The sequence below is a fragment of the Pleurodeles waltl genome, chromosome 5 (assembly GCF_031143425.1).
Source record: "Pleurodeles waltl isolate 20211129_DDA chromosome 5, aPleWal1.hap1.20221129, whole genome shotgun sequence".
NCBI classification, from domain to species: Eukaryota; Metazoa; Chordata; class Amphibia; order Caudata; family Salamandridae; genus Pleurodeles; species Pleurodeles waltl.
In genome coordinates this window covers 1,279,943,368-1,280,231,725 of record NC_090444.1, presented here as the reverse complement: position 1 = coordinate 1,280,231,725, position 288,358 = coordinate 1,279,943,368, and positions in this window count along the sequence as shown.

The following is a 288,358-nucleotide window of genomic DNA, read 5'->3' as shown; positions in this document are numbered from 1 at the left end:
TTGCATATTAGGATTATGGGATACATGTAAATTATGTCAAAAGATAAAATTGAAGAGATCTAAAAATAATCAGAGGAGGGAAGAATGAAACAGGGGACGAATTTATAGGGGAGATTTGAGAAGAAGACAAATTACAGCTGAGACAGAATTGTAAAATGTGGATAAAGAAAAGGTGTGATGACATATTTAGTCATCAGAGGAGGGACTGTTGACACAGATATGCTGATTAGAAATTATTAATGAATGTTTATGTGTTTTGATTAATGAAAAGTTCATAGAGAAATTAATTGTAGAAAAAAGTGCATGTTTGAAAGTGTGACCACGTTGTACTAAAATAAAAGAAAATGTGTGAAATAATGAAAATGTAAGAATAATGTAATGATATGTCATATTAAGATGTATAACCTATGTTTGTATTAATTTGTAGAATTAACTTAGCTGAGGTTAAGGCCTAGTTCTTTGCAGGCCTCACACAAGAAACGGAATTCCTAACGCACTGCAGAGAGGCTGGTACATGACCTGACCTTGATCCACCCGATGTTAAAGTCGCCTAGCTAGAATTGTCTGCAATTACCGACGAACAGGGGATGATGAACACAATTTGATACAATTATGTGTAGAGTAGGCTAAATGTACTTTCCCAGGACTTGAACAATGAGAGCACTGACTGAAGAGGAACATGCAACATTTTCGATACCTGAAGAGACGGATGATGAGGATATCATATAGTGAACCAATCCGTGTACTGTGGAAGAAGAAATATTAGAACTCATAGATTTGAAAAATGAATATTATAGTTTAGAGTCATGTCTGCTGATTGACTGACCAATTAGGAATTGGGGGATGGACTGGAAAACTCTAATAATTAGTCATGACAAGGGGCTAAAACTTCAGATGCAGGAGATGCGCGGGGAGAATTGATGACGTCAGGAGACACGGTTCGAGATTCTGTCATTGGGCTCATACTCTTGAGAGCCTGATGCGTTTCTGATCTATTGATGACCTGAAGACGAAGACTGACTTTGTTGCTGATTCATTCTGTGGATAGGTAGCTATGACAATGTGACTGACTAACTTTGTGCCTTTTCTTCTAGGTACCAACTGCACCTTTTTATAGTTTTTCTCGTAGTGTGATGTTTCCCAAATTCACGTTTTCTAAATTGTTTCGCATGAAGCCCCACATGCCGATGCTAATCTGGGCTGGGTAGGCTTTCTAGGGGTGACGTTTGACAGTGACAAATGACTGACAGACTGCTTGCTGAACTCTGCTATTAATGCTATGTATTCATCTTATTGGCTTATGTTGAAGCATTTTAGCATGTGTTTTCACCATTTCTGATTAGTTTACGATATTGATGCTGATTGATGAACTAATTCTGTAAGGATTGAAAGAAGTTTGATCTAACTTGATGATTTAGCATTGTAACTAATAGGGAAATAAAAATTGTTATACGCTTTACTGAGTTGTGGTTATTCATGGATTGATGGTTATAGTTGTTTATTGACTAATGATTTTAATTGTACTAATTGATTGTGCTGATTATTTCTGCCATTGATCACTACGTAATTAGGATACTCCATGCGATCCAAAAGATTCATTGGCCTATACGCGTCCCCTTGTAAGTTTACCTACTAAGGACCAGGCGCGCTAGCACATGTTTATACTTCTTTTTCCATCCCATAATCTTTTGAAACCATCCCTCTCCAACCTCAAGTACAGTGTTCTCCACACACCCAGAGAATGTGGAATGTATGTGTGTTAAACCCCTCTGGATAGGGAATAACATGTGAAATTCTGCACCTCTACTCCCCATTGCAAATTGTGGTCTGGGCCTAAATGTGGTCCCTAATTCTAAATTTGCAAATGCAAAACCTAAAAGCAACTGGTTGTAAATAATTGGGTTACTGGTTAATGGGAGCTTTACAAGCAAACCCTAAATTAACCTTTGTTCAATCCTCAAGTAGCTTGGCACTGAGCATTTAGGCTTAACTTAGGGGCAATGTGTAAAGTATTTGGGCAACCCCTTCAACAGTAATACAGTGAAAACACACCACAAAGGGACCCGCAACAGAGTTAGAGATGTACAGTAATTTTGAATAAATGAAACAAGACAAAAATCCAATCAGTAGAACCACAGATATGCAATTTCAAAGATTTGAATGAAAATAGATCCAAAATGCACAAAGCAAAAACTATGTATATCTGATTGCCCTGGACCAGTTCAACATCACAAGTTCAGACCAACCACGAAGGAGCACGAGCCAGTTACAAAAGCGCATTTAGGCTCACTGAACAAAGTACTTTCAATCCTGGTTTGCAGAGCGTTACAACGATCTGTGTCGAAGATGAGTCACCCAGCTAAAGTTTCGGCTTTGAGGTGCAGTGTGGCTCTAATGTGAGGTCCTGCACCTGCATCCATCATACCATTGACCAGGGCTTGAAATCTGGCATTGAGAATGCTTTTGGGGTCAGGCATTGGTTCTGAAAAGCTGCAATGCAGAGTCCTTTGATAACTTTGAGGCTGTCGTCAATGAGAGATGCTAGGGCTGGCATCAAGGATGTGTCACGCAGTGGCAGTTCTGAAGAAGCTGCGAAGGTTAGGTGGATCTTTGCCACGGTTCTGACCCATGCAGCAGTGGCAATCCATTGGTTGCGCTTGAGGTTGTACTGTGCAACAGAAGACATGCATTGGTTCCACTTGATTCACAAAACTTAGCAGAGCACCGTAGGACACATCCAAGGGTCCAGGCCTGGGGTGGCACCATTTGGCAGGGCAGACTCACAGGTGCTAGGTTCAAGGGGTGGGTTTTGGTACCTTCTTTCCCTGAGGCTCAAGTCAGGAGGCTTGTCAACTAGCCCTTGGATTTACTCTTGACCCTTGGTTCAACAAATGGAGTCATAGTCTGTCTAACCCAGGGAAGAAGGCAGCAGGTTAGCACTGCAGGACACAGTCCTTCAGAGAAGCAGTCCAGCACAGCAGTTTGTCTTCCAGGCAGGGCTTCCTTAGGCCCAGAAATATACTGAAAAGGTGGTGTCTGAGGTCCAATATTTATACTTTGTGCCCTTCCTCTGAAAGGTGGGAGAAGCTTCTAGAGGTTTCCCTTTGAAGTCCACAGGCATCCTATCTCCTCTATTTCAGGCTCCATAGTAACTACAGGAAGTATGCAGCCCTTTGTGTGGAGGGAGGGCACACCCTATTCAAGTGTAAATAGGCTGTGCTCAGCTCCTCCCTCCCATTCTGTCAGTGAGTGCACATACAGACAACCTAAGCTCTCTAGTGTGTGTATGTCTAGAAGGAATACACAAAGCCCAACTGCCACCAACACCCAGTCATGTGACCCAGAGACTGACTTCAGGCACTACATGACTAAGGCAGGAAAATGGCAACATTTATAAAGTGGCATTTTCCAAATTCTAATTTAAAATCTGAATTACCATAAATTAGGATTTTTTATTCCAATTCCAAAGACATCCAATATAAACCACTTACCTGCTCCAAATTGCAGCTTCTTAAAATGTAATAAGGTAACTCCAATGTTATCCTATGGTAGACCGAACAGTAATGAAAAATGAATTTAAGAGTTTTGCACTAACAAGACATGTAAAACTTAAAATTACATGTCCTAAATTTTAAATACACTGCACCCATGTTCTCTTGCCTGTCCAAGGCCAACCCTATGGGTGGCTTCTATTTTTTATTAAAAAAATAAGGTTTGAAATGGCAGTTTAAAACTGCACACAGAGTCTGCAATGGCAGGCCTGACACTTGTTTAAAGGGCTGGCTACATAATTGGGTGCCACAATAAGTGCTCCAGGACCATTTGTAGAATTTAGGTTACAGGCCCTGGGTACACACAGTACCACTTTACTAGGGACTTACAAGTAAATTAAATATGTCAATTGGGTATAAGTCAATTCTACCATGTTTTAAGGAGACAGAACTCACACTTTAGGACTGGTCAGCAATGGTAAAGTGCAAAGAGTCCTAAGACCAGCAAAAAAAGATCAGCAAAAAGTAGAGGAGGCAAAAACCTTTGGGAAAGGCCACCCTAAGACTGACAGTTCTAACACCATTGAAATCCATACATTAGAAATGCAGTCGGTACTAATACATCTTACTAATGTTAATTCTGTGAATCTGGAATTTTAATGTACACTTCTAAAGTGAGCATTTTGGGCATTTGAAGTGTTTCAAGAAGCACAAAGTGTAATGAATTTGCTTTCATGTAAATATGCCAAAGTTGGGGGAAATTGCATCAAGTTATATTGAATTATGCAAAATGCAACATTTAGAGCTACATTTTAACGTGAAATGCATATTTGGCATCATATATCTTGTTTGCATTTTGAGTCATACATACTGTTCAGTTATGCATTAATATGTTAATATGACCTTTAAGGGGAGCAGCAACAGTGCCAAAGCAAAAAAAAAAAACTTTATTTGGGTATTATTAAAATTCATTCCTACAAAGTAAAGTGTGTTCTAACCTTATTTCAGTAAACCAAAAACAAATCCTGGTGCTAAGGGATAAAGGCCTTGATGTGATTTAGGGCCTTTGTACTGACAAATCCTACTTGTCGCAAAATCTCAGGCTTTGAGAACACACAAGTGTAATGTGCAATGTATTAAACCCATTTTGTGAGTAAGATTTTTTTTTCTGACTGGCACAATGGGTTTTGCGATCCATTCTGAATTACAAGTAGTAGGGGGGCATGACAGGGGCGTAACCTTTCACTTGCAAGTTGCAATTGTATGTTTCAATAGTTTGTGACAGCATATACCGCCTCATGGGTTTGACCAGCTAGGGGTGCCTCTAGGCATGGCTCCTCCGCTAGAGTGGAGGAGCTTCGCCCCCCCCCGACAGCAGCAGCAGTTGCAAACCTTTTACTACAAAATGATAATGAACCATATTTATTATAATTTTGTAGTAAAAGGGGCAGGGCATTGGGGATGACGAGCACTGAGGGGGAGTCCACAGCACGCCCCCTCATTGCGCATGGATGTTTGGCCGGCCGTTTCAGGCCAGCCAAACACACATGCGCACTGTGCTCTTTCCAGCCTGGCACTGTGTTGCCGCACAGGAGAGAAGAGGCCCAGGCTCCGAGTCTGCCAGGTAGTGCCCTGGCTGGGCGCTCCTAGCCAATCCTAATGTTGCTCGGAGCAGCATCAGGATTGGCCACAGGACAAGCTTGGAGCTTGTGCCTGTAGCAGAGCAGGAGCGATGGCGGCAGTTGCGGCGGCATCATGCAGGTAATGCCCTGTCCCCGCGAGCTGCCCCACCCCGCCCTGCCCCTAAAAAGTACCACAAGCCACTCCTGGGAGGCTCACAGGAAGTAGTAACTGAGTCACAAAGAGGACAGTTTCTCTTTGTGAATTTGTCTGACGACCTCAGGGAGCTGGGAAGCATACAGTGACGCAGGGCTGTGTTTTAAATGGGCAAAGATTTTCTCAATGGAGATATCTGGTACTTTCCTATTAGAACTGGCTTTTCAATTAAAGCACTGGTCCAGGTGACCACTGCCTGCTACCTATGTATTCCCAAATGGAAAACATGTTTTTAAAGCAGCATTGGTACCTTCAGAAAAAGAATGAGCTGCTTGAAAAACAATCCTGTTTAGGAATGCAAACCCAGAGATAGTGTTCTACTGTTTCATACAAGTTACATTCGCTGCTTTTTGTACCAATTACATTGTAATTACATTACAAATATCGATTATTCTAATTATTAGCCATTAGGTAGATTTCTCTACTCATTAGCAGATAGCTCACATCGCAAAATAAGAGACACATTGAAAAACGTTGGTGCGCAGTTTGCGACCACATTTTGTAATTTGCATCATAGTTAGTATATTAGGCTCCAACTATGGCACTGCAGTTCAGGAGAGATATTTTGTCAAAGAAACTATATTACTACAAAGGCTGTAGATAACGAATGAGGTGAATCACTTTTTTTTCTGTAAAGGACACGGCCTTTGTTGTAATCACTGCCTGCCCTGAACATGTCACTCTGTTTAGAAAATATGTGTTTTATCCCTTTCCACCAAAACACTCGACAGAAAACCCGTGATTAAAGTGTGAAAGACTTATGCTTAAAAATGCACAGACCACACATTGCAGCTATAATGTCCCTAATGTTCTGTTTATCTTTGCTTCCAGCCAGGTGGCTCTAAATCAAGATAAGGAGCAATTCAACATGAAGGAATATAAAAAGAGGCCATTTATTCAGCCCATTAGCTTCAAATGATTATTGATTTCTGGTGGTGATGTCTAATTCTGCCAGAAAATCGTTTGGGGTAATGATTACTGCTTTTCTGCTTTATATGTGATACTGCTAGCTGGTAATATACGAGTCTCAAGAGGGAGATGCGATTGTATAATCGCGATACTATATTTGATAAGTTATTTTATGATGCATCATATGATTTGCTCTTTCACCTGCAACAGCAAGACCTAAGGGGGGGGCGGTGATTTCCTAAGTGCCTCGTTAGTATGTGCATGATTCTGAGATGCTCTGCAATGTATTTACCTATTGAAGTACCTGACAGATTTGTCCTGTGCTGGCTCTCTCACTAATTCCTTTTGTCTCACTCTCAAATAAACACCATCTGAAAACTGATACCGGCTGACACATTACGAGAGCAATGTGAATAGGCGAAAAAGTCTGCTCTACATCTGGTATAAATATAGGGGAATATTTATGAGCGGCTTGAACTGCCGAAGCGTCACTTTTTTGATCTTCCGGTGACGCTAGTCTCTCAACCATATGTATGAGGCTGCATAAGAATACTTTGCGGGGCTTTGCATGATCTCATGCAAATGGATTAAAGTAAGGCAACCCAAGCCACAGAATTACCTTACTCTGCACCAGGGAGGTATTCCATGGGGATTGCAGTGGGTTTTCCCATGCAACACCCATAAATGTTGACGCTGCCCGGTTTGTAATTGATTGTGTAAACCTGTAGCAGTACCAAAACCTTCCGCCCCCTCAGAGCAGGCATAACGAGGAGAAATATTGTAATTTGTCTTCATTTTTTCCACTTTCATGCAGCACACATTGAAAGAGGAAACCACTACTTGAGATTGTGTTTGTGCAGCAAGGTGTCCCTTCCTGCACAAAACCAATACTGCTTGCAGATCAGGCTCTATGCAGCCAATTGTGCACCAGCGCAGGGGGAAAGGACAGAAATGCACCATAATTCATAAATAAGGTGCATTCATGCCCTTTCACATTGATGTAGAGCAGCACAGCAAGAAAGCTTGCGGTGTTGCCATACGCTAATTCCCCATAAATATGGGCTGTCATTTTTAGATCTGGCTGTAGACATCTTCAGCTCTTTAGCAGAGAATAAACTTTCAGGATAATAACGTTCAGAGATAGGGTAAATAGGTTAGCTCTCCATTGACTGTGGGTGTTGTGACTGTGGTTTTTCGGCTTTGGGAACTGAAACTATCAGCCATGATGTTTTAAGTATCTATAATAGAAAAGCAGTTGTATAATAATGGTTCAGAATATTTTGGGTGCACTCTATTTTTAGCCTTGTGTCACATATTCTGCAAGTAGTGATCAGACCCTGTGAAGTGCTTGATTTGTCTTAAGACTGAAGACTTGTGCCTGATAACCTACCACCCTTTTCTACACACTGCTTCAGTGACACAGCAACACTGGGCATGAGTGCCAGACACAAACTGTAGAGTGTACACACCCTCCCAAAGCCCCCATCACTGTCCCAAGTTTCTGTTACTGGGGACATGACAAAACTACAAACATCCAGAGTAGGAGTAGCAGTGCTTCCCTACTCATTGAAGCTCATACCCCTGAGTGCATGTGATCTTTGCCTCTGACCTCCTGTAGCTTATCTCCTCGCTCTCAGTTTTGGTGCATGTTTGCTCTTCCACCCAACTTTTCTGTTGGCACTCTTTCCTTTTCACTCTAGCTTCATCACAGATGTTCCACCTACTCTTCCTCTGCAGTGTGTTGGACAAATTATGATCCAGTCATGTGCTGGGTGCAGCTATGTGCAGATTATCCAAAACTGTGCTGTCTAAAGAAAGTCTCAAATCTAGTGCCAGAATGCAGACAGAATAGCTTTGAAACATAGGCCTACGTTTTCATTGAAAGGAACATAAATTGATAAGATGTGGCCCAAGGTGCTATAATTTTTCCCTGCATCTTGGCCACATCTAGGTGTGTGGGAAGTTCTCTTCTCATCAGAATTCATTCTAATATCTATTTCTTTATTTATTTTTTTGTTGATGATTTGAAAAAACCTGGATTATAAAAGTGCCAACGAAAGGTGAGATTTTGAGGATTTTCTGAGCTTCACAAATTCATCCTCAAGGGTTGGATGTAGTAATAGATAAGTACATGGGGCAGAGCCCTGTGTACAAATATATTGCCCACCAAATATTTTGTATCTAGTTTGTCCAGTACTTAAGAGGCAATTGTTGGCAGACCTACACATGAGACATTTTGCTATGTAGGTCAGTGATTAATCATGGTACTTCTAATGTACTAGGCAGACACCTTCAATACTGCTCTCTCTTCTGGGAATCACTGGATAATTTTCACAGCCAAATTGATGTGGTCACACAAGCCACCTTAAATCAAACAGGTGAGCTGCACAGTGAATACCTTTCTGGAGGTTTTCTGGGTAAATTGAGGATACATTGGGGAGGCCAGTGTTGCAGTAGTCCAGAGGGAATGCGACCATGGATAGGCAATTATCTACAGCCATGGATAGGTTCAACTAATTATTCTGAGAGCAAGGGATCAGCAGCTAAACTCATTTTAGAAGACCTGGTGAGCAAATTGCAGTTTTGGAGACCATGTTTAATTGGAGGTCAATGATAGATCATTCTCAGAAAGTACTTGTGAGTTACATGTTTCATAGAAGGGGATTGCAAGAGAGCCCAGTTCTTCAGGCCAGGATCAAGGGAACAGGGTATGGGAGAGTTTCTCAGGTTTGCCAGCCACTGTGGAGACAGAAACAGATATTCAGAATCCAATATTGGGCAATATGGCATGTTTTGGATTTTACTAGCTTCATATACAAAGCTTGGGTTGAAACTGTGTGTCATTCACACACATGTGGTATTCTACTTTACAGGTGTGCTAGGGGACAACAAATGGGACATATATATGTCTTATAGCATTGGTGACAATGAGCCATGGGAAATGCCACATTTGATTTTGGCTATTGTAGAGTGAAATGCGCCATTTTGATTTGATGCTAGGATTTTTGTAGGAACTACACAAACCATGATTAAACAGTACCTCTGATGTGGGCACCTGCCTGTTAGATCCATATAGTCAATTATGTTAAATACGGCTGATTCACAGGATCTATACATTGGGGTGATCCAATTGCTTATTTCTGTTCTGATTTATTGAAGACTGATCTCAGAACTTCAGAGGGTACAAAACCTCAATAAAATTCACTTAGGAAGCCGTTGGTCTCCATAAGAGTGGTTAGTTGGCATGTAATTATTAGTTCAAGTGTATTTGCTGTATATGAGAGCTATAAAGTCCATATTGATTTTGTATGCATTTCAGGCATCCCAACGGGAAGATTTGTTGAAGGAAATCAGAAAGGTGTTGAGGTCAGCTACGGAGGCCAGTGTTAGCTCGTAGTGTGGGGGTTCACAATTACGTGGAAAACAGCAGGAGCCAGACTTTACAAAATGTGTATTGGTGAAACAATCCCTTAGGCCCATATTTAGACTTTTTTAGCGCCACATTTGCATCATTTTTTGACGCAAAAGTGGCGCAAACTTACAAAATACAATTGTGTTTTGTAAGTTTGTGCCACTTTTGCGTCAGAAAATGACGCAAATGCGGCGCTAAAAAGGTATAAATATGGGCCTTAGGGTGTAATTTCTTTGATAAAGCTTGATAGGGATTTGTCTTAGAGGGCTGGCATTCGAGATGACTAGCTAATAGACATCATCTCCTTATACCTTAGGGATTGTTCTTTTGTGCAGTTTGATGAATCAGTGCATGATTGAAAGTAGGCCATATTTGCTGAATCAACCTAATTTGTAAATTTGTGGCTACTTTAGTAGTTTCCAACGCTCTGCCTATCAGTGTACTAATTAGTAGACTTCAAGGGGCACTATTTGCAAGAGAAGATCAGATCCAGAGTATCTAAGTCATTGGTTAATGTGGGCGCCAGGTGATCTACATTGTCTACAGGAGACTCCCAAAGAGGTACAGGAATTTCGCGTAATTGAATGAATGCACCAAGCTGCATTTTGTTCATGTTTCTGAATAAAAGAGATGGCCTATGTTATGGTGCTTTGTTGATTGGCTGTTTACTGTCTTGTTGGACTTTTGCTTATGCAGGGTCATCCCCAGTCTTTTTGCCTCCTGCCTCCTATTTTTTTTCTGACCTGTTGCTGTTGGCTTTTCAACTCTGAGCACTTTACCACTGCTAACCAGTGCTAAAGTGCATATGCTCTCTGTGTAAATTGTATGCAATTGGTTCTCCATGATTGGCATATTTGTTTTACTGTTAAGTCCCTAGTAAAGTGCACTAGAGGTGCCCAGGGCCTGTAAATCAAATGTTACTAGTGGGCCTGCAGCACTGGTTTTGCCACCCACACAAGTAACCCTGTAATCATGTCTCAGACCTGCCACTGCAGTGTCTGTAAGTGTATTTTTACACTGTAAATTCGACTTGGCAAGTGTACCCACTTGCCAGGCCTAAACCTTCCCTTTTCTTACATGTAAGGCACCCCTAAGGTAGGCCCTAGGTAGCCCAAAGGGCAGGGTGCAGTGTATGGATAAGGTAGGACATATAGTAATGTGGTTTATATGTCCTGACAGTGAAATACTGCCAATTTCGTTTTTCACTGTTGCAAGGCCTGTCTCTCGCATTGGATAATAAGGGGGCTACCTTTAAATATGATTAAAGTGTAGATTCCCCTAGAGAGTAGATGGACATGTGGAGTTTGGGGTCCCTGAACTCACAATTAAAAAAATACATCTTTTAGCAAAGTTGATTTTAAGATTGTGCGTTTGAAAATGCCACTTTTAGAAAGTGAGCATTTTCTTGCTTAAACCATTCTGTGACTCTGCCGTGTTTGTGGATTCCCTGTCTGGGTCAGTTTGACAGTTGGGTTGTTTTTCACCTCACACTAGACAGTGACACAAAGGGGGCTGGGATGTAACCTGCATTTCCTGATTAGCCATCTCTGCTAGGAGGGAGGGGTGGAGTGGTCACTCTCATCTGAAAGGACTGTGCCTGCCTCTGACAATGCCGACTCCAACCCCCTGGTGTGTGTCTGAGGCCTTGCCTGGGCAAGGCAGGATTTCACAAGTAGGTGTGAGTCCCCTTTGAAGAAAGGTGACTTCAAAGACTAAAATGGGTATAAGAAGGGCACCCAAATCTACAGACTTGAGAAACACTTCTGGAACCAAGAGGAACCTCTGCCTGGAGAAGAGCTGATAGCTGAGGAAGAAGTGCTGCCCTGCCTGTGACTGTGCTTTGTGGAGCTTTCCTGCAGTGCTGCTTCTGCCAGAGTAAGAGGGCAAAGACTGGACTTTGTGTGCCTTCCATCTTGTGAAGAAATCTCCAAGGGCTAGAGTTAGAGCTTGCCTCCTGTTGATTGAAGTCTCAAGGACAGCAAAGACTTCTCTCTGCCAGCACCTGGAGTCTCTGGAGAGATTCCTGCTCTGACAAGTGGTGCCCTATCCAGTTCCTGGGCCCTTGAAAGGAAAGCTGGTGGAAATCCAAGGAAATCGACTTCGGACGACTCCGGACCGACGTTGCTGCTGAATCTGGTAACGCCGCCTGCACCCGACGCCGTGACCCTCGCTGGAAGGCGACGCTCTTCGCAGGCCTGACGCCGCTGCAGCCCCGCTGAAGTCCGCAACTCCGTGGAAGTCGCCACACCACGTCGTGACCGACGCCGCTCGAAGTGCACGGATTCAACATTTGGCACAGACGCCGCGATCCCCGACTTCGCGCATCGGCTTGTTTTCACTCTTCACCAAAGGTACTGTACTTGGGGGTCTACACGACTCCGTGTCCGGCGCCGCTGGTGTCGGCTTGTTGGGAACGACTCCGTCACGACGCCGTGTTAACATCTCATCGAAGCATTTTTGTTTCTAAGCGCTATTTTCGAGTTTAATCTTTAAACATTCATAACTTGACTTGTGTATGTCGGATTGTTGTCGTTTTGGTCTTGTTTTGTTTAGATAAATATTTCCTATTTTTCTAAACTGGTGTTGTCATTTTGTAGTGATTTCATTGAGTTACTGTGTGTGTTGGTACAAATACTTTACACCTAGCACTCTGAGGTTAAGCCTACTTCTCTGCCAAGCTACCAAGGGGGTAAGCAGGGGTTAGCTGAGGGTGATTCTCTTTTACCCTGACTATGGTGAGGGTCCTTGCTTGAACAGGGGGTAACCTGACTGTCAACCAAAGACCCCATTTCTAACATGTCTCTATCAGTGTAGAACTTAATTAGACAATATTCAAGCTTAAGTATTGGGGAGAACAACAGGTCTAGGCTATACCTGATGATTATAGTATGGAGTATTGAGTATGAAATACTGTGTTTATCTTAATCTGTGTTTCAACAAAGCTCAAGGTACAGAGGATAATACAAGTTTTAGTGACGTATCTAGTATTGGAGCTAACAGTAGCAAGTCAGATTGGGAAATACTTCAACGTCTTTGTAGCTTGTTGTTATCGTGTATTTCAAGTATTATAAAGTTGAAGCTTATAGTTAGCTTAAAGATATGTCTATTTATACTAGAGTTGACAAGTTAGTCTTAGATCTGCCTAGACATAATCTAAATAAGAAATTGCAAATCTATATTGACAAACAGCTTTTGTGTAGAGAAGAATTTTCTTACTTAGTGGTGGATGATCTGAATACATCAATAATCTGTTTTTTTTACCTAAAATACACAAGAAAGGTAACATTCCCCCTGGTAGGCAAATCATTTCTGTTGCTGGATCACACACTGGACATGTCTCAAAATATGTCGATATTTATTTATCTCCTTTTGTTTCTAAATTATCCTCATATATCAAAGAAAGTAAGGATTGTTTTAGGCAAATGAGGGACATCTCATGGGAAGCAGAATATTCACTGATGACTATGGATGTCAGGACTGTTTATACAAGCAAAGAACATGCCATAGGAATTGAAGCTACTAAGACTTTTCCTTATACCAAAAGGGCTAGTTATTTGGGACACTCAGTAATGATCATTGATTTATCTGAATTTCTGCCAACATTTTTTTCTTGATCAAAGTGAATTGTTCCAACAAAAGAGGATACAGCCTTAATTGGAATACATTTCCTTATCTGATGGCCTACAGATCATCTGTGTATACAAAGTTCATACAAAGTTTATTGTATATTGTTTCAGCTTTCTGCCACACAATAATGAATAAATCAATCAAGAAATACATAAAATCACATAAAACAGCAATATCCTTTCAACCACATTAGCCTATAAAGTACAAAGAGTAGCGCCCATATAACCCACAGCTATAAGTCAACATCTCCACTGAGTCCATATATAATAATAAGTAGAATAGGCACCATGATGTCCAGAACAGCATTCTGCCTTACAATAATGGAGAAACACTAACTAAATACGTCAAATCACATAAAACAACAATATCCTATCAGTCACATTGACCTATAAAATACAAACAATAGTGTCAATGGGGGGCAACTACCAATCAGCATCCCCACAGAGTATAAATGAATAAACAATAGTGAAGAGCATAAGCGCCATGACATCCACAGCTGTGTACATTTCTGTTAGAACCGAATCAGATTCTTGGGGTGGCTAACAGCCCTCTCATGCATGACCAAGCTGTCCATAGGGGTGAGATTTTTAAATCAAAAATACACTCATTGTCTGTTCTAAGACAGAACAGCAATATTGCTCCAACACATTTTAGGGGAATATGCATACTTAAGAGCCCTTAGGACCACTGGAGCATCACTTTATGTGACGCTCCAGTGGTGCTAACATCTGTTCTATATTTACAAGGAGGTGTAACACCAGTTTTGGTGGCGTTATGCCTTCTTGTAAATATGGGTCCCTCTGACACAGTTTTCTGCATCAGAGAACATGCAATGGGTGTTGCTCTGGGTGTGCCACAGCAACACCCATTGCATTTTAAGGCTGCCTCATATTTATGAGTTTTCTTAAACCTGAGGCAGCGGCAAAATCTAATGCCAACCGAGGGGCATACTTTTATTCCTCCTTGTTTTTTGCTTTTTCCATGAGTGCTGCATTCTGCAGCACACATACAAAGAGCAAAATGCCAGACATGATTGCTTATGTGCGGGAAGATGTCCCTTCGTGCACATAAACAATCATTTCAAAATGACGCTTTGGCACTTCTGTGTGTGCTACATTCTGCAGCACACACAGAAGTGCCAAATCGCCATTTGTGATTGTTTATGTGCAGGAAGGGACACCTTCCCATACATGAATAATCAAACCCCTCAACACATACATCCTTGCACAATGGTTCAAGGATGCCTGCGTTGGCGCTAGACAACTCAATTTAGCACCAGTGCAAAGGACAACACAAGGGTGCGTCGTATTCAGTTAAATAGGAAGCATCCCTGTGTTGTGAAAATGACAGAGCGTGGTGCTGCTAATTTTGCTGCAGTGTAACGCTCCATCATTTTCCGTTAAGTATGGGCTCTAATCTTATCATTTCTAAAGAGGAGCACAAGCCACTTTTTTAGGTGCTAAAACATATTTAGTGCAAAACAGCAGAACGTGTGATAAATTGTCCTTCATCCCAAACTTACAGTCACAATATTCGCCACCTGTTGGAAGCCTTGAACATCTAACTAAGTATTGCATTGTCAGTAAGGTACCTAATCTAAACCTAATATAAAGTGTGTTTTTGTCCGGGATATATCGAATCTAGAGGTAGCATACCAACAGGACCATGTTCATTACTAAAATAATTCTCCAGTAAACTTCCAGGCCTAATCGGGGAAACATTTTTAATCCTACCTGAACTATCTTAAGTAGTGTTTCTTAACGAATGTTATCTTGTCTTACTCACGTTGCTCTGTTCAGACCAAAGGAACTCCAACTGGAATTCAACTAATATGCATTTTACATGAGCCAGACATTTATTTATGCTGTGAGCACCAGCATAGTTGACATTTTCCAAAGATGTTAAGTAGCCTGTTGTCTCGGGGTTCAGCACAACTCTGGTGGACACCCTTTTCTACGGGGAAGATTTCAGTGCACTTGTCTCACAAACGGTACCTGATCATGGCTGTTCCATCCTTAAGAAGCAGCATGATATAGGCTCCTAGATCTACAAGTGAACTCCATAATTCTTCCGGGTCTACAAGATCAAATGCTGCTTTCAGATCAATGAAGGTGAAATACAGTGAAGATTTTCTTTATATTGTGTACTTATACGAAATCATGTACAGACGTATTGATTGATCAGTTGTTCCAACCATTGCTCTAAAGCCAGCTTGAGCTTCTGTCCGCCCAGTCTTGTTATTTATTTAAAAGGAGTTTTCCCAAAATGTTCCAGCCCAGTCCAGAAGGAGAGATTGGGTGGTAATTGGAGGGACTACCTCAATCACCTTTCTGAAATATGTGTCCACGAATGGCTGAATGGCCAAAAGGTGGAATTCGGTTAATTGCAAGTGATGACATAGATTATATATATGTGTATATATATATATGTATATATATATATATATAGATACATATATATGGATATAGATATGGATATATAGATATATATTACCTAGTGGCAGTCGCCACTAGGTAGTTATAGTTAGGACATAGCTTCAATACAAAAAGGGTATTGTACTTCGATCTTTGGCACTGCTTTACGAATCTTCACGAAAAGTTTGAAAAAAAAGTGACAGTCACGTCAGCTGTTATCTGGAAAGTTTCAGGGTGATCCGTCCAGGAAGGGTCGAGAAAATGGGTGAGTGCCAAAACATGTTTTTCCCATTCATTTCTCCATAGGGATTTTGAACAGCAATAACGCCAAAACTACTGGACGGAAATACACCAAATTTAGCTGAAAGGAAGGAGTGCTTTTTTTTGTTTTGGTGTAATTCTGTTCAGTAGTTTTTGAGAAATTTGTAGGGAAAATAAATTAGTATAAATAGGATGCAAAGGACTTGCAAGCCCTCGATATCTTGTGCTGTGATCTGGCTTCAACAATAGAAGCCACTGAAGTGTTGTCAGCCATATTGGGACTTGGCTGAAGCTGAATCCCAGAAAAAAAACTAAACGGTAAAGAGAAGGGGCCAGGATACAAACACCCTGAACCCTTAGCTTTGGTGGGGGGATCCCAAAGGGAACACCCTCACCCGCAGGGTTAAAAAGCATTTTTTTTATTTTATGGACAGAGTTGCATTGTATCTGCGGATCCACCATAAAATAAAAAACATTGAAGTATGGTTTCCCACGCTTTGTTATAATAAAAACGTCCCAGGGGCAGTTGTTTAAAAATGCGGGGGGCCTCCTTGCCCCCTCCCACTTCTAAAAGAACTGGCACCTCCCTAGGGTTTATGAGTCATACAAAAGGGGGGCTGTGTGGTCCCCCAATGCCCTAGGGCTCACCACCTTCTCAGGGCTGATTTTAAATAAGCAGGGGGGTGCATGCCCCCACACTGACCTGGGGACCACCACCTCCCTTGGGCGATTAATGTGATTTATACAAGGGGGCCTGTGGCCCCCCCATGCTCTGGGACCACCAACTCCCGGGACAAATATTTAAAAAAAGAAAGAGAGTACCTTTGGGACCCTCAGGCCCTGGGGACCACCATCTCCCTGGGACTGGGCCTGTATGAACATTGGAGGGGCCATACAGCCCCCTCGAGGAACCACTGATGGACTTGGGAACCACCAAACCCAAGGGCCAGCTCCTGTTATGTCCTGGGGTGCCCACTCCAGGGAAATAGCTGTTTGCGGTGGCGTGGCTTCAGGTCTGCACCCAAGCCACTGCAAACAATTCAGTTTTTTACGATGGGACATAAACATAAAAATTCACGTAACCCCTTCGCTGCCAGGCCTTTTCCCCCTTAGGTGCCAAGCCTTTTTTTGGCTGTTTGGTGCAGTTCGCTCTTAGTCCCACATAACTTTTTGTTCATTTAAGCTACCCACGCCAAATTTGCGTCCTTTTTTTCCAAAATCCTATGGATTATATAGGTACGCATACTTTGTGGGTTCCCCTGAAGGAGACGAGACCAAGAAATTAGCCAAAATACAGCGAACATTTAGTTTTTTACAAAAAAATGGGAAAAAGGGCTGCAGAAGAAGGCTTGTGTTTTTTTCCCCTGGAAATGGCATCTACAAAGGGGTGACGGTGCTAAAATCACCATCTTCACAGCTTTCAGGAACAGGCAGACTTGAATCAGAAAACCACATTTTTCAACACAATTTTGGCATTTTACTGGGACATACCCCATTTTTACTATTTTTTGTGCTTTCAGCCTCCTTCCAGTTAGTGATAGAATGCTAAACATTTCTGAAAAGTAGACAAATTTCTGAATTGAACAAGGGGTAATTTATGTAAATTCTACAAGGGGTTCCTACAGAAATAACAGCTGAAAAGAAAACATATTGAAATTGAGGTGAAAAAACAGCCATTTTTCTGCATGTTTTACTCTGTAACGTTTTCCTGCGATGTCAGATTTTTTAAAGCAAAGTACCGTTACATCTGCTGGACACTTCTGGTTGTGGGGATATATAGGGCTTGTAGGTTTATCAAGAAAACTAGGTACGTAGAGCCAGTAAATGAGCTGCTCCTTGCAGTGGTTTTTCATTCTATACCGGGTATTCAGCAATTAATTTGCTGAAATATAAAGAGTGAAAACTAGGTAACAAGAAAACCTTTGTATTTCCCAAATGAGCACAAGATAAGGTGTTGAGAAGCAGTGGTTATTTGCACATCTCTGAATTCCGGGGTGCCCATACTAGCATGTGAATTACAGGGCATTTCTCAAATAGATGTCTTTTTTACACACTGTCTTACATTTGGAAGGAAAAAATGTAGAGAAAGGCAAAGGGGAATAACACTTGTTTTGCTATTCTGTGTTTCCCCAAGTCTCCCGATAAGAAAGATACCTCACTTGCATGGGTAGGCCTAATGCTTGCAACAGGAAACGCAACATGGACACATCACAATTTTCCATTGAAATCCAATGTGTTTTTTGCAAAGTGCCTAGCTGTAGATTTTGGCCTTTAGCTCAGCTGGCACATAGGGAAACCTACCAAGCCTGTGCATTTTTTAAACCTAGACACCTCGGGGAATCCAAGATGGCGTGACTTCTGGGACTCTCACCAGGTTCTGTTACCCTGAATCCGTTGCAAACCTTAAAATTTGGCCCAAAAGCACTTTTTTCTCAAATTTCGGTGACAAAAAGTTCTGGAATCTGAGAGGAGCCACAAATGTCCTCCCTCCCAGCGTTCCTCCAAGTCTCACGATAAAAATGGTACCTCACTTGAGTGGGTAGGCCTAGCGCCCGCAACAGGAAATGCCCAAAACACAAACTGGAGACATCACATTTTCCTAAAGAAAACAGAGCTGTTTTTTGCAAAGTGCAAAGCTGTGGATTTTGGCCTATAGCTCAGCCGGCACCTAGGGAAACCTACCAAACCTGCGCATTTTTTAAAACTAGACAACTAAGGGAATCCAAGATGGGGTGACGTTTGGGGCTCTCACCAGGTTCTGTTACCCAGTATCCTTTGCAAACCTCAAAATGTGGCTAAAAAACACTTTTGCCACACATTGCGGTGAGAGAAAGTTCAGGAATCTGAGAGAAGCCAAAAAATGTCCTTCCACCCAGCGTTCCTCCAAGTCTCCCAATAAAAGTTATACCTCACTTGTGTGGGTAGGCCTAGTGACCGCAACACAAAATGCCCCAAAACACAATGTGGACACATCACATTTTCCCAAAGAAAACAGAGCTGTTTTTTGCAAAGTGCCCAGCTGTGGATTTTGCCATCTAGCTCAGCCGGCACCTGGGAAACCTACCAAACCTGTGCATTTTTTGAAACTAGACACCTAGGGGAATCCAAGATGGGGTGACTTTGGGGGATTTCACCAGGTTCTGTTACCCAGTATTCTTTGCAAACCTCAGAATGTGGCTAAAAAAACACTTTTTCCTCATATTTGGGTGACAGAAAGTTCTGGAATCTGCGAGGAGCCACAAATCTCCTCCCACCCAGTGTTGCACCAAGTCTCCTGATGAAAATGGTGCCTCACTTTTGTGGGTAGGCCTAGTGCCCGCGACAGGAAATGCCCCAAAACACAACGTGGACACATCACATTTTTTGCAAAGAAAACAGAGCTTTTTTTTGCAAAGTGCCCAGTTGTGGAATTTGGCATTTAGCTCAGCCGGCACCTAGGGAAACCTACCAATCCTGTGCATTTTTTTAAACTAGACACATAGCGGAATCCAAGATGGGATGACTTTTGGGGATTTCACCAGGTTCTGTTACCCAGTATCCTTTGCAAACCTCAAAACTTGGCCTAAAAAACCCATTTTCCTCATATTTCGGTGACAGAAAGTTCTGAAATCTGAGAGGAGCCACAAATATCCATCCAGCCAGCGTTCCCCCAAGTCTCCCGATAAAAATAGGACCTCACTTGTGTGGGTAGGACTAGTGTCCGTGACAGGAAATGCCCCAAAACACAACGTGGACACATCACATTTTCCCAAGGAAAAGAGAGCATTTTTTTGCAAACTGTCTAGCTGTGAATTTCGTCCTCTAGCTCAGCCGACACCTAGGGAAACCTACCAAACCTGCAAATTTTTTTAAACTAGGCACCTAGGGGAATTCAAGATGGGGTCAGTTGTGAGACCTCACCAGGTTCTGTTACCCAGAATCCTCTGCAAACCTCAAAATTTGGCTAAAAAAACTATTTTTCGTCACGTTTCGGTGACAGAAAGTTCTGGAATCTGAGAGGAGCCACAAATTTCCTTCCACTCAGCGTTCTTCCAAGTCTTCCAATAAAAATGGAACCTCACTTGTGTGGGTAGGCCTAGTGCCCACAAAAGGAAATGGCTCAAAACACAACGTGGACACATCAAATTTTTCCAAAGAAAACAGAGCTGTTTTTTGCAACGTGCCTAGCTATGGATTTTGGCCCTTAGCTAAGCTGGCACCTAGGGAAACCTACCAAACCTGCACATTTTTTAAAACCAGACACCTGAGGGAAGCCAAGATGGGGTGACTTGTCGGGATCTCACCAGCCTCTGTTACCCAGAATCCTTTGCAAACCTTAGAATAGGGTTGAAAAAACACTTTTTCCTCATATTTCAGTGACAGAAAGTTCTGGAATCTGAGAAGAGCCACGAATTTCCTTCCACCAAGCGTTCCTCCAAGTTTCCCCAATAAAAAGGGCACCTCACTTGTGTGGGTAGGCCTTGTGACTGCAATAGGAAAAGCCGCAAAGCACAACTTGGACACATCACATTTTCCCAAACAACACAGAGCTGTTTTTTGCAAAGTGGATAGCTGTGGATTTTGGCCTCTAGCTCAGCCGGCACACAGGGAAACCTACCAAACCTGGGCATTTTTGAAAACTAGACACCTAAGGGAATCCATGATGGGGTGACTTTTGGGGCTCTCACCAGGTTCTGTTACTCAGAATCCTTTGCAAACCTCAACTTTGGCTAAAAAAAACCTTTTCCTCAAATTTCGGTAACAGAAAGTTCTGGAATCTGAGAGGAGCCATACATTTCCTCCCACCCAGCGTTCCTCCAAGTCTCACGATAAAAATGGTACCTCACTTGAGTGGGTAGGCCGAGCGCCTGCAACAGGAAATGCCCCAAAACACAACGTGGACACATCTCATTTTCCTAAAGAAAACAGAGCTGTTTTTTGCAAAGTGCCAAGCGGTGGATTTTGGCCTCTAGCTCAGCCGGCACCTTGGGAAACCTACCAAACCTGCACATTTTTTAAAACTAGACACCTAAGGGAATCCAAGATGGGGTGACGTTTGGGGCTCTCACCAGGTTCTGTTACCCAGTATCCTTTGCAAACCTCAAAATTTGGCTAAAAAACACTATTTCCTCACATTTCGGTGACAGAAAGTTCTGAAATCTGAGAGTAGCCACAAATTTCCTTCCACCCAGCGTTGCCTCAAGTCTCCCAATAAAAATGGTGCCTCACTTGTGTGGGTAGGCCTAGTGACCGCAACAGGAAATGCCCAAAACACAACATGGGCACATCACATTCTCCCAAAGAAAACAGAGCTGTTTTTTGCAAAATGCCTAGATGTGGATTTAGGCCTCTAGCTCCGCTGGCACCAAGGGAAACCTAACAAACCTGCACATTTTTGAAAACTAGACACCTAAGGGAATCCAAGATGGTGTGACTTGTGGGTCTCACCAGGTTCTGTTACCCAGAATCCTTTGTAAACCTCAAAAATTTGGCTAAAACCCCCCTTTTTCTCATATTTCGGTGAAGGAAAGTTCTGGAATCTGAGAGGAGCCACAAACTTCCTTCCACCCAGCGTTCCCCCAAGTCTCCTGATAAAAATGGTACCTCCCTTGTGTAGTTAGGCATAGTGCCCACAACAGGAAATGTCCCAAAACACAAAGTGGACACATCACATTTTCCCAAAGAAAACAGAGCTGTTTTTTGCAAAGTGCCTAGCTGTGGATTTTGGACTCTAGCTCAGCCGGCACCTAGGGAAACTTACCAACCTGCACATTTTTTAAAACTAGACACCTAGGGGAATCAAAGATGCGGTGACTTGTGGGAATCTCACCAGGTTCTATTACCCAGTACCCCTTTCAAACCTCAACATTTGGCTAAAAAAACACTTTTTCCTCATATTTCGGTGACAGAAAGTTCTGAAATCAGAGAGGAGCCACAAATATCCATCCAGCCAGTGTTCCCCAAAGTCTCCCGATTAAAGTTGGGCCTCACTTGTGTGGGTCGGCCTAGTGCCCGTGACAGGAAATGGCCCAAAACACAATGTGGACACATCATATTTTCCCAAAGAAAACAGAGCTGGTTTTTGCAAAGTGCCTAGCTGTGAATTTCATTCTCTAGCTCAGCCAACACCTTGGGAAACCTACCAAACCTGTGCATTTTTGAAAACTAGACACCTATGGGAATTCAAGATGGGGTTACTTGTGGGGCCTCACCAGGTTCTGTTACCCAGAATCCTTTGCAAACCTCAAAATTTGGCTAAAAAATAAACACTTTTTCCTTACATGTCGGTGACAGAAAGTTCTGGAATCTGAGAGGAGCCACAAGTTTCCTTCCACCCAGCGTTCTTCCAAGTCTCCCAATGAAAAGGGTACCTCACTTGTGTGGGTAGGCCTAGTGACCGTGCCAGGAAATGCCCCAAAACATAACGTGGACACATCACATTTTCCCAAAGAAAACAGAGCTGTTCTTTGCAAAGTGGCTAGCTATGGATTTTGACCTTTAGCTAAGCTGGCACCTAGGGAAACCTACCAAACCTGCACATTTTTGAAAACCCGACACCTAAGGGAATCCAAGATGGGGTGACTTGTGGGGATCTCACCAGCTTCTGTTACCCAGAATCCTTTGCAAACCTCAGAATAGGGCTGAAAAAACACTTTTTCCTCACATTTCAGTGACAGAAAGTTCTGGAATCTGAGAGGAGGCATGAATATCCATCCAGCCAACGTTCCCCCAAGTTTCCAGATAAAAATAGGACCTCACTTGTGTGGGTAGGACTAGTGCCCACGACAGGAAATGCCCCAAAACACAACGTGGACACATCACATTTTCCCAAAGAAAACAGAACTGTTTTTTGCAAAGTGCCTAGCTGTGGATTTTGGCATCTAGCTCAGCCGGCACCTAGGGAAACCTAATAAACCTGCACATTTTTTAAACCTAGACACCTAGGGGAATCCAAGATGGGGTGACTTGTGGGGATCACACCAGGTTCTGTTACCCAGTATCCTTTGCAAACCTCAAAAGTTGGCTCAAAAAACACTTTATCCTCACATTTCGGTGACAGAAAGTTCTGAAATCTGAGAGGAGCCACAAATTTCCATCCACCCAGCGTTCCTCCAAGGCTTCCAAGAAAAATTGTACTTTACTTGTGTGGGTAGGCCTAGTGACCATGACAGGAAATGCCACAAAACATAACGTTGACACATCACATTTTCCCAAAGAAAACAGAGCTGTTTTTTGCAAAGTGCCTAAGCTTTGGATTTTGGCCTCTAGCTCTACCGGCACCTAGGGAAACCTACCAAACCTGCATATTTTTGAAAACTATACACCTAGGCGAATCCAAGACTGTGAGACTTGTGGAGCTCTCACCAGGTTTTGTTACCCAGAATCCTTTGCAAACCTCAAAATTTGGCTAAAAAAACACCTTTTCCTCACATTTCGGTGACAGAAAGTTCTGAAATCAGAGAGGAGCCACAAATATCCATCCAGCCAGCATTCCCCCAAGTCTCCCGATAAAAATTGGACCTCACTTGTGTGGGTAGGCCTAGTGCCCGCGACAGGAAATGGCCCAAAACACAACGTGGACACATCATATTTTCCCAAAGAAAACAGAGCTGATTTTTGCAAAGTGCCGAGCTGTGAATTTCATCCTCTAGCTCAGCCAACACCTGGGGAAACCTACCAAACCTGCGCATTTTCGAAAACTAGACACCTATGGGAATTCAAGATGGGGTTACTTGTGGGGCCTCACCAGGTTCTGTTACCCAGAATCCTTTGCAAATCTCAAAATTTGGCAAAAAAAAACACTTTTCCCTCAAATTTCGGTTACAGAAAGTTCTGGAATCTGAGAGGAGCCACAAATGTCCTTCCACCCAGCATTCCCCCAAGTCTCCCAATAAAAATGGTACCTCACTTGTGTGTGTAGGCCTAGTGCCCGCGACAGGAAATGCCCCAAAATACTATGTGAACACATCAAAATTATCAGACACAAAACCGTTTTTGTGGGGGGGCACCTTCATTTTTGGTCCTGGGATCAGCAGCCATATAGGGAAACCTACCAAACTCAAACATTTCTGAAAACTAGACAGCCGAGGGAGTCCAGGGTGGTGTGACTTGCGTGGATCCCCAGTGTTTTTTTACCCAGAATCTTTTGCAAACCTCGAACTTTCGCTAAAAAAACACTTTTTCCTCACATTTTGGTGACAGAAAGTAGTGGAATCTGTGAGGAGCCACAAATTTCCTTCCACTCAGCGTTCCCCCATGTGTCCCGATAAAAATGATACCTCACTTGTGGGTGGCCCAGGTGCCTGCAACAGAAAAATGCCAATAACCTGGAGAGATTGAAGGTAAGCACATATTTTTATTTTATACATCTTTTAGGCTGAATCTGTTTTGGGGACCCACACAAGTGAGGTATCATTTTACTTGGGAGACTGAGGGAAACGCTGGGTGGTAGGTAATTTGTGCTGGAGCAATGATCCTACAATGAAAAATTAGGAAAATTTGCTTTTTTAAGGAAATTATGAGGTTTGCAGAGGAGCCTGGATATGAAAATGTTGGGGGATCCAGGCAAGCCGCACTTCCCTGGACTCCTTGGGGTGTCTAGTTTTAAAACATGTCTCTATTTGGTAGGTTTCCCTAGATGAAGGACGCACCCAGGACCAAAAACATAGGTGCACCTCCCCGAAACACAGGTAGTTTTGCAATAGATCATTTTGATGTGTGCATGTACTTATGTGATGTTCCAAACACTAAAGTTGTGAAAAGAAACACACTTAGGTTATGTTAAAAAGACCCCTCACCCACCAACCAAGTTGGTGGCATGCTTCATCATCTGGGTCACACTTGAGACACCTAATGTGTCACAGGTCTGCTACGACACCTGATTACAGCAGAGCAGGTTTTGTTATTTTTACCAGACATACTGGTTGGAATTGGCACGAGGGTGGGTGATGGTTCAGTAGATCAAATTTTATTAACAAGAGATTTCACAAAAATGAAATGCACTGTTAATAACTGAAAGGCCAAAAAACTGAACCATTGACTCACAGCTCATGAGCTGTAAAACCACAACAAGGCACCAACCATTCACACACCTTTCATACATTACATGCAGAAGACCATTCACGCCGCCAGCCATGGGCCCGGCACATTTCAACACTCCCATTGACAGACAGTGCCACTCATGGGCCCATCACTTACATACGCCCTCATGCCTGATACAGAAATCACACCAGTTGATGGGAGTGTGTGGACTGGCCACACCGACAGCCAAGCATCACCTTACGCACACCGTCAGCCAAGAGCCAGCCCATGCACACCACCACCCAACCTCCACCCCACGCACACCACCAGCCAAGCGCCACCCCACTCACACCACCATCACTTTCTTTTTTTGTTTTTAAACAACAAAGAAACCACTAATCATAAATAAGTATAAAACGACAAACAGAAAAGCTCTAACTGAATACATGACAATAATGCCAACTGTGAAACTGAACGTATGAAAATATAAAACAGCAGTTTACGCTCACGGTATTTCCCAATAATTCTTCTGTGTGTGGTAGCTCCTGAAACAGCCACCCACACACAGCTCAGGCTTTGAAGGACAATCATGGCAGTACATCCTAGACGCCTTCCTGATACCTCTTCGAGCACAGACTCTACATCTCTTAGCAGGAAAGTTTTTTTGGGCCGTGGGAGGAATGTACTCAGCAAAATGACGATCTTTCAATCTAGCCACATCCTCCACCACTCCTTCACTAGGAACGCTTGCCTGTTCCAGCACAACAAGGCTCACTATGATAGTCTCCTGAAATTTCACAAATGTCACCCATGACTCTGGAGGACTATCCTTGAACACAACAAAAGCATTAAAAGTTACCAAGTGGACCAGGTGAACCACTAATTTCTTATACCAAACATAAGACTTACGAGCAGCAGTGTGAGGTTCCAACCTCTGATCTACTCTATCAACATCACCCAAGTGCTTATTGTAGTCTAAAATGCATGCAGGTTTGCACACTTCAGCAACTTTACCCCAAACAGGCACAGGTGAAGTACTCTCATTATGGATGGTAGTTAGCATGTACACATCCCTCCTATCTACAGATTTCAGAGCTAGCAGCTCATCATTCCGCAATTAAATAAACTTTTAATATCATAAGTGCAAATACTTCGCCAGTTGACAAACACCTCACCACCAACCATTTTTAAATTTTCCCTGGTGCCTAGTGTTCTCTGCTTTGGGGCAGATGGCCCTAAAAAAAAAAACCAGGCCAATCTGCCCCCAAGGGAGGGCAGAAATGCCATAGAATATATTGCCCGCTTTGGGGGGCGACCTTTGCCCAAGGGGCCAACACCCACAAAAAGCACACACATGATCCTTGGCGCCTAGTGGATTCTGGCCCCTTTGGGGGCAGATGGGCCTAAAAAAAAATATAGTTCAATAGTGCTTTTTGCCCCTTAGGGGCGACCCTTGCCCATGGGGAGCGGATCTTCTCAATGGTGCTTTTTGGCCCTTGGGGGCAACCCTTGTCCAAGGGGGTTCCCCCCAAACACAGAAAAAAAGGGGGTCAAAAAAGTGCATTTCCCATGTTAATTTCTATAGGAGCTTTAAATACGACTACAGCCCGAACTGCTGGGTAGAATTACACCAAATTTGACATAAAGGTGGCTTTTGGTATGTAGGTTATACTTTTTGTTATTAGACCACCACCTCACCAGCGGAAAATTGCTTGATTATAGTAGGGGGGTCTTGTGACACCCCAGATCCGTGGGGACTGCCACCTTCCAAGGCCTAGCGTTCAATTATATGTGAGGGGCCAGGTGGCCCCCACAGCCCCGGGGACCTCCACCTCCCTGGGGCTGAAATAAAAAAAGATAGGGGGTCCATTGCGGACCCTCAGCCCCAGGAGCCACTACCTCCCCAGGGCTGTTCAAATGTTTGAGGGAGTCTGTCCCCATGTGGAGCTAATAATGGCCCTGGGGACCATCCCCCCTCAAGGCCAGCTCCTGCTATCGGCAACGATGCCCACCCCGGGTATATAGCGGTTTGCTCTGACTTGGTGGGAGGTTTGACAGCTCCCACTAAGTCAGAGCAAACACAACTCTGCTCCCAGCAAGCCAGAGGTGTCAAACAGCTTTTGCCCTCTGGGAGTGGAGGTTTCCGCTTTTCCCTGGCCACAGACATATGGGCAGGGAAAAAGAGAAAACAATTGCTCTCACAGAAAGGGAGCTGCCTGTTTAGCAGCTCCCTGTCTTTGATAGTAATGCTGGCTCCGGCAGGAGACAGGGAGCTGGCTGGGACTGCAAGGACCTTGAGGCTCCCCTGCGGTCCCATTGCACAGTGGTGGGCACCCAGGACAGATGGCCAGGCACCGGAGGATGGGGTCCCGGGGTCGAGATCACCCTGAGTGCAGACCTAAAGATAGCACTTGTAAATGCCCTTTGTGAATTCGTAAAGTCGTAAACCATTAGTGCCTTTTGATTTACATAAGACATAAACTGTCACATATTGAAACTTTTGTGACATAAAAGACGTCAAAAAATATTAGACTACATCAGTCCCCCTTCTGATGGACAATTATGCCATCACAAAAAACTCCAACTCTCATTTCAATGAGACAGTACAAAATTTCAGAGGCTTATCCTGCTAAGTTATTTTGTTTTGCTCTAATCATTTAAGGTTAAAGTAATACATACTTCTCCTAGTCTCCATTTCAATGTTTTCGCTCCTCTGTCTATTCTTTGTCCTATTCTCTTTCAGCCTTTTGATCACCCTACACAGTTCATTGCAACTAGGGCACAAAAAGCTATTATCAACAGAGGTATAATGCTGGCTCCCGCAGGAGATAGGGAGCTGGCTGGGATGGCATGGGCCTTGAGGCTCCCCTGTGGTCCCATTGCACACTAGTTTACCTGGGGGGCACTTAGGACAGATGGTCAGACCCTGGGGGATGGGGTCCCCGAGATCGAGATCACCATGAGTGCAGTCCTGAAGATAGTACTCGCAAATGACCTTTGTGAATTCCCAAAGTCGTAAACTTAGACGTTTGGTCTAGGTTTAGACCAAACGTCTAAGTTTACCTTTGTGAATTGGGCCCTATATTTTTCTTTTTAAAATGGAAGCACAGGGAGCCCACTCCAGTGCTACTTGTGTCTTTTTGTATTTTTAATTTCTAGTAGGTGCTCTGTCCCCAGGGGATGAGGGTCTCTGGAAACTGTTTGACTTTGGGTCCCAGAGGATTGGAAACCCCAGGGGTTGTTCTATGTCTTAGGGGGAGGGCTCCCAACTCCCCAAATAACATCCCTGTCCCTTTTAAAAATAGAAAAATTGTTAGGAAGTTACCAGGGATGGAATCCCCGGGGACATTAAGGGGGTCATTCTGACCGCGGCGGACGGCGGTCGCCGCCCGCCAAGCGGTTCCCGCCGAAAGACCGCGGCGGTCATTCTGGCTTTCCCACTGGGCCGGCGGGCGACCGCCGAAAGTCCACCCGCCAGCCCAGCGGGAAACACCCTTCCCACGAGGACGCCGGCTCAGAATGGAGCCGGCGGAGTGGGAAGGTGCGACGGGTGCAGTTGCACCCGTCGCGAATTTCAGTGTCTGCAAAGCAGACACTGAAATTCTTCGTGGGGCCCTCTTACGGGGGCCCCTGCAGTGCCCATGCCATTGGCATGGGCACTGCAGGGGCCCCCAGGGGCCCCGCGGCACCCCCTACCGCCATCCTGTTCCTGGCGGGAGAACCGCCAGGAACCGGATGGCGGTAGGGGGTGTCAGAATCCCCATGGCGGCGGAGCGCGCTCCGCCGCCATGGAGGATTCTCAAGGGCAGCGGGAAGTCGGCGGTACACCGCCGACTTTCCGTTTCTGGCCGCGGCTGAACCGCCGCGGTCAGAATGCCCAGCGGTGCACCGCCAGCCTGTTGGCGGTGCTACCGCCGACCTCCGCCATGGCGGTAATTACCGCCAGGGTCAGAATGACCCCCTAAATGGCTAAGGGAGGCAGGCCGCCTGCCACTTCCATTAATTTATACTTGGGGTGACCCCCCAGACCCTAGCACACAACGGGGGCTTCAAATTATGATGCTGTTAAAATAAAAGACAGTTTTAGCTCCTGGAAATCCCTCTGGATACCTCCCAACAAAGCATAGAAGGTAAAGGTAACCCTACCATGTATACCAAAATGGCATTCAAACATCTTTGATGATGTGAAGCAGTCAATCAGATCTTGTTTTTTGGTCTGCTGGCCCTGCAGTACACAACAGCTCTATATATCAATAAATACAATTTGAACCTTAATTTCTTAAAACCTACTTAGTAGATATGCAGCAAATCACAAGAAGCACACTTTCTGGGTAAAGAGCTAGTTTTCTGTCATATTTGGTTTGATTAAATTCCACAGTTTTTGCTGTATCGTTGTTCAATTTTCCTATGGTGAATTGCATGGGAAAAATAGCTTTTGGCCACATTCCTTTTCCTCTGCCACCACTTGGCGGATCACCCTGAAACTTTCTAGGAAGGAGCTAAGTTGGCGTAACTTTTTTTGTAGAAAGTTTTGATAGACTTTTTTCATTCTTCACAGGAATCAATGCTCATCTAGGCCAATGGGCCTTTGGACACTCCAATAGATTGTGGTATAACCATTCAACTCAATTTCAATACAGAACAATTCAATTGAATCCATGTGTGGGGCGGAACACAAGCTGGCTAAAGTCAAAAAATACAAAAAGGTTAAAAAAAATTGGAAAAAGGAAATCTCAGGCAAAACAGGTATTAGCTAAGGTGGGCAAAGATAAATAAAAGGGAAAGTGTCACCATGTCAGAAGCGTTTTCTGAAAGGGTTAGGGAGAAATTTCTAAGTCTCAACAGGACATCTAAAAGGGACAAGCAGAGAGAAAGATACCTCTCCAAGGGGCTCAGCATATGAAGTTCTTCATCAGCACTGATCTGGAGAATCTGAAGATCTAACCAAAGACTAACTGGACATTGGTATATTAAAGTTCATAAAATAATTTGATTCACCAAAGGTATCAGTCCATGTTACATTGAAGAGGCATCATCCAATAGTAATCAATCACAAAACTCCAGGTTGCAACATCTACTTCCATTCCCAGGTCTGGACATGGGAACCTCATCCATCCATGGAGCTCCACCCAGGATTGCAACATTTGTATAACTCATTAGTCCATGTATTCAGGATGTTTCTGTTCCAAGAACACTGTGCACTTCTCTCTATGTCTAAACAATAGGGCCTATTACCAAAGCTATTCTTCTCATGGGAACAAAGTCTGAAAGGAAGCTCACATTATGGAAAATGAATCTACATTTCCAGCACAGTCACGAAATACAAAATTAGCAGGCCTTAAGCAAACATAAATGAATTAAAGCAATACGTTTAATTAATATGTTTTAATAAACACAATTTTAATATGCAAACTTGGAAGTTCAACGTTAATAATGCTTTAATATTATGCATATTAATAAAGACATGTCAGTGCAATTTCTATGCTACCATAAGTGCTTTTTAATTAACATAAGGCATAAACTGTCACATATTGAGAACTTTTGTGACATAAGGGATACCACTACATTTTATACAACATCAGTTTCATGAAGATTTATTGAACAGAGCTAACAGTAAATCAAAAAATCAATTTCCAATGGAAACCCAGTCCTAACTATAACTACATAGCGAGGGCTACCACTGTATGATATATATAAGGGGTAAATGACCTCCTGCTGCATATTGTAAGAACATTGCAAGTCGTTTTGGAGTTCCATAACCATATAGAGGCCAAGGCCAAAGGCTGAGTTTCTTTATAAGGTAATGGAACTCTGATGTGACTTGCAATATCCCTATCATGTATGCCAGATGGTACTTTGTCCCCTTAGAATACATCATTAATTTCCCATAAACCACTTAATAACTTTTTGTGTAGCTCTTTCATATGAAAGAGCGACCATGTTTGCAAACATGAAGAAAAAAATAAAACCTCTAGGTTAAAATTAAACACATCAAAAATGTGTTAGATATTTGTTGCAAAGATATATTAGAAACAGTTCAATAGAATTAATTTTGTTAAATAAAACACTGCAGTACCTCGGAATGTGTTGAGATATTAAAAAAGATTCTAGCTTTTGTTTAGCTAACTAAGGAGTGCAAAAAATTAAACATCATCATTGATGACCTGGCTCTAAGTGTTAGTTGGTGTCATTTCGTACCATCGATGTCCGCATCCATCACTTAGTATGTTGGTGGAATTTATTGCATAATGCGATTATCCATGTCTTGATGTGTTTATACCCAGCCTAATTCTGGCCCTGGTATAAAAGTGGTAATTCATGCCACATTGTGGATACTATTGACATTGTGGCACTCACTTCAGACATAAGGCTTAACGTGTTACTTCTTAATATACAGTGCGATTCATGGTATAGAGACCACTCTTGTCATAATAATTCTAGCTGTGGCATACTTGTAGTAGGGTGTGGCATAATCTGAGTATGTATGCCATGATCTTGTGCGCACCTGATAATGATGGCATAAGGGTGGCAATTTCTGGCATATTGTGCGCATACTTGGGCTGTTCGAGGCCACTCTTTAGGAATGCTAGCTTTTATGTCCATTGAATGATACTTCCTCCTTCTGGTATACAGTTCTGGAATAAAGGTGGCCAATTTTTTATGTACTTTAAGCATCCAGTTTCATGCACAACAGTTATGCAAGTAGAGGTGAGCATGGTAGTTTAACTCCTTCTGTGCCCAGGACGTAATGGTTACGTCCTGAGGCACAGTGCTCTTGTGCCCAGGACGTAACCATTCCGTTGTGGGCACAGAGCCCAGAGGGAGCGCTAGCGCTCCCTCTGTGGGGTTCCCTCCCACCCCTCCCCAAGGCAGGGTTGGAAAGGGAAGCCCTTCCCCTTCCACCCCGACCCCCCCACACCCCCTGTGACGTCAGCACACGATCGCACGATGACTATCACAGAGGCCTCCTCCCATCGCGCTGGAAGCTCAGCTTCCAGCGTGATCGGAAGAGAAATGCAAAGCATTTCTCTTCCGCTCACGTGGAGGAGGCCAGAGAGGCTTCAAAGGGAAGGAAATGAGTGTTTTAGCAGCCGGATTGCAAAGCAAAACGCCATAGATTTATTTTTTATTTATTTTTTATAGGAAATTGGCATGAGGGAGCTCCGGGGGGGGCATTTTTTTAAGGCCTTTTCTGCCCCCCAATGGGGGGCAGAAAGCCCACCAGATGCCAGGGAAGATTTTTTTTTCAAAAATAAGAGGGTGGCGGTATGGCCATTCCCCCATCCCAAATAAATGGGGCCAAAGTTGTTCTGCCCACCAGTGGGCAGATGGGGCAATTACCCCTGATCCACACCACAGGGGGGCAGATAGTCTACTAGATGCCAGGGAATCTAAAAAAAACAAAAAATATTGGGGTGGTGGCTACCAACCAGTATGGGCCTAATTACGACCCCACCTCAACTGAAGGGGGTAACAGTCTTTCAGCTCTCCCCGCACTCTAAAACATCTTATCCCACAGCAAGCAAGAAGACATTTGATTATTTTGGGTTTTAGTTTAACATTTGGGTCATGAGAACTTGGCTTACTCTCAAAATCGTCCCACTTCGAATGGTGAGGGTTGCACGTTATGGACTTTGGGACGCTGCCATGAAGAAAAATCCACAAGACCTAGACACATCTGAAAACTAAACATCTGGGTGATTCCTGGGTGGTGTGTTTCACATGCACCCTGCACCATTTTTGTACCCACAATCCCCTGCAAACCTCCAACTTTGCTGGAAATCACACATTTTCCCCACGTTTTTGTGATGGAACCTTCCGGAATCTGCAGGAATCCACAAAATTCCTACCACCAAGCATTGTCTCATCTATACCGATAAAAATTCTGCTGCACTTGTCAGCCTAAAAATGTTTTTTTTGCAAACTGTCCTTTTGGACCACCTTTGTTCCCCCTCAATATCGACATGTTTTTGGCTCTTCCCTTTCACAAGCACTTGGCCCACCTAAACAAATGAGGTATCATTTTTACTGGGAGACTGAGGGGAACATTGGGTGGTATGAAATGTGTCCCAGTGCGGTGATCCCACACAGAAATGTGGGAAAAATTAGATTTTTTAGCTAAATTTGAGGTTTGCTGAGCATTCTGGGTAAGAAAACATTGGGGGATCCACGCAAGTCACACCTCACTGGACTCCCTCGGGTGTCTAGTTTTCGGAAATGTCTGGGTTTGGTAAGTTTCCCTAGAAGGCTGCTGAGCCCAGTACCAAAAACGCAGGTGCCCCCCTGCAAAAACAGGTAGTTTTGTATTTGAGAATTTTGATATGTCCAGATAGTGTTTTGGGGCATTTCATTTAGTTGGCACTAGGCCTACCCACACAAGTGAGGTACCATTTTTATCAGGAGACTTGGGGGAACTCGGGTTGGAAGGAAATTTGTGGCTCCTCTCAGATTCCAGAACTTTCTGTCACCGAAATGAGAGGAAAAAGTGTTTTTTTGGCCAAATTTTGAGGTTTGCAAAGGATTCTGGGTAACAGAACCTGTTCAGAGCCCCACAAGTCACCCCATCTGGATTCCCCTAGGTGTCTAGTTTTAATAAATGTGTTGGTTTGCTAGGTTTCCCCAGGTGCCGGCTGAGCTATAGGCCAAAATCCACAGCTGGACACTTTGTAAAAAACACCTCAGTTTTCTGTGAAAAAATGTGATGTGTCCACGTTGTGTTTTGGGCCATTTCCTTTTGTGGGTGCTAGGCCTACCCACACAAGTGAGGTACATTTTTATCGGGAGACTTGGGGAAACGCTGGGTGGAAGGAAATTTGTGGCTCCTCTCAGATTCCAGAACTTTCTGTTACCGAAATGAGAGAAAAAGTGTTTTTGTTTGTCTAATTTTGAGGTTTCCAAAGGATTCTGGGTAACAGAACCTGGTCAGATCCCCACAAGTCACCCCATCTTGGATTCCCCTAGGTGTCTAGTTTTCAAAAATGCGCTGGTTTGCTAGGTTTCCCCAGGTGCCGACTGAGCTAGAGGCCAAAATCCACAGATAGGCACTTTGCAAAAAACACCTCTGTTTTCTGTGAAAAAATGTGATGTGTCCACGTTGTGTTTTGAGCCATTTCCTTTTGTGGGCACTAGGCCTACCCACACAAGTGAGGTACCATTTTTATCGGGAGACTTGGCGGAACACAGAATAGCAAAAGAAGTGTTATTGCCCCTTGTCTTTCTCTACATTTTTTCCTTCCAAATGTAAGGCAGTGTGTAAAAAAGACGTCTATTTGAGAAATGCCCTGCAATTCACATGCTAGTATGGGCACCCCAGAATTCAGAGATGTGCAAATAACCACTGCTCAACACCTTATCTTGTGGCCATTTTGTAAATACAAAGGTTTTCTTGATAGCTATTTTTCACTTTTTATATTTCAGCAAATGAATTGCTGTATATCCGGTATAGAATAAAAACCAATTGCAAGGTGCAGCTCATTTATTGGCTCTGGGTACCTAGAGTTCTTGATGAACATACAAGCCCTATACATCCCCGCAACCAGAAAAGTCCAGCTGACGTAACGGTATATTGCTTTAAAAAATCTGACATCGCAGAAAAAAGTTACAGAGTAAAACGTGGAGAAAAATGGCTGTTTTTTTCACCTCAATTTCAATATTTTTTTATTTCAGCTGTTATTTTCTGTAGGAAACACTTGTAGGATCTACACAAAGGGCCCCTTGATGAATTCAGAATTTTGTCTACTTTTCAGAAATGTTTAGCCGTCTGGGAATCAGCATTGGTTTCTCACCCATTTTGGGCACTAACTGGAAGGAGGCTGAAAGCACAAAAAATAGTAAAAATGGGGTATGTCCCAGTAAAATGTCAAAATTGTATTGGAAAATGGGGTTTTCCAATTCAAGTCTGCCTGTTCCTGAAAGCTTAGAAGATGGTGATCTTGCCACTGCAAACCCTTTGTAGATGCAATTTTCAGGGAAAAAACCACGAGCTGCCTTCTGCAGCCCTTTTTCCCATTTTTTTGAAAAAAACTAAATTTTCACTGTATTTTGGCTACTTTATTGGTCTCCTTCAGGGGATACCCCTAGAGTCCCTAGGATGTTGGAAAAAAAGGACTCAAATTTGGCATGGGTAGCTTATGTGAACAAAAAGTTATGAGGGCCTAAGCGCAAACTGCCCCAAATAGCCAAAAAAAGGCTCAGCACAGGAGGGGGAAAAGGCCTGGCAGTGAAGGGGTTAAGCTAAATACTTAGAGGAAAGCTATTTGTTTCTAGCACTGTTCATGCACAGCTACACCCGGAACCTATCTGAAAACGTCCAGTGAGGGTCACCCATTTATTAATTTATTATTCAATAATTACTTTATTGACCTACCTGATTATAAACTTATGTATTAACTCACACATTCATTCATCAGTGCATTACCCATTACTAAAGCCATTTAAGCATCCACTGATTCAAATACTCATCTTTTCATCCAGGTACTCTATCACTGGCTCATTCATCACTTTTTCCAATGGCACAGTCTTGCAATCAACCGTTTATCTATCCGCAGATGAGTACTCCCATTAATAAAAGAGTGCATTCAGTTGTCCAAATATCTGTATTTTTACCAGAAGTAGCTCCTTCCTCCATGTTGGGAGCAGCGTCAATTCAAAAAAGTATGTATAGTAGCTCTGCTGTGTCATGTCAGTCTGACAAATGTGACCCAATTTTTCCAGAAGAAAGACCCCCAAAAGCCAGGGCATCTGTTAGAAAAAAGTGCTGGTCACGTTCTGTGAATTGTTTGATGTGTCACTGCATAATCCTCACCTTCTTTTCCCTTCCTTTTACGTTGCCTGTTGCATAGTGGGGTTAATGTTTATGTATGTTAAATGTATGTATGTATGTCAGGCTCACCACACTTCCATGTAGCTGTAAAGAAAGAATATTTGACAAATATTTTGTATTAAATTCCTGAAGAAAGAGACAGGTATGCAGTGTTTTGCAGAGATTCCGCAGACTAGGTAGGCAATACATTACGATTGGCATTTGCCTGGAGGGTTGGGGGTGGTGGAGCTGGTTTGGCGGCAATAGAAGACAGTTTTTGAATTTTAAGGACGACTGCCTCTGTTTCCAGCCTCCTGGTGTTTATTGCAGCAGACATATCAGGGAAAAAGAGAAGGTGTGTAGAAGAAAAAGAGTGATTGCAATGAAAAAAACAGGAAAAAAGAGAAAGGAAGGGGCTATGATTAGTTTAATCATTTTAGTGAGGGTTGGTTTCAACATTTTTGTCAACACTGCTTCTGGTTGTCAGTTTATCCTTGAACTTTAGGTATTTCTATTGAATGTGGCCTACATAATGCCGAGTACCAGCTTGGAGAGGTATGAAGAAGGAAAGGAGTAACAGATGTTTAATGTCAGATCTTTAATTAGACAAGATAGATATGGTTGAGCTGACATAGTAGGTCTGACGAGCAAGCCACATGCCATTAAAGATAATTGTCTTTCTCATAGTAAGCTATGCACAAGCTCCAGATGCAGCTCACCACTGCATTTTAAATGGTTTGCAGGTAGCAAATATATCTCACTGAAAAGCCAAGAGATTAAGCCACTGAACTGCAGTCAGATTTTCAGATTACCTACAATGAAAACATATGGGGCAAATCTAGTTATAGTTACATTTTCCGATTGAATTGATCACACTGAAAAATCTGAAAGGAAGTTACTATTCAGTGTATCATTGAACTGAGCTGAGAATTTGTAATTTTTGCTTTAGAGCTACGAGCATTCAAAATTGTAGGCAGTTGTAATTTCAAAAAATGTTGCAGCTAAAACTCTCACAGACTACACTCTAATTTACACTCAGAACCTAAGCCCAAGGCATCCAAATAAACAGCGATTCTCACCATTACACCTTACACAAACATTCAGTTGGGAGACCTGTGCTTTCCTAAGTTGACAGACTACAGGGAAGAAAGCACCAGCATGAGAGAAAGTTTTGATAGTGGCAGAAAAAATGACAGTGTATCTCAATGCAGTGTCTGACCTCACACACCCCGAATTGAAAGCAACTTGCAATAAGTAAGGTATTAATTGGTTTGGACTCTGATCTCCTTTCACAATCAAATTATGAGATGGACATCTAATTTAGTGTTCCTGCTTCCGAGTGGACATCGTATCCTTGCAGTACAATGGGACACCTGAGTGTTTTTAACTTGTGTTTTCTTAGAAGTACAGCAAAGTGAGTGGGGTATGATCAGTCAGACCACAAACGCTATACCATGGAAGCAAGGCTGCAGCCTCTTCAGATCATATACAAATGACAGACAAATCTATTTCTCCACTAGCCATTTCAATTACCAGGGCAATAGCTAGTTAGACACGTACACAATGGGTCAGTCTCACCAGTCATCAGCCATTTGGATGATGATGGCCAGGAGGTTGATATGTGAAGCACCAGTTTGGCAGACAATAGTCATGCCTAGCAGCAGACTAGTGAGTATTAGAGCCCTGAAGAAAGCTTCTTTATAAATCATCTCCTTCAAAAGTCCCTTCATAAGAGCTACTGTTAAGCTAAAATCTCTGAACTGTTTCGAGAGTGGGCCATAGGATACATCAGGATGGCTTTCTACTTTGCTTCACTGGCTTCCAGGTGAAACGATGACTGCATGGCCAAGTTTGATCACCTTACTCTAGGTGAATCAACTTTTCTCCACTTCCACAGTCAAACTTGCTTCTCTAATGGTTACAAGCCAAAATGTGTTGTGCTCTGGGGGGATTATCAATTTTGGCCAATGATAGACATTTCATCAAGATATGTCATGGAAAAGATTTCCAAAAAAGCCAGCATCTGTTTCTTGAGTCTCTGGAAAATCCCATGGGAATTTGACGGGAACAGGGAAAGATCATGAAGACATAGATATGAGAGCATGCAAAACTTGGAATCACCTTTGTTAAGTTTCAGAGTTGCATTTGCCACTCCTCTCCTGTATCTCCAGCTTGATGTCCATCAGGGCTATAGCTGAGGACTGGTAGGGTCAGCAGTGTAGTTACGCTTCTTTATAGGAGGTTCCTCTTTGTATCAATTTAGTGAACCATCAAAAATCCTCCCTTTTTCTTATCTCTCTATTTTGTGTATACATAATGGGGGTAATATGGAGGAAAGTACTGCCAACAGGCTGGCGGTACTTTCCTCCATATTATGACATTGGCGGTTTGGCTGAAGCCAAAACGCCAATGTACCACACCAGCTGCCACAGAGGTAACGGCCGCCGGGCTGTGGACTTCAATCTCCAGCCCGGCGGCTGTCACTTGACCGCCTGCCGGATTAAGACCCTGCCTACTACCATGGTTTTCGTGGCTTCCTTACCGTTACAAAATCCATGGCGGTAGGCACTGTCAGTGACAGGAAATCCCTTCCCTGTTACTGATAGGGTCTTCCCCACCCCTCCCCCCCTCCACAGGTTCCCCTCCCAGCCCCCTTCCTCTCCAGACCCCCATCCACCATCCTTCCAGCAGAAATCCGGCTGTGGTCATAATATGGCTGATGGCTGGTAGCCGCGGCCGCGGTCTTTTGGCACCCGTCACCGTGGTGGTAGGTGTTTTTTACCACTAATGTCATAATGAGGGCCAATATCTACTAGCCTTTTGTACAGTGCTATCCAGACTGCTGATGACTCACTGGCCTGTAAGAGGAAACAACATGATCCCCTCTCTGTTAAAAATTGAATGTGTCTCAACAACAAAGGGCCCAGATATCTGCAATGCTTGCCATTTTCTGACTCTTAGGAGGAGGTGAGAGTCTGGATGTGTCTGCTCAGTTACAATTAAGAATCAGCCCAAGAACTTACATGCTGTTAAAGGCTAAGCATTTATGTGAAATAATCAGATTTTAAAAATCGAGGAGCTATAGTCAATTATAGGATGAGAAAGGGGTTTTCCCCAAACACTTTCTGGCTGTGTATGATTGGAATAAATATCAAGAATAATTCAAATAAAATATGGCTGTTAGCATATTAAGTGTACATGAAAAAAGAGCAATAAAAAAGGTAGAGGAGTTGTGATGTTTCACTAAATTGATTCAAAGAGGAACTTCCTGTGAAGAAATTTACATTTTTCCATACTGCTGGGGACTGATTTGGAAGGCCAGACACTGGCCTACATATCCCTAGACCCCCTCTTGGTATCACAGATAGATAGTTGCCTGGCCTCCTCGCTGTCCACATCATGCCCTGTAACCTTCATTATTCTTGTCAGAACAGAGAAGATGCCTTGAATGTTTGACTCAGCTTGTGCCACTCTCTTCTGGGACCACGCAGGTTGTTCTGGTAAATACTCAGGAGCAAAGTTAAATTCCTTTTACAGACTATTCTTCTGTATTGTCTTGGTCAATCAGGCACTTCGCATCTCTTATGTGGTATGGTTTTACAATGTTTACATACTAGGCACCCTTGCCCCCTGGCTTATCCTTGCACTGCCACTTAATTTGTGTCACTGAATTTCCTTGTTACCATATGGGACTCATGAAAGTGGCTTCTGTCTTAGCTTGTCACAATGAGTCTATCATTAAGTTCTTGAACCCTTGTCAAAAGAGGTGATATAGCATGCCAACCACATAATGCTTTTGCTGAGGAGCTGACCTGGACTCTCTCAGTAAAGGCATTGATGGTGCTCCTGTCAATTCAGCTGGCATGAATGACCAACCAAGCAATATGGGTTTCAGTGACATGTGTTGCTGGGCCAAGCAAAACTGTTCAGGACCTGATTTTATTTATCCTTACTCCACAATCTGGGAATTTCCATTTGGAAGGATTGCGGAAGAACAAACGTCCAGTGGCATTGAGGTAAAGAAGTTCAGTGTCCCAGCACACATTATAATTAGTCATTCAGTTCTGCTGCTGAGCATTCTTATAATTCTGTGTATCAGCTAGGCTATATTCAGATCCTTCCTTATGAAGTAAATGAAAACCTCCTTCTAGTTGAGTTGCTGAGCCTTTAATTATATGTGCCAGAATATCCAGTTTATCTAGTCTATTCTCAGTTGTCTCTCAGATTTCCTGGTCATCCTCAATCAAACATGATCAGCACTATGAACCATTGACTCTTAGGGGATATGGTTATCTCATGTTAGTGTCACTCAGGAGAAGGAGCAAGGGGGGAAGGTTGCTTATATGATGATCCCAGTTCTGGCTTCAGCTTTGAGTCCCCATGGTATTGTTTTCAGATGATTAATTTAACTAACAAGGCATGTAGCATGAAAAGACTTTAAAACCCTTCTGCTTTGGAGCACTCCTCCTCACCCCTTCTTTGTGTCTAAATATACCAGATGAGCTAAGGAGTATCCTCCAGGATGATATTTCTAAACATTTCTATCATTTCCTCTCATGTGAATTCGTCAGTGTGGATCCTTTCTCAATCTTCAATGGTCAAGGTGCTGATAGGACCTACATCACAGTGTCAGTAAAATGATTGAGCAGCCTATGGTTTATTTCTTTGTTGTCCACCACAAGCCTTTGAAGCTCCCTTTTCCTGCAAATATAAAGTAAGTCACCTTCCTTTTGCTTAGTACTTTCCCTCTATAGTCTGTCCAATGCTATAAACAGCTACAATACACAAATCCAGTTGCATGAATTGTTCATGAGCTGGTGGGAGGAGCAGGTAGTCTAGACAAAGGAACTAGAAATCTTCATACATTATGTGGTTGTTTGGCTGCAATATTTTCTTACATGGAAGGGACCGGACAAGAAGATGAGAAATTTTTGCAAAAAAACTAACTGGAATCACTTAAATCTCAGTCTCACTTGAATTTCAGTAAAAAGAGTCTTTGGTATTTAGATCTCAAACTCATTGCTAATAATTACTACCTAGAAATAATGTTACCAGAAAAGTAATTATGATCTACTCAATAGCAGGCATTCACCTAGTTTAAAGTGGAGGATTCCATGTAGTGAGTCTTTAAGGGAAAAACACAATTGCAATACAGAAGGAAGTTACACCCTTATCCCTGATGAACTGCTTACACGATGTAAGAACAGAGACTATTCTCAAACATTATTGCAGCAAGTTATTAATAAAGTGGAGACACAGACCAGACGATTGCTTATATATGGCAACAGAATGAGAGCTGATGTTTCAAACACTTCCAATGATAACAAAAGCATTAGATGTAAGGCAATGACTAAATTAATGAATGGTGGATTTGAAAAGCTCACAGCTGCTTCTCGGAGTGTATCTGTGCCAACGAACATATCTCAAGTACAAAACCCTATCAGCAAAAAACGCACACACCCCTAGAGAAAAAGCTGGTTTTAAGTTTTTTACAGAAAATAGGCTCTGAAGCAATCAAGTGCAGATTGCGAGGGAGCTCCTTCCAAGTCTTAGCAGTCAAGAAGGAGAACGCTTTACCTCCCCTTTTTGCATGCTTAGCTCGTGGAATAGCCAGAAAGGAAGCAGAAGCAAAGCACAATGCTCTTGAGGGAATGTACTGAATGAATTTCTCTGCAAGATAGCCAGGGATGGAAAGAAACACTGCCCTATGAACCATTGTTAGGGCTTTAAAAGGAATCTGTTTCTCAGTGGGCAACCAATGCAGGGCCTTAAGTGTGGTAGCTGTTGAAGCGTGCCTAGGCAGAGCAAGCAATAGCCTTGCTGCCACAGCTTTGAACACCTGCAAGCTCCTCACCTGAGCTTCCACTGCCCTTAAATGAAAGAGGTTTGCATAGTCCAGACTCAAAGTGATCAGGGAGTGAATCAATGCACGTCGTGCCTCCAAAGGCAAGAGAAGAAGACATTTCCTGATACTACGGAGCAGTGCGAAGCATTGGTCTACTACCACAGAGATCTGAGCCCTTGTGGATAGTCTATTATCCAAATTCATCCCTAAGTTTTTAACCACTGGGGAAGGGGGCAATGGAGCTAGCAAAGCAGGGGGCCAAAGATCTTCCCACCAGTTGTACATATGTGACACAAAGGAAATTATTTGTCTTCTCTGCTTTGCATTTAAGTTGGCTGCTCTCCATCCAATCAAAGATAGCAGGCATGCAGTCAGTGAAATAAGGTGCAATAGAGGAAAGCAGATCCTTGAAGACAAAGAGCAACTGAGTGTCATCGACTTAGGAAATTATTTTACACCCGAACAGTTCGACAACAGAGTCCAAGGGGGGCATGAAAACATTAAAAAAAAGTAACTGAGTAAAGAGCCCTGTGAGGATCTTGCTGAACTGTCTTGACCTGTGAGGAAACAGGAGCGAGCCAAACAGATTGGCCTCTGGGAGTCAGAAATTACTTACATCAATTACACACAGAACCCCCTACCCCTAAAAGGCAAAGGCGGTCTAGGCGGACAGAGTGTGGGATGGTATCAAAGACAGAAGATAAGTTGAAAAGGATCACAGCTGCATTTTTCTTTGACTCCAACATCCATTTACTACGAACAGCTATTTTGAGAACTGCTGATTCCGTGCTATAATGGGGGTGAAAGCCCAATTAACTGGTGTGTAGCAGTTTGCCTTCCTCAAAATATTCAGAAAGCTAAGTGTTAACTAGCTTTTCTAGTATTTTAGTAAACGGCTGACGCAGAGAAATAAGCCTGTAGTTGCAAAAAATACTGGGGGGCAGTGCAGGGTTCTTGCGCAAAGGGACCACTTTTCTGATTTTCCAAGCATCAGGCACAACCCCCGAAGAAAGAAAAAGATAACAAAATTGGGTTGATCACAAAATTAAGAATGCCCACATCGCCCTTCAAGCAGGGCTGGTGGACAAGCATCAAGGGGATCCACATTTATATTTCAGGACATCATCCCTTGACTGCTCCAAAGATATGGGCCTGAAGTGAATAAGCTTATGGCTGCGCTGATCTAGATCAGAAAGGCAAGTGGGAAAGGGAGACACTACCACAGCAGACAAAGTTTTCTGAATGTCAGAAATTCTAGATTAAAAAAAAATTGCCAGCCCATTGCAGAGTTCTTGAGAATGAATAATAGTTCTATGACAAGATTGCATGGACGTAAGGACTTCACAGTTTGGAAAATCATGTGGGAGTTCTGTTTGGCTGAGTTGATTTTCTCAGACAAAAACTGGCACTGGGCCCGTTTAAGAGAGACGTGACAAGCTCTGAAGGCCAATTTGTAAATGGCTTTGCTATTTGCAGAGTAATCCTTATGGCAGATGCACTCAAGCTTTTTACAGGCTTTGCGTTCCTCAGCTCATTATAAGGAGAAACACGTGGCAAAGCATCTGCCCTTGCCCTTCTTTCATGCCTGCAGAAGGGCCAACACATCCACTGCCCCAAGAAGCCAGGTGTTAATGGCCTTTATGTTCAGAGTTACATTGTTAGTCAAACGGGGGCATGTGTTAGCCAAAAGGTCTACTCAATCTGCAATCTTCACCCTCTTCCTAGCCCTAAAGGCAGTATGATCCGACAATCTAGTCAGCTGACCAAGGACACCAGAAGTACAATGAAAGAAATTCAGGCTTTTGGAGGGTGAATAGCTAGCAAACAGTTTGAGAAATTCAGATCAATGGTATGATCTGCCCAATGCGTGGGTGACAAAATCAGCAGAGGCAGATTCAGAGTGAACAAGCGTTCAATCAGCAAAAATGCCGACTGAACCTGGGGGTCATCAACATGCAAATTAAGATCCACTAGTACAGTAAATGCATGGTATATTGTAGGATACTAAAATGAAACCGTGCCAGTCACCAACCTGATGAACTCAAGTAGAGTCTAATGTCTAAAGATCATCATAAGGGACCCTCTAGCGTACTGATGATTGAATTAGCCATTGGGAACCGAGGCCCACATATACAAAGGCTTTTTGTGGTTCCAAATTCACAGAATCGTCCCATTTGTGAATGGAAAAAGGCTTTTGTACTTGTACAAAGCCCTAGTTAGGTTTCAGTAACCTATTACTGAATTGTGAATTGGGTTTGTGAGTCAGCATTAGGAAGAGGCATCTTTCAGGAGTCCCATCCTAATACTGAATTGCATTGATATATCTGAATGGTTCGTGACTGAAATGCGGTCATAAAATATTCACATTTTAATGCCTACTTTAAGTAGGTGGTAACCAAGGGACTCCTCCCCTTTGTGAATGCTTGCAAAAACCTTTTTTTAAGAGTGGGCAGTGCTCTAATGGGCTACTGCCTACTCCTAAAAATGAAAATAAAGCATCCCTGTGATTTTAGCAATTCCCAATTGGTGATAAACGGAGACCTACCTGATTAATATTCATGACAAAGACACATTGGCACATTAGGGTTTGCGATTACGGAATAGCAAATAGCTAAAGTGTGCTGTTTGGTAGTTGCAAACAATTACCTTTGTACATGTGTCCCCAAATGATATAACAATGGTGAATATCAATCACATTTTAGTTCTACAAATTTTCATCAGTGGGAGCAAAGACTGTCTATATTACATTCCTACATCTGTCTCCGTGATAAATTATTGTTGATTAAGATACCCAAATAATGATAATAGGTGATAGATTCCAAGCATTTTACATTTAATGGCCATAGGCCCTTAAATTATGACTTATAAAAACCTATCACAAGACATTTTTCAAAATATGTACCTCTTACAGCAGTTTATTTCACTAGGGCTAAATTGCCTTAATAAAACAGAACACTCAGGGGCATATTTACAAGCCCCATGGCACAGGGCAGCGCAGCAAGTGATGTGCTGCACTGCCCTGCACACTGGGAAAGGGCAGACATGCACAGTTATGATGCATTTGTGTCCTTTCCCCCTGCGCTGGCGTACAAATGGCACCTTGATAAAGCACCTAGGGAAATATTGCATTTGTGCTGAATTTGCATAATATTTGTTCGCAAAACTAACTCTATATTTATATTTTGAGGTTAGACACGTCTGACATTTGCATCATTTTTTAGATGCGTGAACCTACCTTGCGTCAATGAGATGCAAGGTAGGCGTTCCCATCTAAAAGAAGGTGGTAACCCCATGGCCCAATATTTATCCCCCCTTGCTAAAATGACACACGGGGGGAGGAGGGGTAAATAATGATGCAAAGCTTGCTTTATTATTATTATTATTTAACGCCTGGGTCAGACCAGGCGTTAGGGGACCTGTGGCCCCATTTCCATGGTTAAACACCATGGAATGGGTCCACAGGTGCCCTCCTCAAGCCCCAGGAACACCCCCACCACACCAGAGGAACACTGGAGATGGGGGACCCCATCCCAGGTAAGTAGGGTAAGTAGGGCAAGTATGGGTAGGTATTTTTTATTTTATTTAAAGTGCCATCGGGGGGCCAACATGGAGCCCCCTGCATGGCACAGGGTGTAATGGCCATGCTCAGGGGACACTGTTCCACTGTGCTGGCCATTGGGGTGGTGGGCATGACTCCTGTCTTTTCTAAGACAGGAATTCTATGGTATGGAGGGTTTTGCGTCAGGAAATGACTTTAGGCTGGTTGGAGGCATTGTTTTTGCAAAACCCCCTTCTCCCATACCGTCAACCCCACCCGGCTAACGTCATTTTTTTCTACACCAGCCCACTCTTTGGACCGGCTTGCACCATTCCATAAATATGGCGCCCGGCTGGTGTTAGAGCGGTCCGTAGTAATAATTTACCTGTGTTCGGACGCTCTTTAGGCCGATGAATCTTTTGACTCAGTGGGAACTCTTTGTACTCTTAATCGATCAGTCTCATCAAAATCAATAATCAATAGCGAACATAGGCAATACCTTGAACAACATAACACTTTACAATTAATCCAGAATACATTTCGGCGAACCCTGACCTTTCAGTCAGGAATAACCACACCAGTTTATTGCAAAGCTGGTGAATTTTATTTCCCTATATTAACATAGCTAGCACAATATAAATGTGTCTCAACACCAAATGATAAACATATATGAACATTAATAGCTGTCCATAACGTCGAAACAAGTGTAATCTATGTAGCATTTGAATCACAAGGCATTCGATAATGGCAATGCAAAGCACTAATACGATAATCTGTAATGAACTAATGGCATACATTTAGTCAGCATAACAAGATCTCAAATTGCATCGTGCGACATATGGAATCCTCATCTAACCTCAAATTAGCATCAGCATGTGGGACTTCATGCAAAAACAATTTAGCAACATTAATTTAGAAAAACTCTTAACTAGGGATCTTACCAAAAATCAGCAGTTGGTTACCTAAAAGAAACACAATGCAATTTTACAATTTCTTTTCATAGTTACCAATTACGATCAGCATACAAGGAAGTCTTCGTCTCACAGGTACCGTTCCTCGATCAGCATGGGTACCATTTCGATCGGCATGGGACGGGGCAAAGGGGCAGGGGTGGACGGGGCAATTGCCTCACGGCGGCAAGGTAAAACTACTACTTCATGCAAAGGGATCAAAGTTAAAGTTAAAGTCTCTAGGGCAAGAATCATTTAAAGTCTCTTTCTCTCGATTAGAGAAAGCATCAAAGTCTCTCAAAATGGCGTCGCAGCAAAGTGGGCCATAATAGCTACGAAGTCTACAAAATGGTGGGATGTCCAATAATGGCCTAATTTCTCCTCGTGCACCTGGTTTTTATAGACAACAGTTCGAATCCAGTAGGGTCTCCATTGGAGGGTTCATAGGTTAGCTTAAAATTGTCCAATCAAAACAACAGTTCTCAAGCTTTTACTTAAGCATACATTATCCTTGGAGATGGGTACGCAAATCGCAACATTGTCTCCCAATTAGCTCACTTTCAGAGCCTCCATTGTCCGCACCTGCAAGTCGACCTTGAATTAAAGAGAAAATATGCCAGGCTGGCACTAACTTTAAGATAAGCATGTGAACAGTTTCTGTGGAAAAGTACAGCTTCAAGCAAAAATACACGTTTATTAGCACAGTGGAAAAATACGAGCATCTAAACCGTGAGACCAGGCAACTAGGCCAAAGCCTCCGCTAAAGTCATGCTAAGCTAAAGCATTTCAAATAAGCAAATCATAGCACACGTTTATGATTATGTCGGATTAGTGCAATTCTAATACACCACGTTATATAAAGCACGCATATAAATGATGGCAAACTACTCTGAGGGCGCATTCTGTCCCCGTACAATCTTTATTAGTTTGGTTAAAGTCACACATGATTATTTCAGCACTACGTTTAAGCGTTAATAAATCAAAACCTTCATTTTCTGCTTTATCAATCCCTCCTCTGATGACTACTTGTCATCACACCAAACCACGCCCACAAATTTTATTCCATTAAAATTCTGTCAGTTCCCTTTTCCTTTTAGTTCCCCTAGTTTGTGCTTTGTATTCTTCTGCCATTCTTTTCATAATTTTCTCTTCTTTTCTTCTTTTAATTCTTTCCATAATCATTATTATTCCCCTTTTTATTCCCCAAATTCCAAACGCACAAATTATTACTATTAATATTCCTTCTATTATTTTCAATAATATTCCATTCCAAATTCCCCCAATCCAATGTCCCACTGAAGCAAGTCCTTTTCCAACCTTCTCCCACACTCCTGGTTCTTTCAATTCCTTCAAATCTGCACTTTCTTTTGTTAGATTAGCAAGCATAGTTTTAATCTTCACACTATTATCAGGTATATAGGTACAACAGTGTCGGGCACCAATCATTTTGCAAACGCCTCCATCCTTTGCTAAAAGAATGTCTAAAGCAAGCCTATTTTGAAGAGTCATGGCTCTTTCCGCTGCAAGTTCAGCATCTATCAGGATTATGGCACCTGAAAACTTTGTCAGCATGTTATCCACTATAGTAGACAACTTTCTTATTTTGATAGAATTCAACACAACTCCTAATGAAGGAATCATGGCTCCAAATATATCACCTACCACAGCAGCTGCGGTCTCTCTCTTCTGGATACGATGGGATCCAGATGTCTTTTGAATCATCAATACGTCATCCAGTTGATAAACCTTTGGGAACACTATACCCAAATAACATCTCCCCCACCATCCCTTTGGAAGACGATAATAGGCATTATGCCCACAAATGTAATATACACCTGGAATGACAGGGTCAAGTCCGTTCATCATGAATGTCCATTTGGCCTTAAAAATAAACGTATGTTTACACTCACTCGCTCCTACAAAAATATTGTCATAATAAGATTCTCCTCGATATATACAAAATTTCCCTACATGCCAAGCATCTAAAGCTATTTTCCCTTGTGTCTTTATAGCAGCAAAATCATAATTATCTACCGAAGTCCTCTTATGCAGCTCTTTTTCTAATTTCGCCTTCATTTGTGCCCTTCTATCATCTGTGCGATCTAAAAAGCTTATTTCTACAGCAGAGACTGAGCAAGTAAGGTTCTCCCTATGAGCATGAGCCGTTTCAAAAGGTTGCATTGGCTCGAAAAATTCCCTCATTATTTTAGCATCCCAATCTTTAGCAATCTGGCTCAGCTGTGCTATTATAGGAACATAAGCAAAGGTAACATCATAATTCGAGTAAAAATACTGTATGTTAGTTTGACCATAAAACCTAGACATTACTATACTACACGTAATCCCATATGTAAGAGGCATGTGGTGATAAGTCAACCCTTCCTTTACTGATGTCGGTATCTGTGTACACACATAACAATCCTTCGCATCCATAGTCTCAACATACTCTGTTAGTAAGCGATAGAAAACGTTATACGAAAGCTCTTTCTTATCATGCAAGAGCCTCTCATCCAATGCTAGTCTTTTCAATGGTGTTAGTTCAGTGACAGTAACAGGAGCAATAGTAGAAGCCTCGATATTCTCACTTTCACCCTTCCCATGCATTCCAAACACAATTGCCATTATTATTATTACACATGTAATTACCAAGCCTATACACACATATTTACAATATTTCTTTCTATTATTTTGCGTAGCGTACCTAGTCATGATCTGTATAGAATCAGAGAGCTAGAAGCACCTATAAATGAAACTATTTAGCAATTCAGTTACAAAGCTGAACGAGCGCAAGGTTCACACCGTCTTCTTCAAAAGGCCAGTCACTTATCGGTTAGCAGCATTTGTCTCAATTCGGCAATAACTCAGTCTTAATCAGTTTAGCAAGTCTCGTCCGGTTTAGCAATGTCTCAGCTGGTTGTTTCTTTCACGTTAGATTGTAGCGAGCAATATCATTTACTACTCTTTCAATCGACAGAGTCTATGAAACTTTTCTTTTCTATTGGTATCTCTTCTTCTTCTTCGTTCTCGATGCTTAGAGATACAAACTCGTCTGTCCAATCATCATTGACTGCATATGCCCATTCAGGACCGGAATACCTTCTGTTCGGTATCCTTTTCCTTTTCAATTTTGCTTCTCTTTTCGACTCTGCCTCGCTGGTACTTTCCTCTTTTGTCAAGTCCTTTTCTTCACTTGAGGATTGTTCGACAACAGTCACTTCCTTTCTTTTCTCTTTCACTTTTGGCCTTCCTCCTTCGTTCAAACTTTCTTTACCCCTTTCTTTTATTGGTGAAATACTTAGTCTCCTCTTTGCGCCGTGTCCATTTGATGGACCTGCAATCTTTTCTGTGGAAGCTTGAACCTTTTCGTTCTTTTCTCCCTTATCCCCTTCTTCCGGGGAATCGATCACGTTCTCTTTTTCCTTTTCTGTATCGTCTGCTTCTGGGAAAGCCCTCCTCTGATCAGGCTCTCCTGCCTTTTCACCTTTTTCGAGCCCTTCGTCACCGTTACTTTCTTCAGGCTCTTTATCACTTTCAGCTGCTTCAGGCTCCTTGTCACCTTCAGCTGCTTCAGGCTTTTTGCTACCCTCAGCTGCTTCAGGTTCTTTGTCACCTTCAGCTGCTTCGTCGCTGTCTGAACTTTCTCCTTGGTTACCCCCAAGCGAGTTGGTGTCTTTGTCGTCAGAGAATATCTCCTTCTCTCCCGTTTCTGCCTGCTCGCCTTCAGTTCGGGTTTGTTCTGTCTCAGCACTCAGCACTGTTTTATCAGGCACTGGTAGTTTCAGCGCTTCAACTTCCTCATCTGTGGGACACAACACCTTCTTTGTGTGACTGGCGTGAATCCAGTTGGGAACCCCCGCACATTTCACAGCGGTAGTTGTCGTCAGGATCACTTGGAAAGGGCCTTTCCAACGGGGTTCCAGACACGATTTTCTCACGTGCTTCTTTACCACGACCCAGTCACCTGCTTTCAGTGCGTGTCCTGGACCTTGGATCGGTGGCAAGGTGGTCGCTTCCACCTGGTGAGAGAAAGAGCGAACCACGTCAGCCAGTCCTTTGCAGTAGTCTAACACCATATCATCTGTAATATTCAAAAGCATGTTTGCGGGAACTGCAGGAAGTCTCATAGCCCTGCCCATGAGAATTTCATGCGGAGACAATCCAGTTTTCCTATCAGGAGTGTTTCTCATTGACATTAGCGCTAAGGGCAATGCGTCAGGCCATTTCAAATTTGTCGATGCACATATTTTTGCCATTCTCGATTTCAGCGTATCATTCATCTGCTCCACCAGTCCTGAGGCTTCAGGGCGATAGCTACAGTGCAGCTTTTGCTCAATGTTCAGCGCTTCGCAAAGTAACTTTATCACCTCGTTATTGAAGTGACTTCCCCTATCTGATTCTAAAGAGATCGGGAATCCGAAACGTGGTATCAACTCCCTCAACAATAGCTTCGCAACTGTAAGGCTGTCATTTCTACGTGTGGGGTATGCCTCAATCCAGTGACTAAAAATGCACACAATCACCAACACATATTTCAGACCCCCATGCAAAGGCATCTCAATGAAATCCATCTGCATTCGACTAAAAGGCCCGCTTGCCCTACCAATGTGACTCGCGTTCACAACTGTTCCCTTCCCTGGGTTCATCTGCTGGCAAGTGACACATCGATGGCAAACTGCTTCTGCAGCTTGACGAAATCTGGGGTTAAACCAATCAGTTTTGAACAATCTTATCATGGCATCTCTCCCTAGGTGAGCCTGCCCATGATAGAACCGCGCAAGCTGTGATAAGAGACTATTTGGCAAAACAAATTTTCCCTCATGTGAAACCCATAACTCGTCTTGTCTCTTTATACATTGTGATTTAATCCAGGAATCTCTTTCATCCTCCCTGACATTATTTTGTAATGCTTTTAGTTCATCTATTGTATCTACAACCTTCAAGGCAAATGCTTCAGCTGGTTCAAGTTCTGGCTCATTTATCGCATTCCAATCATCCCTGAGTAATATACAGTTCAAGGCACAAAATCTTGCGACTTGATCCGCATATGCATTTCCCAGAGACACATAGTCCTGTCCTTTCGTGTGGGCACTACACTTTACCACTGCAACTTCAGCTGGCACTTGAATGGCATGTAACAATTCCCTTATTCTCTCCCCGTTTTTCACTGGGGACCCTGAAGAAGTCAGGAACCCTCTCTGTGACCATAGTTGTCCAAAGTCATGCACAATCCCAAACCCGTATTGACTATCAGTATAAATGGTGACTTTCATCAATGCAGATAGTTGACATGCTCTGGTAAGGGCTACAAGTTCTGCTACTTGTGCAGAATAGACTCCTTGAAGCCATCCCGCTTCCAAGACTCCTGTTACAGTACATACAGCATATCCTGCTTTCAAAATCCCCATCCCGTCTCTTAGACATGAACCATCAACAAAAAGAATTTGGTCATTTTCATCAAGTTTAGTATCCTTGATGTCCGGTCGAGGTTTTGTGCAAAATTCAGTCACCTGAAGGCAGTCATGCTCGACGTCTTCAGCGTTCTCAATTTCGGCATTTTCTCCAGGGAGCAAGGTTGCTGGATTCAGCTGCACATTCGGTGAGCCCAAAATTATCGTTTCATACCTTGTGAGTCTTGCTCCAGTCATGTGTTGCGTTCGGGAGCGGGTCAAAAGTATTTCAACTGAGTGAGGGACCATGGCTGTTACTGGGTGTCCCATCACTATTCCTTCACTCTGAGTGAGGCTGATACCAACTGCTGCTACGGCGCGCAAACACCCTGGGAGTGCTGCTGCGACCGGATCCAAAGTAGCTGAAAAATACGCTACTGGTCTGTTTACGCCACCATGGGCTTGAGTCAAGACAGACAAAGAACATGCATCACGTTCATGACAAAACAATGTGAAAGGCTTTGTGTAATCAGGCATACCTAAAGCTGGAGCCCTGCACATGCACTCTTTCAATTCAACAAAAGCATCCATCTCATCTCCCTTCAGCTCAATTTCATCCAAAGCATCCTTCTGGGTCAATTTCAGTAGAGGCTTTGCTAGAGTCGAGAAGTTGGGAATCCACTGGCGACAGTATCCCACCATTCCCAAAAACTTCCTCACCTCCTTTCTCGTCTTGGGCGGACTCATTTGAAGTACACTCGTTATTCTTTCCTTCATTATCCTCCGTGACCCTTTCTCTATTTGGTGACCCAAGTATTTCACTTTCTTCTGACAGAACTGCAACTTGGAAGGGGACACTTTATGTCCATTCCTTCCCAAATGATTCAACAGAGCAATGGTATCGGCTGTGCAGCCACTTTCTGTCTTTGATGCAACCAGTAAGTCATCAATGTACTGTACTAGGGTTGACTCGAATGGCAATTCTAATGCTTCCAAATCTTTCTTTAAGATCTGATTGAATATTGACGGTGACTCAGAAAACCCTTGAGGAATTCGACACCAACTGTACACTCTGTCTAGGAATTTGAAACAAAAGAGCAATTGGCTGTCCTCATGAAGAGGCACAGAAAAGAATGCTTGTGACAAATCGATGACTGAGAACCATTCAGCATCGCAAGGAATTTGAAACATTATCACAGCTGGATTCGGTACGACAGGGCAGCACTTGACTATGATGTCATTTATTTTCCTCAGATCCTGCCCGAGTCGGACCTTTCCACTCGGCTTTATTAGTCCCATTATTGGTGAATTACATGGACTGCTTAACACTTCTTTCAGTACCCCCTGTTTTACAAATTCGTCAATGAGTTGAGCAACTTTCATGAGGGTATCTTGTGGCATGTGGTATTGTGGGGTCTGGGGAAAGATTGTATTGCGCTTTACAGTCACTTTCACTGGTTCCACTCCTTTCATCAATCCCACCTCTTTCCCTGTCATGTCCCACACTTCCTTTCCGACTGTCTCCCGTAATTCGGCTGGGATATCTTCTTCAGTTATCATCGGGAAAAGACAAATCAGAGGATACTCTTCATCTACAGTTTCCATCTCATCCCCCTCTACACTGTCCTCTTCTTCCCCATCACTGCTCGTCTGTATTGTTATTCCTTCGTTCGAACACATTATCGAGCAACCCAATTTGCACAATAGGTCTCTCCCTAACAGTGCTATCGGGCTTGAGTCACATACCACAAACTGATGTACCCCTTGATAGTTACCGATGCTAACTGGTACCGGATCTGTAATTGGGTTCGTCAGATGTCTGTTTGCTACTCCCACCACTTGAACTGTCCTCCCTGAGAGTGGCAAATTTGGTACTTCACTGCTCTTAACAGTTGAACGTGTGGCTCCCGTGTCAACCAAGAATGAAACACGATGACCCATTACTCTTCCCTCTACGTACGGACCCCTTTGATCAACTTCCAAGGATGCCGCAAGCACACAATCTCCTTCTTCTCCTGAACTTTCACTCTCCCATACGTTGTTTATTCCACTCTCACTGTGTAATGGGAACTGTTGTACGGTGCTATTTGTACTCATTACCTGACCCGATACCTGTGGAGGAACCATCACTTGCTGCTGACTCATTGGTGCCAAGGGTATTTGCATTTGCTGATTAGGTAGCATAGGTAACTGCTGTTGCATTGGCTGCATTTGCGTCATCTGCATACGAGGCATCTGCATCTGCTGCGGCTGCATAGGTTGTAATCCCTGCAATTGATTTACGGTCTGAAAATTTGGGCTTGGACCTCTCATTTTCGGTCCCCTCATTGTCTGAAATGCATTGACATCATTGTTTTGCTGACCAACACCTGCACCTGCACCTGCACCTGCACCTTCCTGCACCACCATCGGGCACTCGCGTTTCCAATGACCTACGATTCCGCACACGTGACACGGCATCACCTTCTTCATTGCCTGCACACCTGTCACAACAGTGTTCAAATCCGGACCATTATTCACAAAACCTCCTCTGCCTCTGCCTCTGGCCTGTGGCTGAAACGCCATGTTTCCCTGCAACTGCAACTGCGGTTGCGGTACCTGCTGTTGGAACCCTTGCATCCCTTGCAAACCTTGCAGACCTTGCAAACCTGTCTGAGCTGCCTTAAGCTGCATCATCATCACCTTTTCTTTCAGCCTTTTCTGTTTCACTTCAATTTCGTCGCTACAGTATTTCGCATAAGTCAAGACTTCGTCAATCGGTTTAGACTGCCAACAAATCAAATGTGACTTTATCATTTGACTTATTTCTGGTCTCAGCCCTTCCACAAATCTGAACACGAAATGGAGCATGTCCTTCGCCTCAATTGTTTCCGTGCCACTGTAATTCTTGAACGCCTTCAACAACCTCTCATAGTAACTATGAATCGATTCTTTTGGCCTCTTGGGCAGTTCGATCAATCTTCTGCCAATCCACATTCTTCGCTGGTACCTTAGTCTTCAAATGCTCAATCACCTTATAGTACAAGCTCATCACCATAGGTGATGGTGCACCTGTCTCCCTGTCCCTCTCTGGTTCACTTGTCGGCCAACCTACAGCTCTTTTGCAATCCTCCCACAAATCTGCCGGAACCACAATCTCAAAGAGAGTGTTCAGGTCTTCCCAAAGACATTTTGCAAGCTTCACAAACCTATCAGTCTGTTGGTACCATTCAATTGGTTTCTCTCTCAGTTTGGGAAAATCGTCCGTAAAAGACTGAATGTCGCTTCTGTGCCATGGTACATGTACTAATTTTCCCCCTGCTGTCTCCCTCATTGGTAACATTGTTACTGTATCACTACTCTGCTTCCATGTTCAACCTGACCCTATTCATATAGTCTTCTCCTTTCCCACTAGCTGAATTTTGTGTGGAATTCAGACTGTTGAACCACTGTGTCAGCTGTTGCGCATTCACCCCCATCAGGGTAGCGTTCACATCGACTGCCATCGATGGTTGAGGCAACTTTTCAGTGTTCGATGTTAGGGGTATTATCAGTGGGGGGCTCGACCTCACCAGTGTCGACTGAGCACATATGGGACTAAACTCCATCAAGGACCCAGACCCACTTGGCTGAGTCGCTATCGGAGTTATCCCCGGAGTGTTTTCTATGCACCTCCTTTCGGTCCCATTTTGCAGCATTGATCCCTGACCGCTCGGACCCAAGTTAGGCTGACTATACAGAGGTACCGGTGGACCTACAGTAATGGGTAGTGATATCGCGTCTGGGTTGTGTCCATTCCCCATGTTCTGAGGCATGTTCATTCCCACACCATGGGTCATCATTGCCGGCATGCCCATCTGACTCCCCGTCATCTGAGCATGTGCGTTTCCTCCCTGCATCTGCTTCTGGGGCAGCATAAACTGAGTTGATTCAGCTTGTCCCATTGTTGGGTTGTAACCATTCTGTACTCCCCTTACGGTTTGTTCTAGAATCATTCCTGCACTGTTATCACTGTTGTAGTACCCTGGCATCTGCGGCTGATAATTTTCTGCTGGTTTCAACACGGGCACATCTGGATATATTCTCCTAACCTGCGGTATCTGCGGGGTGAACAGCAGACTCGGGTCCTTTGGTCCCGATGATGCTCCTGAACTCTGGGTTTCACTGTTCTGTACCGATGCCGGAGGGGCAGAACTGGTACTTGGACCTTGTCCATCCTCCGCATAAGGCGGTGGACGGTCGTTCAGCAATTGCATTATTAACTCCTCATCCTCTAACTCCTCTTCTCTTCTCAACTTTTCCTCGTCCTCTCTATCCTTGGAACACTTCCTGTCTGTCTTACAGGTGGCTTTCTTACCTGTCTCCTCTCCTTCCTTAGTAATTGCGGGGAACAATTTTATCCCCTGCAATACATCTGATCTCCACACCTTCTGTGCATTATCCCACCTAGCATCCGCTAGTGTCTTTTCTACCTTCCTCATTCTGGTCTCGAACTTCTTTTGCTGTTGCTGTCTGGCCATTAGTTCCCAAATTGCTAGAGCCTCAAACTTTGCTGGCCTTGGAGGCACCTTCATGTCGTACATCGTGAATCTCAAATTCTCTAAAATCCTTATATTGAATGTCCCATGTATCGGGAACGCTACGCTCCCATGTTTCTCTGTCAACTTGTGCCATTGCTTTAGCCAAAGACACGGAGCTACCCCCTTCTCTTCCATTACAATGTAAGCTGGTGTACCCTCAGGCGGCGTCTCCTCTCCTACCCTCGCTTTAATGTAAGACTCCCCCTTCATCGCACTCCTAAATGCTTTAAAGAATTTCATTTTTCTCGTCTTTTCTTTAACCAAGTTTATAATCAATAGGTGACTTTAATTCCTCAAAAATTGTAATCAATAGGTGACTTTAATTCCACAAAAATTGTAATCAATAGGTGACTTTAATTCCTAAAAAAATTGTAATAAATAGGTGACTTTAATTCCTCAAAAATTGTAATCAATAGGTGACTTTAATTCCACAAAAATTGTAATCAATAGGTGACTTTAATTCCTAAAAAAATTGTAATCAATAGGTGACTTTAATTCCTCAAAAATTGTAATCAATAGGTGACTTTAATTCCACAAAAATTGTAATCAATAGGTGAATTTAATTCCACAAAAATTGTAATCAATAGGTGACTTTAATTCCCGGAATACTCTTCACCTGCCTTTCCCCTTCCAATCGAGTCCCACGGACTGCGTCCAATCCGTGCGCGACCCTTCTCTTCAACCAACCTATCCCAGCGCGGCTCTTAGTGACGTCACACTCACACACACTGCGGCTGACAAAGCCTCGCGGCTAGTCTTCCTTCACTCACCTCCTCTCGTAACAACTTCTTGCATATATTGCGAGCTACCAAAAAATAAAACAGATCTGTCGGTTTACTACAGGAAGGGTAACACAATCGCTTCAGGACCTTAGGGACCTTTCACTAGCCTCGGGACCTTTCACTAGCCTCCGGCCGCTATTCCGTCTTTCTCAGTCCCCACATTCGCAAGCAAATCTGACCCGCAGACCTACTCTCAACTTGTCAATGATCTGTTCTAGTGCACTTAGAATCTTGTCAAAGCCCGAAGTCGAAGTTTCTTTCACTCCCTAACACACGTACCGACTCGTTGACCACGCCCGATCAACCTACTAAACCGCCCAGACCACAACATGGATCAACATACTCCGGAGTCTCTTGACCTCGCAGGGCCCGTCTCAACAACAACAACCACGTGGACCTTTTTATGCACAAAGCGCCACACGCACATGAAGTTCGACGACTTCCCTACTCTCACACTCGGAGCCGCACCTCCGCTATCTCTATGAAGTTCGACGACTTCTCTACTTCTACACTCGGAGTCGCACCTCCGCTATCCTTAAAAAGAAAAAAATCCTCGCAACCTTTTCACACACCCTGCGGCAATAAGCTGTGCAAGCGCAAAACCCTAGCTTCACTCATACCATCACTAGTACCGCCCGCGCAGATTCCACACCTCCGTTCTCTCCATTCCCAAGCTCCGAGATCCCGGGAAAGTCGCGGTGGACCTAGCCCATCATCATTCTGTCAATCGTTTTATCCAAGAAAAATCTAATTCAATTTCTCGAATGGGGTCTTAAAATGCGTAACCGTTAATTCAACACCATGTACTTTAAGAGTACAAGGTCCCAAAAGACGTAACCGTCCTCTGCTACCATCTACTGTTAGAGCGGTCCGTAGTAATAATTTACCTGTGTTCGGACGCTCTTTAGGCCGATGAATCTTTTGACTCAGTGGGAACTCTTTGTACTCTTAATCGATCAGTCTCATCAAAATCAATAATCAATAGCGAACATAGGCAATACCTTGAACAACATAACACTTTACAATTAATCCAGAATACATTTCGGCGAACCCTGACCTTTCAGTCAGGAATAACCACACCAGTTTATTGCAAAGTTAGTGAATTTTATTTCCCTATATTAACAAAGCTAGCACAATATAAATGTGTCTCAACACCAAATGATAAACATATATGAACATTAATAGCTGTCCATAACGTCAAAACAAGTGTAATCTATGTAGCATTTGAATCACAAGGCATTCGATAATGGCAATGCAAAGCACTAATACGATAATCTGTAATGAACTAATGGCATACATTTAGTCAGCATAACAAGATCTCAAATTGCATCGTGCGACATATGGAATCCTCATCTAACCTCAAATTAGCATCAGCATGTGGGACTTCATGCAAAAACAATTTAGCAACATTAATTTAGAAAAACTCTTAACTAGGGATCTTACCAAAAATCAGCAGTTGGTTACCTAAAAGAAACACAATGCAATTTTACAATTTCTTTTCATATTTACCAATTACGATCAGCATACAAGGAAGTCTTCGTCTCACAGGTACCGTTCCTCGATCAGCATGGGTACCGTTTCGATCGGCATGGGACGGGGCAAAGGGGCAGGGGTGGACGGGGCAATTGCCTCACGGCGGCAAGGTAAAACTACTACTTCATGCAAAGGGATCAAAGTTAAAGTTAAAGTCTCTAGGGCAAGAATCATTTAAAGTCTCTTTCTCTCGATTAGAGAAAGCATCAAAGTCTCTCAAAATGGCGTCGCAGCAAAGTGGGCCATAATAGCTACGAAGTCTACAAAATGGTGGGATGTCCAATAATGGCCTAATTTCTCCTCGTGCACCTGGTTTTTATAGACAACAGTTCGAATCCAGTAGGGTCTCCATTGGAGGGTTCATAGGTTAGCTTCAAATTGTCCAATCAAAACAACAGTTCTCAAGCTTTTACTTAAGCATACATTATCCTTGGAGATGGGTACGCAAATCGCAACATTGTCTCCCAATTAGCTCACTTTCAGAGCCTCCATTGTCTGCACCTGCAAGTCGACCTTGAATTAAAGAGAAAATATGCCAGGCTGGCACTAACTTTAAGATAAGCATGTGAACAGTTTCTGTGGAAAAGTACAGCTTCAAGCAAAAATACACGTTTATTAGCACAGTGGAAAAATACGAGCATCTAAACCGTGAGACCAGGCAACTAGGCCAAAGCCTCCGCTAAAGTCATGCTAAGCTAAAGCATTTCAAATAAGCAAATCATAGCACACGTTTATGATTATGTCGGATTAGTGCAATTCTAATACACCACGTTATATAAAGCACGCATATAAATGATGGCAAACTACTCTGAGGGCGCATTCTGTCCCCGTACAATCTTTATTAGTTTGGTTAAAGTCACACATGATTATTTCAGCACTACGTTTAAGCGTTAATAAATCAAAACCTTCATTTTCTGCTTCATCACTGGTGCTCAGGAATGGCGCAAGCCGGTGCAATTTTTTGGATGCAAAACTGCGTTAGTGATGCCTTGCAGCAAAAAGTATAAATATGGCCCCTACTCTTCATGTCATTGTGGATATTTTGGGGCTGGGTATTAAACATCTGTATATACGTCTAATAACAACTAATGTTCTCCCTAGGCTCAGTCCTAGAATATTATGTTTCCACAAAGCAAACAACATAAGCTGAATCTTCACTTTGGACAAGTGAAATTCGATTCCACTACAGTTAAACACATCCGCGTCTTTGACCAGAACAGCTATGTTAGTCATGCCCATTTTCGCTCCCTCTAATTGTATCCTGGGGGAAAACAAAGTTAATATAAAATTACAGTGCAATTTAAAAGTGGCCTCTGACACTTAGCCCCTAGGATTAATTAAGGTTTGCTTCTTAAATAAGGATGGCTCATAACAAAGAGCTGATCCCCTGCTATCGCTTCGCACATCGAATGAAATTTAATTTCAGTGATCTAAAATGCAGGGGCAGAAAAGAGTCCCCACCAAATTATTAAAACAGTGCATATTATTCAAGTTTATTAAGATGCCTTCTGCAGTGAACCCAGCTTAGTAAAAAGTATTAAAACATGTAGCAATCTACTAAAATGTAATGATGAATAGCTATATAGGCGCGGCTTTCTGATGAGGTAGTTCAAATATTCCATCTGTTCCTAAATATATTCCGTTTTAAATTGTTCTCCTAACTATTTGTGCACATTTTTGTCCTAGAAGAACAAACATAAAGCCGAACTTTCTATGCATTAATTTGCTGCATGCACACTGCTTGCATGTGAAAAGGTAATTCGACAATCCAAGAACAGCAGGCGTAGTTGCATAATGCAGGAGTTCTGACCTACGAAACACAAGGACCTACTCTGCCAATGTCAACGTTTCGTTTTCAGTGGACTACTTCTAAAGCTCACACCTCCTTTAATTCAATGTTTGTCCTAATAGTTGTTGCCAAAAAAGACAACTCAATGTGCTCTGGGTAGAGCACCGAAAGGCAAGGATTCTGCCTTCTCAGGAACTATTCCTGGTGTCACATGACTGTACTTTGAAAGCTGACTTGGCAATATTATTAAAAGTTATAACAGCAGCGGTACTTGTTCTCTAAAAATGTCAAACATGGAAAATCATAATTTTCCTACTTATGTAGTAGTGATAAAGTGCACAGAGTCCTAATGCCAAAAAAATTAAATGAAGAAAACAAGAGGACAGGATGCAAATAATCTGGGGTCATCCTGCAGCCAGGACCAAGTCTAACCATTTTTTAAATTCATAATCAGATCAGTCTGTAAATTTGTGGAGTATTTACCTGTACATGCAGTAATTGCCACTATGCCGAGCCCATAAACCTGCCTAAAATGTGTGCTTGCAGGTGTTGTTATGTAATACTCAGTTGCACCAAAGATTTAAATACAAATGCAAAAAGAAAAAAAAAGCATGGGACATAAAAATGTTTAAAAAAATGAAACAAACCCATACATTTAAACTGCCCAAAAGATTCATTGGATGAAACATTTTATAAAGGGCGTCAGCAAAAAAGTATTTTGTCCCAGGGGCATCTTGGCTGAAACACTATAAGAAAGCAATCATTGGCTGCTGATAACCACGGGAACCCTTTTTTCAAGTACATGGACACTTTGCATAAACTACACATAGAGAATGGACTCAGTGGTAAGGTCAATGCCATTAATCTTGTGTAAATGACCCAATGCAGCAACATGCACAAGTTAATTAAATCAGCAACATAAATAGAAATGTTATGACACACGTTACTAGGTATCTGTAGTTAAATCCATCATCTGTCCCTGTACCCTAGCAGTTTCATTTTCTCAGAACCTCATTTGGATCTCAGCTAACTCTGAACTGCAGCCAGATGCAGTTATATCAACTGAATCAAAAATCACACAGTGTGAGAAGGGGGTGGGGCCTTGGAAAGGACTGAAAAGCACCTAAGAGAGACTTGTGCTTCCACCCTGCTCCAAACCCTCTTTTAAAAAAATATAAGTTTGTTGAGGTGGTTGCCAATATCCTGGAGTGTTATCACACCCATTAATATGTTTACGCAGTTCAAAGCCTCCAAAAATGCGCTGAAAATCACTGTTTATAGTGGCTTTCAGCTCGTTTTCCCTGCCATTGTCTGTTATCGGCTCCTCAGCAGGTGGCTGTATGAAGGGAGTTGATATTCTGTGTGACATGGTGGCATTGTGTGAGTTTGCAGGTCTGCAAATGACTGTGCAGGGCATGCTCAATGTTAGAAATTGGGTCTCTGGTTGGCAGAGGTATGCACTCTGTACAAATAGGGACCAAAATCCGGGCAATGAACAACACAACCTAAATTATCCTGTTCTCACCCTCCAGTAGCTTGGCTCAGAACAGGCAGGCTTAGACGGTATTTGTGCAAAAACTCATGCAGTTACACAGTGAAAACACCACACAAAAGTACACCACACCAGTCTAGAGAAATGTATAATATTTATCTAAATAAAAGAAGACCAAAACTGTAAAAATCCAACATTCACAAGAGAACATATGAATTTAAAGATAAAGGAGCAGATTACCAGTTTGGTGGAGGGGAACACCCATCCGCCAAACTCCCAACAGGATAGTTGCCGCCCTGCTGTCAACCTCCCTTCCAGCCCCATGATGACTTTCCCACTGGGCTTCCGCAGGTCAGCCCGGTGGAAAAGTGGCGGAAGCTGGAGGCAATGCTGCTGCACACAGGGGGCACCAGCACCCTTGAAATGTGCACTGTCTGTACAGCAGACAGTGCATATTTTGAGGGTGGTGGCCAAGGGGGGCCCTGCACTGCGCATGCCACAAGGTTATTATCAGCAGGACGGTGCTGACTTCAGATGATTACAACCTTTACCCACTGTCAGTCTGTCGGGATCGAAGATCCTGGCAGGGATGGTGGGTCTGCCCACCAACTTTGTAATGTGGTGGTCGAATCACAGCAATTGCCACCACAACATTGGCGGTCCTAAGACCTTCAGTGTCATAATAAGGCCCTAGATGTAGTAAAGATCTCAGAAATAGAGCAGCTCCAACTTGGGCGACCATGACGTTCGGTAGACCTGACAGCCTTAGGGTGGTCACCTCTAATGTTTTGCCTGCCTCCCTCCACTTTTTGGATACTGTTTTTTGCTGGTTTTAGGACTCTGTGGGATGTGGGTGGCACAATCAGTACTGCAGGCCTACTAGTAGCATTTAATCTACAGGCCCTGGGTGCATGTAGCAGACTTTACTAGGGACTTATAGGTCAATTAAATAAGCCAGTTGGGTATGAGCCAATGTCATCATGTTTTAAGGGAGAGAGTATGTGCACTTTATCACTAGTTAGCAGTGGTAAAGAGTCAAAAAACCAGCAAAAACTGTGTCAAAAAGTGGAGGGGGGCAGGCAGGCAAAAAGATGAGGGTGACCACCCTAAGGCTGTCTGGTCTAACAGAAGGCCACTGGCCAGTCCATAGTTTTAGGTGTCCAAGGCATAAATGGCTCCTGACCGTGCCCCAACTTCACTCCTGACTGCAAAATCACCTCCATGTGGTAGGGGCATCAGGGTGGGGGACAGGCACCTCAGGGATTAGGGGGGTTGGAGGGTAGGTTTGGGCTTGGGAGGGGGGTCATTGAGCCTAGGCTTGGTAGGGGAAGATCTCTTGGCAGGGGGAGGGGCATGGGCACTAGCGGGGGCAGGGGAGGAATTGGAGATGAAAGGGCTGGACTTGGGCAGAGACACAGAATGTTTGGGGGTCTTAAGAGGCAGGAGATGGGTAGGGAACAGGCAAATCTCAGTGAGGAAATGCTTTTAGACACATGGGGCAGTCATGCCAAAAAGGTCTGGAAGTGGAGGGGGAGGGATTGGTTGTCAGATGTGTAGGTGTGGATGTCTTGGGTGCAGGTGCATGCGTGAAATGCTTGTGGGTGCAGGGTGTCTGTTTGGTGGGTGAGTGTGGGTGTTTAGGTGTTTTGGGGAGAGGAGGTGCTGGGAGATGCTGTGATTGTAATCGTATTTATATTGCGCTTACTACCCCTGACGAGGTGTCAAAGCGCTTTTCGATGAGTAGCACGCTACTCTGGAACCCAACAACAATTAGTGATGGATTAGTATCGTTAAATAATGAGTACAGTTTTAGTATTATTATGAGTTAATTTGAGCCGCGGATATGAGAGTTTGTTAGACTGGAGTAATGGAGGGGTGGAGGAGGAAATAAATCCAGAGGTGTTAATTGGGAGTATATCCTTCATTTACTCAACCCAAAGGCTTGGGATGAGTAAAGGGGGGTGGAGGGGGAAGAGTATGTGGAAGAGTTAGGGAGAGCATAGTAGCAGGGTGAGATGAATGCAGGAGAATTTAGTCGGGTTGTGTGGGAGGTCACAGAGGTAGAGTGAGGTTTGGTGAGTTAGATGTGGAGGGAAGAGCTTAGGCAGAGATATTTAGGAGATGAAAGTGGTAGAAGGGATTTGGGATGAGTCAGAGTGAGAATGGAGGATAGTTTGATAGAGACATGACATAAGAGTGATGAGTAGATAAGTGTGATAAGATGAGAGCAGGAATTCATAGATATCTAGTATAACAACCCAAAAAAAACCAGGAGCCATGCAATGATCCACGAACATGCCAAGCACAGAAACAACATATATACATACACATACATATATATATATATACATATATATATATATATATATATATATATATATATATATATACACACACACACACACATATGCACATAAAATACATAATTAGAATCATGGGTAAAAAAATACTTAGTCAGACAGGCTTAAAGAGTGTGTGTGTATTTTATTGTTATGACATAGTAGCAATACATATTTTCCAAAGAAACTATAAATAATTCGAAATATACATATAATCTGAAAAAAATATTTATCCACCTAGGCATATGCAGTTCATAGTTGTTTGCAAAAGGTGGTTATGAAGGAAAGAGCCAACTCTTGAGTAGTTTTCTGAAGACAAGAAAGTTATCTGTGGCTCTTATAGTTGGGGGTAATGAATTCCATAGTTTGGCTGCTTGGACGGAGAAGGATGTACCACCTATAGTCTTTTTCTTGTATGGTGGTGTTCTAAGGCGGGGTGCCAGTCTTGAGCGGAGGGTTCTTTGTTGGATGTATTTGGTCATTTTCTTTCTGATAAAAAAAAAAGCGGTCCTGTTCCATGTATAGCTTTGTGGGTGATACAAAGCAGCTGGAAAGTGCATCTTCTGGCAACGGGTAACCAGTGTAGTGCTCTCAAGGCAGGGGATATGTGGGCTTGCAGCTTTATATTCAGCAGTAGCCTGGCTGTGGAATTCTGGATACGTTGTAGTTTTTTCATAACAGATAGAGATGATCAATGGTAGAGGCTATTGGCATAATCCAGTTTGGATAGTACAAGTGAGATGGTAGCTTGCACCTTGTGTGGAAATCCGAGGTGGGGGAAGATGCGTCGTAAAGTCTTTAAGGTGATGAAGTTTGTGCGTGCTAATTTGTCTACTTGGGCATTCATAGTTAACTTGGAATCCATGGTGATTCCTAGGTTTTTAACTTCCTTGGATAATTGAGGAGGTGGTCCGAGATCGTCAGGCCAGACGCACAGAGGGTCATACCTTTTCCATTCACCACATATGAGTATTTCTGTTTTGGAGGGATGGGTGACTGCCTGTTGGGGTGGTATCTGCTGCATGTGGGGGTGTCGGTGGTCGTGGTGGGTGCAGATGTGGTGACTGGGGTGGATGTCTGTATCTCTGCTATTGTGAGGACTGTCGGTAAGATGGGAGTGGTGGCTGGATCCGTGGAGATGGTGTGGTGGCTGCAGGTGTGTCTGATGTAGTGTCTGTGTGGGGCGGGTGGCAGGGGGGTCAGTGCAAGGGGTGGATGTTGGTGTGTCTGCAGGTGGGTGTTATTGTGTGCATGCCGGTGGTGGGTCATGTGGTACCTGTGTTTTTTTAGATACCCTGGTCTGTTGAGGTCGATGCATGCCTGTGTGTACGTGCGTGTTGGTGTTGGATGGGTATGGGGAGAGGGTTCTAGGATTGGGAAGAGGTAGTTGGAGGGGGACGGGAGACAAAGGGACACTGGCTGCCATCAGAGTGGAGGCCTGAGCCTGAAAGGATCTCTGTAGGTCAGCCATGGCACCATGAATGACCTCTGTTGGACCTGAGCTTTCAGTCCCTGGATGGCAATCACACTGGTCGACTGACCCACAGAGATGGACATCAGGATGTCAATAGTCTCCTCACTGAAGGCAGCAGGGCTGACTGGGGCAGGGGAAGAAGACGCCAACACTCCTTGGTAGGCGAGCATGGGCAACTAGGTGGGGAGCTACAAGGAGGGTGGTGGTAGTAAGGGATTAGCAGACAAAGATGGAGCTGGGGTGGTCCCAGATGGGTCCGGCACCACCAGGGATTGTCCACTGGAGGAGGATTCTGAGGTGTTCAATCCGGTCTCCCCCGTGGTACTCCCCTCACACTCTGTCCCACTGGGTCCCTCAGTGTCACGGTGCCAGCTTCCTAGGTCCCGTGGGCTGCTACTTCACAACTCACCTGTGCCCCTTCTGCTTCACCAGACGATGCTGATTTACACAATGAGAGAGAGGGAGAGAGGGAGGGAGAGAGAGAGAGAGAGAGACAGGGGGTAGAATGTTTAAAATATACCTCCCATTGACACTGCTACACATGCATCTGTCACAATACATATCATGGCTAGGACAATGCATTTGCCAATACATATTACCTACATCATGTCATGCCAATGCGTTACTATCCACACCTGTCTGCCAATCCTCACACCTACAGCTATACCTAATTAGGACTGCACTACTGGACTCTTCCTCATGATGCCAACCTAAGCCCTTTAGCTGGCACAGCATGCAAGAGCAATAGTATGCCTGAATACACATCTTACCCCTCAATACCCCTTTCACCCATTGAATCTGCAGCTGACTAGACACAACACATCAGGCCTCTACAGGCACAACACCTGATAAGTACATGTCCTCTGTAACATGCCCATTACAGTGACAACAGCTCCAATCACAGACCACACAGCACCTACCTGTCATTTTACATGGTTGGCCACACAGTATATTGATGCCACTATGGAGGAGAACTCAGAATTAGCCCACACTAGTCAGACACCCAAACAGTTCACATCTGATGTGTGCAATGTGAATCTGTGGTATAGGCATGTGAGTAGTCAGACCCTATCACATACAGCACTACCCAGCATACTGCTAAGGCCTGGCATTCTGCTAAGTGCATCTACAATGGCCCATGTACCACATGTAAAGCATCCAAACACATCCACTGAGTGCACTGTCACAACAGATGTACCTCAGGAACAATCATACCAAATCATACCACTTCATGGACAACTTCCAATGCCACCACACAGGTACACCAGTTAGACTACGCACCATGACAACTCCAGCCTCACACACATCATTCCACAAATGTCAAAACCTGTCACTGAGGCCAGACAACACACATATCAGGGGGTATATATTTGCATGAATTAGTCACACATGGACAGACACCACTGCCAGTATACCAAATACACATCCCACCACCACTTAAGCAGCCTGGAGAGACTGAATACAAATTTTCCTTCACATAGACTATTCTAACTTTGGAGGAGTGTTAATCCGTCCCAAAAGTGACGGTAAAGTGACGGATATACCACCAGCCGTATTACGAGTTCCATAGGATATAATGGACTTGTAATACGGCTGGTGGTAAATCCGTCACTTTTCCGTCACTTTTGGGACGGATTAACACCTCCTCCAAAGTTAGAATAACCCCCCATGTGTCATGCAGTACTCAAACCACTCCTAATCTGTCACTACCCAATAGCCAAGGCAAGTTGTAATAGTCACAGGCCATCAGATGTGCCCTGAACCATCCATGACAACATGATGTAGGCAGTTAGTCAGCAATGCAGCATAAGACTTGCTAGGACTTTGTCCTACATGCCATGTACACACCATGTTGACAAATAAGGGATCTCCTAGAGCACTTACCACCTCCAGTACCAACCCATATGTTGGAAGACCACCTCATCCCCACAACTATAGTTCCTAGGAAGGCATTATCTGTGCTATCAGATCTCATCAAATCAACATGTTACAGTATCCCTGGTTGGATACCTACACATTTCCTGCAGTCAGAAGATCACCTATACATTTGCCTAGTCATCTATCAGGCCCATACTCATACAAACACTTACATCCATTGTATGGGAAGGATGGAGTCACACATGTGCCCATGACATTAGTGCATCTCCACATTACAGACATGGAGAGGAATGAAAACGGGAGATTTACATCCACTGACAGTAAAGCACTGAGACACATCTACAATGATATACTCTGCCATGGTCCCTAGTACCCATTTCCAATTGTTGATACACATGTAGCACAAACTTCAATGTCACTTAGCCTGCAGTGAGCCGCCCAATCCCATTTAAGGCCAGCCAAGTGCCAGGATGCAGTCAGTACTCACCCTCTTGTGGCTGCTGTGTTGCCCTCAAATGCCCATTAACCTCAGGGTAGGCCACTGCCAAAATCGGGCCATTAGGGGGGGTGAGGATCTGATGGGCAACCCTTCCTCATTGGGAGGACATCCCTAGCTGGTCCTCATTGATCTTCTGGGCCCTGTGTCTCAGGTCCTCCCACCACTTGCGACAATGGATGGTCCGCCGGGCAAGGGACCACTGTGTCCGCATTTGCTTGGCAATGGCATCCCAGATCCCCTTCTTCTGATGGGTGTTGACCTGTATGGGTGACACAGACGGAGGCAGAAAGTTATGTACACTGGCATCATACCAACAGCAGTGGACTACTACTAACAGACCCACCAAATGCCCACACAAACCCATCTTCACGGTTCACACACCTAAACAACATGCCCTCTGCATGCATGTACTCACTGACCGGAACACGTATGCCATTCACTCTCACACACACCCCCCAATCACACATGACTATGGCATTGGGCTCACTTGTTCCTCTGGTGCCCCATACAGCTGTTCATACAGGGGTTGGATCCATTCCACCAGCTTTTCCAGCGCTTCTTGGGCGAATGCTGGGGCACTATCACCTGCAGGATGTGCGATGATGTCTCTCAGAGACAGTACACAGCAGCTCAGCTCATGGCGGTCTTGCTTGCAAGAGTGTCAGAAGTCAAGTGAGCAAGGCTGCAAAAAATGGCTGTCACGTCTGCCGCATACAGGACCGTTACTGCCGGAGTGATCACCATCAGCGCCTTGAGACCCTCACAGGTGAGAAGAGCGCTCTACAAATATTTTTGATTGATTGATTGATTGATTGGCTTCAGTCCCCATAGGCAGCAATGTTTCCCAATGATAAGTTGCACAGCAGTTGCAACCGCCTACCGCCATGATGACAGATGCCAGCGGACTTAGGTCTTTCCATCTGTCCAGTGCTGCAGGACAGATGGCTACTATTTTCAGCGTAGATCATGCCTTGATGCATCAAAATCAACAACCCAAATACACGTTTTCACCTGAATGTGGAGTAGGCCTATGTTGTGGCATCATGGTTTGGATTATACCTGTGACATGCATGACACAGTGGCCTTATATTGCTGGTTGTCATATGACGTGCATGTCCAGATACTCGTCGGCTTAGAGGTGGTGTACTCATGTGGGTAATTAGCATGACTACATACATGCTCAGTGCAAGACAGCTCAGTGTAACACATATGTTACCTGACATATGTGATGTATGTCAGGGACTATTGCTCATGTGCAGCGATATGCAGCTAGGATGGAGTCCATGCCACTTCTGCATGCCCAATTTAGTATTTGTCAGCAGTGTGTGGCATGTCTACAGTCTACAGGTGTGTGTGATTAATATATGTACTGCTAACATGTGGAGTGCATATCACATTGTACATTCTCCCATCTATCCTAGATACCCTGTCATGAGGATATTGAGACATGCACCAGTGTACCATCCGCTAGTGGACCTTGCAACCCTGGAGGAGAGGCAAATCATTCAGACCTCTCATCTGAATCGTCAGACCATCATGGAACTATATACCCAGTTGGAGCCACATCTATTGCCTGGCATATCTAATCCCTATACCATCCCACTACAAGTCAAGTTCTGTCAGTGCTACACTTTAGGTTACAGTGGGCTTGGCAGCAGGGATGTCACACCCATGCTCAGTCTTGTGTTGAAGGATGTACTGTGTCCTTTCTTGAAACACCTTGAGAGCTAGATCAAGCTTCCCCAAAGAGGGAATTAGGCCTATGTGAAGGCTGACCTCTATGATGTGGGACACATCCCTCATGTGATCGGAGCCCTAGACGGTACCCATATAGCCTTGGTCCCACCCAGTGCCAATCAACAGGTGTATAGGAACAAGAAAAACTAACACTCCATCAATGTACAGGTTGTGTGTGTTGCAGACCAATACATCTCCCAAGTGACAGCCAAGTTTCCTGGATCTGTGCATGACTCCTACAGTCTGAGGAACAACAATGTCCCCCCACATGATGGCACGACTACAGAAAAGGGGCTTGGCTCATTGGTATAAATGCATTTGGATGTGTGTTTCTGTTATGGCACCTGTCATCACATTATTCCCTGTGGCTGTACCAGGTTCTACCTCTGCACACAGATGACTCTGGCTATCCTAACCTCCCCTAGCTGTTGACACCAGTGAGGTACCCTGCCAATGAAGGAAAACTCCATTTCAATGAGGCCCATGGCAGGACGAGGCATGGAATAGAAAGGACATTTGGCCTCCTGAAGGCCAGATTCAGGTGGCTGAGCATCTCTGGAGGTGTCCTCCTCTACACTCACCAGTAAGTATACCAGATCATAGTTGCCTGCTGCATGCTACACAATCTGGCCCTGAGACATCAAATACCCTTACTAGCTGGTGATGAGGAGGTATCTGGACCAGTGGCTGGTGATGCAGATGAGGAAGGTGCAGCTGACTCTAGGGCTGAGATCATCAATCACTACTTCCAGTAACATACAGATATGTTGTGTGTGTATTTACATGTGTACCATTTCAACATAGTTTGCTGTCAATGGTCCTCATGATTTGGATTATCAGTGGTGATGTAATGTGTTCCTATTCCAATGTGTGTGTCATAGAGGTAACTGAATGCATGTAAGACGTTGATATAAAATGTATCATCTCTACTGTTAGATTTGGCATCCTTGGCGTGGTCTCCCCTAACTTTTTGCCTCTAAATCCCAGGTTGTTGATGTGTGATGTTTTTGATACTCCAGGCATATTTATACTCTGTTTGTGCCATATTTAAACTTTGACGCCCGAGGATGTCAAAATTCCTCTGTGTGCGTAATTTTTTGGATGCGGGAAATTGCCTTGCGCTAATGACATGCAAGGTAGGCGTTCCCGCCCAAAAAATGACTTTAAGGCCTGTGCGCCTTATTTATACTCCAGCGTCATTTTGACGCACAGGAGGGGGCAGGCCTTAAAAAACGGCGCATAGCCTGATGTGCGCCGTTTTGTAACGCCTGGGTCAGTGCAGGCGTTAAGGGACCTGTGGGCTCACTTCCATGGTCTCTGACCATGGAAGGAGTCCAGAGGTGCCCTTCCCTGCCCCCAGGGACACCCCCTGCCACCCTCACTTGAGGTAAGTATTATTATTATTTTTTTTTAAGTGGCATGGGGGGGCCTAATGTAGGACCCCCTACATGCCACTGTGCCCAGAAGTCCCCTGGGCATGGCCAGTGGGCAAGGGGGCATGACTCCTGTCTTTGGTAAGACAGGAGTAATTTCAAAGGGGGTTGTGCGTCAAAAAATGGCGCAAGTCCGGTTTGAGGCATGATCTTTGCCTCAAACCTGACCTGCACCATTTTTTGATGCACAACCCCCATTTTCCCCTATGCCGGCGCTGCCTGGTTTGAGTCATTGTTTTTTACTCAGACCAGTCCGCAGCGCCGGCTAACGTCATTCCTTAAATAAGGTGCCCGCATGGGGCGTAGGAATGGCGTTATCCGGCGGAAATTTTTTTTATGCAAACCAGCGCCGGCGCTGGTTTGCGTCAAAAAGTATAAATATGGGCCTTTAAAACTGCTCACCAGTGCTAAAGTTCAAATGCTCCTGTGTAAAATGTATGCGTAAATGGCTTATCCATGATTGGCATATTTGATTTACTAGTAAGTCCCTAGTAAAGTGTACTAGAAGTACCCAGGGCCTGTAAATCAAATGCTACTAGTGGGCCTGCAGCACTGGTTGTGTCACCAACATATATAGTACTGCAAACATGGCTCAGACCTGCCACTGTAGTGTCTGTGTGTGCAGTTTTAAACTGCCAAATCGACTTGGCAATTGTACCCACTTGCCAGGCCTAAACCTTCCCTTTTCATACATGAAAGGCACCCTTAATGTAGGCCCTAGGAAGCTCTATGGACAGGGTGCAGTGTATGTTAAAGGTGGGACATGTACTGATGTGTGTTACATGTCCTAACATATACTGCTAAATTGAGTCTTCACTGTTGCAATGCCTATCTTTCTCATAGGATAACATGGGGGCTGCCTTTAAATATCATTAACGTGCAGATTCCCTTTGAGAGAAGATAGAAATTTGGAGTTTAGGGTCTCTGACCTCACAATTTTTAAAAACATATTTTAGTGAAGTTGTTTTTTTAGATTGTTAGTTCGAAAATGCTACTTTTAGAAAGTAGGCATTTTCTTGCCTTTTTCTTACCATTCTGTGACTCAGCCTGTTTGTGTATTGTCTGTTTGGGTCAGTTTGACAATCTGTGGCTGTTTGTAAATCCTCTCTAGACAGTGATACAAAGGGAGCTGGGGTGTTGCCTGCATATGCTGATGAGGCATCTGTGCTAGAGTGGAGGGAGGAGTGGTCACTTACACCTGAATGTGCTATGCCTGCCCTCTCACAAAGCTGTCTCTAACCCTTTGGTGTGTGTCTGGGGCCTGGCCTGGGCAAGGCAGGATCTTGTGAACAACAGAGACTTTCTTTGAAGTATGCCTACTTCAAAGGCAGAAAGGGGTATAAGTATTGGACCCAAAATCCCTGAAAATTAGATTACTTCAAGGACTCAAGAGGAACCTCTGCCTGGAGAAGAGCTGAAAAACTGAGGATAAGTGCTACCCTGGCCTTTGACTGTGCTGTGTTGGGCTATCCTGAAGTTGCTGCTTCTGCGTGTGCAAGGGCACAGAAACTGGACTTTGTTTTGCATTCCTGCTTGAGAGGTATCTCCAAGGCCTTGGACTAGAGCTTGCCTCCTATCTATTTTAAAGCCTCAGGGACAGCAAACTCTTCACCACCCAGTCCTGAGTCTGTCTACTGTTGGATGTAGCTTGCCAGAGGGTGCCATTCCAGTTCCTGGGCCTCTGGAAGTGAATTTCTAAAGAAAAACCTGTCTTACAATGCCAGACAATGCCGTGAAACTTTGTAAAAGATGCCACTTCCTGAAACCATGACACCACCTGCCCCGAGGCCGTGGACCTCGCAGAAGTGCAATGACCCCAACGACCCTGTAGGCATTGTGTCGCTGCAGCCGCTGACCCCGCCCGACTTCCCTGACTTCAGAGTGTCGTAAGTCTGATGTCTGTGACATCCAACGCCATTGCAGCGCTGGACTTTGTACCTGCCGGAACCAAGGGACCGACTTCACAATCGATGCCACTTCACCTCCACCGCTCTGCAGTAAGGACCAGAGGCCCTTCTGCTTCGTGGCACCGGAACCAATGCCATATCAGATCCAGCGATGCCTCGCTCCCCGACTCCGTGTTTGATAAGACAGTTTGATAAGGTACTACTAGTTTGATAAGGTACTGTACCTGAGGGTCAAACGACTCCGTAAACGGCACCATTGGCGTCGCATTGTAGGAAAACGACTCCGTCAAGATGCTGATTAATACCAACTTGCAGCATTTGTGCCGTTAGGCATTATTTTTGTGCTTTTAAGTGCTAAATTCATATTTCTGACTGTGTATTGTGGATTTTTATCTTATTAGGTCTTGTTTATTTAGATGAAATATTAACTATTTTTCTAAACCTGCGTTGGGTCATTTTGTAGTGGTTCACTGTATTACTGTACGTGTTGGTACAAATACTTCAGACATTGCTTCTGAGTTAAGCCTGACTGCTCTTTCCAAGCTACCAAGGGGGGTGAACGGGGGGTTAACTGCGTGTGATTCTCCTTTATCCTGACTAGAGTGAGGGTCCTTGCTTGGCAAGGGGTAACCTGACTGCCAACCAAAGATCCCATTTCTAACATCTACCATGTGTACTCTCTGCAGGTTACAAGATTCGCATATCCTAAGGACAGGCTTGTATTATGCTTTGTGTACTGTATTCTTCTGATCTCATGTAATTCCAGTGAGTGTCTGAGTACTGTTAATCTTTGTCTCTCCTACCTAGTGCTTGAGCTATTCAAGTTCGTAAGCCTTTGGTTACTTTTCACAGAGTAGAGTTTAGCGCATCACAGATGCCAGCTACAATCTTTTGTGATGTATTGCCTGATACTGGTGATGTAGAATTGATATCTGTAGTGCCCTGTTTAAATGGCTATCTATACTGGACAGGACAACTGTGTACTTCATATGTGCTTTGTGTAGTACCATGCCTGCTATCCTGATGGTTGTCTCTGTCATGGTCTTTTTGCAGGTTGGATGAGTGGATATGCTCTGATGTTTGGCTGTACTAGTGACTTCCTTACATCTACCCAGGAACATATATGTTGTACTGTGTCTCCTGCAGAGGTAGGATGCCTCCCTCTGCAGTCAATTTCAATGCCTGTTAGATTAGGGGGCCATACCCACATAATATTTGGCAGACCATACATTTGTATATGTACAAATAAAGACACAAATGCAGCAGCTGTGATCTATGGTGTTTATTATGCATTAGTGGCAAACAGGTGTTGAGTGGGGTCATGGTAGTTGGAATCCTTGGCGCAGATGGCACAGCTGTAGGTAGCACAGGTCCAGTGTCCGTGGGCCATTGGAAAATGGAGTAATGTCATTAAACAGTCAACAGGGTGTCTCAGTGGCACACAATGGGCTGATTAATCAGGAGAGGGTCACTTCCTGGCAGTGGGTTTGTCTGGGTGGGTGGAGGAAGCATGCAGGGTGGTGTTAATGTCTTTGAGCACCCCTGCAATGGAGGCCATGGTGGCATTGTGGGCCTGCTACTGCTGCATGACCTCCTGGTAGTATTCCTTCTGCATCCTCTGGTTTTCCCCCAACATGGTTATGATCTGGCCTATCTTGTCCTGGGATTGTTGATATGCACCCAGGACTAGGGAGATGTCTTCCTGGTCAGATGACTCCCTTGGCTGCCCAGTCCTCTGGCCCACAGGTTCCCTCCCACAACACCTGTCCCCATGTGCCTGTACACCTGGCACAGTGGGCCCATTCCCAGTGTCAGCAGGACCTTCACTGTCTTGGGTGTGAGGGGGTGACTCAGGTCTCTGTATTGTGGGGCACACAATTGATTGAACAGTCCTTGGGGCACAGGTTTGTGAATGAAGAGTTGGCTAAGATGTTGGTGCCACAGGGTGGTGGGGAGGGTTGATGTGGGCAGGATGAGGCATGGAGTGGTAAACTGACCAAGATGAGCCAGGTAGCTCGTCATTGTCCAGACATCCAGCGGAGTTGTCCTCACTGGTGTCTTCATCCCGAGGAGGGCTGTCTGTCTCTGGTATCCTCTCCATGGTGGGAGGGGTACCTGTGGATGGAGTGAGAGAAGGTTACATGGTGGAGATGTGATTGGTTTTATGTTAGATGCATACAGTGGCTTGACTTGATTCCCAACAATGGCAATGACAAGTTCAGCAGTGATCTCATAGTTTGTGGATAGTGGATTGTGACATGTGTACCATGCTCCATTGTGGTTATTGTGTATCAGGCTTGGTAACTTTAGCTCTGTGGTTGGGTTCTGTTCTTGTGTGATGGTTCACATGCCAGGTGTGGCCTGTTAGCTGGTGGCCATTCTGGCTTGCTAAATGTGAGTGGGAATGGCTGTACATTGCAGCATGGTATCAAGGTGGGGGGAGGGTATGTGTGTATGCAAGGTAGCTCATCCTGTCTGTGCATGTTGTACATGGAGTGTACTTTCTTAGTTTCATGCCCATGCTCAGTCCTTTTCAGGGTTGTTGATCTGGATAAGTGTCTCTTAGGTTTGGAGACAGTGCTGTGTCTGTGTTTGGCATTGTTCAGCCTTGTGTTGTGCCATTGCATTGCTGTCTTTGCCATGTAGTGGTCCTCAGTCGAAGCATCTAGTTGTTGTAGGTAGTGCAATAGTCATACATGCAAGAGAAGTGATGTGAAATGTACATTGCTGGTTTTGATGTAGATGGGCTAGTGCTTTGTGGGAGTCGTAGTGATAGTAATTAGTTGTGCTATCCGTGCACTTGGCAGAAAGTGTGGGGGCATTTGGGCAGGGTGGAGTTGTGGCATAGAGGAGAGGGACAGTAGGTGGTTAGCTAGGAGTTGTATGGGGAGATGGGGTGAATAGTGGAGTGCTTTAGTAGTGAGGAAGCATGCTGGACAGGTCGACTTAGTGCCAGGGGAGTGGTAGTTACTCACCAGAGTCCAGTCCTCCAGGTATTCCAGTCAGACCCTCAGGATGCAAGATGGCTATCTTGTGTTGCGAAGTCATGGAACACACCTTCCCCCTGAGGTCTTTCCACCTCTTCCCGATGTCTTCTCTTGTGTGGATGATTGCCCACTGAGTTGATCCTGTTGACTATTCTCTGCCATAACTCCATTTTCCTGGCTATGGAGGTTTGCTGTAACTGTGCTCCTAAGAGTTATGGCTCTACCCTGAGGATTTCATTGACCATGACTCTCATATCATTGTCAGTGAAGCGTGGGTGCTTTTGACATGACACGGTGGTTGTGTTGTGGGTGGGGGTTGTGTGCATAGGGTGCTTGGTGGGATGGGGGTGTTTGGTTGTGAGTGCTGGTAGGTTGTGGTGTTTGTGTGTAGTAGTGATGTGTGTACAGTTGTCTTCGTGTAGTTGTGTGGTGTGTACAGTGTATATGTGCCTATGGTGTATGAGTGCTAAGTAATAAGATTGTGGTTTCTCAGTGTATGTGGTATTCATTTTTGTCACAAAGGATTGTGGGTTGTGTATGGGTGTGTTATATAGTTCAGTGAGTAGGTGTGCCTGGTGTGTGTATGTTTAGCAGGTGTGCGGTATTCGAACTGTCCAATGTGTGTTGTGTTCTGACAAGAGTGAGTTCTGAGCGCGGCGGTTCGGACCGTCAATGGTTTTCCACCATGGAATTAACGATGTGGTCATTGCAGGTCGTAACCTGGTGGGTGGAAGGTTGTCGGTGTGGCAGTGCTGGTAGTGGTACTACCTCATTTCTGCCCTCCTGAGTCCTGGTGGTTTTGGATTTGTGGCTGTTTTTTGGCAGTCTTCTTGGAGTGTCTCTTAACATGATGGTCGGATTGCTGCCAGCATGGCGGTCTTTTGGTGGCCGCCACCACAGCGGTCTTGCCAATAGACCACCAAAGTTGTAATGAGGCCCTATATTTTCTTAACTTTGAAAGATCATAACAAAAGAAGTACTTAGCGTATATTGATAATCTTGGTTGGAAAAAGTGGTCTTGAGTTATTCTTCTGAATGAGTGTCCACATTTGTTGATACTCTGAGAATAACAAATGCAAAGCAGATCTCCAAGATAAGCCTAACTACTTGCCCACACTACCACAGAAACAGAGCATTAGGTTGTCTTCTTTTTACCTCTGGATACCAAAGTGGGTTTGCTTGGACTCCTTGCACAATGCATGTCTTCTTCACACTCTATATAGAAAGACAACTTTCTACATTTGGTGGATCAGCAGTGGGATACAAGACTTAGCATTTGCTGATACCACTTTGGCAATCAGCGATCACCCAAATAACTCTAAAAAGTGTCTGTAGTTGTATTTTTTAATTTGGACTATTTTTCTAAATTTTAAAATGATTTGCTAGGGCCCTGTTTAGGTCTCTAAAACTGTGATTAGAAACTAAAAGTATTTACTACAGTTAGGCCTTAGAAAAAGTTTCCAAAAGCTTGCAAACGTTTTTTAAAGTTTGAAAAGGTTTTTTCAAGAGTTAACAAGGCCCCAACTTTAGTAAGCAAAATGTCTGATGCACAGAAACAGTCTAAGGAGCTGGACCTAACCCCTTGGCTAAATTTGAAATACCCTAGGTTGAGGGCTCTCTGCAAAGAATACTAGATTCACACCGGTGCTCATGCTACCTGAGAAAATCTTAGGCAGCTTCTGGTAGAATAGGAGACCGTAAACCCAGTGGAATAGGGGGAACCCTCAACAACTGAAAATCAAGAAAACTGATGAGACTGTGGATGATAAGGTAGGGCCCCCTCTGAGGAGCTTTTGGCTATAGCTAGGTTAACCAAAAGACTGGCTTTAGAAACCCAGCTTTTGCAGATAGAAGTTAATAGAATGGAGTTGGGCCTAGGACTCATCTCTGGTGGCAGTATTCAAGTAACTAGGGAGAAAGAGAAGTCTTTCAACCTAAAACTCCCAAAAGGAGTTGTCCCACCTTATAGAGACGGTGATGACATTACCAAGTGGTTTTCTGCCTACGGGAGAGCCAGCATAGACAGGGACGTAGATAGAAAACATTGGGGCTCTCTGTTGTAGAAACTGTTCTCTGGCAACTGCAGGGATAAACTCCTGACCTTCAATGAGGCAGATGCCAAGTCCTATGACCTGATTGAGGGCTTTAGACTGACAACTGATGAATATAGAATTAAATTCAGGGAGACTAAAAAAATAAAAACCAGAGTCATTCCTGGGTAGAATTAGTGGACTATTCAGTAAAAAAGCTGGGTGGCTGGTTAGAAGGTAACAAGGTGAAATATTGTGATGGACTTTATAATCTGATTATGAAAGAGCATCTTTTGAGTAATTGTTACAATGAGAAACTACTTCAGTTCCTGGTAGACCTAATTCCACTTTCTCTTCTCAAGTTGGGGAACAAGTCAGACCACTGGGTCAATATAAGGGTGACCAAAACAACAACTGGTGGGGGACACCAAATGAAAGAGGCTAAAAAGCCCCCTAAGGGAAAGATTGGAACCAAAATAAAAGTGAAGAGTCTTCATCAGTCCCCTGAAAACCTGTTCAGGAGGGTGGGCCCCAAGACCCCTCATAGCCTAAAGGTGGGCGAAAAGGGTGGAACTTTTATTCCAACAAGGCTTGGTGCCATGATTGCAAGAGTAGAGGGCACCAAACAAGAGATCCTGGCTGTCAAAACAAGAAAAGTGCCTCTAGTCCACCTGCAGTAAATGCAGTTGCCAATCTCCAGTAGGATCGCAGTGGTGACCTGACCATGTCAGTGAACCCACAGAGGCAACATTAGTCAATGAGGGAGGGGTAGATCTATCCTGTGCTGCCTGGCCTACTCACATGCAAAAATAGAGGCAGCACCCTTTGATTAATGGGACTAAGGTGGAAGGCTTAAGGGGCACAGGATTGCAGGAAGCACCTGGTCCACTCAGATCAATACCTGTTAGGGAAAACTTATCATGTCACCAATGCTGACAATGTCACAAAAATCTACCATATGGCAATGGTATCTTTTAAATGGGGGGAGTATTTGGACAAAAAGAAGTGGCTGTGTTCCCATCCATCCCTGTAGACTGTCTGCTTGGAAATGAATTGGAACAATCTCCCTGGGTGAAGCAGAACTGATGACCCATGCAGCAATGCTTGGGATCCCAGAATGGGAGGGTGCCAAGACAAGGGCGCAGAGCAAACTCTAGAGTGAGCAAGAGGTGTTGGATCCTGGAACAATAGACCAATCCTCCAATAGAAAAGGCAAGAAGACAGGGGACCAGCTTCTGAACAGACCACATGTTAGAACCCCATCTTCCCAGGAAGAGGACTTGTTAACCCTAGATGGAACTGAGCCTGCAAAGATTGGGCCTTATCACCCAGAGCTCCTGGGACTAGGGAGACCCTCTAGGGAGAATCTGTACCAGGAACAAAAAACCTGTCCCACTCTTGAACGTCTGAGACAGCAGACTGCACAGGAAGAACAGAGTTGTGTCAATGGTATCCACAGGGTTTATCAGATGGAGTGACTCCTGTCTACTGAGGCCAGAGACCTCAAGTCTGGTGCAACCAAAAGGGTGGTAGTGTCCCAGCGATACAGAGAGTTCCTTCTCTATCTAGCCCATGACATTCCCTTAGCTGGGCATCTCTCTCTAGCCCATGACATTCCGCTAGCTGGACATCTGGGCCGAAACAAAACCTGGAGTAGGCTAGTTAATCATTTTTACTGGCCTGGAATGTCCCAGAAGGTGAAAGACTTTTATCAGTCCTGTGTCACCTGCCAAGCCAGTGGCAAGGCAGGAGGCAACCTGAAGCCCCCCTCAATACCTGTGGTTGGGGTGCCCTTTGAAGGTTTGGGAGTTGACATTGGTGGCCCCCTTGACCCTCAAACAGCTTCAGGAAATAGGTACATTTTGGTGGTAGTAGATCATGCCACTAGGTCCCCTGAAGCCATTCCAATTAGAACCATCACTGCCCCTGTAGAGGCCAATGCCCTCCAGGGTATTTTTACCCTCAAACTTCATGGCTGCATACTTAAAACACGTGGCAGGAATGTTTTGTAACTTATTAGCTCACTATCCCATACCATCCACAGACCAATGGACTGGTTGAAAGATTTAACCAGACATTGAAAGGCATGATTGGAGGACCCCCTGAAAAGCTCAGAAGGGGATGGGATGTCTTACTTCCATGTCTGCTTTTCACCTACAGGGACGTTCTACAAAAGGGAGTAGGGTTTTTCCCCTTTTAAGTGTTGTTTGGGCATCCTGTTAGGGGTTCACTGATTCTTGTGAGGGAAGGCTGGGAAAGGCCTCTCAATATGGCTAAGCAAGACATTGTGGACTATGTACTTGGCCTGAGTATTGGGCGAAAGCAAGCAAAAATCTTCAGGTCAGCCAGGAGGTCCAGAGACACTATTATGACCAAAAAGCTGCACTAGTGGAGTTCCAACCAGGGCAGAATGTTTGGGTATTGCAGCATGTGTCTCCTAGGGCTCTCCAAGGCAAGTGGTCTCGGCCATACCTCATACTTGAAGGAAAAGGGGGGGTAACCTATCCGGTTGACCTTGGTAATTGCAAAAATACCAAAAGGATTAAACATGTCAACCCTTGAAGCCATATTATGACAGTGCTGATGTGACTATGCTCAAGGTTACAGATGAGGGACAGGAGGAAGAGAGTGAACCTCTCCCAAATCTCCTCTCCAGCAACCCACAAGATGGTTCTGCAAATGGATCATTCTAGTTAGATACCCTCACAGACCAACAGCACGCTGATTGCAGGAAAGTCCTCAACAAATATGCTGAGCTATTCTTTCTGACCCATGGAAGGACTAACACATGCACCCATGATGTGGACACTAGTGACAGCTTGCCTGTCAAAAATGACATTTATAGGCAGTCAGACCATGTCAGAAAAAGCATCCAAGCTGAAGTGAACAAGATGTTGTCTGTGGGTGTCATTGATCTCTCTGGGAGTCCCTGGGCTTGCCCAGTAGTTTTAGTCCCCAAGCCTCGCTCCAGGGGTGAGAAAAGGGAAATGATGTTCTGTGTGGACTACAGGGGCCTCAAATCTGTAACAAAAACAGATGCATACCCCATTATGAGCTCATAGACAGATTAGGGGCAGCCGAATACATGAGTACTTTTCTGGGTACTGGCAGATTGGTCTGACCCCTGGAACTAAAGAGAGGTCAGCATTCTCCACCCCAAGTAGGCACTCAGTTTATTGTCATGCCTTTTGGATTAAAAAATGCCCCTGCCACCTTCCAGAAGTTGGTGAACCAAGTCCTGGCTAGGCTGGAATCCTTTAGTGCAGCATATCTAGATGATATTGCCGTCTACAGCTCCACCTGTCAGGATCACCTGATCCATCTAGGAAATGTCCTTAAGACCCTTCAAAAGGCAGGCATCACTATCAAGGCCAGTAAGTCCCAGATAGGGCAGAGAAAGATTGTGTGCCTGGAACACCTGGTAGGCAGAGGCCAAGTTCAGCCACTACAGTCCAAGATCCAGACAATTCTGGCTTGGGAAGCTCCAACTACCCCGATTCAATTCAGGGCATTCCTTGGCTTGACTGGATACTATATGAGGTTTGTGAAGGATTATGGCACATAGTGGCCCCCTCACAGAACGTACCTTTTGCGACCCTTGACCCCCGAGTAGGTCGCTTCCCCGCCGCTGCAGCTCCGCCTGCCCAGGCCCCTGCCAGGTAGTTTCTTGTTTTTCCTCCTTTGTCCTTTTTCGTTCCTTTCTTGTTTCTTTCTCTTCCATTTTCTCCTCTCTAGTTTTTTTTCTTCCATTTTCTTCTTTCCTGTTTCTTTTTCTTCCATTTTCTCCCATTCTTGTTTCTTTTTCTTCCATTTTCTTCTTTCTTGTTTCTTTTTCTTCCATTTTTTTCCATTCTCCATTCTCCTCCTGTCCTTAGCGCTTTTGCTCGTTTCCTGCCGCTGCCACCCTTGCGGCCCCGCCCCCCCTGCTCCCATTGGCTCTCCTTCCCTCCTGCCTCCCAGCTGATCCCTTTCCCCCCTTCCTTCTTATGACGGCCGCTGCGCGCCAGAGACAGCGACCCTTGACCCTCAGGTAGTTCGCTTCCCCGCCGCTGCAGCTCCGCCTGCCCAGGCCCCTGCCAGGTAGATTCTTGTTTTTCCTCCTTTGTCCTTTTTCGTTCCTTTCTTGTTTCTTTTTCTTCCATTTTCTCCTCTCTTGTTTTTTTTTCTTCCATTTTCTTCTTTCCTGTTTCTTTTTCTTCCATTTTCTCCCATTCTTGTTTCTTTTTCTTCCATTTTCTTCTTTCTTGTTTCTTTTTCTTCCATTTTCTTCCATTCTCCATTCTCCTCCTGTCCTAAGCGCTTTTGCTCGTTTCCCGCCGCTGCCACCCTTGCGGCCCCGTCCCCCCTGCTCCCATTGGCTCTCCTTCCCACCCGCCTCCCAGCTGACCCCTCCTCCCCCCCTTCCTTCTTATGACGACCGCTGCGCGGCTGCGCAGCTGGTGCGCCAAATGCAAGCCCGTCTGCGCTCGTCCACGCCTGGACCGCGTCCAGCGCCAGAACCCATGGCCTCCACCGCACTCAAAACACCCGACTAATGTACGACGCCGCCTCCCTCTACGCCCTCAACACCGTACGAACAGCCACCTGCCACCAAGCCAGCCCTAAACGAACCCATGGACCCTTCACCTGCCAAGCCTGCAAGTACACATTCCACCGAACCTGCAGATCACCCACCAGCCCTCGCAACAACAACCACCTCAAGTGCATCCTCCTCAACACCGCTCCGTCCACAAGCACGCCATCGAACTATGGGACCTCCTGGACACAACAGCACCAGACGTCACCTTCATCACAGAAACCTGGATGAACGCCTCCCCGGCTCCAGGCATCGCCATAGCCATCCCCGACGGCTACAAGATCGCCTGGAAGGACCGCATCAACCAAACCGGAGGAGGAATCGCCATCATCTACAGGAATGTACCATCAACATCACGACCACCACCGAAGACACCCCCCTCGCCACCGAACACTTACACTTTCAGATCCACACCGACCCCAGAACCACCCTCAGAGAAACACTCGTCTACAGACCCAGGGCCCACGCGCCCAATTCAGTGAAACCATCACAGATTTCATCAGCCCGCACGCACTAGCCTCTCCAGACTACATCCTCCTCGGGGACCTGAACTTCCACCTGGAGAAAAACAATGACAACAACACCGCCACCCTGCTCAACAACCTCGCCAACCTCGAACTCAAGCAACTGGTGAACACCCCCACTCACACCGCTGGCCACACACTCGACCCCATCTTCTCCGCCAGCAACCACATCTCCTTCAGCCACTCCTCCGAGCTACACTGGACCGACCACAGATGCATCCACTTCACCTTCAAACGGGAGACTCACCACCATCGCACACACCAAATCCCTCGCAGACACTGGAGCAAAATCTCCACAGAGCAGCTCCTCTCAACACTGAGCCAAAACCCACCAGCTAACATCACTGACGCCAACAACGCAGCCCACAGCCTCACACAGTGGATCTCCAACTGTGCCGAAAACTTCGCTCCACTTAAAAGCCCCCCAAGCTGGACCAGCATCAGGAAACCCCCATAGTTCACGGAACCCAAGAAATCCTGCCGAACCCTCGAAAAAACCTGGCGCAGGGAACGTACCACAGAAAACCTGACAGCCCTCAAGATCGCCACCCGTAAACACCACCAGCTGATCTGCTCCACCAAAAGGACTTCATTCAAAGAGTGACTAGACAACAACACCCACAACAGCAAGGAACTCTTCAACATCGTCATAGAGCTCTCCAACCCCAGCGCCAGCTCCAACGACATCACACCCTCACAAGAACTCTGCAACTCCCTCGCTACATTCTTCCACCGAAAAATCACAGATCTACACAACAGCTTCGGACCCCAGACTCCGCCCTCTACCACCGAACCAGCAGCCCCCACCACTACACTCAGCTACTGGACCCCTATCAGTTTAGAAGAGACCAGAAGCATCATGAATACCATCCACTCCGGCTCCCCCTCGGACCCTTTCCCCCATCACATCTTCAACAAAGCCTACTCTGTCATCACCCCCCATCTCCGGAACATCATCAACAGCTTGTTCGCATCAGCCACCTTCCCCGAGAGCTGGAAACACGCGGAAGTCAACACCCTCCTGAAAAAACCCACGGCTGATCCCAAAGACCTGAAGAACTTCCGCCCCATCTCTCTTCTCCCCTTCCCGGCCAAGGTCATCGAGATGACCGTCAATAAACAGATGACCGCCTTCCTCGAGGCTAACAACTCGCTCGACCCTCTTCAATATCTACATGAGCCCCCTCGCCGCCTTCGCACGCAAACACAACATCAACATCATCTCCTACGCCGACGACACCCAGCTGATACTCTCCCTCACCAAAGACCCAACCACCGCCAAAACCAACCTACAGGAAGGAATGAAAGACGTCGCGGAATGGATGAAGCTCAGCCGCCTAAAACTGAACTCAGACAAGACGGAGGTCCTCATCCTCGGACAATCCCCATCCGCCTGGGATGACTCCTGGTGGCCCATGGCGCTGGGCACCGCACCAACCCCCTCGGAGCACGCACGCAACCTCGGATTCATCCTGGACCCCCTCCTCACTATGACCAAGCAAGTCAATGCCGTCTCGTCATCATGCTTCAACACCCTACGCATGCTCCAAAAAATCTTCCAATGGATCCCCGCCGCAACCAGAAAGACAGTTACCCATGCCCTCGTCACAAGCCGTCTGGACTACGGAAACACCCTACACGCAGGTACCACCGCAAAGCTTCAGAAACGTCTACAAGGCATACAGAACGCCTCCGCACGCCTCATCCTCGACATCCCTCGCCACAGCCACATATCCGCCCACCTGAAACACCTGCACTGGCTCTCCGTCAACAAGAGGATCACCTATAGGCTCCTCACCCACGCACACAAAGCACTCCACAACATGGGCCCGAATACCTCAACAGCCGCCTCTCGTTCTACACGCCGACCCGTCAGCTCCGCCCAGCCAGCCTCACCCTCGCCATTGTCCCACGGATCTGCAGAACCACCGCCGGAGGAAGATCATTCACCTACCTGGCAGCCAATGCATGGGACTCCCTCCCCGCACACCTAAGAACTACCCAGGACCATCTTGCCTTCAGGAAACTCCTCAAGACATGGCTTTTCGAGCAGCAGTAACTCCCCCCCCCCTTCTCCCGTGCCTTGAGACCCTCTCGGGTGAGTAGCACGCTCTATAAATGCATTGATTGATTGATTGACCTCTAAATAAATGCACAAAAAGATCAACTAGACAGTTCGTTGTCAAAAGGCTTTTGACACTCTGAAGGATGCAATGTGCTCTGCGCCAGTCCTGAAAGCAACAGGTTACTCCAGGCACTTTATTGTGCAAACAGATGCCTCAGAACTTAGGATAGGAGCAGTCCTAGCTCAGACCAATGATGAGGGTCATGACCAGACTCTTGCTTTTATAAGCAGAAGACTACTCCCTAGGGAACAAAAATGGAGTGGCATATAGAGGGGAGCCTTTAATGTGGTCTAGGCCTTGGAGAAACTGAGGCCATATCTGTTTGGCTCTCACTTCATAGTTCAGACAGACCACAGGCATGTCAGGTGGCTTCAACAGATGAAAGATGAAAACCCCAAACTGCTCAGGTTGTCCATATCTCTAAAGGGAATGAACTTTAAAGTAGAACACAGCCCTGGGACAGCCCATGCAAATGCACATTCTTCCATTTAGAGGATGAAGACTCCCCAGGGTGAGGGTAATTTCATCCCCTTTCATTTGGGGGGGGTGTAGTATGAGAAAGGGCCTCTTTTGACATGTTAGCCACCATATTTTGCTTTGAAAAATGTCCCCCTGCAAAACCTAACAACCCTGGCATTGTTGCTGACTGGTCTTAGCCGGCCTGCCTCCTTCAAATGCAGCTTCACCTGCAACAGAGCCCACATGCCTCCTAGGATCAAGACCAACCACCTCCATTGCATACTCCTCAACATCTGCTCCGGACGCAAGCACGCCATCGAAGTCTGGGACCTGCTTGACTCAACCTCCCCGGACGTGGCCTTTCTAACCGAAACTTGGTGGAACAACTCCTCAGCACCCGACATCACCATAGCCATCCCGAACGGATACAAAGTCGCCCGCCGAGACCGCACCAACAGAACCGGAGGAGGCATAGCCATCGTCCACAAAGCCACCCTCGAAGTCAAAACCACCCTGGACGACTCCTTCAGCGTCGCCGAACTCCTTCATTTCCAAGTCTGCACCGACCCCAACACCACGCTCAGAGGTACACTTATCTATAGACCCCCAGGACCCAGGGCACCTTTCTGCAACGCCATCGCCGACCTGGCCAGCACCCATGCACTCGCCTCCACGGACTACATCCTCCTCGGGGACCTGAACTTCTACCTCGAAAACAACAATGACACCAACTCCACCACCCTGACCGAAAACCTCGCCAACCTCGGCCTCACACAGCTCGTCAACACACCCACCCACACAGCCGGTCACACCCTTGACCCCATCTTCTCCACAAGCAACCACGTCACCTTCAACCATACCTCCGAACACTACTGGACCGACAACCACTGCATACACTTCACCTTCAAGAAACAGACAGAACACCAACTCACCGAACAACCACCACGCCGTCGATGGGGCAAAGTCACTGAATCTCAACTAACCAATGCCCTAGCCCAGAATCCACCCGCCAACCCTACCGACCCCGACACCGCGGCACACAACCTCAAGCTATAGATCAACAACTGCACTGACCGCCTTGCTCCACTCAGAAAACCCTCCAACAACCACATCAACAAAAAAGCCACCTGGTTCACCGACGACCTCCAAGCCTCCAAACGCCACTGCCGAAAACTCAAGTAAATATGGCTACTCGAACGCACTCTAGACAACCACACGGCACTCAAGGATGCCACACGCAAACACCACCAACTCATCAGGCTATCAAAAAGATCCTCCTTCAAAACCCGCCTAGAAAACAACGCCCACGACTGCAAAGAACTTTTCTGCATCATAAAAGAACTCTCCAACCCAAACGCCACCGTCAACGACATCACCCCCTCCCAAGATCTATGTGACGCCCTAGCAACCGCCTTCCACCAAAAAATCACGGACATCCATGACAGCTTCAACTCCCCTCACACTCCGACACCCCTACCCCACCCACCACGAACTCCACCCGCTCCAGCCGACTGACCTCCTGGACTAACATCAGTGACGACGATACCCGCAAGACCATGAACTCCATCCACTCCGGATCGCCATCAGACCCCTGCCCACACCACATCTTCAACAAAGCAGACACAGCCATTGCACCACACCTACGGAAAGCCATCAACATCTCCTTCAAAACTTCAAGATTCCCGGAAACCTGGAAACACGCCGAAATCAACGCCCTTCTCAAGGAACCAAAGGTGGACCCCAAGGACCTGAAAAACTTCCGGCCCATCTCTCTGCTCCCTTTCCCGGCGAAGGTCATCGAGAAAATCGTCAACACTCAACTCGATACCTCTAAGACAACAACATCCTCGACCCCTCCCAGTCCGGCTTCAGACGCAACCACAGCACTGAAACCGCCCTCCTCGCCGCCACAGACGACATCAGAAGCCACCTCGACAATGGAGAAACATCAGCCCTCATCCTCCTAGACCTATCAGCCGCCTTTGACACCGTCTGTCACCACACCCTAAAACCCCGCCTACACGCAGCAGGAATTCAGGACCAAGCCCTCGAATGGACCACATCCTTCCTCACCGGCAGAACCCAAAGAGTCTGCCTCCCCCGTACCAATCCAAAGCCTTCAACATCATCTGCGGAGTACCCCAGGGCTCATCCCTCAGCCCGACGCTGTTCAACATCTATATGGCCCCCCTTGCACAAGTGGCCCGCCAGCACAACCTGAACATCATCTCCTACGCCGACGACACCCAACTCATCCTTTCCCTCACCAAGGACCCGCACACCGCCAAAACCAGCCTCCACAAGGGACTAAAAGCCATCGCCGACTGGTTGAGAGACAGCCAGCTAAAACTGAACTCGGACAAAACAGAGGTCCTCATCCTCAGGCGCACCCCCTCCGCCTGGGACAACTCATAGTGGCCTTCCATGCTGGGTCCCCCACCGACACCCACCGACAGCGCACAAAACCTCGGCTTCACCCTCGACTCCTCACTCTCTATGTCAAAGCAGGTCAGTGCCATCTCCTCCTCCTGCTACAACACCCTCTGCATGCTTCGCAGAGTTTACAAATGGATCCCATCAGAAACAAGAAAAACAGTAACCCAAGCCCTCATCAGCAGCAGACTCGACTACGGCAACGCCCTCTACACCGGTATCTCATCCAAACTCCTCCAACACCTCCAACGCATCCAAAACGCCTCCGCCCGACTCATCCTCAACATCCCTCGCCGCTGCAACATCACCCCCCACCTAAGAGACCTTCACTGGCTCCCCGTCAACAAGAGGATCACCTTCAAGCTCCTCACCCACGCACACAAGGCACTCCACAACACCGGACCATCATACCTGAACAACAGACTCAGCTTCTACACCCCCACCCGACATCGCCGCTCCGCCAACCTCGCCTCCATCCCCCGCATCCAACGCAAATCTTCCTGCGGCAGATCATTCTCGTAGCTCGCCGCCAAGACCTGGAACACCCTCCCGCCGGAGCTACGACAGACCCAGGACCTTCTTTCCTTCAGAAAACTCCTCTTCGAGCAGTAGCAGCACCTCCCCACCCCAGCGCCTTGAAACCCTCACGGGTATGTAGTGCACTTTACAAATTGCCTGATTGATTGATTGCCACTACCAGACAGAAGTCTGGACTCATGGGGTGAGAGCCTCTGCTCTCAGGAGCCAGAACACAAACCCTTTCCTGGGTGTAGGTGTTACACCTCCTCCCCCAGGCACATGTTCTGCACCTGCATTCAGTTTCAAAGGCTGTTACCTCCTTCGTAATTTGACCCACACCTCTGCTGCTAGCAGCAGGTGACCAACCCATGGTATTTTCCCAACTTTGAAAGGGGAAACCTGTGGAAAACATACCCAGATTAGGAGGAGTGGCCCCACTCAGCCTGTACCACCCTTCAAATGTGGCAGGCGAGATGACGACTCCATTTCATTTTCCGCCATCTTGGATGGCAGGGAAATAGCCATAGCTAAACTTTGATAAATCATAACAAAAGAAGTATTTACAGTATATTGATAATCTTGACCAGGAACGAAGAAGACTCGAGGCATGCAAACAGAATTACTGCTGCACAAAAAAAAGGTGCAAACCCTGCCTGCTGCTCATAGGACTCCACAATCATCACTGAGGTGTTGCCTGGAAACCTGAAGGACTCTAAAAACCCAGAGCACTTCCAGCCTTCAGCAAATCACCAAGAATCTCCCTGAGAGTGAAGGTATCACTCTCCTGCAACTTGCAAGCAAGTAACCAGGGATGTCCAGGTCACTGACTGGCTGCTGACCAATGAATTGTATGCAGCAACCTGACCACTATCCACATGACAGACTCTAAGGACAAATCCTACCAGTGTGCCAAGTTTGGTGGCACTGCAACCTTCAGAGCTTGAGACGTCCCTTTGTCCGGGGTACTGGACCCCTAACATCGGACACCCAGAAGCAAAGTCCACTCTGGACTCTCCGAGCACTAGAAGCAAGCACCAGTAGAGGGACTTCAGGGCACCCAAGAACAACCCCCCAGAGTGGCCCTGATGACCTGCAAGCCACCCTCCAATTGACCTGCACCTGGCTCCAAGGACCCCTTAGCTATGGTGCTCACGTGCTCCATGGTACACTGTATAGTAAATACATTGCTATCATGGTGACATTGGGAGGCTCAGGGCGATGCATGAAAAGTGTTGCATCAGAGCTGATGTGCCGCTTTCTTGTAAATATGTCCCTACATTTGCTAAACTTTGATAAATCATAACAAAAGAAGTACTTACCGTATAGTGATAATCTTGGGCTTACATTTTTTTTAAACATCTGAAGTATTTTTGTAAATTGGTCTTGAGTTATTCTTCTGAGTGTTTGATCACACATTTATTGATACTGTGAGTACAAATGCTCAGCACATCTCCAAGATAAGCCTAACTGCTTGCCGACACTACAACAAAAACAGAGCATTAGGTGATATGCTTTTTACCTCTTGATACCAAAGTGTGGTTGCTTGGACTCTCTGCACAGTGCACATCTTTTTTGTCCACTATATGGAGAGCCGGCCTCATACTAGATGGTGTATTATAGGTCCAGTGTCTCACACATACTGTGTGTCGCAAACCTGTTCTGGAAAGCATAGTTGTACTCACCCATCCAGTCAAAATTATATTTAGGAAATTATATATTTGAGAACATATTTACAGAGTACACCAAGGCACAAACTCATGCATGCACTAAGACAGCCAAGTACACACTCATGCATACACTAACTCATCCAAGCATACTCTCATACATACGCTAACATGCCCTGGTACATGCCTATGCTGAGACACATTGATGTATATAGCTGCACCCCCATATACACACTGATGCATACAATGACACACCCAGGGACACACATGTATTGACTGACACATGGAGGCACACACTGATGCATACACTGACACACCCAAGGACACTCATGTATACACTCAGACAGGCATGCACACATTGATGTATACACTGACACAACCAGGCATACACTCATGAATACACTGATGCACCTAGGCACACACTCATACATACAATTGTATTCCCAAACACTCAGTAATACATTCACTATAACACCCATGCACACACTGATGCAGAAGCTGAGACACCCGGGCACACACTAATCCAAACAGTTATACACTGAGGCATACACTGAAATATACACTAACACAATCAGGTACACACTGACACATACAGTGACACACTCACTCACAAACTCATGTATACACTGACACATACAAACACACATTCACACATACAATGCCTCACCCAGGCACTCACTCATACATATGCTGTCACACCCAGATAGACATTGATACATACACTGAGACATCTAGACATACACTCATGCATACACTGTTGTACCCAGGTACACCCTGACCCATATCCTGACATACAGACACACACACTACACTCAGTCACATACTGATCGATCCGGTAACACACCCAGGCGCATACTTATGCATACACAGATACACCCAGGATTAGATGGACACATATGCTGACACACCCAGGTTTACACTTATGAGTATACTACCATGCCCAGAGATACACTGGTGCATGTGATAAGATAATGAGGCAGGCGCTGATCCATATGGTGACACACTGAAGTACACACTGATGCATAGTGAAAGACTAAGTCAGTGACATACCCAGACTCATAGTGATGCATACATTGACCAAGCTAGGCACACATTGATACACACACTAACACACTCAGTCACACACTGACAGATACTCTAAAACACAGAGGTACACACTGGTATATGCAATAATACACAGAAGCAGACACTGATGGATACTCTGACACAGCAAGGACAGACTCATGTTTGTACTGGCATGCATACATACATACATTGATACATCCATTCACATACTGACCCATACACTAACATACCCAGACACACACTTATACATAGACTGACACACCCAGGTTTAGACAGATGCATACGCTGAGACTCATACTTATGCGTACAATAACATACTCAGAGACACACTGATGCATGTGATAACATACACAGGCACACACTGATATGTCCAGTGACACACCCAAGTACACACTGATGCAAACAGTGAAACACTGATTCAGGCATTGATGTCTATAATAACAGAGACACACATACTTTGCTTTAAATGTGAAAACTAACAGACGCAGAGTGCCTACCAGATAGTGATGTGACGGTATCAGAATTAAATGCTTATGATATATAATTGAACAGTATATAATGAAAATGTAAATATGTTGATATACTTTTTTGGATTTCAGACATCTATTTGTATACAAACACAGGCATCTAAAATGCCCAAAAAAATAGAAACACAAAATAAACTAAGGAAAGGATACTATTTACTTGCAACAGAGAAACAAAAGGGACGGCATGTGGACAATGTGGTTAAAGAGAAAATGAAAGTTTCAATCAGCCAATAAAAGACAAAAATCATGCAGAGATAACAGTAAAAAATGATTGAAGAAAGTAGATTGCTTAACCAGAAGTTACAACAGTTTAAGGAAATTAGAGTTAGAATGTTCTGTGGCAGGGTAATTCAGAATGTTATTAGAACTATGAAGCAGAACAAAAGGAAAAGAGAAGTAGTGAAACAAAAGTAATGTGTTGAGGGTGTAGTTGATAAGGCATTTGCCTTAAAGATGAAGATTTTTCATTTGATTCTTACAAGAGTGAGAACACTGGATAAAACTGTGTCATGTATGAAGAGATGCAGCAAAGGAAAATACATGCCAATAAAACGAATTATTGTAAAATTGTTAGTAGTGAATGGAAGCATAGTTCCAGTACAGAGCCTCTCTTTAATGAAGAAGGTACTTCTAAGAGAACACATTAGTGTATGCAGTTGATTCAACTGGTCGTTGTTGTGCAGTGAAGGATGATAGTCTTATTGAAAAAGAAGAGATTGTTCCTAGAACTGTAGCTGAAGAGGTACAGGGAGGGCATAGACAGGCCCTTGTATACAAATGGAACTGTAGCAATATTTGTAGTATTCATCAGCAATCAATTGATTTATTAAGAACTTTTGTATATGATGTTCCATGCAGAAGCCTGAAACAAAACAAAAATCCATTTTACAAGGATTAGAATAATGCAAAGTAAAAAAGTATAGTAATTTACAAGGACATTCACTAGCATGTCGATCAAAGAATGTGTGCCAAAGCATATTTTGTCACTTTAGAATGTTGGTAATTCACCACTCAAAAATGCAAACATTCGTTAGAATGATTTACTATCTTAAGACGCCAGCTTTATGTTTAGTAGTAATAAATAGAGTACTTCTGCTTGGTACAGTAGCAGAGGTAGAATTTCTTTGTGAGGATGTGCAGTTTTGTTTCTTTGGTCCAGAGGAGGAGTCTAGGGAAAATGAAGATTCATACCTACAGGTGCTGAGGAACAGAGCACAGGCATTAGTAACAAGAACTTTATCCAAGAGATTATATTGATTAACACAATGCGTTCTGAAAAACCAAACTGTGTTTGTATTTCTTGTTGACCTACTCACTATAAAAGTTAAACTTGCAATGTAGATACATTGGCAAAAACTGAAGAGGAACATAGGAATAAGGAGCAAGAGTTTGCTGCTTATTTATTTGCAGAGTAATGTTTTGACTTGCACATGTAGCAAATTATATGTAAGTACTGGTATGATACGTTAGAGGGCAATAAAATGCCAGCTAGAGCAGTACATAACAAGTTAGAGCTAGTGACTCTTTTAGAACAATTATGATATTTAAATGTTTATGAATCTATACTTATACAATCTGAAGATCCATTTCAAGCAATTATACGAATGGAACCAAAAATAGGTAAATTACATTCAACAGTTACAGAAAGGCCTTAAAGGAAGAGCAGTGTATTTGCCATTAGACTTCAAACAGAATATTGCAACTGTAGGGGTAGACAAATACATTGATGAGCCAGTTATCATTCTAGAAACTGGTGTGCCAACCTGAGAATAAAAAAATCTGGGAAGTTAGTTGATGTTAACAAAGTAAAACAAGCAACATTATACCTGGTACAAAATAATGTTTTTTATTAAAATGTTGATGTTGAACAAGATATAGCAAATGTGGATGATGAAAATTTGCCAGCAAGTTATCATATAGAAAAAGTGGAGTGATCCAAATGAGAAGAAATTGATGAGTACTGCAGCATCCACCCCTTACAGTCTAAAGAAGTCATTGGCGATGCTATTGAGTTCCCTCAAATGGAACAAGTAAAAGGAGCTCTCATGAGTGTATGGGAACAAAGTTTAGAGGCTCACTGTTTTCCTCCAATCATTTCCCACTGGAGCACGTGGTCACTATGATGACCAGCCCATACAAATTCTAGTAGCTGAATACCAGTCAACACGATTATATTCAGAGGATTCAAAATCTTACCAGTGTATTATTTACATATATCTGCTTCTGTTTGAGAGTGGCTTGTCTCGACTTTCATATGCAGTAAACCACACCCCAAAGACAGGAGTTAATCTTCAATATCTCTCTGCAAAATAATTTGTTGACATATGTCATGGAAAGGATGAATACTTAGAATACAGATTGATTTGTTTAATAATGTGCCAAAGTGACAGCAACAAGTATTGGTATTTGCGTCAATGAGAACTAAAATGTATGGTGAAAAACCTGGGTGTGCCTACCTGTTTTTTTACACTCAGTTGCTCTGAATATGCGTAGAATGACCTGCATGAATTTTTGAGAGGTGAACTCAAACCTAAAGGACATCAATGTAAAGACAGCTGGAGAACTTGGCTCACTAGTTCCCTCTAATGTTTGTAGATATTTTAAACACAGGTTCCAAGCTATGCTGTCTGATATCTGCAACAAAAGCAATCCTCCTCTTGGAAAAATTACTGATTTCTTTTGGTGTACAGAGTACCAAGCAAGAGATGCTCCTCATATTCACATGCTGTTATGGATAAAAGACACACCCAAAACTTGGAGCAGACACTGATGAGTTTGTACTGTCTTTCATAGAATAGTATGTGACATGCACCATACAGAGAGACACTGGCGAGACAGGTCTCAGACAACAAGTTTTCCATTTCCAAACACATAGGTGTGGGAAGTACTGCCATCATAAATACAGATCCAAAGGAAATGTTTGCACAAGATGTTGATTTGAATTTCCATGACCTGTCATTTACAAAGGAAGATTGAGCAGTTTTTTGTCTTCAGTCAGACATACAATGATATGGAAATCACCAAAGAACACATTTAACCTAAGAAGAACAGATGCTACAAAATATATTAATGACTATAACCATGTGATTCTGAAAATGTGGACTGCTCACATGGACAAATGATTATTTGCAGTATTGCACTCCATCATACATTACAAAATCAGAAAAGACAGAGATGAAGGAGAGGTGGGAGGAGATTTCCACAGAGAAGACATTTACAAAGATACTGTACTCCTTCAGCTATGAAGACTGTAACAGGTTGAGTTTTGAATGATTAGGCTAGCTAGTACAGAAAATAGAGTGTTAAAGTCTTTCCCAGAAACTCAATACCTAGCTGAATTTGACCCACCAAGCACAGACATTGTGAAATCAAATTTGTTGGATACATACTATCCAAGAGAGAGTCCATAAATAAAAGATAAGTGCCTTTATGAAATTCTTCAACACTATAGATATAGAAGCATTATAAGTTAAACCATAGAAGAAGGGAAATATGCAGTAGTTGGATGTGACAGTTGTTTAGTCAAACACACAAAAGTAAATCTAATTGACCGATAAAAAATGTGGTTGCCAAGTTACTGACAAATGAGAGTTTTTGTATTCAGCTCTTCTTCAACTTTTTAGGACTTGCCGTAGGGAATCAGAATTACTTGTAGACTATGACTGCTACAAATATTCTTTCAATGCTGTCAAAGATAGTAATGAGTGTTCAGTTTTCACTATTTGCAAATGTTAAATGATGAGATGCAACACAAAGAAACGATTGCTGCTGAGGTAGCCAAGGATGGCTTTCAAAGCAGCCAAAGTTCAGGACCACTGAGTCAGGATCCTCTTGGACAACCTATTATTGAAAATGAAGCTGCAATAGCTATGAATACATTGGAAACTGTATTGGAGCAAGATAGAAATCTGTAGGTCCCTCCGGACAATGGTCGGGCCTTTCACCTGCCACCTGTGCTGGTTTACCTGCACTGTGGGATCCCAACACCAACCACCCATCAAGAAAAATATCTCCACTGTCTCCTTCTCAATGTAAGATCATCCTGCAAACAGGCCACAAAAGTCTGGGATGCCTTAACCACTCTCCAACCATACCTGATGTTCATCACAGAAACCTGGCTCATCCACGCATCAGCACCCAACATCACCTATGCAATCCTCCAAGGCTACAAACCTATCCACAAAGACCGACACAACAAACACGGAGGAGGCATCACATCATCCACAAGGAACGCCTTCTTTGCATCACCCCAGAGGACAACTTGATTCCCATCCTAGAACACCTTTACTTCCGAATCCGAACCAACACCAAAGCCACCATCAAAGTAACCTTGATGTACAGACCTACAGGCTCCCTCCCCACCTTCTGCAAAACAATCACCAAGTTAATTCCCCCCCAGCCAATGACTCCAAACACTACCGCCTCCTGCGGGGCCTCAATTTCCATCTCAGTGACCTCAATGACTGCAGCTGTACTATTCTCTTGGACAATGTTAATAACATTGAACTCAAACAACTGGTCACCAGCTCTACTCACAATGCCAGACACACTCTGGACCCCATTTTCACCACGAGCATCAGGATACAATTGTCCCACATGACGGAACTAACATGGACCGACCACCACATCATACACTTCACCATATAAAGCACATGTGAACCCTCCTCCACCTCATGATCCACCTCACTGAAGATGGAGAAAAATCACTGAGGCCCAATAGTCCGCCACCCTCAACACCAACAGACCCTACATCACTGGCAACATCAAGCAAGATGCCCGCAACTTCTTTGAAAAGATCCTCAACTGCGCCAACACCAGAAGGGCCAGCAAGCCTGCAGGTAGGTTCACATCCGAACTCAACCCCCTGAAGAGAGAACGCAAATGATTAGAAAGGCGATGGCGCAGCAGCAAAAACCTATCAGACCGCACCACCTTCAAAGCCGCCATCAGCAAATACAATTACCACTCAAGGAAGCAAAGAAGGATGCCCTGATGAACCGCATCTAGAAGAGCACCAACTGCTGGAGGGAGCTCTCCAGCATCATGAGAGAGTTATCCTGTCCTGCTGCCACCGAGAACACTATCAAAGCCTCCCAGGCCCTCTGCGATACTGGCAGACTACTTTCACAACAAAATAGCAGCCATCTACAGCAACTTTGCCCCTGAAACGACCAGCCTAAATTTCCTTCTAACTCCGACTGATTAAACCCACAGCCACCGGATCACCAACTGGAAGCCACTAACAACTCAGGCAACATTAGCCATCATGAGCGTGACACACTCCTGATCATCCACCGAACTGTGTCCACAATATATCTACAACCTGGGACTGAGTGGGATCAGCAGCACCCTCACCCCCATCCTCAATGTCTCCATCTCGCTTGCCCTAGGATAACCCATTACCTCAAAAGACCACACCGACAATCTAGGCATCATCACTGACAGCAAACTTATATTCAAACAACAGATAAAGACAGTTGCTGCCTTCTGCTTTCTACTCCTCTGCATGCTATGAAAGATTTTCCCCATCGACACCCAAAGGACAGTAATCCAGGCCCTAATCACCAGCATAGACTAGATTACGGGAATATCCTCTACATCAAAACCACCACCCTACTCCTCAAGTGCCTACAAACTATACAAAACTCAGAAGCAAGACTCTTCCTAGATCTTCCTAAATGCATCAGTATCACCCTGCACCTCAGAAGTCAACGCTAGCTGCCAGTACACAAGAGATGCCAATTCAAGGTCCTGACCCTATCCTTTAAAGCCCTCCACATCATTGTACCCAAACACATTAACCACCAGCTGACTTTCCACTAACCCCCCAGAAAACTCAGATCAACGTCCCTGGCTCTTGCCCCTGGAGTCACTGCGGAGGCTGCTGCTGCTTCCCATACCTCGCCGCCAAAGCATTGGATGACCTCCACCTCAACCTCAGAACCACACACTCCCTTCCCAATTTCAGGAAAAACCTGGCTCTCCGATGAGAGGCACCAGTTATGCAGCAACACACCTCAGTACCTAGAACCCCTCGGGATGATAAGCCGAGCTCTACAAATACTGATTGATTGATTGTTTGGAAAAGTTAGTTGCACAATTCAACAACAATTCAACAACAAACAGAATGACATTTATATTGAAGTAAAAGACAAAATAGAACATGGATTCCTACACAAGAAGAAACAATGCAATTGCTCATCATTCAAGCCAATACTTTTATATATCAGTGGCCTAGATGTTACCGGGAAAAGTTTTTCAATAATGTTTTCTCCAGTTGTTACCTACACAGGAACAGAATCAACCTTGTTATGTGTAGTAACAGCACCTGCTGGATTAGCTGCACAAAATATCTGAAGCTTTTAATTATTGATGAGGTAAATATGGTTTCAAATGTAATGCTTGTATTTGTTCACTTGAGAAAGACAGAGGAGGGAAAACATATCTAGAAATTTTGGGAATTACAGTTATTGGCAAAATGAAACACCAGTGCTGCTCTCTTGATAAACTACAAGAAAAAATTAACTCTTTGGAGAAATCTGTATCCAGGGGTGCTGGACTAGAGAGGTGTTTATATGTCTGCAAAAAACTGTAGAGTAATTTTAAAACATAATTGAAGTGTTGAAGAAGGATCAGTAAATGGTGCAATAGGTAAAGTTGGTGATTTAATAAAATTCCCTAACTGTGATGAGTTTGAATACTTAGCTATACAATCTGATCAGGTTGATGTTGTGAATCAAATTGGTTGATTTGTTGTAAGCAGTTCCCAGTCTGTCTTGCATATGCTATTACTATCCATAAATCACAAGGTTTAAGTATAGATGATGCATTTATTAGTATTGGAAGTACTTTGGAAGTACAGTATTTAAAGAAGTAATGTCATGTGTAGCATTGGCATGAGTTCGAACATAGTCCGGTTTGTTTCTGGTTGATTTTGATGAGAAGAAGTTTACTGCAGATGCAAGTTCTGTCAAAGAGCACAACAGATTAAGAAGTAGATATGCTCCTCATTTACGACTGGCTGCTGCTCTTCTCACAGCGTCTCTGGCTTCCATGGTTAGTTAGTGGCGAGGCGTCATTCTAGACTTTCTCTTACTTCCTGATAGAGACTTCTTCATTTGGTGCAGACCTGCGTGGTGGTCTGATTCAAACGCATTTTGGGAAAACTATAAGAACGTTGTGGCGTTCTGCATATCTGTGAATATTTTGTAGAGGGTGTATCTCACTGCTGGTGGTAAATGTTTAAAATGACAAGACCTATTCGCATGCCTCAAAAAGTAGGAGGGGTTTTGGGATTACATTGCATGCAAGAGTCCATGCAGAAATAAATATTATCAGCCTTGTGTGGCATGCATGTTAGTTATGTATCTTTGTATCTTTGCACTTTGTTTGCTAGAAATTTATCAAGCAGTACATTATTTCCATTTAAAGGCCATACTTTGCTCTGCGTTGGAACCGAAGGACGATTATGGCCGTGGATGAAACTGCAAGGCTGGCCTGCAATTTCTTGATTGACATCTTTTCACAGTTAGAGTTTGCAGACTAACCACTGGCGGTAACATGGGTTGAATATGTGACATTCCTTTGCATGGAGAGAAGAATGGGGAGTGTAGATTGAGGTCCCTTCCTTGCCTTTATGAGATCATCTTTGTCTCATTCTTCTAGTATTTTCATTTTCTACTTTTTAATTCTACTTTGTTTAAGCTATTTTTATTTTTTCACTGTATGTTTGGCGAGTGCACACGAGTGGATAAAATTGGGGTAGGTTCAGCATGATAATAATGGTAAGACACAATAGAAGTGTGTTTTGTCTGTTGCTGTGTGACACATAGAGACGATTAAGAGCCAGATGTATCAAAGTTTTTTGCATTCGCAAACGGTGCGAATCGCAAAATTTGCCCGTTTGCAAATGCAAAAACGTGGTCTGCGATGCATGAAAGGCATTCGCAGACCAAAAATAAGAAATCGCAAAAATTGCGATTTTTTGCGTTGCGACCTGGTTTTGTGAGTCGCATTTTGCGATTCAGTATTTCAAGTAGGAAATTGTGAGGCGCAAAATGCGAATTGCAAAACCAAGTCGCAATTCGATGCATCAAAAAATTGCAGATTGCGATTTTTAGCAGAATGGCATTTTGCACATGCAAAATACCACTAAGTGAAACCAGGTGGTAACCAGGTGCAACCTATATAAAGAGGCCCAGAATGCCTCAGACTCTTTTCCACAATGGCTGCACTCTACGTCATGGTGAGGAGGATGAGGATCTTGACAGGTTTGAGGAGAGGGAGGAGGAGACAGGAGCGCATTTTCAGAGTGCACATTACACTTTTTGACCAGACAGACGAGGAAATATTTGAGAGGTATAGGTTGAGCTCTGCCATGATACTCGACCTGATAGCTGAGCTACAACCCATACTGCAGCGCAGAACAGATAGTACTCATAGCATTCCCACCCATGTGCAGGTATTATGCTCCCTCCACCTACTTGCCTTAGGGAGCTATCAAGGGGTCATAGCAGCAGCTGGAGGGGTCTCACAGAGTACCCTCTCTAGATTTTTCAATGCATTTATTAACGCCATGCTGAGCAGAATACACCAGTACATCTGATTCCCCCACACCCTACAGGAAATACAGCAGACAAAAATAGATTTCTACCAGATAGCACAGTTCCCCCATGTCCTAGGTGCCATAGATGGGACACATGTTGCAATCTGTCCACCATCAGCCACAGAGTATGTGTACCGCAACCGTAAATACCACCATTCCATGACTATACAGGTGATATGCAATGCCTCAAGCTTCATAACTGATCTTGTGGCCAGGTACCCAGGGAGCACCCATGATTCATACATCTTTTGCCACAGCGGCATTCACACAAGACTGCTAGATGGGGAGTTTGGTGAAGGATATCTACTAGGTATTGTCCCTCTGTACACTGGTGCATTGATGGCAGTGTGACGTCAGATGGCTCAGTTACTCATTATACCCTCTGTCCCTTCCAGGAGACAGTGCCAATGCAGTGCGAACCTACATGATGACGCCCTACCTAAATCCAAACACACCTGCTGAATGGAGATGCAATGCAGCACATAGGGCAACCCGCAACGTGGTGGAGCGCACCTTTGGCCTAATGAAGAGTTGCTTCCGGTGCCTCTACAAAAGTGGAGGGGCACTACAGTACAGCCCAGAGACAACATGTAGAATACTGGCGACTTGTGCAATCTTGCACAATATAGCTACCACTAAGGGCATACCTGTGGAAATATGTGATTCTGAATCAGATGAGGATGTTGATCCCATACCACCCCTACAGCCAGCAGACAGGACCAGTGCAGCAGAGGGAAGGCAAAGGCGTGCTGACATCACACACAACCATTTCAGATGTAAGTATGAAAACACAAATCCACTGACAAATGTACCTGTAGTGAGTAAGTTTATTACCTTAATGTCAGGTAATATAAGTTCCACGAGTACCAACAAAAGTAATTGTGAAAAAAAAGCAGTTAACAGTAAAGCACTATTCCTTCATAGAGTCCTCATGACAGAAATATATACAGTCCCCTGTGGCCACTATACTCACTTCTTTCGGCCATCCACGCCTCTCAAGTGCACAGTTGCCTCACTGGCACCTAGAGTGTCTGCCTCTGTGGCAGTGCTGTGCCTGGCACTGCGACGTCTGATGTCCATTGCGGGCACAGCTAGGCTGCTGAGGCTCGATGTGTCCTCCGTGTCCCCAAGTCCAAGTTCACTAGATGTGGCTGACCAGTTACCCATTATATTGTCTATCACATTAGTGATCTGTACAAGTCCTTGGGCCACATCCCTGCTGCTGTGTGCTGCCTCAACCTGTGCAGTCACAGCACAACGTGATATTAGGGATGTAGAATTAGCCAGCCTAGTCACAGAGTGACAAAAACCTCCAAACATGCTCATGAAGCGTCGCTCCTGCCTGCGGGGGCTTACCGTGTCGTGGCGCAGCTCCTGACACAGTTCCATCACAGCAGTAGTCAGCTCCCTCGTATCCTGCGATGCCTGGGCCTGTCCCTCATGCAGCTGTTCAATGTTGGCATTGAGGCACTCCAGCTGGCGATGCAGGCCCCCCATGTTTGCATTATGTTGCTTCATCTGCCTTTGTAATGCCGTGATTTTTTTATTTTGCAGGCGCTGCTGCTGTAACATAGCCCATTCCAGGCCACCAAATAACAATGTTCCCTCACCTGCCTCAAAAGCCTGTGCGCCTGCATATGTAGGCATCCTGCGGAGTACTGTGCTCTGCTGCGAACGGGGCTCCTGCATCCGAGTGCATCTGCCAGTTGGGGACGGTGTTTGTGAGTCTTCCTGCTGCTCATCAGAGTCCTGACTCAGTTCTGGCAGTGGCAGTGCCCTAGGCCTGCGTCGGAGTGGTGCAATGTTCTGTGACTCACTCGTATTGGAGTTTGAAACAGGATGGGTGTCTCTCTCTCCTGCACTGGCACATGCTGCTGCTGCTGGGCCTGGGCCACCTGCAACGACAATATGCAGCATGTCAGTTATGTATGTTACAATAAAGGTCACACAAAGGTAATAAAGGTACAGTTACTTCTCATCACTATGTTGTGGGTGTTGTGTTCTTCTGTGTGTTGCTCTGCCTACTACATTGTATGTGCTACTTTCAGCTCTGGGTTGTGGACTACCACTCCCGTAAGGCATTGTTGTGCTGCTTCTAAGATGTGGAATGGACTACTTCTCACAATGTTTTATATTACTTGCTAATTCCTATGGGGCTTTTGTGCATACACATATGGGGTTACATTTCAATATTGCACTTACCTTTACTTATACTTGGTGTGCCGGATGTGTCAATGTCAGTGACCCCACTGACTGCTTCCGAGAGGAGTGTGGACTCCACTAGGTCTTCTATCGGGGTGGAGGGTGTCTCTGTGTGTGGTCCGCCTCCTGTGCTTCTGGCCTCCTGCAGTCGTCTTGCCACCCTCTCCTTGGCACGGGACCGCGGATCGTACCACCTCTTCTTGATTTCTTCAACAGAGCGCTGCGCCACTCCAACAGTGCAGATCTTTGTCTGGATATCTGCCCAGAGTCGGCGTTTTTCACTCCTCCAGGTGTGCGTTCTCGCAATTTGCGATTTGCGGTTACCAAATCGCAATTTGCGAAAATGCAAATTGCGATTTGGTATTTGGGCTTCGCAAACCACAAATAGCGATTTTTAAGAAATCGCTAATTCCGATTTGCAATTACGATACATGGCCTATTGCGACTCGGAAATAGCGATTCTTAAAATGATACATCTGGCCCTAAGCTACTCTTTTGGTGAAATCACTCAGGTTTGGGTGCATGCGGTTATCGGTGGCAAGTGTCAGGGGAATGTAGTGGTTCACTTTCTTCTGTTTGAAATAATGGAGATATAATTACCAAGTTTAGGTTCTATTTGGTCAAGTTATAAGTCACACTTTATATTTTTGTTTATAGATTGTGTTGAAGATAGGACCAAAGTCTCCCTTTGGGGTGTTTTAACAAGGTACTGTTTCATTGTTGTGTGCCCTCAAGAAGGTGGGTGTTTAGTAGGTCGCATGGCACTGAAACACGCATCACCACAACATTTGACATGACATTTTATTCTATCCTTCTCTTTATGGATCCCGGACATTATGAATTTTGATGATCCACTCTAAGAATGATAAACTTTGATGATGGGAATATAAGGATTAATCAAGTAAATTGCAATGAATTCTTTGGAGTCCAGAAATATTGCAACCTGAATAAAAGAAAAAGTTACATCATTGCTATCAACAATGTATAGTATTTTTGTCTAGATTAGGTTTCTGATGTTGGGGGAGTTCTTCTGAGAAGAATTGTTTTGTTGGTATCAAACTAGAGTTTTTATTTGGTGAGTTTGGTGTGAGAGTGGTTTGGATGTATGTATGATGGTTGTAGCTGTTCGGGAGCATGATACTTAGGTCCTTCAGTTCAATAAAAATATGATGGATTATGTTATTGAGTACACTCATGAGCGTAAGCATATAAAATAATAATTTTGATTACAGCACAGTTGGTTGATATGCAATTTGTATGACTAACTCTTGACCTTTTTCTTTTGTTATTTTTATTATGTGGGCTCCACTTCGTATAACCTTTCTGGAGATGGATTGTTTTGCTTGTTCTTGCTCTTTCTCATTTACCACCGAAATCCAATCTTAGTGATTTCTTTACTTAACTTGTCAGATTCTAAAAGTGTGTCTTTTGATGAACTAATAAAAAAGAGTGACAAAAATATGTCCTGGTCAAAAAGTAAATCAAATGCATTGTCTACATTGCTTGTACAGAGAAGTGGTAAAAACAGTATAGCAATGTTTCAATAATGCAGATGGATGATCGAAATTGGACATTGACATCAATTTCTAGAAGAACATACTGTATTTTAGCTATCATCTTCCATAAAGGCCTTAATATTACATCTGGACAATATACTGAATATTTAAAGACTCAAACTGGATGGACGGAATGCAAATAACAGCACTCTGCATTTCAAGCAAGAACTACCTTTTAAATGTCCTAATTCTTACCTATTGTTTCTTTAGCCAAAGGTCTTGTTAGAAATGGGATCTCTAGGTGGCGGTCAGTTTACACCCTGTCCAAATAGGGACCCTCACTCTAGTCAGGGTAAGGCTAAGTTAACCCTTGCTCACCCTCTTGGTAGCTTGGCTCAAGCAGTCAGGCTTATCTGGGAGGAAATGTGTAAAGTATTTGAACAAACACATACAGTAATACAATGAAAACACCACAAAAGGACCCCACATCAGTTTAGAATAAATAGCTAATATTTATCTAAATCAAACAAGACCAAAACGCCAAAAATCCAACTTACACAAGTAAAGATATCAAATTTTAAAGTAAAAAGAGCCTCAGGTCTGTGCAGTGATGCTGGAGATTTGACGCCCAGGGACGATGCATGGAAAATCCGGACACACAGCAACAATGAATCTGCTCTGAACAGCTGTTGCATCAACTGAACCAGCGCTTCATTGTTTTTTCCGACGCGATACAGGCACTGCGTCAATTTTTCTGCCGCTCATACACAGTGTGTGGATTTTCACCTTGGGTTTACCAACTTCTCCTTTCAAGGGCCCAGGGACTGGACATGGCGCCACTTGGCAGGTTGGAGGTTTTAGCAAAAGAGCCCAGGTGCTGGCAGATTAAGCCTTTGATGGCCCTGAGACTTCGTAACAGGGGGAAGCTCAGTCCAAGCCCTTGGAGAAACTTCACAAGCAGGATTTCAGAGAGCTTAATGAAGAAGCACCGGCAGCAGGCCAGCACAGCAAAGCAACAGAGTGACAGGTCCTCTTCAAGCATCAAGCCCTTCTCCGTGGCAGAGGTTCCTCTTGATCCAGACGTAATCTAAGTTTTGGGGTCAGCAGTTTAATCCTTACATTCATTTCTGCCTTTAAAATTGTCAAACTTCAAAGGAAAGTCTCTGTAGTGCACGAGACCCGGCCTCTTCCTAGCCCTACCCCAGCCACACTCTAGGTGGTTGGAAACTGTATTGTGAGGGGACAGACACAGCCCTTTCAAGTGCAGGTGTCAGCTTCCCCCCTCCCTCTATAGCCCAGGAAGGCTCATCAGGATATGCAGGACAAACCTCATCTCCCCTTGTCCTACTGTCTAGAGTGAATATATAAACAGTCCAGCCTTCAGTCGGGCCCAGACATGGATTCAGCAGCCAAACAGAGGTACAGACTTGTTAAGCAAGAAAATGACAACTTTTTAAAAGTGGCATTTTCAAACAGACAATCTCAAAAACAACTTTATCAAAAGATGTATTTTTAAGTTGTGAGTCCAGAGACCCTAAGCTCCATGTCTTTATCTGCTCCCAATGGGGAACTACACTTAGAAGATATTTCTAGGCAATCCCCATGTTAACCTATGGGAGAGCTAGGCCTTGCAATAGGTAAAAATGTATTTTGCAGGATCTCACTATTAGGACATGTAAAACACAACAGTACATGTCTCACCTTTTAAATACACTGCACCCTGGCTATGGGGCTACCTTGGGCATACCTTAGATGTGACTTGTATGTAGTAAAAGGGAAGGTGTGGGCCTGAGTGTGTACACATGCCAGGTTGACCTGGCAATTAAAAACTGCATGCACAGACACTGCAGTGGCAGGTCTGAACATGTGTACAGGACTAATCATGTGTGTGGCACAATCAGTGCTGCAGGCCCACTAGCAGCATCTGATTTACAGGACCTGGGCACTTTACTAGGGACTTACTAGTAAATCCAATATGCCAACCATGTAAAGACCAACTACCAATACCATTTAGACAGAAAGCACTTGCACTTTAGCACTGATTGGCAGTAGTAAAGTGCCCAGAGTATTAAAGCCATCAAAAACGAATTACAGCACACAGTTGAAAAACAAGAGGGCAGAAGCAAAAAGTACAGGGAAACCACACCAAGAGCTGCTAGGTCTAACGTGTATCCCCTCCAGCTGAAAGTGGGGAGAACTACCCAACCCCTGGAGTTCTCATCACTAAGGCAGAAAAACCTGGAAAGACCACCAGCGTTGGCTTAATCTGTTCCAGGGTGGTGTTCCATCGTAAAGTCCATTCCATGTAGGGCAATTGACCACATCAGAAGTTAAGGATTCTCACCCCTCATGTGCATTAGCCATCTGAGGGGCATGCAGTCTGTCTGAACCCAGAAATGAGTTCCAAACAAGTAGGGTCTTAGCTTCTTCAGTGCCAAGACCACATCAGAAGCTTCCTTTTCTATTGTGCTCCACTTCTGCTCCCCGGGAAGTAAGCTCTTACTGATTAAGGATCCAGGTTGATCTAGGCCTTCTTCGTTCAGCTGTGAGAGCTCTCACACCATGCTTTGAAGCATCTGGTTGCATCACAAAGTCCTTTTGAAATGTCAGGAGCCTTTAGCACCAGTGCTGTGCACATGGCCTCCTTCAGGGTATCAAAAAAGTCCTAAGAAGGCCCTCATATCAGCCTGGGTCTTGGAGGTGTCCAAGCCAGAATGGTGTTAATCTTTGCCCATAGAGGTGCCACCTGGCTGCTCCCTACCTGATGTCCCAAGTACACCACAGACCCCTGCCCTATTTGGCACCTACTGGCCTTAATAGTGATGCCTGTGCTTTGCAGGGCCTTCAACACTTCCTGGAGGTGGTGCAAATTTTCCTAACAGCTGGAGCTGAAGACTGCAATGTCATCCAAGTAGACGGCACTGAAGTTCTTCAAACGAGATAGGACTTAATTGACCAGCATCTGGAAGGTAGCAGAGGTGACCTTCAACCCAAAGGGTATGACACAGAACTGGTAGTGCCCATCTGGTGTTGAAAACACCGACCTCTCTTTGGCCCCCTCGGTTAAGGCAATCTGCCAGTACCCAGACATCAGGTTGAATGTGCTGAGGAACTTGGCAGCTCCCAGTCAATGAGCTTGTCAGCTGAGGGGATGGGGTGTGTGTCAGTTCTGGTGATTGGTTTGAGCCCTCGGTAGTCAACACAGAACCTACTGTTCAGGTGTGACACCAGGTGGAGCAGCCTGGGGGACCAGAACCACATGACTGGACCAAGGGCTGCTGGAGTGCTCAATCACCCCTAACTCCAGAATCATAAAGACCTCCTTCTTGATGTTGTTTCTCACTCTGTCATTCACCCTGTAAGACTTGTGCTTGACAGGTAGAATGTCCTCAGTGTAAGTATCATGGATGCACCAATGTGTGACCCTAGAGGTGAGTGAGAACAGTGAGGCAAACTGACACAGGAACTGATGACAGTCCCTCTGCTGTTTTAGGGTCAGAAAAAGGGAAAGGTTAACACCCTCTATTGACTGATCCTGCTCTTTGGAGGACAAGATATAGGGGAGAAATTCACTCTCCTCTTCCACCCCATCATCTGCGACCAAGAGCATGGTCAATTCAGAACTCTCAAAGTGTGGTTTGAGGCAGTTCACAATAATATTCTGAAAGGGTTTCTAGGAGTCTGTATGTCCACCTGGTAGGTGACTTCACTCTTGCATCCCTTCACCTCAAATGGCCCAGACCAAAGGTCTTGTAGAGCACAGGGCTCTCCTGGGGCCATCATACACACTTTCTGATCAGGCTGACACTCTACCAGAGTAGTATTCTAGTCGCACCAGCTTTTCATGTCTTCTTGGCTAGCTTACAGATTCTCCTGGCTGAGTTTCTGAAAGCGGGCTGTCTGGTTCCTGAAGGACAGTATGTAACTGAATTCATCCTGTGGGTGGGGGTGCTTCTTTGGAGCTTACTTCCAGCCCTCCTTCACCAAACTGAGAGGTCTTCTCACAGGGTGCCTGTACAGAAGTTGGAAAGGGCCAGCCCCCTTCTGTGTTACAGAAACAGGCATGGTAATAGGACATCCCACTTAAACCTCATGAGATCAGAGAGACCCATAATCATGTTCTTCAGGGTGTGGTTGAATCTCTCAACCAACCCATTTCTTTGGGGGTTGTAAGGCGTGGTGAACTTGTATGTTACACCACATGCCTTCATGTACAGCAACATGAAATTGGTACCCCAGTCAGATACCACCTCCTTGGGGAAACCCACATGGGTTAACATCCCCATAAGAGCTCTGGCCACTGTTATCACAGTCACTGTCCTAAGGGGGATAGCTTCCAAGTACAGGGAGACATAGTCCACCAAGACCAGGATTAACCTGTTGCCCATGGCTGTCTTGGAATCCAGAGGCCCACAATTTCAATGCCCACCTGCTCAAAAGGGGTGCTCACAACAGGATTAGGTTGAAGAGGAGCCTTGCACTTCATTCCAGATTTGCCACATGCCTGGAAGGTGTGACAGGTCCTGCAGAACGCATCTGAGGCCTTCTTAATTTGGGGCCAATAAAAGTGGGTGACAAACGTGTCAAAGGTCTTGTCCTGCCCCGAATGACCTGCCAGTGACACATCATGAGCTAGACTCATTAGGAGGGCTATGAAACATTGGGGTACCATCAGCACATAGGATCAGCAACTTTAGGCTCACTATACAGGAGATCATTCTCCCAGTAAATCAGGGAACAGCCACAGGTGTCACCAGCTGCTTTGGCAGTGGCCTATGTCCGAAGGCCCTCAAGAGAGGGGACTTCTTTCTGCACTGCACAGAACTCCTCCCTGGTGGGGTCTCCTTCCTGCTGCCAATGGGCCAGTTCAGGCAGGTCCCCCAGTTCAGCCACTTCTTGCCGTGTAGGTTCTGTGATGTCCCCTTCAGGTTATTCCTCCTCCCGGACTGTGGGAATCTCAGGAGCAGGTTTCCCAGGCCCCTTGTCCCTTCCTTTCCTAGCAGGCACCTGGGCTACGGTTTCAGGCTCCAGATCCTTCTGATCACCCTCTCTGATGGCCATGGACTGTGTGGTCATGCACACATACTCTGGGAATCACATTTTTTCCAAATGGGACCTGAGCTCCACCTCATTTCAGGCAGTATGCCCCAGATTGTTCCCTAGCAGACAGTCAACAGGCATGGATGGACTCACAGCTACCTTTAAGGAACCTGACACCCCTCCATTCATAAGGAACTTGAGCTACCAAACATTGGCACTCACTGTTGTCTACTGGGACAACCTGGTGGACCACATTAGGGACTACCTGCTCCTCAGATACCAGATGACAGTGGACTGTTGTCATACTGGCTCCTGTCTCTCTCAGAGCCTCCACCCACTTTCCATTGATGGTCACCCACTGCCTGTAATTCTTTGTATTATCAGGCATGAGGGTTCTCTGGACCACCTCACCCTCACCCCTTGAGACTAGGGTTAACTCAGCTGGCTCCCCACCACTAAATGGGGCCAACTCCTCCTCAAGTGCTACACTGGCCACCCCAAGTGACTGTCCACCGGTGGGGGGCTGTGTCCACTTAGGACTCTTGGGACTCCCTCTGATGTGCCCTTCCAGACAACAAGCAAAGCACTTGTTGGGTCCCTCACCTGCAGGCTTTCTTGAAGGGAAACAACTCTTCTTCTCAATGGGGAGCTGGTAATCTTTACCCTGGGAACTAGCTTGGGGCCCTTTAGAGACTTCTTACTTTTATCCTTGTCCCTCCCTTCTTCTGTTGGGGACCCTGCCCACCCTTGGTGTAGTCGCCGACATACAACTTCTTGTGGACTGTGGCATTCATTCACAGTCTGCCTCTTGGGCAAGCTTCCTGGGTTCAGTAAGTATGCTGTCAATCAAGTGCTGGACCCAGCTCTGGAAAACTGGGACTAGACAAGTGATCCTAGGCAAACAAATTGTACAGCCCCTGGTAATCTGTTACCTCACTACCCTTCACCCAACCATCCAGTGCTCTGGAAAATGAATCCCCACACTCAAGCCAGATCTGGGAATCAAGTTTACTACTCTCCCTGAATGTCTTCCTGTACATTTCTGGGGACAGGCCATACCTAGTGATAAGGGCATCCTTCATGTTAGAGTAGGTGAGCTCACTAGCTGTCCCTAGTGCTAACAAGGTGTCCCTCCCCTCTGCTGTGAAGTAGTTCCACAGCCTCTCCCATCTCCCTCATGGATCCTGTGCATGTGGAGAGCTGCCACACAGCCCTGAAACCACCTGTGGATGTCATCTTCCTCATTGTATTCTTTCCCTGCATTCTTGGGAAGATGCACTCTCCTCTCTGACTGCACTGTAGAAAAGCTGCACCATCTGTGCTGGACCTGCTCTTTAGGTCCAACTCCTTTAAACTTTGCTCATGAGCTAACAACATCTTTCTCTCTTCCATGGCAAGTACCATTTTCTTTGCTTCTACCTCTCTATCCATTTAGCCCAATTTCAGCTTGAGCTTCTTAAGCTCCAAATGGTGCCTTCTCTCAGTTCCTCTGTGGTCAGACCCTTAGAAGAAACACTGCTGCCAGACCTGGAGGCCCTCCGTCTAGGTAGGTCCTGGTTATCCATCAAATTATCATGTATGCTCTGCACCTCCTCATCCACAGTGACATTCTCCTCTGCTTTGTGCTTTTCAGCCTCTTTTGCTGCCAACCAGGCCCTCAGGACCTTTTGCAGTTCCTCCTTCTTGGTGGAGCTTTTGATTGGACACTTGAACTCCTTGCAAAACTGCTTGAGCAGGGCTACTGTGTCACTTCAACTTCTCCAGCTCAAATACCACATTTGTAGAAACTGCTGATGGCTCCCCAGACTAAGGCATGTTTGTGGATAAGGCTCAACAAAGGTGAACATGTTCAAAAAGCAAAGAGAGCTCAAAAGGGATAAAAAAAAAAAAAGCAAAAATCCAAGAGAAAAATAGTTTGTGGTTGTATAATGTTCTGCAATAAAACAACAGTAAACACCAATCACTGTATGTCAAGTACAAATACAAGTTCTATCCTCGACACTGCCCACCAGTGTTAGAAATGGGGTCTCTAATTGGCAGTCAAATTACAATCTGTCCAAGTAGGGGCCCTCACTCTGGTCAGGGAGTCACATACCTAAGTTAACCCCTGCTCGCCCCCTAGGTAGCTTGGCACAAGCAGTCAAGCTTATCTCAGAGGCAATGTGTAACGTATTTATACAAACTCACACAGTAACACAGTGAAAACACCACAAAAGGACTTCACACCAATTTAGAAAAATAGCTATTATTCATTTAACTCAATCAAGACCAAAACAACAAAAATCCAGCATACACAAGTTAAGATATCAAATTTGAAAGTAAAAAGAGTCTTAATCCATAAGAATCAATGGATGCCTTGGTTTAGCACAACGTACCTGGTATGTATCAAAAATAATGCCGCAGGGGCATGCATGCATCAGAAAAAAAACAGGCAATGCTTTGATTCCTTACTCGCACGTTAGGCCGGGTGTTGTTTCTTTTTCCGTCCGGTAAACAATGCGTCAAAGCTTTCCTCACAGGGAAGGGATGCATAGATTTCCTGGTAGGCAGCCTCGGGTCCATGCAGTGATGTTGGAGATTTGACTCCCAGGGGTGATGCGTGGAAAATACAGACACATGGCAATTCTGAATCCACTTTGAACTGGTGATACGTCAATTTCACCTGGGTGGCATAAATTTTTCAGCCGCAGTGCAGCCGCTGCATTGATTTTTCTGCTGCTTGGCTACAGTGCATGGAAATTCACATTGAGTTCACCTGCTTCGCCTTTCAAGGGCCCAAGGACTGGATGTGAAACCACTTGGCAGGGTATGGGGTCTCAGCAAGAGAGCCCTGGTGCTGGCAGATGAAGTCTTTTATGGACCTGAGACTTCGGAACCTTGGGCAAGCTCAGTCCAAGTCCTTGGAGAAACTTCACAAGTAGGATTTCAGAAAGCAAAGTCCAGTCCTTTCCCTCTTAAGACAGAAGCAGCAGGCTAGCACAACAAAGCAACAGGCAGAGTGGCAGATCCTCCTCGAGCATCAAGCTCTTCTCCTTGACAGAAGTTCCTCTTGATTCAGAAGTAATCTAAATTTGTGGGGGGGAAATCCAAAACTTATACTCATTTCTGCTTTTGAAGTCAACAAACTTCCAAGGAAAGTATTTCAGTGCACAAAACCCTGACTCTTCCTTGCCCTGCACCAGCCAAACTTTAAGGGGTTGGAGACTGTATTGTGAGGTGACTGACACAGACTTTTCAAGTACAGGTGTTACCTCCTCCTTCCCACTCTAGCCCAGGAAGACTATTCAGGATATGTAGGACACACATCAGCTCCCTTTGTGCTACTGTCTAGAGTGAATTCACAAGCAGCCCAACTGTCAGTCTGACCCAGATGTGGATTCAGCAGTCAAGTAGAGGCACAGAATGGCTAAGCAAGACGATGCCCACTTTCTAAAAGTGGCATTTTCAAACAGACAATCTATATATCAACCTTACCAAAAGATGTATTTTAAAATTGTGATTTCAGAGACCCCAAACGCCACATCTTTATCTGCTGCAAACACGGAATTACACTTGGAAGGTGTTTCTAGACAGTTCCCCTGTTAACCTACCAGAGAGATAGGCCTTGCAATAGTGAAACATGAATTTAGTAGTGTCTCACTATTAGGATATGTAAAACACACCAGTGCATGTCCTACCTTTTTAATATACTGCACACTGCAAATGGGGCTACCTTGGGCATACCTTAAGGGTGACTTACATGTAGCAAAAAGGAAGGTGTAGGCCTGGCAAGTGTGTACACTCACCAAGTCCACCTGGCAGTTAAAAACTGCACCCGCAGACACTGCAGTGACAGGTCTAAAACATGTTTACAGGGCTACTCATGTGGGTGGCACAATCAGTGCTGCAGGCCCACTAGTTGCATTTGATTTGCAGGCCCTGGGCATATCTAGTGCACTTTACTAGGGAACTACTAGTAAATTAAGTATGCCAATAATGAAAAAGCTAATTACCAATAAAATTTAGGCAACGAGCTCTTGCACTTGAGCTCTGGTTAGCTGTGGTAAAGTGTCCAGAGTATCAAAACCAGCAAAAACAAATTACAACACAGGATCCAAAAACAGGTCAGAAGCAAAAAGTACAAGGAAACCACACCAATAGCTGCCAGGTCTAACAGTTCTAATGAGGATTAGTGGAATAAATATGGGATACATTCTTCTGTCTATGTGAATCATTACTGCTTAAGACATCAATCAGCCTATCAGGGGTGATGTCTTGAAAAAAATGTCAAAAAATGAAGTGTGGTGCTAACGTATTCAAAGGATTTCTTGAAGAAAATAGCCATATGTTTTTATCTCTGCTTTGATAATCACTGTTTAAGACATCATTGTACCTATTGGGGTGATGTCTAGAAAAGGATATGCAAAACTGAAGTGTGGATGAAATATGTTCATAGTATTTCTGTAAACAAATGATTATACAGACTTCTCCCTAAGTGCATCATCACTTTTTAAGACATCATTCGGCAAATCACAAGTAATGTGTACAAAAAGATGTGCAAAATTCGAATATGAATTAAATCTGTTCATAGATTTGCACCAGGTATATTAATAAGAAAATGTTTTTAGCACATAGGCTTTTGGTTAGTGTAGTTATTTTAGCTTAGTTAACAAATTTAGAAATTGTAGCAAGTGCAATTCATATCACTTATTTATAGTGAAATTCTGTGGAGTTGTGTTTTTTTTCTACAATTTATATGATTGTTTTATACAGTACTCAGCTGAGAACAGGAAAGATGGAAAATAAAAAGTTTTACTAAAATGGCTTGTAGTGTTACAGCATCGGCAATTTACATTGTTTAGTTTAAGAACTCTTCTAAACATAATATTAACATATTTATGTTATTTTTCTTTCTCAACAGTATTTGGTGACATATGTCATCAAATATGTCATTATACTAGTAGAGGCAGAGAAATATTTATTTGAGATACTTGTGAAGACAATCTTCTTGATAGTCAGTATTTCATATGCGTTGCCACCGGTTTGTTACTCACCCGCATCATTTTTAAGGGACGTACAAAGGATCAAAACAAGGGCATCAGGAAAAAACAGGAGAAAATATACTACAATGATTCATGAAGAGGAAAGAGAGGAGGCAGCTCAAGGTGAAAGAAGGGGCATGAAAATGAGATCATGGGTCAAAAAGAAGTAGATAACGTCTCGAGTGAGACAGTTAATATAGTTAATCTATCAAACAATACACTAACAAGTGATATGAGATCCCTGTTAAGTAAAGGGTTAGGATTTTGTTCAGTGAGTGGAGGTGACTTGTGCAGGTCAAAGAGTAATATTTTAATTTATTAGACATCTGAAACTTAAGACGTTTTTCACAATAAATCCTGCATCAAATAAAATTCAAGCTTAAAAGCCACTAGTGCTGAATATAGCCCATTTACTATACAGGACATATATGATACAGTAACATTACCTTCTATCACAGATTACAACGATGATCCCATCACTATTTCCAGAGTACTAACTGATCTTAATATTCAATGTGACACTATTAATAGTGGCTTGCAAAACAAATCACGTTGAACACATAGCTTAACAAGTGGTAATATTTGTGTGCAGTGACCTGGAGAAAATACATCAGTACAGAAAATCATGGAGAGGGAGAGGGAAGGACAACCTTGGTCCTGGAGAACATGTGGCCCTGTGGTACTTGCAGGAAGATAACGATCTGATAATCAGGGAGGCAGACAAGGGAGGTAACATCATGGTTATGAACAGGAAAGACTATCAACAGGAGATGTATGTACAACTAAGCGACACAGTGTATTATTCAAGAATACCAGTCAATCCTATTTTTTTACCTCACTAACCATATCAATAGCATATTAAAATCATGGCATGACAATTATTTGCTGGATGAGGATGAATATATGTACTTAAGGGCAGGACATCCTAGATTCCCATGTCTATATACCATCCCACAATACACAAGAATATTCCCTTCTTATGCAGGGTAATCAGAAATTGTAGACAGTTTTCAACAACCTTTTGTTTCTAACCTCTCATCTTTTATCAAGGATATCAAACATATTTTGATCATTTTAGGAGATATCCAGTGGTACCTGGGAATGACTCTCGTGACATTAGACGTCATATCACTGTATACTAGCATCAAGCATGAGCTGGGGTTGTAGACATTCAGACTTTTTCTCAACACCAGGCCTTCCAGCTTATGGGAGCATAATAAAATGTTACTTTCCATGACTGACCTAAAATTAAACAACAACTACTTCTCTTCTGGATGGATTGGTATAGACAGAAACAAGAAGTAGCTATAGGCTTCAGATTTTTTATTTCCTACGCAAACCTTTTTATGGGATGCTTAGAGAAGGAGTTAATCTGGGGGCCTGGGGGTGCACGATGGAACACATCCATTTCGTTTTGGGGGCGATATATTGATGATTGTCTCATGATCTGGACTTGCACTACATCAGAGCTACAAAGTTTCTGTAACTATTTGAACAATAACTCTGCAAGCATTAGATTACACACCAACAGAGTAAGGACAAAATAGTGTTTTTGGATGTTGAATTGCTTATTGAGGACAATGTTATTCATAGAAGACTACATTTGAAAATGAATCCATGTAACTCCATCTTACATGCATCTAGTACGCAAGCAAAACATCAAATAAGAAGTATAACATTTGGAGAAATGATCAGCGCAAGATGCATTTGTAGCAAACAATCTGACTTTCAAAACTGTTTTAAAGATGTAGGTTTATGGTTTACACAAAGGTGTTATAGTGCACATGATATTAGAGTAGCCCATGAGAAGGTAATGAAAATATGAAGGAGTGACACATTTGAATGCAAGCAAAAAATCAAGAATGAAAAGATACTCTGTGTTAATGATTATACACAAATGTCCAATACACTATTGAGATGCATCCGTAGGCATTGGCATATATTACTTGAGGACAAATCGCTGAATGATTTCACATCAGACAGACCAGGTCTGACCTTTCGTAGAGGTAGAACCTTAAGAAATATACTATGTGTGAGTTTCCCCAGTAACAGAGTACTAGATGCCCGATTAACCAAGAGTTCCAATGGTTTTTAGGTCAAGCTTGGCAACATGCAAGACTGTCTGCAATAGATTATGTATTCAATATGGGCTTTTAACCACGCCCACTCTTGCCATTCTTACTTTGTTGTGCTTGTCATAAATGCTTCCTTTTTATTGGTCTATTTTTCAAAATGTCCCTTCCTTTTGTACTTAGTTCCCTCCCAGAGGGATTTCACTAAGAGAACATTTTTGTTGGCGTCACACTATGTCACGCTTCCTCCTGTTACAGTGTTGAATGGCCCCTTCTGCCGTCTGGTTTTGCACTTTTGTTTGTTCGCACTGAAAAGGAAAGCAGAGGGATTGCTCGCAGCAAATATGGTGAGTCTGCAGTAGTCCTGAAGAATCTGTTTAAATATGCCCAGTCTCTGGCATCAGTGTTGTTGGTCTGAGAAGAAGCTGCTTTGCTCCCGCTCTGTCAGCTTATTTCAGATATTCTTGGCTCCACTGTAACAAGAGATACACTTAGAAAAATATGGTGTCTAAAGGGGACTGCGGCTGTTGACGGCTTTCAAACTGCCTGTTCCCATTAGTAATGCCAGGTTATGTCAGTAGAAGGCCAATGATGAGGGTGTGATGTGGCTTTACCACTTGCAGTGGGGTGCTGCTTGTGTTCCCCGCTCTATCCTTGTGATCACAGATGATGTTTACAACCCAGCGCCTGTGATCGACCCACTCTTTGGTATAGGGAGTTTGTGTCCTGTGTAGAGAAAGCTTTTTTTTGCAGTTTTACATAGTACGACCTCTACCCAAAGGAATTGGAGCACTTTACAAGAGCACCAGTTCCATTACACAAAGACACATTTATTTTGGTAGGCACGGGAGGATAAGTGATTTGCCCAGAATCACAGGATGTTGAGACTTGAACATCCAAAGTCGGCAGCTCTGGCTGTTACGCCACATCCTCTTCCGGCCTACAGCACCCACAATGGACTATGTTGTCACAGGAATGTGCAGCATTGTATTTAGAATATGCAGGAATGTCCAGCACTGGAAACTACCAACGATGACTTGAGGTGACCACCGGGGTAGTGCTGCAGTAGACCCTCTTGCTAAGGGTTGGTAGTTGGGTTCATGAATCCATATGTAAGAATAAAGTAAAGTCATTTTGTTGATAGCTTTGGGTTGGCTACTGGAAGAGGCATTAAGGGGGTCATTCTGACTTTGACGGGCGGCGGAGGCCGCCCGCCAAAGTCCCGCCGGCAGAATACCGCTGCGCGGTCAAAAGACCGCCGCGGTAATTCTGAGTTTCCCGCTGGGCTGGCGGGCGACCGCCAGAAGGCCGCCCGCCAGCCCAGCGGGAAACCCCCTTCCATGAGGATGCCGGCTCCGAATGGAGCCGGCGGAGTGGAAGGGGTGCGATGGGTGCAGTTGCACCCGTCGTGATTTTCAGTGTCTGCTTGGCCCCACGACACCCGTTACCGCCAGCCAGGTTCTGGCGGTCAAAACCGCCAGATCCAGGCTGGCAGTAAGGGGGTCGGAATCCAGCGCCGCCATGGAGGATTCCCTTGGGCAGCGGTACACCGCCGGTTTCCCGTTTCTGACCGCGGCTGTACCGCCGCGGTCAGAATGCCCATGGGAGCACCGCCAGCCTGTTGGCGGTGCTCCCGCGGTCGTGACCTCCAGGGGTCAGAATGACCCCCTAAGTCCTACATTTCAGACTAACTGCCCATGTAAATATTAAAGGTTAATTTGGTGTCAAAGGCATGCGACCCGCACTGGTGATTTTTCTTACTTCTTGCAAATGGCCTAATCACTTACCAGTCCAGGACTGGTGCCTCCAGGTATTCGGTTTCCTTGTTCTAGTGAGTTCTTGCAATTGTTTGTTCATAAGCCCTGTTTGTTTTTTGGTGTTGGTATTCTTAATCCTAGCGCCTCTTCTCCCTTGTAATTATTGATTGAATTTGTGTCGTAGAGCGGGTCCACTTCTCCTTCTGCATCAGCCCCTGTGTGTTCTCTCTAGCATTGTTTCCACCCTTTTGTTGTTGGTTTTAGACTTTTTTCAGTGTAGTCCGAGAAATGTGTATTCTTTTCCCATGCGTTTAAGATTGCTTCCATCTTGTGACTTGCTGCCAAACCAGAAAGCGGTTGGGCAGTGGGCCTTGTGCTGCAGTTCTGGTGATTTCCTGTTGTGTTTGTTCAGTAGGATAGGGGTATGTTGTGGGTTGCGTTGTTATCTGCTTCTTTAGTTGTACAGCGCTTTTTTTTTTTACCAAACCTAGTTGGGGTGAGGACATTTATGCTTTATAATGTGTTTACAATCTCGTGCCTTCCTGGGGTAAAAAAATGTGTGTTCGTTTCAGTATTCACCATGTCCTTAGCCAAATATGGGTATATGTTTACAGAATAGTTATTTCCTGCCCCGAGTGTTAGTATTAATTCACCTAGTTGCAGTTCACTTCTGTCCCCAGGATCCACGCTGTGTAGAACCAGGCTGCACCCGATCCCTCATGCGACCGCTTGAGAGGCTTCATAGGAAGCTCCGTGAGCAGGAAGGGGCCGGTCACGCCACTCTTGCAGCACAATGCTAGGTGTCTGTCCATTCTCTGGCTTCCCAGTACTGATGACCCCTCCTCCTTTCCTTTTCAGCCTCAGGCAACATAGAGTCGGTATTAAGAGTGACGTAAATGCACATTCCAGACCTGCAAATATAGCAACATCATACTTAGCTCGATGCACCCTTTTGCTAGAATCCAATATATGGGGAAGGCAGTAGCATGAAAAAGTGTCTAACTTCATGTTTGCCTTGATGGTTTTGGGTACATTGGGGCTTGTGTCTCCTAGGTAACCTACAGTAACAGTACCATCTTTTACTTACTGGGCTAAAAATTGCATCCGTACATTCTAAAATGATATACAAAAAACAACTTATCATAATTATTATTTGTAAAAGCAGCCCCTCATTTTTTAACATTGGATCCTGCTCTTTAAAAGACACTGCTCAGTCCCATGCCTATTCAGCCCCTTTGATGTATTTTTTTTAAATTGGTGTGTTAGCAGTCTGCTATCAAAGCGCTGTTGGCTACACTGTAACACATGGTAGGATTTGTCTCAGCTACTTGCTCATAATTGAATGATGTTCATGTCTATTTCAGTTCAGTGCAATTGAATTGATGATCTTCCTCCCTTTTCTTAAGTTTGACCCATCCCTGGACATAGCTGCATTACCATCATTTCAACTGGATGCAGACCTTCCAGTCTTTAAAAAGATGTCACTCTGTAAGAGAGGGAGAGCTGCCATGCAGGACCAGGCCCCCGTGAAAGGCTACATTCAGTCAGCGCCTAACCAGCTTTATACAGGTGGGGGTAGAGAAAGGGGTTGGGTTTTTTACAGGCACTGCCTTGTTGGACTTTTGCTTATGCAGGGTCATCCCCAGTCTTTTTGCCTCCTGCCTCCTATTTTTTCTGACCTGTTGCTGTTGGCTTTTCAACTCTGAGCACTTTACCACTGCTAACCAGTGCTAAAGTGCATATGCTCTCCGTGTAAATGGTATGTAATTGGTTTATCCATAATTGGCATATTTGATTTACTAGTAAATCCCTATTAAGGTGCACTAGAGGTTCCAGGGCCTGTAAATCAAATGCTACTAGTGGGCCTGCAGCACTGGTTGTGCCACCCACATAAGTAGCTCTGTAATCATGTCCCAGACCTGCCACTGCAGTGTCTGTAAGTGTATTTTTACACTGTAAATTCAACTTGGCAAGTGTACCCACTTGCCAGGCCTAAACCTTCCCTTTCTTACATGTAAGGCACCCCTAAGGTAGGCCCTAGGTAGCCCCAAGGGCAGGGTGCAGTGTATGGATAAGGTAGGACATATAGTAATGTGGTTTATATGTCCTGACAGTGAAATACTGCCAACTTCGTTTTTCACTGTTGCAAGGCCTGTCTCTCTCATAGGATAACATGGGGGCTACCTTTAAATATGATTAAAGTGTAGATTCCCCTAGAGAGTAGATGGACATGTGGAGTTTGGGGTCCCTGAACTCACAATTTAAAAAGACATCTTTTAGTAAAGTTGATTTTAAGATTGTGCGTTTGAAAATGCCACTTTTAGAAAGTGAGCATTTCCTTGCTTAAACCATTCTGTGACTCTGCCTTGTTTGTGGATTCCCTGTCTGGGTCAGTTTGACAGTTGGGTTGTTTTTCACCTCGCACTAGACAGTGACACAAAGGGGGCTGGGGTGTAACCTGCATTTCCTGATTAGCCATCTCTGCTAGGAGGGAGGGGTGGAGTGGTCACTCTCATCTGAAAGGACTGTGCCTGCCTCTGACAATGCCGGCTCCAACCCCCTGATGTGTGTCTAATGCCTTGCCTGGCAAGGCAGGATTTCACAAGTAGGTGTGAGTCCCCTTTGAAGAAAGGTGACTTCAAAGACTAAAATGGGTATAAGAAGGGCACCCAAATCTACAGACTGGAGAAACACTTCTGGAACCAAGAGGAACCTCTGCCTGGAGAAGAGCTGATAGCTGAGGAAGAAGCGCTGCCCTGCCTGTGACTGTGCTTTGTGGAGCTTTCCTGCAGTGCTGCTTCTGCCAGAGTAAGAGGGCAAAGACTGGACTTTGTGTGCCTTCCATCTTGTGAAGAAATCGCCAAGGGCTTGATTTAGAGCTTGCCTCCTGTTGTTTGAAGTCTCAGGGACAGCAAAGACTTCTCACTGCCAGCACCTGGAGTCTCTGGAGAGACTCCTGCTCTGACAAGTGGTGCCCTATCCAGTCCCTGGGCCCTTGAAAGGAAAGCTGGTGGAAATCCAAGGAAATCGACTTCGGACGACTCCGGACCGACGCCGCTGCTGAATCCGGTAACGCCGCCTGCACCTGACGCCGTGACTTTCGCGGGAACGCGACGCTCTTCGCTGGCCTGACGACGCAGCAGCCCCGCTGAAGTCCACGACTCCGTGGAATTCGCCGCACCACGTCTTGACCGATGCCGCTCGAAGTGCGTGGATTCAACATTTTGCACAGACGCCGCGATCCCCGACTTCGCGCATCAGCTTGTTTTCACTCTTCACCAAAGGTACTGTACTTGGGGGTCTACACGACTCCGTGTCCGGCGCCGCTGGTGTTGGCTTGTTGGGAACGACTCCGTCACGACGCCGTGTTAACATCTCATCGAAGCATTTTTGTTTCTAAACGCTATTTTTGAGTTTAATCTTTAAAAATTCATAACCTGACTTGTGTATGTCGGATTTTTGTCGTTTTGGTCTTGTTTTGTTTAGATAAATATTTCCTATTTTTCTAAACCGGTGTTGTGTCATTTAGTAGTGTTTTCATGAAGTTACTGTGTGTGTTGGTACAAATACTTTACACCTAGCGCTCTGAAGTTAAGCCTACTGCTCTGCCAAGCTACCAAGGGGGTAAGCAGGGGTTAGCTGAGGGTGATTCTCTTTTACTCTGACTAGAGTGAGGGTCCTTGCTTGAACAGGGGGTAACCTGACTGTCAACCAAAGACCCCATTTCTAACATTGGTGGCAGCGGTGGGATTTGGACTTGTATTTGTACTTGACATACAGTAATTAAGTGTACATTACTGTTTTGAGTTCAGACCACTACGTGACCACATACTACTTGTCTTGTGATTCTGCTTTTTGTTCTCTGATGTCCTCCTGGAAGTATTGCTAATATTTTTGGACTTTGGTTTTTGGTTGTGAAGCCTTTGCAGAATGGAAGTCAATTTCTGGCACCTATTTATGTATAAAAAGTGGCAGCTTAAAGCATTCTGCATGGAAAGGGGACTGGCTGTGAACAAGAAATCCAGAAGGGAGGATCTTGAGTCAGCCCTGTTTCAGTATGAATTGAAACGTTGTCAGGCAACACCACCAAATGAGTCTGAGGAGGATAACTACTCTGAGGAGGAGGACTACTCTGAGGAGGAGGGCAGTGGCCCTGAGGAGGGAACAGAAAGAGATGATTGGCTCCTAGCTCGAATCCGGAGTCTGGAAGAGCTAGATGCAGAGCATGAGAGGGCTGAGGAGAAGAGAGCCTTAGTCCTGGAAAAAGTAAGGATTACAGCTCAAGAGCTGAGCTGTGAAGAGCTGAAGCTGGAGGCCATGAGGGCTGAGTCCAGTTCAGATGGTGGCAGCAAAAATCTTGTATCCAGTACTGCTGAAGAAGTGCACATGCCCAGAGATGTGGTGCCCTACTTGAAGGAGGGAGTTAACACACGCCAGGAGGTTCAGGGGTATGAGGTAGCTCCAGTGATGCACAGGGTCTCTGAGGTGGATTGGGGAACTGGCATGGGGAGTCATATTCCTACTGGTGGGAGGGACACTCTACTGACTCTAGGTGAGAGTGACAGGGAGAGGGGTTCCCCCAAGGTAGAAGTCCTGGTTATGGAGTGTGAAGACATCCCAGAAGAGTGTGGGTTGAGTGTCAGGGACAGTCAGGTACTGTCTCACCAGCCTCAGGAGGGTGATGTGGGGTGCTTTTCCAAAGCAGAGTCACTGGATGGTTGGGTAAAGGGTACTTTGGTTAATTCATGTGAGGGGCCGAGTGATGTAATTGCTGGAGATCATATGTCTAGTCCTTATTTTCCAGAGCTATGCCAACACCAGGTGGAGTGTGAGTTCTCTGACCCCAGGGAGCTTACAATGGAGGCAGACTTCTGGGTGAGTACCAGAGAGTCTGAAGAGGCATTTGGGGGTGCTCCTGAGAGGGGTGGTCTAGGTAGTTCCCAACCAGGTGAGGTAGGGGAGGATTGTAGTGTCCCAGGTAGGTCGCAGTGTAGTGGGATGGGTGAGGGACCCCATGTCCAGTCTCAGAGGAGAGGGAATGGGGATGGGTTGAGGCCCAAGGTGCCCGAGATCCGGTCCCAGGTCCTGGAGGGTTCCATGAGGGAACACCAGGAGGGGAGCCTAGCCTGTACCATAGGGCCATCTGTTGAGGGAGACCCCACAGTGTCAGGAGAACTTGGGGGGGAGGCTGTACCCAGCGTCCCACCAGTTCAGGTGTCTGGCAGTACCACTCCTAGTGAGGGGGTGCAGAAGTCCAGACAGAGGGTTGAGAGGGGGTTGCGGACCCCAGTGGAGAACCTGGAGGGTCAGCTCTGAGAGCAGAGCCCCCCAGGAATGACCTTGGTGAGACCTTTTCTGGGTTGGGGGGAATCCAGACTCTGTCAGATGGGCAGAGGTCAGGAGACCTGCGCCAGCCAGACTCTTGTGTGGCCCTTGGGGACAGTGGGTCCATTAAGGGGGGTAAGTGTGCCCCCCTGGAAGTCCTGGTGTGCCAGGCAATGGTTCAACCGCAGGGTGGTGACTCTGGGTTGAATGATCAGGTTCAGGGGGTAAACTCTGACCTGATGGACTGGGGGGTAGGAGTGCTCCCAAGAAAGTCCTGGTGCGCCAGGCAGTGGTTCAACCGCAGGGTGGTGACTCTGGGTTGGAAGACCAGGTTCAGAGGGTAAACTCTGACCTGGTGGGGGGTAGGTATGCCTCCCAGAAAGTCCTGGGTTGCCAGGCGGTGGTCCAGTCTGTGGGTACAGACCCTGGACTGGAGGATCAGGTTCAGGGTGTCCCCCCAGACCTGGAGGAAAGGGCTACTGCTAACAGTGCCCATCCCATGTTGTCTTCTGAGGGGGCCACTCCTAGTTGGGTGGTTCAGGACCCCAGAAGAGAGGGCAGGGGGAGGGAAGCCTAACCCCTAGCCCTGGTCCAACCTGAAGGTACAGACCCCAGGTTGGAGGACCAGTTGCAGGTTAACATCCCTGCACTGGTGGAAGAATTGTGCAGGACTGCTTCTACAAGCACCCTGACAATTTTTTACTCTGGGGGTGCCGCTCCTGGAGGGAGGGTACAGAGCCCCAGAGGGGAGGACCAGGGTCAGGTTATCTTCTCTGACCTGGTGGAAGGGAGAGTGGTCAAAGGGTGTCAGGCACCTGGGGCTACTGCCCCCCACTCTCCGCAGTCACAGTGCTTGGAGAGGCCTGAGGTCGGGCTCTCATCCCTGACAGTTGTCTGGGGCCACTGTGGCTTGCTGTCCTGGTGGACAGAGTTGCCCCTGGGGGGGGACTAGAGTCACACCCCCGGGGGTGGAGTGGGCAACACCACTGTGTTGGCCCTGGTGGTACTATCTGCCCATTGCAATACATCTTTGAGCAAAGTAAAGTAAGGTGCTGCACAGATGGTGTCTGTAGATGTGGAGAAGGGTTCCCCATGGGTTAGCTTAGTGGGCCCTGAGAGTATGGACAGAGGGATCCAACTGGAGTCAGGAAGGCGTAGAACTGGAACATGCCCCTGCTGTTGTGGGCCTGGGTCCTTGTTCTTTCGCCCCAATCAGGGAAGTACATCAAGGTATTGATTGTTCTCCCCTGGCTTTAGGCTGGTAGGGGGTCGTGTTGGACTTTTGCTTATGCAGGGTCATCCCCAGTCTTTTTGCCTCCTATTTTTTTCTGACCTGTTGCTGTTGGCTTTTCAACTCTGAGCATTTTACCACTGCTAACCAGTGCTAAAGTGCATATGCTCTCCGTGTAAATTGTATGTAATTGGTTTATCCATGATTGGCATATTTGATTTACTAGTAAGTCCCTAGTAAGGTGCACTAGAGGTGCCAGGGCCTGTAAAGCAAATGCTACTAGTGGGCCTGCAGCACTGGTTGTGCCACCCACATAATCCAAACATAGCAATGTATCAATATACATGTCTCAAAAATATACAGATATATTAGCAAACCATACAAAAGTATATACATTCCGAGAAGTAGTGCAGATATGCACATATAAATGTCCGTGCACCACTAGTCCAAAAATGCATTGGCGAGGCCCACAAAAGATACCTGTCCACACACGGAGAGAACACTGCCGGGGCATCAGATAGAAATACTACAGGCACCTCAGGGGGGGTCTCTACAGTGGGTGGGTTGCCCACTGAACCATCCTGGGGAGTGCAAAGCCACAGTCTCTCAAGTCTAACAAGTGGATGGGTTGCCCATTGTACCATCCTGGGGAGTGCAAAGCCACAGTCTCTCAACTCTCTACAGTGGGTGGGGGCCCGACCGCCGGGAAGGATGCCGCCCTTCTCCGCCGTGCTGCTCACACTAGGCTGTGCAGACTTCCTCTGGCCCTTCCCCACCTTTGGAGGAGTCACAGCTGACTCTGCAATCCCCCTGGAACCCCAGTGAGTTGTTTTGCCACCAGGAGTCTTCACAGGGTCCTGTCGGCCACTTTCCAATTTCAGAGCCTTTACAGGGGGTGGGCTGCCAGTGCCTTGGCTCCGGGTCACACTGCCAGTCCTGGTGGCCGGTGCACTCCACACACCTTGAACAGGCACCACTGATATTGGAGGCTTTTTGGCTGAGGCGCTACAACAGGAATGATGAATTGGAGGGTGGGGGGCAAAACGGTCAACTTTACACAGGGACAGTTTCTGACGAACACTGGGATGGGTAGTTGGAGGGGGTCTGGGAGTGGAGGAAGAGGAGGTGGTTGTAGGAGGTGTCACTTTAGGTGTTTTTGGTGCAGGTGCAGGTGCAGGTACTGGAGGCTGTCATGAGGTGGATGGATGTTGGGTGTGTGGGTGCCCGCGTTTGTGTACTTTGGGAGGGGGCATCACAGACACACTGGGAGAGGACACAGGGGACGTGTAAATGGGAGTGGAGGTGGTGAGTGCAGGTGAGCGGGGTGTGGTGCTGGGTGTTGTGGTGCGAGTCCTGGTGCCTGTAGATGTAGTGCATGCAGGTGTGAGTGTAGACGAGACTGGGAGGGAGGAGGGAGACGACGAGGAGGGGGACACAGTGGAGGCAGTGAATGTTGCTGTGTCTGCACGTGGGTGATGCTTGCGTGTGTGCCTGTGGGTTGTGTGGTGCCTATGTTTGCCTGAGCTACTTTTGTGTGTAGAGGTGTGTGCATGCTGGTCTGATGGTGTGCTTGGGATAGGCTGGAGTACAGGGGATTGGGTCTGGGTGGAGGAGGTTGGAGGGGGCAGGCTAGACACAGGGACAATGGCTGCCATCAGTGCTGAGGCCAGAGATTGCAGGGTTCTCTGAAGGGCAGCCTGACCAGAATGAATGCCCTCCAGGAATGCATTACCGTGTTGCAACTCCCTTTCTACACCCTGGATGGCATTCACAATGGTAGACTGCCCAACAGTGAGGGACCTGAGGAGGTCAATGGCCTCCTCACTGAGGGCAGCAGGGGTGACTGGGGCAGGGCCTGAGGTGCCTGGAGCCAAGGTGATGCCCACCCTCCTGGGTGAGCGGGCACGGGGCGAACGCTGAGGGGCTGCTGGCAGGGCGGTGCTGGTAGGGGAGGTGGCGGCTGTACTTGTAGAAGTGGGGCGCACAGATGGTGCCGCCACCACAAGGGAGCTTCCATCGTCGGACGACTCCGTGTCACTGGTTGGTGATCTGGTGGCCGACGTGAAGCTCCCCTCGCCCTCCATCCCACTGGTGCATTCAGAGTCCGTGGTGTGGCCCTCCAAGGCCATGTGAGATGCAGCTCCCTCGTGCTCCGGTGCCACTGTACCTCCGCCTGATGATGCTGATGCACAAAAGAACATGGAGAGCACAAAAAGGGGGGGGGGAGACAGAAGAAAGACAGATTGAGTGCATGGCATACCGTGACCGTTGGCGGACACTACAGACACAGCAGCCCGCTGCACTACGCCGTGCTCCTGGCCTCTACAGATGCAATTCCTGGGATCTGGCCTCCATGGCTATGGTGGACCTCTGCACACATGGATGCCACAGGGGCATCTATACCTGTACTTGGCACTCTACTGCGGCGGGGTAGGGAGCCACATGGCCTGCATTACGGAGGGGCCTAGTCTACCTATGTCTGCCTGGCCTAGGTACACCCACAGGACTCCTCCCCCACCCAGACCCCTCCACTGAGCGCAAAGTCCGCAGAATGATGTTGTACTCACCCCCTTGTGTCTGCTGTGATGCCCTCAAGCGCCCATCCAACTCAGGGTAGGCCACCACCAGGATCTGGAACATCAGGGGGGTCATGGGGCGACGGGCACCCCTCCCACGTTGGGAGGCCATCCCCAGCTGAGCCTCCGCCGTCTTCTTGCTCCAGCGGCGAATGTCCTCCCATTGTTTACGGCAGTGGGTGCCCCATCTCTGGTGGACCCCCAGGGTCTGGACGTCCTTGGCGATGGCACGCCAAATGTCCTTCTTCTGGTGGGCGCTGACCTACATGACATGCACAAGGGAAGAAGAGAAGTCATTAACAACCACACCGTCAATGTGCGTGGCCCCCCTCCCTACCCTAGCCATGCGGCACATTCATTCACATGCATTAATGTTCTCTGAACTCTGCCACCTTCCCTCTTCCAACCAGCCCTCTCCACCCAGGCCTAGCCCATACAAAGTGCTCCCAGTGTACTTACCTGTTGGTCTGGAGGACCGTAGAGTAGCGTGTACTGGGGGAGGACCCCATCTACCAGTTTCTCCAACTCCTGAGCAGTGATGGCAGGGGCCCTTTCCCCAGACGGAGCAGCCATCGTCGCTTCCAGACTGAGGTCACAGCAGCACTTGCAGTGTAGGTCCTCTCCTGTCGAAGATCAGGTATCTAGTGACTGAACAGATAGAAAATGGTGGTGACGTCCGCGGCGGTGACGTCCGCGGCAGTGCGTATCATCACCGTCGGCGCACTTCGTCATTGGCTCCTGGGACCCATAGGGTCCAATGTTAACCAATGCAGCATTGCGCCGCGGTCTACAACCGCCTACCGCGACGGTGTGCAACGCCAACGCATTTACCCCACAATCCCATTGTCCCTGTTTAGAGGTCAGGCAGCCGCCATTTCAGGGGCCCACATGGCTCCATTTACTTCTGCGTCACACATAGCTAGGCCTACACTCAACACACATACAGGAAGGGTTTTGTGTTTGGTGTCGTGTTCTGTGTAACTGTGGGTACATACCTGGTAAAAAGTTGACTCGATCCTCGCTGTTGTCCTTCCTAGGCGCCGTCAGCTGGGACAATTGAGAAGATGGCGGAATCCTCCGGTGTACCGACCGCTGGTGGACCTGTTGACAATGGAGGAGCGACATTTAATCGTCACCTAGAGGTTTGACCGTGCCACTATCCAGGAACTATGTGCCCAGTTGGAACCAGACCTGATGTCACCAATCCGCCATCCCACTGGAATCCCCCCTGACGTGCAGGTGCTGTCAGTGCTCCATTTGCTTGCAAGTGGGTCTTTTCAGACAACAGTGGCCATGGCATCAGGGATGTCCCAGCCTATGTTTTCCAACGTGCTGTCCAGAGTGTTGTCTGCCCTGCTGAAACACGTAAGGAGATACATCATATTCCCTGAGGTGGAAGATTTGGCTACAGCGAAAGGTGACTTCTATGCCCTTGGACATATCCCCAACGTCATAGGTGCTATTGATGGGACCCATGTGGCTTTGGTCCCCCCCCACAGGAGTGAACAGGTGTACAGGAACCGGAAGAGTTATCATTCCATGAATGAACAGATGGTCTGTTTGGCAGACCAGTACATCTTGAAGGTAAATGCTATGTTCCCTGGCTCAGTGCATGACGCATACATCCTGCAGAATAGCAGCATCCCTGATGTGATGGGTCAACTCCAGAGGCACCGTATGTGGCTCTTAGGGGACTCTGGTTACCCCAACCTTTCCTGGCTATTGACCCCAGTGAGGAATCCCAGGACCAGGGCAGAGGAACGCTACAATGATGCCCATGGGCGGGCTAGGAGGGTGATCGAACGCACCTTCGGCCTCCTGAAGGCCAGGTTCAGGTGCCTCCATATGACAGGTCGTTCCCTATTCTACTCACCGAAGAAGGTGTGCCAGATCATCATCGCCTGCTCGATGCTTCACAATCTTGCTTTGCGACGCCAGGTGCCTTTTCTGCAGGAGGATGGTCCAGATGACGGTGTAGTGACAGCTGTGGAGCCTGTGGACAGTGATGAGGAGGAAGCTGAGGAAGAAGACAGCGACAACAGGGAGTCAGTCATACAGCAAATATTTCCAGTGACACACAGGTGAGAACATTTTCATTTTTAACACTACATTCACTGTCACACGTCTTACTCTATCCAGTGTGTAATTTAATGGGATTATTTGGTAACTGAGTTGTTCCTTTCCATTACCGTTTCACAGGTGTGGTTACCAACGTGTGTCATCTGCATGCATCCTTCAAGGACTTGTGATGTGTGACATTGGTATGTTGCCTTAACAACTAAAAAAGCATTTTGACACTGTCATTGACCATACATTTTTACAAAATCATAGACTGACTCCAGAATGTTTTGTGGTTCAAGGGTGTTTATTTAAGTGCTCAAAAATGGAGGGGGGTTGTAAAATGGTGATGGGTGATGGTGGAGGAATGTCCATGGCAGAGTCCAGTCTATTAGTCTCACAGGTGCACTGCCCATCTGGGCGTAGGAAGTGGAGCTGGGGCAGTTTAAGTATGGACAGGGTAACAAAGTGGGACGGTAGGGGGACAATCAGGGTGGTCTCATTTGCTGACGGGGGTCTTGCCATCTTGCTCTGTCCTGTTCCTGGATCTCAGGGACCGCTTGCGTGGTGGTTGTCCGTCTGCAGGGGGTGGGGTGCTGGTCTGGTGGTCCTGTGGCGGGGCGTCCTGTCCACTAGCGCCGGCGGAGGTGGTGGGCAGTTCATCGTCCTGGCTAGTGTCAGGGGCCCCTTGGAGTGCCACTGTGTCCCTCAAGGTCTGCTGTATGTCCTTCAGCACCCCTACGATGGTGCCCAAGGCAGAGCTGATGGTTCTGAGCTCCTCCCTGAAGCCCAAATACTGTTCCTCCTGCAGGCGCTGGGTCTCCCGAAACTTGACCAGGACCGTCGCCATCGTCTCCTGGGAGTGGTGGTATGCTCCCATGATGGAGGAGAGGGCCTCATGGAGAGTGGGTTCCCTGTGCATGTCTGCCCCCTGTCGCACGGCAGCCCTCCCAGTTCCCCCGTGTTCGTGGGCCTCCGTCCCCTGGACCGTGTGCCCACTACCACTGCCCCCAGGTCCCTGTTGTTGATGGGGTGGTGGGTTATCCTGGGTTCCCTGTAGTGGTGGACACACAGCTGATTGACCTGTCCTGGGTACGGAGGTTTGGGCCCGCTGGGTGGGTGCTGTGCTGGTGTTACCAGAGGGTGGAAGGTCAGTGTTGGGCTGTGCCTGTGCAAGGGGAACCGACTGTCCCGAGGCCCAGGATGGTCCGGGCTGGTCATCAGGCTCCAGTAGGGCAGAGCTGCTATCGTCACTGTGGGCCTCTTCTGTGGGTGGAGTGGAGATGTCTGGACCCTCCGGTGTGGTGACGGTCCTTCGTGATCCTGCAGGGGCATAAGAGCATGATTATTGCATGTGTGTGTGTCATGGTGTGCAATGGGTGGGTGAGTGTGTACCCCAGTGCTAGCATTCCTGTGTGGGGGCTTGTGTGATGATGGCTAGGGGGTTGTTCTGGGTATGTGCAGTGAGCATGCTTTGGTGAGGGGTGACCATGCTTAGTTGTGTCATGCAGGCCTTGTTGGGATGTGTGGTTTGTGTTCTTAGTACATTAGTGTGGAGTTGGAGTGATAGGGGAGGGTGTGAGGGTTGGGGTGTGTGATAGCATGCTGGTAGGGTGGGGGATCTGATAGTTAAGATTTGACTTACCAGTGTCCATTCCTCCACCGACTCCTCCAAGGCCCTCTGGATGCATGATGGTCAAGACTTGCTCCTCCCATGTTGTTAGTTGTGGGGGAGGAGGTGGGGGTCCGCCGCCAGTCCGCTGTACCACGATGTTGTGCCTGGAGACCACTGAACGCACCTTCCCCCGTAGGTCATTCCACCTCTTCCTGATGTCCTCCCGATTTCTTGGGTGTTGTCCCACTGCATTGACCCTGTCGACTATTCTGCGCCATAGCTCCATCTTCCTGGCTATGGAGGTGTGCTGCACCTGTGAGCCAAATAGCTGCGGCTCTACCCGTAGGATTTCCTCCACCATGACCCTGAGCCCCTCCTCGGAAAAGCGGGGGTGTCTTTGGCGTGCCATGGGGTGGTGTGTGTGATGTGTGAGGTGGTGTATGTGGTGATGAGTGTAGTGATGTGTAGTGGTGTGTGGTGTTTTGTGCATGGATGTTGTGTGGGTGATGGTGTTGTGTGCCTCTGTTTGGTGGTATTTTCTATTCTGTGCTCTCTCTCTGGCCTTCTTTCTGTATTTTTGGTCATAGGGGTTTGTGGGTGATGTGGGTGTGTGTTTTATATTGTGTTGGGTGTGTGGGAGTGGTGTGTGTATGTGTATCAGGTGTGTGTATTTGGAATTGTCCAATGTGGCAGTGTTTTGGAGATGTGTGTGTATTTTGAGCGCGGCGGTGTGTACCGCCAATGGAATACCGCGGTTGAAAGACCGCTGCGTGGATTCATGTGTCGTAATAGCATGGGCGTGTTTCTGTTGGCGTGAAGGTGGAGGTTTTGTTTTCGCCAGTTTAACACTGACCTTTGGTGTGGCGGACTTGTGTGGGTGTCTGAGTTTCGGCGGATTCCGAGATGTGTGTCATAATAGCTGTGGCGGAATTCCGTGGCTACGGCGGTGTATTGGCGGTCTTCTGCACGGCGGTAAGCGGCTTTTACCGCCAATGTTGACCCCCATTGTTATTTACAACACCAACAGCTCTAACTTTCACAAATGTGAGACCTATTGCATTGCCAATTCTTCTTTCAAATGTAGGCACTGTGGCATTGTTAAATTGGCCTACCATGCACATAGCAAATTTGGAAAAAAATTGTAACAACACTTTTTGTATCTTTTAAATATCAATTGCAACACCGATGATGATTTCTATGTTATTGGAAGCAAATGTGAATGCAAATATCTTGGGAGTGCCATCAGGGCTCTTAAAGTAAGGATTAGTCAATATTACAGGGCCATGATACAGTAGGATTAGAGATATCCTGTGGCGGTGCATATTAAAGGGTGCCCCACACAGGGACCAAATAACAACTTTAGATATTTTGGTATTGAACATGTAAAAAAAACGCTCTCAATGGAGCAATAGAGAACTGTATTTGAGAAGAAGGAAATCAATATGGATCATGTGATTAAGGACAGTAGAGGAGGGTCTCAAAACTGTCCAACAATTAGAATACTTTTTTGGGAGACTGGATGTATTAGGAAATTGCGATTGACATATATGTCTAAATAATTGAAATGCTTTCTGACATCACATTTACGTCATGATACCATATGCTGTATATGTTTCCCGATCCCATTGTGTGAACTTAATTTTCCACCAACTGCCTTTTTATGTTTCTAAATAAATACACGTTGACCCTTCTTATTTTGGTCACACATTGATGGAAGTATGACATTCATTTAAGATTGCTACACATCAGGAATTATAACACATATGTACTTTCTCTCATACATAATATGCTTGGTTAGTTTGAGATAGTAATTTTGTTTAATGTTACCAATAAAATATGAGACAATTATTGTTTTAACACTTTAGTATGTGACCCAGTTTTCATGTGGATCAGCGTCATTCTCTTTTACTTAATGGCAGATGTAAGAATTTTGGATAATCATATATATCATGGTCATCAAATAAGAGCACAAGGAAAATATTTCTTGGATTTCCATGTATACTCTATTATGGCGGCCACCAATTAACTTAACCCAGCAAATTTAGATTATTTTCTCCACTTACACTGTACCTCACAGGGACATAACATGGTGCCCATAAAACAATTTTGGTCTCCAATGCACACCCAAACATGGTGGCCATTACATTTGTTTTGTATGAGTGTAGTTCATTGTTTCCACTGATAGGGCAAAACTGGCCACCCATACAGAACACTGACGTAGTGGTTCACTTAACAACAGTTATCACTGCAAAGCAATTTGTAAGTACAGAGCCTCCTTTGATGTGAATCAGCATATTTCTTTTTCTTTATTTCAAACATGGCGGCCAACAAAAGCACTCTAATGAGTTTAGTCTGTTGTTGTTTTCACACCAGTCCTTTATAGGGGCACAACATGGCACCCATTCATAACGCTAACAGAATGTACTCACTCTTACCAGGTGTGACTCAAGAAGCTGTGATACACATATGCGGTGAGTTGACCATGGAAATCGCTGGCAGGGATTTCTTCTATGGCCAGGTTGGGGCAATTTTTATTAAGATTTGTGTTTAATTTAGTATATTTCTTTCCTTGGTGGCTATAGCATAACTTTCTTACCAGTATTATGACGTTACTGCTGTTCAAACACAGGATAGAATTTTATTTATACTACTAATCAAGATACATTCGGTGAGTGTCTATTTCGATTTTTTTATGACAACTCTCTTATTAAATATGATCATGTAATGTATTCATTAATAGAACGGTGTATTAGACATTAGGATTCTTTTGGAGTTGGACTATTCCTAACCAACTGAGACACCACTATCTTAGAGCACACACACGTGACAGGCTAGCAGTTAATGAAGGATTAGATACTCACTTGGGTTGCACCTTCACATTTAATTAGTCTTCACTCATGGTGCATGCTGTCCTTTCCATGTATGAATTAAATACTCTGTGTTATCATTTCCAACTAGATCGTTATTTCAATTTTATAAATAACTCTTTCATGCTGTACATTTCTTTTTTATGGGAATATACTCCTCAATATGCAAGATAAGCTGTGGTAAATCGATTGATCACAAGATTGTGTTTGTGGTTGCAAATTTGTATGGGTTTCTACTAACAAATAAGGGATGTGCATGAAGTAGTAGAGATTTTGATATATGTGGTAAAGGTATACTAAAAAACCTTTATATACTCTTTATTACAAAGGAAGTTAGTTATGTTATTTCCAGTCCTGATGAAGTCTGACGAAACATGTTGGCTGAAAATTGGCTGGAACTGTGAGACATTTGCTGAGATCACTCACTCACACATACACCACTCATGCATTCATTAACTCTTCCATACACCACTGGCACACTCACTCACCCATACACCACTCATGCACCCACTCACTTAGCCATGCAGCCACTCATACACCCTTTTACTCACTCTACAACCACTCACGCACAATTCCACTCACCCATACAGCCACTCATGCACCCGTTCACTGTCTGAGAATGACTCTCTATATAATAAAAAGTTATGTGCACTAGGTAGAGAATCCAAGCAAACCCACTTTGGTATCCAGAGGTTAAAAGCACAGCATGTAATGCTCTGTTTTTGTGGTAGTGTGGGCAAGCAGTTAGGCTTATCTTGGAGATGTGCTAATCATTTTTTTATTCACAGTATCAATAAATATTGGGTGAGTAATTTTAAGTTACGTTTTTTGAATTTTAACAAACATAGCCCCCGATTATGACATTGGCGGTATATTCTGAATACCGCTGCGGTGACTGCTGCCAACATACTACTGCAGAGGGGAATACCTGTCTGCCAAATTATGATACATACACACAAAACCCACAGAAACCAGCCACAACCCCAAAACCGCCAGACTCACAGAATGCGATAAACTGTCAGAACTAGCACCCATACCGTTACCCACCAAAACAAAGCCCTCCAAATAATAACCCAAAAATCATCACAGCGGACATTCAACAGTGGTAAACCATTGGCAGTGCACACAGCCAAGGGGGGAATGGCCACCCAAATACAAAACAATACAAGATTGGCCAGAACAAAAAAATCAAACATGACACAAATACACACACCCCACACACCCACCATCAGTACTATAAAACACACCCCCACAATACCCACAAACCTTTGCTAACACAAGAAGACCGCCACACCTTGCTACATCAATCCCAGAGACAACTGCACACACATATCACAACTACCCATACATCCATTACTCACCATACACCACACACCCCACCACATCACACATCACCCTCTGCACAACACACACCACACAATGCCCATGTCCCCACAAAGGCACCCCTGTTTCACTGATGAGGAGTTGCGGTCATGGTGGAGGAAATAGTCAGGGTATAGCCATAGCTGTCTGGAGCACAGGTACAGCAGATCTCCATTGCCAGGAAGATGGAGCTGTGGCAGAGAATCATTGACAGGGTGAACGCCGTGGGACAACATCCACGCACAAAGGATGACATTTAGAGGAGGTGAAACGACCTACGGGGGAAGATGCTTCCAGGGCAGCAGGGCACCAGCTCGCCATCAGGAGGCCTGGCAGTGGACCTCCACCTCCTCTCTCACAGCTGACAGCATGGGAAGAGCAAGACTTGGCAATAGTGCATCCCGAGGGACTCACTGGAGTTGCCGGAGGACTGGACACTGGTGAGTCACCATTAACAACTCATCACCTCCCATACCTGCATGCCATCTTACCCCTCAACCTGACTCCTTTCACCGCACTCCATCCAACACAGTGCTCCACCCCACTTATCACCCCTAAATGTCACCCCTGCATGCCATACCCACAGCAAGCACATCCCTTTCACCTCTACATGCACACCCACCACCAATGCATGCACAGCATGGGGAACTACCAATCCCACAGTACATCACCATACACAACCAAAGATGGGAGGACACCAATAACATTGTGAAAGCTAGAAATGAGGAATATGTCGCAGACAAATACCCTAACATCACTTGCATCCCCACAGGTGCCCCAGCCTATGTCATACATATTGCATAAGTAACAGGAATGTATGACCAGACCCTTGACAGCAGTAGCTGTCACATCACCTATCTTTGCAAGGACATTGCGTGACTAGATTTCCATATAAGCAGCAAAGTCACAGCACAAGTGCCCCAGACACAAGCATTGCTCACATGACATCCCCTGTACATGTCAGCCCATGTCCTAAGTCCTGACACACCCATGTTCCCGGTCTCACCCCACCTATCTTCAGAGGTCCCTGGAATGGTAATATGTGTACCCAGATAATACCTCCTCTGCACACTCCTAGACTCACAATCTAAATCCAGTGTGCTTCACCCTTTAGTATGGTATGCCATAGTCATTGTACTTCTGTCTGCATGGACGTCACGTTAAATAATGCACTGGCTTGTAGTTTCTAAGACCTGTTATCACTTGTACAGTGATTCCCATGTGAAAGGTACTGTTAGTCCTTTGAACTTGAATCTCACATACAGGACTTGTGAGAGACTGATGCTACACACACCTGTGAGCACATCCATGGAGACCAGCCATTTGTACATGCACTGCCCTTGCCGATGCTTGGAACAGCATAGAAGCTGCCATTTTATTTATAACACTGTTATGCCTTGCCGTATAAATCAGCTGTGTAACACAGCCCTTGGGTTAATGTCTTACCTACCAAAACACACGACAAACACAGTTTTCCATTTCAACTGTCTTGTTGCTCCTTTGACCAGTCTCAGTCTGACCACTGTGTATTTACCTTGTGAACTGTCTGGATCCTGATTGACCCTGCATCCTGTTAGTCTGACTGGCTCCTGTCTTTGCGTTACCCTGAAGGTTCCTTGTGGCTACATTTGTATCATAGTTGCTTTCCAAAACCTCATATTCCTCCTGAGGTATTGTGTCAGGTGGGTCTACAATGCATACTCAAAACAATGTATAGTATAATCAGTTTATTTATCGTACCATGGGTGGGAACTTGTCTCCAAATACCCGATTCATGGACTATCCCTTGTCTGGGTCTCATGTATGCATGAGTGATAAATTGTGACAGTGTACTATGGCTGTATGCAGGGATTGGGTATGGTGCCTCCAGCACAACAAACAATGTCAGATAATGTGCATGAAATGTCTACACATGTTAGGACCATGACAGTCCACACGCTGATTCACATTGCTCCCAACATATTGATGGGACATGTGTGGTGAATGGCTGTGAGATTAATCAGCACAGAGGCAATGATGTTCCCAGATGCAGTGGGAATTTTAGAGGCCAACCTGTGTTGTGATGACACTTGCTAGTACAATAATCCTGAGATATGAACTGTATCAGCACACCAAGGTTGCCCTGTTGACAGTCTCATAACTTGTCTGCAGTGACAGGGTTGGACCATCCCCATGTGTGTTCTCAAATCTTCATTGGCTTTACTTCTATAGATTTGCGAAGAATACTTCGTAGATACAGGAAATGGCACCACAGACTCATGACTAGACCTTCATGTAACTGTGACAACATAGATCCCAATAATTAAAGATGCGAAACATTGGTTCACACACATGAACCAGACACCTCTGTGCATTTGACCACTGGAAATATGTGAACACGTGCTGCTTGGTCTGCTGGTCCTCCACTGCCACAGGAGAGACGTGGCTCAGTTATATGACCTCAACTGTGGCGTAACAATACAAATGTGGTTATCTTTGGGTCTCCGTGTCACAAACACAGTACCCACATAGTATGTACCCGTGCCTGACTCATGGTGGCTCAACAAACAAGTGCTAGGAAGTAGTATCCAACATTCCAGGACATGTGATGGCCAAGATTTGGACCATTGACATGAACAACCGTCTGCTATCTATCCAGTGCATGCTTTGTCATTTGTGGTGTTTATGTTACAAAAAAACTATAAAGTGCACACAGGAGTTGTTGCTACATGTATGACTAACACATGTCCTCTCTCATTTCCACACTGACTTGCATCTGAGGGTTGGACACAATGACTCCACATGCATACAGGCATATTTGCTACAATGCATCTTGTGATGGTCACACAGTGGGTCACCAACAATAGTAGTAGCTAAATCACACACATTGACCAACAGGCATTGACTTATTGTACTTATGTGTGTTGCCTTGCTATCTTCTCTTGACGCCAAACATGCCCAAATTGGGTAATACATATTTGTAGGCCACGCATTTGGCCATCTATTGCATCAGTGACGAGTGAAAAGCCTGTACACCAAGTAGCAGATCATGGTCTGCAGTAGTATGATCTGTCACATGTGCCCATACACCATAATGCCCAAAGTGGGTGCAATCAGCCTATCTCTGTATTGTGACAACTGTCATGTACCATTTAAATAGGAAAATGACCCAAACCCAGTTTATGTCAGAAATGTTTAAGCATACGCATCAAAAAATGATGTACATGCGTCTAAAAATTACACTTATGCTTAGAAATATGACGCACAATGCCCTGAAACATCCATTGGCCCTGAGCAGTATTTCCCACACTGTACCCCTGGAAATTGGTTAAGTTGGAAACATTTTTGAACCATATGGATGCAGGGTTAAATCTACTCATGTGCGTCAAAAAACAAATGATGCGCAGACTGTAAGCGTCCTAATATTTTGACGCATAACTATAAAAACGCATCGCATTTGAGGCAGGAAGTGATGTAATAGGATATCCTGTTTTTAGAATTGGTACAGTGGGTGTACTTTCACTCTCACTTTGCAGTCTGTGATATTTCCTGACTGTGTGACTGTGTCTAGAATTGTCTCTTTGTGCATTTTGTGATTTTGTCTCCAGTGTGGCCTTTGAATTGACTTTTTGTGTATAATAACTGTCTGTACTGTCCTATCTGAGTGTTTTTGTGGTCATTTGTGTTGTCAGAGTCTGTTGTGGGTAGTGGTAGTTTGGGTTTAGTTGGGCTGTGTTTGTTGTTTTTTTGCATTTTTCCTGTCCTACTTTCTCTCTATTCTCCTTTTTTCCCATATATCCCCTCTTTACTTTTCTCACATAATGTTGGGTAGGCCTCGCCTGGGCAGGATGGGAGAAGAGGAGCTGGGTAGGTTCATTTGGCTGGTGTGCCATTTCCTACCCCTGATGATTGAGGCGGGTGGTCGTGTGTTCCAAGGTTATCACACAGAGGCACGGAGGCTCCGGTGGGCAAAGGTGTTGCACCATCTGCAGAGGATACATAACACACCACGAAATGACCACCAGCTGAAGCACCGCTGGGCTGACCTTGTATCCAGGGAGCAAGATCTGCTAGACAACCTGGACATTGTGATTGGTGGCCCTGTTGGTGAGTACAAATCAGGGTAAGGTGCACGTTTAAATGCTATGTAGTGACAGTAGCTGATTTTTTCATAATCTGCTGGCAATTTTTTTGAACATGTGGAATGCTAGTGAAACATACAGGGCCATATTTCTACTTTGTTAGCACCGCAATTGCGAGCTGTTTTGAAGCAAGAGTGGCGCAAACTTACAAAATACAATTGTATGTAGTAAGTTTGGTCCGCATTTGTGTCAAACAGCAACACAAATGTGATGCAAAATATGTTTAGAAATGGGCCAAAGTTGCCTGTGAGGTGTAGAAATTTCCAACACATTACCGTCATTTGTTGACACAACAGCTACACTAACTTTATAAACACAACAGTAGCCAGACAATTAGTGCAGCTTTCACGTCAATTGATGATGGCAATGTGGCACAAACATATGTTTCATGTGTGGTCGGTGAGTGTGTCAGGAAACAGATCATGGAAATCCCGAAAAGTTTCATAAACATTGTGTCCGTCCATTTTTTTCAGATACATGTCTGAACTGGATTTGGACACATACGTAACAAGTTATAGCTGCGCTCAGCTAACATCTTAGACTGATATTTGGAGTTTGTAGTGCCACATTTCAATTAGGGTGGCTGGCAAAACGTATGCACATGGGTTCATATCTCTATGGTTGGTGCAACTCACCATAGCTGTGGCACATCAATTGAAGAAAATGATACAAATTGAGGGGTAACAAGTGTCCCTGGCCCTCTGTACATTGTACCTGTGTGTCTAAAATTGGTCTTAGTCACAATGTCTGGGTGACTGGTATTGCAGTCCTCACGGAAAGTGGCTTTGGATGTCTCTCATGTATACACATGATGAGAGGAATACACTCCATGATTTTGTCTGCTCACTTATGAAGGAGCATGTTTGCCACAACATGAAAGTTAGGACCACTGCATGTGTGCAAATATGTGTGTATCACTCACTGGAGTCCCCCGGATCAGTACATGCTTGCAGTGGTATGTAGGATGCAGTATCATCATGTCTGAGAGGCTTTACTTTCTGCATTCACATTACACATAGTATTTGTTTTTTGAATTGTTGTACAGTGCACAGACATTGAGCACAATCCTCCCTTCCATGCCTTACAGGTGGACCGGCACCCTACACTGTTGGAGAGGTGGCTCGATTTGCGGACCCAGACATCTCCAGTAAGTGTTGATATTTATGTTCTGTGTTGTGTTAGCTGATGATGTGTGATTGACTCCTGTGTATTGGACCCATAGCAAGGTGTGATGCACTGGTCAATCTTTTGTTTTGTTCCATGAGTGGAATATCATTTTATCACCATGTTTGAGTTGTCCGATCCTTATCGTATTGTCATAATTTGGGATTCTAGGTCAGTCCTGTAGGCACGGCAATGTGAATAGGGATGAGTAATGTGGATAAAACTTTAATCTGAAAAAGTGGAAGTGGACCATATTAGTGAACTAGTCAGCCAGCCAGTAAAATCCTGATTCTCCCAGCATAGGGATGCCAAAGTGTTAGCCACAGACTTTAGCTTCCCTATTCACTAATGGACATGTTTGACTGTATGCTAAACATCCTAGCTGCATGTAGCTCCACATGTAGTGCTAGGAGTATGAGGCAGTTGAGAACAATGGCCTAGATGTGCATGCAGCTCATGGCCAGAGGTGTCCTTGCATCTATCTGTTTGTTGTAAGTCATGGCTTAATGGTAGTAACTGATGTGGACAAAGGTATGCATTTCCAAAGATAAGTGTTGATGGGATTGTCTAAGGTTGGTGTGTATCCTATTCAGAGTTCCTCCTTACCTGTGGTGTGCTGGCCAAACCCATGTACAGCTTTCCAAAGCTTCCTATGTGTCCCTGTTGTTAGAAATTATGAGTTGATTGTCCACCCCCCCCCTCAGACACAGGCGTAGGGTTGGGAACAGTGTACCTAGGACTGATGATCCAAGTTTGGTGTAAAGACATGTAAATCAGTAAATCACTTGTCCAAACCTAGGGTACCCACTCATGATTAGCACATGCTTTCTATACTGGCAAGTCCATTTACAAATCACAGATCTTGTGGCCCTAGATTGCCATCCATTACATAGAAATGTGTTGGCCTGGCAGTAGTGGAGGATATGCAGCATGATTTTTACCTGACAACTGGCAGAACTATGATGCCAAATTCATTCCAGTTGTTGCCCATTTTGTAGGGTTTGGATGTGCTATTTATGATAGGACATTTGTAGACTGACTTGCCATGTACTTCCTCAGGGACTGTCAGTGATCTGTATGATGATATGGGCTGTTACAGATACATTAGATGTAATGTCTGATTTACTTCTTGAGCCATTTCAAACAATGCAGTACCTAATGTTTGGTTTTCTATTTGTCCTAAGAGCTGCAAATATGACTCCCATCCAGATTCGGGAGTTTCAACGCCGGGCAATGCAATACCCCCACATTCTTATTGTTGAGTCTGGGTACCGCAACATGGCAAGAAGATATTGCCATGAAAGAGCCTCTGGAGCGTGGAGGGCATTTGCACAAGGGGCACCCTCCATGTCTAACACAGCCACCACCACCAACACCACCACCACTACCACTACCAGCCAGGTGGCACCAACAGCAACTGGGACCTTTGTGGGGCCATCAACTGCAACAGGTCCAGGAGCAGTCACAGCACCACCTGCCCCACAGCCAACAGACATTGCACCGACAAGGGCCCATACTTCCTCGGCTGGCACCCAGACCACCCCTGCTGCATCCATAGACCCTGCAGCTTTTGCAGAGATGCAAAGGAAATTGGACCGTGTCCTAAGAAAGATGACCAGACTGCAGCATGAGGTGGTACAGGTCAACCGGCGGGTGCGTGCCATTAAAAAGACCCTGAGGAGGACCAACCTGTAGGCATGAATGTGGACATGATTCCCTCCCCTCTCTCCTCTTTCCTGGTTCTTAAACTAAGTTGGTTTAGGGGGCTTAGTGTTAGGTTAGTATAGGCTGTTAGTTTAGTTAGTAGTAGTGGGTGGGGGGTGGGGAGTTCGGAATATTTCTACAGTTTTTTAGTATGTGTGTTGGCAATGTTGGGGTTTTGGTGTTAAAAAAATAAAATAAAATAATAATAATATGTGTTTAGGTTATTATCTGTTGTCCTCCATGTGTCCCGTCTTATAAGGGGGTGGAGGGTTGATGTTTAGATTGTTTCGTTAAATGTGATAAGTACGTTTAGCCTAGGTTAGTTAGGGACAGTTGTGGGTAATGTGTAGTTAGAGTAGATTAGGTTAGGTAATGTGTTTCCCCTAGTTTTAACTTCTGTTTTTACTCTTTAATAAATATGTAGGTAACCCTTTACAGTATGTGTCAAATGCTTGTAGATCAGGGCCTTGCCATGAGTGAACAGTGTCTCTTTTGTATTAGCTTTTGTGTCCCATGCTGCAACCATATCCCAACTGAGCTGATACATTGGCAGCTACCCCAAAACTACTTAGCTAAGATTCAACCATTCATTGCACCTACCACCGCGGTTACTATGGATCCCAAAGTGTGGTTATTTTGTGATGTATGTTTTCAATGTCACATACTGTGCTACCAGAATTGGTCTTGGGGACACTGTGTTAGGTCTGCCTGCAGCCTGATGTCCAAGCAATTCCTTATAAGGTGAGTGGTAGTATGCTCTCTTGTAGTGTAGTGTACATAACACACATATCAATTGTTACAATGTGCAGCGTGGTTACTTATTTGTATGGAAACTCATACACATCCCTTCATGCAGTTTGGTGTGTGTTAGGTTTAAATTGGGGCAAATGTCAAATACGAATGTTTTCACTGTCTGCAACAATTGAAGGCAGTATTTTCTGGCTTAGACATCCCTTGAGGAAGCGTTATTCTGTCCAACACAGCATTATACTGTATAATGTCTAATTCCCTCAGAATTAACCCTCAGGAAGGGCAGATGATGGTACAATCCAGGCCACTGTGTATAGTTATCAGCCCACATTATTTCAGGGCAGTTGTATTGACAATCTATAATCATTGACAGGAGGCAAACATCACTGATCTACTGCAAGGTTGATGTGTCACATTACACAGAGACAAAGTGGTTGTGTAGGTGCTATTTATTTTTAAAGTGCTGTAGTGCTATATGTACATTGTCCATGATTGTGATTCCATTATTGTGACATCTTCCATTCTGATCAGACATATGTGAAAAAGGACATGTCATTGGACATGCTGGGGTGAAGTGTCAGACAGTGCTGAGGGGCAGGATTTGCCAATGAGTTAGTGAGAGACAATCACTGGGCAGGGTGACGAGATAAACAGTGGTTTGCAGATCAGTGCTTGAGTATAGTTGTTGCAAGACTGGCATGTTACAAAGCACAGGACCTTGGTTATAATGGGCCATGTAGCAGAGACTAGTGCTACCGGGTACTCTTACGTGTGAAGTTGATCTGTTCCACGTCTTCATCTTCTGATGTGTGTAATCTCCTCTGCCCTTGGTGGTGGTGGTTGTGCAGGGGCAACACACACCTCAGTGTTTGAAGACGTGGAGTCAGACATCCCAGTAGCTGCTACCTGTAGGGGTCTTGAGGGTAGTACTGCAGCAAGGAGGATCTGCTGGTTCTTAAGAGTAGCAGCCACATCACGGTGGTAGGCAGCCAGGTCGGCCCTGAGGGGTTCAATGTTGCATTCATGCACGCGTTGACAGGATTGCTGTTGTAGGTGTTGGGTCAACTGTATTACGGCTGTGCTTATTTCCGTCAACCTTTTTTCGACTTCCTGCAAGATAGTTGTTCGCCCATGCATGGCTGCTGCCTGTTCTTCAGTTGACATCATGCACGAACGCACCCCCTCTATGCTGGCTGCCATATTTTGCATCCCCACCCGCACCTCCTTGGCCAGCTCCCGCTGTACTCCAACTACAGTTCTCTCAAAGCTGGTGCCAGTGTCGTTAGAGTCCTCAGCTGTGTTGGAGCTGTCAGGTTGTACAACTGGTGTTATGGGTGGGTCCTCTGTGATGGCTGCTAGTTTTGGGCTCCTCCTTGTGACTGAAGGTGGGGTCTAGAGGGATCCAAGGACCTCTTGGAGGGTCTGCTAGCTGATGTTTGTCAGCTCGTCATGCATGTCATCAGGGTAGTCCTGGACAGGCATATCCTCAGGAGATCCATCGTCCTCTGCATTGAGATATGGTACAATTAGTGTGTCAGTGTTGTGGGCTTTGTTATGTGACATGCCTGCCTTCTGATTATTTTCACATTGTGATCTTGATTCCTGTTCATTGTTCCTGTCTTTCAGATTGGCATTCTCCCAGGACTATGCCCCACCTGCATGTCACATGTATTGTGGTCAGTTAGTGGACTTGTCAGCATCATATCCTCTAGGAGTTGGTTCTAGCCAAATAGTGAATTGCCACCTTCTTGTCCTACTCAACCCTCCGTCTACTTCCATTCTCATGGTGAGGCCTTTCACTGGCTGTGGGTCCTCTGATGGCACTAGCACCACATGTAACAATCTGCACCTGCCCCAGTCTCTGATCTTTCATATCTACCCATATGTAGTTGAGATGTAGCATATACTATGTATAGCATTGTTATGGCACGATATTGATGTCAGCATTGGTAATGTGTACTGATAATGTTGGGGAATGTGTGGTACATTGGATTGTACTGATAGTCGTAGCAGTGTCCTATTTACTCCTCTGACTGTGCTGGTATATTTCTGTGAACAGTTACATGTGTCCTCCCCCTCAATGCTGTTGTCTGAGCAGTATGACATTTGGGATGTTGCATGGAGTCATTGGAGCTATAGTGACCAAGGCACAGGGTGGACCCTGACATATGCAGCATGGATATGACATTAGTGCTGTGTACCTCCTAATGTTCATGACAATGGGTGAAGTTTGTGGCAACATTTGGCAATCATATTTGACAGGATTGGAACATTTGTCTTGATTTCAGGGGATTGATAACGTTGTCATCCTGACCCCTCTAATTTGGGTGTGTTTGATCCATGGGTACGTTAATGCCATTAGCTACTTGACCTGCACACACAGCAGAGGTGGTAGTTGCAACTGTTGTCAATGTTACATTCCACTTGCAGGTATGGCCAGAGGTTGTTAATTGGGCCTTAGTTAATTTAGGTAGTATACTGGCTGACGTGTGATGGGCTGCCAGTTTTATGTTGTACCCTGCCCTCCTGGCCTGGCTAAACCTTCGCAACATCCTTGGCATGGCAGTATACCCCCATGCAAAGGTTGTTGGTATTGTGATAGTGATGTGTCCCAGGTTTCCTCAATACTGGCCATGTCCCCGTGCCGTGCCACTTTACCCATTCCACTCCCTGAATATCATGGCTGACATGCATTGTGTAGTAGGTATGTCCACCCCACTGGTTGCAGTTAACATTAGTGCATTTTAATTCCCCATGCGACTTACCCTGCATGTGTGTTGTCTCCTGGTAGTCTGCGCTGTCCTGTCCTTGAATCCCTGTGATGATCTCCTCAGGAATGACGGCTGCGACCATCTCTTCCATGTGGTCCAGGGGCTCTTGTGGTGCTGGACTCCCACCTCCAGTCTGCAGTGCTGCCTTCCTGTTACTGGCCATCTTTTCCTTGGTCCTGCGCTTGCAGTCATCCCAGCGTTTCTTGCACTCGGTGACTGTTCTGCATACTTCTGCCACACTGTTGATCTTGTCAACAATTTGTTGCCATATTGCCTCTCTCCTACTGATTGGCAACTTTGATGTGACAAACAGTTGGTGCTGGTGTTCCGTCACCTCTTTCACCAGAATTTCCTGTTCCGATGCACTGAAGTGACACTTTCTTTTCTCTTCTCCCTGTCCTGGGTCTTGTGTGGGCCCTCCTGGCTGGTTCCTGGTCTGTTGTCATCTTCCTGGGGTCTGTGCAAGCATCTGGGAACCATTTTGGCTCTCCTCTGCACAAATTGCTGTGTTTGCAGCAAATTTTGACGCTATTGCGTAAAAAAACGCCACATATCCGGTTTGCGGTGTTGTAAACCGGCTCACAGTCATTTCCGCCTCGTTAATGTCATTTTCCTTTATGACGTGACGCAGTGGTTTGATTAAAAAACAATTACTCACACCAGTGGTTTGCGCCGCCGCGCGTCACAGTATAAATTTGACGCCCGCACGGCGCTAAGAAATGGCCTTAGCTGGCGGTAATATTTTTGACCCGAAACTGCGTCAGCGCAGTTTTGCGTCAAAAAGTATAAATATGGGCCTAGATTTGTATAGGTGTCAAAAACAATGATGCACTTTTAAATTCAATACATGAGTACTAGCAGTAGGAAATGGCAACTGCCTGTCCTGCATGCAGGGACAGATGAAAGTGACCTCACTCCGCCTGCGTGATGCATCATGGCAGAAGGCGGTCTGCACCGGCGTGCAATTCCTCATTGGCTAACATGGGGCTCTACGGAGTACAGGAACAAATGATGATCAACACTGTGTTTACCGCCACAGACATGACCGTGATTTCTTCCTACTACTTCACTTGATTCCTGACTTTCCACTGGACTACATCTTCACTGCGTGTGCTGCTGTGACCTGTGTCTGGAACCTGCCATGGCCCGTGCAACTGGGGAAATGGACCTAGCCTTCATGTCGGAGGAGTTGGAGAGGCTTGTGGATGGGGTCCTACCCCTGTATGGGCAGTTGACCAGCAGGTGAGTACATCATGGATTCGTTGCATGCGACATGGCTGCATGTAGATGTATGTGTGTGCTGGCATAATGCCATTTTGGGGGTATGGCTGCAGGCAAGGTGAACGAAAAGGTATGTGTCAAATGTGTGCTTGATGAGGGGCAAATGGAGTATGTAGGTCATATGTGTGGTAGGCTGGATTGTATGGTTCATAGTGTCTTTCTCTCTGTGTTTCCTCTGCAGGTCAGTGCCCATCAGAAGAAGGGGTTGTGGCATGTCATCACCAAGGGCGTGCGCACCATGGAGGTCCAAAGCCAGCAGAGCTCCCACTGCAGGAAATGGTAGGAGGACCTGAGACGCTGGGCCCAGAAGACCGCAGAGGCCTAGCTGAGGAGGGCCTCCTAATGAGGGAGGGGTGCCCATCGGAGTCTGACCCCCCTGATGGCCCGCATACTACTGGTGGCCTCCCAGAGCTGGATGGGTACTTGAGGGCAGCACAGCAGCAACAAGGGGGTGAGTACAGTGTGTGTGATATTCATCATTTGTTGCCTTGCATGGTATTTGAATGCAGGGTTCTAGTCAGTGGATGCCCCAAAATGCCAGTTTAGACATTGCTGTGTGTTCCTGCTTAGCTATGTATGGTGGTATGCATATTTTGAATGGCTAGGTAGCTAGCTCTCCATGGCAGACAGGGCTTAGTTGGTACCAGTAGGTGTGTAGATGAAAGTGTTTGGGTCCTACCTGCTGTAGCACCTAGCCAATGGTATGCCACTGTGGTCCAAATACTGCCTATTCTTAGTCCCAGTGAGTGATAATGATGTGTATGCCATCTGTGCTGTTGGTGCTGTAATTGACCCTGTGCTCCCTTTCTTTCTTGCCCCTCTTCTTTTGTCATCCTGTCCATGTGTGCATAAGCAGGGGCACCAGCAAGTGAGGGAGCTGCAGTCCATAGGACCCAGGAGGTAGAGTTCACTGACCCTGAGAGGACTAGTGAGATGGAGGGTGAAGGGAGCACCATGGGGGAGACAGGAGCTAATACAACAGACTCCTGCTCCGATGGAAGCTCCCTGCTGGTGGTGGACCCTTCTGGGGCCACTGCAGCAACTTCATCTTCCGCCAATCCCCCGTACCAGCACTGGGTGTCTTGAAGTCCCTCGACTGGTGCTTGCTTCTGGTTCTCTGAGAGTCCGAAGTAATCTTTACTCCTGGGTGTCTGACGTTGGTGGTCCAGTACTCCGGGCTATGGCACTTCTCAGCCACTGGAAGTCACAGTGACATCAATCTTGGTATACTGGCAGTGTTTGTCCTCTGGGTCTGTTGGCTGGAATTTGGTATGTCTGCTGTGTTTGGTTCATTGGTCAGTGGCCAGTCAGTAAACTGAACTCAGTGATTTCTTGCATCCAGGGTTCAGGGAGCGGTGTCTTCACTCAGAGGGTGATTCTTGGAAATTTTCTGAAGGCTTTAGGTCCTTGGGGTTTCCTGAGGTTCTGTCCAATCTTTAGTTGACCCCTCAGCACTGATTGTCGAGTCATGGGTGTAGTGGGCAGGGTTTGGCACCTTTTTCCTCTTGCTGCAGGACTTCTGTTCTTAAGCCTTGGGTCTTTTTTGTCACTGGTCTTCTTCTTGTGTCCATTGAATCTGATCTGCTGATCTAGGGATGACCATTAAATACTGCATTTAATGGGCATTAAGGGGAGTACCTGATAGTGGCCAATGGGCCACCTACCTTAGGGAATCTACACCCACTATTTGACCACTTTCTATAAGAAGAGGTCACATCCCTCACCCTGAGAGGCTATTTTCCTGCCATCCAAGATGAAGAAAAATGAAATGGAGTGGTCACCTCGCCAGCCACAACTGGGGGGTGGTACAGATTGAGGGGGGGCACTCCTCTACTCTGAGTAAGTTTTCCCACCGGTTTTCCCACTCAAAGATACCAAGGGTGGTAAATCCTTTGAAGCTGGCCGCTGGGCACAGGTGCCTGACTGGGGGAGGAGGTGTAACACTTTCACCTAGGAAAGACTGTAGGGCATATTTATACTCTGTCTGCGTTGAATGTGCGTCAAAAACTTTGACGGACATTCAGCGCAAACCTTTCCCCATATTTAAGCGTTGACACCCGAGCTCGCGGACATCAAAATCCCGCTGTGTGCATACTTTTTTGGATGCGGCAACCCGCCTTGCACTAATCATATGCAAGGTAGGCGTTCACGTCCCAAAAATGACTTAAACTCCTGTGCGTCGTATTTATGCTTTCAGGCAAAAATGCCACAAGTCCGGAAGGCGGAGCCGGAAAATGACGCACAGCCTGATTTGCGTCAAAAATTAACACCTGGGTCAGGGCAGGCATTGAAATGGGGCAGACACACCTGTATTTAATCAGAACACACAGAAGCAACAGTAGAGCAGCAGAGCAGCAAAAGGGAGACCTGGAGGTGCTTTTCATCCAGCGTGCACGCAGACGCAGAGCCCAGCAGCAACAACAGCAGCTACCACAACACCAGCAGGGACCCCAAAGGCAGCGCAGAAGGCAGGAGAGGATATTCTGCACCATAACAGCCGTTCATGGCCTCAGGGAACATGACATCATCCAAAGGTACAGGTTGAACTGGCAGGCCATTCAGCAGCTGCTGCGTAACATAGGGCCACAGTTGGCACACACCTTGCTGACACCCTGCACCATCCCAACAAGCTGCTTGCCGTACTTCACATGCTGGCAAGTGGCTCTTTTCAAACAACTGGTGCCCTGTTGCCAGAATATCACAGCCATCATTCTCTGCCTTTTTGCCCAAAGTACTGGATGCCATCATTGGACTCACACCCTGCCACATCTGCTTCCCTAACACACTGCAAGAGCAGCAGTTGGTAAGTACAGAAACCTACTTATGTACACACTGCACAGCAACCCTCTAGGACACACAACACATACACCACAACAGCAACATGTCGACAGGAACACACTGAGGTCGTGACATCACTAGCCATGTTTCATAGGTCACCATTGAACCTGTCACACATCTGAAATTAGTGCACAGTCTAATGTTAAGACATCAATGATCATAACGTTTGGAGTGGTTTGCCTAATTGTCACCTTGCAAAATGTAAGCGTCTCACTGATGTTTAAATGAATCCATTGCATAAGTCTAAATGTATGGGATGTCCAGGGTACATTGATGTGAACGTGTTAACAACACTGTCAATTTAAACCTGTGTATGCAACTATCATATCACCCCCAGTGAACACACAGGGACACCTGTATCACAAGTCACAATGCTAGGGAGTGCACACTGTACTGCAAATCCCAAAATATACTGCTGACAACCGGTCAGCAGCCAAACACTCGTGCAGCCAAGGAAACAACACAATGCAGATGGTACATCCTACAAGCCGAGGATGCAACACAATAACACAAAAGAGTCACAGACAACACAAGACACCTACTGCCGTGCAAGGTGATATTAATGGGGCAATCTAAATCAACATGATCCCATTCATTTTCTCTTTCAGCTGATCAGGGGTATGGGATCCAGCCATAAATAATGACACCATTTGGCAACCCAAGCACTGCAGCAGAGCGTGCCTACAATGACGCACATAGTAGGACACGCAGCATAGTCGAGAGGACCTTTGGCATCCTCAAGTCGAGATTCAGGTGCCTCGACATCACTGGTGGTAGCCTCCTATATTCCCCTGAAATGGTCTGTAAGATCATTCTAACATGTGCCATCCTGCACACCATTTGCATAAGAGGGAACATTCCCCTCTTGGAACCAGAGCCACACATGCCTGAAGAGGAGGAAGAGGAGGATGGTGGCCTGCAACATGAGGGGGAACAACAAAACACGGCTGCTGGATTGCGTAGGCGCCAACATATTGTGAACAATTTCTTTTAAAAATAATCACCACTGTATGAACTAATGTAAATAAACACCGATAATAATCACCATAGGATGGTCTGGCAAAAGATTTTTGCTCACATTTATCTCTAACTATCAGAATAGGAGTGTAGTCTCATGGAGCATTGCTGATATACCGATCAGGACACAGAAAATCCCAGAGCAATTGTGATGCGTATCATACAACAGTCACATACAGAAACACTGTAAATGACATATATCCTGTACATTTCACCTTTGAAGGGCAATAGCAGAAGACCACACTTATTTCACACATACATGTTGGAAACATGGTTCATTGCAGCATATGGCACACAACTAAGACACCATCACTCAATAAGGGGAAAACAAGCCTCATACATGAGGCAGTTGATGTGCTATTGCATTGGTAACAGGAATGTATGACCAGACCCTTGGCAGCAGTAAGTCCAACTGCATCCAATCTTTGCAAGGACTATCTGTGACTAGAGTTCCCTAGAAGCAGAACATAGACAGCACAAGTGCCATACCTATGACAAGCATTGCGCACAGGACATTCCATGTACATGTCAGCCCGTTTCCTAACTACTGACACACCCATGCTCCTGGTCACAACCCACCTGTCTGAAGAGGTCCCTGGAATTGTAATATGTGTACCCCGATATTCCCTCCTCTACACACACAGACAAACAATAGTAATCCAGTGTGCTACACCCTTTCCTATGATATACCATTGTCATAGTACATCTGGCTGCATGGACGTCAGGTCAATTAATACAATGGCTTGTAGTTACTAAGCCCTGTTAGCACCTGTAGATTGCTTTCCATGTGAAAGGTACTGTTGGCCATTTGAATGCAAATCTCACATACAGGACTTGTGAGAAACAGATGCAGCACACACCTGTGATCACCTCCATGCACATCACCCATCTGAACATGCACTGCCCCTACTGATGCCTGGAACAGCATAGAAGTTGCCATTTTGTCAAATACACAGTTATGCATTGCTAGTAATTAAGCCGTGTAACACAGCCCTTAGGTTCATGTGTCACCTTCAAAAACACAGGACATACACAGTTTTCCATGTCAACTGTCTTGTTCTTCCTCCAACCAGTCTTAGTCAGACCACTGATTATGTAACTTGTGAAATTGCTGGATCCTGATTGACCCTGCATCCTGTCAGCCTGACTGGCACCTGTCTGTGCGTTACCCTAAAGATTCCTTGTGGCTACATATGTACCACACTTGCGTTAGCAAACCTCTTATTCTTTGAGAGGGGCCACTATGGAGCCATAATCTTTCACATATCTCATATAGTATCCAGTCAAGCCAATGAATGCCCTGAATTGGGTCTGGGTTGTTGGAGCTTCCCAAGCCTGAACTGTCTGTAACTTGGGCCCTGTGAGTTGAACTTGGCCTCCACCTACCAGGTGGCCCAAGTACACAACCTTTCCATGCCCTATCTGGCACTTACTGGCCTTGATAGTAAGGCCTGCCTTTTGCAGGACTCCAAGGACCTTTTCAAGTTGGATCATGTAATCCTGCCAGGTGGAGTTGTAGATCGCACTATCATCTAGATATGCTGCACTAAAGGATTCCAGCCCAGCCAGGTCTTCGTTCACCAACCTCTGGAAGGTGCCAGGGGCATTATTCAATCCAAAGGGCATGACAGTAAACTGATAGTGCCCACTTGGGGTGGAGAATGCTGATCTCTCTTTTGCTCCAGGGGTCAGTCTAATCTGCCAGTACCCAGATGTGAGATCAAAGGTACCCAGGTGTTTGGTGGCCCCTCATCTGTCTGTGAGCTCATCAGCTGTTTGAACTTTGTGACTGAGTTGAGGCCCCTGTAGTTCATACAAAACCTCATTTCCTTTTTCTCTCTCTTGGAGTGAGGTTAGAGGACTAAAACTACTGGGTAACCCAGAGAATCTCAGAGTGTTTAATGACACCCAAATCTAGCCTCCTTAGTACTTCCACTTGGATGCTCTCTCTGACTTAGTCTGACTACCTATACATTTTTTGTTTTTGACAGGCAACCTGTAACCAGTGTCCACATCATGGGTACACCAGTTAGAGCTTCCAGGTGTCAGAGACAATAAGTCAGCATACTGGTTGAGGACTTGCCTGCAATCTGCCAGCTGGTGGCCTGTGAGGGTGTCTGACAAGACCACTCCATCTGCAGAACCATCTTGTGGGTTGCTGTAGAGGAGATCAGGGAGAGGTTCCCTCTCTTCTCCCTGTCTCTCATCTATAATCCTGAGCATGGTCACATCACCTCTATCAAAATAGGCCTTCAGGTGGTTCACATGTATAAATCGTTTTGGGATTCTTTCAACTGCCAAGGTCAACCAGGTAGGTGACCTCCCCTTTTCCTTCAGTTATGAGGTAGGACCCAGACTACTTGCCTTGGAGAGCCCTAGCAGCCACAGGATCTAATCCCCACATTTTCTGTCCTGCATGGAACACTACCAGTGCAGCGTTTTGGTCATACCAGTGCTTCTGCAGCTCCTGGCTGGCCTGAAGATTTTTACTTGGTTTCTCCCTGTACTCAGCCTTCCTGGAATGTAGGCCAAGTACATAGTCCACAATGTCCTACTTAGGCTATTTGAGAGGCCTCTCCCAGCCTTCCCCCATAAGACTTAATGGACCCCTAACAACATGCCCAAACAAAAGTTCAAACAGGGAAAGCTCTACTCCCTTTTGTGGCTCTTCTCTGTAGGCAAATGGAAGTAAGACATCCCATCTCCTTCTGAGTTTTTCAGGGAGTCGTCCAATCATGCCCTTCAAAGTCTGGTTAAATCTTTCAACCAGCCCATTACTCTCTGGTTGGTATGGAGTAGTGAACTCATAAGTCACTCCACATTCCTGCCACATGAGTTTTAAGTATGCAGACATGAGGATTGAACCCCTGTCTAATACTACCTCCTGAGGGAAGCCATCCATGGTAGAAATAGTGGAATGGCTTCAGGGTACTTGGTGGCATGATCCCGTACCACTTAAATGTACCTGTTTCCTGAAGCTGTTTGAGGGTCAAGGGGGCCACAGGTAGTGGTATTAAGGGGGTCTTCAGGTGGACTTCTGGCTTGGCAGGTGACACAGGACTGATAAAAGTCTTTCAACTTCTGGGACATTCTAGGCCAGTAAAATGATTAGCTAGCCTGTTCCAGGTTTCATTTTGGCCCATATGCCCAACAAGGGGAATGTCATAGTCTGAAGACAGAAGGAACTCTCTGTATTGCTGGGGCACTACCACCCTCTTGGTTGCACCAGGCTTGAGGTCTCTGGCCTCAGTAACCAGGAGTCCATCTTCACAATAAACCATGTGGGTACCACTGACACTACCCTTTTCTTCCTGTGCAGTTTGCTGCCTCAGGCCTTCAAAAGTGGGACAGGTCTGTTGTCCCTGGCACAGATTCTCCCTAGAGGGTCCCCCTGGTCCTAAGAGCTTTGGGTGGTATGGCCCAAGCTCTGCATGCCCAGTTTCCTTTGGGGATAAAAAGTCTTCTTCCTGAGAAGAGGGTTTCTGAACTATGATCTGTTCAGAAGCTGGTCCCCCAGTCTTCTTATCTTTTGTCGTGGAGGGTTGGTCCATTCTTTAGGATCCAACACTGCTTGCTCACTCTAGAGTTTGCTCTCTGTCCTTGTCTTGACATAGCCCCATTCTGGGAGCACAAGCATTGCTGAATGAGTCATCAGTTCTATATCAGCCCAGAGATATTGTCCAAATCATTTCCAAGCAAACAGTCTACGGGGATGGATGGGGACACAGCCACTTCCTTCTGTCCAACTACTCTCCCCAGTTGAAAGATCATATTGCCATTGGATTGATCTTTGTGACATTGTCAGCACTGGTGACAGTATATGTTTTCCAATCAGGTACTGATTTGAGTGGACAAGGTGCTGGAGCACCGTGGTGACACTAGCCCCTGTGTCTTTCAAAGCTTCCCCCTTAGTCCCAATAATCAAAGGGTGCTGTCTGTATTTTTGCATATCAGTGGGCCAGACAGCACAGGATAGATCTACCCCTCCCTCAGTGACTAATGTTGCCTTTGTGGTTTCACTGATATTGTCAGGCCACAACTGCAATTCTATCTGGAGACTTGTAATTGCATTTACTGCAGGTGGACTAGAGGCATTTTTCTTGTTTTCACAGCTAGGGTCTCCAGTTTGGTACCCTTTGTTTTTGCAACCATGGCACCAAGCCTTGTTGGGATGAAAGTCCTACCCTTGTACCCACCCTTAGGCTGTGAGGAGTCTTGGGGCCCACAGTCCGGAACAGGTTTTTGGGGACCTGATGAAGACTCACTGTTTTTATTTTGGTTCCCATCTTTCCCTTGGGGGGGCTTTTTGGCGTCTTTGTTTTGGTCTCCCTCGCCAGTGGTTGTTTTGGTCACCGATGTCTTGACCCATTGGTCTGCCTTCTTCCCCAACTCTAGAGGAGAAAGTGGACCTAGGTCTACCAGGAACTGATGTTATTTCTTTATTTCTAATTGTAACAGTCATTCAAAAGATGCTCTTCCATAAGTAAATTATAAAGTTCATCAAAAACGTGTACCTTGTTGCCTTCTAATCAGCGACCCAGCATTTTAACTGAATAGTCCACATTTCTACCCAAGACTGACTATGTTTTTTTTTTAGTCTCCCTGAATTTCATTCTGTATTCTTCAGTTGTCAGCCTAAAGCGCTCATACAGGAAATAGGACTGGACATGTGCCTCATTCAAGGTCAGGAGTTTATCTCTGCACTTGCCTGAGAACATTTCCTATGACAGACAGCCCCAATGTTTTCTATCTACTTTCCTGTCTATGCAGGCTCTCTCAAAGGCAAAAAAAAACTTGGTGAAATAATTGCACTCTGTAAAAGGTGGGACAACTCTTTTTGGGAGTTTAAGGTTGAAGGACTCCCTAGTTACTTGAATGCTGCAACCAGAGATGAGTCGTAGGCCCATCTCTCTTCTTTTTATCTCTATTTCCAAAAGCTGAACTTCTAAAGTTAGCCTTTTGATCAACCTAGCCAGAGCCTCAAACGCCTCTGAGGGAGGTCCTTCTTCTGAGACTGCGGATCCTACCTCCTCCTCCTCCTCAGCTTCTGGTATCCTTTGCAGAAAGCCTCAACCTGGGGTATTTCAACTCCAGCCAATGGGTCAGGTCATGCTCTTGAGACTGGCTCTCTGCATCAGACATTTTGCTTACTGAAGTTGGGACCTTTTTAATGTTTTAGAAAAACTTTTGCAAACTTTCAAAAATAGTTGCAAACATTTGGAAACTTTTTTAAGGCCTGCCTATAGTAAGGACTATTTAAATTCTAATTACTTGTATTAGGGACCTAACTGGGGCCCTAGCAATTAATTAAAAAAATTAAAAATAGTCCAATTGTAAAAAATACAACTACAGACAATTTTTAGAGTTATTCGTATGCTCACTTAGTGACAAAGTGGTTACACAAATGCAAAGCCTTTTATTCTACCGCTGTACCACCAAATGTAGGAGGCTGGCTCACTATATAGTGTATAAAAATGCAGTGGTGGTGGCAACTGAATAGGGGTGCGGGGCATGGGGGCATAAAAAAAAAAAAAAAAAAACACTAACCTGCTCTAAATGGAGGCGCGTTAGTCTCCTCCATCCTCGTCCGGAAGTACACAGGCTCTGAGACTTCCCTCAGCCAATCATGATGCTGCTGTCATCAGCAGCACAGCAGCGTCATGATTGGTGTGAGCAGCCTGCTTTGGTGCTCACACAGGGAGTGTGACCCTGTGCACTTTCTCCTCCTGGCTGTCCAATACAGCTGGGAGTAGAAATGCAGAGTGTGCATGGATGTTTGGCTGGCCCAACATGGCCAGCCAACCCGACATGCACACTTATGGTGCACTCACCACTACTTCTCCTGCCCGCCCCACTCTAACCTGGCTCAGCTAAAAATTAAATAATAATAGTGGTCTGTTATTATCATTTTATGTTTCCTCCTTCTGCTGCAAGCAGTGGGGCAATGCTCCTCCGCCTTAGCGGAGGATTTGCCGCTGAAAAAAGGATGTGCACTGTGTAGAGACTCCAAGCAACCCCCCTTTGGTTTTCTGAGGTAAAAATCAGACCACCTAATGCTCTGTTTTTGTGGTTATGTGAGCACATAGTTAGGCTTATTTTGGAGATGTGCTAAGCATTTGTTCTACTCACAGTATCAATAAATGTGGACACACTCAAAATAATAATTTGAGACCAATTTATAAAAATACTTCAGACTTTTATGAAACATTTTCAGACCAAGATCATCAAAATCAGGTAACTACTTTTTAAGTTATGATTTTGAAAAATTCAGCAAAAATAGTATTTTTGTGAGTAATTACACACCATGTGAATCAATGGGAGAAATCTTTAAGAATGCACATAAAATTAAGCAATGCTCTCACAAGTGTCACCGTCTGTTTTTAAGCCGACGTCATCAAGCTGTCCTGTGGGTCAGCTGAAGAAGTTCGGGCAGTTCCCGGTTCAAGAGGGAGCAGTGGCTGAATGTCTTGGAGCTGGTGTATAACGGAGAAGGGGTCCACTTGGAAACACACTGCATAGGTGGATTTTAAGGTAAGTCTGGGGGGGTCCCCTTAGAGTGTAGATGTTGCAAGGGTTTAGTGACCCGGGAACAGCTGATTTTTGGATGGAGGGGCCAGGGATGCTGGGTGCAGTGCAGAAAAGTGAGACAAGGCCCAGGCGTCAAGAAGTCTCTGGAGCCAGCTGCAGGTTCATTTGAGGGTAGATTGCAGGTCAGCAGGGCCACCCTGTGGAGTGGATCTTGGGTGTCCTTAAGTCCCTCAACGGGTGGTTGCTTTTGGTCCTCTCAAAGTCCAGAGTGGACATTTCTTCCTAATGTCTCACGTTGTGGTCTAGCACCCAGGGCTATGGCACTTCTTAACCAATGGAGGTCACAGTGCCACCAAACATGGCACACTAGCAGAGTTTCTCCTCTAGCTCTGTTGGGTGGAATTTAGTCAGGCTGCTATGTCGGGTTTGTTGATCAGTGTCCGGTCAGTGAACTGGACTTCACTGGTTTCTTGCCTGCAGAGTGAAGGAAGTGATGCCTTCACTTAGAGAGAGGATCTTAGTGACTTTCAGAAGTCTGGAAGCCCTCAGGGGTTTTTAGAGTCCATTCAATGTTCAGTCAATCCCTCAGCGGCGATTGTCGTGTCCAGGGTACAGCAGGCAGGGTTTGGTGCCCTTTTAATTTTGAGCCTAGGGTCTTCTTTTTTGCTGGTCTTTTTGTGTCCATCAAATTTGATCTGCAGGTCTAGGGATGCCCACTAAATACTTTATTTAGTGGGTGTTAAGGGGAGTACCTGGTAGTGGTCAATGGGTCACCACCCTTAGGTTAGCTACACCCACTATGTAACCACTTCCGGCTGGAAGAGGTCACATCCCTATCACTGATTGACTATTTTCCAAGATGGAGGAAAATGAAACAGAGTGGTCACCTCGCCTGGCACACCTGGGGGGTGGTGCAGGCTGAGGAGGCCACTCTTCCTACTCAGCAGAGTCAGAGGTCAGATTTCAACAGTGGTAAAGCATTTGAAGCTGACCGCTGGGCCGGGGTGCCTGTCTGGGTAGGAGGTGAATCACCTCCACCCAGGAAAGGCTTTTTGTTCTGGCTCCTGAGAGCACATGCTCTTACTCCAGGAGTCCAGATTTGTGTCTGATGGTAACTTCAGTCCACAACCATGTCAGGGCTGTTGGTCATTGCAGGGGGCACCTCTAAGGTGCCCTCTGGGTACATGATATAATAAATTAAACACTGGCAACCATGTGAGTTTATTATTCTGAGTTGTTAAGTACCAAACAACTCAGTATTCAAAGAGGCCATCATGTTTCTGGGGAACTCGTAATGACCAGTGTCCAGCACATATGTTTGCTATGGCTTCCCTGTACACTCACTATGCCCTCAGGTTTTGTAAAGACACAGTAGGGGCATATTTGCTCATGCATTATAGTGCACCCTCACTTAGGGCTGTAAGTCCTGCCAGAGGGTTGACTTACCCATAGTGTATGTAGTGTTAGTGGACAGGACACTCTTGGCGAGTGCCATGTCGAGTTTGAAGCTTTCAAATACACCTTGTCATGTTCTTGCAAAGGCAGTCTAACTAAGCCTGGTGTGGGGCCTCTCAGAGTGCCACAATTGGTGCTGCAGGTCTGGGGGGCCCTCTTCAGTACCCATTCCCTAGGTATCAGGGGTACCATTTACTAGGGACTTACAAGGGTGGATGAAGTTCCAATACATAGTACAGTTTTGGGGAAAGAGATCTGGCCCTCGCAACCTGTTTAGCAGCGACCCAAGGCACTTCAGTTTGAAACCACTTCATTTTCGGGTAAAAAGTGGGGGGCTACCATGTCAAAAGAGGCTGTTTCTCACACTACCACCCCTTCCCCCAAATTAAAGGGGATGACACTACACTTTCCGTTATAAGTCTTCATCCTCCAAGTGAAAGAACCTGGACAGGCCAGGGCACTTACAGTTTGAAACCACATCATTTTCCAGGAGCGGGGGGCTACCATGCCAAAAGAGGTCCTTTCTCACATTCACTCACCAATACACCCACTCACACACTCAGTCACCCATACAGTCACTGACATACTTACTCAACCATACACATACTCATGCACCCATTCACTCACCCAGTCATGCACTCAGTGACTAACCCATAGAGCTACTCATGTACACCAACTCTCACCCATACAGCCACACATGCACCCACTCACTCATCCGTACACCCACTTTCACACTCACTCATCCATGCAACCATTCATGCATCCTCTCACTCATCTACACAGTCACTCATGCACTCACTCACCCATACACCCACTCATGAACCCACTCACTCACACATACAACCATTCATGCACCCTCTCACTCACCCATACAGACACTTGTGCACCCACTCACTCACCCATACAACCACTCAAGCACTCTCTCACCCATACAGCCACTCATTCACCCACTCACCCACCAATATAACCACTCATGCAGCCACTCACTCACTCACTCACCTATACAGGCACTCATGTGCCATGTTACCCATGCAGTCACTTATGCACTCACTCACCCATGTATCCACTCATGCACCCACTCACTGACACATAGAACCACTCATTCACCCTCTCACTCACCCATACAGCCACTAATGCACCCATTAACTCACCCACATAACCACTCAATCACCCGCTCACCTATACAGCCACTCATGCATCCACTCACTCACCCATACAGCCACTCTAGCATCTACTCACTCACCCATACAAACACTCATGCAGCCTCTCACTCACCCATACATCCACTCATGCACCCACTCACTCACCCATACAGACACTTGTACACCCACTCACTCACCCATGCAGCCACTCAAGCACCCTCTCACCCATACAGCCACTAATGCACCCACTCACTCACCCATATATCCACTTATGCACCCACTCACTCACTCATATATCCACTTATGCACCAAATCACTGACACATAGAATCACCCATGCACACTCTCAGTCACCCATACAGCCACTAATGCACCCATTCACTCACCCATACTACCACGCAATCACCCTCTCACCTATACAGCCATGCATGCACCCACTCATTCACCCATACAGCCACTCTAGCATCCACTCACTCACCCATAAAAACACTCAAGCAGCCTCTCACTCACCCATAGATCCACTCAATCACCTCTCACCTATACAGCCACGCATGCACCCACTCACTCACCCATACAGCCACCCAAGCATCCACTCACTCACCCATCCAAACACTCATGCAGCCTCTCACTCACCCATGCATCCACTCATGCACCCACTCACTCACCAGTACAGCACTCATGCATCCACTCACTCATCCATACAACCATTCACATACCCTCTCACTCATCCATACATCCTTTCATGCACCAAGTCACTCACCCATACAGCTACAACCACACCCCATCACTCACCCATAGTCATTCATGTACCCCATCAATCACCCATACAACCACTCATGCACACTTTCTCTCACCCATACATCAACTGATGCACTCACTCACCCACCCATAGAGCCACTCACACATTCCATCACTCACCCATTCAGCGAGTCATGTACCCACTCACTCAACCATACAAGCACTCATACACCTTCTCACTCACCCATACATCCACTCACTCACCCATAGAGCTATTCACCACCCTCTCACTCACCCATACAGCCATTGGTTTACCCACTTACTCACACATACAGTCCCTCATGCACTTACTCATCCATACACCAACATATGCACCCACTCACTCACACATACAACCACTCATGCACCCTCTCACTCACCCACATGGCCACTGATGCACCCACTCACTCACTAACCCATACAACTAACACAGACACTCATGCACCCAATATTTCATCCATACAGCCACTCATGCACCCACTCAGTAACACATACAACCATTTATGCACCCTCTCTCTCACTCACAATCCACTCATGCACCCTCTCACTCACCCATACAACCACTCATGCATTCTGTAACTCACCCATACAGCCAAACATGCTCCCAGTCACTCACCCATGCAGCTACTCATACATGCCATCACTCACCTAAACAGCCACTCACGCACCCACTCACTCACCTGTAAAGCGACTTTCACATGCACTCATCCATACAACCACTCATGTACCCTCTCATTCAACCATACAGCCATTCATGCACCCACTCACTCACACATACAGCCACTCATGCACCTCATTACTCACCTATACAACCACTCATGCACCCATTCACTCACAAATGCTGCCACTCACACACTCACTCACCCATATAATCACTGACACACCCATACACTCACTCATGCACCCACTCACTCACCCATACAACCACTCATGTACCCTCTCACTCACCCATACAGCTACTCAGGCACCCACTCACTCACCCATGCAGCCACTCACACACCCCTTCACTCACCCATACAGACACTCATGCACTCACTCAGCCATACACCAACTCATGCATACACTCACTCACACATACAACTCACACACCGTCTCACTCACTCATACAGACACTCATGGACCCACTAACTCGCCCATAAAACCAGTTAGGCACCCACACACTCACCCATACAGCAATTCATGCACCCAGTCACTCACCCACACAGCCACTCATGCACCCAGTCACTCACCGATACAGCCTCTCATGCACTCACTCACCCATACACACTCTTCCACAAATATACATTTAACAAATACATTTTCTTTCTTAAACTGGAATGAGTGGTTCTAAAAAGAACAGTTTTTTAAAATAATTGTTTTCTATATTTTTTTTAACAATTTTTATTATTCTTTGGTGTTTTCTTTGTTTCTAGAGAAAAATACAATACATCCTTTGGAACAGCAAGCACACAAAAACACAAAGGGGTCATTACAACCTTGGTGGTCGGTGTTAAAGCAGCAGTAAGACTGCCAACAGGCCGGCGGTAAAAAAATTGCAATTACGACCGTGGCGGAAACCGCCAACAAAGACAGCCACTTTAACACTCCGACCGCCACAGCGGTACTAACAAACAGCTTGGCGGTCACCGACAACAGACAGGCGGAGGACAATGTACCGCCCACAGTATCACAACCTACCAATCCGCCCCCTTTTCTGGGGCGGATTCACCACGAACAAAAACACGTCGGAAACAGGACTTCGAAGGGAAACCTCTACACACCCCACGAGGAATCCGGACGCCATGGAACTCGAGCTCTAGATCCTGCCAGCCCTCATCTTCTTGCTCCTCTACCAGGAGCACGAACGCCGGCGGCAAAGACAACGGTGATTACTGCACCTACGACACAGGGGGGGGAGGGAAAAAACAGGGAACCACATAGGCAACACCCCCACCCCCACCCCCACCCTCACCCACTACAACACACACACTAATACAGCATGATACATTACAGTTAAACCCCCCAACCCCCCCCCGGAAGAATGTAAATACAAAAGCAAATGAGCGTAACCATTGTAATCTATTAAAATCCAGGACGCAAAAATATATATACACTATAACCAAATATATACACCAAGAATAGTTGTCCAGGTAGTGCTACATTGAAGTCCGCGGAACACTGGGCCCACAGGGCATGGGTGAGGCCCACACTCAATCCCCGAACGTGACAGAGAGAACACTGCAGGGGCATCAGATAGCAATAAAACAGGCACCTCAGGGGGAAGGGAAAGGGGGGGCACCTCAGCCGGTTGAGTGCACAACGCCAAATCCACGAGGGGGCCACATGCCCACTGTTCAATCCTGGGGAGTGCAAAGCCTCAGTCTCTCAAGTCTCTCCAGTGGGTGGGTTGCCCACTGCATTATCCTGGGGAGTGCAAAGCCACAGTCCCTCAAGTCTCTCCAGTGGGTGGGTTGCCCACTGCTTTATCCTGGGGAGTGCAAAGCCACGGTCTCTCAGGTGGATGCCTTTCTCCACTGGTTCTGGAGGGGGCCTTGTGCCCAGAGTGCTTCTTCCTGCCAAGGACAGAGGTAGTGGATGTATCTCTCCACTGGTTCTGGAGGGGGCCTTGTGCACAGAGTGCTTCATCCTGCCAAGGACAGAGGTAGTGGATGTATCTCTCCACTGGTTCTGGAGGGTTCTGGAGGGGGCATTGTGCCCAGAGTTCTTCATCCTGCTTGTAACGGACTCAGTAGCGTCAGTGCCCTTGGTGCTCATGGGCCAGCGGTGCTTGTTGCGGCAGTGTCCTTGGCAGCGGTGCTTGTGGCGGCGGTGTCCTTGGCAGCGGTGCTTGTTGCAGCGGTGTCCTTGGCAGCAGTGCATGTGGCGGCAGTGTCCTGTTCAGCGGTGCTTGTGGCGGCAGTGTCCTGTTCAGCGGTGCTTGTGGCAGCGGTGTCCTTGGCAGCAGTGCTTGTTGCGGCGGTGTCCTTGGCAGCGGTGTTTGTGGCAGCGGTGTCCTTGGCAGCGGTGCTTGTGGCGGCAGTGTCCTGTTCAGCAGTGCTTGAGGCGGCAGTGTCCTGTTCAGCGGTGCTTGTGGCAGCGGTGTCCTTGGCAGCGGTGCTTGTGGCGGCAGTGTCCTGCTCAGCGGTGCTTGTGGCGGCAGTGTCCTGTTCAGCAGTGCTTGTGGCGGCAGTGTCCTGTTCAGCGGTGCTTGTGGTGGCGAGGTCCTTGGCAGTGACTCAGCTGCTGGCGGTCCTGACTGGCCCAGTGGGGCTGGTGCTGGCGGTCCTGTCTGGCCCAGCGGGGCTGGTGCTGGCAGTCCTGTCTGGCCCAGCGGGGCTGGTGCTGGCGGTCCTGTCCTGGGCAGCAGGGCTGGTGCTGGCGGTGGCTTCCTGGGCAGCTGGGCTGGTGCTGGCGGTGGCCTCCTGGGCAGCTGGGCTGGTGCTGGCGGTGGCCTCCTGGGCAGCAGGGCTGGTGCTGGCGGTGGCCTCCTGGGCAGCGGGGATAATGGCAGTGGCCTCCTGGGCAGCGGGGATGATGGCGTTCTTCTCCGCCGTGCTGCTCTTCCCAGACTTGCTGACTTTCTTGTGGCCCTTCTCCACCTTGGAAGGTGTCGCAGTTGACTCCACACTCCCACCTGTACCCCTGGGAGCTGCTTTGGTGGCTGGAGTCTTCCCCCTCTCCCGCCGGGCACTGGCCAACTTTTGATGCTTCACAGGAGGAGGACTGTCCGTGCTGTGGCTCCATGCCACACTGGCTGCCTTGCTGCCCGGTGCACTCCAGATTCCGGTGACCACAGGCACCACTGGTCCCGGAGATGTTGTGGCTGAGGAGCTAGGTTGGGACCTGGAGAGTCGGGCCCTAGGAGACTGATGGGGTGGGGGAGGTGAGGGAAAGAGGTCAAGGTTGGACAGGAAAAGTTTATTTGGGAACACTGGGACGGGTAGCTGGAGGGGGTTTGGGAGTGGAGGAAGAGGTTGTGGTTGTAGGAGGTGTTTGTTTGCTGACTTTGGGTGAAGGTGCATGCGCTGGAGGCTGTCGTGAGGTGGATGGCTGTTGGGTGGGTGTGTGCCTGCATTTGTGTATCTTGGGAGGTGGCGTCACACTGGGAGAGGACACAGGGGACGTGTGAAGGGTAGTGGGGGTGGTGACTGCACGTGAGCGGGGTGTGGTGATGTGTGTTCTGGTGATGGAAGTAGTGGCTGTAGATGTAGTGCATGCAGGTGTGCGTGGAGATGAGCCAGGGAGGGAGGAGGGAGACGAGGAGGAGAGGGACACAGTGGAGGCAGTGGATGTTGGTGTGTCTGCATGTGCGTGATGCTTGCGTGTGTGCCTGTGGGATGTGTGGTGCTCATGTTTGACAGAGCTTCCCTTGTGTGTTGAGGTGTGTGCATGCTGGTCTGAAGGTGTGCTTGGGATAGGCTGAGGTAGAGGGGATTGGGTCTGGGTGGAGGAAGTTGGAGGGGGAGGCTAGATACAGGGACAATAGCTGCCATCAGTGCTGAGGCCAGAGTCTGAAAAGCTTGCTGAAGGGCCGTCTGACCAGAACAAATGCCCTCCAGGAATGCATTTGTTTGTTGCAACTGCCTTTCTACACCCTGGATGGCATTCAAAATGGTAGACTGCCCAACAGTGAGGGACCTGAGGAAGTCAATGGCCTCCTCACTGAGGGCAAAAGGGGTGACTGGGGCACGGGCTGAGGTGCCTGGGGCGAAGGTGATGCCCACCCTCCTGGGTGAGCGGTCACGGGGCAAAGGCTGAGGGGCTGCTGGGAGGGCGGTGCTGGTAGGGGGAGTGGCAGCTGTACCTGTAGATGTGGGGGGCACAGATGTGGCCACCACCACAAGGGAGCTCCCATCAGAGGACGAGTCCGTATCACTGGTCTCAGCTCCTGTCCCCGTCGTGGAGCTACCCTCACCCTCCGTCCCACTGGTGAACTACGAGTCTGTTGTCTCGCCCTCCAGGGCCATGTGGGATGCAGCTCCCTCCTGCTCCGGTGCCACTGCTCCTCCGCCTGATGATGCTAATGCACACAAGAACAGGGAGACCACAAAAAGGGGGGGACGACAGAAGAAAGACATGTTGAGTGCATGCATTACCACTACCGTTGGCGGACACGACAGACACAGAAGCCCCCTGAACTACTCCGCGCACTTGGGCTCCACTGTTCATTCCCTGGGACATGGCCTACAAGGCTATGGCCGACATCTGCACACATGGATGACAACGGACCCTACTAGGTGTACTTGCCACTGTACACAGGTGGAGTGGGGTGCCACAGGGTCTGCCAGAACAAGGGGACTAAACTAGCACACTCGCCCTGGCCTGGGGAAACCCACAGCCCACCTCCCCCACCCAGACACCTCCACTGCGCGCAAAATCAGCAGAATGAGAGTGTACTCACCCCCTTGTGGCTGCTGTGATGCCCTCAAGCGCCCATCCAACTCCGGGTATGCCACCGCCAGGATCCTGAACATCAGGGGGGTCATGGTGCGATGGGCACCCCTCCCACGTAGGGAGGCCATCCCCAGCTGGGCCTCCGCCGTCTTCTTGCTCCAGCGGCAAATGTCCTTCCATCTCTTACGGCAGTGGGTGTTCCGTCTGTGGTAGACCCCCAGGGTCTGGAAGTCCTTGATGATGGTACGCCAAATATCCTTTTTCTGGTGGGCGCTGACCTACATGAATTGTACAGGGGGAAAATAAAAGTTATTACCAACTGCACCGTCACAGTCATTGGCCCCCATCCCTACCCTTGCCATGTGGCACATGCACTCACTGTCGTTTCATGCACGCCTCAATCTCCCCACCCATCTTTCATCCACCCCACTCCACACAGGCATAGCCCATACAGCATGCCCCCAGTGTACTTACCTGTTTGTCTGGAGGACCGTAGAGTAGCGTGTACTGGGGGAGGACCCCATCCACGAGTTTCTCCAACTCCTCCGATGTGAAGGCAGGACCCCTTTCCCCAGACGCACAAGCCATTGTCTCTTCCAGACCGAGGTCACAGCACCACTTGCAGTGTAGGTCCTCTCCTGTCGAAGATCAGGTATCGAGTGATTGAACAGATAGAAAATGGCGGTCACGTCCACGGCGGTGCGTACCGTCACCGCCGGCGTACATCGTCATTGGCTCCTGGGACCCATAGGGTCCAATGTTAACCAATGCAGAATTGCGCTTCGGTCTTTGACCGCCTACCACGACGGTGTACAACGCCAGCGCAGTTACCTCACATCCCATTGTCCCACTTTACAGGTCAGGCAGCCGCCATTTCAGGGGCCCAAATGGCTTAATTTTTAACTGTGTCACACATACCTAGGCCTTGCCTCAACACTCATACAGGCCAAATTTTAGATTATGATTCGTTTTCTGTGTAACCTCTGAGTTGGTTGACTCTGTGCTCGCTGTTGTCCGTCATAGGCACCGTCCGCTGGGACATGTGAGGAGATGGCGGCATCCTCCGGTGTACAGACCACTGGTGGACCTGTCAACAATGGAGGAAAGACATGTGATCATCACCTACAGGCTTGATCGTGCCACAATCCTGGAACTGTGCCCAGCTGGAGCCAGACCTGATGTCAGCTATCCGCCATCCCACAGGAATCCCCCCTCAAGTGCAGGTGCTGTCAGTACTCCATTTCCTTGCAAGTGGGTCATTTCAAACAACAGTGGCCATAGCATCAGGGATGTCCCAGCCTATGTTTTCCAACGTGTTGTCCAGAGTGTTGTCTGCCCTGCTGAAACAAATGCGGAGCTACATCGTTTTCCCTCAGGTGGAGGTTTTGCCTACAGTGAAAGGTAACTTCTATGCCCTGGGACATATCCCCAACATCATAGGTGCCATTGATGGGACACATGTGGCTTTGGTCCCCCCCCTGCAGGAGTGAACAGGTGTACAGAAACCGGAAGAGTTATCATTCCATGAATGTGCAGATGGTGTGTTTGGCCGACCAGTACATCTCCCATGTTAATGCCAAATTCCCTGGCTCAGTGCATGACGCTTACATCCTGCGGAATAGCAGCATCCCTTATGTGATGGGGCAAATCCAGAGGCACCGTGTGTGGCTATTAGGTGAGCACCTGGAAGCAAGTCAGTGGGAATGGTTGTCTGGGTCTGGGGATATCCCTACAGGTTAGTGTGTGTCTAACAGTTGTACCTCACCATTTGCAGGTGACTCTGGTTACCCCAACCTGTCATGGCTACTGACCCCAGTGAGGCATCCCAGGACAAGGGCAGAGGAACGCTACAATGAGGCCCATGGGTGAATTCAGCGGATTATAGAGCGGACCTTCGGCCTCCTGAAGGCCAGGTTCAGGTGCCTCCATATCACAGGTGTATCCCTATTCTAATCACAAAAGAAGGTGTGCCAGATCATCATGGCCTGCTGTATGCTTCACAACTTAGCTTTGTGACGACAGGTGCCTTTTCTGCAGGAGGATGGTCCAGATGGTGGTGTTGTTGCAGCTGTGGAGCCTGTGGACAGTGAAGACGAGGAAGCAGAAGAAGAGGACATGGACAACAGGAATTCGGTGATCCTGCAATATTTCCAGTGAGACACAGGCAAGAATACAAACCTGCTTACTACATGTACTTTAACACTACTACCTCTCAACTGTCTGTCATTTTCACCCAGGGTATGGTCACTGAATTGTCACTTTCCCTTGCGATTTCACAGATGTGGGTCCCACTGTGTGACATCTGCTTTGTGTCCTCATGGACTAGAGCTGTGTGACATAGGTAGGTTGACATTACATTTGAAAGAGCATTTTGACACTGTAATTGCTAATACACTATTTTGAAATCACAGACTGACTCCAGATTGTTTTGTGCTTCAAGGGTGTTTATTTAAGTGCTCAATAGTGGAGGGGGTTGTAAAATGGTGAGGGTGATGGTGGAGGAATGTCCATGGCAGAGTCCAGTCTATTAGTCTCACAGGTGCACTACCCAAATGGGCATAGGAAGTGGAGCTGGGGCAGTTTGAGTATGGACAGGGTGATAACGTGGGACAGAAGGATGACATTCAGGGTGGTCTCATTTCTTGGCGGGGGTCTTGGCATCGTTCTCTGTCTTTGTCCTGGATCTCAGGGAACGTTTGCGGGGTGGTTCACCCTCTGCAGGGGGTGGGGTGCTGGTGTGGTGGTCTTGTGGTGGTGCCTCCTGTCCACTAGCGCCGGCGGAGGTGGTGGGCAGTTCACCGTCTAGGCTAGTGTCAGGGGCCCCTTGTTGTGCCACTGTGTCCCTCCTGGTGTTGAGGACTTCCTTCAGCAGCCCTACGATGGTGCCCAGGGTGGAATTGATGGATCTGAGTTCCTCCCTGAAGCCCAAATACTGTTCCTCCTGCAGGCGCTGAGTCTCCTGAAACTTGGCCAGTACCGTTGCCATTGTCTCCTGGGAATGGTGGTAGGCTCCCATGATGTTTGAGAGGGCCTCGTGGAGAGTGGGTTCCCTTGGCCTGTTCTCCCCCTGTCGCACAGCAGCTCTCCCAGTTCCCCTGTGTTCCTTGGCCTCCGTCCCCTGGACCGTGTGCCCACTGCCACTGCCCCCAGGTCCCTGTTGTTATTGGGGTGGTGGGTTAGCTGGGTTCCCTGTAGTGGTGGACACACTGCTGATTGACGTGTCCTGGGGACAGAGGTATGGGCCCGCTGGGTGGGTGCTGTGCTGGTGATTCCAGAGGGGGGAAGCTCTGTGGTGGCCTGTGACTGTGTCAGGGGAACCGACTATCCCGAGGTCCCCGATGGGTCAGGCTGGTCATCTAGATCCAGTTGGGCAGAGCTGCTGTCATCACTGTGGGCCTCTTCTGTTGGTGGTGTGGACATGTGTGGACCCTCCTGTCCGGTGACGTTGGGTAGGGGTCCTGCAGGGGTATATAAGGATGTTTATTACATCTGTGTGTGGCATGGTGTGCAATGGGTGGGTGACCATGTACCCAAGTGCTTGCATTCCTGTGTGGGTCCTTTTGTGATGGTGGTTTAGGGGGGTGTATGGGTATGTGCAGTGGCCATGCTTTTGTGATGGGTGTCCATGCTTTGTTGTTGCATGCAGGGCTTGGTGTTAGGATGTGTGGTTTGTGATGTTGGGACATTTGTGAGGAGTTGGAGTGATGGGGTGAGGTTGAGGGTGGGGGTATGTGATAGCATGCAAGTAGGGTGGAGGATGTAATAGTTAAGATTTGAGTTACCAGAGTCCATTCCTCCATCTACTCATGTGAGGCCCTCAGGATACAGAATCGCCAAGACCTGCTTCTGCCATGTTGTTAGTTGTGGGGGAGCAGGTGGGGGTCTGCCGCCGGTCCACTGATCTGCCAGGTGGTGTCTTGAGACCACAGAACGCACCTTCCCCCGTAGGTCGTTCCACCTCTACCTGATGTCATCCCTATTTCTTGGGTGCTGTCCCACTGCGTTGACCATGTCCACTATTCTTCGCCATAGCTCCATCTTCCTAGCTATGGAGGTTTGCTGCACCTGTGATCCGAATAGATGTGGCTCTACCCGGACGATTTCCTCCACCATGACCCTGAGCTCCTCCTCAGAGAACCTGGGATGTCTTTGCCGTGCCATGGGGTGGTGTGGGTGATGTGTGGAGTGGTGTGTGTAGTGATAAGTGGGGTGATATTTAGTGGTGTGTTGTGTGAGGTGCATGGAAGTTATGTGGGTGATGGTATTGTGTGCCTGTGGATGCTTGGTAGTTGTTTCTAGTGTCTCTCTCTGGCCTTCTCTCAGTAATTGTGTCGTAAGGGGTTTGTGGGTGATCTGGGTGTGTGTTTTATATTGTAATGGGTGTGTGGGAGTGGTGTGTGTATGTGTATTTCGAATTGTCCAATGTGGTAGTGTTTTGTAACTGTGTATGTATTTTGAGCGCGGCGGTGTGTACCGCCAATGGAATACCACGGTTGAAAGACCGCCATGTGGATTTGTGTGTTGTGATAGTGTGGGCGTATTTCTGTTAAGGGGAGTACCTGGTAGTGGTCAATGGGTCACCACCCTTAGGTTAGCTACACCCACTATGTAACCACTTCCGGCTGGAAGAGGTCACATCCCTATCACTGATTGACTATTTTCCAAGATGGAGGAAAATGAAACGGAGTGGTCACCTCGCCTGCCACACCTGGGGGGTGGTGCAGGCTGAGGAGGCCACTCTTCCTACTCAGCAGAGTCAGAGGTCAGATTTCAACGGTGGTAAAGCATTTGAAGCTGACCGCTGGGCCGGGGTGCCTGTCTGGGTAGGATGTGAATCACCTCCACCCAGGAAAGGCTTTGTGTTCTGGCTCCTGAGAGCACATGCTCTTACTCCAGGAGTCCAGATTTGTGTCTGATGGTAACTTCAGTCCACAACCATGTCAGGGCTGTTGGTCATTGCAGGGGGCACCTCTAAGGTGCCCTCTGGGTACATGATATAATAAATTAAACACTGGCAACCATGTGAGTTTATTATTCTGAGTTGTTAAGTACCAAACAACTCAGTATTCAAAGAGGCCATCATGTTTCTGGGGAACTCGTAATAACCAGTGTCCAGCACATATGTTTGCTATGGCTTCCCTGTACACTCACTATGCCCTCAGGTTTTGTAAAGACACAGTAGGGGCATATTTGCTCATGCATTATAGTGCACCCTCACTTAGGGCTGTAAGTCCTGCCAGAGGGTTGACTTACCTATAGTGTATGCAGTGTTAGTGGACAGGACACTCTTGGCGAGTGCCATGTCGAGTTTGAAGCTTTCAAATACACCTTGACATGTTCTTGCAAAGGCAGTCTAACTAAGCCTGGTGTGGGGCATCTCAGAGTGCCACAATTGGTGCTGCAGGTCTGGGGGGCCCTCTTCAGTACCCATTCCCTAGGTATCAGGGGTACCATTTACTAGGGACTTACAAGGGTGGATGAAGTTCCAATACATAGTACAGTTTTGGGGAAAGAGATCTGGCCCTCGCAACCTGTTTAGCAGCGACCCAAGGCACTTCAGTTTGAAACCACTTCATTTTCGGGTAAAAAGTGGGGGGCTACCATGTCAAAAGAGGCTGTTTCTCACACTACCACCCCTTCCCCCAAATTAAAGGGGATGACGCTACACTTTCCGTTATAAGTCTTCATCCTCCAAGTGAAAGAACCTGGACAGGCCAGGGCACTTACAGTTTGAAACCACATCATTTTCCAGGAGCGGGGGGCTACCATGCCAAAAGAGGTCCTTTCTCACATTCACTCACCAATACACCCACTCACACACTCAGTCACCCATACAGTCACTGACATACTTACTCAACCATACACATACTCATGCACCCATTCACTCACCCAGTCATGCACTCAGTGACTAACCCATAGAGCTACTCATGTACACCAACTCTCACCCATACAGCCACACATGCACCCACTCACTCATCCGTACACCCACTTTCACACTCACTCATCCATGCAACCATTCATGCATCCTCTCACTCATCTACACAGTCACTCATGCACTCACTCACCCATACACCCACTCATGAACCCACTCACTCACACATACAACCATTCATGCACCCTCTCACTCACCCATACAGACACTTGTGCACCCACTCACTCACCCATACAACCACTCAAGCACTCTCTCACCCATACAGCCACTCATTCACCCACTCACCCACCAATATAACCACTCATGCAGCCACTCACTCACTCACTCACCTATACAGGCACTCATGTGCCCTGTTACCCATGCAGTCACTTATGCACTCACTCACCCATGTATCCACTCATGCACCCACTCACTGACACATAGAACCACTCATTCACCCTCTCACTCACCCATACAGCCACTAATGCACCCATTAACTCACCCACATAACCACTCATTCACCCGCTCACCTATACAGCCACTCATGCATCCACTCACTCACCCATACAGCCACTCTAGCATCTACTCACTCACCCATACAAACACTCATGCAGCCTCTCACTCACCCATACATCCACTCATGCACCCACTCACTCACCCATACAGACACTTGTGCACCCACTCACTCACCCATGCAGCCACTCAAGCACCCTCTCACCCATACAGCCACTAATGCACCCACTCACTCACCCATATATCCACTTATGCACCCACTCACTCACTCATATATCCACTTATGCACCAAATCACTGACACATAGAATCACCCATGCACACTCTCAGTCACCCATACAGCCACTAATGCACCCATTCACTCACCCATATTACCACGCAATCACCCTCTCACCTATACAGCCATGCATGCACCCACTCATTCACCCATACAGCCACTCTAGCATCCACTCACTCACCCATAAAAACACTCAAGCAGCCTCTCACTCACCCATAGATCCACTCAATCACCTCTCACCTATACAGCCACGCATGCACCCACTCACTCACCCATACAGCCACCCAAGCATCCACTCACTCACCCATCCAAACACTCATGCAGCCTCTCACTCACCCATGCATCCACTCATGGACCCACTCACTCACCGGTACAGCACTCATGCATCCACTCACTCATCCATACAACCATTCACATACCCTCTCACTCATCCATACAACCTTTCATGCACCAAGTCACTCACCCATACAGCTACAACCACACCCCATCACTCACCCATAGTCATTCATGTACCCCATCAATCACCCATACAACCACTCATGCACACTTTCTCTCACCCATACATCAACTGATGCACTCACTCACCCACCCATAGAGCCACTCACACATTCCATCACTCACCCATTCAGTGAGTCATGTACCCACTCACTCAACCATACAAGCACTCATACACCTTCTCACTCACCCATACATCCACTCACTCACCCATAGAGCTATTCACCACCCTCTCACTCACCCATACAGCCATTGGTTTACCCACTTACTCACACATACAGTCCCTCATGCACTTACTCATCCATACACCAACATATGCACCCACTCATTCACACATACAACCACTCATGCACCCTCTCACTCACCCACATGGCCACTGATGCACCCACTCACTCACTAACCCATACAACTAACACAGACACTCATGCACCCAATATTTCATCCATACAGCCACTCATGCACCCACTCAGTAACACATACAACCATTTATGCACCCTCTCACTCACCCACAATCCACTCATGCACCCTCTCACTCACCCATACAACCACTCATGCATTCTGTAACTCACCCATACAGCCAATCATGCTCCCAGTCACTCACCCATACAGACACTTGTGCACCCACTCACTCACCCATGCAGCCACTCAAGCACCCTCTCACCCATACAGCCACTAATGCACCCACTCACTCACCCATATATCCACTTATGCACCCACTCACTCACTCATATATCCACTTATGCACCAAATCACTGACACATAGAATCACCCATGCACACTCTCAGTCACCCATACAGCCACTAATGCACCCATTCACTCACCCATATTACCACGCAATCACCCTCTCACCTATACAGCCATGCATGCACCCACTCATTCACCCATACAGCCACTCTAGCATCCACTCACTCACCCATAAAAACACTCAAGCAGCCTCTCACTCACCCATAGATCCACTCAATCACCTCTCACCTATACAGCCACGCATGCACCCACTCACTCACCCATACAGCCACCCAAGCATCCACTCACTCACCCATCCAAACACTCATGCAGCCTCTCACTCACCCATGCATCCACTCATGGACCCACTCACTCACCGGTACAGCACTCATGCATCCACTCACTCATCCATACAACCATTCACATACCCTCTCACTCATCCATACAGCCTTTCATGCACCAAGTCACTCACCCATACAGCTACAACCACACCCCATCACTCACCCATAGTCATTCATGTACCCCATCAATCACCCATACAACCACTCATGCACACTTTCTCTCACCCATACATCAACTGATGCACTCACTCACCCACCCATAGAGCCACTCACACATTCCATCACTCACCCATTCAGTGAGTCATGTACCCACTCACTCAACCATACAAGCACTCATACACCTTCTCACTCACCCATACATCCACTCACTCACCCATAGAGCTATTCACCACCCTCTCACTCACCCATACAGCCATTGGTTTACCCACTTACTCACACATACAGTCCCTCATGCACTTACTCATCCATACACCAACATATGCACCCACTCATTCACACATACAACCACTCATGCACCCTCTCACTCACCCACATGGCCACTGATGCACCCACTCACTCACTAACCCATACAACTAACACAGACACTCATGCACCCAATATTTCATCCATACAGCCACTCATGCACCCACTCAGTAACACATACAACCATTTATGCACCCTCTCACTCACCCACAATCCACTCATGCACCCTCTCACTCACCCATACAACCACTCATGCATTCTGTAACTCACCCATACAGCCAATCATGCTCCCAGTCACTCACCCATGCAGCTACTCATACACGCCATCACTCACCTAAACAGCCACTCACGCACCCACTCACTCACCTGTAAAGCCACTTTCACATGCACTCATCCATGACAACCACTCATGTACCCTCTCATTCAACCATACAGCCATTCATGCACCCACTCACTCACACATACAGCCACTCATGCACCTCATTACTCACCTATACAACCACTCATGCACCCATTCACTCACAAATGCTGCCACCCACACACTCACTCACCCATATAATCACTGACGCACCCATACACTCACTCATGCACCCACTCACTCACCCATACAACGAATCATGTACCCTCTCACTCACCCATACAGCTACTCAGGCACCCACTCACTCACCCATGCAGCCACTCACACACCCCTTCACTCACCCATACAGACACTCATGCACTCACTCAGCCATACACCAACTCATGCATACACTCACTCACACATACAACTCACACACCGTCTCACTCACTCATACAGACACTCATGGACCCACTAACTCACCCATAAAACCAGTTAGGCACCCACACACTCCCCCATACAGCAATTCATGCACCCAGTCACTCACCCACACAGCCACTCATGCACCCAGTCACTCACCGATACAGCCTCTCATGCACTCACTCACCTATACACACTCTTCTACAAATATACATTTAACAAATACATTTTCTTTCTTAAACTGGAATGAGTGGTTCTAAAAAGAACAGTTTTTTAAAATAATTGTTTTCTATATTTTTTTTAACAATTTTGATTATTCTTTGGTGTTTTCTTTGTTTCTAGAGAAAAATACAATACATCCTTTGGAACAGCAAGCACACAAAAACACAAAGGGGGTCATTACAACCTTGGCGGTCGGTGTTAAAGCGGCGGTAAGACTGCCAACAGGCCGGTGGTAAAAAAATTGCAATTACGACCGTGGCGGAAACCGCCAACAAAGACAGCCACTTTAACACTCCGACCGCCACAGCGGTACTAACAAACAGCTTGGCGGTCACCGCCAACAGACAGGCGGAGGACAATGTACCGCCCACAGTATCACAACCTACCAATCCGCCCCCTTTTCTGGGGCGGATTCACCACGAACAAAAACACGTCGGAAACAGGACTTCGAAGGGAAACCTCTACACACCCCACGAGGAATCCGGACGCCATGGAACTCGAGCTCTAGATCCTGCCAGCCCTCATCTTCTTGCTCCTCTACCAGGAGCACGAACGCCGGCGGTAAAGACAACGGTGATTACTGCACCTACGACACAGGGGGGGAGGGAAAAAACAGGGAACCACATAGGCAACACCCCTACCCTCACCCACTACAACACACACACTAATACAGCATGATACATTACAGTTAAACCCCCCAAACCCCCCCGGAAGAATGCAAATACAAAAGCAAATGAGTGTAACCATTGTAATCTATTAAAATCCAGGACGCAAAAATATATATACACTATAACCAAATATATACACCAAGAATAGTAGTCCAGGTAGTGCTCCATTGAAGTCCGTGGAACACTGGGCCCACACGGCATGGGTGAGGCCCACACTCAATCCCCGAACATGACGGAGAGAACACTGCAGGGGCATCAGATAGCAATAAAACATGCACCTCAGGGGGAAGGGAAAGGGGGGGCACCTCAGCCGGTTGAGTGCACAACACCAAATCCACGAGGGGGCCACATGCCCACTGTTCAATCCTGGGGAGTGCAAAGCCTCAGTCTCTCAAGTCTCTCCAGTGGGTGGGTTGCCCATTGCATTATCCTGGGGAGTGCAAAGCCACAGTTCCTCAAGTCTCTCCAGTGGGTGGGTTGCCCACTGCTTTATCCTGGGGAGTGCAAAGCCACAGTCTCTCAGGTGGATGCCTTTCTCCACTGGTTCTGGAGGGGGCCTTGTGCCCAGAGTGCTTCTTCCTGCCAAGGACAGAGGTAGTGGATGTATCTCTCCACTGGTTCTGGAGGGGGCCTTGTGCACAGAGTGCTTCATCCTGCCAAGGGCAGAGGTAGTGGATGTATCTCTCCACTGGTTCTGGAGGGTTCTGGAGGGGACCTTGTGCCCAGAGTTCTTCATCCTGCTCGTAACGGACTCAGTAGCGTCAGTGCCCTTGGAGCTCATGGGCCAGCGGTGCTTGTTGCGGCGGTGTCCTTGGCAGCGGTGCTTGTGGCGGCGGTGTCCTTGGCAGCGGTGCTTGTTGCGGCGGTGTCCTTGGCAGCAGTGCTTGTGGCGGCGGTGCTTGTGGCGGCAGTGTCCTGTTCAGCGGTGCTTGTGGCGGCAGTGTCCTGTACAGCGATGCTTGTGGCGGCAGTGTCCTGTACAGCGGTGCTTGTGGCGGCAGTGTCCTGTTCAGCGGTGCTTGTGGCGGCAGTGTCCTGTTCAGCGTTGCTTGTGGCAGCGGTGTCCTTGGCAGCAGTGCTTGTTGCGGCGGTGTCCTTGGCAGCAGTGTTTGTGGCAGCGGTGTCCTGTTCAGCGGTGCTTGTGGTGGCGGTGTCCTTGGCAGCGGTGCTTGTGGTGGCAGTGTCCTGTTCAGCGGTGCATGTGGCGGCAGTGTCCTGTACAGCGGTGCTTGTGGCGGCAGTGTCCTGTTCAGCGGTGCTTGAGGTGGCAGTGTCCTGTTCAGCGGTGCTTGTGGCAGCGGTGTCCTTGGTAGCAGTGCTTGTTGCGGTGGTGTCCTTGGCAGCGGTGCTTGTGGTGGCGGTGTCCTGCTCAGCGGTGCTTGTGGCGGCAGTGTCCTGTTCAGCAGTGCTTGTGGCGGCAGTGTCCTGTTCAGTGGTGCTTGTGGTGGCGGGGTCCTTGGCAGTGACTCAGCTGCTGGCGGTCCTGTCTGGCCCAGTGGGGCTGGTGCTGGCGGTCCTGTCTGGCCCAGCGGGGCTGGTGCAGGCAGTCCTGTCTGGCCCAGCAGTGCTGGTGCTGGCGGTCCTGTCCTGGGCAGCTGGGCTGGTGGGGGCCTCCTGGGCAGCAGGGCTGGTGCTGGAGGTGGCTGGGAAGCTGGGCTGGTGCTGGCGGTGGCCTCCTGGGCAGCTGGGCTGGTGCTGGCGGTGGCCTCCTGGGCAGCGGGGATAATGGCGGTGGCCTCCTGGGCAGCGGGGATGATGGCGTTCTTCTCCGCCGTGCTGCTCTTCCCAGACTTGCTGACTTTCTTGTGGCCCTTCTCCACCTTGGAAGGTGTCGCAGTTGACTCCACACTCCCACCTGTACCCCTGGGAGCTGCTTTGGTGGCTGGAGTCTTCCCCCTCTCCCGCCGGGCACTGGCCAACTTTTGATGCTTCACAGGAGGAGGACTGTCCGTGCTGTGGCTCCATGCCACACTGGCTGCCTTGCTGCCCGGTGCACTCCAGTTTCCGGTGACCACAGGCACCACTGGTCCCAGGGATGTTGTGGCTGAGGTGCTAGGTTGGGACCTGGAGAGTCGGGCCCTAGGAGACTGATGGGGTGGGGGAGGTGAGGGAAAGAGGTCAAGGTTGGACAGGAAAAGTTTCTTTGGGAACACTGGGACGGGTAGCTGGAGGGGGTTTGGGAGTGGAGGAAGAGGTTGTGGTTGTAGGAGGTGTTTTTTTGCTGACTTTGGGTGAAGGTGCATGCGCTGGAGGCTGTCGTGAGGTGGATGGCTGTTGGGTGGGTGTGTGCCTGCATTTGTGTATCTTGGGAGGTGGCGTCACAGTCACACTGGGAGAGGACACAGGGGACGTGTGAAGGGTAGTGGGGGTGGTGACTGCACGTGAGCGGGGTGTGGTGATGTGTGTTCTGGTGATGGAAGTAGTGGCTGTAGATGTAGTGCATGCAGGTGTGCGTGGAGACGAGCCAGGGAGGGAGGAGGGAGACGAGGAGGAGAGGGACACAGTGGAGGCAGTGGATGTTAGTGTGTCTGCATGTGCGTGATGCTTGCGTGTGTGCCTGTTGGATGTGTGGTGCTCATGTTTGACAGAGCTTCCCTTGTGTGTTGAGGTGTGTGCATGCTGGTCTGAAGGTGTGCTTGGGATAGGCTGAGGTAGAGGGGATTGGGTCTGGGTGGAGGAAGTTGGAGGGGGGAGGGTAGATACAGGGACAATAGCTGCCATCAGTGCTGAGGCCAGAGTCTGAAAAGCTTGCTGAAGGGCCGTCTGACCAGAACGAATGCCCTCCAGGAAAGCTTTTGTTTGTTGCAACTGCCTTTCTACACCCTGGATGGCATTCAAAATGGTAGACTGCCCAACAGTGAGGGACCTGAGGAGGTCAATGGCCTCCTCACTGAGGGCAAAAGGGGTGACTGGGGCAGGGGCTGAGGTGCCTGGGGCGAAGGTGATGCCCACCCTCCTGGGTGAGCGGGTACGGGGCAAAGGCTGAGGGGCTGCTGGGAGGGCGGTGCTGGTAGGGGGGGTGGCAGCTGTACCTGTAGATGTGGGGGGCACAGATGTGGCCACCACCACAAGGGAGCTCCCATCAGAGGACAAGTCCGTATCACTGGTCTCAGCTCCTGTCCACGCAGTGGAGCTACCCTCACCCTCCGTCCCACTGGTGAACTACGAGTCTGTTGTCTCGCCCTCCAGGGCCATGTGGGATGCAGCTCCCTCCTGCACCGGTGCCACTGCTCCTCTGCCTGATGATGCTAATGCACACAAGAACAGGGAGACCACAAAAAGGGGGGGACGACAGAAGAAAGACATGTTGAGTGCATGCATTACCACTACCGTTGGCGGACACGACAGACACAGAAGCCCCCTGCACTACGCCGCGCACTTGGGCTCCACTGTTCATTCCCTGGGACATGGCCTACAAGGCTATGGCCGACATCTGCACACATGGATGACAACGGAGCCTGACTAGGTGTACTTGCCACTGTACACAGGTGGAGTGGGGTGCCACAGGGTCTGCCAGAACAAGGGGACTAAACTAGCACAATCGCCCTGGCCTGGGGAAACCCACAGCCCACCTCCCCCACCCAGACACCTCCACTGCGCGCAAAATCAGCAGAATGAGAGTGTACTCACCCCCTTGTGGCTGCTGTGATGCCCTCAAGCGCCCATCCAACTCCGGGTATGCCACCGCCAGGATCCTGAACATCAGGGGGGTCATGGTGCGATGGGCACCCCTCCCACGTAGGGAGGCCATCCCCAGCTGGGCCTCCGCCGTCTTCTTGCTCCAGCGGCAAATGTCCTTCCATCTCTTACGGCAGTGGGTGTTCCGTCTGTGGTAGACCCCCAGGGTCTGGAAGTCCTTGATGATGGAACGCCAAATATCCTTTTTCTGGTGGGCGATGACCTACATGAATTGTACAGGGGGAAAATAAAAGTTATTACCAACTGCACCGTCACAGTCATTGGCCCCCATCCCTACCCTTGCCATGTGGCACATGCACTCACTGTCGTTTCATGCACGCCTCAATCTCCCCACCCATCTTTCATCCACCCATCTCCACACAGGCATAGCCCATACAGCATGCCCCCAGTGTACTTACCTGTTTGTCTGGAGGACCGTAGAGATGGGTGTCCATGCTTTGTTGTTGCATTCAGGGCTTGGTGTTAGGATGTGTGGTTTGTGATGTTGGGACATTGTGAGGAGTTGGAGTGATGGGGGTGAGGTTGAGGGTGGGGGTATGTGATAGCATGCAAGTAGGGTGGGGGATGTAATAGTTAAGATTTGACTTACCAGAGCCCATTCCTCCATCTACTCATGTGAGGCCCTCAGGATACAGAATCGCCAAGACCTGCTTCTGCCATGTTGTTAGTTGTGGGGGAGCAGGTGGGGGTCTGCCGCCGGTCCACTGATCTGCCAGGTGGTGTCTTGAGACCACAGAACGCACCTTCCCCCGTAGGTCGTTCCACCTCTACCTGATGTCATCCCTATTTCTTGGGTGCTGTCCCACTGCGTTGACCATGTCCACTATTCTTTGCCATAGCTCCATCTTCCTAGCTATGGAGGTGTGCTGCACCTGTGATCCGAATAGTTGTGGCTCTACCCGGACGATTTCCTCCACCATGACCCTGAGCTCCTCCTCAGAGAACCTGGGATGTCTTTGCCGTGCCATGGGGTGGTGTGGGTGATGTGTGGAGTGGTGTGTGTAGTGATAAGTGGGGTGATATTTAGTGGTGTGTTGTGTGAGGTGCATGGAAGTTATGTGGGTGATGGTATTGTGTGCCTGTGGATGCTTGGTAGTTGTTTCTAGTGTCTCTCTCTGGCCTTCTCTCAGTAATTGTGTCGTAGGGGGTTTGTGGGTGATCTGGGTGTGTGTTTTATATTGTAATGGGTGTGTGGGAGTGGTGTGTGTATGTGTATTTCGAATTGTCCAATGTGGTAGTGTTTTGTAACTGTATGTATTTTGAGCGCGGCTGTGTGTACTGCCAATGGAATACCACGGTTGAAAGACCGCCGTGTGGATTTGTGTGTTGTGATAGTGTGGGCGTATTTCTGTTGGCGTGACGGTGGAGGTTTTAGTTTTCGGCAGTTTATCACTGACCTTTGGTGTGGCGGACTTGTGTGGGTGTCTGAATTTAGGCGGATTCCGAGCAGTGGGTCATAATGACCGTGGCAAAATTCCGCTGCCGCAACGGTGTGGCTTTTACCGCCAATGTTGTAATGAGGGCCAAAGTGTGGTATGGCCCAAAACAAAATTAACAATTATGTGCATTAATAATTTGCACAAGAGTAAGCACAGCTTGTTCACCTACACTAAGGAGGGTGGTACATTTCGAACAAAACAATACCAGTTTTTTCGAAACTCAGGAACGGTGATCGGAACAGCTCAATGTTGTCCTCCTGCAGATGATGTTCTTGGTACTTCATTGCTACAATGAGAACTTGCTTCCTGGGTTCTTAGCCCTCACATTTCTACTCTAGCTAAACGGGTTGCATGAATGGTGATTAGATGTTTGTACATGCTCAATGTACCACAGGAATATTTTTTTTTAAATTGCCATGTGTTAGTTATTTCTGGCAAACAGTGCAGGTAACTTTATGTGGATCCACTTTTTTCTGGCCTTCCAGGATTGCAAAAAATTCCCAAACAATAGTTTCCTTTCTCTTCCTAGGAACCTTATCCGCTTTCTCCACAATATTGTCTTCTTCCTCCTCTAGATGTTCTGCCTGAGATGCCATCTTTAACAGCTAGAAATCAAAGGAAATACCAAGCCAAAATTCAAAATGGTGACAGCCTGAAGGAAAAGTGTGAAAGCTCCCACCAACACCCAAACCACACAGGAGCAGGTGGGATATTTCTGTTTTCATGATAGAAAGGTGTTAACCAATTAAATCTATGTGTTTCTGTGTCACATGGGACGCACAACACCAGCACGGCTCTGTCGCATTGGCGATGCAACCCTGTCAAATGCATTAAAGCAACATCTATATCGTATTTCCTCTGAAACTATACTACTTTCCTTAGTCCGTTAGTGAACGTCTTTCCTTAATTAAAACCTCAAAAAGTCTCCACATGTATTACTACTGTAAAAAATGGCAATGTTGTGTACCCAGTGCGACTCTGAAAATATGGGTCGGCGCAATGCACAATGGTGTAGCGATTCCTCAAAAACTAGTAAAACAACCACTGAAATATTTTTCCGTATTACTATTTATAACTGGCAACCATTTGTATTTTGCAAAGAAGATGGGCTACATACCAAAACATCCCCATTTGCTTATCCTTCAAATTGTATTGCCGTGTTCTAGACAATGAGGAAGATTACCACAACTACACCAAACAAAGAAGCACTTACATTATATATGTAAAAGGAAGAAACATTGTTTGCATATTAAAATGTTTCTACTCAACTCATCTTTAGTAAACAAACACTAATGTTGTTATTATTTTCTGTTTAAAGACGCACAAAAAGTAATTATATTGGGAAAACTTCAAAGACATAGCTTCATGGGGGGGAGTTTGGAGTCTCACACCCAACATTTCGATGCACTTTGTGAAAACAGTTGGGTACAGGTCCTTGTAGTCAGATATAGGTGTTTAGCCAATGAATTTGGTACACCAGGAATTTGTACAGCAATACACAGAAGAAAATGCACACAGTCTGTCTTTCTCAAATTTAAAGTTCATGAAGGCATAGATTACTTTATAAAATATTGTTTCTCTGTGTTAGCACTCCTAACAATTGATATTCCTCTTCTTTTTCTTTGTCCCTTGGGCACCTCTGATGTACCCACTCACAGATCTTCACAGGTACTCACACATCCACTAACAGACCCACTCACAGACCCACTGATACACTCATAAACCCACTCACAGACCCACTCAGTTAAACACCCACTCAGACACTGATCTCCCACTGACAGCTCCACTCACACACTCATGCACCCACTGAGAGATCCACTCAGAGACTCATGCTTCCAGTCGCAAACCCAATTAGAGACTCATACACCCACTTACGGACCCACTCTGACACTCATGCACTCACTCACAGACTGACTCAGACACTGATGCAGGCACTCGCAAACCCATTTAGAGACTCTAACACACACTCACAGACCTACTCAGACAATTAACTGAACAAAACAAAGGTTACTGATGTGTTATAGTTAGGAAATACAATTTCGAAAACATTGAAATACACTGAAAAATCAAAGGTTACAGAGACAACATTTAAAAAAAAACTTAGAAATCCACTGGAAAAAAAAACAAAGGTTACTGGGATGTTATAGTTAAGTGCACATTTCACTCATACAAAACCAGTGAAATTCAGCAGTTATAGTTACCTGGGCTAACTATGGTTTGCACCCTCATAATGCAATGATTAGACCTCACTTATTGCATCACTCATGACATGGTCAGTGACATCACTGATCACATCATCCACAAAATCACTCACACATCCACTCACACCCCCATACAAGATCACATGCATCCACTTGCATGCAAATACTCACATACCCACTGACAGAATCACTCACTCACCCATTTGGCACTCACTCCTCCATTCAGAACCCTATACAGCTATTCACACACCCACTTACAAAGCCATACAACCACTCACACACTCACTCATATGCTTATACTACCACTCACAAATCAACTTACAAATGCACACTGCCACTGACACACCCACTCACTTACCCATACAACCACTCAGACATACAGTTACTGACATAGCTACTCACTCACACATACAGCAACTGACACATCCACTAATTCACTTATACAGACGCAGACTCACCCACTCACCCACTGATTCAGTCACTTACACATCCAGTCACTCTCATTCAAGCACTCACACAGCAACTCACTCACCCATACAGCCATTCACACACCCACTCACTCAACCATGCAGCCATTCACACACCCACTCACTCAACGTGCAGCCATTCACATACCCATTCACTCATTGATACAGCTACTCATGCATCCACTCACTATCCTATTAAGCCACTGACACAGCCACTCACGTTTGCATACAGCCACTCACCCATACAACCACTGACTCACCCACTCACTAATCCAATACAGTCACTTACACACCCAGTCACTCACCCATACAAGCACTCACACACCCACTTACTCACCTCTACAGACACTCAGACACCCACTCACACACAGACACAACCAATGCATCCACTCACAAACCCACTCACTCTTACACATTGACTTACTCTCCCATATAGAAACTGACTCACTCTCCCATGTAGCCACTCACATACCCTCTCACTCACCCATACAGCACTCACACGCCAACTCAGATATCCATACAACTAATTACACTTACTGGATGATGTCATTAGTGATGTCATTTGAGATGTCGTCAGTGATGTGATGTCACTGACTAGGCCATGAGAGATGTAATATGTGAGGTCATAAGGAGTGCATTATGAGGGCAACAGTTATAGTTAGCTCAGGAAACTATAACTACTGAATTTTACTGGTAAAATGTGATCCTAACTATAATGCCCTTGTAACCTTTGGGTGTTACTGTGAATTTCTAAGGTATTTTCAATTCTAATTTCTAACTATAATGCCCCTGTATGTTTATTCCATATTTTACATAATTAAAATTCAAGTAGTTAATAACTAATAATATATTGTTAATTAATTATTTCTTAATTATCTTCCCATCTTACATCCCTGTAAACCTAGCAGCCCACAACTAAAATAAAATTTAAATAAATAAGTATTCCATAAATTACATTATTAAACATCAATGACATAATTAATTAATAATTACTTGTTAATTAAATATTACCCAATCAACTTCCCTTTCTATTCCCCTACAAACCTAACAGCTCACAAATACCAAACAATAAATAATAAATCAGCATTACATAAATAACACACACACACACACGCACACACACGCACACACGCACAAACACACACACACACACACATATATATATATTTTACGCTGTAGTTATGACTAGGATTTCCTGAGATAGGAATTGCTCTGATTGTTGATCTGTCATAACTTTGCATCCGTTTGATGACTCTCCACACAAGTGTGCAGATGTATAGCTTTTTCTACATTGGCAGATGATGCATAGTTTCATGTTGACTCATAAAGGAGGTGCAAAGAAAGGTGAGGGGGGTTCTAAAGCATGTTTTCCTCCCAATGCATTTTTCCATAGACTCCGGTATTGAACATCACACCAAAATAGATTTCCATGTTTTTTGGCAGAATTATGGATTATGATGCGCTGATTATCCTTTTTGGAAGCACAAGTAAGTAGAGTAAGTATTTTTGAAGTTAGAAGGCATTTTTACATAGTGATATCTGTGACCACGGTCATGTCTCAACATTTGGTAAAAGTACAACGGTATATGCCAATGACAATGCATTAAATGATTGACTAATGAATTCCTTTACAAAAGTTAAAGGCAGCTGCTTTGGTTTTAGTATAGTTTGTATGTGTTCTGGGTTAGGGTCTTATATATAGACAAGTATTAGGTTTTATATTTTCCCCTGCCTATTACTTAATAGATAAGAACAAATATTTATAAGTCTCTATATATTAAAAACAAAATATAGGGTGCCGAAATACTACATAGGAAGTACTGTAGTACCTAATAGTAAATAAATAAATAACAAGTAAAAAGTTAAAAAAGTATACTATCAATCAATCAATATTTGTAAAGCATGGCTACTCACTCATGAGGGTCTCAAGGCACTGGCGGGGAGGGTCCTCATCCGAAGAGCCACGTCTTGAGGTTCTTCCCGAAGATGGTGAGCAACGGGCTTTGTCTGAGGTGGTGGGGGAGATTTTTCCAGCTCTTTGCTGCAGTGCAGGTGAAAGATCGTCCTCCAGTGGTGGTTTTGCAGATGTGAGGAATGGTGGCCAGGGCCATCTGGGCAGAGCGGAGGGATCTGGTGGGGTGTGGAAGAAGACGCGGTGGTTCAGGTAGGCTGGTCCTGCATTGTGTATGGCCTTGTACATGTGGGTGAGAAGCTTGAAGGTGATTCGCTTCTCGACCGGTAGCCAGTGGAGGGTCATCAGGTGTTGGGAGATGTGTTCTCAGCGAGGGAGGTCCAAAATGAGTCTGGCGGTTGTGATCCGGATGAGTTGAAGTTTTTTGATGTTCTTAGTTGAAGAGCCGGTGTAGAGGGTGTTGCCCTAGTCGAGCTTGCTTGTGACTAAGGTGTGGGTGACTGTCCTGCAACAGCCTGTTGGGATCAATCTGAAGATCTTCTGAAGTTTCCAGAGTGTGTGCTAGCAGGAGGAGGTGACAGAGTTTACCTTGCGGTTCATGGATAGGGAGGAGTCGAGCACCACTTCCCTTGCACACCTTAGCACCCACCTATCACCACCATGTAGGCACCATTTCTAAGATACAGCATACAATGGCGCAGAGTAGGGGGCAATAGCGTCAACATTTTTGACACTATTGATGTACTGTTCAGGGTTCATAGCTCTAAGGCAGCTGTTAAAAGTGCAGAAAAAATGATGCAAAGAAATTTCTTAGATTTCTTGGCACCATTTGTTTGGCCCCCTTAACAGGGGAGCGCCCCCTTTGCATACATTATGCATGGCACATGCATAATGGAGCGCTAAGGGTAACAGAGTGGTGCAATACATGCATTGTGCCACTTTGCAAATATGGCATGGGGAAAAGGCCACCTTACTGCCACCAAAGCATTAAAAAAATGGCATTAAGGCGGTGCTAAAGTTGTGCTAGGTCCTCTTAAATCAGGGCCTATGTTTCACTACTACTGTGAATTTTTTATATTTCCTATATATTTGTTTTCCTGCAACTATTGTGGTACTTTGTAGGTACTAGCGCAGTTCTCTGTAAACTGTTTTAAAAATATATAAAAAAATATAAATACAGGTCACTACTTATTAACACTTTAATAAAGTTGAAAAGATAGTGGTAATAGATAGTGAACAGCAATAAAATCTAGTACTATTCAGGAAAAGCAAATACTTTTTTTGTATGCAGGATGATCTAAACCATCAAATATTGACCCGCATCATGAACACCCTCCAACAACCACTACAGATAACTCAAATAACAGTATTCACTATGCAGGAGGCACATGTTATATGAAACAGTACTGAAATATGTGATACACAAAAGCAAATACTTTTGTATGCAGAATGGCATAAAGCAAGCAGTGCTGAGCCTTACCATGAAAACCACCAACAAACCGACCACTGAAGGCAACTCAGTTCCCAGTATCCACTGTGCAGGAGTCATGTGTGGCATAAAACAACACTGAAACATGCCATTGGAGTAGTCTACCCTACCATAGTCTTCTACTATACACAACTCCACTCTATGCTGTTCCACTCTATGCCAATCCATCCCATGCGACTCCAGTCTATGCCACTCCACTGTACGCCACCCCACTCTTTTTGACTATATGCAACTCCACTCTACGGCCCTCCACTCTATTATATTTCATTCTATCCCCCTCCACTATACTCTTTTCCACTGTAAGCCACTCCACTCAATGCCACTCCACTCTACGTCATAAAGCACAAGCTATTCCACTCTAACCTACTCCACCCAACCTCACACAACTCTATAACACTGCACTGTAGCTATTCCACTCTACATCACTCCACTCTGTGTCACTCCATTCTATGTTGCTCCTCTCTATGCCATTCTGCTCTACACCACTTCAGGCTATGCCACTACAAACTGTGCTACTCCACTACAAGTATTCCACTGTACGCATCTCTACTCTATACCACTCCACTGTACGCAATACCACTCTATGCCATTCCACTCTACATTATTCCACTCTATGCCACTCCACTCTATGCCACTATAGTGTATGCTATTGTACTCGATGCCACACCACTCTACAATACTCTATTCTACCACAATTCACTGTTTGCCATTCCACTGTATGCCACAACACTCTACCACACTCCATTCTATGCCACTTCATTGTACACAGCTCCATTATATGCTATTCTACTATATGCCAGTCAACTCTACACCACTCCAGTATATGCCACACCCCTGTATGACACTACACTCTATGCACTCCACTCTATGCTATTCCACTGAATCAAACTCCACAGTACTCTACTCAATTCTATTCGATTCCACTCTATGGCACTCCGCTGTATGCCACTCCACTGTATACTACTGCACTTCACAACTATATGAATAGTATTGTAATGACAAAACTATCACAGAAGACCAATTGACTGTAACAACTTGTCCCACTGTATTATTTTGGAGCTGCACGCATTGGCCAAATACAAACAAGTATTCTAATTGTGGTAAAATGAGCTACAATTATAATCCCTATATAATGGATTCTTCCCTTCTCTATCCCACCATTACTCTAGTCAATCCAACTAACAAACTCACATATCCTCTGCTCAAATTAACTCATGATAATACAAATGCTGTACTCATATTTCCCTATACTAATCTATACTTAGGTGCAGCTTTTTGTATAATAGTTCATTTTGTTCAATTTTGTTGGTATTGAAGATTTATCTTAAACTATGCTGGGGACAATATGGCAAGATTTGTTATATTTCACAAACTCATAGAGATCTTGAAGCCTATTCTCAAACTCAATTTTCAAGTAGGTTTGTTAGTGCTACAATATTACTACTAATGTACCACAAAATGCTATTCACATACCTACATATGAAGGTCTATACCACCACTTCTCCTATCATTTCTGTGTGGAGATGCCACATTGACTGCAGAGATCTCCAGACATGTAAGTATATGTTTGAATAGTAAATGTCAGAGGGAGAAAGGATTGTGGAACATGGGGAATACTTACTTCTATAGGAGGGGGTGGATAAGGTAGGAGTATGGAAGGGTTTACTGAGGGTTGGAGAGGGGTTTGCAGACCGACAAACATTCATTCACAATAGAGTAAGCCTATTTCTATTCACAACCTGGCTTTCTATGATTCCTATAGCCAAAAATACCCAAACAGCTCTGAAGAAAGTCCATCACCATGCATGGCCATCCATGGAACTGTAACTCCTTCCAACAGAAAATAAAGGAAGTAGGTACTTGAAACAAAAACCTCATAGGGACTATTGCTAACTTAATTTAAATTATTTGAACTATCTAAAAATATAAAAAATACTTTAATTTAAAAATCAAGAAAGAATACATATTATTATTCTATATTGAATACACCTTTTAATTCTAAAATATTGATATAACTTTCATTGTTAATACAAAAGTCACTTTGAATTAATCCAATAAATTGTTTTATATTATATATTAAAAACATCTTTCCTTTGGAAGGATTTTTTTTTAATTTCAGAAACTAAAATGTTAATTTTGTAACATTTATTATAGTTAACAATTAATATATAAAATGTATAGGATTTGTTTTTATTATAAATATGTAAATGTAAGGCAGTTCCACACTGAGATTCCCCCTGCTTATCTTTTGAAACATTTTTATTAGCATTCTTTAAATATGATGCAGGATTTTGAAGGATTATGAAGGAAGTTAAAAGCAGACATTTCCTCTTTCATGGCTGCTGACTGCTGCCAACATACCGCCGCTGTGGCGGATATCTGCTTACCATATTATGACACATTACCCACAACCCTTTACGAATACAAACCATTGCCAACAGAGAGACAGCAAGAGCACCCACACTCACAGCCACATGCCACCATCACCTATACACCACCCACACTCCTCACAACACACACCCCAACACATCACCCTACACACCCTCACACACACCACTCACACTACACCCATGGCACTACAATGACACCTCAGATTCTCTGAGGAAGAGCTAAGGGTCATGGTGGAGGAAATCATCCGGGTAGAGCCACAGCTATTTGGATCACAGGTGCAGCAGATATCCATTAGGAGATGGAGCTATGGCGGAGGATCGTGGACAGGCTCAACGCCGTGGGGCAGTACCCCAGAACAAGGGATGACATCAGGAAGAGGTGGAACAACCTACGGGAGAAAGTGTGTTCCATGGCAGCAAGACACCAACTAGCTGTATAGAGGACTGGTGGTGGACCCTCACCTTCCCCCCCACAACTAACAACATGGTAGGAGAAAGTCTTGGCAATCATGCATCCTGAGGGCCTGGAAGGAGTAGGAGGAGGACTGGACTCTGGTAAGCAAACTCTCAACTATTTCTATCACCCCCCCACCTGCATGCCATCACATATCCCCAGCCTCAACCCCATCACTTCACCACCTCCCACACGCCCCACCATCACATCTCACCCATTCCAACCCCAAGGCCTGCATGCCATACCAGTGCACGGACACCAGTCACAGACCTGCATGGACACTTATCACTAAAGCATGCACACCAGAGGGAAACAGCTAACCTACCAAATAACAACTCACACAAGGCAAAGCTGCCAGGGCAATAACAACCATAGAGAGCAACCCACCCATGCACAATATGTCACACACAGAAACAATAACACTGCATTTACATCCCCACAAGTATCCCAGCCAATGTCACAGGAAAAGAGGTGCCAGCAACATACAGTTCCCCCAAAGAAGAGGCCCACATTGATGACAGCAGCTCTGCTCACCTAGATCTGGATGAGCAACCTGGCCCATCAGGGACCTCTGGACAGTCGGTTACCCAGGCACAGTCAGACATTACTACAGAGCCTCCTGCCTCAGGAAACAACACCACAGCACATACCCAGCGGGCCCATACCTCTGTCCTCAGGACACGTCAATCAGCAGTGTGTTCACCTCTACAGGGACCCCAGGGCACCCCAAAAAGCCAGGACAATCAGGGACCTGGCGTAAAGTGGCAGTGGGCACACAGTTCAGGGGACAGAGGCACAGGACAACACAGAAACTGAGAGGAGTGCTGTGCATCACGGAGAGGACAGGCCCAGGGAACCGACTCTCCAGGAGGCAATCACCGCGATCCTAGGAGCATACCAACATTCCCAGGATATGCTGGGCCATATCATGGACAAGATGCAGAACATGCGGCTGCAGGAGGGACAGTACCTGGGGATCAGGGAGGACTTGAACCCATTAACACCACCCTGGTCTCCATTGCAGTGCTGCTGGCAGACACGGCCAACATTATGAGGGAAGCAGTGTCACACCAGTGGGCCCCTGCCACTAGCTAGACTAATGAACAGCCCTCCACCTCCACTGCCGCTAGTGGACAGGAGGCCCTGCAACAGGACCAACAGGCCACCAGCACCCCTCCACCTGCAGAAGGTGAACCACCCCGCAAACGTTGCCTGTGATCCAGGCAGAAGCCAGAGACTATTGCCAAGAACCCCGCCAGGAAATAAGACTCTCCTGATTGTCACCCTTGTGTCGCACTCTGTCACCCTGTCCACCTTGAACTGCCATTGCTTCTCATCCTATTCCCCCGTGGACAATGCACCTGTGCTACAAATGGACTGGACTCTACCCTGGACTTTCCTCCATCACTAACCCATCCCATTGGACTTCCCACTTTTCTTCAGAGCACTGCAATAAACACACTTTGAAAAAATACAAGTATGGAGTATGTCAAATGATTTCAGTATGTATTTGTTTAACAAGGTTTAAACATTGCACTTCAACTGTACAGTAATGTATACATAGTAAAGATCTGTAGTTGTCTTAAAATGTTTCAACACAAATTGCGCATATTGCAGATATATATATACATAGTAAACACCATAAAAGGATTGTGCACCATGAATAACACAATATAGATTCAGGAAACAAATCACATAACTTGTCAACTCGAATATTACATAATAAATATCTTAGAATAGTAACATACAATAAACAACATGAATTAAACTCGAGGAGAGAATTGTGCGTCTTGCCAATTCGAGTGTTACCATGTAAAATACCAAGAAATGGTAGCACGCAATGAATATCAAAGTCAAATCATCATTAATCGAATTGCGCGTCTTGCCGATTCTAAAAACACGATGTAAATGTCAAGGAAAAACAGCTCACAATAAATAACAAGATCAAAGTACAATGAAACGAATCGCGATTCTTTTGCCGATTCTTAAGCCACCATGTAAAATGTCAAGAAATGGTAGCGCGCAATGAACAACAAAGTTAAATGCTCATGAAACGAGTTGTGTGTCTTGCCAATTCGTAAACATCATGTAAATATCAAGAAATAGTTGTGCGCAATGGACAACAATGTTTAAACACCATAAAACGAATCGCGCATCTTGCCGATTCTTAAGCCACCATGTAAATGTCAAGAAATGGTAGCGCGCAATGAATAACAAAGTCAAACCTTTATGAAATAAATCACGCGTCTTGCCTATTTGTAAACTACCATGTAAAATGTCAAGAAATGGTAGCGCACAAGTAATCTGTTACTCATTTAAGAATTTAAACCAAGAATATGAAAATTCTAAATAACGGTGTCGGGACAGTCCAACCACCGTCTTACCGCCTGGAACAATGATCACCAATGAAGGATTAGGGCAGAAGACTGGAAGATCCAAATAGGCCGCCGGGACAGGAGCTCAGGAAGAAGCTGCTGCTCTGCACCGGGACCTCTGAATAGTGAGCACTGGGAGTTGGGCTGGCTCTCTTTTATAGAGTCTTGGCCCAACCCAGAACCATGCCCAGGCATGTTGCAGGGAAAGTCTCTGGAAGGCCCTGGAAAGGGGCCACACCCTAACACACTCTGAAAACCTGCAGCAATACATTGCAAAGGAACAGTATTTGTAAGCATATTAAAAATACATTTTCAGGATTGAACTCTGCAATGTAAAAGGTTAAACCACAACATATCAGCACAATGCATAAATTACTTTGTTTTGAGAGTGCTGGGTTTTTGCATTGCTCTGGTGTTGACAGTACTCCCCTCTCCCAGATGCACTCTAGGGCCTGGTTTGCTTGGATTAAGACGATGAAAGTGTCTCACAAGTACTGGAGCATGAACATCAGATGCGGAAACCCATGAGTTACTTTCAGGACCATAACCTTTCCATGAGATTAAGTACGATAGATTACGCCCTCTCAGTTTAGAATCCAACACTTTCTTGACTTCGTATTCTTCTTCCCCTTGTACTGGAACAGGAGCTGGATGAGGGTGGACCTTTTGGACTGCCTTTTTCAAGAGGGAAGTGTGGAACACTGGATGAATCCGTAAGGATCTGGGCAATTGTAGTTTATAGGTCACCGGATTGATTTGCTGAAGGACAGTATAAGGACCTATGAATTTAGGGTTAAACATGTGCTTCTTCTTGAAGTCTATATGTTTTGTGGAAAGCCACACTTTGTCACCTGGTTGATATTGCGGTCCCTCACAATGTTTCTTGTCATAATGCCTTTTATATTTTTGTTTGGCTTTTTCTAAATGCTGTTGAATCAGTTTCTGGGTTTGACATAAATGCTGAATGGTTTCTGACACAGCTGGAGTAAGAGAATTTTCTTGAGGAATTGTGATGGGCAAGGTGTCAGGATGATAGCCAAATAAACCAAAAAAGGGTGTAGTGCCAATAGAAGTGTGGAATGAGTTATTGTAAGCTAACTCAGCTAACCAGAGCATAGATGTCCAAGAATGAAGTGCCTTTTCAGCGTAGGCACGTAGGTATTGTTTCAAAGTCTGATTTAGTCTCTCCGTTTGACCATCTGTTTGAGGATGGTGACTAGTAGATAGCGCAGATGTCACTTGGAGTGTTTTACACCATGTCTTCCAGAAATTGGAGGAAAATTGTGACCCCCGATCGGAGAGGATAACCTTTGGCAGTCCATGATAACGAACCACTCAGTTCAGTAAAATAGTTGCCAATTCACTAGAATTGGGCAACTTTTTACAGGCGATGAAATGTCCATATTTCGTGAGACTATCTACTCCCACCAGAATTACTGAATGCTGTTGAACCACTGGAAGACCGGTAATAAAGTCTAAAGAAATGTGCTCCCATGGACGACTTGGGGTTGGAAGTGGTTGTAACAACCCTTTTGGTTTTGAATGACTTGTTTTAATGCGAGCACAAATTTCACAGTTGTTTACCATTGCTTTTACATCTTTTGTTAGGGTAGGCCACCAAAAATAGCGTTGGATCAGTTCAAGAGTTTTAGGAGTACCTGGGTGACCTCTCGTAGGTATAACATGCAACCAATGAAACACTATCTTGCGAAGTTTGGCACTGGGTACGAACAAACGAGCGTCATGAAAGGGCAAACCTTGCTTGATTGACCTTTTGGGATCTGCTTGGGCCCATCTTTGCCATTTTTCAACAGTGAAAGAGTTATGAATTTCTTCAAAGAAATCTTCAGTTTTTATGATACATAGAACCTTGTCAGGAGCAATGATAGCTCTGGAGGCTTGAAATGCAGGCAACGTGGTAGACTCTTGACCGGAAAAGGCGTCAGCTTTGCGATTATCTTTACCAGGCCGGAAGGTTACTACAAAATCAAATTCGGCAAAAAAAAGCATCCAGCGTAATTGCCGAGGGGTCATAAGTCTGGCGGAACTCAGGAATTGAAGATGACGATGATCAGTATATACTGTAACAGTGTATTTGGCACCCAACAAATGATGTCTCCATTCTTTAAAGGCGTCACAAATCGCCAGAAGCTCTTTTTCAGCAATGACATAGTTCTGTTCGGCTTCGTTCAACTTCCGAGACATATAAGCTACAGGATGAAGTTGACCAGTGTCTTCATTTCGTTGTGATAAGACGGCTCCTATTGCTACATTGAAGCATCAGCTTCCACTATGAAAGGTTGATTCGCATCAGGATGAGTCAAGGCTGGGGCAGTGGAGAAAGCTTCCTTCAAAGTCGGGAAGGCTTGATCAGCTTCTGGGGACTATGCAAACTTTTCTTTCTTTCTTAGTAGCTTAGTGATTGGAGCCACTGTCTGGGAGAAATGATTTATGAACCTCCGGTAAAAATTTGTAAACCCCAGGAAACATTTTACATCACGAACAGTTTTTGGGGTGGGTCAATCAGATACGTCTTTTACTTTCTTTTCTGCCATCACCATACCTTGAGGGGTAAGAATAACCCCTAAAAACTCAACTGTGGTAACATGAAACTCACACTTGGTTAGTTTGCAATATAAATGGAGTTTTCGAAGGGCTGCAAGATTTTTCTTGACATGTTGGACATGTTCGTTTTCATTGTCTGAGTAGATCAAAATGGCATCGATGTAGACTATGGCAAATATGTCGAGGTACTCTCTAAGAACGTCATTCAAGAAAAATTGAAATGCTGCTGGAGCATTACACAGACCAAAAGGCATGACGGTGTATTCAAAAAGGCCATATCTTGTCTTGAACGCTGTTTTCCATTCGTCACCCTCTCTCATTCTGAACAAATGATAAGCACCTTGAAGGTCAAGCTTCGTGTAGATTTTTGCTTTCTTTACTTGTTCCAATAAGACCGGAATAAGGGGCAAAGGATATTTATTCTTGATGGTGACTTTGTTCAAACCCCTATAGGCGATGCAAGTTCGAAGTTCTCCATGAGCTTTTAGAACAAAAAACAAAGGCAAAGCTGAAGGAGACTTAGAGGGGCGAATGAAGCCATCCTCCAAAAATTGATCTAGGTATTTTCGTAAATGTTGATTTTCATGTTCTGACAGGGCATATACACGACAGTTGGGAAGTATCGCACCTGGGGCTAGATCAATTTGACAGTCATAAGATCTTTGAGGAGGTAGAGTCTCTGCTCCTTTCTCATCAAATACATCTTTGTAAGATGAATACTGTTTGGGCAGCTGAATTTCTTTCTCCACGGCAGTAGCTAGGTAAGAGTTGCAAACTTTTGGTACTTGAATCTTTTGGAGACATTGGGGGTGATTCTGATATTGGCGGGCGGCGGGAGCCGCCCGCCAAGCGGGAACCGCCAGAAGACCGTACCGCGGTCGAAAGACCGCAGCGGTCATTCTGGGTTTCCCACTGGGCTGGCGGGCGACCGCCAAAAGGCCGCCCGCCAGCCCAGTGGGAAACAGCCTTCCCACGAGGACGCCGGCTCAGAATTGAGCCGGCGGAGTGGGAAGGTGCGACGGGTGCAGTGGCACCCGTCGCGTATTTCAGTGTCTGCATAGCAGACACTGAAATACTTTGTGGGGCCCTCTTACGGGGGCCCCTGCAGTGCCCATGCCATTGCCATGGGCACTGCAGGGGCCCCCAGGGGCCCCGTGGCACCCCCTACCGCCATCCTGTTCCTGGCGGGAGACCCGCCAGGAACAGGATGGCGGTAGGGGGTGTCAGAATCCCCATGGCGGCGGAGCGCGCTCCGCCGCCATGGAGGATTCTCAAGGGCAGCGGAAAGTCAGCGGTACACCGCCGACTTTCCGTTTCTGGCCGCGGCTGAACCGCCGCGGTCAGAATGCCCAGCGGTGCACCGCCAGCCTGTTGGCGGTGCTACCGCGGTCATTCGCCCTGGCGGTTTTTACCGCCAGGGTTAGAATGACCCCCATTGTTCGTTACATAGCGCAGATGAGAACACGATTTTTCATTCTGCCCAATTGATCTCCGGATTGTGATGAGTTAACCATGGCAAGCCGAGGATAATCCCATATTGGGGAGCATGGATCACGTCAAAGATGATTTTCTCTTTATGTTTCTTTCTTTGAATCCTATCTTCACAAATCATTGACAAGGGGATAGTCTGGAGAGTTACCGGACCTCCAGTCAAGAGTTTTCCATCGACTGCCTGGATGATTTCAGGGGTCTTCTTTTCAATACATGTCATCCCCCATGCACGAACCAATTGGACATCAACAAAATTCCCAGTAGCCCCAGAATCAACTAGAGCTTTTTTTAAATAGATCTTTTTATTGACCTGAACTCTTATTTCCAGTTTCAGTTGTCTAGATTGTGAAGGGTCCACGGGGACACCCAAGAGCAACCCTTCTCTGCATCTCGGGTGTTTTAGTTTTCCAACTCGACTGGTGCATTGGCTGCGACCTTCTGAACTGGACCTTGCTTGTTCTCTGGTTTGATTGGACAATCTTTGGCAAAATGACCTTTTCGCCCACAATAAAGACATTGTCCATTTTTTCTGCGGAGGTCCTTTTCATCTGTGGTCAAAGGTCTTCTGATGGTTCCAATTTCCTTCAGTTCCGGCGTTCTTTCTTTCGGAGTTCTTGAGTCTCTGTTATCATGAACGCACCATGAATATTTTTCAATCTTTTTGCGCGTTCCTTTACGTTCTGCTAAACGATGATCAAGTCTCAAGACAAGATTTATTAATTCTTGACAGTCTGTAGGTTGTGGATCGATTTGCGCTAAGATATCTTTTAATTCCTCTTTGAGTCCCTTGTAAAACAAGACCGCTTGTTTTTCTTCAGGCCAGGATGTCTCGGCAACCAGCCGGTTAAAGTTGGCTAAATACGACACCAGGTCTTGATTTCCTTGGCGTAAATCTAATAATTCACGATCTGCTGACTGTGTTACAGTTCTACGATCAAAAACTCTCTCAAATTCACGAACAAAATTTCTCCAGTTATACAACAAGGGACTATTTTTACGTACAAGAGGAATTGCCCAAGTAGCTGCATCCCCAGACAGATATGATAACAAGAAAGTTACTTTGGACTGGGCATCGGGAAAAGTATTTGGTCAGCAGGTGAAGAGTAGTTCCACTTGAACCAGGAAAGATTGCGCTTTCAAAGGGTCACCTGAGAAACGTTCTGGGGGAGCTAAAGGAATTACAGAAGGAACATTTAGGGAAATCGGATTACTTCCAGAAGCCTGAGAAGAAGTACCTGGCCAAGACACACCTGTGGGACTTTGTTCCTTCTTCTCTACCTTATCTTGCAACTGACTCACTCTCTCTGCTAAGCTAGTTGTCAATTCTTTGGATGATACCACCTCTGCTTGGAGCTGGGTGATAGCCTTGACTAACTCGTCTAGCGTGGCCATGCTGAGAACATACACAAGCCATGAGGATAATAATTTGTGGGCTCACTATTCTGTCAGAGTCACCAGATCCTCGGGGTCTGTGCACGTTCCCAACACGTCCACCACTGAACAGCTCCAAGACTCTGATAGATAAATCACAGAGACTGAGAGAGTCCAAGAGGGGAAGAGGGGATTAGGAAGGGAACAGCTGGGAAGGAGACCTGTAGTAAGAAAAAGGTTAGAACACACAATATGAAAATTATATCTCCTGAAATCAATACTAGACTATGATTCTAAGCCTAGTCACTCTGAAAACATGAACAATCTAAGAGTTAAGTTTAAAATGACTATGTTTCAAGATGGCCGGATACATGTAGGGGAATCAAGATGAATTAAATGAAAACTTTCTTATTCAAGTACTTTCCTTTACATGAGAATCAGAAAAAACATTCTGACTAAATTTTAAACCAGTCATATAAATCCTGTTTTGAGAATGTATACTAGGACCATACAATATTGCATCTAGAAACTCTGGCCTTCTGTGTACTCTTAAAACATTTCAACACAAATTGCGCATATTGCAGATATATATATATATATATATATAGTAAACACCATAAAAGGATTGTGCACCATGAATAACACAATATGGATTCAGGAAACAAATCACATAACTTGTCAACTCGAACATTACATAATAAATATCTTAGAATAGTGGCATACAATAAACAACATGAATTAAACTTGAGGAGAGAATCCTGCGTCTTGCCAATTCGAGTGTTACCATGTAAAATACCAAGAAATGGTAGCACAAAATGAATATCAAAGTCTAATCATCATTAATCGAATCGCGCGTCTTGCCGATTTGTAAAACACGATGTAAATGTCAAGGAATAACAGCTCACAATAAATAACAAGATCAAAGTACAATGAAACGAATCGCGCTTCTTTTGCCGATTCTTAAGCCACCATGTAAATGTCAAGAAATGGTAGCGCGCAATGAACAACAAAGTTAAATGCTCATGAAAAGAGTTGTGCGTCTTGCCAATTCGTAAAACATCATATAAATGTCAAGAAATAGTAGCGTGCAATGGACAACGATGTTTAAATACCATAAAACGAATTGCGCGTCTTGTCGATTCTTAAGCCACCATGTAAATGTCAAGAAATGGTAGCGCGCAATGAATGACAAAGTCAAACCTTTATGAAATAAATCGCGCGTCTTGCCTATTTGTAAACTACCATGTAAAATGTCAAGAAATGGTAGCGCACACGTAATCTGTTACTCATTTAAAAATTTAAACCAAGAATATGAAAATTCTAAATAACGGTGTCGGGACAGTCCAACCACCGTTTTACCGCCTGGAACAATGATCACCAATGAAGGATTAGGGCAGAAGACTGGAAGATCCAAATAGGCCGTCGGGACAGGAGCTCAGGAAGAAGCTGCTGCTCTGCACCGGGACCTCTGAATAGTGAGCACTGGGAGTTGGGCTGGCTCTCTTTAATAGAGTCTTGGCCCAGCCCAGAACCACGCCCAGGCATGTTGCAGAGAAAGTCTCTAGAAGGCCCTGGAAAGGGGCCACACCCTAACACACTCTGAAAACCTGCAGCAATACATTGCAAAGGAACAGTATTTGTAAGCATATTAAAAATAAGTTTTCAGGATTGAAGTCTGCAATGCAAAAGGTTAAACCACAACATATCAGCACAATGCATAAATTACTTTGTTTTGAGAGTGCTGGGTTTTTGCATTTTTGTTGCCAATAGAGCGCATATTGCTCTGGTGTTGACAGTAGTTGACTGCAGTGAACACACCAGGAGCGATAGTGGGGCACAAATATCTGCAAATAGAGATGCCAAAGGGTACAGTGAATGGCCAAAGAAGTAGGAAGTCACAGCCTGCCAGTGACAATGTCAAACATTAAACTGTCAATGAAATGTGAAGTTACACTGTCTTACCTGTGTGTCATTTGAAGTATTGACATATCACTGCAGTTCTGTTGTCCTCATCCTCTGCCACCTCATCTTCACTGTCCACAGGGTCCACTGCTGACACACGGCCATCTCCCTCCTCCACCTCCTCCAGAAAAGGCACATGGCATCTCAAGGCAAGGTTGTGCCCTCAAAGGGGTCAGTAGCCATGAGAGGTTGTGGTAACCAAAGTCACCTGCAAATATTGAGGGAAAACTGTTAGCCACACACTAATCCTTATGGCCCACACCATACCCATATACCAACATCAACTGGGTGGGAACTAGGGCTCACCTATTAGCCACACCCTGTTCCTCTGGAGTTGGACCATCACAATTGGGATGCTGCTATTACTCAGGACAATGTTGGGGATATGTCCCATTGCATAGAAGTCAGCCTTCACTGTGGCTAAATCCTCCACCTGGGGGAAAACGATGTAGCTGCACATGTTTTTATTCAGGGCAGACAACACTCTTGTCAGCACGATTGAGAAAATTGGCTGTGACATTCCTACTGCCAAGCCCACTGTCTCTTGGAAAGAACCAGTTGCCTAGAAATGGAACACAGATAGCACTTGCACAAGAGGGGGGATCCCATTGGGGTGACGCATAGCAGATATCAGGTCAGGCTCCAATTGAGCACCAAGCCCTTTGATTATGGCCCTGTCAAGTCTGCAGGTGAGGATCATGTGCCTGTCCTCCATTTGTGCCAAATCCACACGGGGTCTGTACACGTGGGTTGTCTACATCTCCTATTCATTTGCAGCGGTTGCAATCTATGGGACAAAAGAGGGAGTAGCCGGTCATTATCTGTACATTGTAACCACTACAGTTCAATGCATGATGTTATTTTTAGAATTTATTAGTGGCATATGTCCTGAATGTACAATTGTGAACTGTGACGCAGTTAGGATCCATGGCCAGCACCCCCTGAAATGACATCTGCCTGTCCTGTATGGAGGGACAGGTGGGAGTGAGGTAATTCCGCTGATGTTGTGCGCTGTTGCGGGAGGCGGTCGGGAAGCACTGTGTAACTCATCATTGATTATCATTGGGCCCTATGGGGTACAATGGCCAATGGTGATGTACGCCAGCAGTAACAGTATGCATCACTGTGGATGTCACCACCATTTCCTATCTGAACACTCACTTGCTACCTGACCTTCAACAGGAGAGGACCTACACTGCATGTGCTGCTGTGACCTGTGTCTGGAACCTACCATGGCTCATGTAACTGGGGAAAGGGCCCATGCCTTCCTACCCCAATACCGACTGCTGTATGGGCCTCCAGACCAACAGGTGAGTACACTGTGAGCACGATGCATGGGGCATGAAAACATGGACTGGTGTGTGAAGGCCTCATGTTGGGGGGGGTTGGTGGATGGGCCCTGGGCAGCGTGCAGCATTTATGCTGTGCCATGTCTGTGTGTAAGGGGAATGGGAAGGGATATGTGGGCCATGAGTGTAAACGGCAGGATGGCCTAACTAATACCTTTCCCTGTGTATATTTCCTCTGCAGGTCAGCACTCATCAAAAGAAGGGTATATGGCGTTTCATCACCACAGACTTGTGGATCCTGGGGGTCTACGGCAGGCGGAGCACCCACTGTGGCAAACGGTGGGAGGACCTGAGACGCTGGGCACGGAAGACAGCGGAGGCCCAGCTGGGGATGGCCTCCCAATGAGGAGGGGTGCTGTCAAACCCTGACCCCCCTGATAGCCCGCACACTGGTGGTGGTCTATCTGGAGTTGGATGGGCGCTTAGGGGCATCACAGCAGACAGAAATGGGTGAGTACAGTGCCCATCATCACTACTTATGCCTGGTGGGGTGGTATCCGGGTGGGGGATGTGTGCCTGTGGGTGCCCCTAGGCCAGGCTTGACATTGCAGAATAGGTTCCATGTTGGGCAGGGTTCTGATGTGAATTTCCTCCAACCTAGCTAGTAGGCATCCACTACTGGGTAGGGCTATGTGGGTACCAGGTATGCTGCAGTTGGTGGTATGTGTTCCTCCCACTGCCCTGGTGACTAGCATTGCTACTGGTAGTAAATTGCCTAGTGCGTAGGGCAGTTCCGTGTGTGTGAGTGTGTTGTGTACACCAACGGTGGTGCTGGTGCAGCAACTGACCATGTGTATCCTTTGTCCCTCCCCCCCTTTTGTTTTGTCATCCTGCCCTTATATCCATTAGCATCATCTGCGGAGGAGCATAGGCACCTACGACGGAGGCAGCTGCATCCCACAGGACCTAGGAGGGCATAGTCCACCGACGGTGAGGGCACCAGTGGGACGGAGGGTGAGGGGAGCACGGTAGACTGGAGGGGACAGTTCAGACACAGATACCTCCTCCGATGGAAGTGCTCTGGTGGTGGGGGACACTTCTGTGCCCAGCCCAGCTACAGGTGTAGCCGCCACCCCCTGTACCAGCATCGCCCTCCCAGCAGCCCCTCAGCGAATTCCCCGTGCCCACTCACCCAGGAGGGTGGGCATCTCCTTCGCCCCAGGCACCTCAGGCCCTGCCCCAGTTAGGCCTGTTGCCCTGAGTGAGGAGGCTATTGACCTCCTGCAATCCCTCTCTGTAGGGCAGTCAACCATTGTGAATGCCATCCAGGGGCTGGCAGCCCAAATGCAACAGACCGATGCATTTCTGGAGGGCATTCACACTGGCATGACGGCCCAACAGAGATGATTCCAGGCTCTGGCCTCCTTTCTGATGGCAGCCATTGTCCCTGTTTCCACCCTCCCCCCTCTAACTTCCTCTACCCAGTCCCACTCCCCTCAACCCCAACCTATCCTAAGCACACAGGCAGACGAGCATGCACACAGGACAACACACAAGAGTGGATATGGCAAACACAAGCACCACACATCATCCCACAGGCACTCACACAAAACACCATCCAGATGCAGACATATCAACTTCCACCTCTTCCACTGTGTCCCCCTCCTCCTCCTCCTCCACCTCCCTCCCAGTTGCATCTACACTCACACCTGCCTGCACTACACCCTCATCCACTACCACCATCACCACCACACCTGGCAGAACACACACCTCACCTGCAAACACCACCCCAACATCCATGCACACGTCCCCTGTGTCCTCTTCCACTGTGTCTATGGCCACCCTCCCAAGTTACCCAAACGCAAGCACTCAGACACCCAACAGCCATCCATCTCACAACAGCATCTAGCCCATTCACCTGCACCCGAAGACAGCAGACAGACACCTCCCACAAGCACTCTTTCTTCCTCCCCTCCCAAACCTTCTCCCTCTCCCCCCCAATGTCCCTAAGAAGCTTTTCCTCTCCACCGTTAACCTCTTCGCTCTCCCTCCTTCCCCCGTCCTTCATGTCTATCCAGGGTGTGTAAAACCCAGGCAAGCACCTCAGCCACCTAGTCCATGGGCCCAGTAGTGTCCACAGTAACTCCTGGTGGGAAAGGATCCCGGGCACCAGGTAGCCACATGGAATGGGTGCCTGCCCCAAGTGCTGCCAGGAAGGGCAAGGAGCCACCCCCAGCTGCTGAAAGGAAGGGGAAGGTGCCACACCCAGCTGCTGTAAGGAAGGAAAAGGTGCCACCCCCAGCTGCTGAAAGGAAGGGAAAGGTGCCATCCCCAGCTGCTGTAAGGAAGGGAAAGGTGCCATCCCCAGCTGCTGCCAGGAAGGGCAAGGAGGAATCCCCAGCTGCAGGCAGGAAGGACAAGGAGGAATCCCCAGCTGCTGCCAGGAAGGGCTAGGAGGAATCCCCAGCAGCTACCAGGAAGGGCATGGGGCCTTCACCAGCAGGCAGAAAGGACAAGGGGCCTGGTGCTGGGACTCAGTTGGAGCCCACACCACCAACCATGGTGGTGCAGCCGTCCGAGGCTGCAGGGGATGGGCTGGCCTCTCCCCCCACCACTACCAGGTCCACCAGCAGCATCGCCACCAGCACCACCTACAGCAGCAGCAGCACCAGTGGGCAGCTGTCCGTGGCTGCAGGGGATGGGCTGGAGCAAACCCCCACCACTACCCGCTCCACCAGCAGCACTGCCACCAGCACCACCACCAGCAGCACCAGTGGGCAGTTGTTTGAGGCTGCAGGGGATGGGCTGGAGCATCCCCTTATCACTACCACTACCAGCAGCAGCACCACCACTGCCACCACTGGGCAGCCGTCACAGCCAGCAGACAGTGTTTAGTCCTGAATCCATGGGCTGTTATGCAGGCTGCCCCATGCAAATCCTGTGGGTATGACACCCAGCTGAGAGACTGTGACTTTGCACTCCCCAAAACCTGCATCACAGGGCACGATGCCCTCTTCAGAACCAGTAGAGATGCCATCCACTCACCCCATCCTCCCCAAGATGAAGATCACAGGGCACGATGCCCCCACCAGAACCAGTGGAGAAGCCATCCACTCACCCCACCCTCCCCAGGATGAAGATCACAGCACACAATGCCCCCTTCAAAACCAGTGATGCCACCCACTCACCCCATCCTCACCAGGATGAAGATCACAGGGCACAATGTCCCCTCCAGAACCAGTGGGAAAGACACCCACTTGAGAGATTGTGGTCTTGCACTCCGCAGGACCAATCACAGGGCAAGTTGCCCCCTCCAGGACCAGTGGATTTGTTCCATCCTCTGGCTGAGGTGCCTCCCATGCTCTGTTCCCATAAGATGCCTGCCTATTTTCGAACTGAAGCCCCTGCAGTGTTCTCTCCATGTTGTTGCAGGACACAGGTGGGGCCTTGGACTTTGTAATGTGGCCCCCGAACATTGAGGACTGGGCAGTGTCCCTTCATTTGTAAATATGTATATAGTTTTGGATTTGGATGGATGTATTTCTACTATATTTATCTTATTAGACTCACTTTGATCTATTGCTGTTGTCCTTGCATTATTCCTGAGGGGTACGGGTCAATATATTTAATTACTGCATCTGCTTGTGTGTATGGTGTTGGGGTAGGGGTGTGTGTTGTGCGTGTATGTGTCACTCTAGTTTTCCTCCCTCCCTCCCCTGTGACCTAGGCGGCAGTACTCACTGTGGTCGTCTTCGTCGGCGTTGATGTTCGTGGTGGAGCAGGACGTAGAAGAGCATTGGGACAATATACAGTTCGAGCTCCATGGCGGCATGGTTCTTCCCAGAGTCTCCACAGGTGAGTAGTTTCCCTTCTGTGCAGTGTTTACGCAAGGCTTTTGATGTCGTTGGTACCGGCCCAGAAAAGGTGGCTGTTTCCAGGGTCTTAATACAGTGGGCGGAACATTGACTTCTGCCAGGCTGTAGGCGGCTACCGCCATGGTGCCTGTCGATTCCATCCTGGCGGTCGGTGTGTTAAAGTGGCTGTCTGTCTGAGCTGTTTCCGCCATGGTCATAATTTGGCGGTAGTTACCGCCAGCCTGTTGCCGGTATTACTGCAGCTTTATCACCGACCACCAGGGTTGTAATGAGGGCCTATGTCTGTAGACATTGCAAGTAGGTTATAATATTGTTGTCAAACATAAAGTCTGTTATGACTACTGTTTGCTAAACATTGTCTAAACAAATCGTTCAGTTTTGTGTAGATTCAATATTATTAACTCCCATGTGGTGATAGATTTGGAAATGATATTTAGTACAAAATATTTTTGTTAGACAGCATTTAGCCTTAGATATTTCTGTACCTTACAAATAAATCATGACTGACATACTGAACCTAGGACAGAATGATCCACCTCTCCTGCCTTTATTTTCAGCTCCACCTACAGTCTAGCATCAATGCCACTTATTCTTTCTTAAGTAGAGTGCTACATTTCACAGATTGCAACACATGGCATTTGCGTGTGATGGGTCAACTCAATTGTGTCTGCCAAATGAAAATGGTTGCCTGCTCTGAACATGAAAGAGAACCTCTTCCCTGATGCAGAAACATAACAGTATTCACTGGAGTACACACAGAGAGTGTTCTTCTGAAAATGTGATGAGCACCATCCTTCTGCCTGATATCAAGTTTTCTTGTTGAAGGTCTACAGGCTCACGTTGCTTCAGTCAAGTTTCACCATCCAGGTAAATTATTTTTAAATTTAATGTTATAGTATTTCTAACAACAAAAAGAGTTGATGGCCATCATGTCAAGCCATAACTCCACAGGATTAGGAAACAAAGTAAATAACATCAAAAGAGCACAATTAGCCACTAGATGTCAAGCTTGCGGATAGGTTTTATAGATACCCATATAAGGTTCCCCATCCCCAACCCTCTCACAAGTCAGTAGGATTAATGCGGAGTACCACTAAGCATTAATGGAAAAATGGGGAAAAATACAGGCATGTTGTCAGGACGTCAGCAAGGCCCATCTCTGGTTTGTCTCATTGAAGGATGGCAATGTAACCCCAGAGCATTCTATAAAGATAGCGTACAAATACAAACCTCAGCAGAGGGCAGTGATAAAGCAAACGAGAATAATACTATTTAGTGGAATGTCTGCCTTACTTTCAACAAGGAGGAAGGCACTGTGACAAGCACCCTCATCAACCAGAATATTAATTTGATCCCATAATGCCAAGGCAACACTGACACTGAGAAGCTGGAGTTAGGTGAGAGAAATGACAAGAGAGCACAGCAGAAGCGGGACAAAAAGCAGGAAAGATAACTCACTATCAAAAGAGGGGGATGCAAGGGAAAACAGAAAGGTAAAACACAACGTAGAGGGATCCAGAGCTGGGGAATGAACTATTTGAAGTGGGACCCACTGCAACTTTGAATTGTTTGCAGTCATCTCTGAAATGGTGACAAGATGCTTTGTATGCACTTTGCCTATCATGACCCCAAATTAACCTGGACATATTTTAATGTCTAGAGCTTGCTCTGTGGTGTAGTCTCCTCCCAGGAGCCTTCTTCCTAGTCTCTGTAACCTCTACGGTGTTTTCAGTCTAAACATAAATATGGACCGCACATTGTACCAGACACATTAGGGGGGTCATTCCGACCCCGGTGGTCAAGGACCGCCGGGGTCGGCGGGAGCACCGCCAACAGGCTGGCGGTGCCCCGCAGGGCATTCTGACCGCGGCGGTTTGGCCGCGGTCAGAACAGGAAAACCGGCGGTCTCCCGCCGGTTTTCCGCTGCCCTCAGGAATCCTCCATGGCGGCGCAGCTTGCTGCGCCGCCATGGGGATTCCGACACCCCATACCGCCATCCTGTTCCTAGCGGTTCGCCCACCAGGAACAGGATGGAGGTATAGGGTGTCGTGGGGCCCCTGGGGGCACCTGCAGTGCCCATGCCAATGGCATGGGCACTGCAGGGGCCCCCGTAAGAGGGCCCCACAAAGAATTTCAGTGTCTGCTTAGCAGACACTGAAATTCGCGAAGGGTGCAACTGCACCCGTCGCACCTTCCCACTCCGCCGGCTCCATTCGGAGCCGGCTTCCTCGTGGGAAGGGGTTTCCCGCTGGGCTGGCGGGCGGCCTTCTGGCGGTCGCCCGCCAGCCCAGCGGGAAAGCCAGAATGGCCTCCGCGGTCTTTCGACCGCGGAGCGGCCATATGGCGGTTCCCGCCAGGCGGGCGGCTACCGCCGCCCGCCAGCCTCAGAATGAGGCCCTAGGTCTTTTTGTGGTTGCTAAGGTGTGTGATTCAAATAACTGGGACATTTGTGCCCGCAAAAAGGCCTTTTCATTTGTCCAAAACTAAATTGCGAGTCAGTAGCACCTTAGCAAATCCCAGTTTAGGTTTGCAACAAAAAACAGTTTGTTATTTGGAAGAGGTGTGTTTAGGCTGTCCCTTTCAAATACCAAATTGGATTGGTATGTCTGAATGCTTTGCGACCGAATTCCAGTCACAAAATATTAATCTTTCACCACCTCCTCAAAGGAGGTGGTAAGCCATTTGGAAATGGGAAGGGGTCCCATGGACCACTGACTACTCTTAACAAAATAAACTTACACCTTTCATTTTTTTTCCAAATGCATTCCATTTTCTTTCAAGGAAAATTGTTGCATTTAAAAAATGATTTATTTAAAACGCAATCACAGACATTGTGGTCTGCTTATCTCAGCAGGCCACCATCCGTGTGATGGCGGCATGTCCTAATGAATCACAGTTTGTGACCTACCTCATTAATTTTCATGAGTTAACTCAAATTGCAACCTGGTAGAAATTTATAATTTGTTAACCGACCTATTATTACATGGGTCAGTTAATAAATTACTACAGTGGTCACAAAAATACTTATCGCAAATTGTGACCAATATTTTGCAAACACTTCTAAGTACATCTAGAGCCAGATGTATAACTTTTCGTTTTGCGACTCGCAATTTGTGATCCGATTGGGAATCGCAAACTGCGAGTCGCAAAACAAAATGTGCAACAATGTTATGCATGCTGGTTGTGATTCCCAATGAGGTCGCAAATGATCTACCTCATCAATACTCATGAGGTCGTAATTTGTGACCCCAGTGGGAATGGGCAGCATTCACAGGGATGGTGGCCTGCTGGGGACAGCAGGCCACCACATCTGTGTCTGCTTTTCAATAAAGCAGTTTTTTTTAATGTAGCCCGTTTTCCATAAAGGAAAATGGGTTGCATTTCAAAAAGAAGAATGAAAAGTTTTCTTATCATATTTTCAGAGTAGGCAGTGGTCCATGGCACCACTGGCGGCTCTGAAAAAATATTTTTGCATGCATTCACAAAGGGGACGGGGTCCCGTGGAGACCCCTTCTTGTTTGCGAATGGCTTACCACCAATTTGAAATTAGTGGTAATCTGCAAATGTTTTGCTACCTTAGTTTGGTCGTAAAACATTTGCACATACCTTTTGGATTCAATTTTAGGAAGGGACGTCCCGAACACTTCCCCTTCTAATACCGCAAAACCCTAATTGCTCCTCGGTAACAAGTGACTGAATCGGTTTTGTGCATCCCAAAAAGCACTTTTGAAGTTACAAACAGTTAGGAAAATGCTTTGTACATGTGGCCCTTGTGAACGCTGAATTTATTACTAATAATTTTATATATTATGATTTATGATTTTGCATAGAATTAAGCTAATAAAGAAAATAATGTGTACCTTTAAAAATGTGCCCACTTGAGTGGCCCCCCCTAAATACGTAATGCTTTTAGAGAATGCATATTAGCAATTATTCAAAGAGTATGTGTAGAAAAAATTATAGTAGTATGTTATATTAATAATTTGATTTGATGTTATGTATTTGCTTCTTAATCGTAGGCATTAAGTTAGGGAGGTTTGGGCCTAGTTTGCACAGCCTCATATTAAGCTGCAATGTCTGAATAGAAATTGTGGGAATGTATGCTCAGATAAATAGTGATGTATAATTCACAGTGTTGACCAAACCTTTAGCAGATTTCTTTAACTTTTTCATGGGAACTGCTTGCTAGAATGTCTTGTACTAGAAGTTCCTACTTTGTAACGTTCAATGCGCGAGACAGCGATGTTCCCAGGAACAAACAATGGATGCACTGACTGGAGTACGGATTGTTACAAGAAAGTTACCTGAGAAGTCTAACGATGGGAACAGGAGATGAGGAGTCAATCATTGACATGTGAAAGAATGTTTAGTTATGTCTTAGACTTGGGGTTAAATTCGTATTGGATTGACTGTAAACATATGATTTCTTGACCAATGTCAACGTGGGAAGTTCTTTAAGTGATTCTAACTTAGCCTGACCGCACAGAGAAGAAGCGCCCTTTCCCATTTTGATTTCATCTAGGGAGGTTCTGTTTGAGGAGCTGAATAGTTCCTGATTACTTTATTTTATTACTTTAATTCTATAGCTTAATGGCTAAATGATTGATGCTGTCCATTAGAGATTGCTCTTGAATGGTTCAAATTGCTTAGAGTCCCCTGTGTCTGAGCCATTCCCTTTCATTGCCCTTTTGCTGAAGATGACGAGACGGATGTCCAACTGATGAAGAGAATCGCAGCTTGCTGATCCATATTGAGGAGAGGTATAACAAAATACTTTTGTCTTGGTGGTAGATTTTATTAGTTGTTTCTATGTACCAATCGCTATTTTGTTAGAGCCATAGTTAGATGTTTTCCAAAATTATTTTTGACTACATTTGTTTTGCATGAAGTCCAAACATGCTATTCTCAATTAAAAGGTTAGTTAGGGAGACACCAAAAATGCTAGCAAGCTGTTACTAAAAAGAGTTGATGTCATTTGCTGGATCTAGATGTATGCCATTTCTATTGCACAGATAGTCTTACTATTAATTTGTATTGTGGTTCTTGAAAGCTTAACAGTCAATGCTTTAGCTAAATAGAGATTCTTTAGAAGATATGGTCAACCAGTGTTGTTTGTGTATGTCTATCAGTTGATTTTGAGAGTAATTTACGTCAGTCAGTCAGTCACATTTGACTTTATTTCGGCTCTTTGGCCCCCATAAAAGAACATAAAAGAAATACAATACATAAGACTGTGGCAGTAAGACGATGCAATTCAATAAAAATAATTCTGAGGTAAATTCATTCAAGGTCCTAAAATAATTTTCAAATATATACAGTTTAAAATTAAAGCAGTCAACTTAACACAAGAAATTCATAGCAATTCATAATTGTAATCCCCGTCTTCAGTGCGATATACACCATAGCCCCAGATCAATCCTATAAATACCCCACTGTTTAATAATAAGGAGCAACTCTTAATAAAGTGACAATGCTTTCCTTTAGAGCCAAGCAAAAAGGATACGCAGAGGAAACATTCACCCTTCTAACTTCAATGTATAACATCTTCAGCAAATAATAAGAGAGGGATTTAGCCTAGGTTCCTCTTTCCATCTCTACTTACAGTATCAAATTCAAGAATAAATATTAAAATGTTTTAAAATATTTTCATAACCCGACCTACCAATTCATGCGATGCTACATCCTATCACTCTACAATCGTTCTCACCCTTCCCCAATGTGTCGCTAGCTATAATTTGACAAATTGGGCCTGCCTAGCTCTGGGATCATTTATATACTTATTATGAGCACTTCACTATAGCCCATAAAAAATTTCTGTCCATCAGATCAAAAGTGGCACAGAAGTCCACAAAACAACAGAACAGGCATCCTTTTCTACTGACTAAAGCAATGATCGATTGTCAAGTGGCCTTCTTTAAAGACCCTTTGCTCTACTGGGATCAAATTATTTATCTCTACCCATGCCTTCTTTTGCCCCAGTAATGACCTTGCAAAGATTTTTTCACCCACGTCCAACAAGCTTAATAGGTGGTTATTCTTTGGATGTGTTGGGTCATCTTTTTTGTGGATTGGCATTATTATTGCACCTTTCCAGTTCTCCAGAATGCAGCCAGAGTCGAGGATTTTATGAAAGGTGACATAGAAAAGGTTTGCCCACCAATCTCTGTTATTTATTTATCATTATTGCTGGCAGGTTGTCGGGACCTGCTGTTTTAGTTAGCTTAAGAGCTGTATTTCCATCTTTTATCTTTTGCAGGGAGTAAGGTGATCTTAGTGCCCACCTGCCTCAATTTCTGCTCTCACATCCTTCTCTCCATATAATTTACACAGATGCTTATTCCAATCTTCTTCTCCAACTTAACACCTCATATGCCCCATAGCATTCCCCTCCTTAACCAACTGCCAGAACCCCCCTTAAATATATCATTAGTATCCTCCTCTACTCTAAGATCTTTATAATTTATGATCAGCTCATTAAGTACTTTTAAGCTACTTTCTGTAATCGTGTAGTCAAATGACACGGGTACCCCACCTGCAGTGCCACCACTCTTTCTCTTATATCATTTTTCCCTTTCCTGCATGTTAGCTGTAGGGGCCAGTGGTCACTACCATCTAGGAGCACAACTTAAAAACTCACCACTTCACTGAAGTGCCAGGTGTTTCCAAAGGCATAGTTAATAGGGTAAACCTGGGTGCCTATTCGGAAAGTCTGCTTTGCTGGGCATCTGTCTCCAAGCGGCCATTAATACAGAACAGACATAAGGAACCTCAGAATCTCACTAAGGCCCTATCCTGAGTCATACCCTCTGTTCTAGGGAAGATGGCTTGCAAGATATGTGCAGCTATCATCAACTCTTTACACCATATACTATTCCTTGCTGGGTCTAATATATAACCAAAATCTCCCAAAATCAGGACTAACTGTTCTATATTCCCTATGCATATTGCTTCCAAATCCTCCTCAAATAGACCCTGCTGTGTATGATAGTCTGCAGTCATCCCCAGGTGGATGTATGCATTAATTATGATAAGCTGTCTAGATCCTCCGAAGACGTCAGAAAGATCTGCCTTGCCTGCTAGTGACCAGCAACTTTTTGTTTTTATTTCTGTAAATCTATTAGCTATTCTAGTCAAGATCAATGTAATTAGGCCACCTGACGCGCGGCCCTGGCCTTACCTGATAGCTTCTTTAAAGAGCCTCAAAAAACCATCTTTTGTCTCTGGTTCTTCACATAACCAGGTTTCAGGGAAACACACTATATCATATTTTCCTAACCTTTCTTTAAATGAATCTTAGTTTTCATGTTTCTTGTAGCCTCTTAAATTACAGGAGAAAACCAAATGGCTATGTGAAGAAGCTGATTCCTAATCCACCTCACTCAATTCCCCCTCATAATAGACATCGAGGGGGTTTGGAAGGAGCTCAAAACTATTCCTCAATATTGGGCTTTTAGGGTCTGACGCTATTGTTACATCTGCCCTTGTTCCCATCTACACATGTTCTTATATTTTTAGGACTTACATGACTGTACTGTCATTGATCAGGATGCAGCCCTGCAAGGCAATTGAGGACTCTATGATTTACCTCTCCTTTCTCCACTTCCCTCAGAGGGATCAACCTTCCGCCCCCCTTCTCTAGTTCTTTCTCTCCCTTCAGCACTAATTGTCTGACACATCCAGAATAAAAAAGGGCATTTGTCACCTAATTTCCCTCACGATTTGTAGTGAATCCTATTTGCTTTATGCCTTCTGACCCAATCTCATATAGGCTATGGCATTTACTCATAATATCTAATAGGCGCAAGCTATTCAAGGGCTTAAACTTCCTTCGCCATTTTCTCCCAATCTCCCTACCCCACGGTTCCAGGTAGACTTACATGCTCCAGCTTCCGTTAACACACTCCAATGTCCTCATTTCCCGGAGTTCCATCGGTGGTGGATTTTCCTGATGTTCTAATTTTTCCTTCGCTTTGGCTTTACCAATTGTTACCTTCCTTTCTGTGACCCTAGCTTCCTTATTTTCCTTATTTCCCTTCATTATAATCCTTTTTGAGCACCTCTTCTCTTTAGGTAGCTCATTATCATCTACTAACCTAGAGTTCCCTTGAGAATTATTTCTACTTTTAGAGATAACCATTTCTTGCTTCTGTTGCAGGGTAGTTATAGACTTTATATTAGGAACTCTCCTCCCCCTTCTATCCGTGGGCCTTTTCCTTTTAATTTTTCGCTGTTTGCTTCTTAATATATCAAGGGATAGCATATAACCCCTTCTCCTTGAGGGGGCGGAGCTAGCCTGCCAGCAAGATGGCCGTCACAGTGTGAGGCTCTGCTGGACTTACGGCTACTATTCAGTATTTCTCCTGTTCCAGCGGCGTAGGTAGCGCTCCTCCGGCCGGTGGAGGTGCCGAGAAGTCTGGTCGACCTTTGGTCCATGCAGTTGGTGGCTGGCTGTGCTGAAGGCCGGCGGGGAGACGGGAGGCCCCTCTGGTGCCGGGCATGAAGGAGGGTGGCGTGCTCGGTAGGGCGGGCCGTTGCAGATTGCGGCAGGGGTTGGGGGGCGGTTGAAACACTACAAAATGACAACACAGGTTGAGAAAAATAGAGAATATTTATCTGAACAAATCAAGACCAAAAACGGCAAAAATCCACGATACACAAGCCAAGTTATCAATTAAAAAGCAAAAAGAGTCTTCATGTAGTTTTAAACACACACTAACACTGTTAGCGTGAAAATCTACCTCGGGGGCCTCAAAAATAACCCCGCACAGGTGAGTGTGCGTCAAAAAGGGCTTGCGATGCGTCGATTTCACTCACAAGCGAGACCTTGTGCCGTTTCTCCTTTTGTCGGGTTGGGGCGCATCGTTTCTTCTCTCCGCAGGAGAGTGATGCGTCGATCCGGCCAGCACTCTCGGGTCCAGGCAGGCCTTGCATTGTTTTTACATGCCCAGTGGTATTTGCGTCAGAAATCCAGCCGAACAATGATCTGAAAACTGCGGGCTGTGCGTCGTTTCTCCAGCTCCGTGCGTCGATTCTATGGTCGCGTTACAGGCAAGAGTTGATTTTCAGTCGCGAAGCCTGCGGCATGTCGATTTTCCAGCCGTAGATCGGCGTTACATCGGTCTTTTCCCCGCAAGGCATTCTGTGCGTGGATTTCTTCCTCTTAGGCTGCCAGCTTCTCCTTTCAGGGTCCCAGGAACTGGATAGGCACCACAGGGCAGAGTATGAGTCTCTCCAGAGACTCCAGGTGCTGGCAGAGAGAAGTCTTTAATGTCCCTGAGACTTCAAACAACAGGAGGCAAGCTCTAAATCAAGCCCTTGGAGATCTTCACAAGAAGGAAGGCAACACAGAGTCTAGACTTTGTCCTCTTAGTCTGGCAGCAGCAGCAACTGCAGGATAGCTCCACAAAGCACAGTCACGGGCAGGGCAGCTCTTCTTCCTCAGCTCCTCAGCTCTTCTCCAGGCAGAGGTTCCTCTTGATTTCCAGAAGTGTTCTAAAGTCTGTGGTTTTGGGTACCCTTCTTATACCAATTTTCTCCTTTGAAGTAAGCCTACTACAAAGCAAGGTCTCTCTTGAATGTGAAATCCTGCCTTGCCCAGGCCAGGCCCTAGACACTCACCAGGGGGTTGGAGACTGCATTGTGTGAGGGCAGACACAGCCCTTTCAGGTGTGTGTGACCCCTCCTCCCCTCCCTCCTAGCACAGATGGCTCATCAGGAAATGCAGACTACAGCCCAGCTCCCTTTGTGTCACTGTCGAGTGTGAGGTGCAACCAGCCCAACTGTCAAACTGACCCAGACAGGGAATCCACAAACAGGCAGAGTCACAGAAATGGTATGAGCAAGAAAATGCTCACTTTCTAAAAGTGGCATTTTCAAACACACAATCGTAAAATCAACTTTACTAAAAGATGTATTTTTAAATTGTGAGCTCAGAGACCCCAAACTCCACATGTCTATCCGCTCCCAAAGGGAATCTACACTTCAATCACATTTAAAGGTAGCCCCCATGTTAACCTATGAGAGGGACAGGCCTTGCAACAGTGAAAAACAAATTTAGCAATATTTCACTGTCAGGACATATAAAACACATCACTAGATGTCCTACCTTAACCATACACTGCACCCTGCCCTTGGGGCTACCTAGGGCCTACCTTAGGGGTACCTTACATGTATGAAAAGGGAAGGTTTAACCCTGGCAAGTGGGTGCACTTGCTGAGTCGAATTTACAGTTAAAACTGCGCACACAGACACTGCAGTGGCAGGTCTGAGACATGATTATGGAGCTACTTAGGTGGGTGGCACAACCAGTGCTGCAGGCCCACTAGTAGCATTTGATTTACAGGCCCTGGGCACTCCTAGTGCAATTTACTAGGGACTTACTTCTAAATCAAATATGCCAATCATGGATAAACCAATCAACAATACAATTTACACAGAGAGCATACGCACTTTAGCACTGTTTAGCAGTGGTAAAGTGCTCAGAGTTCAAAATCCACCAAGAACAGGTCAGAAAAAACAGGAGGCAGGAGGCAAAAAGATTATGGATGACCCTGCAAAAGGGCAAAATTCCAACACCATATGACACATGACACAATTGAGGGAATTGCTCCTATAATTGCAGGATTTGCAAACAAAGGTGTTTTAAAAGAAGTGCTGAGCAGCCCATGTAATTCACCAGTAATAGGTTTGCGAAAGCCATGTGGGAAATTCTGGATTGTTCAGGATTTTAGGAAAATAAATGATATTGTGATAAAGTGTAGCGCCAAATCCAGCAGTGATTATTTTTCAGATCCCATTTGATGCTGAATGGTTTACCGTAGTGGACCTGTTGCAAGCATTCTTTTCTGTACCTCTTCCTAAGGATTGCCAAATTTTATTCTGTTTAAAATTTTTGGAACAAGTCTACTGTTGGTGCAGATTTCCTCAAGGATTTTTAGTCACCATCCATTTTCAACCAGATACTGAAAAACAATCTGGAGTCATTGGAAATGCCTTTCCAATCGACGTTAGTTCAGTACATTGATGATCTATTGGTTGCATCAAGGACAAAAGAGACAGGCAAATACGTTACTATTGCTTTATTGAATCCCGTAGAGAAGAATGGACATAAAATGTCCCCAGCTAAATTACAGTACTGTCCAAAGAAGTGAAATACTTGGGACACCAAATAGAAAAGGGAGCTAGAAGGTATTCAAAAGAAAGGGTTACAGCCATATTGCATGAATCCCCCAGCCACACAGAGAGATGTCAGAATTTTTCTGGGCATGGTGATCTATTGTTGCCAATGGATTGCCAACTTTTCCATTATTTTAAAGCCATCGAAGTTGACTCACAAAGAAGTTACTGATTCCTTAGTGTTAGATCAAGCTTGTATAGAAGCCTTTACTGAATTGAGAGAGAGTTTGTGCAAAGCCCCGGCTTTGGGAATGCCTGACTGCACAAAACCCTCCTTGTTGTTTTGTCGTGATCGTGATGCATGTTCTTTGTTTGCTTTGACTGAAGTCCATTGTGGTGTAAACCACCCAGTAGCATATTTTTCAGCTACTTTGGACCCAGTCGCAGCAGCTTTACCTGGCTGTCTGCATACAGTAGCAGCAGTTGGATTGAGCTTCACTCAGAGTGAGAGCATTGTTATAGGACATCCTTAAACTGTCATGGTCCCTCATTCCATAGAATTTTTGCTTACCCAAACCAAGACTCAGCACCTGACGAATTCCAGGTTGACGTGGTATGAAACTTTCATCCTGGGTTCTCCCAATGTAATGCTGAAAAGGTGTACAGTGCTTAAACCAGCAACTTCTCTTCCAAAATAGAATACTGAAGTGCATAAATTGAAAGAAGTTGAACATGACTGTCTGGATGTAACTGATTTGTGCACAAAACTGACACCTGACATTAAAGATACCTGATTCAAAGAGAATGACCAAATTATTTTTGTCAACGGTTCCTGTTTAAGAGATAACATGGGAACATTGAGAGCAGGATATGCTGTGTGCACAATTTCTGGTATACTCAAAGCGTCCTAGCTTCGAGGAGTGTATTCTGCACAAGTGGCTGAATTAGTGGCTCTTGCTAGAGCATGCCATGATTCTCCACAGCTTAAAGGTACCATATATACTGATAGCCAGTATGGATTTGGAATACTCCATGACTTTGGCCAGCTGTGATCACAGAGAGGTTTCCTGACCTCTCCTGGTTCTTCGGATAGAAATGATGAAAGAATCCTTGACTTATTACCAGCTATACAAATGCCTGAAAAGATTGTTGTGGTGAAATGGATATGCAGACCACGTCACAAGGATTTGCACATTGAACTGTATATCATTTAAAGAAAGATGGGAATTTTCACCTGAGGAAGAAAATTGTACTAGTTATGCTTTTCATGTAATTGATACATTGGAAGAACTGAAAGCTCTTCAGGAGTATGTTGACAGGGAAGAAAAGAAAAATTGGCTAAAATTAAAATGTGTTCAATGTGAGGATGACGTATGGGTGTCCGGGGAGGGACAAGTGGTCTTACCAAATAGTTTGTTGACTCAAATGGCTAGATATTATTATGGTCAAGCACATGTTGGAAGGGATGCCATGATTCGCCCCTTTAAGCAGTTCTGGTTCAATCCAAAATTTAGACAGTTTGCTGAAGCAATTTGTCATTGTTACATCATCTCTCAGCAGATTACCTTGGGTAAAGAGACTGTGGCCAATATGAGCCACGTTGAAAGAGCTGAAGATCCATTTAGCAGAATACAGTTGGATTTCATTGAGATGCCTGTGTGTGGAGGATTGAGATATGTGCTGGTGATTGTTTGTATCTTGAGTCACTGGATCGAAGCTCACCCTACACGAAGAAATTACAGCCTCACAGTAGCAAAGTTACTGCTTAGAGAACTGATACCTCGTTTTGGTTTTCCAGTCTCTTTAGAATCAGATAGGGGAAGTCACATCAGCAATGAAGTAAAACAATTGCTATGTTCAGCTTCAAACATTGAGCAGATGTTGTATTGTAGCTACCGCCCTGAAGCCTCAGGACTTGTTGAGCAGATGAATGGTACCTTGAAGTCGAGAATGGCAAAAATGTGTACGTCCACAAATCTGAAATGGCCAGATGCACTGCCATTAGTTCTGATGAGTATGAGAAACACACCTGACAGATAAACTCAACAGTTGCCGCATGAAATCCTCATGGGCAGAGCAGATGTATTGGGGCATGTGACCACTGTGCTGGTGGTTGGAGTTACTGTACACAGGGTCTGCTGGGACTTGCAGTCATGGTACTCCCTCTAATACACACACTATACAAATGTTATCTCTCCAGGTCAGTACACTTCATTTGTGAGTTACCAAGCAGGAGTATTTAACAAAGTGAATTCTGGGCTGGTGTTTTGAGTTAGAGAAACAGTACCTCCTCTGAGTTGCAGACAGGTAACTATCTCTACTGCACACACTATACAAATGTAGGATATTACATATCTGTATGCAATCTTCATTTAGGTTGAGGCATACATTTACCTGTTGAGACATACCATGAATCCTGGGAATATCATTGTATATTGAAAGACTTACAGGCCCCATGTGGACCAATGGCATGTGATGGACCTTAATAGCTGTGATGTTGGGTCCAACGATACAGATTGCCAATGTTTACACTAAGATACTCTGGGTATTGAATGTTGGTGGGGTATATGAACAAAACAGTGACAAAAGGTGAGCTATGAGCATACATGGCATTGGATTTTGCTGACATTTGTTGTGCTGTGACTTACCAGACTCTACCAAACCCTGGTATTCCAGTCAAGCCCCCATGATGCAGGATGGCCAATACCTTCTCCTCCCAGGGAAACAGAAAGTAATGGGGCACTGGGATGGCCACCATTAGTCTTCTTGGCCTGCAGCTGGTGCTGGAGACCAGGGAATGGGCTTTGCCCTTGAGGTCATTCCACCTCTTCCTAATGTCCTCTTTTGTGCACAGTGTGATGCCTACAGAATTCACCCTGTCAACGATCCTGTCCCACATTTCGATTTTTCTACTGAGAGGAGTATGCTGACTTATGCTCCAATCAATTGTGGCTCTACTCTTATGATTTCATCCACCATGACTCTTAACTCATCTTCGGAAAAACTGATATTTTTAGAACGTGCAATGGTGGAACAAAAAAAACAACAGTGACCTAAGCAGGAGAAGTGAAAAAGGGTGTGAATGGACAAAAGTGTGTGCAGGGTGTTCTATGGGATGGTGAAAAAAAGGGGTGCTTAATGGTTGTACTCTGTGGAAAAAAGGCACCCTGGCTTCTGTGTTTTGCTGTGTAAATGCAAAGGATTGTGCTCTGCAGAGGGATGTGTTTTATAGTGTCCTTTGCAGGTGTGTCTACTCTGGCAATGTGCGTCAGCTGTGTTGTTTTCAATTTCATCAACTGCACAGTGTTCTATTACTTTACTGACCGCGAACCGCCATGGGTCTGGCTGCCATTGGCTGACCACCATGAAGGGACCGCAATGGTGACTGTGTGCTTGAAATATGCTCTGTGGTTGGTCGCAGTGCGCTCTGCACTGGAGGTCGATCCACCTACTTCCAGGCTGTCGCGCCTATGTTGGTCTATCATTTTTGCCTGCAGGTCGGCAGTCCTGCCTGTGTAACTCATAATAGTGCAGTGTGATTGACTGCGAACATGGCAGTCTTTTCAGGACCGTCAACATGACGGTCTAGCGGTCCGAACACCAAACTCATAATGAGGCCCTTAGAGGATATTTACCAAAATCTGCTGTAGTTAGAATGTACAAACTGATATAGATTCAAAATAGGTTATATACGGAATCCACTCATCTTTGGCAAAGGTCCCTTTTCTGCCAAACTGTAAATAACCCCAAAAGCCTGTAAATAATCAACCAACCAAATTAAATCTTTTCAAAAGTCAAACCTACTGACTCTGACAAAGTAGTATTATGTATTAATTTGCTACATCTTCCCTTGAAAGCTGGGTAGTGAGTAAGGGCTACTGGAACCTGTTGAATAAAATGTTTTTTTTTTCCGCAAGGCGTGGGGCAAATTAAATTGACTCCCGAATAAACGAAGTACACATGCTGTTATTCACGTTTTGATAAAGTTATGGGTCATGCCTAAGTGACTCTAGTTTTACTGTATCTACTGTTGACATGTCTTTTTTAGATTATTAGCGTTCAGCTCTTATACCGGTTTGTGCAGCATACAACCGCTGCTTGAAATTATTTCCCAGATTGCTGTTCCTTATGAAGCGACAACCGGCACTGCTAAAATCTTCACGTCCTATGACATTCCGGACTCTGAGAATTAGACCACTCTTTATTTTCTCTTCATTTGTTTAGCTCTTTTCCTAGTTGATTTTCAGTGCTATTACATTAAATAACCGAAGAAGGAGCGCCTCAGGTGTGACAGGAGAAATAAGTTGCTTTTAGTCATAGCTTTTATCTCCCGTGTCTAATGTGCTGCTTACAGCTGTGCAGTTTAATAGCAAAATCAATACATAATTTGCCCTAGCTGCCTGAAAGAATTTTAGAAGTATAATGACATTTTTACTATTAGGTTTCATATAAAAGTATGTTCTCTAAACTCTACCGTGCTTAGGTTTCTTCATATTTCTGTGCTCATCCATTTTGTCTAATTTGCCAACAACCTGGTGTATTGTTAGGCTTCAAGAGCAGTCTTTCTCAGCCGTTATGCCCAGTAATTGCACTTTAGAGAGTGTTTAACTATTGGAGTCACATATAATCAATACTAAATCTAGTTCACAATATACTTAATAAAAAAAGTAACAGAAAAATAGGAGCCGGAGGAAAGAGTCCAGTAAAACCGCCAATATAAACTGCCTTATGAAAGGATTTGCAGATAAGGTACTTTTAAGTATTAAAAAAAAAAAATCATGCTGTTGATGTGGAGCTCTGGGAACGGTTATATTGTCTTTGTGTCGATGAGAATTTAAAGTCCTTATTGTAAACGAGCAGCAATACAAAGAAGGGATGCCTGAGAACTACTTATAATGTTCAGTTTATCGGGTCAGTCATATTTTCAAACTGTAGATTACAAAATGATTTTACTCCAGATTATATACTTACACACGTACATTATGAAATGGTCGCTTCTTGTTGAAGAGTGAATAATATCAAACCTAACTCTGGTTCACCTAATCTACACCTATAAAGCTCTCCAAAACTCACGTTTTGCCTACCTCTCAGATGCATTAACTTCCACCAACCTTCCAGAGACCTCCGCTCTGCCAGTTTCTTACTAGTACACTCCCCGTGCATATGCAAAAGCAGAGCAGGGGCAGCACCTTTCCGTACCTGGCCCCGAAGCCCGGAACAACCTCCCACAACATATTAGAGCCGCCTCCTCTCTTCTTGCATTGAAGTAATCTCGCATTTCCAGCTTCACACACCTGCTACAGAATGCCTGGATACTTTCACCAGTGATGTTCGCTCTTTAAAAACTCAGCTAACAACATAACAACAGACTTCCATCTATCTGAGAATTTGTAAATCTGGGTTTGTGGAGAGGAAGGGAGCAGAAATATACCCTTTTCTAAGGTTTGAGGGAATGACGTGTGATAATTGGTTTCTGAACACGTTCCCATATTTTTACCCGGGTTTGACCAAGATATTTTGCCTGCTTTCATAACATGGTTGTGGCTGACCATCCAGGTTGTGCCAAGGAACATATGTTGGGGGTTATGTAAATACAAGAAGGTATCTCTCCATATGAAGGCTGATGATTTGCATTATTAGAGTGTATCTTCCACAAGTTAACAGTTTGTATTTGAGACTAAGCCAAGCGCGTGATGATTTTTTTCCTGGGCATACAGTGGCTTTGGTTGAACATTTAAGATTGTACATATATATGTAAGTCTATATTTGAGCATAAAAGTCCGGACCATGCCAGATGAGTCATGCCTAGAAATGGATTAACAGAAGAAGTAATATTAAGGTGTTAAGGCATAATATGAAGATAGGCCTATTTCCTTTGTGAATAGCTGACTGCATCTAATGAGATCAACTGATTTAGACTTCAGCCTCTTCTCATAAATGCATTGCTTTGCTGTTGAAGTGACTGTTCTAGTGGGCCAAAATGGGACAAACATCTCTTACTACACCTACAGTCCAACCCATCCTTGGGCCCTAAACACTTTACTACCCCTAAAACAACCCCAAACTGGGCCCTAAAAAAACCTTTCTACTCTTAAAACCCAACCCATGCCTAACTCCTAAACAATCCTCACTATCCCTAAACCCAGGCCCATCCCTGAGTGCTGAAAAACTTTGCTAGCCCTAAAACCAACTCATCAGTGAACTCTAAAAACACTTACTAGCCCTAAATTCAACCATCCTTGAAACTTTAAAACGCCTTACTACCCTAAAACTCGACTTATGTTAAAAAAAACTCATTACTACCCCTATACTGATATCCAGATTACTCACTTATCTTTTAATTGCAATAGTTACCATCATGATTGCCTGATAGCTCAGGTTAATGCCTCTGAATGTAAAAGTTATGTAGGCTGATGACACACAACTGACACTGTCCCTCTCAGCCAACACACCAAATACTAGGAACAACTTCACCATATGCATGCAAGTGGCCACCTCCCAAAATTCAAATGTCTCAAACTGAACTTGGACAAGGCTGAAGTGGTGGTCTTTGGGAAAGTCGTCTTGTCATACGACTCCACCTAGTGGCCCACAGATCTGGGATGTACCTGCACACCTTGTTCACAAGCAAGCAACCTTAGACTCAACATAGATGCAAATCTGGACATGGCTGCCCAAGCCAATATAGTGGCCTGGTCATGCTTCAACATCCTAGGAATGCTGAAGAATACCTCAAGTGGCTACCAGACATCAGCGAGAAAACAATCACCAAGCCCCTCATTACCAGCAGACTAGACTATGGGAACACGATGTATGCAGGTATAACCAGTTAGCTCACAAGAGGACTACCAACAGTCCAAAATGCTTCAGCCAGAAAGTCCTCAACCTTCACTGCCAAGCCCACATCACACTACACCTTAGGGAACTGCACTGGATCCTGTTCACAGGCACACACACTTCAAACGCATCTCCCACTCCTACAAAGCATTCTACAACACAGGCCCTGCCTACATGAATAGCCACATCAATTTCCACCAACCTTCCAGATACATCTGCCCTGCCTGTCTCTCACTATCACACACTCCACGCATACACAAAAGGAGAGCAGGAGGTAACGTCTTTTCATACCCAGCTCATAAAACCTAGAAAGACCTCCCACAACACTTCAGAGCCTTCCTCTCTCTTCTTGACTTTTGCAAGAAGCTGAAGACCTGGCTCCTTGAGTAAGCCTTCCAGAGATGGACACACATAGTGGTAACAGAGCACCTTGATATCCTCCTGGGTGAGTAGCATGCTCTAAAAACACTAATAACATAACATAGCTTTGAAGAAACAATGGTAGGCCAAATTCACAAACGGTTTTAGTAGTACTACAGTAGTACTACTAACTTACTACAAAATGAAATTCACAAATATGCATGTGTAAATTTCAACCTCTACCTCTCTTATCTTTTCTATGGGGAGATCCTGACATATACGTTTACTGCTTTGCAGTAAATATGAGTGGGACGAGTGGGGTTGTGGCTGAAAATTGGCTAATATCTAAAAGTAGACAGGAGTGATTTAGGGCATTAGGAGGGTTTTTGTGAGGGTTAGGGAAGGGCTTAGGGAGGGATGTGCACCAACCCTCTAAAAAGTAAGCCCATTCCTATTCACCAACTGCACTTCAAAATGTATTACAGCCAAAAAGAACCCAAACCAGTAGAAAATGTTGTCAAGTTCAAAACCGAAGAGAGTTCAGCACCATAAATGACCTACCAAGGGTAATGCAACAACCTCAGGCCCAGACTCAGGCAAAGATTCCCAACTACCTCTGTTGGCCCTGAGCCATTCCCAGGATGCACGTTCTTTCAGGTTCTCTCTCCTCTGATGCATTCTTCTTCCTTTTCCTGCTTCTGCTTGACTATCTTCTTGAGCCTCTTCCTGCTCTCTTTCCCTGCCCTTTTGCTGCTGCTCCCACCTGTTTACCATCCATTTTTCTCACTCTCCACTTTAGTCTTTTCCCAACTGCTTCATCTCACCTTGTTCCTTCATTTCTTTGCTCTCTTTTTGTGCTTTTCTTCCCTCTTTGGGCCCTTCTATTACACCTTTCCTGCTGCCCTTTCAATGACAGTAAGGAGCTCGTCTGCTTAGTCAAGGAATTTACCAGACCCACAATGGTGACAATATTGTTCCCTCTCAGGGCCTATGCAACAACCTCGCAGATTTCTTCCATGACAAAATCGCCAAAATCTACAGAAACGTATATCCCCATACTCAAGCCCGAATACTTTTTCAATGGCCATACCTCCACACACACAAACATCCTAAGGCTAACCACCTGGAACCACCTCACCACTCAGGGCACCATAACCATCATTAAATCCTTCCACTCAGGCACCCCATCCTATCCATGCCCCCTCCACATCTTCAACCTAGGAGCACCCAGGATCGACCTCAAACTTTCCACCTTACTCAACACCTTACTGGATTCTGCCACCTTCCCAGAAGACTGGAAGCACGCAGATTTCAAACCCCTGTTGGCGAAACCTTCAGAGGAACCCAGCAAACTCAGCAACTACTACAGACCCATTTCCCTGCTTCCTTTCCCAGCCAAAGTCATTAAAAAACCAACAACCAACAATTCAACATCTACCTGGAACACAATCACCTCCTTCAGGACTCCCTATCGAGATTACGCAGCAACCATAGCGCCAAGGCAGCCCTGATCGCGACACCTGCGACACCTGGGCCCCTCCTTGACAAAGGAGAGACAGCTGTCCTTAACCTCCTCGATCTCTCAGCGGCCATCAACATCATCTCCTATTACACGCTCATCACCAGACTTCATGACACAGGCATCCAAAGAGCCACAGTCAGATGGATTGCCTCCTTCCTCACTAACAGAACACAATGAGTCCACCTTCACCCTACATTTATGTACCTGAAACATCTGCAGAGTTTCCTGAAGGCTCATCACTCAGCCTCACCCTCTGCAATATCTGCAATGTTCCCCCTTTGCCAACATAGCTGGATCCACCAGACTCAACATTATATCCTAAGCCAAGAACACACAACTCATCCTCTCCCTCTACGAAATAACCAAATTCCACCAATGTATGACAAATGTCGCCAATTGGATGACGGTTACCTGTCTCAGGTTCAAAACAGACAAGACTGAAGTGTTGATCTTCAGAGTCGACAACTCCCCCTTGGACACCTTCTGGTGGTTCACAGGACTAGGACCCACTCTAACCTCAGCATCACCCTGGACAGCAAACTCATCATGAGGTCCCAAGTCAACAATGTGTCATCATTCAGCTTCTTCGTCCTGCTCATGTTACAAAAGATTTTCAAGTGGCTTCCCCAAAACACAGGAAGCAATATTGCCCAAGCCCTCATCACCAATCTACTGCACTACGGAAACACCCTCTATGTGGGTATCGAGGCCCATATAGTTCAAAGACTACAGATCATCCAGAACATCAGACGAAAACTCATCCTGGTTCTCCCTCATTCCATCCACATCACTCCCCCCAACAAAACACTCCATTGGTTCCAAGTTCAGAAGAAATGCAGGTCAAGATCCTCACCCAAACATTAAAGGCCCTGCACAACTCTGGACCCACCTAAATCAACCACCACCTGAAATTTCACAAACCCCTTGTCACGTGGGCTCTCATTATCCTAATGAGGCTGCTGGATTTGGTGGCAGCATCACCTAAATTGTGGGGAACTGAGTCCAGTCGCACACCATGTGACAAATGTCGACCTAATCCATTTCCGGCCAAGAAGCAGGACCTCAACTCTGCCCAAGAGCAGGGATGATTTGTGGTAACTGGGCGCATGACAAGATAAGTTCTCAGGGAAATCGTGGTGGATCAGATCTCATCCTTTTCTCTCAGTTACATTGGTCTCACACATGCAAAGACAAACACAGCTGCGTCTTTGAAAAAATGGCATAAAATGCAATAATGAGAATGATGAAACAAAATGATGACAAGGAAAGAGAAACACAGGAAAAGTCCCAATATACTGTCACTATGTGTAATATATGCGATTCATACCTAAGCCTTGTTAAAGCACAGCAGGATAAGCCCTAATCCGCCATTCAGGATTCCCTCCTTGTTAGAATTGGGGTCTCTGGTTGGCAGTAAGCTTGCACTCTGTCCAAGCAGGGACCCTCATTCTAGTCAGGGTAAGTGAGTCACGCTCCTAAGACAACCCCTGCTCACCCCCTTGGTAGCTTGGCACAAGCAGTCAGGTTTATCTCAAAGTCAATGTGTAAAATATTTTTACCAACAAACATGGTAATACAGTGAAAAAACTACAAAATGGACATCACACCAGTTTAGAATAATAGGCAATATTTATCTAAATCAAACAAGACCAAAATGACAAAAATCCAACATGCACAACTCAAGTTATAAAGTTTCAAAGTAAAAAGAGTCTTATCCAAAGAAAACAATGGAAATGTTGCTTTTACACAAAGTACCTGGTTTGTATCAAAAATAAAGCTGCACGGGAAAGCGTGCAAGAGAAAGGTCAGCAATGTGTCAATTCCTTACTGAGGCTGTGCCTCGTTTCTTCTCCGGTTGGGTAGGTGATGCGTCATTTTTCTCTCCTACAAGAGAGTGATGCTTCGATTTCCAGACAGGGCAACTCAGACCCACACAGGTCCACAATGACTTTGACGTCCAGTGATGATATATGAGAAATCCGGCTGCATGATGATGGTAAACTGCGCTGCATGGGTTTGCATCATTTTCAACAGGCACAAGTGGGTGTTGTGTCGTTTCTCCATCAGCGATGCAGGTGATTCATTGAAATCAACCACGAGGCGGGTGACGCATTATTTTTACAGCTGTGTTGCAAGTGCTGCATCGAAAATTTCCCTGCACGGCTCCCTATGCATTGATTTCCGTCCTTGTTCTACCAGCTTCACCTTTCAAGGTCCCAGGGACTGGATAGGGCACCACTTGGCAGGACAGGAGTCTCAGCAGAGAGTCCAGGTGCTTGCAGAGGAAGTCTTTGATGGCCCTGAGACTTCAAAACAGGAGGCAAGCTCAGTCCAAGCCCTTGTAGATTCTTCACAAGCAGGAATATACCACAAAGTCCAGTCTTTGTCCCCTTCCTCAGGCAGAAGCAGCAACTGCAGGAAAGCCCAACAAAGCACAGTCACAGGCAGCAGCACTTCTCCTCAGCTCTTCAGCTCTTCTCCTTGGCAGAGGTTCCTCTTGGTTCCAGAAGCCCCTATGTTAACCTTTGAGAGAGATAGGCCTTGCAACAGTGAAAACCGAATTTGGCAGTATTTCACTGTTGGGACACGTAAAACACATCAGTACATGTCCCACCTTTAACATACACAACACCCTGCCAATCGGGCTATTTAGGGCCTACCTTAGGGGTGCCATTCTTGTATAAAAAGGTAAGGTTTGAGCCTGGCAAGTGGGTACACATGCCAGATTGAATTGGCAGGTTAAAATGGCACACACACACACACACTGCAGTAGCCAGTCAGGGCCATGTTTACATGGCTTCTTATGTGGCTCGCACAACTAGTGCTGCAGGCCCACTAGTAGTGTTTGATTTACATGTTGTGGCACCTCTAGTGTACTTTACCAGGAACTTGCTAATAAATCAAACATGCCAATCATGGAAAAGCTAATTACACATACAATTTACACAGGGAGCACTTGCACTTTAGCACTAGTCAGCAGTGGTAAAGTGCCCAGACTACAAAAAACCCAGCAAAAACAGAGTCCAGCACACAGTCAAAACATGGGAAGCAGAGGCAAAAAAAAGATAGGGGAGACCACGCCAAGGATGCCAGGTCTAACACGCCCATCCCCCATACCTGAGCAAGGAAGCCTGTTGTCTATAGAGACACCATCCCTATGTAGGCCAGGGAACCGTCGGACTCAGCAAGCAGCTGTAACAGAGTCAATCAGCATGCGGTTGTGGTAATCTGGCTGGAATCTCCCTCTAACGTACACGGGACAGGGAAATGTTTTTATAATAAAACAGCTGATGTTCTGAGAAAATGCCCCCACGTAAGGATGTGTGTGTTTCTGTGAATGTTGGAGACGCAGTGTACCACTTGTGCCGACAACCCTATCTTGCTGCAACCTCGAGGAAAGCAAAAAGGGAAAAGAATGTCTTGCTAAGAAATGCAATGCTTTCCTCGGCAAAAGAACAACTAGATAAAGAAAATAAAACAGCACCATAAATGTGTCAGATTCTGAAATAATAAAAATGAAGCAGAATAAAAAGTAACTAGGCTAAAGGTCACAAGCGGCAGGCCTAGGTGCTAAAATAACATGCCCACACTAAAATGGCTATACAACGCCTCCATACACTTCTACTCTGCCTTCCCCATGCTGGCCAATACACCCCCCACAAACAATACAACAGAAAAGAAGGACGCTCCTTCTCTTACCTCAGAGCCAATGCCTGAAATGGCCTCTGCTGGAAGTGAGGTTTCTGGTTGTCAGAGAATGCACCCTCTATAAGCAGAAACCACCACTCTAGTCAGGGTAAGTCAGATACACACAAAAGATAATCTCTGTTCACCGTCCGGTAGCTTGGCACAGAGTAGTCAGGCTTATCTGAAGTGGTATTTATGCACACACATAGTAGCACAATGAAAACACCACAAAAAGACTGCACACAGGTTTAGAAAAATAGACAACAATTTTATAAATAAATCAAGACAAAAACAGCAAAAGGCAAATAAGTACTAGTTGAGATATTCATTTTTAGAAGAATAAAAGAGTTTTAGCTCTTAGAAGCAAAGAGTGTTTTAGGGATTAATATAGGTCATGCTGGACCGCAGCACAGTCAAACTTCAGGCAGACCTCGATGGAGCACAGACCGGCTACAGAACCGAGGCAGGCCCCGGTGCACAAAGTACCTTTCCTGGTTGCAACAGTGAGATGCGTAGTCAGATGTGTCAATCCAGTCCTCGCAGGGATGGCGATGCGTTGATCTGTCCTGCGCAGTGAAGGTGATGCATTGATTCCGAAGGCAAGTGCTGGAGCCAAGCTGCATTGGCTCTGAAGTTTGATGTGCTGGGCTTCTCCATGCAATCGAGGGATGTGTTGAACTTTGTAGACTGCTGCGACAGCGGTGTGCATTTCAAATGCAAAACGATTAACTGGTTTCGAGAGCAATGCATCAATTCTGATGCACTGGTGCTGCTTCATGCAGACAGGGAATGTGTTGATTTCCATGAGGTAAGTATCTGGATTAGTTTCCGTTAAACCAGGTACAAGAGAATGGGCGGAAACTTTGATATCCCTAAGTCTCAAACAACAGGAGGCAAGCTGGTAAGCCCTTGGAGATCACTTCAGTGGCAAGGCAGAGTCCATCTCTCCCTTCGTAGGGTCAGAGCTCAGCAGGGTAACACAGCAGAAAAGCAGTCCTTCCCGGTCAGCAGTCCAGTAAAGTGACAGTCCTTGATGCAACACAGCAGTTCTTCTGAGTCCGGTTTTAGGCCTGAAAGTGTCTGATTTGGTGGGGTCAGAGGACCAGTATTTATACCGAGTATTTATACCTAAATGTGCCTATAAAGTGGGAGTGACTTCAAAGAAGAGTTCCTCAGTCCTGGTCCAGGACTATCAGTAGGGGATAATCAGCCTTTGTATGGGGACAGGCAGTGCCTATTCAGGTGTGTCTTCCACTCCTGCCTTTTCTGCTCAGGAAGATCCATCAGAATGCAGATGAAAGTAGACAAGTACCCAGACAAACTTAGCCTTCCTGTGATTGTGGCTGTCTAGATGGAATGCACAAAGTGTAGATGTCATTGACCCCAGATGTGGCTGCAGGCACACAGAGCCGTAAGAGCAGATAATTGGTACTTTCTGAAACTGCCATTTGTAAAGAGGATTTATCACCATCATTCCAAAGATATGAAACAAGACTCCGCTACACCTTTCCAATGAGGAATTACAACTTAAAAGTTTATCAAGGAATTCCCAATGTTAGCCTGTGAGAGGAGTAGGCCTCACTGTAGTGAAAAATTACTTTGAGAGTTTGTAGCTACCAGAGCATGTAAAACTTCAATGTATATGTCCTAACTATGGTTACACAGCACCCTGCCCTATGGGCTATCTAGGATCTATCTTAGGCATGACATATGTTTAATAAAAGGGGAGATAAAGGCTTGGTTAAGGGTTTTAAATGCCAAGCCAAAGTGGCAGTAAAAAGGTAAACTTGCCAAGTCGACATGGCTGTTTAAAACTTCACACTCAGGTTCCAAAGTGGAAGGCCTGGGACATGTTTAAAGGGCTACTTCAGTGAGTGACACAATCAGTTATGTAGGCCCACTAGTAGCATTTAATTTACAGGCCCTGGGTATATGATATACCACTTTACAAGGAACTTACAAGTGAACAAAATATGCTAATTGTCTATACATCAATGTTACCATGCTCAGGGGAGAAGCATGTGTGTTTTAGCACTGGTGGACAGCAGTGGTAAATTGCTCAGAGTCCTAGGGCCAACAAAAATAATCAGCAAAATTATGAGGCAAGCAGGCAAAAAGGCAAAAATATTTAGGGGAAGACCATCCTCAGGATGACAGGTCTAACAGAATCCCCCTGCACCTCAGAAGTTCAGTAGAATGCTGAGAACCTGGCTCTTCAACTGAAATCCCGGACCCTGCCAGCTCTTGAATATCCTCACGGGTGACAAGTCGCACTCTACTAGTCAACCCGTTGATTGATTGAACCTCCCAGAGAAAATAATATGGGACTAGAATTAAAATTAAACCCATAGGAAATAATGTAACATTAAATCAAATTATTTGAGCTAATTTGAAAATATAGATGCATTTAATTTAATGTCAAACAAATGTTTGTACAAATGTATTATTCTATTAAAAAAATATTGTAATAACCTCTTTTGAATTGAAATATTTCAGACCAATATTTTAATAACTATTACTAAATAATAAATACGTGAATGTAGCTATATATATTTTACTTCAGGTGGGAATTTTCTTGAATTTTAACTTTAAAATATATCTAAAGTTTAATTTATTTTATTAAAATAATTACAGTTTAAATAATAAATAAGTTAATTGTAATGTGGCAGTTTATTGTTTTGTTCTACATTTAAAATAAATCTATACAATTAATTTGAGTTCATATTTAATATAAAATATATCTTTACTTTTTTAAAGCTTAATGAACGTTTTTTACTTTTTGTTATACTTTACCTTAGGGGAATCTCTGCCACCGCATTTCATTCCGAATTGCCCCTTGAATGCCCCCTTCTAATTGCAGTTCAAAATGAAAAAAAAATTACCCCTTGTGTATCTGCCAAGCATTTCTGCTTCAAAATGACCACAGTAACGAGTAAAAAGCCACAAAGTGCCCTGGGCATCAGACCCATAGAGCTCAAGGGTAATCTACCTTTAGAGGAAAATAAGCAATAGAAAGAGGTAGTTTTCAGGGATATGCAATGGGCAAAGAAAAGGGGTGTCTACTTTAAAGTGTGGGAGCAGTACTATTCCCTTCCAATGTAACATTGAAAACTACATGTGAAAAATTCAAGTTGTTTATGTGGTGTGTTCACCTATGTAATGAAAGGCATGACAATCCTATATAGTCTAAAGTCAACTATTTCCCATTATGATACATGTCTAATAGGTGAACATTATGGACTCAGAACAGAGTGAACAGGAGTTCATCTCTGAACCACAGTGCACATACTCTGAGAAAGGTTAGGTGTAAGAAAATGAGTCAATAGTTGTGGAGGATGGAAGCCATTTTCAAGTGTCAATTTAGAATTCCAAAATCTTGTCAGGTCCAACCCATAAGTTCAATAAATAAACTTGGGCTCAATCCATGGTGACTACTGTAGAGATCGTCCGTCTCAACTCAAGGAAGAGTGTGTAAAGAATATAGCAGTACCAAAACCAGAAAACAATTAACTCATAGCACAATAATATCCCACAACCACTATCTAAAACAAAGAAAACATTTATTTAGAAAATTTTTATCCCAGAAGGGTATCCAGAGATATGATTGTTTGAATAATTTAGAGAAAAAAAAGCAAATCAAATCTAGAGTTCCAATCAGAAGTCACAGTCCATGTTGACTGTGATTGAGGAATGATTTAAGACCAATCGTGATGGAGTGGAGGTCAGATACACCAAGTGGGTCATCCTGGTTAAAGATTTTACCTCTTACTTAGTTTCCGAAATGCAAATCAAAATCCTTTAGCGAGGCATGGTTGTAGGTTGTCTAGAGAAAAGCTATCTCAAAGTGAGATAGTCATTGGGTGAGGACCAACTGAAGCCACTGGTTTCGGCAGAAAAAGCTCAGAGAAGGAAGACTCAAATTTTGTGCCAACTTTAGTCAGTTTCCCCTTTGACTGGACAAGCTTTCTACTTTTTCTTCTTGGAATTTCCAGGGGTGTAGCTTTAGAGGGGTTGTGCGGGGTGTTAACACCCCCAATAAATATATTTTATGGTAAATAGATGAGAACAGGTTGGGTATGGTAAGGGGTCTGTTGGCTTTCACCAGTAATTTCTTTTTATACACACAGACAAAAACACACACTCTCTCTTTCTGCTTTGATAGTCTTAAAAAATGTTGGTTATTTTACAAAATAATGTGTTTTCTCTCACTTAGTACCTCTACCAATCTGAATTCATCTCCCTTTCTACTGCCCCTTTAGCCTCTCTCATGAGCCCTGCTTGCTGTATGCCAACCTGATTGTTGGAAAATCTGAAGCTAACCCCACCTCTCAATCTTACTGACAAAGCTATGCCTCTGAACATTTCTCAGCTGTTCAGACTTTCTGGAGTAGTTAATCTTTATCTCTTTTATGACTCCCAGAAAATTTGGGGCAGCTCTTAAGTGCCAGGACTAATTAAGGAGCAAACCAGCTCTGGGACCACCCCTCACCTGGCTGAGGTCAAGCTAGCTACAGTTAGCCCCATGATCAAAGGACTTATCTCCCCATTAGGTCTCCCTTTACACTTAACTATGAATGGGTAGGACTACTCCCACTCTCCCTTCAAGTTACCGAAGGACATGAAACCATGAACTGTCCTTTCTGAGCTGAAAGTAATTACACACCTTACACCATGCCTTTCTGTTAAAAGGTGTAAGCTGTTGTTTCTGCTCTGAGGGTAGGTTTATAATTCATTAAGGAGAAATAACTGACCCGGGGCAGCTGCTGGCAGGCTAACACCAATTAGCTTACTGGAACTTCAGGTCAGGGGAAATGTAACTTTGGAAAAGTTACATTTTCTCTAAATGTATCAGTGATCCTACTTTTCCCATTGGATCACTGGTCAAATCATGTCTCTAGCTTATCCCAAATTAAATTTAACAACAATTTTATTTTATTTTCATTTTAATTGTTCTCATAGGATTAGCTGCATCATTGTACAATCAAAATAGCTTTTGGTAACTAGTCACTGTGGAAACATGCCAACATGTATTTCTTACATATTCCACTTTTAACTGCTAGACACCTTACTTTATGGGCTAGAAGGTCTACGTAAGAGTGACTTGGTGAATTACTTAGTATTTAAAAGAAGACATGTGCCTGCAGCTCTAAAAGCTGCAGCAATTAGACTGCACATGTAGGTCTGAAGCCAACATTTTCCTTGTAAACCTAATGGATGGCAGAAGGGGTACTGCAGTCCGGGTGTAATATTTAGCTGTGTATGGTTTTAGTGTATTTTCTGTACCATACACTATGGCCTTATTGGAAAGTTAATTATGCCATTTGATGTTTAGACAATTTTGCCATGTTTTAGGGGACAAGGCAAATACACACCGGACTGGGCAGCAGTGTCTCAGTGTGCAGAGGTAAAAAACAGCAATACCAATCAGCAAAAAATTGAGGTGATTATGCAAAAAGAATGAATTTCTCACATTAAGGGCCAGATGTAGCAAAGGTTTTTACCCATTCTGTGTCTATGGGAAAAAGTGTTTGTACATATGGCCCTAAATCTTATACTGTTAGAATATTGACAAGTGATGCAACAGAAGGACTCAATTGAGCATTATGCCTCCCATGGAAAACAAAGGCCAACAACAATTATCATTAACTCCAATTATTTTGATTTGTGTTCAAGTATTTATAATAGACACAATTTAGTTCCATGAGAACAGTATTAAATGAACAGAACCATTTTGAATCTCAAGTGCTGACTGTCCATTTTATAACATAATGTTATACGTGGCCCTTTCTACAGGGTCATACCCACACCTTTTGCCTTTTCCCTCCACTTTTTTCTGAAATTGTGTTTGTTAGCTTTAGGACTCTGGCCTCTGGGCACTTTACCACTGTTAACCAGTTCTAAAGTGCATGTGCTCTCTGCTAAAAAAACATGGTAATATTGGATTATCCACAATTGTCATATTTAATTTACTTATAAGCCCACAGTAAAGTGCAGTACATGTGCCCAGAACCTGTACATTTAATGCCTGCAGCACTGATTGTGCCACCCACTTCAGTAGCCCCTTTAGACATGTCTCATTCCTGCCAATCCAGTGTGTGCAATTTTATACTACCATGTTGGCCTGGCAAGTTAACCCTCTTGCCAAGCCTAAACCTTCCTTTTTCATACATATAAGTCACCTCTAAGAGTAGACCCTGGACAGCCCCAAGAACATGGTGAAGTGTATTTAAAACATTGGACATGCACTTTTTAGTTTTTCATGTCCAGGTAGTGAAAAACTATTAAAATCATTTTTCACTTCTGCAAGGCCCATCTCTCTTATGAGTTAACTTTGGGATTGCCGTATTACATTTTATAAGTATTTTTTCAATTGGGAAGAGGTGGGGCCCCAAGGTTTGGTGTCTCTGGAATCACAATTTATAATCACAACTTAGGGGGTGTTCCGCCAGCAATTCTGACCGTGGCGGAAAAGCCACGGTCATACCGCCGGCCCCTCCACTTTCACGCCATGGCATCGACCGCCAGCCTGTCCGTGGTGGTAAACACCGCCATTGAAAGGCTGGCGGTAAGGGGACTGGGGGTGCCCCTGGGGGCCCCTGCACTGCCCATGCACTTGGCATGGGCAGTGCAGGGGCCCCCAGGCATAGCCCCATCGTGCATTTCACTGCCCGAATTTCGGGCAGTGACATGCGCGACGGGTGCTACTGCACCCGCTGAACATCAACATTGCCGCTGGCTCTATTACGAGCCGGCGGCAATGTTGATGTGCCATTTCCGCTGGGCCAGCGGACGGTAACACTGTTACTGTCCGCTGGCCCAACGGAAATGTCGGAATAGGGAGGCATGAATACCGCCGGCAATGGCGGTATTCTGTCTACCCCGGCCTCGGCGGTCTGGAGAAAAGACAGCCGAGGTCGGAATGACCACCTTAGTGTTAAATTGTAATTCTGGAAATGCCAATTTAGAAATTTGGCATTTTCTTAGTTTTAATTATATTGTGCCTTCTATTTGCCACCGATTAGATGTCTGGGTGGGTGACAGCTGGGCTCTTGTGCATTCCCTGCAGACAGCCACACACAAAGGAAGCCTAGGTGTGATTGAGCTTGTTGATGGGCCATCCTGGGCACGATGGGAGGGAGGAACTGACACACCTAAAAAGGCTGTGTCCTGACCACGCTAACAGCTGCATAAACCCCTGTGGTGTGTCTGGAGCCTAGACAGGAAAGACAACGACTGTGTGCACTTCAAATGTCTCTCTTTGAAGTCTCTCACACTTCAAATGCACCACTGGGGATAATAACTGGACTAATAACCCCAACAAGTAGGTGCATGTCTGGGCCTGAGAACATTTTGCCAGGAAGAAGGACTGCTGTGCTGCTGAAGGGATTGTCACTCTGCTGCGCGTTGCTGGAATTTTTTGGACTTCTCCTTTGCTGTGCCTGCCCTGCTGCCTGCTGCCCTTCTTGCCTGAGAGTGACCTGCATTTCTACATCCCAGAACCAAAGTGACTCCAAGGGCTTAATGGGTTGCCTCATGATCTCATGCCTCAGGGACATCAAAGACTTCCAACAACCTGCTGCTGTTTCTGGATTATCTCATATGTGAGTCCTGCCCTGCCGAGTGCTGACAATCCAGTCCTGGGCACGTGGAAGTGGGTTTGCTAGCTGTTTCCTACCTGAATTCATGCATTGTGTCATTGCACGGTCGGAACTGTGACATCCTCTTTGACGACTCTGTATCACTGCCACAGAAGACCTTGCGCTGCTGGATGCCAGGCTCGGCAATGGCATCACCTACACCCAAGGGGTTTGACATTGCCATAACTCTGATTCCACAGATTGGAACAGGTGCATCACCTACACAGCCACAACACATCAACACTGCTGCTCCTTGCATTGTTCCTCACATCACACCTCAACATCGATGCAACCCCAAAACAAGACATTTATTTCAGCGGGGCAGGTTGGACCCTGTATCGGGTCTGCACTACATCCCGGTGGGCTGACTTTTTGGAGTTCACACTGTCTCACCTAATCTGATAGCCCCGATTGGAGCTTTATGTTTCTAAGCACTATGACCCTCATTACAACCTTGACGGTCGGTGTTCAAGCGGCAGTAAGACCGCCAACAGGCCGGCGGTAAAAAAAATTGAATTATGACCGTGGCGGAAACCGCCAACATAGACAGCCACTTTAACACTCCGACCGCCACCGCAGTAGAAACAAACAGCATGGCGGTCACCGCCAACAGACAGGCTGAAAACAATGTACCACCCACACCATTATGAGAGGCCAATCCACCACCTTTTCCGGGGCGGATTCAACGTGAATAAAAACACGTCAGAAACAGGACTTGGAAGGGAAAATACTCACCTCTACACACCCCACGAGGAACCAGGACGCCATGGAGCCGGAACTCCAAATTCTACCTGCCATTCTCTTCCTGCTCCTCTACCAGGAGCACGACCGACGGCGGCGACCACGATGGTGAGTACTGCACCTACGATACAGGGGAGGGGGGAGGGAAAAGAGAGTGACACATACACACGCAACACACAACACCCCCACCCTCACCCTCACCCTCACACACAACAACATACACACAAATACATGTTGAAACATTAAATTTACACCCCCCCAAACTCCCCTGGAAGAATGCAAGGACAAAAGGAAATGAGTTGAATGATTGTAATGAGTAAAAATCCATTAGTCAAAAATATATATATACACTATTAACAAATATGTACACCAAAATTTCAAGTCCATGTACTGCACCTACATAGTCCGTGGACCACTGGGCCCAAAATGCATGGGCGAGGCCCACACAAGATACCCGATCCAAACGGAGAGAACACTGCTGGGGCATCAGATCGAAATAAAATAGGCACCTCAGGGGGAAGGGAAGGGGGGGCACCTCAGCCAAATGAGCGCACGATGCCAGCTCCACAAGGGGGCTCCATGCCCATTGAGGTATCCTGGGGAGTGCAAAGCCACAGTCTCTCAAGTGTCTCAAGTGGGTAGTTTGCCCACTGCATTAACCTGGGGAGTGCAAAGCAACAGTCTCTCAAGTGTCTCAAGTGGGTGGTTTGCCCACTGCTTTATCCTGGAGAGTGCAAAGCCACAGTCTCTCATGTGTCTCAAGTGGGTGGTTTGCCCACTGCTTTATCCTGGGGAGTGCAAAGCCACAGTCTCTCAAGTCTCTCCAGTGGGTGGTTTGCCCACTGCTTCATCCTGGGGAGTGCAAAGCCACAGTCTCTTAAGTGGATGTCATTCTCCACTAGTTCTGGAGGGGGCTTTGTGCCCAGAGTGCTTCATCCTGCCAAGGACAGAGGTAGTGGATGTCATTCTGCACTGGTTCTGGAGGGGGCTTTGTGCCCAGAGTGCTTCATACTGCCGAGGACAGAGGTAGTGGATGTTATTCTCCACTGGTTCTGGAGGGGGCTTTGTGCCCAGAGTGCTTCATCCTGCCAAGGACAGAGGTAGTGGATGTCATTCTCCACTGACGGTGGGCCAACATGGAAGCTGTCCAGGCCCCTGGAACTGACCACCAGCCACGTACGACTGACCACTGGGGATGGCAGCCATGCCTGCGGTGGTGCCACTGGCACAGGATGTGGCGTGGCCGCTGGCGGTGCTGGCAGTGGCCTCAGTGGTGGCGGTGCTTGCAGCGCTCATTGGGCAGCGGTGCTGGTGGGTGGCTCAGTGAGTGTGCTGCTGGCGGTGGTGACCTGGGCGGCGGTGCTGGTGGCTGGCTCTGTGAGCGTGCTGCTGGCGGCGGTGTCCTGGGCGGTGGTGCTGGTGGCTGGCTCAGTGAGCGTGCTGCTGGCGGCGATGTCCTGGGCAGCGGTGCTGGTGGCTGGCTCTGTGAGTGTGCTGCTGGTGGCGGTGTCCTGGGTGGCGGTGCTGGTGGCTGGCTCTGTGAGCATGCTGCTGGCGGGGGTGTCCTGAGCAGCGGGGCCCATGGCGGCGGTGCATGTGGCGGTGCCAGTGGCAGTCTTGTCCGCCGTGCAGATTGGCGGCTACTTCCCGTTCCTCCTCTGGCCCTTCCCCACCTTGGATGGTGGCGCAGCTGTCTTGCCACTCACAACTGTAGTCCTGGGAGAGGCCTTGGTGGCAGGTGTTTTGGCCTTCTCCCTCCGGGCTGTGGCCAACTTCTTTACTTTTTGAGGTGGGGGAATGTCCTTGTGCTGGATTCTTCGTACACTGGCTGCCCCGCTGCTTGGCGCACTCCAGAAGCCGGTTACTGCTGGCACCACTGATCCCAGTGATGTGGAGGTGTAGGGAATAGGTCAAGGTTTGACAGGAAAAGTTTTTTAGACACACTGGGACGGGTAGATGGAGGGGGTTTGGGAGTGGAGGGAGAGGTAGTGGTTGTAGGAGGTGTACGTTTGCTGACTTTGGGGGAAGGTGCATGGGCTGGAGGCTGTCATGAGGTGGATGGCTGTTGGGTGGGTGTGTGACTGCGTTTGAGTAGTTTGGGAGGAGGGCTCACAGACACACTGGGAGAGGACACAGGGGATGTGTGAATGGTAGTGGGGGTGGTGAGTGCACATGAGCGGTGTGTGGTGATGGGCGTGCTGGTGATGGATATAGTGGCTGAAAATATAGTGCATGCAGGTGTGAGTGGAGATGTGACAGGGAGGGAGGAGGGAGACGTGGCGGAGTGGGACACAGTGGAGGCAGTGGATGTTGGCATGTCTGCATGGGTATGATGCTTGTGTGAGTGCCTGTGGGATGTGTGGTGCTTATGTTTGCCAGAGGTACCCTTGTGTGTTGAGGTGTGTGCATGCTGGTCTGATGGTGTGCTTGGGATAGGCTGAGGTACTGGGGATTGGGTCTGGGTGGAGTAAGTTGGAGGGGGAGACTGGACACAGGGATAATGGCTGCCATCAGTGCTGAGGCCAGAGTCTGAAAAGCTCGCTGTTGGGCTGCCTGACCAGAATGAATGCCCTCCAGGTATGCATTGGTCTGTTGCAACTGCCTCTCTACACCCTGGATGGCATTCAGAATGGTAGACTGCCCAACAGTGAGGGATCTGAGGAGGTCAATGGTCTCCTCACTGAGGGCAGCAGGGCTGACAGGGGCAGGAGCTGAGGTGCCTGGAGCAAAGGAGATGCCCACCCTCCTGGGTGAGCAGCCATGGGATACACGCTAAGGGGCTGCTGGGAGGGCGGTGCTGGTATGGGGGGTGGCGGCTGTACCTGTAGATGCAGAGGGCACAGAGGGGCCTGCCACCGCAAGGGAGCTCCCATCAGAGGAGGAGTCGGCGTCGCTGTTCTCAGCTCCTGTCCCCGCCATGGAGCTCCCCTCGTCCTCCGTCCCACTGGTGAATTTGGAGTCCGCAGTCTCACCCTCCAGGGCCATGTGGGATGCAGCTCCCTCCTGCTCCGGTGGTACTGCTCCTCCGCGTGATGATGCTAATGCACAAAAGAACAGGGAGACCACAAAAAAGGGGGGGGAAGAAAGTAGAAAGACATGTTCAGTGCATGCAATACTGCTGCTGTTGGCGGACACTACAGACACAGCAGCCCTCTGCACTACGCCATGCACTAAGAGTTCCCTAATTAATCACAAGACCATGGGGTACAAGGCCAATGCCTGTGTGCTGCACACATGGAAGTCACAGGAGCCTGACTAGGGGTAGATGGCTCTTACCACTGGTGGGGATGGGGTGCCACTGAGCATGCCTCACAAAGGGTCCTTGCCTGCTAAACTTGCCCTGGCCTGGTGTAACCCACTGCCCACCTCCCCCACCCAGACACCTCCCATTCGCGCTGAATCAGCTGAATGAGAGTGTACTTTCCCCCTTGTGGCTGATGTGATGCCCTCAATCGCCCATCCAACTCCGGATACGCCACCGCCAGGATCTGGAACAACAGGTGGGTCATGGTGCGACGGGCATCCCTCCCAAGTTGGGAGGCCATTCCCAGCTGGGCCTCCGCTGTCTTCTTGCTCCAGTGGCAAATGTCCTCCCATCTCTTACGGCAGTGGGTGCTCTGTCTGTAGTGGACCCCCAGGGTCCGGACTTCCTTGGCGATGGCACGCCAAACATCCTTCTTCTGGTGGCCGCTGACCTGGAGGAATAGTACAGGGGAAAAGGAGAATAGATAACCGTCCGGACCATCACGGTCATTGGCCCACGTTCCCACCCTTGCCCTGATGCACATACACTCACTGTCCGCTCATACAGGCCTCACCCCCCCCCATTCTCCCATCCACACCACTCCACACAGGCATTGCCCATGCAGCATGCTCACATTGTACTCACCTGTTTGTCTGGAGGACCGTAGAGTAGCATGTACTGGGGGAGGACCCCATCCACTAGTTTGTCCAACTCCTCCGAAGTGAAGGCAGGGGCCCTTTCCCCAGACACTGTAGCCATTGTCGCTTCCAGACTGAGGTCACAGCAGGTCCTCTTCTGTCGAAGATCAGGTATCAAGTGAGTAAACAGAGAGAAAATGGCGGTCACGTCTGCAGCGGTGCGTACCGTCACCGCCAGCGTACATCGTCATTGGCTCCTGGGGCACATAGGGTCCAATATTAACCAATGCAGGATTGCGCTGCGGTCTTCGACCGCCTACCGTGACTGTGTACAACGCCAGCGCAGTTACCTCATATCCCATTGTCCCAAATTACAGGCCAGGCAGCCGCCATTTCAGGGGTCCACATGGCATTAATTTTAAACGCGTCACACATATCTAGGCCTTGCATACACTCTGAGACAGGCACATAGCGGATTGACAAATGTGTGGAATAAAGTTGTGTTTTCGTACCTCAGTGATGGCTGACCCTCTGCTCGCTGTTCTCATCCATAGAGCACGTCCGCTGGGGCAGGTGAGGAGAAGGCGGCATCCTCCGGTGTACAGACCGCTGGTGGACCTGTCGACAATGGAAGAGCGACATGTAATTGTCACCCACAGACTTGACCGTGCCACAATCCATGAACTGTGTGCCCAGTTGGAGCCAGACCTGATGTCAGCTATCTGCCATCCCACAGGTATCCCCCTCTAGTGAAGGTCCTGTCAGTACTCCATTTCCTGGCAAGTGGGTCTTTTCAAACGACTGGGGCCATAGCATCAGGGATGTCCCAGCCTATGTTCTCCAACGTGTTGTCCAGAGTGTTGTCTGCCCTTCTGAAACACATGCGCAGCTACATGGTTTTCCCTCAGGTAGAGGATTTGCCTACAGTGAAAGGTGACTTCTATGCTTTGGGACATATCCCCAACATCATAGGTGCCACTGATGGGACACATGTGGCCTTGGTCCCCCCTGCAGGAGTGAACAGGTGTACGGAAACCGGAAGAGTTACCATTCAATGAATGTGCAGATGGTGTGTTTGGCCGACCAGTACATCTACCATGTGAATGCCAAGTTTCCTGGCTCAGTGCATGATGCTTACATTCTGAGGAATAGCAGTATCCCTTATGTGATGGGGCAACTCCAGTGTGGCTATTAGTTGAGGACATGGACCTTATACAGTGTGAATATTTGTCTGGGTCTGGGGTTGTCCCTAAGGGTTAGTGTGTGTCTAACAGTTGTCCCTCGACATTTGCAGGGGACTCTGGCTACCCCAACCTGTCATGGCTACTGACCCCAGTGAGGAATCCCAGGACAAGGGCAGAGGAACGCTACAATGAGGCACATGGGCAAACTAGGAGGGTTATAGAAAGGACCTTCGGCCTCCTGAAGGCCAGGTTCAGGTGCCTCCATATGACAGGTGGTTTCCTATTCTACTCACCAAAGAAGGTGTGCCAGATCATCGTTGCCTGCTGTATGCTGCCCAACTTGGCTTTGCGACAACAGGTGCCTTTTCTGCAGGAGGATGGTCCTGAAGGAGGTGTTGTGGCAGCTGTTGAGCCTGCGGACAGTGAAGAAGAGGAGGCAGAAGAAGAGTATATCGACAACAGAAACACTGTGATTCATCAATACTTCCAGTGAGACACAGGTAAGAAGACATCACTGCCTCCTACATCTGATTCACTTGTTCTACCTCTCATCTGTCTGTCACTTTCACCCAGTGTATGGACCCTGATTTGTCACTTTCCCTTTCAATTTCACAGATGTGGGTCCCACTGTGTGACCTCTGCTATGTTTCCTCATGGACTAGAGCTGTGTGACATAGGTATGTTGACAATACAATGGACATTGCAATAACTGAGGGAAATAGCAAATACACATTTGTGAAAGCACAGACTGACTCCAGATAGTTTTGTGATTTAATGGTGTTTATTTAAGTGCTGAATAGTGGAGGGTGTTGTAAAATGGTCAGGGGTGATGGTGGAGGAATATCCATGGCAGAGTCCAGTCTATTAGTCTCACAGGTGCATTGTCCAAAGGGGCTTAGGAAGTGGAGCTGTGGCACTTTAAGGATGGACAGGGTGACAAAGTGGGACAGATGGATGACAATCAGGGTGGTCTCATTTCTTGGCGGGTGTCTTGGCATTGTTCCCTGTCTTTGTCTTGGATCTCAGGGACCGCTTGCGGGTGGTTCTCCATCTGCAGGGGGTGGGGTACTGGTGTTGTGGTCCTGTGGCGGTGCCTCCTGTCCACTATCGCCGGCAGAGGTGGTGGGCAGTTCATCATCCAGGCTAGTGTCAGGGGCCCCTTGTTGTGCCACAGTGTCCCCCCTGGTATTCACAAGTTCCTTCAGCACCCCTACAATGGTACCCAGGGTGGTATTGATGGATTTGAGTTCCTCCCTGAACCTCAAATATTGTTCCTCCTGCAGCCGCTGGGTCTCCTGAAACTTGGCCAGTACCGTTGCCATCGTCTCCTGGGAATGGTGGTAGGCTCCCATGATGTTGGAGAGGGCCTCGTGGAGAGTGGGTTCCCTGGGCCTGTCCTCCCCCTGTCGCACAGCAGCCCACCCAGTTCCCCTGTGTTCCTGGGCCTCTGTCCCCTGAACCGTGTGCCCACTACCACTGCCCCCAGGTCCCTGCTGTTCTTGGGGTGGTGGGTTAGCCTGGGTTCCCTGTAGTGGTGGACGCACTACTGCTTGACGTGTCCTGGGGACAGAGGTATGGGCCCGCTGGGTGGGTGCTGTGCTGGTGTTTCCAGAGGGGGGAGGCTCTGTTGTGGCTTGTGCCTGTGTGAGGGGAACCGACTGTCCCGAGGTCCCAGATGGGCCAGGCTGGTCATCTTGATCCAGTTCGACAGAGCTGCTGTCATCACTGTGGGCCTCTTCTGTGGGTGGAGTGAACATGTCTGGAACCTCCTGTCTGGTGATGTTAGGTAGGGGTCCTGCAGGGGTGTAAAGGGATGATTATTGCATCTGTGTGTGCCATGGTGTGCAATGGGTGGGTGACCCTGTACCCCAGTGCTTGCATTCCTGTATAGGACCTTGTGTGCTAATTGTTTAGGGGTCTGTGTGGGTATGTGTAGTGGCCATGCATTGGTGATGGGTGTCCATGCTTTGTTGTTGCATGCAGGGCTTGGTGTTGGGATGTGTGGTTTGTGATAGTGGGACATATGTGAGGAGTTGGAGTGATGGGGGTGAAGGTGAGGGTGGGGTATGTGATAGCATGCATGTAGGGTGGGGGATGAAGTAGTTAAAGCTTTGCCTTACCAGAGTCCATTCCTCCTGCTACTCCTGTGACGCCCTTAGGATGCAGTATAGCCAAGACCTGCTCCTCCCATGTTGTTAGTTGTGGGGGAGGAGGTGGGGGTCTGCCCCAGTCCTCTGAACCGCGATGTGGTGTCTTGAGACCACAGAACACACCTTCCCCCGTAGGTCGTTCCACCTCTTCCTGATGTCATCCCATGTTCTTGGGTGCTGTCCCACTGCGTTGACCCTGTCCAAGATTCTGCGCCATAGCTCCATCTTCCTAGTTATGGTGGTGTGCTGCACCTGCTATCCGAATAGCTGTGGCTCTACCCGGATGATTTCCTCCACCATGACCCTGAACTCTTCCTCAGAAAACCTGGGGTGTCTTTTCGGTGCCATGGGGTGGTGTGTGTGATGTGTGAGGTGGTGTGTGTTGTGATATGTGGGGTGATGTTTAGGGGTGTGTGGTGTTTTGTGCGTGGATGTGTATGTGTGATGGTGTTGTGTGCCTCTGTATGCTGGTGTTGTCTTTGCTGTGCTGTCTCTCTGGCCTTCGTCTACATTTTTGGTAGTAGGAGTCTGTGGGTGATGTGGGTGGGTGTTTTATATTGTATTGAGTGTGTGGGAGTGGTGTGTGTATGTGTCTCAGGTGTGTGTATTTGGAATTGTCCAATGTGGTTGTGTTTTGTAAATGTGTGTGTATTTTGAGTTTGGCGCTGTGTACCGCCAATGGTTTACCGCGGTTGAAAGACCGCAGCGTGGATTTGTGGGTCATGATAGTGTGGGCGTATTCCTGTCGGCGTGACGGTGGAGGTTTTGTTATCACCAGTTTATCACTGACCTTTGGTGTGGCGGACTTGTGTGGGTGTCTAGATTTTGGTGGATTCCGAGCTGTGGGTCGTAATAGCTGTGGCGGAATTCCACGGCCGCAGCAGTGTGCTGGCGGTCTTCTGCACGGTGGTAAGCGGCATTTACAGCCAATATTGTAATGAGGGCCCATATTTGCAGACTTTCTTTACAAATTGATATCCCATCTTCAACTTATTGAGTTTTTGCAGTATTGATCTTGTTATGTACATTAAATTAAGTTGTTTTTTCTCACCTCATGTGGAGGTTTTTGCAAGGTGTTTTTACTGTTCTACTGTTTTAAGTGTTTCACAAATAATTTACACATTACCTTCTAAGTTAAGACTGCCTGCTCTGTGCCAAAATATGAAACGGTGAGCACAGGTTAATTTATGGCATATAACTGACTGACACTGGCTAGGATTGAGGTCCCTACTTGGACAGGGTGCAGACCTCTGCCAACTTCAGACCCAATTTCTAACACATAAATTTATATTTGTGGATTCCTCCAGAAAGACAGAACCATAATTTTTGATTTTCCTAGATAACATTACAACTTTCTTCAAACTGAATGAGACACACATGCCATCAGGTCAGCGAATCATTTATTCTGCAGTTCATATCTTATCTCATACCTTTGCATTGTTTCTAATCTTGTTTTGTTCGGCTATGCATTTCTTTCTGTATCCTCGGGGTGAAACAGCATTTCAGAGAAAAGATGTATTAGGTGATAGTTATTAGTTTTTCATCAGCCAAAGCATTTTAAATTAATTGTTTTCTGTGTACTCTTGTAGAAGAGAATGTGTTTGTGCTGCAAATGTTATTGAAGAGTTGGACATCAATATGGAACAGAAAAAGAGTCATGATTAAGATGTTACTTGTGCTGCCACTGTTCCTACTTTGGTTAGTGAATGGTCTTTCTGGAATGTTGGCATTCAGTCAAGGTACCAGAGCATCTTCACACACACTCCAATAAAATGCATTGGAAGTTTTCACAATTAAACCTGTAAATGGTCACACACAATTAAATATTGCTAGAATTTCATATATTGCCTGAAAGGTTAAGAAAGGCACATCTAAATCCAGTCAAACTGTTAATGTTAGCTTAACTCTCATTGGCCTAACAATTTAGCAGGGTATTTATTAGAAGTCACTGTGAAGAGGTTGAAATGAGTAAAAAGCGAAGGAAATACAGCTCTACCTTTGAACACACAATGTAAGAATGTGAGTGCTATTGATTAGCCTCCCCCACAGATGTTTTCACTTTTGTATCTTTGGCATGAGACTACCTAATAGAGTTTCACCACTGTAATGTTCTTGATAAATATGTTTTGAGCTGTAATCTTGAGTGTCCACCTTTTAAAAGAAGATCATTTGCAGAGTTCAGCTGGGGAACGGAACTCTGAGTAGGTTGTGCATGATACAGGTGCACTCTATGAACACATGCTGGTTGAATAAGGAAGACTGATGTCTGACTCAGTCTGGCAGGTGTGCACAAGTAATGCTGTGGCAGATGTGGTTCAGGCTCAGTTATAATGATGTACATGTGTAATAGATAAATATCATAATGTAAATAATCTCTAAATATATCAATATCCCATGGTACAAACAACACAAAGAGCAATTGAGGAACAAAATATTTTAATCTTGCCAGGGCACGGGCTACATCTCGAGAGTGCATTTGGAATAAGAAACTATTTGCTATCAGTCTTGATCTTATAATATTGTTTTAATTAAATAATATTTAAATAATGATTATGTTAAATAATATATTGAAGACAATGGAGCAGCAGTGGCTTATATAAACTGGTATAGCCTCAGAGGGAAGGAGAGGTAATGCTGCTGAGTTCCTGAGTCTCCTTGGCTCAGCTAAACAAAAAAAAAACAGTTTAGCCAAACTGGGGAGAACCAGGGTCTGGCTTCAGTCCCCATGTACAGCTCTTTCTGTGAATGTTTAACAACTAACAGCCATGATTCTGCTTGTGGCTGTTGGATGTTGAACAATCACATCAACAGCTGTGAATCAAAGGCGTCAGAGCTTTGTGGTTTTCACCCCCGTAAGCTGTGATACTTTGTTTTTACAATTAGGATAGTCTGAGCTCTGGGGGTGGAGTGTTCCAATAGCCTTGTAGCCCTCCAGAGCTGGCCTATATCTTCCATCAAAAGTCCAGTCCATTGTTAAAGGCCCTCAACTTTGGCTCAGACCTTTTAACGCTGGAGCAGGCCTTTAAAGGCCAGTATAGCCCCCAGCAGCAGGCCATACGGCTATATTATATTTTGAAAACATTGGCTTTCAAACTTTCTGGTTAAGCATTAAAAAAGAGTGACAATCTAAAAGGCATGTTATTTACTACAGTTCATCTTCTGCCCTCATCTGCAAAACCCTTCTGCATTTCTAAATGTTAAAATTCTGATGGACGAGCGTTAAGTGAATAAAGTTCTATTCTAAATATAAAAATAAAATTCCACATCTGGGGATTCGCCGCCACATGTAAATATGAAAAGGAAAATTAGAATCACAGGAGTCACAGAGAACTTGTCTATAGGACTTGAGGCACAAATATTGAAGGCCCCTTTTGATTGAACGCCACTGACCCTAATCGGTCAATTCTTTTTTTGAGTGTGCCACTAGCTGAGCCATATTAAAAAGATCGACCATCAGGGTAGCTGCCATATCATGTAATCACTTCCTAATCTTGGATGCCCCATTGAGTTCATTTTAGATGATCCCCTCCTTACAAAACATAGCACTTTTGAGGTGCTTGGATGTTAATAATTTGCTCCAATATCTCATCAAGTGCATCAGTGTGATGGAAAACCAGGATTGAAGATCTTCTTCCATAAGAATTGTGAAAACCATAGCACATTTCAGTAGAGATAACCGGTTTTATTAGGCAGCCTCCTTATAAATTCTCAAACTCTATATAGGAACTTAGACCCAAAGCTCCAATCCATATAGGGTATGTGACAGGACCATTTGAATGTAAGCTGCTAATTCTGGATGGAGCAAAAGCCCTCCATAGTCTGGTCTGAATTCCTCAATATGACAATGCTTGAGTACATTTTGACAGTTAGTGCATTTATGTGTACAGACCAAGAGAGGGAGTTTTTGAAAAACATTCCTAAGTTCTTAGATTAGGTGCTTTCCCCAATTTTAGACCACCATATTGAACATGTAAATCCATGCTTCTTCGTGACAAACTCCATTATTTTTGATTTATCAAAATCAATTGACAGCTTACTCAGATTACAATAGTTCTTGCAGTGACTACTTTGCTTTTTAGGACAATGAGGGGGTTCTATCCAGAATGACAATGTTATTCACATACAGTAGACAAGGGACATGCCAGCCAGCAATACTTGGGGAAAATGAGCGAGTAGCAGCTAATATTTTGGAGAGGTCTGCTAAGAAATTAGCAAAAAGATAGTGGGTGCGCGCACACACACACACACACACACACCCTTTGTGATGCCCATTATTAATACAGATCCTTTCAAAGACACTGCCCCTAACATCCACCCCTACATATGCCCAATCATTCCTGTGGAGTTATTTTAGTGACTTAAGGACCGATTAGGATTTGAGAGATTGAACTGCCACAATCCCAATACGGCAGTGGTGAGGCAGCCATCAAGCTGGCGGCCTCACCACCATCGTATTACAATTTTTCAACCGGGATGACTGGTGGAAGCATTGTATTACAATGTTTACACAGGTCAGCGTGGTGGAAACAGTGCAGCAGCATTGGCCTAGGCTCCCTCAGGGAGCTGAGGCCAATGGCGTCGCACACAGCACCCTGAGAATGGGCACAGTCTGCTGAAGCAGTGGGCATTCTGAAGGTGCTGACAGGGGGCCCCTGCACTGCCTATAACATGGTAGTGGGCAGTACAGGGCCCCCTCTGTGTCCCCCAACTCTGTCTTACTGCCCGGCTTTTTATGGCAGAGATCCTGAAACGGAAAGGCTGGCCAAAGGAAAGTTGTAATTAGCATGGCAGTGCCAAACTCAGCACCGCCATGGCAGACCATGACTTTGACCGCTGCCAACCTGTTGGCATCCCTGATCCTGGTAGAGGAGGCGGTCTCCTGGAGATCCGTCCGCCAGGTTCATATGCTGGCCGTGCGACCACCACCACGAGTTTCGTAGTCAAAGGACCACCAAACTCGTAAGCAAGCCCTTAGTTTTTAGCTAAATATTGAATAGATTTTAATACAGTCCATTAAATAAAATTATGTTTAAAATATTTTTTATTTAAAAATCCACCAAAATTAAAACATCCGTATTTACTGATTATGCACTATAAATTACAAAAAGTGATGTACAGTTTGAATTTCAATATATTTAATTATTGCAAACTAAAGTTACATTTGTTTTTTTATTAAACTGTTGTTGAAATATTTTATTATAAAATAATATTTAACATTCACATTTTCAAAATTAAATTATATATATTTTTATTTATTCTTATTTCATATGGAGTTATATTTGAAGTCCCTGGCTCCATTATTATCTTTGTTGGACGTGGGAAAACCATTGGTTAGCATGCATGGTGCTTGACTTATTCCAGGTGCGAGCTGGAGTACAATTGCTACTGTTTTGGGTCATTTGTGACTGTAACTTTAGAAGTGCAATTTGTTACTAGTAATACCGTTATTCTTTGTGAAGGGATGTCTGTTCCACCCTAAACCCCTATTTAGTCTTCAGTAAAACCACTCTTCCCCTTCCACAGACCCTTCTACATAATAGACTTTCCCCTTTTCCAGCAACTCTCCCGGTTCCTTCCAAATCTATTGCTAAGTCGAAAATGTACATCTATGATAAACTCCCTTAAGAATTTTAGGAAGATGCTCGGAGTAAATTATTCTTTGACTCAACATAGCACCTTGTTTCTGACATGGAGCTACACTAGTCAGATTTAGAGGACATAGGGAACAGCTAATGTAAATTTCTCATAAGAACAAGGTATTGTTGGGCTTCCCAGTATAGCATTAAAAGACAATCTGCCAGTATTGGCAAATATATTTAAGCCATTTTTGGAACATTTTACAGACCAGCCTGTGATACAACTTTTTGGAAAGGAAGTCTTGTAATCTCTATTTGTAAACATGCAATTGCAAAGCCATTTGTTCTGGCCATGACAGGCTAACAGTCTTTATAGATAAAGGTTTAATACAGAAGTTAATATGAAGGTAAAAAACACTGACATCATGGAAGAGAAAGAAGGAAACAAGATATCAAGCATTTCTAAATGCAAGAAGTAAAACTCAGGGATGAAAGAAGTCATGAGGTGGTGAAGAACAAGTCAATAAATTGGACAACAAATGTGCTGTGATCATCCACCACATATAGATGTCTAATTTTATAGGACTGAAACAAGAACTGACATTACAGTAAAAGTTGCAGACTGCCATCTTGGAAAGAGCAGTTTATAAGGCTTGCCCAGGCCCCATTCTTAAAACTCACATTGTCTGTTTAGCTGAAAAAGAATCCTAAGTTTGACATTGATGTGGCAGATCTCTTTGCACATAAAAGTTCTAGTATAATTGTTATAAATGGGTCTCCACTAGTCGTAGGGACCTTTAGTTGTTGTTGACTGAAAGTGTATGAAAGGAATTGGCATCAGCAACACATTTCAATGACAGTGACATCAAGTTGGCACCACAATAACTACAGTGCGACTGAGGTTCAAACCACAAAGTTACAAATTAACCAACTAGTAAATCAATTTATCCAAAAAGCATGAATAGCTATATTATTATGCGATCTCCATTTAAATGTTATAAAGAAAAAGATGCAAAATACATCTATATAGAGGGAACACAGACTATTATGTAAAATTGGCCCCATAAAGGAATTTCTCTATTCTAAATAATGCATCAAATATGAACAGAGGAAATTCAAAGAGGAAGGAGACAGCATCAGAAGAATCAAATTAAGGTTCAGGGGAACGGAATGGGCACTTAAGCATAAAGCTCAACATCCCTGGCATAGAAAATAAGCAGAGTTAGGGAAATGTCTTTGCTCCTTGAAGTCAGGACTGGATCTTCTAAACTATTCTAAAGAACACTTCAATAATGGAAAGTTCCAGAAGCCTCTTACAACAACTCTTTCAGGTTGGTCGAATCACAAGACAATGTACTCCTGGAACAGGTACACTCCCCATGTTTCCAAGAAAAGGAGGTATGCAGCTGTAGGACCTTGAAGTTAGCAACAGTTTAATCAGCCTCATGTAGAAGGTTCTCTACTACCCCCGCACACTGCATATCCCAGCCAAAATTCATTCTAGCTAGCTAATCTACTTTTGGTCTAACTTTACACTTTTGGTCTAAACTTAGACCAAAAGTGTAAACTTGAACCAAAAGTCTAACTTTATCATGAGTAAAGTTAGACTTTAGGTCTAAACTTACAGTTTTGGTGTAAACTTAAACTTTTGGTATAAGTTTACCTTTGTGAATCAGGGTCATTGAGTTTTCAAAATCAGATTCTCTTTCACCATCTCTAGTGGTAGCCAATGAAACACATGTCTGAAGTAAGAAGAGTCACTGGTAAGGGACTTCCCAGGTCATTAAGCATCCGTCATGTGTCCTTTGGTAGACACTACTTGAAAAGATTCAGCATCGTAAGCCGCATCAGATTTTCTTTTTGTAACTGTTGAGCGATCACCAAAAAAAAAGTATTTTTCTGAATGTGGGGTCTTTTGCATGTCCCCTCTTCTCTGCACACACTTTTATTTTCCGTTACTGAAACAAGTCCCTTCTACAAATCAGGGGCCTGAGTCAAAAAGGTAAACTTATACGAAATGCCGAAATTTACACCAAAAGTCTAACTTTAGACCTAAAGTCTAACTTTACTACGAGTAAACTTAGGCCCGTATTTATACTTTTTTAGCGCCACATTTGCACCACTTTTTGATGCAAAATACAATTGTATTTTGTAAGTTTGCGCCACTTTTGCGTCAAAAAATGACGTAAATGCGGCGCTAAAAAAGTATAAATATGGGCCTTAGTCTTTTGGTGTAAGTTTAGACTTTTGGTAGAAGTTTACACCAAAAGTCTAAACGTAGACTTTTTGTGCAAGCGTAGACTTTTGGTATAATTTTACCTTTGTGAATCAGGCCCCAGGTTTTCATCACATTCTTTCTTTTTGGTTCTTTGGGATATCTTGGTTCCCATTGCTCTCCCAAACATCAAAGTTGCAGGACTTTCACCTTGGTTGAATGAGGTGTTGTACAATAAGCTTGTAAAGTAGAATTTAATACTGTTTTCTAACTGAGCTTTTCAAGTGTTGCACATTGCACTACTTTCTTTAGCATACTAATAAAACACCAAACAAGTCCATTGGGCTATGACCATAAGGGTGTGATCTTTTGATGCTTTATGTTTAGATGCTCAAGATTTTTTATAAATCTTTGCTGTTGAAGGGTAAACTATTGGCAGACTTCACAATGGCTGGTAAGCCCCACATTGCAAAGATGCCATCAAGTTTTCTGACTACTTGCTCATTTGTTGTGGATGAGAGATCTTCGACCTAAGGAAAATGTGAATATTCATCTACAATCACCATTAAATGATGTCCATTGTCAAGTGGACCAAAGAAATTGATAGCTATTCTCTCCCAAACATCATTAGGGAGTTCTGGCATGGTCAGAGTTTGTTGAGTAAATTTGGTTGACAGGCAGTTATATATGTGACAAACTTTGAGTTCCTTTTCAACTCTTTCATCTAGGTATGGAAACCAAATTCTGTCTTGGAGAGCTGTCTTTGTGTCAACAATACCATGTTGTCCTTCGAGAACCACTACTATCACCTTTTGTTGTAGTCTCTCAGGAAACAGGATCCCCGCATTATAACTCCTTCAAAGTTATGAATAATTAATCTTTGACATTCTTGTATTTTGTGATATTCTCCACCATAACTGAGAGGTCAAACCTGTTTTTTCCAAGACTGTGTCGTAGTTTGGACTCTTGCTCTGAGCAAGACTGCTGGTTTAAGGATAACAGTACTTTTGTTTGTAGACGACTGAGTCTTTCCTACAACAAGTCGCAACTGTTGTCCCAACCTTACCGGCTCACTAGCAGCACCTCACCAGAAACATAATAGTAAAAGGTGATTTGTGGCAGTCGCTTACGCATGGACTCAAAGTACGATATCTCAGGGTTGTCGTGGTTAAACAGAAATTACCCTTTTCTCACAGATATATTATGTCCCATACAAACAAAGGCAATAACACAGATGCAGTGAAGTTATAATAGTTTTTATTTAACATAACTGCAATTTGCGATAAGTTGCATGAACTGCAATGATTAGGATAATGAATATACCAAGCAACAGTATTGTGAAGTAGAGAGTCATTATTATGAAGACCCCCACCATTTTGCAATATATGAAAGAAATATATATATATGTATGTATAAGATGGAATATGCCCTAATACCCTACTATCCTAATGAGAATAGGCCTAACCTCCTACCTAAAGGAGAGCTGGGTTTGCTAAACCTAATCTGCCAAAACCGTGTCCATGAGTGGAGCCCCCAACCCTTGTTACCTTGGAATGAGGTCTCTATCTCAGACTCCGTAGGGACACGAAGACTGGGTCAGCGTCTTGACGACTGCAGCATTGGTATCAGCGATGGTGGCGAAGCCCTCTGGTCGGAATCCCTCTGATTATCTGTCTAAAGTGTGATGTATTTATACAGATCTACAAGGTCCCCTGACGTAGGTTTATTCAAAAACAATAGATAACAGGCATGCTTGGGACGGCAATTAATATCAACAATCCCTCGAAAGTATAGAGAGGGAAAATCCCTAAGTGTGAACACCTACTGTTTGTTTGTCTTTGGTGCTTGATCTTGACGCCTTGGCACGGTGACACTGATAATGTTACTCATAACAAGTGGCCTAACTATGAACAAGGCAGCCATCTTAGAAGAAATAAATAATTAAATGGGCTAGGACAGAGCAAGCTAAGTAGGTTAAAAGTCACTAGGTGACGGGGGCACGAGTCTACAAGCCAGCGGCTAAGCTGACTCCTGCTATCCCATTAAAACGAACTAGGATTCACTACACCCTCCCCATTGCCGTAACAGGTATGATGAAGGTACAAGAACCCAAAAGCTAAATAATTGCTCCTGAACTAAAAGCTAAATGCTAAAACAAGGCAAAAAGCATTTGCATGTGTTAAAAATATGTTAAAACAAATCTGTCTAAATATACATACAGAGATGTCAATATCAACTATGACAAGTACAGCGTGCAACAGCAAATGTCTATTAAATAGCATAATTTGGAATCGGGAATGGCAAGTCAATTCATCAAATTATGTGTTATACGCACGATCTTGAAGAATGTCATCGAAGTCATCAGTCAAGGACCTCAAAAATGAGTCAACATCGTCCGAAGTTAAGTCTAGTGCTGGGCGGACAAACGGATCCACAGAGCAGAAGTGAGCCTCATTTCCTGGTGCATTGATACTTGCTGCAGTGTCCTCATCCATGGTAGATCTCATAACAGAAGGCTCATAGGTGGCCTCGCGGAGCAACCTCAGTCTCAAGGGGCATGACCGTGTATGAACCCTCATCGGGGACATCAGCAGTTCGTGGTCCACAGGAGATGTCGGTGCAACAGCAAGACAGACCATAGGCAGATGTTCAAAGAGACACCATATGCAGCGGAAGACTGGCTGTACACACCAGAGAAGTGGCCGGAATGACAACGACCAGTCAAGCTCCAGTTCCACCAGCAAAGGTGCACCGAAGATCCGAACCATGCGCTCACGGCACAGTGGAGTGGGCGGGAGCGGCTCCATTGCTCTGTGTTGCTGGAAAGAAACAACCACTGCGAATCAGAAGAAATAGCAGTAGTAGTCCGCCAATTAAAGCCAAAATAATTGGAAAGCCATCAAACACACTTGAAAAGAGAGAATGGATGGCTGATGGGATGACTCCGAAGACAGTCTGGAAGATGGACACGAAACCAGACCCGAAAGCCTTAAAGAAATGCACAATCCCAGTGGTGCTTGAAGCATTGAATATTCTGGACACCAGCTCTCCAAAGTGTTTGGGGAAATCTGTATTTAAAAGGGATTGTATCTCGGCTGATGATCTCGCAATCTGGAGAGCATACATCTCTTTTGCGGAAGTCAAGGCAACCTGTTTCTGAAACAATAGCGCCTTTAGTCTACTCAACTTGTCACAGTTCATATTAATAGTATCTATGTGGGGCCACATGTCAGATACTTTTATCTCTCATGTGGGGGGAAACAAAATATGTCTACAACACGTAACGACCTTCGTGACTGAGATTGCGTAGGCAATTCCAGGTCGCAAGCCGCAACAGCTTTGATCATTCAGTAGAACATAACTTCCATTGGAAAGTACATGAAACACTGGACGAATCAAGGGGACAGGAGTACCCTTCAGAAAACAGGCCAAATTTGCGACCCCCGCATTGCAAAGACCGTGAAGAGACACCTGTTTGCATATCATGGAATGACGAACAGCAGTCTCACATTCACTTCCGCTAAGAAAGACCTCCTGTTCACCGTTCAGACATTTATAGTCAAAGGGCAACTCCCACTCTTCCTTAATAAAGCTATCTCCTAGCCGCTCATAACGTCCCACGGCAAGATGTTTCAGGCAGCTCAAGAAACGAAACATTGAAATCGGTAAATTAACAATGCCATGCAAGAGCCAGATAGATGAAGGACTCTCTGCTACTGTGAAGGGCAACTTATCTAACTTTTCTACTTGAAGCAGGGTGAAACTAGCCTCCCTTTTAGCCATTGTCTCTTGTTCTCTGGAAAAATTAAAAGCAGTGAATAGTTCACTCCCATTAATGTACCTCCATGGAACGTGGCCACTTTCCAGTGTCTGTAATGTCCAACCCAGCTGCATGATGGAACGTAGCTGCGTTTGCCCATGATATAACCAGGACAAGTCTGTCTGAGTGATATCAATAGCAGACAACACTATGGGGGTAATTCTGACCCTGGCGGTCACCGACCGCCAGGGCCAACGACCGCGGAAGCACCGCCAACAGGCTGGCGGTGCTTCCATGGGCATTCTGACCGCCGCGGTCAGAAACGGGAAACCGGCGGTGTCCCGCCGGTTTCCCGCTGCCCCAGGGAATCCTCCACGGCGGCGCTGCTTGCAGCGCCGCTATGGGGATTCCGACCCCCTTACCGCCATCCTGTTCCTGGCGGTTTTCACTGTCAGGAACAGGATGGCGGTAACGGGGGTCGTGGGGCCCCTGGGGGCCCCTGCAGTGCCCATGCCCGTGCCAATGGCATGGGCACTGCAGGAGCCCCCTAACAGGGCCCCACATTGATTTTCAGTGTCTGCCAAGCAGACACTGAAAATCGCGACGGGTGCCACTGCACCCGTCGCACAGCTTCAACTCCGCCGGCTCCATTCGGAGCTGGCTTCCTCGTTGAAGGCGCTTTCCCGCTGGGCCGGCGGGCGGCCTTCTGGCAGTCGCCCGCCAGCCCAGCGGGAAAGCCAGAATGGCTGCCGCGGTCATGTGACCGCGGTGCGGTCATTCGGCGGCTCCCGCCGGGCGTGCGGTTACCGCCGCCGGCAGGAGTCGAAATGACCCCCTATATTTGATAGTGCATAAATCCTGTTGGACAGCGTATTCATGCCATTGTCGACAACAGCTAATGTTTTTTCCAAATTTTCTTTAGCGAGTTGCCTTAAACGTGCAGCAGCCTCAATCTGGGAAAGTTTCCAAATTTCATTGTACATAGCATATAAAAACCGTTTTGAGCGTTGTTTTCTAGGACCTAACAGGAAATCCTGTAAGTCTATACTGTCAGAGAGAGTGTTCAGGTGTTTCTTAACCGCTGTTAACGTGTTTGTCTGCACCCATTGCTGGCACAGCTTACCCACACTGTATGTCGTAATTATACCTGTATGTTGACCTGATAGAAAGCGTGTGTCAGGCCTGTGAATGGAAAAAACCCCTGAAGAGTTCAAGAAACGCTTTTGACACTCATCAGTGTCGGTGGGCCATACCAACCACCCGCCGGGACGAGAAAGCGAAGAATTATAGGCACCAGCCTTTACCATTGCATCTAGCCTGTCTTCTGAGACATTAAGAAAGTGTTGCCAATCCTTAAATTTCGTAGGAGTAGGGATACTGGGTGTGTTCATGTCTTTAATTTTTGCTAATCCTAGACAGGATGTCTGCTCTATAGTGTCATTTAAGAAAATCATTTGCACAGGAATCAGGCATGCCCGAAACAAAGCCTCTTTACCCTGTATCTGCCAATCTTGTGTTCCCCATACACTTTTCAAATCAATAGTGTTTTTCCAATATTCGTAACCCTCAAGCGAGAGCCGGGAAACAAAGGGATCTGAATAAATCAGTTTTGTATCTGTTAGCAAAAGTTTACCAATATGTGCCGGAGGTATTTTAAAATAATACGACTGTGCTTTCCTTGTATCATGCCCAGAAAAGTATGTACATTTATCGCTGTAATACTTTGGACTCCCCACCCCTGGTGTGGAACAGTGTTCTCACTGTGTGTAGTTCAAGAGAGGCCTATATCTAGTTGCACGGTGTAGGTAGTGATGTCCCCAATTGTTATAGCAGAACATTTCCCCATAATTCATTGTATAATCATATACATCATCACTTCCAAATGCGGAATAGTCCTTCATTTCAGCTAGCATGGAATTAACTGTTTGGACATCCCAATCATCAGAGACAACATTAGGTGTAATAACATCAGACATTGAAATTTTGAACACATATGGTATTTGAATTATCTCCATAGGCCCGTATATATGGAATGGAACTTTGTCCCACACAATCCCATCAGTAATTGGCATAGCTGTAATATTTACAGGGGACAAATCTCGTTGGACCTTATGTGAAGAATGATGCGGTGTTAAAATTTCATCAACAGGCTCCACAGAGGAGCGATCAGGAATATAGTGACCATTAATCAGCAAAAAGAAAACAGTCACAAAACCAACCCATAAAAATAATGCAAGAAATGTCAAACAGAACCATAGATAGTTCCATTGGTATATCAAATAGTTCTTTTTAAGCCATCGATACAGCTGACTACCTTTTGAAAGTTTGCCAGACACAGTAGAGGAGGAATCATCAATGTCAATGAAATAGCCAGAGGAAGTCTCTGCAAACACAGGGCCTGCTGAATTCTGATCAGCCGCTCGTGGAGGCTCGTCATCAAACGTGGAAGTGTTCGTATAAAATACAGCCAAATCTTGAAGCGGGGTGGTCACCGAAGATGTGACTCAAACCAACAAAAGTTCATTTTCCGCCCTCCCCATGGTCGAGGAAGTGTCTGGAACAGCAGTTGACATAGTTGTATAGTCAGTAGTAGTGATGTTCATCCTACTATGTAGATGGATGTCCTGTTGGGTAGTGAGAGGGGATCGGGAACCACCCAAGGGACCTCCTGGTCTACTGTGAAGAATCGGCCACATGGTGTAATTTGATGTCATCAATGGAGATGAATCTGTTCGATTTAGAACCAGACGGTGGTGGCAAAATGACAGTCCTGGTGCCTTTTATTCCCAAGACTGTTGGACCGAACTCCTTTTTCACAGCGATCTTCTCACGAACCAGATCCCCAACGTGCGGAATCCAGCCAGTCGAAGTTTTCGCCAATTCCCTTATTCCTAAAGTGGCAGCACTTGCAGATGAGTTATCATCACGAAATTGCTGAAGCTCCTGTAAAACAGTGAGACGTTCTTTTATGTCAAATGGTGTGTCTGCTGCCACCATACCAGGGGCATCAAGATCTGGGACATACATAGGTATCCCAAAGAGAACCTCATATGGAGACTCCCCCCCAAGGACCGTCTTGGCAGATTATTCAGTGCTCTCTGGACCCCATATAGGTGATGTAACCAACTGCGGCCTGGACCTAATACTCAAGCTGTTAAGGACTGCTTTAGATCACGATTCCACCTCTCCACAACCGAATTTCCCTCGGGATGGTATGGTGAGGAGTAATGGAGTTCAACACCCATCATCCCCATGGTGTCCCTAGATGCCTTAGAGGCGAATGCAGGGCCCTGGTCCGAATGGAATGCTGCAACCGCATATGTACAGAGAAAGATCAGCAAATCTTTTATAACAGTCCGAGCGTCAGCCGACCGCTGTGGCCATACCCACAGGAATCTAGAACAGGAATCCACAGCCACTAAAATGTATTTGTATGCACCATCAGGCTGTAAGGGACCACAATGGTCTAGGTACACACACTGGAGTGGCTTGTCTGACACTAAGAGGGATGTCTGCGGAGGGCGTTTGAAATTAGAACCCTTAATCTGCTGACAAATGTCACAACAAAGGACATGGGGGTCATTTTAACCCTGGCGGTCCAAGACCGCCAGGGCTAAAATGACGGGGGCACCGCCAACAGGCTGGAGGTGCCCCGCTGGGCATTCTGACCGCGGCAGTTTGACCGCGGTCAGAAGTGGAAAACTGGCGGTCTCCTGCCGGTTTTCCACTGCCCATTTGAATCCTCCATGGCGGCGCAGCTCGCTGCGCCGCCATGGGGATTCTGACAGCCCATACCGCCATCCTGTTCCTGGCGGTTCGCCAGCCAGGAACAGGATGGCGGTATGGGTTGTCGTGGGGCCCCTGGGGGCCCCTGCAGTGCCCATGCCAATGGCATGGGCACTGCAGGGGCCCCCGTAATAGGGCCCCACAAAGAATTTCACTGTCTGCATTGCAGACAGTGAAATTCGCGACGGGTGCCACTGTACCCGTCGCACCTTCCCACTCCGCCGGCTCCATTCGGAGCCGGCGTCCTCGTGGGAAGGTAGTTTTGCACTGGGCTGGCGGGCGGCCTTTTGGCGGTCGCCCGCAGCCCAGTGCAAAACCCAAAATACCCTCAGCGGTCTTTCGACCGCGGAGCGGTATTTTGGAGGGGGAAGTCTGGCGGGCGGCCTCCGCCGCCCGCCAGACTTAGAATCACCCCCATAGTGTTTAGTCCGTCTGCATAGACCAGGCCACCAGTATCGCTGCTGTAAAATTGTTATTGTGGCCTGTATACCAGCATGTGCAGAAGCGACACCCTCATGTGCGGCCGTAATCAGCTCTAGTCTCTGGTCTTCATTGGGGATCACTTGATCTCCAACCCCAGGAATTGTTGTATAAGCAACATTCTGTGCACTGATATGGTAAGTATAGCTTGTAGGGTATCCTTTCGGAAGGGTCTTGCCTGCAGCCGAAGCTTTAACGGCAATCAGTATTTCATTATCCAATCTCGTCCGAGAACGAGTCACTGCAGCCACAGAAGCCGTAGCTACTGATGCTTTGGCTGCTTCATCAGCCAATGTATTACTGGCAACGTGTATTACTACACGCTGGTGTCCTAATGTATCAACTACATGGACACATGGCAGCTTATCCTTAAGATCAGCCACCCTTCCCCACAACATTTTGTGTTTAATGGTGTTCCCTTTAGAATCTCTAAACCTGTTCAGTCTCCAATGAGTGAGATATTCATTGTATGACTGGACGTAGTAATATGAATCACAGACTATCAAAGTCTGTTTTCCTGCCTCAGTACGTTCGAGCGCTAGAAGAAGAGCCTTAAGCTCAGCCAACTGGGCTGTGCAGTCCCCTAAGGTCTGTGTGTAGGTATTGTGAGGGTGGAAAACGCCATCTTCCAGTACCCCACACACGGCTGCGCAAGCCGCCGAGTATTGATGTTTAGTACCTTTAGCCGGTTGTGCTGAACCGTCAGTATAAATGATAGCATCATAACTCTCTAGTGGCAAAATATTTAGAGGAGCGGGGTACTCCTTTTCATACTGGAGAAACTCTTGTGTCTGAAGTCTTGAATCAAATACATAATCGACATCAGTGGCGGTCAGAGAAGTTGCCCATTGAATCCAACGTGGATGTAATGCTTTAGCGTTCGGAACGCTCGCTTTAGTGACCGCCTCTAAGGCCGGCACCGGGGAGACAACAATAATGCGTTTCCCCTGGGCAAGTGGCCTCTCCTTTATTACGGCCATCTGAACTGCTGTCAGAATCTTTTCTGTAGGTGCAAAACGTTTTTCAGCATTTGAATATAAATGTGATTTATATGCTATCGGCACTGTGTCATCCTCATTAAAGGTGACATAAGTAAATCCAAGTGCTCCAACAATTATTCTGATGACCAAATTTGTGTTAATGTCACGTGTGTGTAAGTGTTTAGCATCGAGCATGTCCCATTGCATATGCCTAAGGATATGTGTATGTTCAATCGTCCATCGTCTGCTAGAAAAATTGGGCTGTATTAAGTCATAAAGTGGCTTGATGCGTTCTGCATAATCTAGAATGTATGTTCTGCCAAAATTGAAGAAACCCAGTAATGACTGTAATTTCTTAAGTGTGTTGGGAGGCTGTAGTTGAGCACACTTTTCTAGAAAGTGCGGGGCTAGGCTCTTCCCTTCGTTTGATAGCTCATATCCCAGGAACAACACACTAAGAAAGGCTATCTTGCTTAAGTTGAATTTATACCCCAGGTCTGCAAACCCCAAAATGATCCGATCGACCCTTGCAAGATGAATGTCGAGGGCGTCGTCAGTGAGATAGATATCATCCACACAGGACAATGCATCAGAATCAATTTCGTTCAAAATTGATGTCACATGGGCTGAAAACAGGCCTGGGCTATTTTTATAGCCTTGAGGTAAACAACAAAAGCGTTTTTGGGAGCCAAATGAAAATGCACTTAGGTCCCTACTCTCATGCGCTAAATTCTGGCAGAAAAATCCATTAGATATATCCAATGTTGTTTTATATTTTTTACGCACTATATTATTTATCAGTGCTGTGCTGTGGGAGTTTTGTATAGCATATGTGTGTGTATGACTATTCAAGTGTCTAAAATCAACCACTATTCTATATGAATGATCTGGCTTTGCAACAGGGAACAGTAGATTATTCATTGCCGATGTACAGGGCTCAATCACTCACTGGTACTCAAGTTGAGACAGTATCTCCGTCACAGGAGCTTTTGCCTCATGTTTAACAGGGTATTGTGGCTGTGGTTGGGGTGTAGACCTAACGGGAATAACATGACAAGGAGAGTCCTTGTCCCAACCTACATGATTACGGTATAGTGCAGGTGCCTGCGCTAAAGCCCATTCAGCAGCATAGGCTTTTTTGTCTGCTTCTGGAACAAGATCGGAGAAAGAAGGCAAAATGACATCTACCCCATGCGGGAGCTTGCGGACGTGTTCAGGTGGCCAATCTCTCTCGGCCAACAGGATATCACTAGTTAGTTCATTCCAAAATATCACACTAATAACTCGTTCCACGTCTCCCTCTATCTGAATTGTTAAATCATAAACCGGATCGGGTGGGAGAACGCGGCCATCCGTTGTCTCAACCGCGATGTAATCGCTAGTTGCTGTCGCATCCAGGCGATCTTTCAGACTCTGGCGACATATCGTGACCTCTGCTGCGCTGTCCAACAGAGTTACGGCCCACTTCTTGTTCCTCAACAGTGTTCTCAATACTACTGGCGTTTTTACCTGTCAGTGCTGCCACTTTCTTCTTTTTAAACTGCGGCTTTTGCTGAGGAGTTTTTTCTTCTTTTTTAATGGCAGACTGTGATGAGTCTTTATTTTCTTTCACGTATTCCGGACGTCGATCTTGACGGCCCCCTCTCTCGCTACGTTTATCCGGTGCGTCCTGAAAGGAACGAGAGGGACGTGAATCAGTATATCTGTCTGGAGTCCTAATGTTCTCCCTTTCGGAGTACTCCGGACGTGGAGAATCAGCTCTCTTATTTCTTTTGTCTTTGAAATCTTTTTGTTTGTCCCAGCGCATTTTAGTGCCCACTTGTGCCTGCTTCGTACCTCCCTTATGGGTGGTACACGGTAATTCCATTTTTTTAGGTTTGGCTCCCAAACTATCCCGTCCTATACTAGTATAGGTATCAGAAATTATTTTCGGTAGCTGTCTCTCCTGTTCCACATTTGGAGTTTCCCGGAGACGTTGGCGTATTGCCAGTGCCACCGCTTCCCCTTTAATATTACTCAGTATTATTGAGGAGACGGCGTCAAAGTTACGCATTAATTTCATCCCCAGATCCAGGGCCGGTGCAGCCCCATGTTCATTTTGTATTTGTTTTAACACTTCCAGTAAATTGGCAAGTGTCGGGGTACCATGTGTGGTAGTATAAACGACAGCGAAGACTGTGCCCCATGTGGCTCAGTCATCCACAGAGGGAACCATCCCAAACGGCAAGCACATAGTGGGCAATCTATGTTTTTCCTGTGGTCCCGTATGGGGAAACACAGCTTCCAGCTGATTAGTTTTCTGGGCAATCCAGAACGTTATTTTTTCCCTTTCCATTGGCACTTTACCCATAATAGTATGCACTGTTTGTGGATTAATCCCAGTAGCCAATTGATAACCACCAGCTACTGGCGGTGCTGGACGCGCTGGTGTTGTGTTCAACGTTCGCATTACGAACTGAACCAATCGTCTATATAATGCCACTAATCCATTATATAATACTCGTAAATCTGCGATCGGCATATTCTGTATGCCTGGGTGAGGTGTATATGTGGCATACATAGGCCACGTAGGGCCCTCATTACTTTAAGGACCTAGCCTCACTCTCCGTAGTACATGTGGTGGGCGCCTTCAAACCAGTTTTGATATCTTGATATGAGAGCGATATCTCATGATACTGGTATGCTTCGTACCATACAGGCACGTTCGCAATTTCATATGTGTGAAATGTGTGCGTTCTTTGGTCAGCCTCAGGAAAGGTGACCCAACAGTAAAACGTTTCTGTTTGGTATGCTTCAGTTGCTTCTATTATCAGAGTAACATCCCCACCCTCTTCTGTAAGGCCATGCGCTAATAAATGTTGTGTAAGTGCATGTCTAGCATTTGCAGGAATGTCTACGGTATTAGCCATAGTTGTTTAGAGAAACGGAACACCAAATAGGGGAAGTTTTTCCTTTTTATGAGTTCGAGCTCGAACAACCTACAGCTTAATTAGGTGTTACCTGTTCAGCTGAGGAGGATTCGCCCAAAGACCATGGACGTCTCTGTATAATGGTACTTAGGGTACCTGTTGTCTGTGAGACAGTGATAGTCAGGGTATCCGTAAATTAGTGCCTAAACACCATCGTTGGTGGCGCCATGTCGTAGTTTGGACTCTTGCTCTGAGACTGCTGGTTTAAGGATAACAGTACTTTTGTTTATAGACGACTGAGTCTTTCCTACAACAAGTCGCAACTGTTGTCCCAACCTTACCGGCTCACTAGCAGCACCTCACCAGAAACATAATAGTAAAAGGTGATTTGTGGCAGTCGCTTACGCATGGACTCAAAGTAAGATATCTCAGGGTTGTCGTGGTTAAACGGAAATTACCCTTTTCTCACAGATATATTATGTCTCATACAAACAAAGGCAATAACACATATGCAGTGAAGTTATAATAGTTTTTATTTAACATAACTGCAATTTGCGATATGTTGCATGAATTGCAATGATTAGGATAATGAATATACCAAGCAACAGTATTGTGAAGTAGAGAGTCATTGTTATGAAGACCCCCACCATTTTGCAATATATGAAAGAAATATATATATATGTATGTATAAGATGGAATATGCCCTAATACCCTACTATCCTAATGAGAATAGGCCTAACCTCCTACCTAAAGGAGAGCCCCCAACCCTCGTTACCTTGGAATTAGGTCTCTATCTCAGACTCCGTAGGGACACGAAGACTGGGTCAGCGTCTTGACGACTGCAGCATCGGTGTCAGCGATGGTGGCGATGCCCTCTGGTCGGAATCCCTCTGATTATCTGTCTAAAGTGTGATGTATTTATACAGATCTACAAGGTCCCCTGACGTAGGTGTATTCAAAAACAATAGATAACAGGCATGCTTGGGACGGCAATTAATATCAACAATCCCTCGAAAGTATAGAGAGGGAAAATCCCTAAGTGTGAACACCTACTGTTTGTTTGTCTTTGGTGCTTGATCTTGACGCCTTGGCACGGTGACACTGATAATGTAACTCATAACAAGTGTCCTAACTATAAACAAGGCAGCCATCTTAGAAGAAATAAATAATTAAATGGGCTAAGACAGAGCAAGCTAAGTAGGTTAAAAGTCACTAGGTGACGGGGCACGAGTCTACAAGCCAGCGGCTAAGCTAACTCCTGCTATCCCATTAAAACGAACTAGGATTCACTACAACTGATGTGCAATTATTTCCTTTAACATTAGCAGGGCACTATCATGACTCATAGCACTGCCAATCTGGGCTAATGATACAGCACCTGTTGTAACTGACTAGACAATGATATTGATGTAGACCTCAGTATCTTGAATGGAGTACCATGACCTTGAATAAGCACTCTAAAAAAGTAGTAAGCAGGATTTTGGTCCTTTCCTGGTTGATGTACAACTATATATTCAAACTCTTGCAATCGTAGTCCGCATTCAAGTATGCATCGTAGCGTTTGGTCAGTAAAGCTTGATGATCAGTCACTAGCGTAAAAGGCTTTCCATACAGCAATACATGGAAATGTTCACAAGGCCTTACTACTACAAAACGTTCCTTTTAAGGCTGTGAGTAAGCATGTTCTGTTTGAGACACATTTCCACTAGCATAGGCCACAATTTGTCATCTTGCATTTGAGTGTCCACTATGTTGTGAAAATATAGACCCTCATTATGACATTGGCGGTCTTTTCCGAAGACTGCCGTAGTGACGTTGGCCAACAGACTGCAGGGGAGGTGGCAATTTGCCCACCATATTATGATACAGAAACACAAAACCAACAGAAACCAGCCACAACAACCCACCCCCGCTACGCCGGCAATACACAGCCCACCAAATTATGGCCCACAAAACACCACCGCAGACACTCAACATAGGTCAGCCATTGGCGGTGCACATTGTCGGGGTAGAATTGGGCACCCAACACCAAGAGAAGCCAACATTGGCCAGATTAAAAAACTCACACCTGACACATGTGCACACACCATACACACCAACCAACAGCACAATAAAACACCCCCACACAACCTGCAATCCTTTGCAAATGCCAAAATCTAGCTACACGTTGCCAGGCCAAACAGAACTGCACACACAAACCACCACCACCTATACACCTGTACCGCATCACACACCATACCTCAGCACCTAACACCCTCTGCACAACATACGCACTACACCCACCACACAATAGGCATGTCCCCACAGAAGAATCCCTGATTCACAGATGAGGAGTTGCGGGTGATGGTAGAGGAAATTGTCAGGGTAGAGCCACAGCTATTATGGTGCACAGGTCCAGAAGATATCCATTGCAAGGAAGATAGAGCTATAGTGGTGGATCGTGGACAGGGTGACAGGGTGAATATCGATGCACAAGGGATAAAAATCAAAAGAGGTGGAACGACCTGCGGGGAAAGGTGCGTTCCATTGCATCAAGGCACCAGGTCGCCACATGAGGACTGGTGGTGGACCCCCACCTCCTCCCCCACAGTTGACAGCATGGGAGGAGCAAGTCTTGGCAATCCTGTATCCTGAGGGCCTCACTGGAGTCACTGGAGGGCTGGACACTGGTAAGTCACCATTACTACCCTACCTCCACCGATACCTGCATGGAATGTCATCCCCTTACCCTGACTCCCTACACCACACTCCATCCCATAGAGTACCACTCCCCAATAACCACCCTCAATTGTGTTCCCCTGCATGTCCAACCAACTGCAATCACACCCCTCCTAACTCCTTATGCACACCCAACAGCAATGCATGGGCAGCATGTAGCACTACCAATCCCACAATCCATCACTATACACTTACCAAAGGTGGGAGGACACCACCAAACCCATAGGGAAATCCAGAAATTCTGAAAATGTGACAGACAATGACTGTAACAAATCACTTACATGTTCACAGGTGCCCCAGCCAAAGTAAGCGGCTAGCATGTTCCACGGCAACCCAGTCCTCCACCAGAAGATGCCCACAGTGATGACACCAACTCTAGCTGTCACGATCTGGATGAACTCCCTGGCCCATCTGGCACCACTGGTCAATCAGCTTCCACATCGCACACCCAGTCCACCGCAGGCCCCCACTCCAACATCACAGCAGCCAGCCAACATCCCCAAACCTCTGTCCCCAGGGCATGTCCATCAATAGTGTCCCCACCTATACAGGGACCCGAATCAACACCACACAGGCAAGATGATGAAGGTCCTGGTCTAAGTAGGAGTGGGCACACCCTTCAGGGGACAGAAACACAGGGGGCACGGGACAGTGAGAGGTCAGCTGTCAGCCAGGGGGAGGCCAGACCGAGGGAACAAACTGCCCAGGAGGCACTCACTCATGTCCTGAGAGCCTACCAACAATCCCAGGACATGATGGGCCAGGTGAACACCTTCATGCAGGAGAATCAGCGGCTGCAGGGGGTACACCACCAGGCGGTCACGCAGCAGTTGCAGGGCCTAATTGCCAACATGGCCTCCATTGCAGGGGTGCTGCGTGACATGGCCAATGCAATGAGGGGGAACAGAGCACACCAGCGGCCCACTTCCATTAGCCAGTCTACTCACCAGCCATCAACATCTGCTGTAGCTAATGGACAGGAGGACCTGCAACACCACTCACAGGCCACCAGCACCCCTCCCCCTGCAGAATGTGAACCACCCCGCAAACGTTCCCTGCGACACAGACAGACACCAGAGACTGATGCCAAGGCCACCACCAGGAAATGACCCCCTCCAAAATGCCCTCCTTGTGTGCCACTGAGTCACCTTGTTCACATTGGACTGCCTTTGCTCCTTTTCCTATGGCCCCATGGATAATGGACCGGTGCTACAAACCAACTGGTCCACTACACTGACGTCTTTGTCCACCATCACCCCACTCTACTGCACTATTCGTTCCTTTTTGTCACGTAAATAAACACCCTTGGACACAACTGGGGTATCTGTGCTTTATCATACAACAATTTGCAATGTATTGAACTGCATTATCCTGTGCAAATGTCCTGTAATGTGTGAATCCATCCAACAAATGTCTTTAAGCACCCTGTAGTCATCACATCAGTACACAGTTGTGACCACACCAACATCTGGAAAAAGGGAAAGCATAAATTAAAGTCACTTGAAAAGTTAAGGAATTGCTTGGCACAACACAGCAGGCACACTGCACTTAACTGTAATAGAGATAGGAACAGAAGTACAGTCTTACAAGAGTGTCATTGGAGGTACTGCTGTATCATATGTGTCCTGTTGTCCACATCCTCATCCTCCTGCTCCTCCTCAGTAGAAGTAGTGAGAGAAACACATTACTCATGTACAATGGCATGGGGTACAACTTCAGGTGAAATCATTGGGTGAACTCTCAAGCTCACCTATGAGCCACACTCTCTGTCTCTGTAGTCATGCCATCACCTGTGGGAAGCTGCTATTCCTCAACACATAGGCATCATGCACAGATCCAGGAAACTTGGCAGTGACGTGTGAGATATATTGATCTTCCTATTCCTGTAGACCTGGTCATATGCCCTGGGAGGAACCAAGTCAATTTGGGTCCCATTAATGGCCTATATCTCATGTGATATGTGTCTCATGGTATAGAATCCAGCCTTCACAGTGGGCAAATCTTCACTCTGGGTGAATGAGATGTAGCTGCTCATGTCATTGAGCAAGGCAGCCAAAACCCTTTCAAGCACAATCGAAAACATTGGCTGTGACATTCCTGCAGCCAAGTCCACAGTCACCTGGAAAGATCCACTTGCCAGGAAGTGGAGCACTGACAGTACCTGTACTGCAGGGGGTATTGCTGTTGTGCTACAGATAGCAGGAATCAGATCTGGCACCAATTGTTGACACAGCTAAGCAACTGTGACCCTGTCCAGATGATAGGTGAGTACGATGTGCCGTTCCTCCAGTGTAGCCAAGTCCACTAGGGGGCTGTACAAGGGTGCTTGCCTTCTCCTCTGCTGTGGTAGCTCTCTAAGTAAACCAAACATGAGATGTATGTGACTACAGGAAGTATGGACACACAACATCACAGTACACAGATCATGTATGTATGTAGCAGGCTGGAATTCTCTTGATGTGTACCATCAATACCTATAAAACATATTAAATTGTCCAACATAAGTACCAGCATTAGGAAATGACAACCCCCTGTCCTGTATGCAGGGACAGGTGGAAGTGAACTCACTCCACTCGGCCGGCGTTTAGCGTTATGGTGGAAGGCGATCTACACCGCCGTGCAACTCCTCATTGGCTAACATGGAGCTTTATGGATCACAGGAACCAATGATGATCAATGCCGGGAGTGACGGTGGTCACCGCCATGGACGTGACTCACATTTTCTCTGTACCACTTGATTCCTGACTCTCTACAGCTCAACACCTCCACTGCATGTGCTGCTGTGTCCTGTGTCTGGAACCTACGATGGCCCATACTACAGGGAAAAAGGCCCCAGCCTTCACATCGGTGGAGTTGGAGAAGCTTGTGGATGGGGTCCTACCCTTGTGTGGGCAGTTGTATGGGCCTCCAGACCAAAAGGTGAGTACACCATGGGTACGTTGGATGCAACATGGCTGCATGAAGATATATGTATGTGCTGGCAGTGAGTCATTGAAGGGGGATATTGGCTGCATGCAATATGTATGCGGAGGTACAGGTCATGTGTGTGCTTAATATGGGATCTATGCAGTATGTAAGCCATTTCTGTTACAGAATGGAGTGTTGAGTTCATGGTGTCCATTCATCTGTGTTCCCTATGCAGGTCAGTGCTCATCAGAAGAAAGGGTTGTGACGTGCCATCACCAAGAACGTGTGGACCCTGGGGGTCCATAGCCGGTAGAGCACCCACTGCAGGAAACAGTGGGAGGACCTAAAACGCTGGGCCCGGAAGACCGCACAGGCCCAGCTGGGGATGGCCTCCTAACGAGTGAGGGGTGCCCGTCAGACCCTGACCCCCTAGCGGGCCGCATATTGGCGGTGGCCAATCCTGAGTTGGATGGGCGCTTGAGGGCAGCACAGCAGCCACAAGGGGGTGAGTACAGACTATGTGGTATTTTTCTTTTTTTGCCTGCCATGGGGTTTGGGTGCAAGGTTCTAGACAGTGGATGCCCCAATATACCGTTTAGCTAGTCTTGTGGGGTCCTGCCTAGCAAAGTAGGGTGGTATGTATATTTGGTATTGGTAAGTAGCTAGCATACCAACGCAGACATGGCTTAGTGAGTCCCAGTAGGTGTGCAGATGTTCGTGTTTGGGTTATTTTCTGCTGTTGTTCCCAGGTAATGGTTTGTCATTGTGGTTCATGGTGCACAGTGTTAGGCTCAGTGAGTGACTGTGATGTGTATTCCATATGTGCTGTTGTTGCTGTGATTGACCCTATACTCCCTTTCTTTCTCCCTCACCATCTCTCCTTTTCTCATCCTGTCCTTGCGTGCATTAGCATCACATGGTGGAGGAGCAGGGGAAGCTGCAAGTGGGGGAGCTGCAGCCCACAGGACCCAGGAGGCAGAGTCCACCGATGCAGTGGGGACCAGTGGGTTGGAGGGGTGCACCACAGGGGAGACTGTAGTAACGATTAGAGACTGATTCCTCCTCTGAAGGAAGCTCCCTGGTGTGGCAGACCCCTCTGGCACCATCAGCTACAACATCTTTCACCACCCCCGTACAGCACCACCCACCCTCCCATAGTTACCCATGCCCACTCACCCAGGAGGGTGGGTGTCTCCTTTGCCCCAGGCACCTCAGGCCCTGCCCCAGTCTGCTCCCCTCACTGAGGAGGCTATTGACCTCCTGAGAACCATCTCTGTAGGGCAGTCAACCATAGTGAATGCCATCCAGTGGCAGGCATACCAGATGCAGCAATGCAATGCCTACCTGGGGGGCATTCACGGTTGCTTGGCTGCCCTACAGAGCTTGTTTTCAGGCTCTAGCCTCCTCTTTGATGGCAGCCAGTGTCCCTGGTTCTTCCGTCCCCCTTCCAACTACCTATTCCCAGTCCCAAGCCCTGTCCCCCAACCCATCCCACGTACACAATCAGACAAACATGCACCCAAGACAACACACCGGACTTGTACAGACAAGCAAATGCACCACACTTCACTCCACAGGCGCACACACACACAGCCAACACACTGAAGCACATACTACAACAGCCAATGCCTCCACGATCTCCCCCTCATCCCTCACAGTCACATCAACACACACACCTGCATGCACTGCATCATCAGTCCCAGATCCTGCCACCTGTACAGTCTTGCCCACAGTCACCACAACAGCAGACACGCAGACTAGCACCCCATTCACCACATGCACTGTCACCACCACTACCATCAGAACATCATGTAGCACACATACCTCACTTACAGACACCACAACAAAATAAATACACACATCCTGTTTGTCCTCTTCCACCCTGTCTGCCCACCCCACTCCAAAAACACATAAACGCTCACACTCAGACACTCAACAAACATCCACCTCAAACAAGCACACTGTCCATGCACCTGCAACCAAGTCCAGCACACCTGCTCCTCATACAACCACTCCCTCTACCTCCACTTCTAAACCTCCTCCCACAACCCGCCCCATTGGCTGTAAGTAACGTTTCCTTTCCTGCCTTGACCTCTTCCCTCCTTCCATCATCCAGCCCCTAAAAGGAAGATCCCTCTTCCCTAGCCCACTACCTCCAGCTCCCAGCCCACTCCTGTTCCTCCCCCTAAAGCTACACCTGCCACTAAGGGGCACAAGAGTGGCACTCCGCCCCCCTGACCCAAGCAACCACCTCCATCCCCTAAACCACAGATCAAGGACCGGCCCCCTCCCAAACCCAAGTCCGAGGACCCCCTTCCAAGAAACCCCCATCCACCCACCCCCCCAACACTCCTGCCCTCTGAGGTGCCTGCTACCATCTCCTTGATGTCCCTGCCCACTGGAGTGACTTGAGCTGTCAGGAGTCAAGTTTGGCCTTGGGCATTGCCCTGTGGCTTTTCAATGACATTGGACTGGACAATGGCCCTTTCTATATATATATCTATATATATATATATATATATATATAGATATATATATATATCTATATATATATATTATTTTGTTTTAAATGAATTCTCTTTCCTGTTTAAAAAGAAAAAACTACACTCCGTCGTTGTGCCTTATTGACTTACTTTATTCCATTAGTGAGATCACGGCAAAACAAATATCAGGAATCCCCTGACGTAGGACGCCATTCAGGACAACTTCTCTCATATATATATATATATATATATATATATATATATATATATGTTTTTTCAATTGAGGTCGCTGTTCCCACCTAATTACAGTGGTTGGACAAAAAGTATGTGTCCTGGCTTTCTTTGCTCCTAGTTTATGTTGTTGTTGAATTAACGCTGCAGATAGTTCTCGGTGTGTGGTATGTGTGTTTGTTGTGTGTTGTGCATGTGGGTGTGTCACTCTCCACTCCCTCCCTTGTGTGCTAGGTGGCTGTACTCACCGTCATCATCTTGATTGGCGTTGCTGCTCCTGGACTGCCTTCTCGTGGTACAGCATCGGCAGGGCTTCCAGTTCGGGTTCCATGGTGACTGCGGGCTCCTCTGTGTCCCTGGAGGTGAGTGTCTCCTTTTATATGATGTGTTTCCACCAGGCTTTTGGTGGTGGTGATCCCGCCCCAGAAATCCTGGCAGTCTGCTATGTCATAATATGGTGGGCGGGTGTTGTCTTCCGCCAGCCTTAAGATGGCAACCACCATGGTCAGTGGACTAAGCGCACTGGCGGTTTGGGTGGTACATTGGCTATCTCTGGAAGGGATCACCCCATGGTCATGATTTGGCGGTCTTCACCACCTGCCTGGCGATGGAACTACCGCCATCACCGGTGTGGTGGTCAGCTAACTGCCATTGTCATAATGAGGGCCTCAGTGTCTAACCCAACCGGGCTGGCTTCAACCACAATCTCTGTATGGACCTTTGGATTGAATTATGCCATTTCTGTAGCATTGGAGTTTGATTCTCTTGAAACTCTTTTCACATTCTAATAAACATTTAAAAGAAACGTTTTTCCTTGATATCTCTTGAAATGGAGCACTGACAGTGGCACAGTACTTTATATATCATGAGCAGCAGCTGGCCATTTCAAGAATAGAACGTACCACTGAAACTTCTTTGGGGGTTTAGCATCCATTAAGGCTTGAACTTTTTCAGGGTCAGGTGTCCGAACCCCATCAGAGAAGATATGGCCAAATAATTTTAGTGTTGCCTTGTTGAACTCACACTTGTCTGCATTTAAGGTTAAACCTGCATCACTGTGTAAATTTTAAACTTGTGTGAGGGCTCTATCATGCTCCTTCTGGGTAGCTCCCCCACTTCGCTATAGCTGAAGGCAGTTGCAACAGGTTGTATGATGAGTCGATTAACATCTTGGAAAAGTCCTGCAGGCGATGACACACCAAAATAGAGTCTCTTGTATCTAAACAATCCAATATCCATTGTAAAGGTTGTAATATTTCTGCAGCTTTCCTCTAGTTCTAACTGATGATATAGTTTATTCACATCAAGTCAAGAAGATTTTGGCACCATTCAATTGTGTAATCATGTCATCAATGTGCTGCCCAGGAGGTCGCTCCCATTCAATCACTTTGTTCACCTCGCGTATGTCAACGCATATGTGCACATCTCCTTCATGGTCCTTTGTAGGCAATACTACTATGGGAGTAACTCATGGCGTTGGACCAGTGGAATGTTCAATAATATTATGCTTAAGTAAGGATTCAAGTTCTTTTTCAATAGCTTCTTGTGAATGGAAAGCAACTCATCTATGTCTCTGAGCAACAGGAGGATAATCCTCATTAACATGAAGTTTTACTTTCATAGTCTTTAACTTTCCTAAACCATGAAACCATGAAGGGAACTGACTTACTATTTCATGATGAGCATTTAGGTGGTATTTCACTGAAATTAGTCCCATTTCAGCAGCCATTTTGAAACTAATCAAGCATGCACTTGCTGCTGTACTTTGAAGCACCTCGGTCAGTGCTTGTACTTCTGTTTTCTTATGTTTCACTGTCGCCACAATTGAACCTTTACTCTTTATGGGTGTTGATAGAGCCCAAGTGTTTACTTTGGCCTTAAACTTTGTAAGCCACGTTAATGGAGACGGATCATTGTTCTTCCCTTCAAACATTATATTAAGTGATGCACCACTATCAATATTGAAAGGTATTGAAAATCTATTTTTTTTCATTGTAATCTTAGGATTTCATTGTAGTCTGAATAATTTCATTGCTTTGACATGTCGACTTTTCTTTGATTGTTCTCTTGACAGGCAACCAGAACTGCTTGTGCGCATTGTTCGGACATAAACATTGACATGGCACAATCACTTTCTTCATTATCACTTATTATTGAGGCTGAAGAACTGTTGGACAATGATTTAGATGATGATTGGCTTTGTTTGTTATCTATTTGCCTCAACTGATGTTACCTCTTGGCCTTGTGGACGCACATCGAATGTTGCTTTTAGAACTTTTTTGGTGCTGTGACACAATTATTTTTCTTTCACTCCACATATCATCACTAAATGGTTATCTTTACCATGGCTTTTGCATAACGGACCAATGGCAGAATACTTTCCTTCATGTGGAAACGCAAATCCACATCTGAAACACAACTTCTTTTTGCATTTAGACATCACTTCGTGTCCTTCAGTGTTTTGTTTTGGATTACTTTTCACACTCATGACAGACTTGCTCTGAGCACCTTTGGCCTCCATGTCTGCAGTTTTTTTCATAGCACGTTTCTCAGCTCTGGAAGTCATCAACACTCGCTCCAGACTAAGAGTTTCTCGCAGCATTTGTCATCTGAATGAGTCAGACAAGCATCTATCGATCACTCTAAGCCGCATGGCTTCTTCATCATTAAATTTATTAAACTTAGTGTTTGATGAGTGTTTCCAAACTTTCAACGTATTCATCAATTGTTTCACCAGCTATTTGACGTTCTTGACTGAAAACACATCATTCATATTCGACACTTGGTACTGGATTAAACTGGAGATTCAAAGCATTCTTAACCTGACGGTATGTTACTTCTTCGTCAGTTCTTGGCATTTTCTTTATGAATTATTTTGCACCACTTCAAGCAAGACTTTTGAGACATTTGATAATCTTACTGTTATCAGTCCCTTCAGGGGCATCAATGAAATCTTCAACTGTCTCTATCCAGGGAGTCCATTTACCTCCAATATTTTGCTTTTTGGCAGTGTTGAATGTTGCTAGTGGTTTGAGGAAGGCAGCAGCATTGTAACTGTTCATGGTGGTGGCTAATGTTGAGGATGAAGCTCTGTGAAATGCTGTCAACTGTCCTGGGAACCTGCATCATCTCTGATTCCAACAATGTGTCTGTCTCTGGGTCATCCAGGACAGTCTTTGGAGTTTTGACCTTCTTCTTGGTCTACATCGGAACCCCATCATTCATGTAGACCGCTGGAGTAGTTAAGAGCCTCCACCCACCAGCTTTGATGGTGTACTGCTTAAGGTATTAGACAGCTCAGTAACCACAACCCCTGTGCATCTTCTTGGGTCTCCCTGCCTGGTGCTGAGGTCGCAATGCTCCCTTTATCAAGACTCAGGTAGGAGTAATAGTAGTATGCTTCCTTTTTACTTGTTCTTTCAGCCAGCACTATTTTTGTAATGATATATAGCAAATTAGTAATTACTTTAACTGTGCTGTGTAAGCCTGGTTAAATACGCCTTCATTGATAATGCTCCGTTTATTGTATAACATTTTTTTCTTGGCAGCGTGGTACCTTTTTGTAGAATGTTGTCCGTAGTTTCTTGACCAATGATTCATAGACTTTTCCCATGAAGCTCTCTTTCCATTCACATGCTTTACAAAAGATGGTGTTGCACTCTGACTCCACAAATGCTAACTGTTGACTCAGCACTTCGGCGAAGGCACATGTGGCATGCATGAGCAGTTTAATTGGACCATGGCAAACTCTCCTGGAGAGAACTTTCTTCTTTGGGCTACTTGTCCCCTATCTGATTGCCAGCTATAGCGTCTTCCCCACCCTTTTACTCGCTGAATGACTAGGCCACACTGGGTACTGTAAATCACACATCTTTTTTCCTCTGAGTGTACCTGTGAACTCCAACATTCTGAACCAAGCACTCATTACATTCTATTCTACTGATTATGACACACTGATGCGGAGTCCCTGGGGAGTTATAAAGGTTCAGTTCTAAATCACGCAAGACACTACAAATATGAGGAAGTAAGCATAAAAGAGGGTGCAATGTGGGGTAACATATTGCTCATGGGAAGCAGCATGCAGAATACTAACAGAGACCGGTTTGCAAATAGAATATTATAAGTAGAGACGTGGTATACTCTGGAGCTAATATCAACAGTAATAACAGTTGATTCAGGTGCTGCTCAAATAAACTAGCTTACTTAATAAGAGCAAGAAGCATTGAGCATTTTGAGGTTTTGTCGCAGGCTAACGGGTCACCTCAATAATGAGACTGTTTTCCCCCTAGTTTAACAATGAATTATCTTGCACACACTGTGGGAAGATAAAGGTCAGTGAGAGTTTTCTGTCTCTGTCTTTGTCTCTCATGAAGCACCTGAGGGCCAGCTATGGGACTCAGGGGCATATTTATACTCCGTTTGCGCCGGAATTGCGTTGTTTTTTTTTACGCAATTCCGACGCAAAACTAACTCCATATTTATACTTTGGCGTTAGACGCGTCTAGCGCCAAAGTCCATGGAGTTAGCGTAATTTTTTAGCGTGGACACCTACTTTGCGTTAATTATATGCAAGGTAGGCGTTCCCGTCTAAAAAATCGACTCCGAGGCATGTGCGTCGGATTTATACTCCCGGGCAAAATTCACGCCCGGGAGTGGGCGGGTCAAAAAAAATGACGTACGCCCGCTTTTGCGCCGTTTTTTAGCGCCTGCAAAAGGCAGGCGTTAAGGGACCTGTGGGCTCTGAAGGAGCCCAGAGGTGCCCTCCCATACCCCCAGGGACACCCCCTGTCACCCTTGCCCACCCCAGGAGGACACCCAAGGCTGGAGGGACCCATCCCAGGGACATTAAGGTAAGTTCATGCAAGTGTTTTTTTTTATTTATTTTTTGTGGCATGGGGGGCCTGATTTGTGCCCCCCTACATGCCACTATGCCCAATGACCATGCCCAGGGGACAGAAGTCCCCTGGGCATGGCCATTGGGCAAGGGGGCATGACTCCTGTCTTTGCTAAGACAGGAGTCATTTCTATGGGGGTTGGGAGTGAAAAGAAATGGCACAAATCGGGTTGAGGCAAAAAGATTGCCTCAACCTGACTTGCCCCATTTCTTGACGCCCAAGCCCCATATCCCCCTACGCCGGCGCTGCCTGGTGTACATCGTTTTCTTTTTACGCACACCAGACGGCGCCGGCGGCTAACGGCGGCTAACGTCATTCAATAAATACGGCGCCTGCATGGCGCTTCAGAATGGCGTTAGCCGGCGCTAATTTTTTTGACGCAAAACTGCGTTAGCGCAGTTTTGCGTCAAAAAGTATAAATATGGGCCTCAATGTCATATTTGGTGCTTGAGCCAACCTCTGCCAGGGCAATGGATTACATTTCTCTATCACCATGGCGGAGGTCCTGACTGCCAAATTTTGAAATGTCTGTCAGGCCAGATGACATTTCAAGCTTTGACAAGAACTGCCCTCAAGGTTGTTCTTGCCTTTGCATTGTAACTATGCTGAATGACTCTGTCAATCATGATAAAGCCATATGACAGAGTTACAATTGTATGTTATTTTAAAAAAGAAAATCCCCAAGTTGGATTTTGTTATTTAAAACAAATAAAATACCCCCTCTCACCATCGAAGTTTCTTCCTATAGCAAGGGAGCATTCTGCACTTTTCAGTGCCCCTCACTACCAGGTTTTCCCTGATGATGAGGGGCATTGAAAAACGGCTACATATCTGCCTATCTAAATTAAGTGGGCACAGAGATAGCAAATTTTCCAATGGCGCTTACTCCATCAGATACATTTGGACACAAGGGAGAAAGAGTAGTCTCCGCAGTTGTCAAACAATGGTACACCAGCATTTAAATTGGCAAACTATAGTTTTGACCATGAGGGAATGCTCTCCCTTTTGAGACTGAGTTCCCTCTCCGCCAAGATCTAAATCAGCTCCATAATTTTCTTTCTGAAATGGTGTTTGCATAACACCTTCTTTTCAATTTCTCTGTCGACTCTTTTGTTGACGTACAAAGTGACATTTTTTTGAATGACGATGATAATGGTGTTGATCATTTTGAGAACAGCCATTTTTTCTTTCCATTGTGTTCTACATTATGTATGTTATTTTGGGCATCTCTATGCATTTGTGTGTGTTCATTTGTGAGTGTGGAAATATAGTAAATACCAATCTTCACAAATTTCATATTTAAAGCAGGATTAAATCTGGATCTCGAACTATTATTTACGGGAATGTTAAAAGGCATTACAGGTATATATCAATGGAGAAAACATTTTAACTGTTATTTAAAAGGACAGTGCATTATTTTTTCTGAAGCATCTTGCAAGTAACTCAAGGATGTATTTAACCACTTTGCTGCCAGGCCTTTTCCCCTTTCAGGTGCCGGGCAATTTTTTGGCTATTTGGGGAAGTTTGTGCTTAGGCCCTCATAACTTCCTGTCCACATAAGCTACCCACGCCAAATTTGCATCCTTTTTTTCCATCATGCTAGGGACTCTAGAGGTACCCATTGTTTGTACGTTACCCTGAAGGAGACCAAGAAATTAGCCAAAATATAGCACAAATTTAGTTTAAAGAAAGAAGTGGGAAAAAAGGGCTGTAGAAGAAGGCTTGTTGTTTTGTCCCTGAAAATGACATCAACAAAGTATTTGTGGTGCTAAAATTACCATCCTCCCAGCTTTCAGGTACAGGCAGACTTGAATCATAAAACTACATTTTTCAATACAATTTTGGTATTTTACTGGGACATACCCCATGTTACTATTTTTTGTGCTTTTAGCCTCCTTCCAGTTAGTGACAGAAATGGGTATGAAACCATTGCTGGATCCTGGAAAGCAAAATATTCCTGGAAAGTAGACACAATTCTGAATTCATAATGGGGTCATTTGTGTAGATCCTACAAGGTTTTCCTACAGAAAATGACAGCTGAAATAAAAAAATATTGAAATTTAGGTAAAAAACAGCTATTTGTCTCACGTTTTACTCTGTAACTTTTTCCTGCAATGTTAGATTTTTTAAAAGCAATATACCGTTACATCTGCAGGACTCTTCTGGTTGTGGTGATATATAGGGCTTGTAGGTTCATCAAGAACTCTAGGTGCCCAGAGCCAATAATTGAGCTGCACCTTGCAATGGGTTTTTATTGTATACCGGATATACAGCAATTAATTTGCTGAAATATAAAGAGTGAAAATTAGGTATCAAGGAAACCTTTGTAATTCCAAAATGGCTACCAGATAAGGTGTTGAGAAGCCTTGTTTTTTTGCACATCTCTGATTTCTAGGGTGTCCATACTAGCATGTGAATTACAGGGCATATCTCAAATAGACGTATTTGTTACACACTGTCTTACATTTGGAAGAAAAAAATGTAGAGACAGATAAGGGGCAATAACACTTGTTTTGCTATTCAGTGTTCCCCCAAGTGTCCGGATACAAATGGTACCTCACTTGCATGGGTAGACCTAATGCCCACGACAGGAAACGTAACATGGACACATCACATTTTTCCATTGAAAAATGACGTGTTTTTTGGAAAGTAACCTTGCTGTGGATTTTGATCTCCAGCTCAGAAAGCACCTAGAAAAACCTACCAAACCTGTGCATTTTTTAAAACTAGACACCTAGGGAAATCCATGATGGGGTGACTTGTGGGGCACTCACAAGGTTCTGTTACCCAGAATCCTTTGCAAACCTCAAAATTTGCCCCAAAAACGCTTTTTCCTCACATTTCGGTGATAGAAAGTCTTGAAATCTGAGAGGAGCCACAAATTTCCTTCCACCTAGCGTTTCCCGAAGTGTCCAGATGAAAATGGTACCTCACTTGTGTGGGTAGGACTAGTGCCCGTGAAAGGAAATGCCCCAAAACACAAAGTGGACACATCACATTTTTCCTAAGAAAATAGAGCTGTTTTTTGCAAAGTGTGTATTTTGGCCTCTAGCTCAGCCGGCACTTAGGGAAACCTACCAAACCTGTGCCTTTTTCTAAACTAGACACCTAGGGGAATCTAAGATGGGGTGACTTGTGGGGCTCTCACAAGGTTCTGTTATCCAGAATCCTTTGCAAACCTCACAATCTGGCCAAAAAAAACACCTTTTCCTTATTTTTCGGTGACAGAAAGTTCTAGAATCTGAGAGGAGCCACAAATTTCCTTTTACTCAGCATTCCCCTAAGTATCCCGATAAAAATGGTATCCATCTTGTATGGGTAGGCCTAGTGACCCTAAAAGGAAATGCCCCAAAACACTATCTGGACACATCAAAAGTATCAAATGCAAAACTACCTGTTTTTTGCAGGGGGGAGGTGGGCTTCACCTGTGTTTTTGGTCCTGGGCTCAGCAGCCATATGGGGAAACCTACCAAACCCAAACATTTCTTAAAACTAGACACCCGAGGGAGTCCAGGGAGGTGTGACTTGCATGGATCCCACAGTGTTTTCTTACCCAGAATCCTCAGCAAAGCTCAAATTTAGCACAGAAAAATCACATTTTTCCCGTATTTCTGTGTGGGATCACCACACCGGGATGACATTCCTACCACCAAATGATCCCCTCAGTCTCCCGGTAAAACTGACACCTCACTTGTGTTGGTGGGCCAAGTGCCTGTGACAATGAAGAGCCAAAAACATGTCGAAATTGAATGTGAACCAAAGCGGATCCAAAAGGGCAGTTTGAAAAAAAAAACACTTTTTAAGCTGACAAGTGGGTCAGAATTTTTATCGGTATAGATGCGGAAATGCTGGGTGGTAGGAATTTTGTGGATTTCTGCATATTTCTGAAGGTTCCATCACAAAAATGTGGTAAAAAATCTTTGATTTCCAGTAAAATTGGAGGTTTTCAGGCCGTTGTGGGTAAGAAAATGGTGTGGGGTGCTGTGAAGCACACCACCCTGGACTCACCCAGATGTTTAGTTTCCAGATGTGTCTAGGTCTTTTGGATTTCCCTGCATGGCAACGTCCCAAAGTCCAAAAAGTGCAGCTCTCACCATTCCAAATGGGACGATTTTGAGAGTTAGCCAAGCTCTCATGGCCCAAATGTAAATCCAAAACCCAAAATAATCAAATGTCCTCTTTCTTGCTGTGGGATAACATGTTTTAGTGTGCAGGGGAGAGCTGAAATACTGTTACCCCCTTCAGTTCGGTGGGGACATAAAAATGCCCATACTGGTTGTTAGCCACCAGCCCACGGTGTTTTCTTTTTTTTTTTCATTCCCTGGTATCTGGTTGGCTTTCTGCTGCCCCCGGGGAGTGACTTGTGGGTAATTGCAACAACAACAACTTTGTCCCCATTTATTTGGGGTGGGGGTATGGCCACAGACCCACCCTCTTTTTTAAAAAAAATCTTCCCTTGTGTCAGGTGGGGTGTCTGTCCCCTGGGGAGCAGATGAGCCTTACAAAAATAGGCCGAATCAGTCTAAAATAAATTTGCCCCCAGGGGAGCGACCCTTGCCTAAGCGGTTGCTCCTCTTGTGTGAATTTGGTGCAAAAAAAAAAAAAATCCCTGGTGTCTAGGGGTTTCTGCCCCCTTTGGGGCTGATTGTCCTAAGAAAAATAGGACGGTCTGCCCCCAAGGTGGGCAGAAATGGCCTAAAATAAATTTGCCCCCCAGGGGAACGATTCTCACATAAGGGGTCGCTCCCCATCTGCAAAGAAAAAAAAATCCCTTGTGCCTAGTGGTTTCTGCCCCATTGGAGGCAGATCAGCCTAATTAAAATAGGCTGGGGCAGAAATGGCCTAGAATAAATTCCCCCTCCAGGGGAGCAACACTTGCCTAAGGGGTCACTCCCCTTACGTGAAAATGACCTAAACAAATTCCTGGGGTCTAGTGGTTTCTGCCTCCCTTGGGGGCACATTGGCCTGATAAAAATAGGCTGATCTGCCCCCAAGGGGGGCAAAAATGGCCTAAAAACAATCCCCCCCCCCAGGGGAGCGACCCTTGCCTAAGGGATCGCTCCCCTTATCAATGTAAACAAATAAAAAAAAATGCTTGGTGTCTAGTGGCTTCTGCTCCCCCTTGGGGCAGATCGGCCTAATCAATATAGACCTATCTTCCCCAAGGAGGGGCAGAATAGGCCTAATAAAATTATTGCCCCCTGGGGAGTGACCCTTGCCTAAGGGGTCGCTCCCCTTATGACAGAAAACAAAACAAAAATAAATAAAAACAATCCCTGGTGTTTAGTGTATTCTGCCCCACCGGTCTAATCAATATAGGCTGATCTGCCCCCGGGGGCCAGAAAAGGCCTATTAATGATTTGCCTCCCTGGGGAGGGGCCCTTGCCCAAGGGGCCGCTCCCCTCATGCAGTAACACACACAAACAACAAACAAATTCCCTGGTACCTAGTGGGCACTTCTGCGATCGGGCTGCAGAAATGCTCAGAGTGACACCAAAAGAATGGAAAAGCCTTTCCTTTCTTTTGATATCACTGCCTGCCCCATCCTCCCAAGCAGAAAGGAAATGCTTAGCATGCTCCCAGCGCGATGGGAGGCTACCTCTGATGAGGTCAGCACGCAATCAAGTGCTAACTTCATCAGACGTCACTGGGGGGGATCGAGGGGTTGGGGTAGAAGGGGAAGCAATTCCCCTTCCATCCCTGACAGGGGTGTGGGTGGGAGGCCCAGGGGCGAGCCCTACTGGTCCCCCCATGGGCCGGGTGCAGAATGAGTTGCGCTCGTCCTCGGCATATGGCAACCGTGGCCGAGCCCAGCTTGTCCAAGGCACCTGAGAGGTTAAAGTAAAAGGTATAACCTTGGGATTTCCAGGTGTAGTGCTACTAAAACTATAGCTGTCCATCTTCTTTAACTATGCCAAGCAGTATGATGTTGGGAGAGTATACATAGGCATGAATTATTGGAATATTATGGCATTAAGGCGGTTATGGACATAGATAAAACTCCTTTCGGACATTGTAGGGTTTAGTAGTTATGTTCTTCTAGTTTGGCATTCAGCTTCAAGGAATTTCTGATGGATTTACTGACTTTTACGAAAATGGAAATGTTGTTGAGGGGATATTGTTTAAACTGATTAAATTATCCTCAGCTGTTTCGTGAAGATTGCAACACTTAGCAAATAACGCTGGTGCCTTCTCAACTGCGGATAACCACTCCCTTATTGCAATAAAATAATATCACAGTAGAATGTTGAGAAATAAGCTCCAAAATTCTTCAATGTAACAGCAGCAAAAAACATGATGCATGTCAATTGTAGTCTTGATTACACCAAATTGCTCTCCATCGTTATCAATATCATATCATTTTATATATATATATATATATATATATATACACACATATATATATATATATATACATATATATGACTATATATAATAAATAAATATATATATTATAATCATGACAATTGGTAATTATTGCAAGTCTTTCCGGTTATTGTTGTTCAGCCTCCTCTCAGTCCTCGGATGGGGGTTGCCATGGTGGCAAATGTTCAAGGCGAAAATATATATATTCCCCTTGGCCTTACACAGCATGCTATCATACCCACCCACGCTGCTGAACACCTATTGGAACCAATTTTCTCCTCAATCAGCAAGATCACAGTCAACAAGCCAGCAATCATGACCTGGACAGATGATGCCCTAGTCAGTTTCAGCAAAACATCCAACACCACCACAGAGCAACCACCACCAGAAACATCTACTACAGCTGGAAAAGCATCACAGAAGACCAGTGGCCTTCAACTCCCTCTTCAGCACACTAGCAACTTGGTGAAAACCATCAAGGACTTAAACAACTGGAGCACCGCCAGCACTGACATCCATTTCCCACAAGAGCCATTCATTGGCAAGAGCCCGACAACAGGCCAGATGGCACACAGAGGAGTTCAGGCTGATGGAACACCACATACAAGCAACTGGAGCACAAATGAATAACAAGTCATTACACCATAAGGCAATGTTCATATCAGCCTTAAGAAGCTACCACCAGCAGATACCAAATACCAAGTGCATATGTCTTGCAGACTGCATCAACGCTGATGTTTACAACATCAATGAAATCTTAACCATCATAAAAGATTTCACTTTGCCTCCTGCCACCTCCAGCAACATTATCCCCTCATAAGACCTTGGCAACAAACTCTCAGGATTATGCTGTAACAAAGTCACCTCCATATGCAGCATCTTCAACCCCCAGCTGGAACCAGTCACCGTTGCTACTCAACTCCCCATCATGGCCAACAAACAAAACCAGACATCGTGCCCATCATCATCACACTCAAAATTATTGCTTGCATAATGGCCATCTACTTTAGGGCCCCATCTGACCCTTGCCCCCTCCATGCCTCCACCAAAGGACTCCTGACGATAAGTGAAACATCAACACCCATCCCAAAATTGACTCATTCACATTTCTAAATACCTAGAAACATTTCACCATTATGACCCTGCTCAAGAAACCACCCGCTGACCAATCTATGCTGTCAAAAAACAACCCATCTTCCTCCTACCTTCCTGGTAAAGGTCTTAGGGAAACTAATCAACTGGTGTCTCATCAAGCACTTCAGCAACCACCATTTCCTGGACACCATGCAGTCCAGTTTCAGGCCCTGCCACAGGATAGAAACAGCACTCATTGCCGCCGTAGACCACATCTGCACGACTCTTGACAGAGGAAAATGGCAGCCCTCATTCTCCTGGACCTCTCTACAGCATTTGACATAGCCTCATTCCCCATTTTCACCAGGTGCCTGCACAAGATTGGCCTCCAAAACCCTGCTCTCTACTGGATCTGCTCCTTCCTAACAGATTAGAAACACTCTATCAGACTGGCTCCTTACACCTCGGAAGCCCGTAACTCATGTGTTGTTTGCCTAAAAGTTCATCTATTAGCCCCATTCTCTTCAATGCATTCATGATCCCCCGGCCAACACCACCTGTGCAAATAACATCAAAACCCTTTCCTACCCTGATGACACACAATTTATACTCTCCCTCAATATTGGACTCCAACAGGGATACGACTTAACTCATACCAACACCCAGACTCAGTACCCACAGCACAAACCTCTAAACAATCATAAGTAGCAAACTGGAGATAACCACACAAGTCAGTGTGTCCTTCTTACGCACTCTGAAGATGCTGAGGAAGATCTTCAAATGAGTTCCAAAAAACACTAGAAAAGCTGTCACTCGTGTCCTAGTCATCAGGAAGTTGGACTACGGAAATACCCTCTATGTTGGGATCACCAAGCAACTCTCTAGAACACTACAAATCATCCAGAACTCCAGCCTCTCACACAGAATTCACATCACACTACACCACAGAGAGCTCTACTGGCTCCAAATACACACACTCACACAGTTCAAACTCTTAATACACACATTAGAGACACTCCATTACTTATACCCCACCTACTTGAATGGTTTCATCTCCTTTCACCAACCACCCAGGCATCTCTACTTTGCAAGACTCCTACTCAGACATGTTGCATGCATACACAGAACCAGGTCAGGAGGATGTGCATTCTCTTACATCGGTCCTAAAGTAAGAAACAGCCTCCCACTCCAAATTTTCTCTTCTTGAAACTCCACAGAAAGCTGCAGAACTTGTTCTGAAATGAACCACCTGTAAGAATTTGGGTAGTTGTTTGATTGGGGGTGTGAAACCTTTCTCGAGCAGCAACCACAATTCTTGTTAGGGTAAAGATACAAGCCAACATTAAATTAATCTGTGCTCTGTGCTCTGGTCTCTGGTAACTTGACACAGATCAGTCAGGCTTAGCTTCGAGTTTACCATTAAAGAGAGCATTAAATTATAATTTTTAGACATCAAACACAACATTCCTATGTGCTCCTAATTGAAAGTTATAACTAAAATGCAATATGTTACCACAATGGCATCTTATGGGCGGGGTAGGAATTACAGTAGCGGAAAATAAAAACCAGAATGTGTAAAACTTAAAAGTTCATGTCCAAATTTTTAAGTATATTGTATCCTCCCCTATGGGCTGTTTAGGGACTAATTTAGGGGTGTCTTATATGTATTAAAAAGGAACAGCTGGGTCTGGCAAAAGGGCAAAATGGCAGTTTTAAATTACACACAAAGGCTGCAGAGGGAGGCCTGAGAAATGTTTTAAAGAACTACTTAAAGGGGTGGCACACTCAGTGCTGCAGGCCCAATACCAAGGAACTAGTGCTGGAGGAAAGTTTAGAAATAATTCTAGATAGGATTATACCATGGGAGCCACAGAGAGAAGGAAGGATGAAGCACATAACTAGCCACGATACCAAGTCAAGATATGAGGAAGAATCGATTACTTCAATAACATCAGAACCAGAATCCATTTGCTTGGTCACTTGGAACATTGCAGGACTGAGACATGAGCTAAGGGATCCTGATTGGCATAAATAAATTGAGGGCGTTCACCTCTGCCTCTTTCAAGAGACCGGGCTAGTTGATTCACCTTACAAGCTGGGATATGAAACAAATTATATTAATGGATTCCCCAAGCCATGTGGAAGGCTCTCAGGGGGGTGGGCCTTTAGATAGAAATCTCATTAAATTATACAGTAACTGTGTACTTGAAAGATTCACCTGACACCCTGGGAGTAAAACTAACTTCACACAACAAGGATTGTCTCCATGTGTTTAATGTATACATAAGGCCCAAAGGAGCAACCAGGAGTCAAGGATTGTGGATATACACTCAAAACCATACCGCCTAAAGACACAATTATTATAGGGGGTGATTTTATAAGAATATATGAGCCAATATTAGGTTTAGGCTCTGTTATGGAAGATGAGGCTATGGCAAGGGGAATTCCGTTATAACGAGAAGGCATGTCAGTTCCTTGAACAGCTACTGCCATGCAACTGCTACACCTCACATTAGAACATGGCCTGTGAGCATGTAATGGCAGAATTAACTCCAACAATGACAATGTATATACTTTCAAACAGGGTAATGTCCAATCAAGGATAGATTGCATTTTATGTAGGACAATCTCATGGGATAGCCTAATGACCTTTAAAATTGACACACAAGCAGACAGTGATTGTTTCCTGTTATGTTTGGTGATGGCAAGGAGCCTCATAGAAACACAAACACTAGGCAGGAATAAAGCACCAATACAACTGCTAATTGGAAATAGCCGCAGGAGAGAAAGATGGCCTGCTATATTGAACAGCTTAGAACTTTGACTAGCATTTATAACATTGTCCTGAGTCCTGATGCTAATCAGACTTTCCCCAACACCTCAATATTGGAAGTTCATCAGTCTTTGGCGACTGCCTTTATGCCTTATTTGACTGAGTCTGCAGCTTGCAAAGGAAGGCAAGCTGCTGAGAGATATTCTCAGTGTAATCCCATGAACTCAAAGGAATACAAAGTGACCTAGAAGTCACTACTTGAAGCTCTAAGCAACAGGAATGTAGTAGTGGTGCCTGAGGCAAGGGACAATTATAAAAAGGTGTCACACAGAGCTGGAAGCAACTGGGAAGAAAGGAACTAGGATGATCTGCTAAAAGCAGTCAAATGTAAGGATACCTTTACATTATGGAAAGTAATTGCCCAATGAAGCAAAAATACATCAACATGCATTGAGCATTATCGGGATTCCAGCACTTGGCGCTGACACTTCTCAGACCTGCATTCTGAGCCCAATGGGTATAGTCGAGAAAGTCAGGGAGGCTCTTATAATTGGCCAGAGAGAATTATGGCACCTAGAAACTATTTCAGTATGAAGAAAACATTGGAGGCTATATATGCCATTAAACCAGGCTATGCACCCAGCCTGGATAAAATTCCGGGAGATTTATTTGAACATGATAAAGATTTATGGACTCCATACATTAATACAATTAACAACACAGTGGCCTTGGGAGCACCAGTTCCTCATACATGGAAAGAAGCTGAAATAGTCCTGATTGCCAAGAAAGGGAG